The sequence below is a fragment of the Zootoca vivipara genome, chromosome 5 (assembly GCF_965207765.1).
Source record: "Zootoca vivipara chromosome 5, rZooViv2.hap1.1, whole genome shotgun sequence".
Classification (NCBI taxonomy): domain Eukaryota; kingdom Metazoa; phylum Chordata; class Lepidosauria; order Squamata; family Lacertidae; genus Zootoca; species Zootoca vivipara.
The window spans coordinates 96,672,931-96,955,679 of record NC_142588.1 but is presented as its reverse complement, the minus strand read 5'-3'; the positions used below and the strand labels follow the sequence as shown (position 1 = coordinate 96,955,679).

The window sequence follows — 282,749 nt, the reverse complement described above, 5'->3', positions numbered from 1 at the left end:
TTCAGTAGCACCTTAAAGACCAACTAAGTTTTTATTTTGGTATGAGCTTTCGTGTGCATGCACACTTCTTCAGATACAGTGAAATGGAAGTTTCCAGGCACTTATGTAGAGAAGGGGTGGGGATGGGGAGGGGGGATCACTCAGAAGGGTGGTGGAAATGGGTGATTGACTGACTGATAGCTGTTGATGACCGCAAACGACTGCAAATGGTTTTGCATGAAAAAGCAAGGGTTAAGATGGCTGAAGATCGCTTATCATGTATAATGAGATAAGAATCCGATATCTCTGTTCAAACCAGGTCCCTCCATGGTTTTGAGCTTGGTGATAAGTTGCAATTCAGCAACTTCTCTTTCCAATCTATTTCTGAAATTCTTTTGTAGTAAGACAGCTACTTTGAGATCTTGTATAGAATGTCCTGGGAGATTGAAGTGTTCTCCTACTGGTTTTTCTGTCTTCTGGTTCCTGATGTCAGATTTATGTCCATTTATCCTTTGGCGTAGGGTTTGGCCTGTTTGTCCAATATAGAGAGCTGAAGGGCACTGTTGGCATTTGATGGCATACACAATGTTAGAGGATGAGCAATTAAATAGTCCTGAGATGGTATGTTGGATGTTGTTGGGGCCAGTAATGGTGTTGTCCGGGTGTATGTGGCAGCAAAGTTGGCATCTGGGTTTATTGCAGGCTCTGGTACCAGTGTCCATGTTAAGTCTGGTGGTTGTATTATTGTGGGTGAGGAGTTGTTTAAGATTGGGTGGCTGTCTGTAGGCAATGAAAGGTCTTCCTCCCAGAGCTTGAGAAAGGGAGCTGTCATTGTCCAGGAGAGGCTGTAGATCTCTGATGATGCGTTGTACTGTTTTAACTTGGGAGCTGTATGTGATGACTAGTGGTGTTCTGTTATTTTCTTTTTTGGGTCTGTCTTGCAGCAGGTTCTCTCTAGGTATCTGTCTGGCTCTGTTGATCTGTTGTTTAACTTCATCAGGTGGATATTTTAGTTCTAAAAAGGTTTGCTGTAGATCTCTTAGGTGAGATTCTCTGTCTGTAGAGTTGGAACAGATGCGGTTGTAACGTAAGGCCTGGCTGTATACGATGGATTGTTTGGTATGTTTGGGATGGTAGCTAGAAGCATGTAGATATGTTTGTCGGTCAGTTGGTTTTCTGTATAAGGTGGTGTCTATATGTCCATCCTGTATTTTTATAGTAGTGTCCAAAAAATGTATTTCTTGCATAGATTGGTTCATTGTTAGGTTGATGGTGGGGTGAAAGTCATTGAATGTCTGGTGGAAGGTTTCCAGGGTCTGTTGTCCATGTGTCCAGATAATAAAAATATCGTCAATGTATCGCAGGTACAGGAGAGGTTTGAGTGGGTAGGAGTTAAGGAAACGTTGTTCTAAATCTGCCATGAAGATGTTGGCATACTGTGGGGCCATGCGGGTGCCCATGGCTCTCTATATTGGACAAACAGGCCAAACCCTACGCCAAAGGATAAATGGACATAAATCTGACATCAGGAACCAGAAGACAGAAAAACCAGTAGGAGAACACTTCAATCTCCCAGGACATTCTATACAAGATCTCAAAGTAGCTGTCTTACTACAAAAGAATTTCAGAAATAGACTGGAAAGAGAAGTTGCTGAATTGCAACTTATCACCAAGCTCAAAACCATGGAGGGACCTGGTTTGAACAGAGATATCGGATTCTTATCTCATTATACATGATAAGCAATCTTCAGCCATCTCAACCCTTGCTTTTTCATGCAAAACCATTTGCAGTCGTTTGCGGTCATCAACAGCTATCAGTCAGTCAATCACCCATTTCCACCACCCTTCTGAGTGATCCCCCCTCCCCCTCCCCACCCCTTCTCTACATAAGTGCCTGGAAACTTCCATTTCACTGTATCTGAAGAAGTGTGCATGCACACGAAAGCTCATACCAAAATAAAAACTTAGTTGGTCTTTAAGGTGCTACTGAAGGATTTTTTTTATTATTATTTTACTTCGATCCAGACCAACACGGCTACCTACCTGTAACCACAAATGTGAATTATAACTCATCTTTTACAAATGCAATTAATTTAAGCATGTACTGTTTTCTGTTACATAGTTTGTGACATAATAAAGTCTTTACAACCCTTATCATTGTTGTAGTCGTACGTCTCATATTTTTCTTATTTCATATTGACTTTTTATACTTCGTGTAGCGTTGATTGTCTATAATGATTTCGAGTTAGTCTAGTCATACGCCGGACGGTGTCTGATTCACACAGGAGACGGTAGCCTTCACAGGAGAGGCCACTTCCTGGAGGCACCTTAAGGATGAAAAAAGGAGCACATTAAATTGTAAAACAGAAAATTTAAATATAATTTTTCTGTTTTAGAAACAATTTAAATTTATATGAACATTTATATGAATATATAATTTATAGATAAAGTTATATAAATGTATTTACAATTTAAATTTATATATACATGTTCTGTTTCACCATTCTACACACGTTGCGCCCCTCCCCCTTCTGTGCTTTCCTAGAGAGGGTCAGACTGAATGACCCCCGGGGATCCCTTCCGGCTCCGCCGCACGGGGCGGGGCCGGCGTCCGCGTTGCCCGGCAACAGCGCGAGACTGCCGCGCGCCGGGCTCTTCCCCGTCAGCCGTCCGGCGAGCGGAAGTAGGCGGAGCTCGGCGACGTCCCATCCGGCGCGGCGGGGCTGAGGCGCTTCCGGCGGCCGGGGGCGCAGGCGGAGAGGCGAGGTGAGGCGAGGCGAGCCCCTCCCCCGGCCGGTCCCTCCGTCCGTCCGTCGCCGAAGGGGAGCGAGGAGGCGGAAGCGGAGGCCCAGCAGGGACGCGGCGGCGGCGCCTGCGCAGAGGGGACCCTGGCCGGCGTCGGGCGTCGCGTGGGAAGCGGCTGACACGTGGAGGCGCCTCGGTCCCCTCCGGGCGGAGGCCGCAGGTGGGTGTCCCGGGGCGGCGCAGGGGGGGGGGGGCGAAGAGGGGAAGGGAGCCGGGCGGGGAGGAGAAGGCCGGGCGTCTCCTGGGGTCTCGGGTGCCGCCTCCGTCCTGGCCGGGGGGCTCCTGCTCTGGTCGTGGGGGGCCCAGGACTCCCCTCCCGGGGGCGGCCTTCTCCCTCCCCACCTGGGATCCATCCCACCCCAAGCCCGGCACGTGGCGCCAGTTTGGGACCTGAGTTCGGATGCCGCCGCTTCCTTCCCTCGCTCCTCGGAGCGCCGCCTTGATCGCTGCCTTCCGAAGCACCCGGAGAAGTTCGTTGGGCGAGCAGGAAGGGAGCGCGGCACGGAGCACGTGGGGAAGGGGCTTGGCTCTTGGCCCCACCGTGGGTCAGAGCAGGCGAGGAAATAGAGGTCGGAAGGTGGCTGCGTCTTCCAAATGCCTGGCAACTCCAAACGGATCCTCCCCTGTCCTCACATTCAAGGGCAGCAGGCCAGCAGCTGAGCGTGTGGTTTCCTTAGGCGATTGCAGCTTTGCGCAGGTGGCAGGAAAAAGGAACAGTAGAAAGATGGAGAACTGGGGAGGGGGACTGTCGGAGAGCCTCTCCTGCACAGAGGATTTTTGAGGGGATGTTTGCCGAGACCTTTTGCCCTGCCCCAGTGTGTTTGCCCCCTGGGGCTTTCCCAGAGAGGGCACGGAAGGATATACAACATCGCACAACTTAGCTGGCACAGATCTGCTTCTTTCCCTAGATCTTGCCATGTTGGGAACTCGTAGATCGTAATATGCAGAGTGTCCAGAATGAAATCCCAATTAAACTGCATGATGGTGAGATGTGGGAGCATCAGTGCCTAAAAGCATCTGGGGGGAGAGCCCAGAGTTGTTGCTGCTCAGCCCCTTGAAGGGCTGGCATGGAGAGGGGAACTGTGGTGGCCCTTCAGTCACGGCCAGAGGGCAGCTCCCACCATCCCTAGCCATTGACCACCTGGCTGGGAGTTGGGAATCCAGCCCCACCTCTGAGTGACATATTTCTCCCCCCCCTTGGCTTCAGGGGGAAGGGCGGTAGCTCAGTGGCAGAGTCCCTCCCTGCTCAAGGTGTGAAGGGCGCCAGGCTCCCTGGTATGAAAATCCACCTATCCCAGAGGTAGGCGAACCAAGGTAGAAGGCTGTTTTCTGCCCTAGAAGGTTTGAGACAAACACGTCTTCTCTTCTTGTGTTTAGATTGGCAGCTGGGGAACCTAGCAGGTCTCCCCAGAGAGGGTCGTCCACAACCCGGGTGCCACCAGAGGTTGGCACTGCTGATGAAGAGGGCAGTTCCAGAACCAAGGTGGGCACTGAACAGGTTCATCCAGGAACACTTGTGCCTGGGCTGCCTCAACAGGCTTGATCGCCTTGAACTAAAGCTGCCCGTTTGGCACCAGACGGCCGGAATTCACTGAGGTCCATCCAGAGCAATTCTGACTAGGATCCTTCCTGTGGTTTCAGGAAGTGCCCCTTCCCTTAGGGAGGTATTTTCTGCTCCCACCATCCACAAGAGCCAAGGGCACCCATGGCCAGCCCCAAAGGATTCTGTAGCCAGGCTGTGTAAGAACCTTGAGCAGAATCTGTGGTCTTGGTCAACGTGTGTTTGAGCTGCTTTATTTGCAGAGTGTTTGCAGTGGGTCGCAAAGGGGAAAGGTCCAGTGCTCAGGCCCCAGTGGCAGCATCCCCAGGCAGAGCTGGGAAAAGGCTCTCTGGCTGAAATCCTAGAGAGCTGCTGCCAGTCAGTGTAGGCAGTACTGAGCTAGATTGTCAATGTAGCTGCCTGTGTTGATTTGCAAGAGATTTCAGAACTTTGTTGTTGTTTAGTCGTTTAGTCGTGTCCGACTCTTCGTGACCCCATGGACCATAGCACGCCAGGCACTCCTGTCTTGCACTGCCTCCCGCAGTTTGGTCAAACTCATGTTCGTAGCTTCGAGAACACTGTCCAACCATCTCGTCCTCTGTTGTCCCCTTCTCCTAGTGCCCTCAATCTTTCCCAACATCAGGGTCTTTTCCAAGGATTCTTCTCTTCTCATGAGGTGGCCAAAGTATTGGAGCCTCAGCTTCACGATCTGTCCTTCCAGTGAGCACTCAGGGCTGATTTCCTTCAGAATGGAGAGGTTTGATCTTCTTGCAGTCCATGGGACTCTCAAGAGTCTCCTCCAGCACCATAATTCAAAAGCATCAATTCTTCGGCGATCAGCCTTCTTTATGGTCCAGCCAAACTCCCTGGAGATTTTCCTCATTATGGGATTTAAATTTACAAGGAATGGCAAAAACCAGAGGGAGGGATGACATACTGGGAGCAGGGGTATTCCATTAGGCTCTGTGAGAACTTCCCCCCTGTTGCTAAAAGACCTGCTAGTTCTCAGGGTGGGGGTCAAGTTATTAAATAACTTCTGAAGCCGATCAAAGTTTACTGGATTTCTGTGACTCACAAGCGCTAAGTGCTGCTTGGCCTTGAGTTGAACCTGCCCAGGAATAACCAGGGCTAAAGTGCGGGCTGAGTGCAAAAATTTGCATTGCCTTCCTGCGGAGCATTCACAGCACTGGACCGCAAGCGGCTTTCTTTTTAAAAAGGACCAGGCAGATTCGTGGAAGAGGAGGCACGCCTGGCCTAGTGTACGCTGTGATGTGATGCAATGCCTGCCTGACATCGTTGTGGGGGAAGAGGACATGGCAACAGATCTGCATAAGAACTTCTGAGGGCACCTGCTTGCTGGAGTTGGATCTGGGGCAGGATGGACTCCTGGGTCTGTCCAGCAAGGCGGCTGTTGCACAGGTCGGCAAGGCAAGCACTGGTGCGCCTGTGGGTCACGTGGCTAGCAGATGGTGCAGAGGACATTTCCGTGCTTCCCTGGTGTGTAAGTAGAAAGGGGCATTATGCTGTAGTTATAATTTGCATGGGAAAACATGGCGAGGACACACTGTTAGGTTTTGCAGGCCTGCGGGGGCTGTCGAGTCAACCCTTCCAGCGGCAAGCAAAGAGGGTCTCCTTCACACATGAGCAATTCCATCCTTGGATGTGTCATTGTGCGGGAAAAGGTCCAGTCGAAATCCGTGTATTTTCTCTCTCTGTGTGCCAGTTAGAAGTGAGCACTGCCAAGTCCAATGAGGACTTACTCCCAAGTGTCTGTTGGACTGCAGCCGTAACGCTTGACCAATGGATCACGGATCTGGGCACCAGCAGTTCCTGGGATTGTCACAATCTTTGCTTTTCAATCCAGCTCGGTCAACCAAATGCGGCATGCTTTTCTCTACAGAAAATAATATTTATGCAAAGAATCTACTTTTTACGAATGTAAATACCATTTTGGTTTTGTGCTTGCGAGATACAATGGTCTTCCTTAAGCCTCAACTCTGAAACAAAAGCCTGCATTATACCAGAAAGCCCAAGATGGGAAGTGATAACATGGGCATTGAGAGGAGGGCTTTGTTGAACCGATCTGGTATGCTTGCAAGATTTCCAGGTATTGACTGGACAGTGATGTCATGCGTATTGTACCAGGTTTCTTAGTGGAGTAAAGTGTGAAGCTTTGTTTGCTGTTCAGCAACTGAGCCATTCTAGCAGCAGCAGAAGCACCGTCGTTTCTTGGGCAGAGGGTGGGGGGCTTGTCTGTGCCAAGGCAAGGCAGAGAGTCAGGGATTGTAAAGTTGGACGGGGGTGGGGGTGGGATGGGGGCTGGGAGCCCAGGCTGGGAGCAGCAGTAGCAGCACCTGCAATTGGACTAACCAGGCTCCAGTTGGAGGAGTCCAAGGCGCTGGGAGGTCACCTGCCCCAGGCATGAATGGCTTTGCACCTTCTGTCCACAGGCGCCTCTTGCAAAGGGCCTTGGAATTAATATTTGTTGGCAGGTACAAATAGTAACTTTCCAAAGATGTGCTTGGGTGGAAATTCAGTAGTCTCTTTGTATATGCCGTGTTTCTCCAAAAATAAGACACTGTCTTATATTTATTTTTCCTCGAAAACAACAACAACACTATGGCTTATTTTCAGGGGGTGTCTTTTTTATTAAGTATGGTACAGTTTAACCCAGGCACCCCCAAACTTCGGCCCTCCAGATGTTTTGGACTACAATTCCCATCATCCCTGACCACTGGTCCTGTTAGCTAGGGATCATGGGAGTTGTAGGCCAAAAATCTGGAGGGCCGCAGTTTGGGGATACCTGGTTTAACCTACAAAGTTAAACTGCCTATCACTATGTCTTATTTTCGGGGTATGGCTTATATTCCTTGAATGCTTAAAAATCCTGCTATGGCTTATTTTATGGCTACGTATTATTTTAGGAGAAACAGGGTACTGTACAGGCTCAAATATGCTTGTTCTGGGAATAAGCTTTCATGCGCATGCACACTTCTTCAGATACACTGAATCAGAAGTCACCAGACCCTTATATATAATGGGAGGGTGGGGTGGGTGGGTTTTTTCTCCCACTATAAATAAGTGTCTGGTGACTTCTGATTCAGTGTATCTGAAGAAGTGTGCATACATACGAAAGAAAGCTTATACCAAGAACAAGGTGCTACTGGACATTTTTTTATTTTTATGTATATTTCGACCGCATCAGACCAACACAGCTACCTACCGGAATCTGTACAGGATCAATATTTGACATTTCAGGCAAAACAGAAATCCCAAATAGCAGCACCCGGAGGCATCAGTTGGGTGATCTGCTTAACCTGGAAAGGTCCATCATCCTTTCCCCTCATTCCCTGCGCTCTCAGTATCACGAGGCCTCCTGACGGCCTGGGCAGATGCCTGCTCAGGTGGCCATGCGTCTTCCCAGGGAGTTTGTCCCCGTGCCTTCCAGCACTCTGGGTGGAGCTGGAGCCGTTGGTTCCTCCTGAGGCGTTCTTGTCTGAGAAGAACTGCAGGAAGAATAACAGAACAGAAAATCCAGGCCATATTTCAACTCATCCCCAAACTGTTCTAGTTGTTTGGCTGGCTGACTGCCGTAGCAGAAAAGGTGCCTATGGAGTTAATCCAGGCCGGAACTCTTGGTGCTCTGCTTTTTGTGTTATAATAACCCACTTGGTGTGTCATCCAGCGAAGGTGAATGAGGGGAGATTCAAAAGGGCAGACTCATTCATGCATAGGACCTGCAAGATCACCTGGATCACCTGGGGAGAGTCTGCTTGCAGTACTGCACCCCACGAAAGGTCACAGGGTGGTGACCCCAAAATGGGCATTTTGTTCTATTGCCCCCTTTCCTCCCTCTGCCCCGTTGCTTCAAGTGCCTTGTAGAGACAGCTCTTTCCACCCCAGGCCCTGTTTTTATCTGTAGGAATTCCCTGAATTCCTGGTTGCACAATCTCTTGACTGGTTTTGTGTTGTCTTTTTGTATTATTGGTGGTGCCTCCTCCTGTATACCCCTTGTTTGAATGTTGAATGTGTGTCCTTGGCTTCTGGCTGGTTGTGGTGGGAGATGCAGCGCTGGATCAGTTGGACCACCCTGCGCCTGACCCACAAGCCAGACTCTTCTTTCTTCATGTGCTTGTATCACATCCCTCTTTATGTGACTCTCCATAACAGTGAGGTCTAGCAACATTGCGAATTCTAGAGATATTACAAAGGGCGAGCCTGGAATCCTCGCAGCTCTCTTCTTTCTCCTAAAGTCACGAATCCAGGCCTTCAGTTCAAGTTCCTCGCTGCCGTTGACTCTTGGTTCTCCAGCACTGACCGTGCGGGGCCTTCAGATTTATTCCACAGAGCAAATGATAACCGACAGTCGGGCTGACTTCATCTGCAAAGTGTTGGCGCCCCTTTCACCATTTTTGCGTCCTGCATTGTGTGTTTACTCCGGTTCCGAGCACAAAGCTGCCCATTGTGTGAGCGAGGAAGGGTTTGGTCGGCTGCATAATATCCTCAGTGCTTTTGGCGATGGAGATAACATCGGAGCGAATGTGCCTTGTGCCTGGGCCGGGGGCTTGGCCCCTCGCGGGCCATTAGGGCACTTTGAATAGAGGGGGCTGCGCCGTCCGTCCGTCTGGGGGCCGCCGACACGTCCTCCAACACAGCCCCAGACCGCCTTGCAATTGTTGTGGGGGGGATGTTTGTCTTTTTTCTTTTTCCAAACAACTCTCCAGGGCGAGGGGTGCCAAAAGCTCTCTTGATAAGGCAGCCGAAGCTGCCCTCTGGATACTTTCTAATTTAAGGGTTGAGACAAAATAGTTCATTGGCGGGGCTTCCCTTGTAGATAGGGGGCTGGCTGTTAAGAAGGGCTTCACGCAAGCCCCACTGATAAAAGCAGCAGCAGCAGCAGCAGCAGCAGCAGCAGCAGCAGCAGGAGGAGGACCTTGGGCAGCTGCTGCTCCAGGGAGGCCAGTCCTGCCTGCTCTTGCCACCTCTTGCCTCCCTCTGGCCGGATGCTTCCCAAGAGAGAAAGGGCCCTGCTGGTGGCAGGAGAGGCAGCCAGGTGTGTCTTGTGTCTTCTAGACCCAGAAGCAGCAGGAAGCGTACGAGCGAACTGGGGGGCTGCAGTGAAGGGGTGTGTGTGTGTTCTTGCTTCAGCCTGAAGGTCTCATGAGGTTTCTCCAGCCGTGTTGTGCCTACGTAGTGCCTGGCTGTTGCCCAACAGCGGCTCCTAGCTTGCTGAGGTCCAAGAGATGGTGGGGTTGTCTTCGTTTTGGGGGGCTGGACTTACAGGGAAGCTGTGCTTTCATTTCTCCCCCATAGCCTTCCAAGTTCACCATTTCAAAAGTTTAAGAATACTCAGCGGTGAAGCCATGCTGCCTATGATGCAAGTGGGACGTTCTTTCCAGAGGGGATTGAAGTATTATTAATTTCTCTCCTTTCTCTACCAGATGGTGATGATGATGATTTTAAACTTCCTCGTTGCTTTCTCACTTGTGCTGTGCTGGGAGCTTGTCGGTTCTCTTACCTTTGAGTGGATCTGGGGAAATGGCATTCTCTGTTACGGGACTGGCAAAGAGACGCTGCCTCATGGAGTTCCCCTTTTCCCTGCGCCCGCCTTCATTCCATTCCTCCTTTTCTGTTTCCCATCCAACAGTCAGCCAGAAATCTGTGACTTGGCTGTTGGCTGTTTGGGGGCGTTCTTAAAAATACCTTTTTTCCCTTTTGCAAACCTTGGGGTTCTCCTACACCCACTGGGGCATCTTGCCATTCTAGATTCATAAGGATCAATTGGCACTTACGCCGGAGGAGGATGTTGTGCTGTTGGCCTCGTGTGGCCTGAGGTGGGAGCCTCTGTGTGTTATTAAGCGCTTTGTCTTCCCTTTTTCCGGTTCTCCCCTTTTTAAGGGTCAGGTGAACTCATATTCTTCGTTCTCTGTTCCGTTAACGCTCTTGTTCCTGAATCTTCCTGACAGCCTTTGCAAAGAGCTGTGCTGGCTGGGGCTGGCGGAGCTGCAGCCAGAGCATCTCTGGCCGGGGGCACCAGGCGGGTAAAGGCTGCTTGGGGAATTCTCCGTCCTCCATGCAGTGGAGCTGCTGCTCTCTGGCTGGCTTTGGGGGTGACCTCTGCAGGGTGCCGAGTGAGACACAACAGGCTCTGACGTCTCCTCGGAGTGCTGCTGCTGCTGCTCCCTCCTCCTGTCATTTGTGTGGTTGCAGCACTGGTGGCTGTTGCCCTCCTGGAGCGACTGGCATCCGCGTGAGATGCCGGCTGCTCTTGGGCTCACGATGCCCCTTTGCTCCAGAAGCCTTTCCTCCTCTTTCGCCCAGCCAGTGTTAGAAATGAGCCAGGCGGCAGGCACGGCTTCTGACTGGCACAGGTCCATGTGCTGCGCCCAGGTGGAGGTCTCTGGATGCCCGGTTGGCGACTGGGGAAGGGCAGAGGTCACCTGGAGAGGGAGCTGAGACATTTCCCTTGAAGCTTGGAATGGTTGTATTCTGGATGGTTTGGCTTGATGTTTTAATGTGCTTTAAACCGCTTTGAGATTTCTTCTTTAAAATAAAAAGTGCTATAGAATTGAAATGATTTAATAATAATAACTCCATCACAGCAGCCTGGGTTTAAGATCATTTGGGGATTAGATGATATATCTGAGTTTCTAGCCCCGCTCCTAGGTCCCGTGGCCTCACCTCAGCGGTGCTGGCTGTTTGCAGAAGAGTTGGTGGCTGGACACTTGGCAGTCGGGCGGGAGGGAGGGAGTCCGGTTGGGAGTCCATGCCCCTCTGGACGCCTTGCTTTCATTCTCTTGAATAACGTCTGAGGGTGGGGATGTTCAAAGAGCTGCGGGCAACTTGTGAACGGAAATGGAGATGTTCGCCTGCCAGCCCCATCAGCAGTTTTGCCTCTGCAGATGTACTCAATGAGGTTTTCCCAGGAAGGCCTAGCTGGGCACGCCAAGATACCCAGGGTTGATTCTGGTGCTCTTCTCTGAGCCGGGTGCCCCAGCCATGCCTGGCTGCAAACTTTGATGTCGCTCTTGATTCATTGAGGCACATGGAGCCTTTGATTTGCAGAGCGAAGGGAGGGACATTTGCCTTGGCCTGGGTGTTTGAGCCCAAAGAGCGGCATCTCACGCATCCTGTGCAAAAAACCCTTTCATAAATTTAGGGCAGTCAGAAGGATTTATAGAGCTATCTCTCCTCCCCTCCCTACTTAAAGTTGAGCTATTTAATCTGGTGGGGAGAGAGGACCGTGTGACCCTTTGATTCCCGTGCAAATGCCTGCTTACAAGATGACTTCCCTTTCAAAAGGCAAAAATCCATGTTGACTATAGAACATGACACACCCACTCTTTTATAACATCACCTGGAAAGAAACTCTTCATTGTTTTGAAGCTAACAGTTAAAGTCTTTCTTCAAGGGGCCGGCACCTTGGGTCACTTCAGAACACTCAGCCATAGGTAAGTGAGCACAGGAAGCCAGTTATTTCCCATGGAGGCATTTTTTGCTGTTTAGATAAGCTTGTGGACGCTCTGGCAGGTTTCATTCTGAAAACTGTTGTCTTTCGCAGGAGAGGAAGTTGTAGTCTAAAACGGAGGTATGGGTGGCCTCAGGCCTGTTCAGCATTTTGGACATATTCTGAGCTTTTTGTGGTGCAGCAGAAAGCGGTTATCCCAGGGATTTCTGAGCACCGATGGTGGCTGGTCTGATATATTCGTAAGATAGAAATTCAGCATGAAAGCATCTCTCTCTCTCTCTCTCTCTTTCTCCCCCCTGCCCCCTGCTTGCATATGTGGAGCCCAGCTGAGCTCTTGAGATGTTTCCAGAGGAGGGAGGGAGAACAGGGATTGGGCTGAGTGTCTCTCAGGGCAGTCTCAAGATCTTTATTATTTATAAAGCACCTGAGATTAGGAGGCCCTTTACAAAAAATTAAAATACAGCAGGCCCTGCCTGCAGGTTCCTCATTCCCCTCTGACCGGGAGCAGCTTTCTGCTCTTCTGGAAGTGTTGTGCTACTTAGAGTTAGCTGGTTAGTTATGGGAATGCATAGTTAAACTCTGGAATTCACTCCCCCAGGACCAGCAACTCAGGCGGCCCGAAAAAAGCTTTGGCAAATGAATGGAGGATACGGCTGAGTGAGGCTTCCAGCCCTGGTGGCTCCCTAGTCAGGGGGCAGAGGGCTCTTGGGCTCAGTTCCGCCTGCAGGCTTCGCCCACGGTTAGAACAGGATGCTGGCCTAGGTGGGCCACGGGCTTGATCCAGCCCGAGGGCTCTTCAGATGTTCTTGCGAAGATTGCTCATGCAGTGGGGGTGCAGAGCTAGGCAACGTTTATGGACAGACGTGAAAATAATTCAAGAGGTTATAGGAAACGTTTGCCACAGGTGGAAATATTAAATGAGGTGTTGATGGGGAATTTGCTATGTGAGCTGGAATGACAAGAAACAGGAGAAGTCCTGTGAAACCCTCAGCTGAAGAACTAATGCAGGCATCCCCAAACTGCGGCCCTCCAGATGTTTTGGCCTACAACTCCCATGATCCCTAGCTAACAAGACCAGTGGTTGGGGAAGATGGGAATTGTAGTCCAAAACATCTGGAGGGCCGAAGTTTGGGGATGCCTGAACTAATGTATTAAGATGTGGAGAGTCAGGGTTCTGCTGCATTGGCAGGGTGGTCAAGGCATGTGCGGGTCAAGAAGGAATATCCTGGCTACTCTTGTGTAACTGCAGCTCTGGGTGAGTTGGAGCAGGAGGAGGCATAGGTCTCTTGGAGAGAAGGAGAGTTTGCTTTGCCTTGTTGGAAACATCGCTGGCTAATATTTCACCTCGATAGATAGATAAAGATATATAGATATATTTGAAGAAATGCTTGTAAGTATCATGAGCAAAGCATTACAGGAACACACACAATTCAAGGTATGCTTAAGAGTTTCATGCTAAAATTCTGCTGCATCTGTTCTATTGGGATTTAGCTATAAACCTACCGTTCTCCTGCCATGGTTTTTCTTCTGGGTTGGGGCTGCTCTTGGCAGCTGACATTGAAACAGACTTGTGCACAGAGCTTTCCAGAGTGTGTCTTGCGACACATTAGTGTGTTGGCTGCAGTGTGTCGCACGAGCGCTCTCCGCGCTCCTCCCGGGTCTGGAAAGGGGTTAGTTTAACCTCTGGTTTGCTTGTAAAACTGAATTACTGTGTCGTGGAATGATTCATGTCTGAAAAGTGTGCCCCCAACGTGAAAAGTTTGGGAAGCTGTGCTTGTGCTCAGTGTGCGTCCTTTGGTCTGGGGGAGTCCTTGGAGAAAGTGCCGGCAGTGGCAACATGATTCTTAAAGACTTCTTTCCCCCTTTCTTTCTCAGCGCAGGTCCGCTGGTGTCTGATCCCGTCACGCTGAACATGGAGAATGAGGAAAAGCTGGTCAACAAAGGCGAGGAAGATGAGATGGTAATTGGCATTATGGTTTTGTTGCTTCCTTTTAAAACAGGGAGCGGAGGCTTTCCTAGCTTTCTGGAGTCCTCCTTGTGAGGCTTCTCCGTCTGCAAGCCCAGGACCACGGAGGATAGAAGGGCTTTTCTCCCTTGACTGAGAAGATGCCAGGAGACCCTGCACAGAAGACTGGCTGCCAAGCTGTGGGGTAGTGGTTAAGAGCGGTAGACTCGTAATCTGGTGAACCAGGTTTGATTCCCGGCTCCTCCACATGCAGCTGCTGGGTGACCTTGGGCTAGTCACACTTCTCTGAAGTCTCTCAGCCTCACTCACCTCACAGAGTGTTTGTTGTGGGGGAGGAAGGGAAAGGAGAATGTTAGCCGCTTTGAGACTCCTTAAGGCGAGTGAAAGGCGGGATATCAAGTCCAAACCCCTCCTCTTCTTCTTCTTCTTCTTCTTCTTCCCATCCCCACGGGCTGCCCTCGAGGGTCTGGGGCATGGCGCCGCAGGGTTGTATCCCCTGCCCCTCCCTCCATGGACACAAGCCTCTTTTCACCATAGACAACTTTAGCCTGCTTTTGGCGTGTGTGATTACGGGGCAGGTGGGCTTATTGGCTGATGGGGGGGGGCTGTTGTGAGCAGCTGAGAAATGATGCCTTGAGCGTGGCTGACCAGGAAAGGGATGGCAATGCCAATTCCGGCTGCGGCAGCTGCGGGAAAGGCAGATTCCACCTTCCGGATCTTTAGGGAAAGGGGCCGGAAATCAGTCTTTCAATGTCATGATGCTGTTGTGCACATCCGTGGTGCCCCCTCCCCCCAAGGAAACTGTAGAGCAGGAAGAGTTTTTGAGCAGGGCAATTGAGAGGGGCTGGAGCAGCTGCTCTAGGAGGAAGCTTACAGCATGTTGGGCTTTGGGGCATAGAAAAAAGGAAGGGGGGCATGGCACAAGTTTATAAAATGACTCCTGGTGTGGAGAAAGTGGGCAGGGGGGTTCCCAGGCCACCCTCTTGAGGCCCATGGGGGCTTCTGGTCGGTCTTGAGGGTTTGCTTTGTCAGGACTGGCCCACCTTTCCCACCCCCTCTGTGGAGCTCACAGAGCCTCCCTGCAGCTGCTCCGGACAGGTTTCTGGCCCCGATTTCTTTCCATCTTCCTGTGGGCTCCCGCTGCTTCCGTTTCCTCTGCCGTGTGACAGTGGAAAGAAGCCTTTGGCCACCATCCAGATACCTGCCTGCTTGCCTCCTTTCCCTGCCCCCCCCCATAGCTCTTCCAGACAGTAAAATTCTGCCCGAGTTGAATACAGGAGGGTCAGATTCATTTGCGTCATCATCTAGTCCTGTTCCCTGGCTGTGTGTTTCATTTCAGCTGGGCCTGATCCAGAAGTTTCAAGTGGGCCTGTGCTGCCCAAAGGGCTCCTCTTCTGAGGCTCAAGGTGGCCAGGCCAAGACAGCCCTCTCTGTTCTGCCCTCCATCGTGGAGAGCAAACCAGAAATGTGGGATTTAATCGCAGAATTGCAGAGTTGGAAGGGAACCCCATCTAATCCAGCCCCCTGACAGAATTCCCTGGCCGTTCTGCCCTGTGCCTTGACTGCATGTATCTCATGAGCGGAAGTGTTTCACTGGCCTGGTGTCACAGCCCTTGGCAGAAAGCTGACCGCCTTCTGACAGTCTGTCCATCTGGGTTTCTGGGGTTGAGCGCACAAGCTGGAGCTTGGGAGTGAGTAGGTGGGTGCTTGGAAGCACAGCTGGTGGAGAAATCTTGAGGGCCTTTTGCCCTGGGGAATCAGCAGCACTAGAGCACAAAAGCAAACTCCCTTGTCTTGCCAGAAGCGATTCTTCCAAAATGTTTTCAGTTGCCCCCCAGTAACTCTGCTTTGGAACTCACGCAGAGGCTGGAGAGAACTCACTAGGGACAAGTTCCTGGTCACATTTTGCTGTTGATTTTATCCCCTGCTGTTTTTCTGCCCTCCTCTCATCCTGGGTGTGTTCCCCCCCCCGTCACTTGGTCAGTAGCAGGACAGGGTGACGTGTGTGTGGCTTCTTTGTCCTGCTCTCCAGTAGCCCCCGCAAGAGTCTGATAGGACCTGCAGCTCTTGCAGCAGACGGTTTCCGTGTGTCTCGCAGTCGCCCTTTCTCCTCGGCTGCCCCAGGGTCTGCCTGAAGCAGCAGCTCCTGCTGTGAAGCGAGTCACCTCCAGGAACCCCCCTGGTCCTGCCACAGGGAGGGAATGAGGGAGAGCAGAGCAGAGGCGCCCTGAGGCTGTTCTGCCCACGCTGCCCGTTGTGCCATTGCCTTGGTCTGATTTGCTCCCCTTCCTCCTTGCAGAAGATCTACGGCTACACGTTTTGCCGGTGGAAGATGGTCCTGGTGGCTGTGGGGGTGCTCTGCACGGGCGGCTTCCTCCTCCTCCTCCTCTACTGGATGCCTGAGTGGCGGGTGAAGGCAACGTGCAAGAGGACTTCGCTCCGAGGCAGCAAAGTGGTTCTGCTGCGGACAACAGTGAGTGGTAGGAGAGATCCCCAGGGAGACCTGGAGGACCCGGCTGGCCGTGGCGTCTGGGCAGGGCAGGCTTCTGCCATGAAGCTTTCTTTGCATGGCGGTAGGAGCGTCTGATCCAGAGGGTCATCTCCCTGGTTTCTGCCTCCCCACCCTGGCTTAAAAACTGGCAGGAGCTATTCAATTCTTGTGGAAGCTTCCGAGGGGTCAAGCGGCCTTGCTCTTAAAAAGAGTGTTTTGAGCAGCCGCTCTCAAAGTAGCCCCAGTGACCCTGGGCTTTGGACTTCACATGTGATCTGTGCAGGGATCTCCTCAGCTTAGGGACTGACCACCAGCCAGAAATGACCAGTTGCATGTCTGCCCGGCCTTGTGCAGTTCTGCAGTCTGGCCAAGCAGTGTCTTCGTGGGCCGTATTCACAGCCTGGAATTGTCACCTGTTTTTAGAGAAGCGCCGGGTGTTGTAGAAAAACAAAGTGGCCTGGCCCTTCCTTGCAGGCTCCGGAGGAGAGGGGAAAGGGGCAGACTTTGCTGGGGGAGATGGGAAGAAAGCAGAATGGAAATTCTGTGCAGAAGCCAGCTAGAGGTGCTACATGGTACCTCATTATTAAATCTCATAAAATCACAGAAATGTAGAGGGGACAGCAAAGGTTGCACATGCGTAGAATGTCCCTCTGCCTTTTGCACGTGTTGGGGTCCCTACAAGGTGGGGAGGAAGCTGGAAGCAAGAAGTCTTGCAGACACTTAGAAAGAAAGGCCAGTCTCTGTGTCTGTATCGTAGGGTGTTGGTCAACTCCTGAGGACAGCCATCTCCTGAAAGTGCCCCCCCTTTGCTTAGCCCAGTGGTGTCATCCTGCCCCCCCCCCCGAGGCGCAGTCTGCCCCCAATTTCTGGGCTGGGGCTTCCTTTACACACCTGCCCAGAGTCATGTATTGCTAAGCACCTGCTTCACAGATATCAAATTGCCAGCGATGTTTGTCAGATCATTGTCAGACTTTTGTTCTGAAAGTGCTCTCTCTCTCTCTCTCTCTCTCTCTCTCTCTCTCTCTCTCTCTCTCTCTCTCTCTCTCTCCCTCTCTCCCCCCCCCTCTCTTTTAAAGGATGAGTTCCAGACATGGTTTTGTGCAAAGGTTCGCATTGTGCTTTCTTTGGGGCCCAATCTGTTGCAGACTCCAAAATATGCATCGGAAAAGATGACAAATGGCTGCAGCGGTCATTTGGACATAAACCTGGCTGAAGAGGGCGAAAATGATTTGAGCAGATGTTCCCAGGCTCACCTACAGGAGGTAGGAAAGACTTGAGTTGTGGGATCGTCCTCTGTAGGGCAGCCTCCAATGGGCAGCATTTATCCATGTGCCTTTGCCTCCGCCTGGTGGTTCCTTGGGAATGGCTGCTCTGCAGAAAGGCAGCCTGGGGGGAGGTGGTGGGGCTCTGGTGCGTGAGCAGACCCTGAAAAGGCCTCACCCTTCACCTCCTCTCAGCTGCTCCCCGCCAGTTGGGGCTCTGATCCCCAAAAGCGCTTGGAATGCCAGCATGCTGCAAGGGGTAGCAATGAGCCGGTGCCCCAGGCCGGTTTGTGGCAACAGGAGTGTGAGGACCTCTGATTTGAGAGCCAATGCAGTGGGCAGACTTAGGTTATTCGGCAATAAAAGTGGCAGTGTGCAGATTTCTTTCATTTGACTTTCCAAACGGTCAGCAGCTCAGTTTGCTTTTATGAACAGTCGCTGTCAAGTCACACTCTGACGGCCTCCTTGTATTTATGCATCTTCCAGATCCGTTATTTCACCCACCACAGCGTGAAGTATTTCTGGAATGACGCCATGCAGAACTTCAGCTCCATAAAGTAAGAGCCACCTGCTGCTTTCCCTGCCCCTTTTCTTTGGCTGGTGACACGTGTGTGTGTGTGTGTGTGTGTGTGTGTGTGTGTGTCCATGCGCATGTGTTGGTGCGCATGTGCTCTGTTTGATATTCTCCCTTTCCTTCAGGGGTCTGGATGACTCCACTTCCTGTTCGGCAATCCACAATGAACACAGCACGGGGCTGACCAAGGGGATGCGAGATTACAGGTACAATTGAACAGAAAAGTTATTGGGGGGGGAGAGGTGTACAGGGGCCTCGCACAGCTATTTCTTGTAAATTGTGCAGTTACTCTCAGTAGTGGTTTTGTGCATGGCAGTGCACTTCTTTGAAGTGCAAAAGGGGTGTGTGTGTGTGTGTGTGGAATCTTTGCAATTAAATCTCTTCCCCCGCCCCCGATGCAAGGCCTGCCTTGCCTTGAGCCCCTGGACCTAGGGGCCTCGCTGCTTGCCCTTCATCTGGGGCTGGGTGAGCCATTCTGGCTTGCTGGGTTTTGCCAAACACCCAGCTGCCTTCATTCTCCCACCACCTGCTGTGGCTGCCCCCTTCTCAGTAATTTATAGATTGGTGTTCATGTTAGCAAGCAAAACACTTCCATTTTTTAGAAATGTTATTTGGCTTCTGTTTTTCATACAGAAAATTATTCTATGGAGTAAATGAAATTGCCGTGAAAGTGCCTTCCGTTTTTAAACTTTTGATTAAGGAGGTAAGAATTGCATGTGTCTTTGTTTGCGAGGGAGAAGGAGAGAGGGAGAACGGGGCTCCCACCTGCTGCTCTGGGGGGTCTGGACTGGGGATTAACTGTGCATGAAAGGGTTAAAGGCTACGGAGGGGAAACCTGCCTGGATTTCCCCTCTGGTTCTGGAGCTCTAGGCTTCACCAGATGGGTTGGAGCAATTGTGGCAGTTTGTCTGCTTTGGGGGGGGGTGTCTGTCTGTTTCCATGCTTTACGTGGGCCCTTCTCAACTGGCAAGTGTCACGTCCGCTCTCCATGAGCCGCAAGCCTCTTAAGGAAAGCCAAGCAGACTGCAAGGCTGTTCTCTTGCAGAGGCCTGACGTTATGCCAGGGCATTCAAGTGGCAGGTGGTTGTGCGCTGCAGTTGCCAGGCCTTGGTGCCACGGAAGACCCAGGGCAGCTGGCGGGGATGGGCAGCGCTGGAGTGGCACCATTTGACCAAGGTGGAAACTCTTGGGGGCCTCTGAGAGATAGGAACCAGCAGGTGGGGCCAGGTGGCTTGGCCCCTTGCTTAGAAAACTCCTGTGCCCTCTCTGTGGACTTGTGGGGCCCACATCCCCACCCTCCACTCCTCAGTCAGGGATCGGCTCCCCGTTGGGGAGACATTTGAAGGGTGGTCAGAGTTTCGCTTGCACAACAACGCTTCTCCTCCTCCTATCCCTGCGTGGCCCCCGAATCTGCTCCAGAGGAACCCTCAACCCCCTGGAGCAGGTTTTGACGAGGCTGCAGGGGGGATGAGGGTGAAGTTCCACTGCACAAGCGGAATAGCCGCGTGGAACGCAGCCTTTCGAACTTTGCATGCGCGCAGAGGTGTGTGTGGAAGTTAGATCCAGTCAAATTAGCCTGAACCTCAAAAGGCCCACGGAGCCGAAAGAGGAAATGGGCGAGGATGTCCCTCTTCCAACTTCCTTCTTCGCTTCTACGTGCTTTTCAAGGGAGAAGCACCACCTCATGCCCCAGGGGAGAGCGAGGGCGTGTAGAGGTTTCTCAGGTGAAGTCCTCAAGGGCACCATTTGCGCCCACTGAGCTGGCCAGCCAGCCCTGCCTGGAGAGGAGGGGAGCTCTGAATCCTTGCCATGTGCTCTTCTGGCACACTGTTCACCCCCCTGCCCCGCAGACAAGGATGGGTCTGAATTCTTAAAATGCATGTAATAGGAGGCCATGAAATTCTTGACCTTCAGCACCAGAGAGAGGAGGGCGGCTCCTTCGTGCAAAAGGCATAATCCCTTGCTTTGTTTTGTTTTTCTCTCTCTCTCTCCGCTCCTGATCCCTCAGGTCCTCAACCCTTTTTACATTTTCCAGCTGTTCAGTGTGATCTTGTGGAGCACAGATGAATATTACTACTATGCAGCAGCCATTGTGATAATGTCTCTGATATCTGTTGTTAGCTCACTGTATACCATCCGGAAGGTGAGTTCCAGGGCTGTTTTTGAGCGCCTGCCTGCCTGCCCGCTTACCTGTGGCAGGTGAGCTGCTGCCTCGGTACTCCCCTAGGGCTGGCATCCCAGCGGCGAACTTCCGCTTCTGTGGCCTGTTAAGGTTTGCTGCTCTTGAGTGTAACTTAACCCCCCAAGGGGTGGGGTTGTGGTCAGATGCTGACTTCCCAGCTGAGGGTGCGGCTCTGGAAACGCTCAGCACCCTGCAGAGCTGAATCGGCGTGTTGTGACAGCTGCACATGGCAACTAGTGGAGGGCGGAGGGGGGGCGGTCAGAAGGGCAGCCTGGTCTTCTGACTGCTGGTGCAAAGTGGTGGCAGCAGAGGAGTCCTTGACCAATTCTTCCCGGCCCTCCCAGAGGTCGCCATCCAGGAAAGCAGATCTCTCAGTGCAAGGATATAGGTGGGTGCTGTAGAACATCCACCCCACCCACCCATGCCTGCCCCAGTCCTGCTCTGGGAGGTTGGGGGTTTAGTCCATGTCCATGTGCAGGGGAGGAAGAGGAGAGGGAGGAGACGTTCCATGGGGCAGGCGGAAGCCCTTGCACTGAAGGAGCTGTTTTGTTGGGTGCCGCCCGGAGTCCTTTGGGAGGAGAGAAGATTCGGAACTAGATTCCAGCACACACACAAATTGTGAAGATACCCATGTTGGCCATAAGAAAAATGTCAAAATCCATAACTGGGCAGTACCTCTGTTAGGGCAACTGAAATAGGGTGCAAGCTTTTGAGGGTCCCAGAATGGAGCAGGGGGGAGGGGTGCTGTGGCCTTTGCCTCTGGCAGCAGCAGCCTCAGAATGGAGTTTGGGGGGGAGGAGGAGGCAGGTGCCACTCGATGGCAGCCCGGGCCCTGCAAGCCACTCTGTGAGGTTTGGGTTGGCCCAATGCTGGCAAGGCTCTGGCGAGTGTGGGGCAGAGGCGAGGGGGCTGGAGACTGAGCCAGCGGCTCCTGGGGTTCAGTGCCAGGGCAGGGGGCAGTGCTGATGGAGGGGGGGGCTTCAGGAGGCAGGACCAGTCAGATGGAGGCTGATTGGGTATGGGGGGGGAACCCTTGCTTCAGGGGAAGGGGCATTTGCCCCTTCCGGAACAGGCTGGCCTCCTGCGTCTTGCTTGGCACTTCTGCCAGCCACAAATCTCTCTCTTGCACGGATAGGCCTCCCGTTTCTTGCTGCTGCTGCTGCTACTGCTTGTAGGCTGGTTCCTTGCTCAGGGGCTCTACTTCCTCCACAGTGCTTGTGGGGTGGGGGGCAGTGATGCAGTTGGGAGCCTTAATGCCCCTTGTGCTGGGCCTGGCACTTCTGCTGCTAACTAACACCCCCCCCCCTCTCCCCAGCAATACATGATGCTTCATGACTTGGTAGCTGCTCACAGCGTCATCCGGGTGTCGGTCAGCAGAGCAAACCAAGGTAGGTCCGGGGGGGGGGGGGGCGTGCTTATTTGAAAAGGAATGTGGACCTGCCGCCTTCCTTGTGAGGAGGGGGGCTTCCTTGGAGGAAGGGGCAAGTTCTCTCAGGGCGTCTCCCAGGGGACTGTCCTGGCTGGGTCCAGGGGTGGGGGCCTGGCTATAGTGGGCCCTCCAGGCAGGATTCATGGAGTCCAACAGAGAGCAGACCCATTTCTCCCTGTACAGTGGTGCCTCGCTAGACGAAATTAATTCATTCCCGGACTCAATTCGTCCTATGAAAATTTCATCTTGCGAGGCACCGTTTCCCATTGGAACGCATTAAAAGTCAATTAATGCGTTCCTATGGGCTCTGGGGGCCTGGCGGCGGCAGCGGTACTTGCTCTTTTGGCTCGGGGAAGGCAGGCAGGCGCTTGTTCTCTTGCCTGCCTGCCTTCCCCGAGCCAAGAGAGGTGTGTGCCACCGCTTCGCCCGACAGAGCCGGCATTTGACAGGGCTTCCGAACCCCCGTCAGATGCGTGCTGTTGGGCGGCGGGGGGGGGGGGAGGAACGAAGGAAGAGAAAGCAGATCTTTCTCTTCCTTCCTTCCTTCCTCTCCCCCTGCCGCCGACAGCTTTCCCCCCACCCCGCCCAACACAGCGCGGATCGGAGGAGAAGCCTCACCGGCAGAGACCAGCAGAACACAAAGGGGAACGAGCTGCAGCGCAGGAAGAAGGCAAAGGAAGATCAGCTGAGAGGCGGTGACAGCGCCTCTCAGCTGATCTTCCTTTGCCTTCTTCCTGCGCTGCAGCTCGTTCCCCTTTCGCTAGAGGAATGCCCTGTAGGTTTTGTGATCGGAGGTTTTTATGGCCACGCTTTGCAAGACGAAGCGGCGGCCATAGAAAACCTTGTCTTGCGAGGCAACCTCCGATCGCAAAACCTATTCGTATAGCGGAAAATTTGTCTAACAGGGCATTCGTCTGGCGAGGCACCACTGTATAGGGAAGTTTTTAATGTGTGATGTTTTACTCTGGTATTACAAGTAAGACTGCCATCAGCTAAGTTTTACTTGCTAGTAATCCATTGAAATTAATAAGAAGGACTAAGTTAGGTCCGTTAATAGCAGGAGGTCTATTCTGAGTGATACTTTCTTGCTCACCGGCCGAGTGCCCCCCTGCTGCAAAGGTGTTTTCAGTCTGCAGCCAACCTCCAACATCTGCCTCTAGCCGTCCTTTCAGGCTAGTCAGTCTCTCTCTCTCTCTCTCTCTCTCTCTCTCTCTCTCTCTCTCTCTCTCTCTCTCTCTCTCTCTCTCCCTCTCGCTCCCTCTCGCTCTTTTGCATGGACACCCCCTGCCCCTTCTCCTAGCTGGGGTGTGTCTTGTTCTCCAACCTTTGATAGCTCTCCCTGTCCCAGTCCCTGAGGGATCTCCCGTGGCCCAGGGGTCACTCTCCTAGCAAGTAGCTCCCTTGGAGAGACGCCAGGCAGCCAGCCACTCTGGGCCCTTGGCCGAGCAGAAGAGCAGCCAGAGCAGCTGCCGGGCCAGGATCTCATCCTTTGCTTTTCTCCGGCCTCCAGGCGTGGAGGAGATCCTTTCCACGGAGCTGGTGCCTGGGGACGTCATTGTGGTCCCTCTCAACGGGATGATCATGCCTTGCGACGCGGTGCTCCTCAGCGGGACCTGCATCGTGAACGAGAGCATGCTGACAGGTAACGGGGAGGGGGTGGGCCCGGCGGGGCCCCAATCTGCAGCTGGGAACTGGGTAGTGCTGCTGGGGCTTGGGATCTGGGCCCCGTCAGCCGTGCCCTCCTCTCGTTGAAGGCGAAAGCGTTCCCGTCACAAAGACCAACCTGCCAAACCCGACAGAGGAGCCCAAGGGGGGCCTGGCGGACGAGGTGTACAGTCCTGAGGGGCACCGGAGGCACACCTTGTTCTGCGGCACGACCGTCATCCAGACCCGCTTCTACACCGGGGAGCTGGTCAAAGCCATCGTGGTCAGGACAGGTGAGACAAAGTTCCCCTGGGTATCTCCCCAAATATCCTGCACAGCATCCGTAGGAGGCCATCCTGGGCACTGGGCCCAGCTCTTTCTTTGATGGATTTTGGGATGTCTCTCTTGCTAAGCTATGATGGCTGTTGCTGGCCGCTTTCTGCAGTCCCTCTGACCCCCTCCTCCCTGCCCCTCCCATGCTGCCATCAGGGAGTCTGCAGAAACACCAAAAGCAGCCTGCTGTGGAGTCAGGCCATTTATAGGCCCATGAGCTCAGGGTTGCCTGCCCTCAACGTAAGAAGGTGCTGCTGGGTCAGGGCCACAGCCCATCTAGTCCTGCATCCTGTTACCAGGGTGGCCAACTGGGTGCCTGTGGCAAACCAGCAAGCAGGATCCGAGCCCCAGAGGCCTCTACCCTCCTGCAAGCGGTGTGCAGAAGCATCGCTGCCTCCAACTCTTGCGGCTGGTAGCCACCCCTAGCCCTCTCCTGCGTGAAAGCTGGCAGCAGTGTCTCCCCAGGGCTTCAGACTTGGGGGTCCCTTCCAACCCTACCTGCAGGTGCTATTCAGGACCAAATCTGGGACCTTCTGCACTCAGAGCAGGGGTGCTGAGCTGTGGCCTTTGGCCTGATCTCTCCAGAGGGCGCTTGCTTTCCCCCTCGCTCGCCTTCTCACCCGAGGGGCTCACCTTTGGAAGAGCCGCCCGTCTCCGTTAATGAATCCTTTTCTCCTCCCTTGTAGTTCTGAGTGACTTGTTTGTCCTCGAAGGTGGGCTTTTGCCTGCTGGCTGGGCTGCTGCTGTAGCTACCTGGCCAGCTTGCCTAGAGACGGTCTGTCTTGGTGCCTCATAAACAAAATGCTGCTTTGGCTTTCTAGCTGCTGGGACTTGCAGGTTTGCGCTTGCGATGCTGTCTCCCAAAGTCCCCTTGCTTCCTTCTAGGCTTCAGTACTTCCAAAGGGCAGCTGGTCCGCTCCATCTTGTACCCAAAGCCGACGGATTTCAAGCTCTACCGAGATGCCTACATGTTCCTGCTCTGCCTGGTGGGGGTGGCCGGGGTCGGCTTCCTGTACACCGTGGTCATCAGCATTCTCCACAAGGTAGGAGGATTCCCACCCCTCCAGCCCCTCCTCCTTCACGGTCTCTCTGCCTATGCAGAGCTGCATCTGGGCAAACGCCAAGTGAAGCTGTCTGGGGACGGGGCTTGTTCTTCCCCCCTGCCCAGCCCCATATGCAACACCCCTGCCTGCCGTGTGGTTTTCTTGACCGAATCCGGAAAGCTCTCCGAGGAAATTGCCGACTCACATAGTTCCCAGTTGGTTGTGTTCAGCATAGATTGTCAGCTGTTAGTTTTGCTAAGGCTTCCTTTTGAAATACAGTGGTACCTTGGTTCCTGAACAGAAACATATCAGCTCCCAAAGGCCGCAAACCCAGAAGGGTTCTGGTTTGCAAACATTTTTCGGAAGCTGAACGTCCGACGCAGCTTCCACTTGAGTGCAGGAAGCTCCTGCAGCCAATCGGAAGCCACGCCTTGGTTTTTGGATGATTTCAGGAGTCGAACAGACTCCCAGAATGGATGAAGTTCTAGAACCAAGGTACCACTGTACCGGAAAGCAGTGCTACAGCCCCGGCCCTCAGATGCCTCCGGTGTGCGCATCTCAGGAGCATGGAAAACGGCCTTCTCCCAGGTTTGCATAGCTGCCCGTCTGCTCTGGCAGAGAGAGGGGAGGGGGCTCTACATGCCAGCAGCTGCCTGGTTCTGGGACATTCTGCTCCCCATCCCAGCTCCCAGTTTCCCTTGTTCCCTTGGTACAAGGTCTTGCCTGGGTGAAAGGGTGCTGCTAGATCAACAGGCTGCAGGTGTCCAAAGGCAACGCAAAAGCATTTCTCGGAAATGCCTTTGGCAAAAGACGTGGCTGCTTCCCAGAGCACCTGCTGCAGGAATCTCTCAGCGCAAGCGTCTGAAGAGCTGGACCCAGCCTGGCCTCTGGGCAGCCAGCGGTGAGTGACCCTCTTGCTCACCTTCCTCCTCTCCTCCTGCAGGTCTCGGCCGACATAATCATCATCGAGTCTCTGGACATCATCACCATCACGGTGCCGCCCGCTCTTCCTGCCGCCATGACGGCGGGGATCGTTTATGCACAAAGGCGGCTGAGGAAAATTGGCATCTTCTGCATCAGCCCTCAGAGGATCAACATTTGCGGCCAGCTGAACCTCGTCTGCTTTGACAAGGTTCAGATCATTTGCCAAACCGTTTTTTCCTTGATAAATTCTGAGCTGAGTTCAGGGCGAGGCTTCTGAGATCCTCCAGACTTCAAGGGGGGCCTCGTGATGTGCGGAATGACGCAGACAGGTTCATTGCCCTGAGCTGAGGCCAGACCCAGGAAGGGCCAAATGTTGGACCTCGACATTTTTCTCCTTGCTTCGCGCCCCTCGGGAAGGTTTTGGGCAGGAGATTAATTCAGTAAGATACCTGCAAAGAAGCAAATCACACAGATAAAAGCACTCATGTTGGTCGGGGATTAGAATGGTTTCTTCAGCTTCGTTGCCCGACAGATGTGGAAATCTTTTAGTAAGCATCATGAGAGTGTTGATAACCTTTTGGGAAGCCTGTGCAGAAAGTAGCCAGGGAATTCTGACGTCACCCAGTGAAGAATTCCTTAGTGCATGTCTTTGGCCAGGGCCCAGATTCCCCCAGCAGCCGTCACTCACAGCCCGTATATGCCCAGTTTCGCTGAGGTGGGTGTTCTGTGAAGCTGCTGGTGGGCGGAAAAGGGCTCTTGCCGTGCCCAGCTGGAATGGGAGGAAGGAAGGAAGGAGAAGGTGCTGGTCTCTCGGCAGCCAGCGCCGATGGAGAGGCCTGCGACTTCCTCTGGGGTGGGTGCTGTAGGCGACAGGGGAGGGGAGGAGCCTAAGCAATAGAAACAGCCAATAGGAGCCTGAATAGCTACTGCATGTAGAATGGCAGCATGGGAAGGGACCCCGAGGGCCATCTAGACCGACCCTCTGCAGCGCAAGCGCACCTTCCCTGCTGCATCTGCGTGAGCTTGCCGCTGTGGGGCTTGCCAGCCACGTATGCAGTCACTTAGCAACAGCCCTCCCCTTTCCCTCCGGCCTGCAGGTGTTTGGCTTTCTCCTCTCCTCTTTTCAGCCCAATCTTTCCTTCTGCTTGAGCGCGCAGGGAGAGGGGGAGGAGGACGGAAAGACCATAGAGCCATCTTCCTTTTTGCTGGGGGGAAAGAAGTGGCACAGCTTAGAGGGAAAGGTTTTTGGTGCTTTTGTAAAACTCTTTGAAGACTCCTCCTTTGAGGCTATTATAGCCACAAAAGCATGGCTTTATTTTTACTTTTGGGTTTTCTTCCAGGGCCCGGTGACCCTACCCTGCCCCACTTCCCCGCAGGGTCAAAACAAACCCTGAGCAGCCAGGCCCTCGAATCCCTGAATGCTTTGCTTTTTGTTTCTGAATTTGTTTTTCCTCCAGAACTGATCACAGGCCTCCTTTGATTTAGGAAAAAACAACAAAGCGAGCAGAGGGGCAGGAGATGGGGGGGAAGGGGCCTTGGAAAGCAAATCCTGCAGGGAGCTTGAATTCCTCCAGCTCTTGTTACGCAAGGCCAATTAATTTTAATGAATTGCACTTGCGTGTCCTGAGGGGCTTAGAGCTGGGCAGGTTGCCTGGGGCGAGTGCGGTGATGTCAAGGAGAGTCTGCTGCTTTTAGGGGTGGGAGGGAGGGGCAACGGGGCGGATCCTTCCTGCCTTGCCATGCTGACACATTCACTGCCCCCTGGTGCCAAGCGCCAAGACCTTTGCCACCCTCTTGCTCTTGGCCTTCTGTAGTTGCACAAGGACAGCATTTGGAAATGCAGCTGCTGCTCTTGGCTCAGGCTGATTCCTGGGTGTAGATTTGGGATCCCCCTAAGCCAGGCATCTCCAAAGTCCGTTTGGGGGGCCTAATCCGCCTGCTGGTTGGTTTAATCTGGCCCCTGTGGCAGTTATTTCCTGTGGTAAAACCCTAAAAATACCAACAACAGCAATCCTAAAAAATGCTCAACAATTTTGGTGTAAAAATCATTTTTAAAAAGCTCAAAAACTTCAATCCAAAAAAAAAAGGTTAACAACTTTGGTTGGCCCTCACGGCCCTTCACTTCATCAAATCTGGCCCTCTTTGAAAAAAGTTTGGACACCACTGCTAAGCACAACTTGACTGGGGCAAAGGGGTGTTTGTCTGGCTCCCCCCCCCCCCCGCTAATAGTTTCACAGCCTTGCAACGGGGTGTGAAAATAATTGAAACCGGAGTGAGGAAGTTGAAGTATTTGCAGAAGCTCCCCTTTTCCTTCTCTTTTGGCCTCCAGCTAGGTTTAGCACCCAGGGCCAGGGGCTCCCTTCTGGTTTCCAGGTCGGCCTGCTCCCTTTTGGGGTTAGTCATGTGCCTCTAGACACATTTTTGAGACGGCGCTCCCTGTACTTAGGCCAGTGGCCAAAGACTTTGCTCAGCATGTCTGGCTCTGCTTTTGACGTGTTCTTTCCTCCTCTACAGACAGGCACCCTGACGGAAGATGGCCTGGATCTCTGGGGAATCCAGAGGGTTGAAAACGCTCGGTAAGCTGCTTCTGTGGAATGTCGCCCCCCCCATTGGGGGCTTTCTTACTGTTAAAATAGGGCCCTCAGGCCACACCCGAAGGGGCCGCATGCGCTCTCCTCTTGGCAAGCCCCCAGTTCCTCTCCCAGGCTCCTCAGCTGGTCCCGCCCTGCTCTGCCAGGTGCCAAGGCTGCCCCTCAGAGGATGCCAGGGGAGCCCCTGTTAGGAGTAAGAGCTGTTCTGACAGTAAGAGCTGTTCGACAGTGGAATTTGCTGCCAAGGAGTGTGGTGGAATCTCCTCCTTTGGAGGTCTTTAAGCAGAGGCTTGACAGCCATATGTCAGGAATGCTTTGATGGTGTTTCCTGCTTGGCAGGGGGTTGGACTGGATGGCCCTTGTGGTCTCTTCCGATTCTATGATTCTATGATTCTAGGAGGGGCTTGCAGCCATCCCTTGAAATTGCAGGATACAGGGCAGTTTGCAGCATAAAAATACAAAATGAATACACAGAATATGTAATGTGGGAACAAAAAAGCAACCTCCCCCACCATTAAAAAGCCATTGATTGCTTAACCGGCCCAAGGCCTGGGAGAAGGTTAACATTTTCACCTTGCTCCTAGGTATGCAATGAAGGCTCCAGGCAGGCCTCCCTGGGGAGGGCATCTCCCAAGCGGGGAGACCTTGCAGAAAAGGCTTGCTCTTGCCACCCCCATGGCCCCTTGTATCTAAACCTCCTGGGGTGGGATTCCCTAGGTGGGGCTCAGAGGCAAGGGGGCAGCAGGGGGCGGCTGGAGGTGTAAATGACTCCCAGACCTTGAAAAACTGGTAACCCTAGATCAAGTTGATCAGTTTTGTTGACGATTGAACTGAATAGTTTTAGATGGATTTTGAATAAATGTGCAATTAATTGTTACTGTTATGAATTTCACAGTGTTCATATCTTCCTTAGTGGGTCCTGCAAAACACTATCCTGAATAATTATCTGAAACCAAGGCTCTTCTGGTGGTCTCAAGTTCAGCTGGTGCCCTTGCAAAGCTTTGTGTTGGTTTCAGATAGATTTCATCCAGCTTTTTTTTGCTGAGTGGAATCTGGCTTTTCTATCGGTCTAGTCTGGAGGCCTAGGGAGAGAATCGGACCTTCCCAGAACCAGCTCACCTGGCTTGTGAATGACCCCACCTTCCCAATCTTCTTCTTCTTTTTTGGCATCTAGTTTCCTCTTGCCAGAGCAAAGCGCTTGCAGCGAGAGCCTGGTCAAGTCGCCTTTCATCGCCTGCATGGCAACCTGTCACTCCTTGACCAAAATCGAAGGAGTCCTCTCAGGAGATCCACTGGACTTGAAGATGTTTGAAGCCACTGGATGGGTGAGAAGCTGCCTGCAGTTCTCCTATTGCCTGCAGTTTGGGTTGGGGTTTCAGACTCCGCAGGTGCAAATGAGGCAGGGCTTTTAAGGGTGTGTGACCGACCCATCAAGAGGTCTGTGGCTAAGGGGCAAGGTGTAAGTAAAATGAATACATGGGCAGCTGGTTCTCCTTGCGGCTCGCTTCTTGGGATGCCGGAAGCTTTGCAAGGCAGCAGGGCCACACGAGCCGTTGAGTCCACCCCTGAAAGGTCATAGGGTGGGATTCCCACACCTACCGTGGCTGGGGGGGGGGCCCTCAGGAGAACCCACAGTGGGAGGAAGTGGCGGGTTGTTCCACCTGGCAAGAGGAAACGGGACGTTATTCACGCAGCGCAGAGTTAAACTGTGGAACTCCCTCCCACAGGAGGGAGTGATGCCACCAACTTGGATGGCTTTAAAAGAGGATTGGACGATGCCACAGAGGAAGGGGATTGGTGGCTCCTGGCCAGCCAGGATGCCTCTGCTCTTCCTCCACGGTGCTTCTGAATCCTGGTTGCTGGAAACCCCTGCAGGGGGAGAGAGATGCTCTTGGGCTCGGCTCACTGCTTGCCGGTTTCCCACAAGAGGCACCTGTGGGCCACTCTGAGAACAGGATGCTGGCCGGGAGGTGGTTGGGGGGTGGGTGTGTCCTCCTTTGGCCTGATCCGGCTGGGCTCCTCGCAGTTGGAAGAGGGTGTCTCTTCTCAAACATGCGCTTCCTTCCTTCAGATTCTTGAAGAAGCGACGGAGGAGGAAACGGCCCTCCACAACCGCATCATGCCCACCGTGGTCCAGCCACCCAAGCAGCTTCTTCCCGACCCCAAACCGGCAGCCGACAAGGAAATGGTAGTTCTGCGCAGAGTTTCCCCCCGCCTTGCTCCCTCCTCGCGCAAAGCGGGGCTGGACCCTGGAGTGGGAGGCCTTCCTTGGCCAAGGAGCTGCAGTCGCCCAGCAGGGCTGTGGCCTGTTGCCACACGGCTGACCAGTCCAGCTGTGGGGGACGTTGTGGGCGGGGGGCTGGGAAAATGCTGGTTGGGCAGTTGGGCAGCGGACCGGAAGCTGCTTTGAGCGTCCGATGCTGTAGAAGCTAAGCTGCCTTCTCGTTCTTCTGGAAAGCAGTTGGCGCCTTGCAGATAGTAATCATTTTCTTTTTTTCTGTCCCCTCTTCTCCCACCCCCACCCCCACCCCCTTTGCAGGAGCTCTTTGAACTTTCGGTGAGTGCTCTCTCCCCTTCCCTTTGTGCCCCCTTCCCTTCCTCTCCACCCTTGTGCTGCTGAGCAGGCCCTGACTCCCCCCCTTCCTGACAGTAAGAGCTGTTCGGCAGTGGAATTTGCTACCAAGGAGTGTGGTGGAGTCTCCTTCTTTGGAGGTCTTTAAGCAAAGGCTTGACAGGCATATGTCAAGAATGCTTTGATGGTGTTTCCTGCTTGGCAGGGGGTTGGACTGGATGGCCCTTGTGGTCTCTTCCAACTCTATGATTCTATGATTCCTCTCACTCGGTTAGGCCAGTTACGAGATTGGCATCGTGCGGCAGTTTCCCTTTTCCTCTGCTCTGCAACGGATGTGCGTGGTGGCCAGAGCCCTCGGGCAGAAGAGGATGGATGCCTACGCCAAAGGGGCTCCAGAGGTGGTTGCCGGACTGTGCAAGCAAGAGACAGGTAAAGGGAGAGAGGGCTCCTTCCTTCCCCCCTTCCTCCCCCCCAAAAAAACCTGCACTTGAAAGGGGCTGCTTCTGATCCCCTTCCTTCTGATCCCCTTTCAGTGCCTGCGGATTTTGAGAGGGTGTTGGAAGAATACACCAGGCAGGGCTTCCGTGTCATTGCCCTTGCTCACAGGAAGTTGGAATCCAAACTGACCTGGCACAAAGTCCAGAATGTTGCCCGGTAAGTTGGCATCCCAGAGCAACGCAGTCCCGCCTGGCAGGACCGCTGGGGTGGTGGGACCCCGGAGTGAGTGGGGGACAGGGGCCCACTTGGAAGCCGCGCGACTCCCTAGCCCTGTGGTGTGTTCACAGGTGGCCTCTTCAAGCGCTGTTCCTTTGGGCTCTTGGCCCTGGTCCCTCCAAGCTTGGCCCTTCTTCCCCTTGACACCTTCCCCCAAGCACCTCGTGGGCAATCTCTGGTCCCCGAGATTTTGCTTTTAACCAAAAAGCCACCGACAGAGCTGTTCCCCACTAATTTGTCCAGTTAGTTCAGTTTCTGAAAGACGCCTAAGCTAGTGTTGCGTGATTTGTGCCTTTTGCAAGGAAGTCTTTCTTGAACCTCCTCCTGGCAGCTTCCTTGGCCTTCCCTTGCGGCTCCCACGGCCCATGGGGTTGCCTTTCTCTGGAGCCATCACAAGGCTTGGCCTCAGGCATTGGTGGGGGGCACTGCTTTGCATAACGCCTTGCTTGTGGGTTCGCAGCCACGGCCCATCCGCTTCTAGGCCAAGGTTTTGGGGTTCAGCATATAAGTCCCTGTGCAGGTTCCTTAAGGGACCTCCTTTCCCCTCGGCCTCTGGGTCCTTGAAGGGTCCTTGAAACATCTAACGTGGCAGAGTCCCCCTCTGCAGTAGCTGGGAGGGGGGCTTTCCAATGCGCCTGCCCCTGGTCTGCGGAGCCCTATCCAAAAACAAGGGGAGACATGTTCAACTTGTCTAGCTCCATGAAAAGGTCTCTGCCATGGGCCTTCCTTTTGTATTGTTTCCCAGTCTTTAGGGTGGTAGTACTACTTTTTAAACTGCCTTTTTATTTTTAACTCTTATGATATACTTGTAGATCAGACAGATCGGACAGAGCCTTTGGAGCTGTTTGTGTGTGGGCTGCGCAGGATTTTGCTGCCATGAATAATGTGTTGACCCTTTGCAAATTGTCCCTGGAGTGACTTTTTCCTTGCAGTGCATCAGGCCCTGGAGGGAACTGTAGTTTTCCTAATGGTGTTTGTCTGCATTCTCTTATCTCTTCCCCCCCCCTCCTGTTTTGCTGCAGAGATGCCATTGAGGGCAACATGAATTTCCTAGGCTTGATTGTAATGCAGAATAAGCTCAAGCAAGAAACCCCAGCGGTGCTTGAAGTTCTGCACAAAGCCAACATCCGCACAGTCATGGTTACAGGTGGGGGAGCTGCTGTTGTGAAGCCATTGCAGACCAGGGGCTCTGCATTCTTGTTGCTGCTGCTGCTGCTGGAGTTTGTATTCCAGCACTGCCCCCTGCAGCTGAGCTCTCTGGGTGGCTTTGGGGGTGGCCCCCTTCCCTAGCCCCTCCACACCCCCTCCCCAAGCCTCTCCATCTTCTTCTGTCTACAAAGGCAGAAGCAGGTGGGGTGAATGGAGCAACCTTCTGAAGAGCAGAGGTTGGACGGCCACCTGTCAGCGGTTCCTTTCCTGTGATTCCTGCATTGCAGCGGGTTGGGCTAGATGACCCACGGGGGTCCCTTTCAGCCTTGCAATTTTGTGATCCTTCGAGATTGCAAACGGAAACGAGGAAACAGCTGATCCAGAAAGGGGGGGGAATATGGCAGAACGTGAAGAATTAGAAGGGTGAGGAAGGGCTTGCCAGGAGGGGAAACCGAGGCCCAGCGAAACATGCCGTGCTTTTTCTCCACAGGTGACAACATGCTGACGGCCATCTCTGTGGCCAGGGACTGTGGGATGATTCTACCTCAAGAAAAGGTGATCATTGCTGAAGCCCTGCCTCCCAAGGACGGCCAGACCGCCAGGATCAACTGGCATTATGCAGATGCTCTCGCCAAAGGCACCGATTCCCCACCAGCCATTAACTCGGAGGTAACGGCAGAACTCTGTCGGTCACGGGGAGGGGGGGAGACTTGCTGTTCTCTCCCCCTCCCAACCCATATTGTGGTTGCTTGGAGCCCAGCATTGCTTATTCATTTGTTCATTTCATAAAATTCATACACAGCTTGATTGTAAACCCCCCTCCCAAAAAAACCCTTAAAGCAGTTTACAAAAAACAGACAGACAAGAAAATCAAGAAAAAAATGCAGCAGTACTTTAAAATGGGCAAAAAGTTAAAATATTAAAACAAGATCAAAATGTGATCAGCTTTCTAAGTATCTGGGTCGGCTTGCCTAAGCAAGGATGTTTTTAATCCAGTCCAAAGTGTAGAAGCTGCCACACTAAATGATCAGTTTCTTGCAAGTGCAAACTAATTATTAGGTGACCCAGTAGCGCTGCCAGTTCTGTGGGTCAGGCCGGTCAAGGGGGCGCATGTGGGGTGAGGCCATCTCATAGGTGAACGGGTCCCAAGTTGTGAAGGGCCTTCTATGCTCATCGCAATGCTGTGAACTTGGCCCAGGAGCAAATGGGCAGCCAGTCCAGATCTCTGAGCCCAGGGGTTCTCTGCAGACAAGGAGGCCTCCCTCCTGACAGCAATGGTTCTGCAGCATTCAGCACTGACGGCAGCTTCCGGATCCAGCACAAAGGATGTCTCACATGGAGCGCATTCTGAGCGGGGAAGGCACTGGTTTGACTCCTTGGAAGGGAGGCAGGTAGCGCTTTCCACACCGTTGCCACATCCCTCTGAAGAGGCATTCTCTCCTGTCTGGAGGACAGAGGTGGAAGGCCTCTTGTAAGGCGGCCCTCGGCCCTTGCAGCTTTTTCTATTCCAAAGGTGTTCCTCGTAACATTGCTTAACTGTTTGCCAGGGGAATGGCAGCCGTTTCTCAGGTGAGCCTGGGAGCTGATGACCGTCCCTGTTTTGTCGCAGGATATCCCCGTCAAATTGCCCCCCGAGAGACTCGAGGACCCCCACGTGACCAAGTACCACTTTGCGATGAACGGGAAATCCTTTGCTGTCATCCAGGAGCACTTCCAGGACCTCATCCCAAAGGTCTGTATCTGGAGCGGCTCTCTGGGTGGCGAGAGGCGGTGGCAAAATGTCAGGAGCTGCTCAGACGACAGGAGATGAGCGGGAGGGGAAGAATGAAACGTCTATTCTAACTTCCTATTTCAGTCTCTCACGGTGCACAGACAACCAGAGGGGGCATTTCCCCTGCTCCCCCCACTTTTCTGATGTCTCAAATAGAACAAACAGATGAGATGATGACTTTTGTAGAAGAGTATTTAATGTTCTGTTTCCTCCCAGGATGAGCAGGAGCTTTTGAGACAAGAACTTCCTGACAGTAAGAGCTGTTCGACAGTGGAATTTGCTGCCAAGAAGTGTGGTGGGGTCTCCTTCTTTGGAGGTCTTTAAGCAGAGGCTTGACAGCCATTTGTCAAGAATGCTTTGATGGTGTTTCCTGCTTGGCAGGGGGTTGGACTGGATGGCCCTTGGGGTGTCTTCCAACTCTATGATTCTGTCAAGCCTCTGCTTAAAGACCTCCAAAGAAGGAGACTCCACCACACTCCTTGGTAGCAAATTCCACTGCCAAACAGCTCTTACTGTCAGGAAGTTCTTCCTAATGTTTAGGTGGAATCTTCTTTCTTGTAGTTTGAATCCATTGCTCCGTGTCCGCTTCTCTGGAGCAGCAGAAAACAACCTTTCTCCCTCCTCTATATGACATCCTTTTATATATAATATGAACATGGCTATCATATCACCCCTTAACTTTCTCTTCTCCAGGCTAAACATACCCAGCTCCCTAAGCCGCTCCTCATAAGGCATTGTTTCCAGGCCTTTGACCCTTTTGGTTGCCCTCTTCTGGACACGTTCCAGCTCGTCAGTATCCTTCTAACTATGTTTCCTAACTAAAAGGCAAAGTTTAAGTTTGGGAGCAGCTCAGAATAAGCTAACCCTGCTGCATAAAAAACTGAAGTGTTTCCTGCTTGGCAGGGGGTTGGACTGGATGGCCCTTGTGGTCTCTTCCAACTCTATGATTCTATGATTCCATGTCTCCACCATGCACCCCTTTTTCTAGAAACCTTCAGGAACCTTCCAGGCGAAGTGGTTGCATCATGACAACACACTTGCCAGGCCTCCTGTGTGGTTTGACGTTGAATAGCTGTGTTGACCAGTAGCCACTGATAGCCACCTCCCACCCCCAGTTTGTCTCACTCTTTAAAAAGCCACGCAACTAAGCCACCAGCTGGCCTGTGGCAACAACACCTGCAAGTCTGTGATGCATTTTGTACGTAGGAAAGTCCTCTTCTCCCTCCTGAGTCCCCTGACAGCCCCATTTCATTGGGCAGCCCAGAGTTCATCGTTCATTCCTTTATTTCTATCCCACATTTCCCCTCAAGGAGTTCATGGTGGAACAACAACCCACCTTGAGCTCCTTGGAAAACGGGTGGGGTAGAAATAAATAAAAATAATAATTTTACTATTTATATGCTGCCCTAAGGGACCCAGGTGGCGCTGTGGTTAAACCACTGAGCCTAGGGCTTGCTGATCAGAAGGTTGGCAGTTCGAATCCCTGTGACGGGGTGAGCTCCCGTTGCTTGGTCCCAGCTCCTGCCAACCTAGCAGTTTGAAAGCACGTCAAAATGCAAGTAGATAAACAGGAACCGCTACAGCGGGAAGGTAAACGGTGTTTCCGTGCGCTGCTCTGGTTTGCCAGAAGCGGCTTTGTCATGCTGGCCACATGACCTGGAAACTATACGCCAGCTCTCTCGGCCAATAATGCGAGATGAGCGCGCAACCCCAGAGTCGGTCACGACTGGACCTAATGGTCAGGGGTCCCTTTACCTTTACATGCTGCCCTAGCCACTGTGGGAGGCTCCCAACAAAATATTAAAAACACAACAAAACATCAAACATTAAAAACTTCCCTATCCAGGGCTGCCTGGTCTCCCAGCCTCTACACCACACGGACTCCCTTTCCTAAAATGCCTTAGTCTTTCCTCCCTGGGGTAGTTTTGGTTCTCCTCCTCTGCACTTTCCCCAGCGATCTCCATTGGAGGCACCAGGGGTGGGCCCCATATTTTGAGAAGCATTGCAGGAGTTTCCCAGAGTGTGAAATGCGTCCCTGCCGCCGGAATGCTTGATCTCTGCCCCCCCCCCCATTTTAATATTACGTTGCTGAGAGCCCGCCTCCCCTGTTTTTCAGCTTGTGTTGCATGGCACAGTGTTTGCCCGCATGGCACCGGACCAGAAAACCCAGCTGGTGGAGGCTTTGCAAAACGTAGAGTAAGTATCCCTCTAATTTTGACTCTGCTGCTGCTCTTGCTGTTGCTTTGACCCGACTCTTCAGGCAGCCCCAAAGCTTCTGAAAACTCTGAAGCAGCAGTTCTCCGGTTTAAAGGTGAGGCTTGCTCTTCAGGGAGAAACCACGCCACCTCGCGAGGGGTGTTGCCCCTGCCCTTGGGCCAGGGAGGCAGGAGCCAATCTCCAGGGGTCAGCCCAGGCCACACCCCTGACCTCTTCCCAATCGGGGATCAAGCTTCAGCCCGCTTGGGGGCCGGCTGGCCAGTCCTCTTGGCACCAAAGGGCCACCTTTTAGAATCTGCCCCTGCCCTTCCCCTGAGTTGTTGGGTCCTGCCTCTGGGGGGCGGCGGGGGGGGGGGGAGACAAGCACGCGGAGCCAAGCTGGAGCTGCTCTCCCCTTGACAAGTGCAATGAACTTCACTCTGCTTTCCATGAGAAGAAGAGGGCCCTGGTGTCTTTCTCGGGCCAGAAGGCTCAGGCTGAACATCTTGCCCACCATGCAAAGCAAAGCACTCTGGCGCCCTCTGACGGGCGCAGCCTTCCCTCTGGGAAAACACATCCAAGTTTTGGTTTATTACTGAATGAGTCATTGGCCAAAGCGTAAGATGACATTTTTGTGAACTGGAACTTGGCTGTGGAACTGATGTCAGAAGCCCATTTCAGCTCAGAGCGTAGTGAGAGCCTGCTGGATGAGGCCGGTGGCCCATCTAGACCAGCATCCTCTTCTCTCGGTGGCCGCCCAGATGCCCCCAGACGCCATCGAGGTTGCTTAGTTTAAGGCTGCGCTGTGTTCTGAATCCTCCAGCATTTGGCTTCATTGGAGAGAGGGAGAATACTTGTCTCTATCCACTTTCTCGATGCCATGCATAATGTTATAATTTTTGGCCCCCTCAAACACTCTAAACGCTCCTTGCTGCGAAGGGGGGGGGGTCTAAGGGCTTAGCATCCTGGCCTGTGTTGCAGAGAAAGCTTGTCGCTCTGGCAGTGGCTTTCCCAAGCAACTGTGCCCCCCTTGCCTGGCTTTGTGGGAGCCTGGGCAGGACTGCCAGCGTGGAGGCCTCTCGCTCGCTCCAGAGGGCACCAGCGCTCTTCCTCCTGACCATCTCTGGCTGCCTGGCTTGCTTGCCCGCTCACCCAACGATGCCAGGCAGCTCTGCTTCTGCTTCATCGCAGTCAACCAGTGGCGATTTGGGCAGAAGCTTCTCCTCTGCTTTCTTGCATGTAAACGTGATTTTAAAAGGCGCTTCTCTGGATGTGCCCTGTTCTGAAGCCTAGGTTTCTCTTCCCGCTGGGAGTAACGCCCTGAAGCCATCTTTGATGCAGCTCAGGATTCCCAGGCCGTGGTCCTGGTCCTCAGCCCAGATGCCCAGGCGCCAGGCGGGGGGTGGGCGGGCGGGCCTGCTTTGGGGCCAAAATGCTGTGGGGTCCTGGCTCTCCCTTGCTTCTTCACACAACACATCGTGAAACTACGGAACTCCCTCCCACCGGAGGCAGGGATGGCCACCAACTTGGGTGGCTTCATAAGAGGATGAGGCAAATTCATGGAGAGGGCTAAGAGTGGCCCCTGGCCAGGAAGCCACTGAGGGGAGAGTTGCTCTTGTGAACCAGTAGATTCCTCTTCCCTTCTCATGTTCTCCCTCTCTGCGCTTTTGCAGTTACTACGTGGGCATGTGTGGCGATGGGGCAAACGACTGCGGGGTGAGTAGCCTCTTCTGCTTCCACGTGATTCTCATCCGCCGGTTCATCCCTTGCAACGGGAGAATTAACCCTTTCCTTTCTGCACTGTTTGCAACTGGCCAGGCACTGAAGAGGGCGCACGGTGGCATTTCCCTGTCGGAGCTGGAGGCCTCTGTGGCGTCTCCCTTCACCTCCCGGACGCCCAGCATCTCCTGCGTGCCAAGCCTGATCAGGTAAGGGCTGCTTGGAGGGCCTTTCGGGTCCCAAACGGGCTCCGCAGGGGCCCCTTGCACAGCACAGCTGCCCCCCCTCCCTGGGAAGTGGGGGTGCCAGCCAAGAGGAGGGCCTGGTAGAGGAAGTTGTTTCCCGTTGTGGAGGGGTGGCAGGTCTCGCCAGCCTGAAGGGCGGCAGCAGCAACCAAAGCCCAGCACAGAATACCCACAGGTGGTCAAGCCCCACTGGGGTCCTGTGTCCAGTTCTGGGCACCTCAGTTTAAGAAGAATATCAGTGCAGCTGAAGAATCTTTGGCAGGTGGCCATCCAGCTTCTGTTTAGAAACCTCCAGCGAAGGGGAGTCCCGCCTTTTGAGGGACTCCATTCCCCTCCCCACCGGCTCTTCTTCTCATGAGGAAGTTCTTCCTAAGCTCTTACCTGGCCTCAGGTATGCAGTGCTTGACTCACCTGGATTTCTCCATGTGGATTTCTTTGTCTTCACAGGGAAGGCCGGGCTGCTTTAATAACCTCCTTCTGTGTGTTCAAATTCATGGCTTTGTACAGTATTATCCAGTACGTCAGTGTCACCCTGCTGTATTCTGTGAGTATTGGAGTCCCTGTCCCCGATGGTGGGGCTTCGCAACATTATGAGTGTGTCTGTGAAGCTCTCCTCCTCTCCCTCTGATTGGCTCCGAGGCACGAGCTCCCACCCCCTTCCCTCCTCCGCTCTCACCTGATAGGCCCGGAACAGGTGAGGAGCAGCAGGGAGAGTTCCACAGCCATCATTCCCCCAATGGCTCATTCCCTGTGCAAAGTCTGTGACGTTCTTTGCTTCTCTCTCACCTCCGTTTCAACCAGAAATTCTTCATGGCAGGTGGTGAAATGGGTTGGGGGGAAATCACCTTGCAGAAGGCCTCTGAGCAGGTTCCCGGCGGGGGTGGGACTTGAGCCCCTGAGCTTCCAAGCAGCCCTTTAGCTGGCCTTCAGGACATAAAAGAACCCCTGCTTCCATCCCCTCTGAAATCCCCCTGGCGGTTCCTTTGCAGATCCAGAGCAACCTGGGAGATTTCCAGTTCCTCTTCATCGATCTCGCAATAATTCTGGTGGTGGTCTTCACCAGTGAGTATCCTTCTCCTCCAAGACAGTCCTCCCTTTCTGGGCCAGCTTTGGCCGGCAGGCCTCTCTCCTTCCCTAGCCCTGGCAGCTTGCAGAGTTGTGAGTCCTGCAGATTTCATGGTGAAGCTGATGCACAGGAAACAAGGGACCCAGTCTCCTTGCAGCTGTCCATCCCAAACCCAGAATCCCAACTCCTTGCCCAATTCTGGTGTGTGGTTTCAGGGGGGAAAGGGGGCTGCAAAATTCAAGCTTCTACACGTCACCATAGCTCCTTTCCAGCCTCCCCTGGCAGGTTGCCTTGTGCAGAACGAGCAGCTCTCTGCTCCCGAGTTTGCCTGGTTTACAAACAGGTTCCAAGGGTGCAGAGCTTTGCTCGGTGGATGTGTGTTGCTTCTCCCTTTGGGTCTCAGCTCCGGCGGCTGCTCCTTCTCTCTCTGCAGTGAGCCTGAATCCTGCGTGGAAGGAGCTTGTGGCGCAGAGGCCTCCTTCCGGCCTCATCTCGGCTCCCCTCCTCTGCTCCGTCCTTTCCCAGATCCTCATCTGCCTTGGCTTCCAGACCCTGGGCTTCCTGTGGGCCAGGCAGCAGCCCTGGTATGAGACCTGGACCCCTCACTCAGAGTAAGTTACCTCAGGGGGCCACGTCTGGGTCCACGGCGGGGGGGGGGGGGAGAGTTTCACCTTGGAATCTGTGGGAACCGCAGACCAGGGCCCCCCCACCTGCCCTGTGTGTGTGTGTGTTCCACCTAAACATTAGGAAGAACTTCCTGACAGTAAGAGCTGTTCGGCAGTGGAATTTGCTGCCAAGGAGTGTGGTGGAGTCTCCTTCTTTGGAGGTCTTTAAGCAGAGGTTTGACAGGCATATGTCAAGAATGCTTTGATGGTGTTTCCTGCTTGGCAGGGGGTTGGACTGGATGGCCCTTGTGGTCTCTTCCAACTCTATGATTCTATGTTCGTGTTCGTTCCCAGGAGAAACCACCTCAAAAGTGTCTGCCTCTTAATTTTGTTTATTTCTTATTTCATAAAATTTATGCACCACTTGATTGTAAAAAAAAAAAGCCTCAAAGTGGTTTACAGAAAGATATTCTTTTTAATAACAACTCCATGGTGGTCTGCCTCAGAAGACAACAGAGGAGTGAGCCTCTGAAGGTGAAGTCAGAGTCAGACCATTTAAAATCCTCAAACAGATTTACATGACCACAACTTTCCAAGCTTCTGGACAGGCTTGTCTAAACAAGATGGTTCAGAGTCCAGCCAGAGGCGCCTGTTGATCTCCATTGGCAAGGAGTTCCAAAGGGCAGCTACTGCCACACTAAATGACCTGAGTTCTTACCAATGCAGAGCAGGGATCACGGGGCCCCTGTAGCAGCGCCACCTTCCACCCAGCGAAGCGATGGAGGGGGTGCAGGTGGGGTCAGGGGATTTCGGAGGTAGACTGGTCCCAGGTTGCTACGGGCTTTATGTACTAATATCAATATGCTGGGTCCAGTAAATACCCTGTTTCTCCAAAAAAATAAGACATACCCATAAAATAAGCCATAGCAGGATTTCTAAGCATTTGCGCAATATAAGCCATAACCTGAAAATAAGACATAGTGATAGGCGCAGTTCTGGAGGCCGCCAAGGAAGAGGCTAGGCTGGACATGTAATAAAAAAATAAGACATCCCCCGACAATAAGCCACCGTGTTTTTGCTTTTTTTGAGGAAAAATAAATATAAGACGGTGTCTTATTTTCAGAGAAACACGGTAGTAAAAGTAGCAATCATAGTTACAAGTAGGTAGCCGTGTTAGTCTGATGTAGTCAAAACAAAATAAAAAAATTCCTTCCAGTAGCACCTTAGAGACCAACTAAGTTTGTCATTGAGCTTTCGTGTGCATCTGAAGAAGTGTGCACAAAAGCTCATACCAATGACAAACTTAGTTGGTCTCTAAGGTGCTACTGGAAGGAATTTTTTTATTTTGTTTTAGCAATCGTAGTAATAGTAATTTTTATTGTCTTAACTGATTGGGGCATCTTTTTACTTGCTCCAAGGTGTTTTGTTTAATTGACTGATCTAATGTAGTTAATTGCAGCCCTTGAAACAGCAGACTTCCCTTCTCTAAGGACATTTAGGAGTGCATTTGGGATGGGCTTGTTGGCAGCTCTCTGGGCTGTCTCCTCTTGCTAGAGAAGCGCAGGCAGGCAGGCAGAGTGTGTGTTGGCCTTCTGTGGGCAAGGAATCCCTTATCCTCCATGAAGGTGGCCAGTAAGCAGAGAGATGGGGTCCCTTGCTGGGGAGGAAGAGATGCTCTAATTCCACCCACCCACCCCAGACCAGCCCATCCCTATAGAAGGAAGAAGCCACCGCCTAAGAAGATAAAGAAGATTGGGAAAGCACATTAGTGAACTATGCAGGACATATTACATAATTGGAAACCCAAGAAAGAAAAAGGACATTGATTTTTAAAAAGGGGAAATGCTTAAGGCATACCTTGCAAGCTTTGTGTATAGGCTTCTCCATTGGTTGAGCTTTTAGAAGTCACTTGTAACAAGATGAATAAGGTTTTAAAATTGGACTGTTAAGAATATAAGATTTTATGGATGTGCATAAATAAGCATATGGTTATAAGACCAAAATATGGTCTGAAGCTCAACATCAAAAAAACCCAAGATCATGGCCACTGGTCCCATCACCTCCTGGCAAATAGAAGGGGAAGAAATGGAGGCAGTGAGAGATTTTACTTTCTTGGGCTCCTTGATCACTGCAGATGGTGACAGCAGTCACGAAATTAAAAGATGCCTGCTTCTTGGGAGAAAAGCAATGACAAACCTAGACAACATCTTAAAAAGCAGATACATCACTTTGCAAACAAAGGTCTGTATAGTTAAAGCTATGGTTTTCCCAGTAGTGATGTATGGAAGTGAGAGCTGGACCATAAAGAAGGCTGATCGCTGAAGAATTGATGCTTTTGAATTCTGGTGCTGGAGGAGACTCTTGAGAGTCCCATGGACTGCAAGAAGATCAAACCTATCCATTCTGAAGGAAATCAGCCCTGAGTGCTCCCTGGAAGGACAGATCGTGAAGCTGAGGCTCCAATACTTTGGCCACCTCATGAGAAGAGAAGACTCCCTGGAAAGGATCCTGATGTTGGGCAAGATTGAGGGCACTAGGAGAAGGGGACCACAGAGGACGAGATGGTTGGACAGTGTTCTTGAAGCTACGAACATGAGTTTGACCAAACTGCAGGAGGCAGTGCAAGACAGGAGTGCCTGGTGTGCTCTGGTCCATGGGGTCACGAAGAGTCGGACACGACTAAACAACTAAACAACAACAACATAAATAAGCATAAAATAATGGAACCAGGAGGGGGAGTGGAGGGAAGTCAATTAAGATGTATGATTTAAATTTTTGATTGTGATGTTCTTTTTTTGGTTTTTTGTTATTTTAAAATTAATAAATTGTGTTTGTCCCCCCCCCACTTGGGTTTTGCAGCGCCTGCAATGTTTCAAGGGGTCCCTTTGCCAACGCCTCTCAGCACAAGAACAAGACCCTCCACGACGAGCACAACATCAGGAACTACGAGAACACGACGGTCTTCTTCATCTCCAGCTTCCAGTACCTCATTGTCGCTGTGGCCTTTTCCAAAGGGAGGCCCTTCAGGCAGCCTTGCTACAAAAACTGTACGTGGGCCAGAGTTTCGGAGGGAGAAGGGGGGCCCGAGCCAGAGCAGCGCTGATGGGCAAGCAGGATTGGGGGGACGGACGGACTCTGCAGGGCCCTCGCCCTTCGTAGGATTCAGCTTCCTTGTAGAGGAGGTGCTGCGATGCTTTGGTGCCACCTGCCCTGGAGAGAGAGGGGCAGAATTGCTTGCAGGAGGGCAGAAAATGGCCTGGGATTAGAGGGGTAGAAAGGAGCTATTAAAGGGCCTGTCGAAAGACCCTTCTCACTCATTTATTGTGTATATTAAAATGGATAGTCGCTTTATCTTGTCAAAGGCAACCTCCAGCCAGCCAGCCAAGACCCCAAAGAGATACATTAGAAGCAAGGGGGGCAGGAAATCCTAGACATTAAGAACACCCCACCCACTTCTTAAAGGCCACGGATACAGACTAAAGGCCTGGTTATAGAGTAATTTTTTCTCCTGGCGTCTAAAGATAAATAGTGATGGTGCCAGGCAGGCCTCCCTGGGAGGAGGAGCCCACAAGTGGGAGCCATTGCAGAAAAGTCTGTTCTCGTGTTGCCACCCTCCAGACCTCTCATGGCGGATGCTCTTCTCCAGGAGAGGCCTGGAGGGTGGCAACACGAGACTCTCCATTTCAATATACACAATAAATAAGTTGGGCAGGGAGGGAAAGGGGGGGATCCTTGGCTCAGGAGGGGGTCAGGATTGGGAATGGGCTCCGGGAGATACAACCTCACAGCCTCCAAATTATGGCACAAGGAGATAGTTTTGTTGGATTTTTTGAATAGTCAAGTTACTTTAGAGCTGGTCTAATGTAAATACTGTCTGTTTAAGAGAAACAGGTGCCGGTGTTTCTGTAAATTGCTCACAGGCGTGGGCTCTGCTTCTTGTATATAAGGCTCTGCCAGAAAGCCTTCTGTATCTCTTAGTTAGATCTTTCAGTTTGATTCATCTCTAAGTAGATCACTCTCTCAGTTGTTCTCAGTTTAAGAGATTCCTTAGTTGAATCTTAGTATGAGAGTTGCTTAGTTATAAAGCTAGTTTGCTGTTAATTCTTGGGTAGTTTAATGGGAGTTATGTGGGATTTTGTGGGAAGTTTGGAAAGTGGGTAGATAACATTGCTAAGAGAGAAAGCATTTATCTTTAGTTTAAAGTCTCTTTAGAGTCAGTTTGTTTTTCAGTTAAAGAAACCCAACCGTTTGTATTTTCATCTGCATACTTTTACAAATGTGCAGCTAGTAAGGGGTTTCATATAAGGGAGATAATACCCTACGCTCTTGGTGGTGTTTTCTTAGCCAGGTCATCTGACTGCGTATACTCTGCGTGAAGCGTACTTTAAAGGGCCGCTGTAAAACTGGTATATATGATTTAGGTTAAGCAGGTTTCAATATCCAGTTTTCTCCAATATTATTCTGATCATATATGTATATATATTCCAAGAAGTTTTGCCAAGCGAGAGTGCAGGGCTTGGCCTGCTTAAAGGTGTCTCTCTTCTCCCTGTTCTCCCTCCTCCCCTGCAGATCTCTTTGTTATCTCGGTGATCGTTCTGTATGCCTTCATCCTTTTCGTCCTGCTGCACCCCCTGCAGCCCATCGACTGGTTCCTTGAGGTAAGCCCAGAAGAGGCCGCCCTGCCATTGCCCGGTGCCAGTTCCAGGGGCCTCCCCAGAGGGGGGCAGTAAAAACCCCCATTGGTGTAGAATCTTTGATGGGTTTTAATAGCAGCACCGTCTGAGACTTTGCATGTATCAGGAAGACCTTCTCCCTGCAAAATCAGATCAACCCCTTTGTGTGAGGGAGGGACCAGGTGCTCCTTAGAGGCCTTACCCCCCCCCCCCAAGACATCTGCCCCTGCTGGCTTTCCAGTTTCTTCATGCGCCAGTGACTGTATCACGAACTGCCATGTAAAGGCTCACTTCCGTGAGAGATCTATAAAGACCCAAAGCAATTATGGAGTGATCTGAGGCAGCATTTGAGTGTATATTGGTCTCTCCCACTTGAGTCCACACTTCATTAGAAATTAAAAATAATAATCCACATGGGAGTGCTTTCTAAGCTAATGCGAGAAAACGGTGTAATCCCCCTCCTGAGGATGTTTTCTCCTGCCAAACATCTATTAAGACTTAAGTCCTAGTTTGAAATAATATCTGAGGGATCCTGCTGTCGTCATGTGGCCTTGGAATCACCCCAGTTCTCTCCATTTGCACATTCAGAACATGCTCAGGATCCCACCAGGAGCCTTTCCATGAAGTCTTAACCATTTTTAAAGAGTAGATGGTAGAAATTTGGCCTGGCCCAATTTAGGGAGGTAGGGAAGGACAGGGGCCGGATTGTGGGGTCTTCCATTGTGTGCAGCCTCTCTGCCTGCCCTTTTGACGCTTTCACACGTGTGTGTCTCCTGCTTTGCAGCTGGTCTGCGTGCCGTATCCGTGGCGAGTGCGGATTCTCCTCATCGTTGTCGTCAACGCCTTTGTCTCCCTTCTGGTGGAGGTGAGTCCTGGCAGGGCTTGGAGGCAGTGGCTGCGGGTTTTCTGCTTAAAATCTCAGTCCAGCAGTCAGGGTTCCGATTTGCACAAAGCCCCACAAAGGGAGGGGGGGCGCTTCTTTCAGGCCCTCCTTTGTCAGTGCCAGTGTCTTGGGATGTCGGATGGTGGACCCTGTGAGGTGTCTTAAGGATCTAACTTACGTCTATTTGCTCCATTATTCTGCCCTGAACTAGGGTGCTGGGAGTGTGTGTGTGTGAGTGTGTGAGCAGGGCACTTGGAATCCTTTAGCCACCACCTCTCTCTGGCTTCCAGATCCCCAAACATCAAGTGTATTGTGACAGGGAATTGCCGCAGGGCCCTGCCCCACACGCCACATTTCCTCGGCACTCCCAGAACATGCTGCTCTTCCCTGTGCCCTCTCCCGGCTTTGCCCGAGCCCCGATTCCGCCCACGCTCTGGGATTGGGAACAGCCAGCCACCCCGGCAGATGGAAGCCTTGTACGGATCTCTGCCTGATCTCTGTCAGCACAGTTGCCAGAAAACTTCCCAGGAGAAGTGCAAACAAGGACACCATTCTCAGGCCAGAGCTGACCAACAGGGCTGAAAGGATAAGTTTGGGGTTTGCCCCATAGCGAATCCCAGTTGCTGGAGACCACAGGAGGGGGAGAGTGCAGGATACTAGGCCAGGTGGGCCATGGGTCCAATCCAGCAGGCTCTTCTGATGTCCTTCCCTCTTTCCACAAGGCCTGTGCAAGAGACCCACCTAGGCAAGGCACACAAACACCCTTTCCAAAGAGCCGAGCGTTTGTTAATCCTGCTCCGAGAGAGTAGGGGGGCCCCCCATGCTGCTTTCTTCTGCCCCGACTGTGCTGTTGTTGTGACCTCCTTCTCGCTAACCTGCAATGATGGCTGCTCTTCTTGATTCTTCCCCTTCCCCGGAACACACCACAGAATTTCCTCCTTGACACCATCCTTTGGAAAGTTGTCTTCCACCGAGACAAGCAAGGGGAGAACCGCCTAGGCTCCTCCTCCTCCTCCTCTTCTTCCTTCTCCTCTTCCTCCCACCCATCACAGGTTGGAACGCTGGGCTTTACTCTCCCTTGTTCACGCATGACACCCTCACGGCCGGGGGCGGGGCAGGGTTGTATGCTGGGGGGGCGGGGGGGCCCACGGAGTTTGCCAGTCCCCAGCCCCGGGGCCCTCCGGGTCGGGTGCCTTGGCCCACAGTTGGGAGACCAGCCTTCCTCTCCCTTGGGTCCCCAGAGGTGGTCGGACTACAACTCCCATCATTCCTGGCCAGCGTGGGCAGGGACGATGGGGGCTGTAGTTCAAAACCATCTGGGGACCCAAGGCCCAGAAAGGCTGGCGTAGGCAAGACACGGAGCCAAGGGTCTGAACTCTGTGTCCGCCCCCTTCCTCTTCAGAGGGTATCGGGGTGAGCAAGTCTGGAGGTCTCCCTTTCCCAAAGCCAGTGGATGTATTGCCAGTGTCCTTTAAAAGGGGTGGGGGTGGGGGGCCTTAAACACCCTCCTTGTGATGCTCATTGAAGTCCAGGGGGTGCAGGGGAAGGGGGGCTGTTAATTTGCATCAAGGTCAAGGTTTGGGGTGTTGGGGTTCTCTTCGGGGTCTCTGCTGCCGCCTGCCCCTTCCCACGGAAAGGTCAGGATTGCATCTGCGTTCATCACAACAACCCTGTGAGGTAGGTTAGGCTGAGGAGGGCAGACCCTGACGGAGGGAACGTTGTAATGATGAAGTGAGGGGAAAGCTCAGGGCCGGGGCTGCCCATCTCCCACCCCAAGGAGAACGAGGAGGGGTGGGATGGTCGCCAAGGAGGTCCCTCGAGGGGAAGAACTCCTGGGCTCGGAAGCAAGGAAGCTCCACTCGGGTCAGGCAGGACCACAGCTGCTGCTGCTGCTGCTGTTCTGGATTCTGACCAGTGCAGGTCATGTGACACACAACCCCCCCCCCCCGTGTCAGCCACAGGCCTGCTCCCAATTGCCTGAGAGCTAAAGATCTAGAGAGACAGAGAGATGGCATGGCAGCTGGGGCAACGCGTGTGTGGTGGCACCAGGCGGGCAGAGAGAGTGATGCGCTTCCTCTTGGCACTGCCTGTCCTCTCCAGCCGTGTCGTGTGGCTCCCTCAGGCACATGTTTCTGGGGCATCGGGCACTGCACTGATGCCATGGGGCACTGCCTGTCCTGGGCAGGTGTTGGTCAGGTGGGGGGGTGAATCTGGCCTCTGCCCTTGTCCATGGTGTCTCACCCCCCTCTCCCTCTGCCCTTCCTTCCAGGAGGCCTTGGGGTGCTTCCGCGGCTGCACCCTCCCCTCTGTGCTGGGCTTCCAGAAGAGGAAGAAGCCCCCGAAAGCCAAATACGTACACTTGGCCCAGGAGCTGCTGGTGGACCCCGAGTGGCCCCCCAGGCCCAGCACCACGACGGAGGCCAAGGAGGCTCCCCCGGCCCACCAGAACGGCGCCTGCCAGGTCATCACCGTCACGTAGCAGCGGCCTGGCCGGGCGCGTCCTCTTGCCGTCTCTGGAGACACTTCTGTCTGCGGAGCACGTGTTCGGGGCCCTCGGTCTGCCCCCCCTTTTCGCCCCCCTCCATCCCTGGAGTTCAGCGTCCCGTCGAGAGAGAACTTTTCACAAGCAATGCAAAACGTTGGGTGTTTTTCCAGCCGGCTTCTCCGAGCCTCATTCCGCCGGCCAGTTCTGGGGCTCAGGCTGGGCTCCTCTGGGTTTGGGGCAGCCCTGGCCTAGCGCAGCTTCCACCTCGGAGGCTGGCCTGTGGGACTTTGGGAGCCCAGCAAGGAGGGGGTGAGTTGCCCTTACCAGAAAGGAAGGGTGGGTGTTGTGGGTGTTTGCCAAACTTGGTGTTGGGTTCCACAGGTCTGCAGTGTGCTGCAGAGTCTGACCTCGGCCGCCTTGCACGGAGCAGAGACGTCATGGTTAGTTTCCAAATGCCCTGCAGGCGTGCGCGCACACACCCCGCTCCGTGCCAAAGCCCGGCAGTCCCTGCGCCCGACTCGGCTTCGCTACAGGCTCCATGCAGGAAGGAGGCAACGAATCTGCCACACTGGCTCAGCCAGATTCTTTATTGAGAACAATAGGAAAGAGAATTGCTCCCAGCCTCCACCACCAGCACCAAGTGCTTTAAATCTGCTGAGGCCGCGCTCGGTCTCTGGCCTGTTTACACATGCGTGTGTGCACACACTGAGTTGCTCCGGGGGCCGAGGATCATTCGGCTACTCCAGGCTCCTGGGTGCCAAGGGCTGACCCCCTCTCCCCTCCTCTCCCCAGGCCCCTTGGCTTTTGTGGCTGGGTCTCCCTCTGGCTGTAGGGCACACACCCCATCTGTGTGTGTGGGGGGGCTTTGCTTTTGAAGTTGAAGCCCAGGTGCTCTGATCCTGCCCTGGGGCTGCTGGTGGCTGTGGCAGAGAGGAGCCTTGCAGAGGAGGCAGCCCATGAATTGGGAGGGGGCACCGGCAAAGCCTTCAAGTAGGAAATGACCCTCTGCGGACAGCATCTCTTGAGCGGCAGCAAAACAGCTGGGTCCATTTCCTGCCGTTTTATACCTCAACAGAAAAGGGTGTTGTTGGAAGCAGAGTCCGGGAAGCTCCTGGCCCCAGAGTCGCGCCCCCCCCTCCTGCTGCTGCCCTGTCTTGCAGGGGCCTGGCCCCCAAGGGTGCAAACGTCTTTGGCCTCTGCCGCCTGCTTCCCTCCCTGGCTACCAGGGCGTTCTTTCCACCGTGGAGGGTGGCTGGGATACGGCGCTCCGACACCTCGGGGTGCGAGTGCGAACCTCCTCCTCTCCCTGGAGCAGCAGCGACTTTCTCTCTCTCCCCTGCTCAAAATGCACGGTTATTTTGCTTAGAAAGAAGGAAGAGATCCATGAATGAAGCTATGCATCTTTTGACCTTGGGACTGTGACTTGCCAGCTCTTCATCTGACTGTACAGTAGCTCCGTTGGTGTGTGAGAGAGAGACCGAGAGAGAGCGTGTTGTGCTTAAGGAACAATGACGGAGAGGTCCTGGCCAGGGGAAGGGAATGTGTGTCTGTTTCCAGGAGTCTCGCTTGCTGGCTTGCTTCCCCCGTGCTTCCCAGGGGAAAACTGCTGGGAAGCAAAAATCTGGGACTGTCCCTGGGCAGCCAGGTCTCACTAAGGATCTTTGGGGCTGGGGGAAGCAATTTCTCAATGTGGTGGCGAGAGTTTGGCCTGGGAGTTTGGGGCGCATTTGCTTTTGGCCTCCCTGAGATCTGGGCTGGCGTTTGGCCACTGTTCCTCTTGGGGCGAGCTTGAAAAAGAAGTTTGTCTTCTGGCCTCCGGAATCTAGCTTGCACACCAAAATTCTGAGTTGGTATTTTTTTAGAAAAATAAATAAATTGAGGACTCCCTTTTCTTGCTGAATCTTCCTCAAAAGCTTGTGAATTCAGGTGAACAGGATGGTTTAATGGGGGCCCCTCCAACACTCCGGGAAGTTGTTTTGCCTTTCTGCAGTAAAATCCAGGGTCACGTCGAGAACTTGGAATCTGAGTTCCTTATTAAATTATTTGCGTTTTGTGGACCTAAAAGTCTAAATTTGTCCTTCTTTGTGTCAGGATTGTAAATATGGCCAATTAAATATTTTTAATTTAATTTTAATTATTATTATTTATGCACATATCTAAAGGACTAGCTCAAGAGAAGAGTAACCAGATTTTAAAAGGATATATATAGAGATATATATTGGTATCCCTCAGGGTTATTTTTAAAGCTTTTATCTTCTTCCTTTACCAGATAGCTAATGATACAGTCATAGGATCTCTGGGTGCCCCTTCTGTGTGTCTGTATGTCGTTGGGGGGAGCAATGGGACACATCTCTCCCCAGTCCAGGCTTGCACATGCGACTGGGGACAGCTCCCTGGTGCTCCAGCCTACACGGTGGAGCCTGAAAAGTGTGTGTGTGTGTGTGTGTGTGTGTCTATTTGTGCGTGTGACCTTCTGGTTATTAGTACTAAAATTCTACTTGGAATACGATGCAAAAAAAAAAAAAAGCCACTTGATTCGAAAGTGGAGAATCAATTTCTTACTGCAATCTTCACATTGGAAACTTTTGAACAAAATTGCACTCATTTTCAAATTTATTTATTTTTAGTAGAGAGCATTTATGAGGACTTCCCTCCTAACTGGATGAGTTAATCTACTGTAGTTATCAGGACTGTGTCTGCACAGGGTCCGAGTGAAAGAGATGAAGAATCCTTTTCCTTAAATGCTGCAAGTTCCTTCTGAAACTATTTCCTCCGCTGTCTCAGGCCTCGAGACTTTAAAAGAGCTCCATGACTTTATCCCTCAAAAATCCCCGTTCCGAAATGATGAAATGTTTGTATATTAGATGACAAGTTTTATTTAATGGCTCCTTCTGACATGCTAGCTTTATGCCGCATAATGTCAGGTTTTAGAAAAACCCATTTCCAATGAACTTCTAAACTCTCTGGCCGATGACGCAGCCCCACCGCCGATGGACGAGACCCAGTGGTCTCCGAAGGATCCAGAAACCGGCCCTTTTGTTCCAGGGGCGTCTGCCATCTTCCTCCAGGAAATGTCTGTTTGTGCTGCTTTTATAATGGTACCGGTTGTAATAAAGGCATTTTGTGTCCTTGTACATAGTCGTAGCCCTGTAACATCTTTTGTGTGCGTGTGATTTAAGCTATTTGAAATAAAGTTGTGATTCGCTTGCTCTTTCCATCCCCTGCCCCTTCATTTCCTGCCCACCACGGAAAAGGAGAGTTTCCTCCACGCTCAGGTTCTCCCATAACCTGGGACTTTTTTCAAGCCGTTCTCCTCGAGCAGAAACCTGTTGGCCGAAGCGCCAGGCGGCTTAAGAATAAAAAAAATGAGACCACGGTCTCGCATGGCTGCATTCTGGGCAAATGAGATGAAGTCCTGTGAAATGGTCAACACGGAGCTTGCAGAAGGCGAGCGAAGGCTTGGGGAGCGAAGGCGAAATGAGCCGCGGCCGATGAAGTCACTGCAAAAAGGGCCAAGTGATGTGATTGCGGACACATAAAAAACCCAACTTTGCCTGCCTTGAGCTGGATGGTGGTGGTGGAGGAGACTGGTTTGGCTGTTGCTCAGCCTGGGAAGGAATCTTGCGCTTGTGAAAATTACACCCAACGAGCACGAAGTTTGAGGTTTGCTAAAAAGCCTCAGTGAGCAGTTATTGGGGCTTGTGCAGGAGAGAGTGATGGCCACCAACAAATTCACGGAAGGGGAGGGCTGTTGGTGGCTCTGCTGTGCCTCCACAGAATCATAGAATTGTTGGAAGGGGCACCCAGGGTCATCTAGTCTAACCCCCTACAAGGCAGGATCTCATACCAGACCCTGCTTTGCAAATGTGCTAGCCGTTCTGTTGCTCCCCAACTAAATGGGCTGGAGGCAGCAAGGCTTTTGGATCCCAGTTGCTGGAAGCTGCGGGAGAGAAGAGGCTCCTGCCCTCGGATCCGAGCTTTCTGAATGCTTGGCCGATGCTGCAGTTTTCAGAAGACCTTTGTGGCTTTCTCTGTTGGCGGCTGAGTGGAGCCAGCATTCAGATTTGGCCTGGCGGGTTGCTGACCGGGGGGTGGGAGGGGGAGATTTGTGGACTTCGGGCTGGCAGAATATTCTCCCTCGCCCCACCCAGCAGAATTTGGGTGTCATGACTTGTTGGTTCCTTTCCACCTTGTGCCAAAGACCAGCTTCTTGACAATGCTTGGGCTCAAGGGGACGTGCAGAAAGAGCCTTGCTGAAAAAAGCGCATTTTGCCAACTCACTTCCCACAAATGGCCAACCTGGTGCCCTTGGGAAGCCCCCCCCCCCAAGCAGGAGGCAAGCCATGGGACCCTCCCCCCCCCAGGTTCTGGAGTCAAAATTGGGAGGCAGCCTAAGGGTCATCAAGGCCAGGATGACCCCAGAGAGCTGGAAGCCATGACCAGCTTGCTCTCCCTCTCCCTTGCCCCTTCTAAACCCCACAAAGTGAGTGGCTGCTGCCCCAGGATCCCATTTCCCGGGTGAGACTTTCAGGCTTTCGTTTTGGGGTTTATTCCCAGAGCTGCTTCATAGCTAACCTTCGCGGAAAGGGGAAACGTGCCTGGAGCTGGCTGGTTTTGGCCCAGAGCGAGAGGCCCTGTGGGATCCTGTGGTTGGCGGCTGATTCTTCCCCCATGATGCTATTCCTCCTTTGTATTCATTACTGGGTCTTCAGCCAGAACCATTTATAAGAAGGTTCACTTAAATGAAACCTGAACCCTCTGAGCTGAAAATCTGAGGATGTTTCCCTGCTGGGATAACTTGGTCCTGGCATCACCCGGAAGGATGAAGTTTTGCTCAGCAACCTTCTGAGCATCAGATTAGCTCAGTGCCTCCCAAAGTGGGTGGTAACACCCCCTGAGGGATGGGTGCTTAAAGGCAAGGGGGTGGCAGGGGGACGCTGGAGGTGCAGGTGTCTAGCCGACCATGAACAGCTGGTATCAGTGAATCAAGCTCATCAGTTTTGTTGAATTAAATAGTTTTATTCTTGCATTGCAGGGGGTTGGACTGGATGACCCTTGGGTCCCTTTCAGCTCTATAGTTCTGTGATTCTATGTATTGGATTTTGAATAAATGGGCACTTAATTGTTTCTGCTATGAATCAAAGTGTCATCCAAAGTGAGATTCTGAATAATGCTTTTTATAGGTTAGGGCTGCGGGTGCCAGGGAAGAGTTTATGGAGGAGCCAAGGGGGCGGGGGCCAAAAGAAGTTTGGGAACCACTGGCTTATCCTGAAGGAAAGTCAGCGCAGGTTAAAGGGCAGTCCTGGAAGCCTGGGGTTCCCCGCTCCTTTTCCCCATGCAGACGCAAACAGAGTTACAGACATCCTCAGTTCTTTCCAACAGGGATGAATCCTCTTCCGACCGCATTGCATCAGGCAAGTAGGAAATTCCAGCGTCCTGCTACGGTATTTATACCCATTGACCTCTCAGGGTAGGATTTGGCCCCCAGGGCTGCTCCTCTGCTCCCCCTTTCAGCCAAGAGGAGTATTGCAAGGCTACTGTGTCAAGAGACGCTGCTCCAGAATTAGCACCCATGACCCTCACTGGGCACCCTCACCAACAGGAACCAGAATCACAGACCTGGTGGCTGGGCGCTTTTTTTGCTGATAACTTGCATCTCGCCGCTTGTCCTCCTCCCTTCCAAGAGACTCTTGCTGCTCCTTCACCCAGAGCCTTCAAAGGTTTTGTAAATCTAAAGACCCCGGAGAACGAGATGTTAAGGCATCTGCCCAGAGGTGGGCTTGATGAGGAAGAGCTGCAGTGCAGAGCAGAAGAATAAGGCCCACGTTCTTGGGATCTGCCTCCTGGCAATGCTCTCTGTGTGGCTTCCTGGGAGTAAGGGCCATGGAATTCAGGGAGGCTTTGGAGTGCAGGAGCTCATCTTGAAAACCCCACAGAGGTAGAGTGATAGATCTGCAGGCACCTGAAATGCACCAGAAAGCCAAAACGCCCTGCAGAGAAGCTGCTGGCATGAAAAGGAGTGATCCAGCCTGGGCTTGGTGAGGTTTCTGATTCTCTTGCTTCCTCTGTGCCAGGCACCCCCAAACTGCGGCTCTCCAGATGTTTTGGCCTACAACTCCCATGATCCCTAGCTAACAGGACCAGTGGTTGGGGAAGATGGGAATTGTAGTCCAAAACATCTGGAGGGCCGAAGGTTGGGGGTGCCTGCTCTGTGCTAACTTGTCGCAAACACATGCCAAATCTTCCTTATCCAAGTGTGGTGCTGCAGCAAACATCCTCATTCGTTCCTCTTGATCTGGCAAGGAAGCAAAAAGCCAGCCCTCTGGAGTTTGTGCTCTGCTGCTTTCCTCTCCCAGTGCACTGCTATAATATAATAATAAAAATATATTATTTACAATATACCCTGCCCATCTGGGCGGCTTCCAACAAAATATTTAAAATACATTAAAACATTAAGCATTAAAAATAGGGCTGCCTTCAGGTGTCTTCTAAAAGTCACATAGTTGTTTATTTCCTTGACATCTGGTGGGAGGGAGTTCCACAGGGCGGAACCTCCAGGGAGAAATCTTTGGCCAACTGGTCAGTTAACTGCTATTTTTATTTATATTTTTATATACTTATTCATGCCCCACCTTTTTCCCTGACAAGGACTAAAGGTGGCTTACAGATAAAAATAAGAGCAGCTAAAATATACAGGAGCTCAGAAATGAGGAACTGGACACAGTACTCCAGGTGAGGTCTGACCAGAGCAGAATACAGTGGTACTATTACTTCCCTTGATCTAGATTCTATACTCCTATTGATGCAGCCCAGAATTGCATTGGCTTTTTTAGCTGCTGCATCACACATCTTTGTGTGATGAGGTTACGGAGGGATGTTTCCATCGGGCACCTAAAGGTCTGCCATGACAGGGCCAGGAGAGCCTCTCTGGGGAGAGCATCCCACTCCTGTGAAATGTGAAATTGCTGACCTTCTAAAAAGATCTAGGTCACTAGTCCCTTGGATCAGCCTCTGTATCTGAAGGCTGGAGAGCAGCCAATGTCATCCTGGGGGAGGGGATGCTTCGTCCCACACCAAAGAAAGCCCCAACCATTTGGAAGAACATTGGAAGGATTGTAAGGAACACACTGGCAAATTCAGGGTGCGCACCTGGAGAGACACTGGTGCTCTTGTACAGCAGGTGCCCCCTGTTTCCCCCTCCAGCAAACCTTTTGTGGTAAGGGAACGGATGGCAAACAACTTTGGAAAGGGATGGCACGAGCCTTTGTTTGACATGACTTCTTTAACCTCCCTGGACACAAATCAGAAGAATTCTCAGTGATGGGTGTCATCTGACCTCCTGCACTGCAGCGGGTTGGACTGGATGACCCTTGGGGGTACCTTTCAGTGCTTCAATCTACAATTCCAAGAGAGCTGTGGGTGGCATCAAGTGGCCTGTCCGGCACTCTCCTAACAAGCCCCTGATGCCTGCAATGAAGTAGGATTCACCTGGCTGCCCAGCTGGCATGTGGTGGGATGGTGCAGGAGAGGAGAGACCCCCACCCTCAGGCATTGATGTTGCCTCCTGGCCTGGCCTGATCCTGCTCTATGGGCTCCTGTTGTGCATCGAGAGGAGCTCTGCTGGCCATGCTTGTGTGGTCAAGGCAGTGCAGCCAACTCCCCCCCCCCCCGGCAGCTGATTTTAGCAGCTGTTCTCATGCAGAAGGCAGCTGGCTCTCCAAAGGGTGCCGTAAAGCCATGCAGGGGTGGGGGTGCTGGGAGGGAGCCAGGCGCTCCGTGGCGTGGGAGGATCCTGATGGGAAGCAGGCAGGTCAGCAGGCCAATGGCCAGGCTGCCCCAGATCTCTCTTTTTAAGACAGAGAGGAAGCACGAGAGGATTGCTCATCACTGGGCTGGCTGGGCACGTGGGATTTTCCTGAGCAAAAAGAGAGAACAGATAAAGGAAAGAAAATAAAAAAAATTCCTTCCAGCAGCACCTTAGAGACCAACTAAGTTTATCATTGGTATGAGCTTTCGTTTGCATGCACACTTCTTCAGATACACTGAAACAGAAGTCACCAGACGCTACCAGACTACAGGTAGGTAGTTACCTACCTACCTGTAACTTGATAAAGGAAAGCACTCCCTCAAACTGTGGAACTCCCTGCCACAGGAGGCAGCGATGGCCACCAACCTGGATGGCTTTAGAAGAGGATTAGGCAAATTCGTGGAGGAGAAAGAGGGAGATCAGTGGCTCCTAGCCTGGGTGGCTCTGCTCTGGCTCCCCAGCAAGGAAGGGAGTGATGCTTCTGGGTACCAGTTGCCTGAAACCACAGGAGGGGAGAGATGCTTGTGCGCTGGAATCCTGCTTGTGGGCTTCCCTTTCAGGCATCTGATTGGAAGGAGGGTGAAGACATCTGGCTGGCGTGGCCCCTCCACGGCAAATGGACCCCAAAGAGGTGGATGCCATACCTTTGCTTGACAGCCCTGACCAACACCTGGCAGGGGTCTTATGGCTGAGTGGGCACCTGGTGGGGTAATTTTAGCCCTTAGAGAAATGCTGCTGAAGAATCCCTGGCAGATGGCTTCTGCTTCAAAACCTCCAAGGGAAGTGAGTCCACCACCAGCACCTAAGGGAGTCCATTCCCCGGTTGGTCGGCTTCTGCCCTCAGAAAGTTCTTCCTGGTGTTCCTGCGGAATCTCCTTCCTTCCCATTTGAACGGGTTGGTTTGGATCCCATCCTCTAGTGGAGCAGCAGAAAGCAACCTTGCTCCACCTTCCAGGTAGTAGCCCTTCAGGTCTCCTGTCACCTCTTGGTTTCCCCCCAGGATAAATATCCCCCACTCCCTCTACGCTGGGGTTCCCACTCTACCATTCTGTGATTCTTCGATTCTATGAAGGGTCCCAGCTACTCATCTCACGAGTAATCTGGCAGCTGAAGACATCTCCAGGGCAGCACTCTGATCTCAATCACTGCTTGAGGGGACTATTCCTTCTCTCTCTCTCTCTCTCTCTCTCTCTCTCTCTCTCTCTCTCTCTCTCTCTCTCTCTCCTCCTCCTCCTCCTCCTCCTCCTCCTCCTCCTCCTCCTCCTCCTCCTCCTCCTCCTCCTCCTCCTTCTCCTGGCAGTCTGTGCTTTGCAGAACTCCAGGACCCTCCTGGGTAGGAAGTTCTTCCAAAGCTGGGCCCTGTTGCTGGAAGAGCACGTAGTTTCATCCTTGGTCAAACAACGGCTTGGCAACATGCTCTGGATAATGTTTATTCCCCCCCCATAAGTATCTCCAGATGTTCCTGTTCCTGACGTGCCCAGACCACCTCCGTCTCTGCTGAAGGGGAACAGGGTCTTTCTGTGTGTAGGGAAGGGTGGAAGGGGGCTGCCCTCCCGCCTCCCCCAGTCACTGCCACCGCCTGCAGCTCCCAACAGGAGGCAGGTGAACAGGTGCTCTTACGGAGATCGGGGCCAGGGGGGGGGGGATGTCGTCTCACCCTGAGCTGGCCTGGCCCTTCTCAAAGCTGTGTTTCAGAGCCCAAAGGGCAGCAGTTGGGTGCAGCCTGCGAAGGAGTCTAGCTCAGTCTCAGAGCATACGCTTTGGATGCAGAAGGGCCACAGGTCCAGTCCTCGGGAGACACGGGTTTGAATTCCCACTTGGCCATGAAGCTCACTGGGTGTGACCCTAGGCCAGTCCCTGCCTCTCAGCCTAACCTACCTCGCAGGACTGTTGTAGGGATTAAATAAGGAGAGGGAGAAGTGAGAACATCTCCTTAGAGGAAAGGTGGGAGATAAATATAGCCATGAATGGAGAATCTCCACCCCCGTCGTTCTGCCCGGACACTGAGGTCCAGCTCCGAGGGAATTTTGGCTGTTCCCTCCCTGCGAGAAGTGAGGTTACGGGGAACCAGGCTCAGGGCCTTCTCGGTGGTGGCGCCCGCCCTGTGGAACACCCTTCCATCAGATGTCAAGGAAATAAACAACTCTCTGACTTTTAGAAGACATCTAGGGAAGTTTTTAATGTTTGATGTTTTATTCTGTTTTTAATCTGTTGGGAGCCGCCCAGAGTGGCTGGGGAAACCCAGCCAGATGGGCGAGGTATATATAATAAATTATAATTATTATTATATCTGTTGCTGCACTAGCAAACGGCGGACCGTTGGGCATCATTGTGTCTGAGCACTTTCCCTCTGTGGCTGGATTGTGCCATCATTGTGGTGACGGCATCTCCTTGCATGGTTTGTCACATGCCGGCACCCCCGTTTCACATGTGTCAATCACCAGCGCCCACTGAGAAATGTGCAGTCAAATAAGGAAGTGCTGCCTTCTGCTCCTGCTTCAGCAGATATTATTAACTGCCAGGGTGGGGCGGTCTGTGGGTGACACAGCAAACCCTCCAGGAGGACCTTTGCCCCAGGGTCACAGTTTCCGAAAAGGGCTGAGATGGGCCAATCTCAGGGGGTGGGGATTAGCTGCCACCAAAACTCATGCGAAGGAGGTCTGGCATTGAGATCATAGAATCATAGAATTGTAGAATCATAGAATCATAGAGTTGGAAGAGACCACAAGGGCCATCCAGTCCAACCCCCTGCTAAGCAGGAAACACCATCAAAGCATTCTTGACATATGCCTGTCAAGCCTCTGCTTAAAGACCTCCAAAGAAGGAGACTCCAACACACTCCTTGGCAGCAAATTCCACTGCCGAACAGCTCTTACTGTCAGGAAGTTCTTCCTAATGTTTAGGTGGAATCTTCTTTCTTGAAGTTTGAATCCATTGCTCCGTGTCTGCTTCTCTGGAGCAGCAGAAAACAACCTTTCACCCTCCTCTACATGACATCCTTTTATATATTTGAACATGGCTATCATATCACCCCTTAACCTTCTCTTCTCCAGGCTAAGCATACCCAGCTCCCTAAGCCGTTCCTCATAAGGCATCGTTTCCAGGCCTTTGACCATTTTGGTTGCCCTCTTCTGGACACGTTCCAGCTTGTCAGTATCCTTCTTGAGTTGGGAGGGACCCGGGGGTCATCTGGTCCAACCCCCTGCAATGCAGGTTGAGGGTCCAAATTTCTTCTTTGCCACTGGAACCCCCACAGCCACAAAATTAGGTCTTTAAAAGCATCCCACCGGCCAGTAGGGTGAGCCCAGTGCATCTTAAATAGAAAGCACTCCACCAAGAATTCGGGGAACTATAGTTTGTTAAGGGTGAGAGTGAGGTCAGATGTCCACCTGCCGAGGATTCTCTTGCTCTCCCAGTTCAGGCTATCAGTCCAGGATTGGTGGCAGCCTGAAAGAGGCAGATCATCACCCAGGGAGCATTGGCCTTCCTTGGGCATCACAATAGTTGTAAGAACATGGAAGATGGATAAAGGGGGGAGGTTCATAAACAGAGGTTGACTGGTCACCTGTTGATAATTCTTTAGCTGTGATTCATGGGGAAGAAGAAGAAGAAGAAGAAGAAGAAGAAGAAGAAGAAGAAGAAGAAGAAGAAGAAGAAGAAGAAGAAGAAGAAGAAGAAGAAGAATAGTAGTAGTAGTAGTAGTTTGGATTTGATATCCCGCTTTATCACTACCCGAAGGAGTCTCAAAGCGGCTAACATTCTCCTTTCCCTTCCTCCCCCACAACAAACACTCTGTGAGGTGAGTGGGGCTGACTGAGAGACTTCAAAGAAGTGTGACTAGCCCAAGGTCACCCAGCAGCTGCATGTGGAGGAGCGGAGACACGAACCCGGTTCCCCAGATTACGAGGCCACCACTCTTAACCACTACACCACACTGGCTCTAGATGACCCTTGGGGGGTCCCTCCAACTCTACAATTCCCTGAGTCAACTATTCTATGTTACAGCGGTGCCTCCAGCTTGGCACATGGAGAAGCCACTCAGGGGACTCTGCAGGGCCCTGGCTTATTTCCCCTGACCCACTGTGGCTGCCAGCCAGTTGGGCAGCGATGCTGTCACTGAGGCTCCGGCACAAGTTCTGGAGCATAATTACATTTGGAAAGATGATGATGATGAAGAAGAAGAGTTTGGATTTGATATCCCGCTTTATCACTACCAGAAGGAGTCTCAAAGTGGCTAACATTCTCCTTTCCCTTCCTCCCCCACAACAAACACTCTGTGAGGTGGGTGGGGCTGAGAGACTTCAGAGAAGTGTGACTAGCCCAAGGTCACCCAGCAGCTGCATGTGGAGGAGCGGAGACACGAACCCGGTTCCCCAGATTACAAGTCTACCACTCTTAACCACTACACCACACTGGCTCTCCAGTGTGAGCTCCCCAAAGCCATTTGCCTCTTGCAGAAAACGAGAAAGTCTGCAGAGCCCTCTTTGCAGCCTTTGCCTTTGCTCTGCTAGTCGTAGGCTAAGCAACACGAGCGCCATCCTTAGTTGGGTCTCGGTTCAGCCATGGCCTGGAATGGAATTCAGCCCTGCTGGGCATCGACTCCCCAAGCAGAGAAGTCCCAGGAGATCCAGAATCGGAGGGTGATGGTTTCCCAAAGATGAAGAGGTGAAATGTGCAATGGATAGGTGGGTGCAAGATTTAGGACATAACATACAAATGGAAGACTGGGAACAATTATGGAAAGTGAACCTAAAATTCACTGATTGCATAATGCTGAAAGAGAATTATATGAAAATGATTAATCCAGAATGCGGCAGCTAGACTGGTGACTGGGAGTGGCCGCCGAGACCACATAACACCGGTCCTGAAAGACCTTCATTGGCTCCCAGTACGTTTCCGAGCACAATTCAAAGTGTTGGTGCTGACCTTTAAAGCCCTAAACGGCCTCGGTCCAGTATACCTGAAGGAGTGTCTCCTCCCCCATCGTTCTGCCCGGACACTGAGATCCAGCGCCGAGGGCCTTCCGGCGGTTCCCTCGCTACGAAAAGCCAAGTTACAGGGAACCAGGCAGAGGACCTTCTCAGTAGTGGCACCCACCCTGTGGAATGCCCTCCCACCAGAGGTCAAAGAGAATAACAATTACCAGACCTTTAGAAGGCATCTTAAGGCAGCCCTGTTTAGGGAAGCTTTTAATGTTTGATGGATTTCTGTATTTTAATGTTTTGTTGGAAGCCGCCCAGAGTGGCTGGGGGAACCCGGCCAGATGGGTGGGGTATAAATAATAAATTATTATTATTATTATTACTAAATGATGTATCGATGGTATATTATGCCTATAAAAATGGCAAAAATGTATAGAATAATAAATTATTATTATTATTATTATTAGAACAGGCTGTAACAAATGTTGGAAGTGTAAAGAAAAAGAAGGTACATTCTTTCATGTGTGGTGGAATTGCAAAATAATTAAAAACTATTGGGAAATGATTTATAATGAAATGAAAAGAATGTTTAAATGACCTTTGTTAAAAGACTAGAAGCTTTTTTGTTAGGCATTAGAGGACAAGACTTGCCAAGGGAACAGAAGAAACTATTCATGTATGCTACAACAGCGGCTAGGATATTACAGTACTAGCCCCAAAATGGAATATCCTAAATATCTTTGCAGAAGCTTTCAAAAAGCTTGGCCTATCACTCAACATCCAAAAAACCAAAGTGCTGCACCAACAGGTACAAAATAACCCCTCGGCAGCGCCACAAATCTAACTCAATGGTGTAACATTGGAAAATGTCAATCACTTCTCCTACCTAGGCAGTTACCTTTCCACAAGGGCCAACATTGATGCCGAAATCCAGCATTGCCTGAGCTCTGCGAGTGTGGCTTTCTCCCAATTGAAGTGCAGAGTGTTTGAGGACCAGGACATTCACAGGGAAACCAAAGTGTTTGTTTACAAAGCTATTGTACTACCAACCTTACGATATGCTTCTGAAATATGGACCATGTCTAAACGCCATCTCCAACTCCTCGAAAGATTCCATCAACGGTGTCTCCGAAAAATCTTACACATCACTTGGCAAGACAGGCAAACTAATATCAGTGTACTGGAAGAAGCAAAGATCACCAGTGTTGAAGCAATGATTCTTCAACAACAACTTTGTTGGACTTCTCATGTTGTGCGGATGCCTTATGATTGTCTTCCAAAGCAACTACTCTACAGTATTCTGAACTTAAAAATGGAAAGCGTAATGCTGGTGGTCAACAAAAGAGGTTTAAAGACTGTCTTGAGGCAAATGTAGTATAAACACTGACAACTGGGAAACACTGGCCTGCGAGCTCTCCAGTTGGAGAACAGCCTTTACCAAAGTTGTCATGGGCTTTGAAGAAACTCGATTTCAGGACGCAAGGGAGAAATGTTCTAAGAGGAAGGCACGCTTGGCAAACCCTCACCGTGATCAACTCCTGCCCAGCAACCAATGTCCCCACTGTGGAAGGACGTGTGGATCCAGAATTGGCCTCCACAGTCACTTACGGACTCATTGTTAAAATCGTGTTTATGGAAGACAATCTTACTCGGCTACGAGTGATCGCCAAAGAAGAAAATTACTAGCCCCAACATGGAAAGACAACAAGATACCAACTAAAGAAGAATGGCAAGAAAAACTGATGGACCATGCGGAAATGGCGAAACTAACAGGAACAATTAGAGACAAAGACAACAGAGTCTTTGAGAAAGACTGTGAACCATTATGTTGTATTTACAGAAATATTGTAAAGAAATGGACTCACTAGCAGGGTTTGATGAAACACTTACAACAAACAAAACAGGTAATTTGAAAACAATTATAATATGAAAATGACAGAATCGGAGGGTGATGGGAAGGGAAGGTGTTCGGCCCCTTCTTGTTGCCTCAAGGCTTTGTGCAAAACCAGCTGCCTCCGTTGATCTTCTGATGGACCTCTTACAGGATGGCATGGGGGCCAGCTCCCTGGGACCCTGGGTGCCCAAGCACCCACAACATTCCCCATGAAGGGGTCGAGCACCCACAAATTTGGGTGCCAGGGCCATGCATGCTGCATGACACCCACGCCCTCGGGTACCCACGGTTGTGGGGCCAAGCTGGCCCTCCTGCATGATAGTGGGGCTGATTCTCCCGTTCATCCTGCAGGAGGTTGGCCTGGTCTTGAGCTGTCTTGGGAGAACAACTCTGCTTTGCCTGCCTGGTTCTCCTCTGCAGTAACACTTGGCTCACGTGATTCTGTTATTCAGAATCTCTGTTCTTGAAGACAATGACTTTGGGGTGGTCAGACTCGGGAGGAGGGTTTTAAGGTTCCTGGGTGTGCTTGGTTGTTGGCTAAGGAAGAGGTGCTTTGCAGCTTCTGAATTCCCTGGAGGCCCCGTGTCTGGTGGGTGTGAGAGGAGACCTGGGCCAAGAGATAAGGGCCACCCACTCGCCTCTCGTCTGACCCTCACTCCTCTCCATCTTGTCAAAGACAGATAACAGCCACAGGAACAACCTTGGCCACTTCCTCCCCTCATTGAAGGGGAATTTGAGGAGGAAGCTCTTCAATGGAATGAGTGGGCTGCAGGAAAGCCTGTTGCAACACAGCCCGTATCCTGAGATTTGGGTTGCATGGAAAGGTTGCCGGTGTAAACATGCTTAGCCGGGAAGAAGCCTGGGGAAATCCAAGGTGGGGTGGATTCCCCTTGGACCGGAAGCAGGAGGAACTGGTGGAGCCTGTCACCGAGTAGCTCAGTTCACCTGCAACTCTGCACATGCCCCAGAAAGAGGATGAGTAATCTGGCTCATTTGCTGGGTCAGACTCAGTGAGAAGAATCCCCTCTTTCACATTCAGGATGAGACAATCAGATTTTCCTATCACTGGGTGAGCAAGGCACCCCTCCTTCAAAAAGGAACCTAAGAAGAGGTGGCTGGATTTGGCCAAAGCTCAGCATCCTGTTCTTCCAGTGGCTATTCAGGTGCCTGGGGGGGGGGGGAGCAAGCAGGGCTTAAGCACAAGAGCAGCTCTCTCCCCCGTCTACAACCCCCTGCAAATTACTACTTCCGACCATAGGTCTCCCTCATGACTGGTAGCCAATGGTAGCCTTGCCTGCCATTCTTATGACAATTATAAGGTCTAAGATATAAAATAAATGTTCATAAATGTACCAGGCAAACACATAAACTACATGTCTGAAACGGTACAGGAAAACAGTCCTAAACCCATTTTGACTCTTTCAGTGACCTCATTACAGGTAGGTAGCCTTGTTGGTCTGGCATATTCGAAAGAAAATAAAATAAAAAATTCCTTCCAGTAGCACCTTAGAGACCAACTAAGTTTGTCATTGGTATGAGCTTTCGTGTGCATGCACACTTCTTCAGTGACCTCAAATATTCCTAGTTACAGGTAGGTAGCCGTGTTGGTCTGAGTTGAAACAAAATAAAAAAATTCCTTCGGTAGCACCTTAAAGACCAACTAAGTTTTTATTTTGGTATGAGCTTTCGTGTGCATGCAGGGACCCAGGTGGCACTGTGGTTAAACCACTGAGCCTAGGGCTTGCTGATCAAGAAGGTTGGCGGTTCGAATCCCTGTGACGGGGTGAGCTCCCGTTGCTTGGTCCCAGCTCCTGCCAACCTAGCAGTTCAAAAGCACATCAAAGTGCAAGTAGATAAATAGGAACCGCTACAGCAGGAAGGTAAACAGCATTTCCATGTGCTGCTCTGGTTTGCCAGAAGCGGCTTTGTCATGCTGGCCACATGACCTGGAAGCTATACGCCGGCTCCCTTGGCCAATAATGCGAGATGAGCGCGCAACCCCAGAGTCGGTCACGACTGGACCTAATGGTCAGGGTCCCTTTACCTTTACCTTCGTGTGCATGCACACTTCTTTAGATACACTGAAACAGAAGTAACCAGACCCTTATGTATATTCAGGGGGGGGGGTGATGGGAATGGGTGATAGGAGTGGTAAACCTGTTGATGACTAAATAAAAAAATTCCTTCAGTAGCACCTTAAAGACCAACTAAGTTTTTATTTTGGTATGAGCTTTCGCGTGCATGCACACTTCATCAGATACACTGAGACACTGTTGATGACTGTTAATGACTGCAATTGGTCTTGCGAGGGGGGGGCAAGGGCTGAGGTGCTAAGGAAAGCTTGAATATTCCTCTGCAGTTTGGCTGGAAATGGGGAAAGCCTCTGCCTTGTCTCTGTGCTCACAAATCCTGCCTTAAGGGTACATTTGAGTATGAATAGGGTGAGCCTATGACTAAGGGATTAAGTATTGATCATCAGAAAAGAATGGCCAGGCTGTCTAGGTAAACTCATCAACAGGTTTCCTGCCAGACAGGACTCTGCTGTAGACTGCCCCTTCTGTGATGTATGTATGATGTTTTGGGGGTGGTGGTCTTGAGCTACAGGGTGGGAATTTCAAAAGTCAATATTAGTCTATAAGGGCTTGCACATAGAATCATAGAATAGCCATGTGACTTGTACTGCAATCACCTTACCTTCCTTGTCCTTGAAGATTTCATAGAATCATAGAGTTGGAAGAGACCACAAGGGTCATCCAGTCAAACCCCCTGCCAAGCAGGAAACACCATCAAAGCATTCTTGACATATGGCTGTCAAGCCTCTGCTTAAAGACCTCCAAAGAAGGAGACTCTACCACACTTCTTGGTAGCAAATTCCACTGCCGAACAGCTCTTACTGTCAGGAAGTTCTTCCTAATGTTTAGGTGGAATCTTGAAGTTTGAATCCATTGCTCCGTGTCCGCTTCTCTGGAGCAGCAGAAAACAACCTTTCTCCCTCCTCAATATGACATCCTTTTATATATTTGAACATGGCTATCATATCACCCCTTAACCTTCTCTTCTCCAGGCTAAATATACCCAGCTCCCTAAGACGTTCCTCATAAGGCATCGTTTCCAGGCCTTTGACCATTTTGGTTGCACTCCTCTGGACACGTTCCAGCTTGTCAGTATCCCCAGTATCATTGTTCTGGGTTCCTCCTCCCTCCTGTGTGTGGTGAGTGGGGACCCTGTTGCAACAGTTTAATAAAGATCATGCTTACTAGCTGTTTTGCTTCTCAATATTCTCTGCTTGGCCTCTGTTATTTTCTCCTTTCAATAGAGAACCTACATAAGTACTCTATACAGCTCTTGGGTACCCCATAAGGGAAAAGGAGCAGTTTTTTTCTTATTTTCTTATAACTCCATGAATTTATCTCTTTTAATGCCATGGGCCCCGTTGCACCAAGTGGGATGAAGTGGGAATGGCAGGAACTGTCAGAGGAGGAGGAGGAAAAGTTTGGAGGCAGCTCAGGCAGGGACTTGGAAGGGAATCCACCTCAAGGCACTCCTGTCTTCCACCGCCTCCCGCAGTTTGGTCAGACTCATGTTCGTAGCTTCGAGAACACTGTCCAACCATCTCGTCCTCTGTCGTCCCCTTCTCCTTGTGCCCTCCATCTTTCCCAACATCAGGGTCTTTTCCAGGGAGTCTTCTCTTCTCATGAGGTGGCCAAAGTCTTGGAGCCTCAGCTTCACGATCTGTCCTTCCAGTGAACACTCAGGGCTGATTTCCTTCAGAATGGATAGGTTTGATCTTCTTGCAGTCCATGGGACTCTCAAGAGTCTCCTCCAGCACCATAATTCAAAAGCATCAATTCTTCGGTAGAATGCTCCAGAAGGAGGAGGGTCAGTGGGGAAGCCACAACTTATTTGGGTGTGGCGCTGCTAATTCCTTCTCCACCATCCCCTCCCTCCCTCCCTCCTAAATGCTTGTTTATAAAGCTATTGTACTACCAACCTTACTATATGCTTGTGAAACATGGACCACTTATAAACACCATCTCAAACTCCTCAAAAGATTCCATCAATGGTGTCTCCGAAAATTTTTACACATCACTTGGGAAGACAGGCGAACTAATGCCAGTGTACTGGAAGAAGCAAAGATCACCAGTGTCGAAGCAATGATTCTTCAACATCCACTTTGTTGGACTGGTCATGTTGTGCGAATGCTGATGATTGTCTTCCAAAGCAACTACTCTATTCCAAACTTTAAAATGGAAAGCATAATGTTGGTGGTCAGCAAAAGAGGTTCAAAGACAGTCTTAAGGCAAATCTTTAAAAATGTTATATAAACACCAACAACTGCGAAACACTGGCCTGTGAGCGCTCCAGTTGGAGAACAGCCTTTACCAAAGGTGTCATGGGCTTTGAAGAAACTCGATCTCAGGACACAAGGGAGAAACGTGCTAAGAGGAAGGCACGCTTGGCAAATCCACACCGTGATCAACTCCCGCCTGGGAACCTATGTCCCCGCTGTGGAAGGACGTGTGGATCCAGAATTGGCCTCCACAGTCACTTACGGACTCATTGTTAAAACCGTGTTTATGGAAGACAATCTTACTTGGCTATGAGGGATTGCGGAAGAAGAAGAAGAAGAAGAAGAAGAAGAAGAAGAAGAAGAAGAAGAAGAAGAAGAAGAAGAAGAAGAAGAAGAAGAAGAACCCAACTCTTCCACCGTCCTCTCCTTTTCCCCACAGCAGAGCTGGGACTTCCAAGTCTCCACCTCACAGTTCCTTACTGGGGGATTCTGCCCCCCCCTGCCTCCCCCTCTATCATTTCTCTGCACAGGAGCTAAGCCAGTGGTGCAGGGGACCTGTGGGTGGACTCACCTGTGCAGCTGGCATGAAGCCCTTCCCTCTGGTATGCTCCTACAGTGGCATTTCTAGCTGCAAAACTGTTCTTGTTTTTCTGAAAGTTTCCTATGGGCATGTGGCCACCTTTAAACCTCCATTCATTCATAAATGCACATTTTAGTTGCAGCTACTGTACTGTCTGCTTATTTCTGGCTCTCTGAAACAAGCCCACTAATTCTGGTCCATGCTAAGTTTCCCAAACTAAGTGAGGCTATCAGAACTCATACAATTTGCCTCCAGTGAAAAATAATAATCAAGCTTAGCAGGGCTGATTTTTTGGCAAGACGTGCGAATGTGTGGACCAGGCCACTAGCAGATCAACAGCAAAGCTGCCAGATTCAAAGCAAGTCCTGGTATAAAACAATATGCCTCCTCCCCCCCCTCTCCCTCCCCGTCCTGCCGTGACTTCTAAAAGTAGGACTTGCTGATCTCATCCAAGTATGTCTGTTCAACTCGTTATTGTGGAGCCTGTGCCAAAATGAAATTCATTGTGCATGTTGTCGATTTGCAGCATCTCCAATGAAACATCTGGAGATCAGGGCAGGAATGCATGTTCAGCTTGTAAGGAGGCTGCTGTCCCTGACAGCCGTGTGAGCAGAGAGGAAGGCCAGTGGGATGTTCATTTGCTTGTGTCTTCTTCTCCTCTTCCTCTCTTTTTAAGTCTTTCTCATGGACCCATCAGCCCCCTGGGCTCTGTGCACCTGGCCATGCAGGTAGGCAAGCACCTTTGCACCTATATACCTGAAGGAGCTTCTCCACCCCTATCGTCCAGCCAAGACACTGAGGTCCAGCTCCAAGGGCCTTCTGGCAGTTCCCTCCTTGTGAGAAGCAAGGTTACAGGGAACCAGGCAGAGGGCCTTCTCGGTATTGGCACCCACCCTGTGGAACGCCCTCCCAGCAGATGTCAAGGAAATAAACAGCCACCTGACTTTTAGAAGTCATCTGAGGGCAGCCCTATTTAGGGAAGTTTTTAATGCTTGATGTTTTATTTTGTTTTTAATTGGTTGGGTGCAGCCCAGAGTGGCTGGGGAAACCCAGCCGGCCTGGAAACCAATGTCCCCACTGTGGAAGGACGTGTGGATCCAGAATTGGCCTCCACAGTCACTTACGGACCCATTGTTAAAACTGTGTTTATGGAAGACAATCTTACTCGGCTACGAGTGATCACCAAAGAGAATAATAATAATAATAATAATAATAATAATAATAATAATAATAATAATAATAATTCTCATTCAGACCGGAGAGCCTGTTGGCTTTGGGGGGGAAGCAGCCCTTGCTGAGTCAGCAAGCAGAGCCCGATTCCATGAGCAGAAAAGGTGCTTTGGGGCAGAGGGGTCCGGCTGGATGTGGGGTGCTGCTTCTCAGTGACACAGAGGAACATCTTCCTTTGCCCCCCTGCTTGCTCCTGAATGCCAAGGCGCCCCCATTGAGCTTCTCTGGCTGACCTTTCCTCCTCCTCCTCCTCTTCTTCATTTCCCAATTCCCTCTCCTTCAGCCTGCAACCGGTGGCTCCTCTCCATTTCTTTGGATTCTGGAATGGGGCGATGTTGCTTCTGTTGGCCTGCGGTTGCCAGGCCTTGCGCTGGAGCCGGAAGACACAAAGTGGTGCAAAGAGTCTTTCTTGTCCTCCTGCTCCCCCCTCCTTCCTGCCTCTGGCTCATCCTCCTCTCCAGCCTCTTGGCTGCCCCATCTCCTCCCGTTGCCACGTCAGCGCATGTTGCGCCAGCCTCTTCTAGGGTTTAATGAGGCCAAAACAGCTCCAGTGAAGCTCAGGCCTGCTTTCTATTTTTGTTTCCACTCTCGGTGATGAATAAGCCACTGGGGGCTGTTTTCGAAAGGGAAGGGAAGTCTGGTGTGTGTGTGTTGAGAAGCTTGAAGAATGTGACCCCAAGAAAGAGATTGGCTCTGAATGGGAGCAGGGAGTCTCTGGGAGTCTCGTCTCCTTTCTTCCCGGCTGCCAAGAAAGGAGAGGAGCACATCCACCCAGAGGGTCAGCCAGGACTCGCTGCTGTCGAGGACCAGAAGTTGGCAGCCACAGGGAGTTTGCTTGTTCACAGGGACTCTTGGCACGCGGAGCCCTTGTTGGGAGATGAGGGACACCCCCCTCGTTGGTGAGAGCAAGCCAGTCTTTTGGGTGGGTGGGGGGTTTGCTCTGGAAGCGGGGTGGGGCTGGCTGTCAGAATTCAGGGGGAGAAGGGGAGAGGGATGGGGTCTCTCTCTCACACACATCCAGATTTGGATAGCCTTGCGATCATCCTCCCACTTTCAGCTTGTTGGAACTGGGCTGATTCCTCCAGTTTGTCCCCCCCCAATCCCCGCTGTTCTCTCCTCCAGCCCATGGAGGGGGACACACACCAGATGACCCTTTGGGTCCTTTCCAACTCCACAGGGTTGTCTTTTAACTCTCTCGCATCTCTCCGCTGGAAGATGGAAGGGGGAGAACGAGGCCACCTGTATCCGCACTCTGGTTTATACTACATTTGCTCTTGTAAGCAAAACCCAAGCGCAAAAATGTCCCAACTGTTTATTCAGCTGTGGCAATGGAGGCAGAAAAAGAGAGAGAGCGATGCAGATGGCAAGACTGGGTCCTTCAGCTGAAGGAACATGGGCTGAGCAATGGGACCAGCTGGGCCTTAGGGAAGAGGAGGGGGGGAGGAGATGCTCTGCTTCCTCTCACAGGGCGGTAGAAAGAAATGCCACCATGAGTTTGAGGAGCAAAAGTTCAACTGGCTGCTGTGAGAAGCCCAACTCCGGGTGGAGCTCCAGCCTCTAGTGCTCAAGGGTACAGCAAGCCCTTAGCAAAATGGGGTGCTCAGAACATAGATAAACTGTGGAACTCCCTGCCACAGGGGGAAAGATGCTTGCAGGTTCCTCACAGGATGAGCCCAGGAGGCTGGACTAGGTGGGCCATTGGCCTGATCCAGCAAGCTCTGCTTAGCTTCTTCTAGGTGCTATGCAGCTTGCTTTCAGGCAGCCCCCTCCTCCGCAGGATGCCACTGTCCCACACCCAGAGAAACTCAATGTAGGGTTGCTGTCCTTGCAGAGCAATGGTCCCATAATGAGATGTGTGTGTGTGTGTGCGTGTGTGTGTGCGTGTGTGTGTGGTCAGCACAATCTGCAAGAGGGATCAGCCCACACATTGGGGTCCTTCTCTCTTCCCTCTCTGTGGGAGCTGGTGCTTTGCTGCCCCCAGGCACGGTGCTAGGGCTTTTTGCGCCCTAGGCTAAATCACCTTCTGGCGCCTCCCCCTGGCACATGCGTCATAGGCGGGAGGGCGCTGAGCTCTCATTTCGGTTCGTGTGCCTCCCACCTATGGGGGGGACGCTGTGAGTTCTTCAGCGGCCACGGCAGCGAGCGAGCGAGCGAGCGTCGCCGTCGTCGGCAGCAACAGCGCCCATAGCTGAAGGCTTCAGCTACGGGCGCTGCCACCGCCACCGCTCGCTCATTGTTCCCGGCGCTGGTGGCAGCGTGGGCGGCCGGCGGGCAGGCTCGACAGCGCCCCCTCCATTTCGGCGCCCTAGGCCAAGGCCTAGTTTGCCTAAATGGAGGCGCCGGCCCTGGCTGCCCCTCTCTCTTTCCCCTCCTCCTGCTGCTCTCCTCTTCTCAATCTCCTCTCCAGCTGCCCCCTCCCATTCCCCTACTCCCTCAGCCGTCACCAGCCGTGGTGTTGTGCAAGGCCACACCTTGAGTTTGCTGTGCACCCACACTTCCCCGTGGGGGACCCAAATCCAGGCGGGGAGCCTGGAACCAAACCAGCAATGGGTAGTGGGGTAGAGTGTTGGACTAGGACCCGAGGGGAGGAGACCAGGGTACGAATCCCCCACTCACTGGGTGACTTTGGGTTCCAGTGGCTACCTCTCCTCCCAACCTACCACACAGGGCTCTTGTTTTTCACTGGGGGGGGGGGAGTTAAAACTCTGATCCATTCACCCAGCTCTGAGGCAGACCATACACAATCAGTTTAAAGCATTAGCTCCAGAGCTGCCATTTTTTCCAAGCTAAAAATTTCTTTTTATTGCTACTTGACTTAACTAAAGAGGCCCCTTTAATTTGCACACCAAGGAGATTTGCCTTTGCCCTCAGAATGTCTGGAACTTCCTTCCCACATTGTAGGAGCATCAGAGCATGAGAGCAGCTCTGTAGCCCAACATCCTGTTCTCACAGCGGCTGCCTGGCTGCCTGTGGGAATCCCACAAGCAGGATTCGAGCACAAGCAGGGGCGGTGCGTCCATTTAGGCGGACTAGGCCATTGCCTAGGGCGCGAAAATGGAGGGGGCGCTGCTGAGCCTGCCCCGCAATACCCCCGCACCGGCGCCGCCCGCCCGCTCACTCGCTCGCTGAGGAGCCCCCAGCATCCCCTCCACAGGCGGGAGGAGCGCGAGCCAAAAGGAGAGCTCAGAGCCCACGGAGGGGATGCTGTGAGCTCCCCAGCGGCTGCAGCGAGCAAGCAGCAGCAGCGCCCGCAGCTGAAGCCTTCAGCTATGGGTGCTGCTGCTGCCGCCACCGCTCGCTCGCTGCAGCTGCCACCACTGAGGAGCTCAAAGCGTCCCCTCCACAGGCGGGAGGGCGCCAAGCTCCCCCCTTGGCCCGCGCTCCTCCCGCCAATGGAGGGGATGCAGGGGCATTAGTGGTGTGCGTGCGTGCATCATGACGCATGTGCCCGGGGGGGCGCCAGAAGGTGTTTTTGTCTAGGGCACAAAAAGCCCTAGCACTGCTCCTGAGCACAAGATCAATACTCTTCCCTCCTGTGGCTCCCAGCAACTGGGATTCAGAAGCATTGCAGTCTCAGGCTGTGGAAGCAGAGCATCACAAGGGTGGCCAGCAGTCCTGGGCAGCCCTCTCCTCCTCCAGGATTTTGTCAAATCCCCCATTTAAAGCTGCCCAGGTTGGTGGCCGTTGCTGCCTCCTGCAGGAGGGAGTTCCACTGTTGAACTCTGTTCTGCAGTAAGAAGGGCTTCCTTTTCTAGGTCCTGAATCTTCCAACAACATTCCGCTTCCTTGGATGTGGGAATAATGCAGCCACATCCTAAAGCCATGAAATGGTGCTTCTGCGCTCCACTCTCCAAGTGGTATGCAGGCACCATGGCAAGATCGGCTAGGCATAACGAGCCGGATGTAGAGTCTGTACTTCTCCCCATACCACAAGATAGATGGTCCTAGGAAGCCAAGCCAGCCATGAGGAACATCTCACATACATCACAAGTTATCCATTCCTCAGGTCATGCCAGTCCTGGGAACGTTTTCATCCATCTTTAATTATTCATTCCCCAGGAGCTCAAACTTCCCATGGGAAACATGCATACTATGGAGAACAATAGGGTCTGAGCATATATGGGCATAAGAGTGTTCTGCTGATATTATTGGCTATTGCTATATAGGTGTATTGTAATGATTGGTTTATGGCTATTGCATATGCATTTACTATACCTAATAAATATGTGGTCACGAGAGAGCTCGGGGCTCTCGTCCCACGGTTGGTTGATTCTATCAGTTGTCTGTCTTCCTTCACGAGAGCCCACCACTTGTAATAAGCCTCGGTGCTATACCCTTTGCTGCTACATCTGGCTGTTAGCAGCTGGCTGTTACTTTGTAACAAGCCTTGCTGCTACCGTCCAAGCCACTCCAAGCTGCTAGGACCCCTGGCTGTTACACTTGGATGTCCGAGGTTTCTGGTGTTAGGAGAGTGGAAGAATGAGTTTTTTCCATCTGCTTTCTCCATGCCGGGCATGATGTACACTCCTCTCCAGTTCCAGGGTTCCTTGGATGAAATGGACAACAGCAGCAGCAGCAGCAGCAACAACAACTTATTATTTATATCCCACCATCTGGCTGGGATATAAATAATAAGTACCCCAGCCACTCTGGGTGGCTCCCAACAGAATATTAAAAACTCGATAAAACATCAAACATTAAAAACTGGGCTGCCTTCAGATGTCTTCTAAAAGTCAGAGAGTTGTTTCTTTCCTTGACATCTGATGGGAGGGCTTGCTGTTCTTCTGCCGACACCATTGTTCCAACAGGCCTTTGGGAAGTGGATCGGTTTTGTTTTTTAATGCAAATGGCTTTAAAATAGTGCTGTGTTGTTGCCATTATCTATCTATCTATCTATCTATCTATCTATCTATCTATCTATCTATATCTATCTATCTATCTATCTATCTATCTATCTATCTATCTATCTATCTATCTATCTATATCTATCTATCTTCTTTCATTCTAACCCTTTCTACACCTTTTCCAGCTTCACAATATCCTTCTCACAGAATCATAGAATTGCCACCAAGTCCAATGAACCCCTTGCAATGCAGGAAGTCCAGCCTCCTGCAATGGGACAGCAGCAAGACCAGAACAGGAAAAATCTTGACAAAAAAATATCCTTCCAGTAGCACCTTAGAGACCAACTAAGTTTGTCATAGGTACGAGTTTTCGTGTGCATGCACACTTCTTCAGATACACTGAAACAGAAGTCACCAGACCCGTATGTATAGTCAGAAGGTGGGGAGGGGTATTGCTCAGAAGGGTGGTGGGAATGGGTGATTGGCTGATAGGAGTGGTAAACCTGTGGACGACTGTTAACGACTGCAATTGGTCTTGCAGGAAAATCAAGGGCTGAGGTGCTAAAGAAAGCTTTATCATGTATAATGAGATAAGAATCCAGTGTCCTTATTCAGACCAGGTCCCCCCCCCCCAATTTTTTAAAGCTTGGTAATGAGTTGCAATTCAGCAACTTCTCTTTCCAGTCTGTTTCTGAAATTTTTCTGTAATAAAACAACTACTTTGAGATCCTGTATAGAATGTCATCAACAGGAAGGAATTTTTTTATTTTTTATTTGACTACGTCAGACCAACACGACTACCTACCTGTAACTAGGATAAATCTTGGTTAGGGCTGCTTTGGGTCTTGCATGATCTATCCTACACCTTTTTCACCTGTTGACCTACTTCCCAACTTCTGCCCACAGACACACTTCCAGCCCCTTCCCCAAGGACCACCCTTCCTTGGACACTAATGGAGGCAACTATGAGAGCTGTGTTTGTTGTTGTTGTTGTTGCTGCTGCTGCTGCTAATAATAATAATAATAATAATAATAGCCACACAAGTCCTGGGTGTGGCTATGGCTATGGCCACCACTCACAATGGCTCTGCTCTGCTTCCACAGCTGGAGGCAGAAATGCTTCTGAATCCCAGTTGCTGGAAACCACAGGAGAGGAGAGCTGCTACAGTATTTTGCTTGAATCCTGCTTGCGGATTTCCCATTGAGGCCTGTGGTTGGCCTTTGTGAGAACAGGATGCTGGACTGGGGGTGGGGGTGGGGTGGATTGGCCTGGTCCAGTAGCTTCTTCGTCTGTCCTTATGCCTTTGAGCATGTGGTCACAGCTGCCCATTTCAGGTTTTTTGTGGGGGGGGGAGTCTGCTGGATCAGGCCGGTGGCCCCTCGCTGGGTTTGACTTGGTCCCCTGGACTTCATCCCTCTTTGCTCTTGAGTGCAGCCTGGGAGCCCTCGGGGAGGGGAAGTTCAAGGACGGCGTCCCAGAGCCCAGCAGGCGGGGTGGGTGGGGGACTCAGGGAGGCGGCAGCCCCCTCCTCCCTCCCTCCCAGCCCCCAAACGCCCACTCTCCTCCCTCCCTCCCTCCGTCCTTCTCTTTCTGTTCAGGAACCTGTGACGCTTCCACCCCCCCTTGCTGATTCATTGGTTTGGGGAGTTTAAATACAGGGAGGAGAGAAAGAGCCACAGAGTCAGCCAGAGAAGCAGCCCCAGCCCGGGACGGGGAGCGCATCCTGCTCAGCCTCTGCCGCCAGAGGAACCACCGCCGCACTCCTCCCTCCTCCTTCCCTCGTTCAGCAGGTAAGTAAGTGTCGCCTGCCTCCCTTCCCTAAGGTCGGAGCTGCTGCCATGGAACGTGTTGGATTCTGTAGCTGCGACTCCTGCATGGCAGGGGGTTGGACTGGATGACCCCTGGGGACCCCGGCCAGCTCTGCGATTCCACTCTGCTGCCCCTGGCAAATGGAAGGGGCTCAAAGAGAAAGGAGAGGACCGCGAATATATATCCGCCCCTTTGGAAGAGAGCGGAGCGCTAGGCGGGTGCAGCGGTGCAGCCGCGTGTTGGAATCGCCTGGAGTCGGAGGCGCCCTCGGGCTCGACAAGCTGCGAAATTCCTGCCTGGAGCGCTTCTTCTCCTCCGATGTCTGGGATGCTCCGAGTCGCCCTTCCCAAGGGAGAAAGCGCTGCCTTTTGAAGTTTCCCTCCCCGGGGAGGGCTCGGCTCAGTCCCTTTGCAAGCCCTTTCTCTGTAAACAAGGCTGTTCTGCAGGGAAAACCGTTTCCAGATGTGGCAGGGAAAGGGAGCCGGCGGGGGCTGACTCTGCAGAGAGATTCCTTCCTCCCGAAGCCACTGTTTGCTCTGGCAGAAGAGCAGCGGAGGAGAAGCCGGCAGCAGCAGCCAGCAAGTGCCCCCTTTCCGCCCCCTTCTTCTCGCTCGGGGGAGCTCACCCACCCCTAGGCCAGCGGCAATGGGGATGGAGCAACTCTCTGAGGAAGAAAGGGGGCGGTGGTTGGAGGTGTTTAGTTTGCAGCAAAGGGGAGCGAAAGGGGAGGCAACAGAATTATGGAATTGTAGAGCTCGAAGGGACCACCAGGGTCATCTAGTCCAACCCCCTGCGATGCAGGTATCTCGAACCCACGACCCTGAGATTAAGAGCCCCAAGCTCCACCAACTGAGCTATCGCCATGGAAGTTTGTAAAACGTTGCCTGGCAAGGAGGAAGCGGATAGAGAGAGGTTTATCTCCCTCCCTCATAACAGGAGAAACGCCTGTGCATCCCTGGAAGCTGGAAGATTCAGGATAGATAGAAGGAAGCACAGTTAAACTGTGGAACTCCCTCACACAGGAGGCAGGAATGACCACCAACCGAGATGGTTTTAAAAGAGGATGAGACAAGTTCCAGGGGTTGCATTGCAGGGGGTTGGACTAGATGACCCTGGAGGACCCTTCAACTCCACCATTCTGTGTTTCATTGAGGAGGAGGAGGCTAACCTTGGCTGCTAGCCACAAGGGCCAGGCTCCTGCTTCTGAATACTACAGCAGCTCCTGGAAGCTGGTAGCAAAATGAGGAGTCACACAGCACTCTCTCTCTTTTTGACTTCCTTCTTCGTTGGACCAGCTTTTTAGCTAGGAACTGCTATGCTTTCAGCTAGCTTAAGCACTGGGATTATTCCCCCATATGGGGTAGATCCAAATGTACATATTTGTAACTAAGTCTGCCTTCAGGAATCCAACTGTGAACTGATGTGAATACACTTCTTTCATTGACTTTAAATAAGATTGTCGTGTCTTTATTCTTTTTAAGAGGGATTAAAGGGAATTTACCAGGAACTATACAATTCAATCTGAGACAGACTGAATTGTATAATAGTGAGAGGCTTACACAAGCCTGCAACCAGCTACGGTATCTGCTGTGCACGTAAAAGGGGAATTGAACTCTGCTAAGTAAAGGGACTTGCTAGCGCAAGTTAGGAGGGATATTAATAAACAATATATCCTCTCCTGCCACCCTGAACATTCCCACAAATGATCCACCAGGAAGTCCGGCAGAGCTCAGCGCTTCCAAGATGAGAAAAATATGAGGCTGCCTCCCTTGGTGGGACCCGAATGTGCTCCTCATTAGCGCCTGAGGCCGAAATGTTCCCCAGAGTATCTGGCGCGCTTGAGGGCTCGGAGCTGAATAATATTTGGTGGTGAGGATCCTGGTTGGAAACTCTGAGTGAGGCTGGTGGTCAGAGAAGGCTTTGTGGTTGCAGTAATTGCACACAGCCAAGGCATGCTCTGGGGGCGGCACTGAGCGCTGTGTCTTGGCAAACACGAGGGCTGCTGCTCTGTGTTCCTGGCCCAGGAGCTCATCTTCACTGGCCAGGACCAGCGCATGATGCGGCCAGGAAGGCCCCATCACAGGAGCACCAGCAGTAGCCAGCCAGCCCCAGGCCTGCAGGAGAGAGCTGGGAAGGGGGGTGGGGTAAATATGGTGTACGGTTCTGGTTGCCTCGCCTCGAAAAGGATATCTCAGGCAAGGGGAAGGTTCCGAAAAGAGTAGCCAAAATGATCAGGGGATGAAGCCCCTGTGGAAAAAATATTGCAGCACCTGCAACCTTTATAGAAGAAAAAGCAGAGAGAAAAGTTAGAATTCATGGGCAGTCAAGGAAGCTGAGTTGCTCTTGTGCTGGAATCCCGCTTGCAGGCTTTCCATTGAGGCATCCTACTCTGCAAAGGGCTCTGGGGGGGGGCATCCCTTTTCGCCTTGCAACAGACCATTTCAAGGCAGCTGCTCGTCAAAAGGAGGCGGCTACAAATTCGGCCTGGCCAGAGCCAACAGTTTTATATGGCCATCTGCCAGCTTGGAAAGAGAAACATGCCGGTCCCTCTTGGACTTGCAGACAGCCTGGTGGGTGCAGCTGGTGCCAAGGGATGGGTGCTATTGCAGTGGCCTGGGTGGGGCTGCTGCCTCTTGGTGTGGCCCCCACCCCACTTGCAGGCGTCTGTGGCCCCAGCCCTTTCTCTCTGCCATGGGGCAGCTCAGCTTAACCAGGCTGGGCAGCTGGAGGGCCAGGGACTCCACCGCCTTCCTCTTCTGGACTACGGTGTGTGGCAGTGTTCTCAAACTTGGGTCCCCAGCTGTTGTTAGACTACAACCCCCATCATTCTTGACCACTAGCTGGGGATGATGGGGGTTGTAGTCCAACATTTGGAGACCAAAGTTGGAAGTGCCTTTTCTGGGCTGTTGTGTTGTGGTTGTCCGCCCCCCCCCCCCACTCTGCACCTTGAAGTGCTCTCCAAGTGGTTAGAGAGGCATATGGATGGGAGAACCATTAAGCCAGTGGTCCATCTGGCCCAACATCCTGTTCTCAGTGGTCACCCATTCCTGCATGGCAGGGGTTGGACTAGATGGCCCTTGGGGGTCCCTCCCATTCCTGGATTCTCTGCCCCAAAGTGGAGCCCACAAGCAGGATCCGAGCCCAATAGCTTCCAGCAGCTGCTATCCTGGGGAACTACCGGCCACAGGATGTGATGAGGGCTGCTGGGCTAGAAGGTTTGCAAGCAGTGGCGCAGCCTGTTGACCTTGAGGTTCATATTTCTCATCCTAAACCCGTTGGGTTCTCTGGCCGTGACAACAGAGCCGTCCTAGATGGACCCGCATGGGCCTCTCCTGATGTCCTTTTGCTCTTAACGCCTGACCTGTCTTTTGCCCGCAGGCCACATGGATCCGAGAGGCCGTGCCCCTCTTCTGCTGCTGGCGGGCTGCCTGGCGCTCGCCCTGGCATGGGCTCAGTGCCCCGAGGAGTGCACCTGTTCCCGGTCGGCGCAGGTGGAGTGCTCCAGACCCCACATCTCGGCCATGCCCGGCCCCCTGCCCGCCAACGCCATGAGCCTGCAGGTGATCGGCACCCAGCTGACGGAACTGGGGGCGGGGGCGTTCGGCAATGCCTCTCTGCTCATCGCCCTGCGGATGGAGAAGAACAGCCTGGCGCGCCTGAACCCTGACACCTTCCGGGGCCTGGTCTCCCTCCGCTACCTGAGCCTCTCCAGCAACCGCCTCCAGGAGCTGCCCGCGGGCGTCTTCCGCAGCCTCGACAAACTGGAGTCGCTCCTGCTCTCGGGGAACCAGCTCCTGCGTCTGCACCCGGCTCACTTCAGCCGCCTGGGCGCCCTCAAGGAACTGCAGCTGCACGGCAACAGCCTGGCGTCCGTCCCTCCGGGGGCCTTTGACCACCTGCCCTCCCTCCTCAAGCTCAACCTGGCCAAGAACCGGCTCTCCCGCCTGCCGCCCGGCCTCTTCGCCCACCTGGGCCACCTGCAGGTGCTGCGGCTCTACGAGAACCAGCTGGCCGAGGTGGCCCCCCGTGCCTTCACCGCCCTCCCGGATCTGCAGGAGCTAGGCTTGCACCAGAACCGGATCCGGCACCTGCCCGACGGGCTCCTCTCAGCCAACCGCCGGCTGCAGAAGCTCCACCTGTCCAACAACCGCTTGGAGAGCGTCCCGCAGGGGCTGCTCCTGGAGCTTCCCGAGCTCTCCCGCCTCTCGCTCTTCGGCAACGCGCTCCGGGAGCTCCTGCCGGCCACTTTTGGCCCCATGCCACGGCTGAAGGAGCTGTGGCTCTACGACAACCAGCTGGCCGATGTGCCCGCCGGGGTCTTCGCCAACCTGACAGAGCTGCAGCTGCTGGTGCTGAGCAGGAACCGTCTGCGCTCGGTCTCCCCGCTGGCCTTCGAGGGGCTGGGGGAGCTTCTGGAGATCTCCCTGCACACCAACCAGCTCCACACCCTCGACGGGGAGACGTTCCGGGGCCTGGGCAAGCTGCAGAATGTCTCCCTGCAGAACAACCGGCTCGTCTCCCTGCCGGAGCGCCTCTTCCGCAGCACGCCACACCTGGTGAACCTCCAGCTGCACAACAACTCCCTGGAGAGCCTCCCGGCGGGCATCTTTGAGCAGCTGCCCCGCCTGAGGGAGATCAAGATGCACGACAACCCCTGGCGCTGTGACGATGCCCTGCTGGCTCTCGGGCGCTGGTTGAGGGAGAACGGTGCCCGCCTCGGGGCCAGCCTCCCCGTCTGCGCCTGGCCTCCCTCCCTGCAGGGGCAGCCTATCGCCGAGCTGGAGGAGGAGCACTTTGGTCCGGCACAGAGCCCAGAGGCCACCGAGGGGCCAACAATGGCCCCCACCTCCGGCCAGGCGGAGGTCCCTGATCAGGACACGAGCCCAGAGACGGTGATGCCCACACATGCCCAGCCGCCCCTGGACCACGAAGGCGGCAGCGCAGAGGCAGAGCAGGAGTTTTCCACAGCAGCCACCGGGGTGCTCAGCCCAGGCGTTGCGCCAGCCGAGGGTGGCATCTGGGGCTTGACGCGCACCCAGACGGGGGTGGTGGTCACCTGCCTGGTGGTGGGCTCTGCCTTGCTCCTGGGGGCGCTGCTGGCGGGGGCCGTCTATGGGTACAGGAGGAAGGCCCGCCGGGACCTCGCCAAGGCATAGAAGGGCGCTCAGGAGAGCTGGCCAACCAGACTGATGGAGGGGGTCAGGGGGGAGGGCAGCGGGGTGGGGGAGATGCCGGGCTCTGTATCCCTTTCCCCAGACATGCCACCCTCCCTTGGGCTCAACGGGCACCCACCCACCTGCTCACACACATGTCCTCCTGAAGCAAGGGGCCTGTGGATGAGTCAGAGAATTGGAAGGGGACCCCCAAGGGTCATCTAGCCCAACCCCCCTGCAATGAAGGAAGCTCTTCCATAGATCCACTCATGTGCACTCCCATGTGGCCTCTGCAGCCCAGGCTAGCTGGGCAGAATGAGGCTCTTGTCTGATCTGCTCCGCCAGGCGCTCTGCATCCCGTGGACATTCAGCCATGCAGACAACCCTTCGTGGCTGGAGAGTGGGGCTGGGGATGTGGGCAGATTTGCTGTTGCTGCCCTTCGAGAGAGGCAGCGGTGGCGCAGTGGTTAGAGCGCTGGACTAGGAAACTGGGAGAGGCCAGGGTCCGAATCCCCTCTTGGCCATGTGGTGCTAATCTTAGGGGCCAGTCTCTGCCTCTCAGCCTAGACTGCCTTGCAGGGCTGTTGTGAGGAGAACCACACTCACCCGCTAGAGCCCCTTGGAGGAAAAGGTGCTATATAAATGCAATGAAATATATGAAATGTAATGTGTGACACCTGTGGGAATGTTAGGGGTATGGATTAGGATATATTATTAGATAGATCCTATCCAAGCTTGTGTTAGCAAGCTTCCAATATCAGCAGAGTGACATTCCCCTTTTGTGCGCAGCAAAGCACAACCTGTACAATATTATACTTCCTGGCAAAGTCCCCTTTGTCCCTCTTAAAAGAAATACACAACACAGTGTTTATAAAATAAGATAGAGTTTACTTACAGTTTCATCCTGAGTTAACAGCATAATCTCAGAAAGGCAGGCATGCTTAGAAAACGTTACAGAAGTATTTATTTGAAGTCCTCTGGTCTCTCTCTTGGTAGCAGGGCAAGAGGGAGAACCATCCTAAACGTAGGTTCTGTGCAGATGTGTTCCCATTGAAGGAGAAATGGCTAAGAGAGAGAATGGCTGCTGGCTAGGGGCTTTTCTCCCAGCTAATCCATCTCATCTGCATATCTGGAGGAACAGGAAGCTGAACTTAGTCAGGTGTCCCTCCAGGTGAGTTCCTGTTAGTGGACACTCTGGGAACTGTTGTGACTTGTCTGCCCCAGTGTTCCATCCCACAACACCCACTCAGGGCCCAGTCCTGCCAGAGGAGAGAAGAAGACTTGGCTTCTGGGACTGCCTTCTGTGGGCCACTAGCCTGGGGCCGGGCTGAGCTGCCTGGACCTAGGGAGAGAGGGGCAGGGGAAGCTCAGGGGCTTGTGAGCGTTGCAGCGGGAGGAGGGGAGGCCCCTGCTGGCAAGCCAGACTGGGATCCTTGCAGAGTCAGGGGGCAAAAGAAACCAGGCTGCTGCTCTCCATCCAGCTCAATGCTGCCAACACTGGCCTGCAGCATCTCCCTAGGCTCGAGTTTGAATCCTGCCCGCCGGTTTCCCATGGAACATCTGGTTGTCCGCTGTGAAGACAGGATGCTGGACCTGCTTTGGCCTGCTCCAGCTGGCTCTTCTGATGTCCTTGTGGAACCTCCCCGTCCAGAGGCAGTCTATCTCGCTTCCCAGGTTCTTTGGGGCATTCAGCCACTGTGAGGATGGCCGCCACTCCTTTCTCCGTAGACAAAACACTTCGGACGGATTCACTTTGGGGGCGTCGAAGTCCTTGGAGACAGAACTCTCTTTTGAAGCCACTCTGTTTGTGGAATGCTCAATAAAAAACATATGTGGTTATTACGGTTTAGCCCTAGCGATGTTTTGTGAACTTTGGGTGGGGATGAGGGATCTCTGCACTTCTCTCCCCCTGAAATCAAACACCCTGATCACTGGGGGGGGGGAGTTGCACCCTGTGACTCTCAGGCTAGGAGGGGCTACCAAAGCTTCTATGAGGACCCCCACATCTGGGCTGAGTTTGAGGCTCTTAATTTGGGGTGGGGTGGGGGGGCAGAGATGGACAGTGAGGCAACTGTCTCAGCTTCCAGGCCAAAACGGAAAGTTCCTCCTGAGCAAAACCTGGATAATTTTAGGTCTGCTTCATGATATCAGTGTACACATGGTGGTGAATTGGGTACAACAGCCCTGCAATGTAGGCCACTGTTAATTTCCCAGGTTGGAGGCAGGGCTGAGGCTGGTATGCATTTCCAGGCTAAAACTAACGATATAAACTGCTCCTCGGGTAGCAGTGAAGTTCAGGGTCCTTAAATCGCCGCCTCCCGACCCATATCTCAGAGTGGATCTGCCCCATACATTTAAAGCACATCCAGCACGCACGGGATTGAATAATAGAATTGTAGAGTTGGAAGGGACCCCCAAAGGACATCCAGTCCAACCCCCTGCATTGAAGTGCCATGAGGAAAAAACTGCTCCTTTCCCCTTTTGGGGTACCCAAGAGCCCATATAGAGTCCTTTTGAAGGTTCTCTATTGGTAGTAGAAAATATCAGAGACCAAAAAGAGAATATTGAGAAGCAAAGCAACTAGTAAGCCTGATCTTTATTAAACTGTTGCAACAGGGTCCTCCCTCACCACCCTGGCCTCTGCCCCCCTTTCCTTCCCTCCTTCCTCTGATGCCCCCGACTGGGTTCAATTTCCCACTCAGACATGAAGCTCACTGGGTGCCCTTGGAGTCAGCCTCACCTCCCTCGCAAGGTCGTTGTGAGGAGGAACGGGGAGGAGGAAAACCATGGAAGCCACCTTGAGATCATTGGAAGACCAAGGTGGAAGGTTAGGTAATGCGGGTGGCACTGTGGTCTAAACCACGGGGTCTCTTGGGCTTGCTGATCAGAAGGTGGGTAGTTCAAATCCCTGCGATGGAGTGAGCTCCTGTTGCTCTGTCCCAGCTCCTGCCCACCTAGAAGTTCGAAAGCACGCCAGTGCAAGTAGATAAATAGGTACCGCTGTGGCGGGAAGGTAAATGGCATTTCCGTGCACTCTGGCACTTGTCATGGTCCTCCGTGCGCCAGTAGCGGTTTAGTTCTGCTGGCCACATAACCTGGAAAGCTGTCTGGACAAACGCCGGCTCCCTTGGCCTGAAAATGAGATGAGTGCCACAACCCCTTAGTTGCCTTTGACTGGACTTAACCGCCCAGGGGTCCTTTACTTTTTACCTTTGCCTTTGTTATAAGAGTTTTTGGATTTGATACCCCACTTTATCACTACCCGAAGGAGTCTCAAAGCTGCTAACATTCTCCTTTCCCTTCCTCCCCCACAACAAACACTCTGTGAGGTGAGTGAGGCTGAGAGACTTCAGAGAAGTGTGACTAGCCCAAGGTCACCCAGCAGCTGCATGTGGAGGAGCGGAGACGCGAACCCGGTTCCCCAGATTACGAGTCTACCGCTCTTAACCACTACACCACACTGGTTATAAGAAAAAAACCTGCTCCTTTCTCCTTATGGGGTATCCAAGAGTCCGTCTAGAATCCTTAAGTAGGTTCCCTATTGGTAGGAGAAAATAACAGAGGCCAACCAGAGAATATTGAGAAGCAAAGCGGCTAGGAAGCCTGATCTTTATTAAACTGTTGCAACAGGGTGCTCCCTCCCCCCCCCCCCACAGGAGGGAAGAGGAACCCTGAACAATGGTGTCAAGCCCTTATATCAGTGATAGGCAACCTTTTGAGCTTGGAGTGAGGCTGAGAGACTTCAGAGAAGTGTGACTAGCCCAAGGTCACCCAGCAGCTGCATGTGGAGGAGCAGGGAAGCGAACCCGGTTCACCAGATTACGAGTCCACCGCTCTTAACCACAACGCCACACTGGCTGTAGAAAACAAGCTTGCTCCACCTTCCATGTGGCAGCTCTGGAGATATTGGAAGAGGACTCTCGTGCTGCTTCTAAGTCACCTACTTTTCCAGGTTAAACTGTTCCTCACCTGGTTTGACTTCCAGACCTGTGGCTGCTGTGAACTCTCTGGAGCCAAACAATGGATTCAAACTACAAGAAAGAAGATTCCACCTAAACGTTAGGAAGAACTTCCTGACAGTAAGAGCTGTTCGGCAGTGGATTTTGCTACCAAGGAGTGTGGTGGAGTCTCTTTCTTTGGAGGTCTTTAAGCAGAGGCTTGACAGGCATATGTCAATAATGCTTTGATGGTGTTTCCTGCTTGGCAGGGGGTTGGACTGGATGGCCCTTGTGGTCTCTTCCAACTCTATGATTCTATCAAACAGTGGAGAATCTCCCAAGCCCCCCACGCCTGCCACCTCCTGCGCTCAGGGGGATGCCGTGGGGTCCAAGTCGAGGGCTCAGCATGCAGGCGGCAGGAGCAGGGCTGGCTCTCCTGCCCACGGGCCCAGCCGAGAGTCCTCCGGACGTGGCAGCAGGAGTGGCGTGGGGTTGGGTGGGTGAGTGAATGAGTGACTGTCCTCGGTGCCCAGGCAGGCATGGCAACTCCGTCTCCCTGAGATACCAGGTGCTGTCGAGTGGTTCCCCCTCATCCCACATCTGGTCCTTTGAAGGCAAAACACCCCTGAGTAGTTTTAATTGAAGAGCAGCCCAGAAGTGTTTGGAGGGAAGGAATTAAGGAATGACTCCGGTGGTTTCTGCCCCATGCCAGGCCGGCCTCCACATATTGCAAAATCAAACCTTCCTCTGTTATTTGCTGTTCTCCGAAAAGTGGAAAACATACTGATTAAGCACGGGGTGGGGACCCTCTTGTCCCTTTTATTTTCTGCACCAGATAAGGCAAGAGAGGCCCTTTGTAGGGGCTGCTCTTTAGAGGAAGGCAAAGCCGCTATTAACTTTCCTGCTCAGAAGCAGAAGCTGCTCAGCCTCTCCCACTCACCCCCCCCCCTCCAGTATTGAAGGCACCAAAAGTGGGTCCTAAACTTTTGAAAACTATTCAGCGCAATTAATTCAGCCAAAAGCCTCATTTTTACACCTCCAGCACCCCCTCCTTCCCCCGTTTGGTTCTCATAGCAGCCGACCAGATTCCCCAAAGGGAAACCACAGCAGGATTCGAACACAAGAGCAACACTCTCCTCTCCTGGTGTTTTCAGGAACTGGCATTCAGAAGCATGGCTGCCTCTGACTGTTGAGGCAGAGCCGAGCCATCCTGACTGGGGGCCATCGATAGCCCTCTCCTCCTCCATGAACTTGTCCTTAGATCCTTGTAGAGATATATTTTTGAGAGAGGCAGCTGGCCAAACTCTGGGGTGCAAGGGCAGAGTCGTGGCGTTCTTCCCCTTGGTCCTTCCTGCTTGCTTGTTTGCCCAGAGGCCAGTGCCCTCCCCGCCCCCTCTGAGGCCACTGGCCATTGCCCGGAATCTGCGGGGGTCCAGGACGTGGCCTCCAATAAGCGGGGATCGCCAGGTCCATCCCTCTTGACGGGGTCGGTGACTTCCCATCTTGGCTGGCAAACACCGTCCGCACAGCGAGAGGCTTTTCTGGCAGGCAGAGGAGGGAGGACGGCACCATGGCTCTGCCTGAGGGCCTGGACCCGCCAAGGGTAAGTGCCCAGGCAGGGCCCCCCTGAAAAGGACAGGAGGAAACCAAGCCCCACTTTTAGCAGAGGAAGGGGGGGGACAGGGCAAGAGGATCTGGGCTCTCAGTTGAGAGGCTTCTCTCATTGTTGGGCATGGGGAGAACAATGGGTCTCCTCTAAGGTCACCCTGGTGGTGGAGGGTTTTAAGCAGAGGTAGGGTGGCCAACTGTTTTTAAGCAGAGGGACGCGGTGGCGCTGTGGGTTAAACCACAGAGCCTAGGGCTTAGAATCATAGAATCATAGAGTTGGAAGAGACCACAAGGGCCATCCAGTCCAACCCCCTGCCAAGCAGGAAACACCATCAAAGCATTCTTGACATATGCCTGTCAAGCCTCTGCTTAAGGACCTCCAAAGAAGGAGACTCCACCACACTTCTTGGCAGCAAATTCCACTGCCGAACAGCTCTTACTGTCAGGAAGTTCTTCCTAATGTTTAGGTGGAATCTTCTTTCTTGTAGTTTGAATCCATTGCTCCGTGTCCGCTTCTCTGGAGCAGCTTGCTGATCAGAAGGTTGGCGGTATGAATCCCCGCGACAGGCTGAGCTCCCGTTGCTCACCGGCGGGAAGGTAAACGGCGTTTCCGTGCGCTGCTCTGGTTTTGCCAGAAGCGGCTTAGTCATGCTGGCCACATGACCCGGAAGCTGTAGGCCGGCTCCATCGGCCAGAAAAGCGAGATGAGCGCCGCAACCCCAGAGTTGTCCACGACTGGACCCTAATGGTCAGGGGTCCCTTGACCTTTTTAGGGTGGCCAACTGCTGGGGATTCTGAAGCTGTGATTCCTCCAGGGCAGGGCAACTGGGCTAGGTGACCCTTGGGGTCACTTCCTACCCTACAATTCTGTGATTTGGGTGCGACGGCTCAGATTTGAGCCCTGCCAGCAGGGAGTGAGAATCCGGTCTAATGCAGCAGATATGTGAAGCATGTCAGAGAATCCCGGGAACTGTAGTTTGCGAAGGTTGCTGGGGATTGCAGCTCTGTGAGGACTAAACTACTGTTCCCATGGGTGGGGGGTGTTTTAGGGGTGGAAGGAATGCACTTTGAATGTGCTTTAAAGGTAAGGCAGAGGCTGGAGCCCCACAGCCATTGCACAAGGACGGTCCAACATCATGTGTCCCAATTTGTTATGGCAGGGGGAGTGGGCAGAGGGAAGCCCCCCAGCCACTGGCTTACAGGAAAGGCGGGGGGGGGGGGGAGGGACCTGGTGCCATTGTCCATTGCTGCCATTTTTTTAAATAAAAGAAATGCCTTCCTCATTCTCTGCTTGGCATCAGAGGCCTTTCCTGACAATGAAATGTGGATTTTCCCCTTACAGCAAAAAACCCCCCACCAATAGTGTCTCTCACATATGTAGGAAGACACAGGCCTCTTCCCAGCAGCTAAGTTCCCCTCCTAGGGGCAGAAAAGGGGCACCTAGGTGAGGATATGGATATGTGATAGAACTCAGAGTCAGAGCTAAAGAAAGGAAACAAGTGCTGTTTGGATCCGTGCCTTCTAGACAGGGGGCAAGCCCTGACAAGCCCCCAGTCAGTGACACTGATTAGCAGTCAAGGCAAATTATTCATCATCATCATTTCATAAAATGTCTACACTTATTAACTGTAAAAAAGGGGGGGGGAACCATCCACACCCTCAAAGTGGTTTACAAAAAGATAAAAGTATAAAATCAAGAAAAGTTTGTAAGAATAGTTTTAAAACATATAAAAAGTTCTAAAATACTGTCAGAGCTTTAAATTCACACCAGCTTTTCAAGCATCTGGACAGGCTTGAAGAATGTTTTTAGACAAGAATGTTTTTAGAAAGGTGTTAAGAAGAGACCAGAGAAGGTGCCTGTGCGTTATCAAGAGGCAGGGAGTTCCAGAGGGTAGGGGCTGCTTTCTTTGGCAATCCCTCGTACCTGAGTAAGATGGTCTTCCATGAACATGGTTTTAACAGGGAGTCCGTAAGTGACTGGGGAGGCCCATTCTGGATCTACAGGTCCTTCTACGGGGGGGGGGGGCAGCATTTTCTGTTTTGCCTCCTGGGCCAGCCTGGCCTCAGTGCTCTCCTGCCTTCCGAAACATTCCCACACTTACTGGCCTTCCTCTCCCGCAGGGCAAATGGGTGGCCGTCGGCCATTGCCTGCTGCTTTGCCTCTCGGCCTTGGCACAGCCCGGTGGCCCCGCGGTTCCCTGCCCAGCTCTGTGCCAGTGCTTTGGGAACCTGACCATCTTCTGCTCGGATGAAGGTCTGGAGGACATCCCCGAGGGGCTCCCCGCCAGCGCCACCCAGCTCTTCTTTGTGGGAGCCCCCCTGGTCTCGGTTCAGAGCGGGGCTTTCGCCAACAGAACCGGCAGCCGCAGCCTCACCAAACTCGCCTTCCTGGGCAGCCCCCTCCAGTCTCTGGGACGCGCGGCCTTTGAGGGGCTGCCGGACCTCCGGGAGCTGGAGATCTCGTCCAGCCAGCTGACAGCTCTGAGCGGGGAGGCCTTCCTGGGCTTGATGAACCTCAGCACCTTCTCCGTCAAGTTCAGCCCCATCCAAAGCCTGGAGACAGAGCTGTTCAGCAACACGCCACGCCTAGAAGCCCTCCACCTCCAGGGGAACGAGGTCGAGTCTCTGCCCCAGGACATCTTCCGCCCGCTATCATCCCTGAAGACCCTCACCTTGTCCCAAAACCACCTCGCGGAGCTGCTGGGGGACATCTTCAGTCCACTTTCGGCCCTGCGGGTGCTGAAGCTAAGCGACAACCGCCTGGCTGGCCTCTCTGCTGGCCTCTTCGGCCCCCTGAGAGAGCTCCGGGAACTCTTCTTGGATGGGAACGCCCTGGCAGAGCTGCCCCCGGGCACCTTTGCCCCACTGACCGCCCTGACACGCCTCCACCTCCAGCACAATGCCCTGGAGCACCTGCCAGCTACCGTCTTCTCTGCCCAGAGCAACCTCACCTTCCTCTACCTGGACGGCAACCGCTTGGCCGAGCTGCCCGATGGGCTCTTCCAGGGCACCCCTCACCTCACCGAGCTCTCCCTGGCGGGCAACCATCTCCAGAGCATCCCGGAGGGGCTGTTTGGCAACCTGGGCAGCCTGGCGTTCCTGGTGCTGTCGTGCAACCGCCTCGCCCACCTGCCCGCCGGGGTCTTCCAGGGTTTGAGCGCCCTCGCCAGGCTGCAGCTGAGCCACAACAACCTCACCGCCCTGCCGAGGGACGTCTTTGCCAACCTCACCAACCTGGAGGCTTTGGACCTCTCCCACAACCAGCTGGCCACCCTGTCGGAGGGAGTCTTTGAGGGTAACGTCATCCTGGGCAACGTGGCCCTGAAGGGCAACCCCTGGACATGCGACTGCCACCTGGCCCCCCTAAAAGACTGGCTCCAGGACACGGACCCCCTGATCAATGCGCAGGCCTTGTGCAAGAGCCCGGCTCCCCTGAAGGGGCTGAGCCTGCCAGCCGTGCAGAAAGAGCAGCTGGTCTGTCGGCGGGGCCTCGCACCTTCCCGGTGCCGGGCGGAGCCGGGGATGGAGGACACCTCCGGGGAGCCCAGCGCCCTCCCTCCGTGTACCTACCAGGATCCGGCAGGTGCCATCCACCTGGCGTGCGACCGCGATGCTTGCCACCAGCTCAGCCTGAGTCTCCCGCAAGGAGAGAGCCTGCAGGAGGCAGGGCAGCGTTTCAGCAAGGACTGGATCCTGGACTCGGGCTGCGGCACCGTGAGAGTCCGGGTAGCCGTGAGCATTGAGCCCTTGCCAGGAGGGGAGGCGGTGGCAGCGCCCTCGGAAGCCCCCTGAGGCTGGCATGCCTTGCCCTGCCAGTGTGGCCTGGAGAGCAGGGGGAGGGGCCCTGTGGAGAGAGGGGGCTCCAGCCCCATCTGAGCCGTGCTGCATCCTCATGGGAGCGAGGGAGGCCTACACTGCAGGGCTGTTGTCAGAACATGCTTGGCATCATCACAGAAGCGGCTTTGTCATGCTGCCCACATGACCCGGAAGCTGTACGCCAGCTCCCTCGGCCAATAATGCGAGATGAGCGCCGCAACCCCAGAGTCGGTCACGACTGGACCTAATGGTCAGGGGTCCCTTTACCTTTACCTTTATATGAATATGTAATGTAATGACGCCACCTGGAAAGGTATATAGACCCAGAGCACGGGTGCTCGGGGCTCGGCTTTTGGAAGGATCCTCTCAGCCTGTTGTTGGCAACAATAAAACTTACTTCCTATTTCTCCACAACCGCATCTGTTATCCTTGAGAAACCACTGAACTAAGGTTCCCAGGTTCCACGCTACATTATCTGAGGGAGGCATCCAGTGCCAGGGAGGTGGAGATCCGCCTGCGCAGATGTTGGGCAGGTCTGCCTGGTGAGATAAAGGGTCCCAAAACTGTCCCAAAACTGAGCATCAGCCAAATTCTGGGCTCGACTCTTACCTGGGAAGGGTCTCCCTGGGATTGTAGAATGGTGGAGTTGGAGGGAACCGACCCCCCCCCCCCAACACAGGGGTCCTGAAAGGGTGGGGCAGGACACACCGGAGAGGCAGGAAAAGGTGGCAAGTGGGCAGGAAGATTTAAGGGCAACCCAAGAAACATTTAAGCATCTCAGTATAGGAGAGCCTTTTCTAAAGGCTCACAGACCAACTGTTGAATTACCTAGATTCAGGTAGGTAGCCGTGTTGGTCTGACGCAGTTGAAATATAGAAAAATATTTTTAAAATAGTCCAGTAGCACCTTAGAGACCAACTAAGTTTGTTCTGGGTATAAGCTTTCGTGTGCATGCACACTTCTTCAGATACACTGAAACAGAAGTCACCTGACCCTTATATATAGTGGGAGGGTGGGGTTTGGGTAGCGTGGAGGGTAGGAGGAGATGGGTGATTGATTCAATGGGTATGGTAAACCTGTTGACACTGTTAACGACTGCAATTAGTCCTCTGCATACTATCCCTTGCTTTTTCCTGTACGACTAATTGCAGTCGTTAACAGTCCACAGGTTTACCATAACCTTTGAGTCAATCCACCCCACCCTCCCACTATCTATATATATAAAAATGAAAAAATCGTGAAATCCCGTTTGCCACTTTTCTCCGTAACCGCTTGACCGATCGTCCTGAAATTTTGACACAACGATCCAAGCCACTCCCCGTGCGTTGTTGGGGACAAAAATCCCTCAAATCACACACCTGCGCAGGTATAGACCTGGTTTTCCACCAACTCAAACAGCGCCCTCAAGTGGAATTCCTCCCACAGTACACCCCCTCCCTTCCTGTGAAATCTAAGCCACACCCACAAACCAAATGACATCATCATCAACCAAGCAACTGAAACCACACAGGCGGCCATTATAAGACCATTATTGTTTTATGTAGGCCCCTGACAGGCCCGGGGAGGGGGAAAACCCACAGCAACGCACTTGGGGGCACGGCAAGGGGTTTTTACTTTACCATTTAGCACCACTACCCCCCCCAAAAAAACCCCACCAAAAAAACAACATTGCCAAGTGGAGGTCGGGGACTGCCCTGGGGTGGTGGTGGCACAGAACGCAGCACGGCCTTTGATTTATGTAGGTCCCTGCATGGCAAGGGGTTTTTACTTTACCATTTAGCAACACTACTGTCACAGTGGCCGGAGCGGGCTACTTCAGAGTAACGACTCTACACAGCTCTGCATTTTATTCTTTTATTGGTGCTGCGTATTTACAGTGCTGAAGTCATTGCTATATACACGGAGCTATGTGTTCAGTCGGGTTCAGAACCTCCGAATGGCTTTTGGCGCGTCTTTCTCCAACACAAAAGCCTCGGTAGACCCATCCTCTTTCCCCTCCTCTTTCTGCGTAATTCCGGAGTTGGGGGGATGGGTCTCCCCCCCTTATTTGCCCCTTCCTGTCCCACCTGGGACCCTGGCTCCTCTACCTTGCCTGAGCCTCGGACACGACTTCCTGCTTCCCCACTGGAATCGGAACTCTCTCTGCTTTCCCCTGTGCTCGGGGATGGGCTTGAACTCAGGAGGGGAGGGACTTCGCGATATCCCCTGTCCCTCACATCCACCCCCCTTCCAAGCTCCCCTTCTCCCCTCCCCAGGTCCCCCCCGGGTGTCGGTGACGACTGGAAGCCTAAGAACTCAGTACTTTCCGAGCCCGTTGGTGTGAACACCTCCCCCCAGTCTTGCGAGCCCCCCCCTTCCGCCTGGGAGGACTGGAATCCCAAAAAGTCCGTGGCGTCAGAGCTGGTGGGGGTAAAAATGTGCTGCCAGTCTGCTTCTTCCTCTGACTGAGTGGATCTCGGCGACGCCCATACTTCTTCCTCTGGTTCCTCAAACTCCGCTTCCCATCCCCATGGTGAACTGCTCTCCAGTACTTCCTCCCTCTCCCCCTCCCCCTCCCTCTCCATGTGCCAGGGCTTGGGTCTGTGGGGATGGGGGCACAACCGTTCCCGCCTTTCCTTGCCACTCTCTGCGATGTGGGCAGTCTCTGACGAGATGCTGGGGGGAGTTGCAGAGAAAGCAATTCCCGCCCCTTCCCTCCTTGCGTCTTGTCGCCGCTGGGGTTTGAAAAGCCCGCGTGCGCGCACTATCAATTTGCATGGGTTCCTGGTCCTGGCTGGTCCCAGGCGTGGCTTGGAAGGGTTGTTGGGGGAGTGGCTTCTCCTGCGACCGTGGGAACCAAGCCCGCTTTGCGCGCGTTGCTTGCTTGTCGTTCCACCGGGATTCCTGTCTCACCCCCACCGCCAGAGCCGCTTTGCTCAGCTGATCCATATTACTGGGCTTTGGACCTCTCGAGAGCTCATCTTTCACATCCTCATTCAACCCCAGGTAGAACGCCGCTTCCATCGGAGGCGAGTGCAGTTCCCACCCCAGTCGGTGCACTAGCATGGTGAATCTCGCCCAATATTCGCGAACTGTCATTGTTCTTTGCCTTAAATTATGCAGTTCCTCCTTGGTCTGGTCCATATGACTATCGGACGCATACATAGTTTTTAAAGCCTCTAGAAATAGTTTGACATTCTTCATGCAAGGATTTTTTGTCGCGATTAACGGTCTTAGCCACTCCCTGGCTGCCCCTGTAAGGTGTTCCACAATAAACGCTACCCTGTGCTCATCATCAGGGAACTCATCATGGTGCAGCTCAAGAGCATACACGATCTCAGTCTCAAAGCCATGATATTCCCTCGGGTCTCCATTGAACTTGCTTACTAGGGTCCCCGCTCTCCTTCCTGGCAGCACTTGGAGTTGGGGGGCCCCTCCCGCCTTGTTTTTCTCGGCATCCAGCTTGTTTTGGAGCTCTACCGCCACCGCCCTTAATTGCAGCTCTTTGTCCTGAAGCGCTCTCACCTGTTCCGCAAGTTGTAGCCGGTCCTCCTGGACCTTCTTGGTTTCTTCTTTAGCTGCCTTTAATTCCCCCTGTGCCTGCAGCGCCAGTTGCTGCAGGTCCTGTTGGGCTTTCTCCGCGATCTGCCGCCATTTCTCCGCCTCTGACGCACTCATCCCGGCAACTCCAAAGTAGCCCAAAAAAAGATTCGGAGGTTGCTGTCACAGTGGCCGGAGCGGGCTACTTCAGAGTAACGACTCTACACAGCTCTGCATTTTATTCTTTTATTGGTGCTGCGTATTTACAGTGCTGAAGTCATTGCTATATACACGGAGCTATGTGTTCAGTCGGGTTCAGAACCTCCGAATGGCTTTTGGCGCGTCTTTCTCCAACACAAAAGCCTCGGTAGACCCATCCTCTTTCCTCTCCTCTTTCTGCGCAATTCCGGAGTTGGGGGGATGGGTCTCCCCCCCTTATTTGCCCCTTCCTGTCCCACCTGGGACCCTGGCTCCTCTACCTTGCCTGAGCCTCGGACACGACTTCCTGCTCCCCCACTGGAATCGGAACTCTCTCTGCTTTCCCCTGTGCTCGGGGATGGGCTTGAACTCAGGAGGGGAGGGACTTCGCGATATCCCCTGTCCCTCACAACTACCCCCCCCCCAAAAAGCCACAAGACAAAAATAAATACCATACTTCAAAACATCATGAGATACACCGGTCCATAGCTGCCAAGTTACCCCCTTTTTAAAGGGATTTTCCCTTATGCTGAATAGGCTTCCTCGCGAGAAAAGGGAAAACTTGGCAGCTATGCACCGGTCATGGAGGGGGGGGGCACAAACTGAATAGATATGGATCGGGACACGTGGGGGCAGTCACAGGGATTAGCCACAACAATGCACCACACCCACAAACCCCGCCTCTGCCACGAGATCCTGTAAAACAGGAGGCCTTGGCTCCATTTTACATACTAGGTCTCAGCTCTACAGCCCTTTAAATACTATCCCAAATGGAGCCCTGGGTGGGAGGTGGGGGGAGGAGGAGCCCAAATAGGTCATGGGCTGACATAGGGTGGGGGGGTAGATAACCCACAGCAACGCACATGGGGGCACGGCAAGGGGTTTTTACTTTACAATTTAGCACCACTACTATTATTCCTTAAAAACCCCCACATTGGCTTATTTTCAGGGGATGTCTTATTTTTTATTACGCGTCCAGCCTTCCCTCTTCCTTGGGGCCCTCCAGAACTGCGCCTATAACTATGTCTTATTTTTGGGGTATGGCTTATATTGCACAAATGCTTAGAAATCCTGCTATGGCTTATTTTATGGGTATGTCTTATTTTAGGAGAAACAACGGATTGTAAGCCTCTGTGTCTTCTTTAAAAAAACACAACCAACAACCATTCACTTTCTCTCCCCAGTTTAAGTCCTCAGATATTTGCAGTGCACCCCCCACCCCATTTACAATTCCCTACCTTCCCCTTGCCACTTCCTGGGTTTTTTTATGGAACTGAACAACTCGGGTGCTTCAGAATGTGCCTTCTGTTGCCAGGCCCTTACAGGGCCCGGTCCAGGTAGATAATGTGGCCCTGTTTTTAAACCTTTTGTTACTTTTTTCATTTTACTGATTGTGAATATGCTGACCAAGGCCCCCTTTAGATTCGGAGGCCCACACCAAGTGGCCCATATGACCCCCCCTCCTTCTGTCTGGGCCTGTCTGTTGCTACGGTGCTATGGGGCTTCACTATTTTACCCCCCCCCCCCTTTGGGATTTTAAAAGTAGTTCTCTGCGTCCCAGGGCACATCATCACCCCTGATCCTTAATCTAAATATATAGAAATGTTCACGATGCGTGCGCAGGGGCCAATGTATGGAGATACAGGGGGGAGGGGACAACAGAGGGCTCAGACAAAAGTAAATACTGGGAAATAGAACCCAGAACAAAACAGTTATTTCTCCAAGTGTGGGGGCCAAGGTATGGAGATACATGGGGGAGGGGCCAACATTCCCCAGGGACAAAAAAGGGAAGGGTATCCTACCGAAACACAGGGATGAGCCGGGGTGGAGGGAGGAGGGGCAGGATACGTCATGGATTGGGACAGGGTGTGGGGGGGATCCCAGGAAAGAACCACAGCAACGTGTGGCCGGGTCAGATAGTACAGTATATAAGGGTCTGGTCTTACGTGGTTGTCTTGATAGATGTTATAGTTATTTGTTGTTAACCAAATCCCCAGATATTTTATTTGATTTTTTTCTGTTTTCCACCCACACTCCAATTCAATGTCTTTTTTCACCTGCATCCTGGTTTTCCCTTTATGTAGTTTAAAGCCTGGCAATTTTGCAAATCTACCTGTCTCTTCTATCACCTCCGGTATGCTCACGCTTCGTTGTTCTAAGGTTGATATAATGTCATCCATGAACGCTTTTAATTTGTAAATTTGCTGGTCCACTGTTATTCCATGAATTTTATTATTCCTAGGTATTCCACCAGTGATGATGATGATGATAATAATAATTTATTATTTGTACCCCGCCCATCTGGCTGAGTCTCCCCAGCCACTCTGGGCAGCTCCCAATCAAATATTAAAACAATACAGCATTAAATGTTCTTCAGTGTATCTGAAGAAGTGTGCATGCACATGAAAGCTCAGACCTATGACAAACTTAGTTGGTCTCTAAGGTGCTACTGGAAGGATTTTTTTATTTTGTTTTTGACTGCGTCAGACCAACACCTGTAACTAGCATTAAATATTTAAAACTTCCCTAAACAGGGCTGCCTTCAGATGTCTTTTAAAAATAGGATAGCTGCTCATTTCCTTGACATTTGTTGGAAGGGCATTCCACAGGGCGGGTGCTGCTACCAAGAATGCCCTCTGTCTGGTTCCCTGTACCCTCACTTCTCGCAATGAGGGAATCGCCAGAAGGCCCTCAGCGCTGGATCTCAGTGTCTGGGCTGAACAATGGGGGTGGAGACGCTCCTTCAGGTATACAGGACCGAGGCCATTTAGGGCTTTATAGGTCAGCACCAACACTTTGACTTGTGCTCGGAAACGTACTGGGAGCCAATGTAGATCTCTCAGGACTGGTGTTATGTGGTCCCGGTGGCCACTCCCAGTCACCAGTCTAGTTGCCGCATTCTGGATTATTTGCAGTTTCCAGGTCACCTTCAAAGGTAGCCCCACGTTGAGCGCATGGCAGTAATCCAAGAGGGAGATAACTAGAGCATGCACCACTCTGGCTAGGCAGTCTGCAGGCAGGTAGGGTCAGCCTGCGTACCAGATGGAGCTGATAGACAGCTGCCCTGGACACAGAATTAACCTGCGCCTCCATGCACAGCTGTGAGTCCAAAATGACTCCCAGGTGAGTCCCCGCCACCCACCCGTCCCCTGTCCCCCAAAAACAGTACTTCTGCCTCATCAGGATTCAACCTCAATCCATTAGCTGCCATCCATCCTCCAGCCGCCTCCAGGCATTCACACAGGACCTTCACCGCCTCACTGGTTCTGATTTAAAAGACAGGTAGAGCTGGGTGTCATCCGCATACTGATGAACACCCAGCCCAAACCCCCTGATCTCTCCCAGCGGCTGCATATAGATATTAAAAAGCATGGGGGAGAGGACAGAACCCTGAGGCACCCCACAACTGAGAGCCCAGGGGTCTGAACATTCATTCCCCCCCCCACTTTCTGCGGACAAACGCCGGCTCCCTCGGCCTATAGAGCGAGATGAGCACCGCAACCCCAGAGTCGGACACGACTGGACCTGATGGTCAGGGGCCCCTTTACCTTTACCTTTATATATTACATTATTAATAAAGCAAAGCAAAAATCCCCTTTTGGCCAGCTAGGCGTAAATTCCCTATTATTAGACATCCTTGGTGGAAAACACCCAACTTGCAAAACATCTTGTGACCATGGCCATCCCTTATCTATGCAGTATATTCTCCTTTGCAAACTGCAAACACAGCTAGATGGACATACAGCCTGAATTCAACTTTTTGAGGCACAGTGAAAGATACAGCTTGCAGCACTATGACTTCTTAAACAGGGCATAGTTAATAGGCATAGAATCACCTCCTGACATAAGGCACTAGAATGTAAGATACAGGTAGAATAATATGCTTTCTCCAGCGTGAGACAGCACCCCAGCAACTCCAGCACCCCTTTGTCCTCATAGAAGAGAATTGTTTTTTCTTCCAGGTTTTTTCTTATAACCAGTGTGGTGTAGTGGTTAAGAGCGGTAGACTCGTAATCTGGGGAACCGGGTTCGTGTCTCCGCTCCTCCACATGCAGCTGCTGGGTGACCTTGGGCTAGTCACACTTCTCTGAAGTCTCTCAGCCTCACTCACCTCACAGAGTGTTTGTTGTGGGGAAGGAAGGGAAAGGAGAATGTTAGCCGCTTTGAGACTCCTTCGGGTAGTGATAAAGCGGGATATCAAATCCAAAAACTCTCCTAACAAAGGTAAAGGTAAAAAGTAAAGGACCCCTGGGCGGTTGTTGTTGTTGTTTAGTCGTTTAGTCATGTCCGACTCTTCGTGACCCCATGGACCAGAGCACGCCAGGCACTCCTGTCTTGCACTGCCTCCCGCAGTTTGGTCAAACTCATGTTCGTAGCTTCGAGAACACTGTCCAACCATCTTGTCCTCTGTTGTCCCCTTCTCCTTGTGCCCTCAATCTTTCCCAACATCAAGGTCTTTTCCAAGGATTCTTCTCTTCTCATGAGGTGGCCAAAGTATTGGAGCCTCAGCTTCACGATCTGTCCTTCCAGTGAGCACTCAGGGCTGATTTCCTTAAAAATGGATAGGTTTGATCTTCTTGCAGTCCATGGGACTCTCAAGAGTCTCCTCTAGCACCACTTATGGTACTTGAACATTAGGAATAACCTTTTGATGGTGAGAACTGTTCAACAGCAGAATCGAGTCCCTTGGGAGGTGGTGGACTCTCATCCCTTGGAAGTTTTTAAGCAGAGGTTGGATGGTCATCTGCCAAAGATTCTTCAGCTGGGACTCTTCGTGACCCCATGGACCAGAGCACGCCAGGCACTCCTGTCTTGCACTGCCTCCCGCAGTTTGGTCAAACTCATGTTCGTAGCTTCGAGAACACCGTCCAACCATCTCATCCTCTGTCGTCCCCTTCTCCTTGTGCCCTCCATCTTTCCCAACATCAGGATCTTTTCCAAGGATTCTTCTCTTCTCATGAGGTGGTCAAAGTATTGGAGCCTCAGCTTCACGAGAATACTTCTGCTTTTTTGTAACGGTTCAGTGACCTTTTCCCCATTTCCCTATTAGGCATGTGATATAGCATTGGCAAGTAAAACCCTAAAAAATTCTCCTTTTGGCCAGCTAAGCGAAACCACCCTCGGTCCCAAACATCCTGTGTGCCAGGCACCTAACTTAGATATCCTGTTCTTTGCAAAACATACTGTGAGTCTGAGACATTCTGACATCTTCCCTGCAATCTGTGATCGGTGGAATCGGCACTATTCCAGGTGCCCCATAATCCCTGTCCGGCATTTGCAAGATCTTGATCTATTGGTGTGGCAGCACCTGCCCTGTGGAACTCCCTGCCTCTTGAGATCAAGCAGGTGCCTTTGCTGCACCCTTTGGAGCACCTGCTAAAAGCATCCTTGTTGAGGCAAGCCTGTCTGAATGTTAAGAAATGCTGTGTGAATGTTAATCCATTTTAACTTCTTGTATGTCTGCCTGATTTTCCTGTTTTATCTTTTCGTAATTGCTTTGAAGTTGTTGCTTTTTTAAGAAAACAAAAACAGTCAATGCAGAGAAAGCTTTTGATAGAGTCTCTTGGAACTTTATGAAAGGCATCCTACAACAAATGGAGTTTGGGGTGCAATATCGTAATTGCATTTAAGCAATTTACACCAGAAAAAAGCCAAAATCATAATAAACGGATCTATAATGCAGGAATGCGAAATTAATAAAGGAGCGAGACAAGCATGTCCCCTCTCACCGCTAATATTTATATTGGCATTGGAAATCCTGTGTAAAAAAAATCAGAGAGGAAGAGAACATTAAGGGCATACAGCTGGGGAGAAATAAATATAAAATGAGGTCATTTGCGGATGACCTTATTATAACAACGGAACAACCAAAAGAGAGTTTGATTAAAGTAATGGAAATTATGCAAGAATATGGGAAGGTCTCTGGATTTAAGTTGAACATAAACAAAACTAAATTATTAGCTAAAAAAGTTAACAGCAGCAGAACAGGAGGAAATTGAGAAAACAGCAAAGTTAAAAATATATTCTAAAACCAGGTATTTAGGAATCTGGCTTACTCCAAAGAACACCAATCTTTTTGAAGACAATTATATGAAAACATGGGGAGAAATTAAAAGAGACATGGAAACATGGAACAGATTACACCTATCATTTTTAGGCCAAATATCAGCGGTTAAATTAAATGTCTTACCTAAGATACTTTTTCAGTTCCAGATTATACCAATTATAAGGAAGTTAGAATGTATAGATAATTGGCAGAAAGAAATCTCTAAATTTATATGGTCAGGGAGAAGACCAAGTATTAAGTATAAGGTGTTAATTGACACCAAGGATAGAGGAGGTTTTGGTCTCCCCAACCTTAAACTATATTACAAGGCTGCATGCCCTTCATGGTTGAGGGAATGGCTCCTTTTAAATACTACTACTACTACTACTACTACTACTACTACTAATAACAACAGGAGTATGGATTTGAGTATGGATGGCTTTATCACTACCTGAAGGAGTCTCAAAGCGGCTAACAATCTCCTGTCCCTTCCTCTCCCACAACAAACACTCTGTGAGGTGAGTGGGGCTGAGAGACTTCAGAGAAGTGGGACTAGCCCAAGGTCACCCAGCAGCTGCATGTGGAGGAGCAGGGAAGCGAACCCGGTTCCCCAGATTACGAGTCTACCGCTCTTAACCATTACACACCACACTGGCTCTCAACACCGACCTGCTTGATTTAGAGGGGCATGACACCCGATTTGGGTGGCATGCGTACCTAAATTATGGGAAAAACAAGGCCCATAAAGGGTTTTCTAATCATATAATACAAAACACCTTGTTTAAAGTATGGGGGAGAGAACAAAAGAGGCCGAGATGGATTTTGCCCCAAGAAGCAATTGCAGTGAAAAAAGAATAAGAATACGAAAGGGAGCTGGATAGCTTATAATAACTTATTGACAGAAGTTGATGGTCAAATAAGAATTACTGTAAAAAATATGAAGAAGTGAGGACCCTTTTTACAAGCTGGTTGGAATACTACCAAACACATGATTTCTTTAAAGAAGATAAGAAAATAGGATTTGAGAAAGAACCATCAAAATTAGAAATTGAATTAATAAATAACAAAACAAAAATAATATCAAGAATATTATTCTTTTTGCTACGGACATACACCTACAGAGTGTCTCCCAAGCTCAGCTCACCTTCTGCTCCCTCTTCAGTTGCTGCACTCCAAGCACTGACTAGCTCCGCCCACAGCTAATCACCTGGCTCCCCTGACTCACCAGAAGGTCACTGCAAGGTCACCAGCCAGAAACAAACACACACACAAGCCTGGACAGTCACCCAAATCCAAGAGGCAGAAGCCCTAGAAAAGCAGCACAAGCACACAAACTAGTACCGTAAGAAAACAAATAAGCACACAAACTTTCTCACACACAGCCCCCAAAAGACAAAGCCACAAAACCTACAGAGTGTCTCCCAAGCTCAGCTCACCTTCTTCTCCCTCTTCAGTTGCTGCACTCCAAGCACTGACTAGCTCTGCCCACAGCTAATCACCTGGCTCACCAGAAGGTCACTGTAAGGTCACTGCAAGGTCACCAGCCAGAAACAACACACACACAAGCCTGGACAGTCACCCAAATCCAAGAGGCAGAAGCCCTTCTGCTCCCTCTTCAGTTGCTGCATTCCACTGTCATGGGAATTCGAACCGCCGACCTTCTGATCTGCAAGCCCTAGGCTCTGTGGTTTAACCCACAGCACCACCTGCGCTGTACATGGGTAGAGAGGTCTAAAAATCCCGGGATACACCTTTTCACCAATTTGTGAACTATATTGGCCTTCTTTTCAGCTCACCCACCCCACTACCAAGGTCACATCCAGTGAGCTTTATGGCCAGGTGGGGCATTTGAAGCCTGGTCTACTCAGCTCGACCCACTAGACCTTCTCCCTCAGGGCATCTGGTGGCCCCTCTGAGAAGAGGACTCTGAACGTGATGGGCCATTGACCTCACCCAGCAGGACTCTTCTTACCTTTCTGATGGCCCTTTTGCCTGGAATGAGCTCTGTGAGGGAAAACAGCAGATTGGGAAGGAGCTGGGGGTGGGCAGGATGGACCAGACCCTGGGAATCTGGATGCTCCAGCTGCAGAGAGGCTTGCCAGATGTGCGCTCTCTTGGTGAAAAGGCTAATGGACACCTCTTGCTTTCTTCCAGGATGGTGCCCACAGTGGCCTTTGGCCTCCTCTGCCTGGCCTTTGGAATTGGCCAGAGGCCACCCGCCTGCAAAGGGGACTACGACTGCCCCACGGCCAACCAGGAAGTCTACACCAAAGTAAGGGACGTAACGGAGATCCCAAAGACCGCCAGCGCCATCATCACGGAAATGATCTTTGTGGAAACCAGCCTAACACAGATCAAGGACGGAGCCTTCCGGAACATGCCCGGCCTGCAGAAAGTCCTCTTCATCGGCAACAAGATCAAAACCCTAGAGGTGGGGGCCTTTGATAACTTGGAGAAACTGGATGAGCTGGAAATCACGGGGGCCGAGCTGGACGACCTCCCTGTGGGCATCTTCCGGTCTCTTCCTCGCTTGCAGAAGCTGAATCTGCGGGACTCTCAGATCAAGGGCCTCCAGAAAGGACTCTTTGAGGATCTTGGGGACCTGGAGGAGATCTACCTGCATTTGAACAAGATCCCTTCTCTCCCTGAAGGCGTCTTCGATGGGCTCTCTAACCTGACCTTTTTGCACCTGGCCAAGAACAAGATCGCTGCCATCCCAGAGGACGTCTTCAAGGAACTTTCTCGGCTGAGGGTCCTTCGGCTGTACGAGAATGAGATTGGAGACCTCCCAGAGGGGAGCTTGGACAGCCAGCAGGACCTGACGGAGCTCAACCTCTACAAGAACAAGATCCGCACACTGCCTCCCAGGTTGCTGTGGAACAAGTCCAACCTGGAGAAGCTTTTCCTGGAGCACAACCTCTTGGAGACCCTCCCAGATGAGGCCTTCTTTGGACTGAGGAAGCTGAAGCAGCTGACCCTGGCTTCCAACCGGCTGAAAGGTCTCCCTGGTCGGCTGTTTGGGGAGATGCCTTTGCTCACCCAGCTGGACCTGAGCAAGAACGCTTTGCAGGCTCTTCCAGTGGGGATCTTTGCCAACCTCACGGGGCTCACAAAGCTCACCTTGTCCCAGAACCAGCTGGCAGGCCTCCCTCTCAGTGTTTTAACAGGCCTCCACAAGCTCTCTGAGCTCAACGTGGAGGCAAACAAGCTCTCGTCTCTGGAGGGTCTCCTGCCACCTTCCCTCCCGGGGCTGAAGACCCCGAGGCTCCGCCAGAACCAGCTGGAGACCCTCCCTCTGGGCCTGTTGGACAGCTTCACAAAGCTCACCTCCGTGTATCTCGGGGAGAATCCGTGGAGGTGCGACTGCCTCCTTCTCTACCTCCACCGATGGATGAGCAGCAATCCCAAAAAAGTGAAGGACGTCGCAAAGGTCACGTGCGGAAGCCCCAAGGATCTGCTGGGCCAAGCGGTCAGCTCCCTGGCAGAAAGTCAGCTGGTTTGCCCAACAACCGTGCCCATTTCAAGCACTGCTCTGCCCACAACCACTTTCCCTCCTCCTGTCACAACAAGGATGAGCACAACACTCCCCCCACCTCCTACCACTGTTGCTGCAAGCACCACCGTTTCCGAGCCTGCCACCACCACAAATGCAGCCACCACCCTCAGAACCACAGAGGCTCTGACCTCAACCCCCCAAATCACCACCCTTGAGAGTCTCACGGAAACCTCACGGATCATGACCACCATTGGGACATCCTCTGAAACCACCAGCACAGAGCTGGGGATGGAGGACACCTCCGGGGAGCCCAGTACCCTCCCTCCGTGTACCTACCAGGATCCGGCAGGTGCCATCCACCTGGCGTGCGACCATGACACTTGCCACCAGCATAGCCAGAGTCACCCACAAGGAGAGAGCCTGCAGGAGGCAGGGCAGCGTTTCAGCAAGGACTGGATCCTGGACTTGGGCTGTGGCACTGTGAGGGTCCGGGTAGCCATGAGCATTGAGCCCTTGCCAGGAGGGGAGGCGGTGGCAGCACCCTCAGATGCCCCCTGAGACCAGCATCCCCTGACCTGCCAGTGTGGCCTGGAGAGCAGGGGAGGGGCCCTGCGGAGAGAGGGGGCTCCAGACCCACCTGAGTCGTGCTGCATCCTCATGGGAGCGAGGGAGGCCTACACTGCAGGGCTGTTGTCATCATCACAGGTATCATCACAGACGCTTTCAGAAACAGAAAGACAAGCCGTTGTGAAGCAAACCAGGCTTTGTCTATATAGATTTATCTGCGGGTCACGCCAGGATCCCAAAGGAGACCCAGTTGGGGATTCCGAAAGCAGGCATCCATTCCTTCCCAGGGTGGGGTGGGGGGTGTCTTGTAGGATTTGCTGCCTGTTTAAATTGTAATTTTGCTGCCTGAAGCAGCATTTATATATCCTGTCGCTTTCATTTCATATAATAAACCAAGCTTTCTTTATTCCTTTGGCGTGGGAACTTCTTGTGGGCATAGGGTAAGGGTAAACAGACATTCATAACTGGGCACAGATTAGAACGCTAGCCAAATATGTTTTTTTTAAAAAAATAAGAAAATCAACAAGGTCCAAAGTAAGAGGAGGAACAAGGAAGTGGAAGATGGAGAAATTCTATTGGGTGACAGAGAAAAGGCGGAAATACCACTCAACTCCTCCTTTGTCTCTGTCTTCTGTGGGAATGTTAAGGACGGTAGGAGAGGATCTGTTGTTTTGATATTATCCCTCCTCACTCACGCTAGAGAGTAAACAGCAGAGTAAACGTTCCCTTTGCCACTTATTCTGAACAATGCAGTCTGGATTGTTCCTGGTAAGTTTCCCCTTTGTTTCCTTCTTAATAATAATAACACAACACAGTCTTCTTGAAAAGTAAGAATAACATTCTAGTCTCATTCAGGGCAGGACCCAGGTGGCACTGTGGGTTAAACCACTGAGCCTAGGGCTTGCTGATCAGAAGGTCGGCGGTTCGAATCCCTGTGACGGGGTGAGCTCCCGTTGCTTGGTCCCAGCTCCTGCCAACCTAGCAGTTCGAAAGCATGTCAAAATGCAAGTAGATAAATAGGAACCGCTACAGCGGGAAGGTAAACGGTGTTTCCGTGTGCTGCTCTGGTTCGCCAGAAGTGGCTTTGTCATACTGGCCACATGACCTGGAAGCTATACGCCGGCTCCCTCGGCCAATAATGCGAGATGAGCGCGCAACCCCAGTCGGTCACGACTGGACCTAATCGTCAGGGGTCCCTTTACCTTTACCTCATTCAGGGCACAGCAATAATCTTGTGGTTACAGTGCAAAGAAGTGTGAGCTACATCAGCCTTTCTGCTTGTGGGCTCCATCCTATGTGAAGGTTGAGCCATGTGCTGGCTAAGAGCCAGGAGAGCCCAAGAGGAAAAGAGGAGGAGCGTAAGGGTCCAAGAGAGAGATGGTTGGGTGGCCAGCCCTTTTATCGGGTTAGCTAGGGACAGGCCCACCTACCTGGTCACATACAGGGGGAGGTCATGCACAAGAAGTCCTCCCTGTCTGGAGCCCCATTCCCCTGGGGGTCCATTCCAGGCAACAAGAAAAGGTTGTACTTGACTGCTATAGTATTAGTAATAATAGATTCCACATCTTCACCCAAAAGGGAAGTGATGCCCAACCTGGTGATAACAGAATAAATGGTGTAAGGAGGGATAGGAAAAGAGAATAAATTACTGTTTTAACAATGGCTCTCAAAGTGAACCATTCACAGTGGGATCAGGTGTTAAACAGGGTTGTGTTATTGCCCCGACTCTATTCATTATTTTCATTGCCATGATCCTACACTTTGTCAATGGGAAACTCCCCACCAGAGTAGAAATCATATATCGAACAGAGATGGAAAGCTCTTCAATCTGAGCAGGCTGAAAGCGAAGAGTAAGGTTACCGTAACTTCCGTCATAGAGCTTCAGTATGCTGACAACGTAGTGTGTGCACGCTCAGAGGATGACCTCCAAACCATCCTAAATATCTTTGCAGAAGATTACGAAAAGCTTGGCCTATCACTCAACATCCAAAAAACCAAAGTGCTGCACCAACAAGTACAAATTAACTCCTCTGCAGCACCACAAATCTAACTCAATGGTGTAACGTTGGAAAATGTCAATCACTTCTCCTACCTAGGCAGTTACCTTGCCACAAGGGCCAACATTGATGCCGAAATCCAGCATCGCCTGAGCTCTGCGAGTGCGGCTTTCTCCCGATTGAAGTGCAGAGTGTTTGAGGACCGGGACATTCGCAGGGAAACCAAAATGCTTGTTTACAAAGCTATTGTACTACCAACCTTACTATATGCTTGTGAAACATGGACCACTTATAAACACCATCTCAAACTCCTCAAAAGATTCCATCAATGGTGTCTCCGAAAATTTTTACACATCACTTGGGAAGACAGGTGAACTAATATCAGTGTGCTGGAAGAAGCAAAGATCACCAGTGTTGAAGCAATGATTCTTCAACCTCAACTTCGTTGGACTGGTCATGTTGTGCGGATGCCTGATGATCGTCTTCCAAAGCAACTACTCTATTCTGAACTTTAAAATGGAAAGCGTAATGCTGGTGGTCAACAAAAGAGGTTCAAAGACTCTTTCAAGGCAAATCTAAAGAAAGGTAGTATAAACACCGACAACTGGGAAACACTGGCCTGCAAGCGCTCCAGTTGGAGAACAGCCTTTACCAAAGGTGTCAGCAAATATAGTCCAGCAAATAAAGAGAAAAAAATAACCCAGGAATGCACTTTAAATAAAAGGACATAATCATAATAAGAAAAACAATAATAACATATTTATTATTTATACCCCACCCATCTGGCTGGGCTTCCCCTGCCATTCTGGGTGGCTTGTTTATCTCTCTGGCCTCTGATGGGAGGGCGTTCCACAGGGCGGGTAGACACATTCTACTCATGTAGACCAGGCATCCCCAAACTTCGGCCCTCCAGATGTTATGGGACTACAATTCCCATCATCCCCGGCCACTGGTCCTGTTAGCTAGGGATCATGGGAGTTGTAGGCCAAAACATCTGGAGGGCCGCAGTTTGGGGATGCCTGATGTAGACACATTCTACTCATGTCAAAACACCAGGCAGGACCCACAAACAACCCAGAGACCATAGCTGCCAAGTTATCCTTTTTTTTTTTTTTTTTTTAGCTAATATGATACCAGGATTGAACCCTAACTGCTGGCACTGTGAACAAGCCAAGGGATGGTTCTCCCATATGTATTGGGAATGCCCAGAGGTAGGGGGATTTTGGAATAAAATCCTTAAGGTTATTAATGAAGTTTTTAAAGTGAAGCTACCTATAGACTTCAATCTTATGACAATGGGTATACTAGGAAACACGGCCATAGAGAAAGGTGACCTGCATACCTTCAAAGCAATGATACTAGCAGGAAAGGCAACAATAGCTCTAGGTTGGAAAGATAGAGAAAAATGGACAGTAGAGGTCTGGACTAATTATCTGTTTGAATTTATTCAGTCAGACATCGTGGCAGTAACGTCACAGGATATGACATGGAAGGCCAAGTCTACTGCGATAAGGACCAGATGGAACCCCTATCTTCAATGGATAACAACTACTGGACCAGAAGACATTCAGTGGAAATTAAAGACATTGTGCCCGTGGCTGAGGACAACTGTTTGAACCCTTCCAATGGATTATGGGTGAGGGAGGGGGTGGGAAGGGAAAGAAAAAATGGTACGGGAAATTAAACATTGGAAGGAGAGAATATAATGTATGCAAAAATTCTCGTACTTCAATAAAAATCTTTAAAAAAAAAAAAAGTTATCCCTTTTTTAAAGGGATTTTCCCTTATGCTGAATAGGCTTCCTCGCGAGAAAAGGGAAAACTTGGCAGCTATGCCAGAGACGCCTTTTAAATCAAAGGACCCGTTCTACTCGTGTCAAAACACGCTGCCCAGGTTAACAACCAGAGGAAGCCCATTGGATATTACCTCTCTCAACTAACTCCTCGACTCCTCAGAACTCTCACAGAAGAGGGCCCCTCCTCCCCAGCTTTCCTAGGCATGAGGTCACAGCAGCATTGTGACATCATCAGGGGGGAAATTGCAGTAAAAACAGCACAGCACAGGCCATTTCATTAAAAGCACATTTTTATTTGATATTCCATGTACTGTATACTTTGGTTACCATTGAATTCTAGCGTCAAAAGGGACCCTGAGGGTCATCCAGTCCAACCCCCTGCAATGCAGGAATCTTTTGCGCAACATGGGGCTCAAACCCATGACCCTGACATTACAAGTCTCGTGCTCTATCAACTGAGCTCGAGTCTTGTTCAAAATTTTAGGCCTTTATAGATCCCCGCAGCCTTACAGCAAAGGCTCCTCAGATTATTGGAATTCTTTTTTTCAATACAGTTATAAAATATTTTGTACTTCTTTGTTTTTATCACCTGAGGGACTGATTTAGGGAAAAAAGACCTTGTGATCTTCAGATGGGCAACAATTCCATTGACCCTGTTTGAGTGGGGGAATCTAGACACATAAAAAACACTGTGAAAATGCTTTCTAAAAGAAGCTTCTTAAAGAATATATTTGCCATAAGCTCACCATTGCCATCTACTGTCACATTTGTATAACACACTTAAAACGTTATACGGTATTTGCGACTTCCGCCTTGGACTGCCTTGGTGTGCAGCCGACCCATGATAGTGGACTCCGACCGTGCAGTTAATTAAGGATAATATGAGAGTAATTGAGAAAGAAGGAGGAGTGGTGTTAATACGTCAAGGATGTGTATACCTGTGAAGAGATCCAGGATTTAAAACTTCAAAGCCATATTGAGAGCATCTGGGTCAAAATTAAGGGAGAGGAAAATAACAGTGATCTCATTGTGGGAGTTTACTATAGATCCCCAAGCCAAACTGAGGACACAGATGATGCCTTCCTGGAACAGATGACCAGGCATTCAAAAGGAAGTGAGATAGTAATAGTGGGGGATTTCAACTATCCTGGTATTTGTTGGATGTCAAACTCAGCCAAGAGCATAAGGTCGAACAGATTCCTCACCGGCCTTGCAGACAATTTCATTGTCCAGAAAGTGGGAGAAGCAAAAAGAGGATCAGCCATTTTAGATCTGGTCCTAACCAAATGTGATGACCTGGTTAGTGGGGTAGAAGTGGCAGGATCATTAGGTGGGAGTGACCATGCTCTTCTGGAGTTTATTGTTCAGCGGAAAGGAGCAAACAAGCATACTATTACTCAAATCCTTGACGAAAGTCGACTTCAGAAAACTTAGGGAAATGCTGGGTGAGATCCCATGGACGGAAATACTAAAAGGGAAGGGAGTTCATGATGGTTGGGAGTTTGTTAAAAGGGAGATATTAAAAGCACAACTTCAGGCAATACCAATGAGACGGAAACATGGAAGGTGCCTAAAGAAGCCAGGGTGGCTATCTAAAGAACTTTTAACTGAGTTAAGATTTAAAAGGGATATGTACAAAAAATGGAAAAGGGGGGAAATCACCAGAGAGGAATTCAAACATATAGCCAGCACGTGTAGAGACAAAGTCAGAAAAGCTAAAGCACAGAATGAACTCAGGCTCGCCAGAGAGGTTAAAAGCAACAAAAAGGGCTTTTATGGGTATGTCCGTAGCAAAAGGAAGAACAAGGAAGCAGTGGGGTCACTTAGAGGAGAAGATGGTGAAATGCAAACAGGGGACAGAGAAAGGGCAGAAATAATTCATCCATTTTCTCTAACTGGCAAGGGCTGCTGAAAGTTGGAAAGAGACTCAACTGGGGCTTGTAAGAACAAAAGAGAGCCTGCTGGATCAGGCCCATGGCCCATCTAGTGCAGCATCCTGTTCTTACAGTGGCCGGTGGAAAACCAGCAAGCAGGATCTGAGCCCAAGAGTCCTCTCCCCTCCTGCGGTTTCCAGCAACTGGGATTCTGAAGTATGGCTGCCTCCAATTGTGGAGGCCCAGCATAGGCATCCTGGCCAGCAGCCACCAATAGCCCTCTCTGCCTCCATGAGTTGGTCTCCTTTTCTTTTAAAGCCATCCCGGTTGGTGGCCATCACTGCCTCCTGTGGGAGGCAGTTCCCCAGGTTAACTCTCCACAGCATGAAGAAGGACTTTCTTTTATCGGTCCTGAATCTTCCAACCTTCGGCTTAACTGGAAGTCCACAAGTTCTAGTGCTAGGAGAGAGGGAGAAAATCTTGCTCTAGCCACTTTCTTTTTTGCCGTGCGTAATTTTATAAACTTCTATCATGTCTCCTAAAATTAGCAGTGTTAAAACAGACATACATTATAAAATCAAATGCCTGGATAGTAAAGGTAAAGGGACCCCTGACCATTAGGTCCAGTCGCAGACGACTCTGGGGTTGCGGCACTCATCTTGCTTTATTGGCCGAGGGAGCTGGCGTACAGCTTCTGGGTCATGTGGCGGGCATGACTAAGCCACTTCTGGCGAACCAGAGCAGCGCACGGAAATGCCGTTTACCTTCCCGCCAGAGCGGTACCTATTTATCTACTTGCAATTTGACGTGCTTTCGAACTGCTAGGTTGGCAGGAACAGGGACCGCTCACCCCGTCGCGGGGATTCGAACCGCCGACCTTCTGGTCGGCAAGCTCTAGGCTCAGTGGTTTAACCCATTTAAGTTTTGCCATTTAAGTCTTGCCTTAAATAAAGTTTTTAGCAGGCACCGAAAACATTCAGTACGGCTAAGCCGGACTGCAACCACACTAGGAATGCAGTGTATAGTTCTGGTCAACTCAACTCAAAAAGGGTACTGGAAAGGGTTCAGGAAAGGGCAATAATAATGAGCAAAGGGATGGAGTGACTCTCCTATGGGGAAAGCATATGGGGCTCTTTAGTTTGGAGCAGGGGTTCCCCAAGGGGCAGGACTGCTCCGGAGGACGGGATCATCTGGGTGTGTGTGTGTGTGTGTGTGTGTGTGTGTGTGTCAAGCAGACAGCAGAAGGGGGAGGCTTTGAAAAACTGATACCACTGGATCAAATTCACCAGTTTGGTTGAATTAATTTCACTGGATAGTTCAAATTGGATTTTGAATGAATATGCTATCAGTTGTCACTGTTTTATTGTTTTATTGTGGTGTTGTCTTCCTTAGTGGGTCCTATAAACCGCTATTCTGAATAATGCTTTTTGCAGAGTAGGGTAGGGGGCCCGCCCTGGGAATGTGTTTGTGGAGCCAAGGGGCTGGTGGCCCCAAATAGTATGGAAACCAGTGGTCTAGAGAACAGGTAAGCAAGAGCTGACATGATAGAAGTGTATGAAATTATTCATGGCATGAAGAAGAAAGCCGGATGTAGGAGGAAAGAGTTGCAAGGGGCTTTCAGGGACATTTATTCCTGGTCGCTCTCACTGATCTTCTCATTGCGGAGCCTCTGACAAGCTTCCAAGGGACGCCCCAGGGGTTCCCAGAACAGAGTTTGAAATTCACTGAACTCATAACACAGCCTGGTGTGCTCTGGTCCATGGGCTCACGAAGAGTCGGACACGACTAAACGACTAAACAACAACAACATAACACAGCAGAATCAAACAAGCTTTGGAAAGGAAATGTGTTCAGACTATTTGCCCAAACCAAGGATAATTTATAATCCCAATGAATTTAGAACCTATGATGTTGGACTTTCAATCAATCAATAACCTTTATTAGGCATGACAAGTTCAGAAGCTTCAGAACAAAATTATGAATAAAACATTCGCATTATAAACTTCATGAAATAAAATACATATTAATTGAATTAATATTTTAGAACAATATATCAATTTTCAATGTTGGACTTTCAATATCAAATCAGGAGAATGTTTGTGAGCAAAGTCCACCAGGAGATGGAATTGGAGGGGGATCCTGCCCATATTGTTTTCAACTCAAACCTCAGCCACATCCTGCTCACTGGCTCCGTAAAGACCCAGAGAAAACTCTGCTCTCATTTTCCATGATGGCCCCACATATAAAGATCAGGCCAAAGTGCCAACCACTTGCAGATGGGAAGCCCCGAGTGCAAAAATCGAAAGCTGTCAGTGTCCACAGTCAACAGTTTGGTATGAAATGCTTTGAAAGTGGGTGCTCTCATCTTCCAGCTGAGCTTGAGTCCGATACAGTGGTACCTCGGTTTACAACCACAATTGGTTCCGGGTGTCTGTACCATTCAGGTGGCAGCCATTTTGGAATGAAGCATTCTGGGAATAATTTGTTTTGTTGCCAAAACACTTTGATATGTGTACACAAACATAACATGTAAAAAAATTATTTAAAAAACTTTTTTAAAATCCCCCCCCCCACATTTTCATGGACTGACCCTTGAAGTGAACTTTCCCATTGAAAGTAATGGAAAGTGGATTAATCCGTTCCAGACGATGAAAAGCACCCCCTAAAACAGCAATTTAACAGGAATTTTACTGTCTAATGAGGCCATTGATCCATAAAATGAAGGCAATAATCAATGTACTGTACTATAAAATAAATCAGACAGTATTTTAGGTGAATTTTTTTTTATTTTAGGTGGGAAAAATTATTTTAGGTGAAAAAAGTAACATTTATTTCTTTCCTGGGCTGATGATAGTCCTTGTTTGGATGGGGGCTTAGGGTCCTCTTCCACAATCACAATGCCTCCCGGAGGACGGGCCTTCACTCCGGGCCTCCATTAAGGCACCACAATGGAGCGTCCGATGCCTTCGCGGAGCCATGGGAGCGCCTCCGCAGCTGCGGCCCAGTCTTCAGGCCTTCGCCTATTTTCAGGGGAGGTCTTATTTTTCTCCTCCTCCTCCTGCCGCGGCTGGCATTGCTGCTGCACCTATCACTATGTCTTATTTTCGGGCTATGGTTTATATTCCTTGAATGCTTAAAAATCCTGCTATGGCTTATTTTATGACTATGTCTTAAAATAGGGGAAACAGGGTAGGAGGAGGCTAGAGGCAACTGCTTCCAGAGTATCTGTTTATTGAAAATTCGCCCTGATTTATCTGTGGGGAGGTTAGATGATGTTGTGCCAAGCAAGTGCTATCTCAGATTTTGCAGTATAATTTTCCCATCGCTTTCCATTTTGCAAAAAGTTTGATTGGGGTGGCGAGTGAGTGGGTTTCCTGTACAAACTGCAAAAGTAGAGCATGAGATTCTTAATCTCAGGGTTGTGGGTTCGTGTTGGGCAAAAGATTCCTGCATCGCGAGGGGGGTTGGACTAGATGACTCTTAGGGGTCCCTTCCAGCTCTACACTTCTGTGATTCTGTGACATTAATTGTGTACCCCAAATCTGCTGGAATGTGATTGAATCCCAGCTGAAAGTAGACACCGGCTGGAAACACCTTTGGTTTTATTAAATGTACTGCAAACAGAGTCCCAAAGAAGGCTTTAAAATAATAATAATAATAATAATAATAATAATAATAATAATAATATATTTATACCCCGCCCATCTGGCTGGGTTTCCCCAGCCACTCTGGGCAGCTTTCAACAGAATTAATATTCTTTTCCCTAAAGAGGGCTGTCTTCAGATGTCTTCTAAAAGCCTGGTAGTTGTTTTTCTCTTAGACATCTGGTGGGAGGCCGTTCCACAGGGCGGGTGCCACTACCGAGAAGGCCCTCTGCCTGGTTCCCTGTAACTTTTTTCCACAAGGCATTCACACATAGCACCAGTGCCAATGGGCATGGTAGGTAGGGCCAATATCTCAGCAGAAACAGAAATATGGGCAACAAATATATGAAGAATCTTAGGAGTCTGACAGATGTAGAGTTATGAGGGAATGATTGCTTCCACCTAATTGTTCTGCGTTTAGGATTAATTTTAAGTGATTGAATGGTTTGTAAAAAAAATGACTATACACTGCTTAGAGCAGGCATCCCCAAACTTGGCCCTCCAGATGTTTTGGGACTACAACTCCCATCATCCCTAACTTACAGGACCAGTGGTCAGGGATGATGGGAATTGTAGTCCCAAAACATCTGGAGGGCCGAGTTTGAGGATGCCTGGCTTAGAGACTTCAGTATTTAACAAGTATGTAAATGAGTATCTAGCCCCACCCACTTTGCCTATGCCCCCACCCACCTCTGTCTTGTGACCCTCCCCAGAACATTGCCTCTGTGGGAATGTAGCAGTTGGTTTATTAAAGGCTCCTGTACCTTGGGAGGCAGGTGGCGCTGTGGGTTAAACCACAGAGCCTAGGGCTTGCCAATCAGAAGGTTGGCGGTTCGAATCTCATTGCTCGGTCCCAACTCCTGCCAACCTAGCAGTTCAAAAACATGTCAAAGAGCAAGTAGATAAATAGGTACTACTACAGCGGGAAGGTAAACGGCGTTGCTCTGGTTCGCCAGAAGCGGCTTTGTCATACTGGCCACATGACCTGGCAGCTGTACGCTGGCTCCCTCGGCCAGTAAAGCGAGAGGAGTGCTGCAACCCCAGAGTCGGTCATGACTGGACCTAATGGTCAGGGGTCCCTTTACCTTAGGCTGCATCTATGCCATGCCTTTAAAGCATATTCCTGCTCCCAGGGAACTGTAGTTTACTCCACAGAGCAACACCTTTAACAAACTACAGTTCCAGAGTTCTTAGGATGTGCACACTTTCAATGTGGTTTTAAAGTATGGTGTGTACACAATCTTGCCCATATATAGCAGTCACTTCTTGCTGTACACAGCAGCCCCGCTCAGTCTCCTTCATTTCCCCAATGTTTATGCTGGTCAGAGCTAGAGTTGCCAACTGACCAAGTAAAACCCTTCATGGTTTGCTCCTGTGCTCTTTGGCAACCGCTGTCTGCAAAAATGACCAAGTGTTCTCATCTGATAAGGCCTGCGGATACCGCAGCTTCTAACAGCACAGGAGCAGGGGTCAATATATTGCTTCGGCAACCAGAGCCAGAGCCTTGTGGCCTGAGGAGCCTTCTGGAATGCAATTTTCATTAATTAAAGCAGCCAAAGGAGCGGGAGCTGCTGGCGGAATCCAGATCTTGGTGAAGCGCATTGAGGTTTTTCCTTTCGTTGCTTCAGCTGCTGGCGCACCATGGCCAGTTGAACCGAGAGGTCTGTTGAGATCGCAGAGCAAAATGAAAGTCATTGCTTGATGATAGGGAAGAGTTCAGCTGCTAAACTTTCTCAGGGGGAACCTCTCCTCCATTCTGAATTTGATCAGACAAGCGGGTCCAGAGAAATGGCAGCAACTCGCATCTCTGGGAGGAGCCTCCTTCTGCGTTTGCACTTGCCTCTCTCGAGCCTCTTCATGCAACTCATCGCTTCTGCCAGAACCGCCAAGCGAGGAGCAGCAACAGACTGCAGGCTCTGCTCTGGCTCGTGGACCATTAGAATGGCTGGAAACTGGGAGAAGATCTCTAGATCAGTGTTTCTCAACCTTTTTTGGGCCACGGCACACTTGTTCTGTGAAAAAAATCACGAGGCACACCACCATTTAAAAAGTTAAAAAAATTAACTCTGTGCCGCCCTATATTATAATTATGACTGTAAGAAACACTTGCCAAATATTGCTTTCCGGCGGGTAAGTGATGTTTATTGGCGGCCGCCAGGCACGTGACAATGCAAATTGCCCTTCTCGTCGCGGCACACCAGCCAGCGTCTCTCGGCACACTAGTGGGTTGAGAAACGCTGCTCTAGATCTCTCCTCCTCCGGGAGGGGAGACTTGGCGGGGGGCGGGACCCGCTCCTCGCGGCAAGCCTATCCCTGCTGCCGCGCCAGGACTCGGGCTGGCCAATAGGGCCGCCCTGAGGGCGGGGCTTACAGCCATTTAAAGCGGCGCGGCAGCATTGGCAGCTTCCTCTCTCTGCTGCATCCCTCCCGCCGGGGCTTCGCTGCTCGCCGGGTCGCCGCAGCTGGCCGCTCCTGCTCGATCCTTCCGAGCGCCGCCGATCGCGCTGCCCTTCCTTTTGTTTCCCATCCAGGTCCTTGGCTGCAGTTTGCGGTGCTTTTCGGGCTCCGAGGGACAGCTGTCCGGGCGCTCCTGCCGCTCCCCCCCCATCAGCTGAGAGGCGGAGGTGCGCGCGCAGCCTTTTTCCGGGCAGGCAGCCTTGAGCGAGTCCGCGCTTCGGAGCCCAACCGGGAGGCGGGTGTGTGCGCAGCTGGAAGGCAGTCAAAAAAAAAAAATCTCTTCCTGTCCATCTCTTTTTAATAATATCCCTGCAGTTTGCCATTGGTTACTGGTATTGTTATGGATCTATGTGTGTTCAGAGGCTATGTGTGTGTAAAGGTAAAGGTAAAGGGACCCCTGACCACTAGGTCCAGTCGTGACCGACTCTGGGGTTGCGCGCTCATCTCACATTATTGGCCGAGGGAGCCGGCGTACAGCTTCCAGGTCATGTGGCCAGCATGACAAAGCCACTTCTGGCAAACCAGAGCAGCACACGGAAATTCCATTTACCTTCCCGCTGTAGCGGTTCCTATTTATCTACTTGCATTTCGATGTGCTTTCGCACTGCTAGGTTGGCAGGAGCTGGGACCGAGCAACGGGAGCTCACCCCGTTGCAGGGATTCGGACCGCCCACCTTCTGATCAGCAAGCCCTAGGCTCAGTGGTTTAACCCACAGCGCCACCTGGGTCCCTAATGTGTGTGTACACAGCCCCAAAAGGGGATGTGTGTGTACACAGCCCCAAAAGAGATGACAAACCACCTGTTGTTGTTAACATTTATATACTGCCCTTGGTTTAAAACACAAAATACATAGCAACAAGTATTGTATTGTATTGTATTGTGTTTTTACTCTTTTTTGTTGAGAGCTAGTTCCCAGAGTGGCTGGGGCAATTGTGTCAGATGGACAGTATATAAACAATTAATTCCTATTACTATATATAAATACAATGTGTTGCCCCCCCCCAACACATTTAATCCTGGGGGAAAGTGGCAAGAGGGGTGCCGCAGGGTTCTGTCCTGGGCCCATTGTTGTTCAATGACTTTATAAACAACTTGGATGAAGGAATTGAGGGGAGACTCATCAAATCTGCAGATGACACCAAACTGGGAGGGATAGGTAATGCTGCAGAAGACAGAATCGGGATTCAAGGTATCCTTAACAGATTGGAGAACTGGGCTGAAATGAACAGATTGCATTTCAATAGGGACAAATGAAAGGATCTGTACTTAGGCAGGAAGAATCAGCTGAACAAATATAAGATGGGAGACACCTGGCTTACTAGAAGTACACGTGAAAAGGATCTCGGGGTCTTGGTGGACCACAAGCTGAACATGAGTCAACAGTGTGATGAAGCAGAAAAAAAGGCTAACGTGATTCTACCTTGGTCAGACCACACCTGGAAAACTGTGTCCAATTCTGGGCACCGCAATTTAAGAAGGATGTTGACAAGCTGGAAGGTGTGCAGAGGAGGCCGACCATGATGATTAAAGGTATGGAAACCAAGCCTTGTGAAGAACGGGTGAAGGAGTTCAGCCAGGGGGAAAGGAGACTGAGAGGAGGCCGGGGATTGAATTTGCACCTTCTGCATGCAGAGCAGATGCTGAAAGCGCTGAGCTATGGCCCTTGCCTGTCACCCACAGCACATTCACCTGCTTGTCTTCCAGTGTGATTTGTGCTCTCCACTGCCAGCAACGCCCTTCTGTGTTCTACATGGGACAGAATAAACGGACCCGAATCTGACATCAGAAAGTGGGAGAATATTTCGACCTCCCAGGAGACTCTGTAACTGGTTTTCAGGTGGCTGTTCTGGCACAAGGAACTTCAAAGGAAGACTAAGAGGGAAAACAGTTGAATTACCATTCACGGACAAGTTAAATGCCAGCAGCTGAGGGTTAAATTGGGAGAAAGCATTTTTTATCACTCTGCAATGGGTTGGTTTGCTTACCAGTGCCTTGATGTCCTGTGCTATCTGTGACTGATTCTTGTGAATGGTTCCCAGACACCCAGAGGCATCCAGGTGTGCCTATTTCATTTACATTTAAACTCTAAATTACCACTGGCTGGAATTTTTACAACTCTCTGCCATTCAGCTACCAACTTCTGCTTTTTTCCTTTGGCAACTTAAATTTCATTTCATGCATCTGTCCAAGTGGGTTTGAGTCTAGGAAAGCATATACCTCAAGGTTTTTTCAGTTTTAATTTTATTGGTCATAAAAAAAACTTTCAAAAGTAGCACATAAAACCATATAACAAAAACCATATTAAAAGGTTTAAATCAGGCATCAATTAACTATTGTGGAAATATGTGTGCTTGATTTCCTGTACAGGCCTGGCGGAAGAGAAAAGTTTTCTGCAGGCGGTTGAAAGTTGAAAAAGTTACTTATTGATCTTTCTTTGTTATTAAAAGAGGATTTGACAAATGAATGGCGAATAAGGCCATCCATGGCTGCTAACCCCGATGGCTATGCTCTGCCTCCACGCAGCAATGCTTTTGGAAGCCTATTGGAAACTATTGGAGGGGAGAGTGTGGTCTTGTGTTCAAATCCTGATTGCGGGTTTCCCACAGGCATCTGGTTGGCCATTGTGAGAACAGGATGCTGGATTAGATGGGCCCCCTTTTGGTCTGACCCAGCAGGCTCTACATGCGTTCATTTGTATGTGTGGCATTTTCAAACTCCCACTGAAGACAACTTCTCCAAGTTTCCTCCCATGGCATCTGCCTTCCTCCTTTGCAATGCCTTGCACGCCAGGAAAATTACTTTTTCCAGCCCATCTAAATTTCATGGCTCAGCAACAGACTTCAAAGGACAAAAGAAAGCACAATAAATGATGGTAGAGACCAGTGTGTACAAAAAGATAAAGGCAATAGCAAGAGAGAGTCAATTTCAGGCAGCCCTGGAGAATGTTTTCCTCTTCTGGCTCCTCCATCGCCAGGTGCTGCAAGGCAGGGAAAGGAGAAAGTCAGCCGCTCAAGTCCATTTGTGGCAATCGTTATGAAAACTAGGCTATTGCTAGAATCCCAAGGTTCCATTTTTTTCTGTTGCCACAGAGCCAGCTCAAGCCTGAGAAGAATCAACCAGGTGCATCTAAGCATATTTTTAATGTGTTTGGGGGGCAGGCAGGTGGGCTATGTGCCTGGGCCCCCCTCTAATTCCTGGAACAGCCAGGGTAGCTTCCTGGTGAGGCAATGGGCCATTGAGGAAACAAAGGCAGCAGCTCTGTGCCCAGAAACCAAATGGGTGGGTCGCCCGCCCTCAACTCGCTGGTAGAGAGGCTAAGGCAGGGGGAGGCAACCTAAGGCCCGTGGGCCGGATGCGGCCCAATCGCCTTCTTAATCCGGCGCGCGGACGGTCCAGGAATCAGCGTGTTTTTACACGAGTAGAATGTGTCCTTTTATTTAAAATGCATCTATGGGTTGTTTGTGGGGCATAGGAATTTGTTCGGGGTTGTGCTGACTGCACATGCGCTAGATTTGGCACTTGCGCAGCCCGCTCGGGGTGCCGCTGGCGTGCAGCGGCTCCACGGAGCGCTGCTTGCAAATGGCGGCCCATTAAGGGGTGCCGTGGGAGAGCAGCACCCCGTAAGGGCCGCCGAGTGCATGCGGAACACCGTGGAGCCCCCGCATGCCAGCGGCCCCCCAGGGGCGGGGCAGGGAGGCAGGCGCCATTACACCCCCAGGGCCAGCGCATCCATTAAGGCGAACTAGGCAGTTGCCTAGGGCGCCAAAATGGAGGGGGCGCTGGTCAGCCTCATCCGGGGCTGCCACGCTTACAATTGTCGGAGATGTTGGAGATGAAGACAGCCGGCATCTTGGTGACAAAGCATAGGCTCCCACGGGCGCTGCTGCTGCCACTGCTGCTGCTACTCGCTCTAAGGACCTTTAGCCTCTGAAGCCACCTCTCCGCCTACGCTGCCGCTGCTCCTGCACGCAAGCGCGGCATTTCGGATCCGTCACCTCCCAGCCCCTGATGGCTGCCAGACGGGGCCTCAAAGCGCCACCTTGTGTGCGGGGCCGGCTCAGCGCAGCCTCAGGCAGAAAGGGCCGGTGGGAGAGGCGCCCCGTGGAAATGGGGGGGGGGCTTTCCCCAAAATTAGCTTGCGTAGGAGGGAGAGATGCCGCACGTAGGTGTTTGCTATCGGGTTGCTGATGCGGACACAATCTCCTGCATGTCTACTCAAAAGTCAGACCCAGCAAACGCTTGTTCAAGTATTTCTATTCAGAAGTAAGTCTCACTGAGTCCAATGGGACTTACTCCCAGGAAAGTGAGAGAAGGGCCGGCTTACAGTGCAATCCTATATATGCCTACTTATATATACCCATGTTTGAAATATGATTGGTCGGGGCAGAAGGTGATCTCGCCTAGGGCGCAAAAAAACCTAGCACCGGCCCTGGACATCCCCCCCCCCCAGGCTTAACGCCCCCCGCTGCTCCGCCCCTGGTGGAGGCAGAACAGAGCCATTGTGGCCAGCAACTGAGCTTTCCCTTGATGCTAGGTATGTTCTTTGCAAAATGCGTGGAATAGGCACACCCTCCCTGCCGAGCAAGCTGGCTTTACGCAGGGGCACAATCTGCCCACGGGGCGGCGTGACGAGCTGCCCATGGAGTCCACCTGGTGGACGCAAGCCCCACGCTGCCACTTTGGGCAGCACGGGCCCCTGAGCCACCGCATCACTCCCAGGAAAGATGCGTGGCTTGGGTGCGCTACAGACCAGGCCCCGCGGTAAGTGCCGCCTCCCACAGTGTGCCATTTGGTCACCCCCTCAGGGATGACACCTGGGGTGGAGCGCACCGCGCGCACCCCCTTCCTATGCCCCTGGCTTTACCTGTCACCGGATTCAGGTCCTGTACTTGCCTACTCACCTACCCACCTGTCTGTCCTGCAGCCTTTCAATCTTTCCCACCCCCTGAAAGGTCTCCTTTCGCAGCCTCCTGAGTGTGCAGCCGAATGATTCTGGAGGCAGGCGCAGCTGAGGCAGCCGAAAAATGCTGACTTGGAAAAAAAGGCCTCCGGCTGCTTCTCGGAACTGTGAACCACCCCATGCGGGAGCTGCAACAGCAGACAAACCACCCGGCTCTCTCGGCACTAGCATGGCTAGGTGTCGCTGTGACGGCCAATAAGCATCCGAGGTATTGGTGGTCGGAAGTGGGGTTGTTCTGTTACGCCACAGGAAATTGGCTGCATTTCCTGCGAAGGGGGGAAGTGTGGCTGCTGGCGTGTCATTAAGCGTGGAGAGCCTGACCATGCAAATGTGGCGTGTGTGGGTGTGTTTTGAGTGGGTGTGGAAATCAGACTTCTTTGTGGGTCAGACGATGGGTTTTGCTTTTAGAAAGCAAGAAGGCATGGAAAGGTGAATCGTACTTCATTTCTGGCTCCAATTCAAGTGGAATCGTAGAGTTGGAAGAGGCCACGAGAGTCATCTAGTCCAGCCCCCTGCAATGCCGGAATCTCAATTAAAGCAACCAGGACAGATGGCCATCTAACCTCTGCTTAAAAAGCTCCAAGGAAGGAGAGTTCACCACCTGAATAGAATTCTCTGGACTGGGCACATTCTCCAGACTGAAAGGGTTTGGGGAGCAGGGATTCAAGCACATGCCCAGGACATGTGGTTTTGCACAATTAAAGAGGAGTAAAGTTCTCTGTCTCCCTAGTGCAACAAAAGCAAAGGAGTATGTAAAAACATAAAAAAGGCCTGCTGGATTTAGAAAATGGGTGCCCCTCTAGCCCAGCATCCTGTTCTCACAGTGGTCCACCAGGTGACCCAATGGGAAACCAGGAGGCAGGACCTGAGCACCCCAGGGGACTCTTTCCTCCTTCAGTTTCCAGGTACTTGTATCCCAAAGCATTCCTTTCTTCAGCTTTTCAAACACACTAACAAGAAAGAATTGAAACCACCAGTGACATACTGCTTGATAAATTTTGGTGGAAGGATCAAGGCAGTTAACAAACAAATTAGAGTTATTGGCTAAAACACAAAATAGTATACAGAGAAGCTTAGAAATGTTACCTTGGCCACTACGGAAGTTCCTTATGTGCCATTGTATTGCAAGTGGAATACAGGGAATAAAAGTTATTGTTGGCTATCCATGCCACCTGGAAACGACAGAAGATGCGTGCCAAAGCACCCGAGCCACAAAGTCGCCAGGAGAACAATAAAAGACAATGGCACAAAGTATTTTGGTTTATGGGTTGAAACAGGCCACAGTTTTATTGGTTACAGATGTGAGTGGTTTGGCTTAGGAATTGGCGTGAAGCCAGGCTATATCTTGACTCCTGCCCATCTGCAGGGAGTCCATGGAAGGGCAAATGGCCTCAAACCACAGATGGGGGGGGGGGTGCCCTGTGGCTGACATGAGATAGCGGCACCACCCAGAGGGGTCCCAATAGGGGCTGTGACATGGCACTAGCCCACGCCCAGGCTTCGGACCGCATTCACACACTAGATCCCTTTAACACAGCGATGGCGAACCTATGACATGCGTGTCAGACATGACACGCAGAGCCCTCACTGCTGGCATGCGTCCCATCGGCCCATTCATGCTGTTGTTGTCCCCCCCCCATTTGTTTTCCCGCTCCTCCTCACGCTAGTCTCCGCTTTTAAAACCCGGATCCTTTTTTGTTGCTGTTGTTGCTGGTAGCCAGAGATTGATATTTAACCCATTCTGTGCTGGTTTTTTTTTGGCACTTTGGCAGACTATGTCGGTGCTGCATGTTAGTTCCAGTGAAGGTATTATTCGTCATTTATTTCACCCCAAAAAAGCGCAGCAGCTTTGGGGCATTCCCCCCCAAAAGCAAAGCAACTTTTGCAACCCTCCCCCCAAAAAACCTCCAAAACTTGGGTCAGCAGCTCCCCCCAAAAAGCGCAACAACTCTGGGCACTTTGTGATAAATAAGGGTTTTTTGGTTTGGTTAGGTTAAATAATTAGTTTTTGGTTTATTAAATACAGTTATGTATTGCAATTACTGTATATATTTTTGTTATTTAAACTATAAATATAGCAAAATTATGGTTTTTTCCCCTCGAAGTGACACACCACCGGAGTTATGCTCGGTTTTTTGGTGAATTTTGACACACCGAGCTCAGAAGGTTGCCCATCAGGAGGGCAATGCCCTCCTCTCCAACCAAACAAAGGCTTACCCAATGCAATGCTGCCCACTGATAAAGAGGTGAGTGGACTTGTCCCAAAGTCCTCACAGTTGACTTTGAACTTCTGATGTTGTTAACTCTTGGCTGAGTTTTGTTTCACAAACATACGGACCGGTCAGCTTGTGAGAGTGAGGAAAGGCAAAGCAGGTAATCAGAAACGGCACCCACTGCATCCCATTTTGGCATCTGCAAAAAAGACCACCATCACCTTTGTCATTAAGCAACACCAAGAAGCATGAATAGGCTCACGATGGATTTTTGGAGACGGGTTTTTAAGAAGCAGATGAATGAGGCGAAGCCAAATGATGTCTGGAGGCTGACTATGGATCGCAAGATTGACTTCCACAGCGTGGAACCCGGGTGGATGGAAACATTTCAGGAGCATGCACATGGAAGGTAAAACAAAACCAAAAAAAGCTTTCCTCTTCATATGGAAAATCCATTAAGTAGAAATAACCCATTATAATCTGGAGTGGAAGCTCATTAGCTCATGGGGGGTGCAGTTTGTCTGATGTGATATGATGTTTTGGTGGATCTATCACAACTCCTTTGCTCTCCTTCTCACCTGATATCAGGTGTGGGGCAAGTGGGTATGGCTGGGGAAGAACCACTGGGAGGGGGAATCGCTGAGTACTTTAAAACCATTGTTCTCTATGGGCAATGAGCTGCATGTTACGATGTACAAAAAGCAAGGACCACGCTTCAGGAGAGCATCAATAGAAGTACTGTACCTAATTCTGCTTGCTCCCCCCCCCCCATTTCTCTCCCTGCTAGGTTTACCTGTTCCGGATGCTCCCACAGCTGGTCCTCGCACCAAGTACTTATCTTGTTCCACATGCAATGGGCGAGTTCTGAGAAGCGAGGGCACGTCAAGATGAAGCCCTTCGGTCAGCGGTGCCACGAATGCTCTCTGGACACGTACGAAGAGCCACAGTTCTCCGAGGATGATGTTGACGACATCTTGAAAGACTTGATCCTCGACATCAGGGAGAATTGCTATGGGGAGCAGGTTGACCGCAGTCAGCTCTCTAAGGTGGTCTCTTACGAGGGTGGTCCACATAAGCGCGAGTTTTGTGAAGGGTGCCAGCTGGGAATCCACAAATGGCAACAAGGGCGGTCGAAGCAAGCAAAGCACCATGGGAAACCCCCAAGCAAAGGGTATCCGGCGGCCATTATACAGATAGAAACACCAAGCCCATCATTCCCCAGGCCCCCAGGCCCATCATTCACATGGTCCTCAGCCCCATCATTCACAGGGTCCTCAGTCCCTATACATAGTTGTAATTGCTGCCTTTGTTTTATAATTCTAATTCTAATTCTATTTTTCATTGTCTGGTTCTGGGGATAGCAGAGCAGGCCGGTATATTTAAACTGCAATGGAAATTCAGGGACCCCCCCTGCTGGCTTGGCCTGCCATGACTTTAGAAGCCCTGCTGCTCCGGTACGAAAGCTGTTGAATTTCTGCAAATGCTTTTCTGTATTCTGAAACTATTACGTCAGTGGCAAATTGTGACGGTTCAGAACATCTCTGGTGGAAGATTCACCTTTTCTTTCCTTTTTTTCTTTGTTATTCAAATAGAATGCCGATCAATCAATCTACCGTTGTGTCATCAGCTGCTCGTTAGAGGCAAATCAGAACACAGCTTTTATAGTAGTTAAAACACAGCAAAACAAGAGTCATAAAACATCTGAACATTTTGAAAACATAGACACCTTTCTACAAACATAAGGAAAGGTTACAGGTCATGAGAAGTAGCCGAGCAGCTGGATGGCAAAACTATTGCAATAGTTTTAATAAATGCTAGGTCCCTCCTGGATACAGGACTTGAATTAATTTCCATGGTTTATTTAGCAAGTGGTCCCTCACCTGGGGAATGAACAAGTTGATGTAGCAGTGAATTCTTTTGCAGGTGGAGTGGATGGTCACCCCCCATATTTTTTTTAATGGCCACCCACGTAATACAGTGTCTGACAGATAGAATGTGAACAGGTGAACTCTCCCCGTATCTGAAGAAGTGTGCATGCACACGAAAGCTCATACCAATGACAAACTTAGTTGGTCTCTAAGGTGCTGCTGGAAGGAATTATTTTATTTTGTTTTGACTACGGCAGACCAACATAGCTACCTACCTGTAACATCAACATCTTTGTACATCTTAACAACTTTCTCCCCCTGCCCCCAGTCCCGATGAGGCCCTGGTCTGGTCGTTGTTGTTGTTTAGTCGTTTAGTCGTGTCCGCCTCTTCGTGACCCCATGGACCAGAGCACGCCAGGCACTCCTGTCTTCCACTGCCTCCCGCAGTTTGGTCAGACTCATGTTCGTAGCTTCAAGAACACTGTCTTCAAGCTTAAACTGCATACAGTATTTAAAAACACTGCAACGCTGTCTCTCCCCCAGGTGAAGACTTCGAGCATTTAGTAATTCCTAACATTTACTAACTTTAACTGTGGGTGTCCCAAAACTGTATAGCATTGTACAGATTGGACAATGGACAGATGGCCATCCAACCTCTGTTTAAAAAAATCCAAGGAAGGAGAGTCCACCCCCGGAATATAATTCTCTGGACACATTCTCTAGACTGAAAGGGTTTGGGGGGAGAGGGATTCAAACACATGCCCAGGACATGTGGTTTTGCACAATTAAAGAGGAGCAAGGTCCTCTGTCTCCCCAGTGCAACAAAAGTGCTTTTTAAAAGAAAGGAGTATATAAAAACATAAAAAAGGCCTGCTGGATTGGGAAAATGGGTGCCCCTCTAGCCCAGCATCCTGTTCTCACAGTGGTCCACCAGGTGACCCAATGGGAAAGCAGGAAGCAGGACCTGAGCACCCCAGGGGACTCTTTCCTCCTTCAGTTTCCAGGTACTTGTATCCCAAAGCATTCCTTTCTTCAGCTTTTAAAACACAATAACAAGAAAGAATTGAAACCACCAGTGACATACTGCTTGATAAATTTTGGAGGAAGGATCAAGGCAGTTATTGGCTAAAACACAAAATAGTATACAGAGAAGCTTAGAAATGTTACTGTGAGGGACAAGGGATACAGGGAAGTCCCTCCCATCTTAAGTTCCAGCCCATCCCCAAGCGCTGGAGAGAGTAAGGAGAGCTCTGCCTCCAGCGGAGAGTCAGGAAGTGGTGTCCGAGGCTCAGGCAAGGTTGTGGAGCCCATGCCTCAGGTGGGACAGGAAGTTGGACGCACGGGGGGGGGGGAGGCCAATCCCCCCCAACTCCCGAATTGCGACGCAAACGTAGGGGGAAGAGGTTGGGTCTGCCAAAGCTTTGGTGCTGGAAGAAAACGCGCCAATCGCCATTCGGAGGTTCTGACACCTCACCTTAAGGATGCATTTTTACTGCTCTGAACACTGTAAATAATCAGCACTTAATAAAAGCCTTAAAAGACCATGCTGGAGTCTTTACTCTAGAGTAGCCATATCAGGCCCTCTGACAGCAACCTCCGAATCTTTTTTTGGCTACTTTGGAGTGCAGCGATGAGCGCTCAAGAGGCTGAGCATTGGAGGCTGGAGGCCGAAGCAGCGAAGCAGGAGCTACGGAACCTCACAGCGCAGGGACAGCAGCAATTGCATGCCGCTCAGGAGGAAGCGCGAGGGGCGCAGGAGGAGCTGAACAAGCTGGTGGACCAGGTGAGGACAAAAGAGGAGACTGAGAAACAGCTAAGGGTGATGGTATTGGACCTGCAGAAAAAGTTGGAAGAGGAGAAAGCCGCTAGAGGTGGGGGGGCGCCCCAGCCGCAGCTAGTCCAAGTGAGAAGGGGACAGAGCCTAGTCACCAAGTTTAGCGGCGACCCTAGGGAGTACCTAGGATTCGAGACAGAAATAAATTATGCGCTGGAATTGCATGCAGCAGAATTCCTAGATGACGCGCACAGAGTCTCCTTTATCATAGAGCATTTGACGGGGGCCGCCCGGGAATGGGTAAGACCGCTCATCGCGCAAAAAAATCCTTGCATGAAGAACGCAAAATTATTTCTAGAAGCTTTAAAAATAATGTACGCTAGCGACAGTGAAATGGAGGCCACTAAACAGGAGCTTCATAACTTAACACAAGGAAAATCGACAGTTAGGGACTACTGGGCGAGATTCACCATGCTGGTGCACAAACTGGGGTGGGATCTGCAAAGTGAGCCAGTGAAATCAGCCTTCTACCTGGGTTTGCACGCAGACGTTAAGGATGAGCTGGCAAGAGGTCCTAGACCGCGGACTATGGATGAGTTAAGCAAAGCGGCGCTAGCGGTGGGGGTGAGACAGGAATCCAGATGGAATGACAAACAAGCAACGCGCGCAGCAAAACCTTGGTTCCCACGCTCCCAGGACAGACCACATCACCAAACCCCACCCCAGGGCCCGCCCCCAGACCCGCCCAGACCAAGCCCAGAGCCGTAACCGATGGAGATCGGTGGAGCGCGCGCGCGGGCTTTTCAAACCCCGGTGGCGCCAAGACGCAAGGAGGGAAGAGGCGGGAATTGCTTTCTCTGCAACTCCCCCCGGCATCGCGTCAGAGACTGCCCTCATCGCAGAGAGTGGCAAGGAAAGGCGGGAACGGTTGTACCTTCCCCCACTGAAGCAGCACCACAGCAGGGAAACGAGACAGCCTGGCTGCAGGAGACAAGGGGCAGCAGCCAGGCACAGTCAGCAGACAACAGCCCCAGCCCGCCCACCCGCACAGAGAGGAGCAGAGCCAGCCCACCCCTCCCAGAGCAGGAGTGGTTCTAGAAGTCACGCTAACGCTCCCAAATGGCTATCCCCTGACAGTCCTCGCCTTAATTGACAGTGGTGCCTCAGCCAACTTCTTCTCGAGAAACTTTGCAGAAGAGCACCAGATCCAGCTTCTGCAGCTGGATTTTCCCCTGCACGTAGCCACCATTGACGGCAGAGAGTTGCTGGGAGGGGCCATCACTCATCAACCCCCCCCCATGAGAATGACGGTGGGAAGGCACTCAGAGACACTGGCTTTCAACGTCACAACCATCTCAGACCCCCCCATCATTTTGGGAATGAGCTGGCTGGCGCGCCACGACCCCTCCATCAGTTGGCACCAGAGATGCATCACGTTTGGATCGGACTTTTGTCTGGAACATTGCATGCAGCACCAACCAGGGGAGGGGCCTCCAATAGCCACGGTGGCCACCATGCATGTCAAAGGGGGTGAGGCGATACCCAAGCAGTACTGGGACCTGCAGGAGGTCTTCAGCGAAGCGGAGTCCGACCACCTACCCCCACACAGGTCTTTCGACTGCCAGATCAACCTGGTGCCAGGGGCAACGATACCCCCAGCCAAGCTGTACGCCATGTCAGATCAGGAACTGGAGGATCTGCGGGCGTTTATAGACAAGAACCTCAAGAGGGGGTTCATCAGAGAAAGCAAGGCAGCAGGGGGCAGCCCGGTCTTCTGGGTGGACAAGAAAGACACGCAACAGCGCCGTCTTGTGGTGGATTTCAGACGGCTCAATTCAGTGACAGAGCCAGTGGCTTTCCCCATGCCCAGAGTGGACGATCTCCTGACAGCGGCACTCAGGGGCAAGATTTTCACCAAGCTAGACCTGAGGGGGGCGTACAACTTGATCAGGATCCGGGAAGGCGATGAGTGGAAAACCACGATGTTCACGCCTCTGGGCTCTTTTGAATATCTGGTGATGCCCTTCGGGTTGCAAGGGGGCTCAGCATGCTTCCAGGCCTTCATGCACCACGTCCTGGGGTCCCTTCTCTTCAAGAACTGCTTGGTCTTCCTGGATGACATCCTTATCTATTCCGCTGACCCAGTGCAACATGTGAAGGATGTCAGGGAGGTGTTGCAACGCCTGAAGGAGAACCACCTGTATGTGAAGCTGGAGAAGTGCAAGTTTCACACCAGGGAAGTGGACTTCCTGGGCTACAAACTGTCAGACAAGGGACTGGCGATGGACAAGGACAAGGTGCAGGCCATCCTGGACTGGCACAGCCCCAGGACGCGCAAAGATGCCCAACGCCTCCTAGGATTCGCCAACTTCTACAGGAAATTCATCAAGAACTTCTCGCGGGTTACGGCTCCCATCACGGACTGCCTGAGAGGCAAGCAGAAGTTCAGGTGGACGCCAGAGGCGCAAGCAGCGTTCGAAAGCCTCAAGAGGGTGTTCGCGTCCGACCAGAACCTGTTCCATGTGGTGCAGGATGCGCCCCTACGCGTGGAGACAGACGCTTCAGACCGGGCGTTGGGAGCGATCCTGTTGCAACTGGACGCCAACAGAGAGTGGAGACCTTGTGCCTTCTTCTCCAGGAAGCTGACACAGCCTGAACGCAACTACACAGTGTTTGATAGGGAACTTCTTGCGATCCACGCTGCTTTCCAGCACTGGCGACACTTCCTGGTGGGCGCCAAGCACCCCATCCAGGTGTGCACAGACCACAAGAACCTGGAGTTCTGGAGAACGGCCAGGGTGCTCAACCAGCGACAGATACGGTGGGCAGAGTTCTTCTCGAACTTCAACTTCTCCATCCACTACATCCCGGGGGAGCAGAATGTCAGGGCGGATGCCCTCTCCCGCAAACCAGAGTACATGGAGCAGGAGTTGCCACCAGCGCCCAGGCACATTTTCCCCCCATCAGCATGGTCCTGCGGAGCAGCAGTGGTGAGCGAGGCAGAACTCACAGCACTGACGGCAGCAGATGAGTTTGCCTCCCGCATCTTCAGAGAGCTGCGAGGGGGGAGGGAGCAGGCTAAAGACTTTGAGGAAAGGAGGGGTTTGCTTTTTTACAGGGGAGCCCTGTACCTGCCCACCAAACAGCTGAGAGGTAAGGTCCTCAAGCAGATGCACGACAACCCAACGGCGGGTCATTTCGGAAGGGACAAAACCACTCACCTAGTCATGAGACACTTCTGGTGGCCAGGGGTGCGGGAGGATGTTCGGCATTATGTAAGGGGATGTGACACCTGCCAGCGAGCAAAGGTGGTCAGAGCGCCACCAGCAGGTTTGCTGGAGCCATTAGCCACACCGCACAGGCCGTGGGAAGTAGTGTCCATGGACTTCATCACAGACCTGCCGTCGTCCAGGGGCAAGACCGCAGTGTTGGTGGTGGTGGACCTCATGTCCAAAATGTGCCACTTTATACCGTGTGCCAGGGCGGTCTCGGCAGAAGAGACGGCCAAACTGTTTGTTGACCACGTATTCAGACTGCATGGATTGCCTTTAAGAGTTATTTCGGATCGTGGCCGCCAATTTGTTTCCAGGTTCTGGCGGCGGCTAATGAACCTCCTGCAGGTGGAGGTCAGTTTGTCTACGGCTCGGCACCCGCAGACCAATGGACAGGCGGAGCGGGTCAACGCCATTCTGCAGCAGTACCTGAGATGCTACGTCAGCCAGAGGCAAACGGACTGGGTGGATCGCCTGCCACTGGCAGAATTTGCCTACAACAATGCGGTGAACGTCTCCACAGGGGTGTCGCCCTTTAAGGCCAACTACGGGCGCGACCTCAGATCTTTCCTGGAGAGGGAGGGGGAGGAGGAGGAAGAGGGCCCACAGGCAGAGGATTGGGCAGAGGACCTGGAGACGGTGCACCAGCAGCTCAGAGAACACTTGGAGAGGGCCAAGGAAGCGTACAAGAAGGGGGCAGATCGCCACAGGCGACCGGGAGAGGTCATCAGGGTGGGGGACAAGGTTTGGTTATCCTCGGAAGGTCTTCCCACCAGGGGGCGATGCAAGAAGTTAGCACCCAGGAGGCTGGGCCCCTTCACGGTCACGCAACAGGTCAACCCGGTAGCCTTCAGGCTAGCACTGCCTGAGGACATGAGAGTGCACCCAGTGTTTCATAGATCGCTGCTGTCGCCGTACAGGGAAAGTACCAGATTCAGGGACAGCGATCAGCCTCCAGAGGGAGGGGGGGAGACGGGAGACGCCCGACAGCTCAATGAGGCAACTGAGATTTTAGACTCAAGGAGAGGGGTGAGAGGGCTGGAGTACCTGATAGCATGGGAGGACACTCCGCCGTCCCACAATGAGTGGATACCGGCCACGGAAGTACCCGAGGAATTTTTAGTGGAAGAGTTCCACGCCCTGTTCCCCCACAGGCCCAAGCCCTGGCACATGGAAAGGGAGGGAGAGGGGGAGGGGCGGGAGGAAGGGATCGCAGGCAGCAGCTCTCCATGGAGATGGGAAGCGGAATTTGAGGATACGGAAGAAGAGGTGTGGGTTTCACCGAGGTCGACTACGTCAGAGGCAGGAGAGGACTGGCAGAACATTTTTACTCCCACCAGCTCTGACGCCACTGACTTCTTGGGATTCCCGTCTTCTCAGGGGGAAGGAGAAAGATCGCAGGATTGGGGGGAAATTTTTACACCCACAGGCTCGGATGCCACAGACTTCTTGGGGTTTCACTCGTCCCCAGCAAGCAGAGAGCCCCTAGGGAGGGGGGGGAGAGGAGCCTGGGAGGGGGGTGGATGTGAGGGACAAGGGATACAGGGAAGTCCCTCCCATCTTAAGTTCCAGCCCATCCCCAAGCGCTGGAGAGAGTAAGGAGAGCTCTGCCTCCAGCGGAGAGTCAGGAAGTGGTGTCCGAGGCTCAGGCAAGGTTGTGGAGCCCATGCCTCAGGTGGGACAGGAAGTTGGACGCACGGGGGGGAGGCCAATCCCCCCAACTCCCGAATTGCGACGCAAACGTAGGGGGAAGAGGTTGGGTCTGCCAAAGCTTTGGTGCTGGAAGAAAACGCGCCAATCGCCATTCGGAGGTTCTGACACCTCACCTTAAGGATGCATTTTTACTGCTCTGAACACTGTAAATAATCAGCACTTAATAAAAGCCTTAAAAGACCATGCTGGAGTCTTTACTCTAGAGTAGCCATATCAGGCCCTCTGACAGTTACCTTGGCCACTACGGATGTACGCTATATACCACTGTACTGCAAGTAAACTAAACGGGGAATAAAAGCTATCGTTGGCTATTCATGCCACCTGGAAACGACAGAAAGAGTTGTCCCAAAGTCCTCACTGTTGACTTTGAACCTCTGATGTTGTTAACTCTTGGCTGAATTTTGTTTCGCTTGTGAGAGTGAGGAAAGGCAAAGCAGGTAATCAGAAACGGCACCCACCTTCTCACTGCATCCCATTCTGGCATCTGCAAAAAAGACCACCATCACCTTTGTCATTAAGCAACACCGATCAGAAAAGAAGCATGAATAGGCTCACGATGGATTTTTGGAGACGGGTTTTTAAGAAGCAGATGAATGAGGCGAAGCCAAATGATATCTGGAGGCTGACAATGGATCACAGGCTTGACTTCCACAGCGTGGAACCCGGGTGGATGGAAACATTTCAGGAGCATGCACATGGAAGGTAAAACAAAAACAAAAAAAGCTTCTACCAGATATGTAATATTTTTGTAATGTGCAGGAACATAGAGAGCTGCCTTTTCCTGAATCAGAGCTTTGGTCCATCCAGCAGAGTGCTGTCTCCGCTGACTGGCTGCGGTTCTCCAGGGTTCCATGTAGGGTTCTCTCTTGGTCCAAAATGGAATCATGGAATTGTAGAGTTGGAAGGGACCCCAAGAGTCATCTAGCCCAACCCCCTGCAATGCCATTGGGGACTGAAATTGGGACTCTCTTCTCCTGATCTAAATCTCACCCCATATTGTGCTCCAGCACACCCACAGAGTGAGGCCAGCCAGGAGTTGATGGTGCTTATGCACACAGGGTTTCTGCAGCATCCGTGCGATGTCAACATCTTCAAAATGCCAGGATCTCTCTCTCTCTCTCTCTCTCTCTCTCTCTCTCTCTCTCTCTCTCTCTCTCTCTCTCTCTCTCTCTCTTATAATCTGGTGTGGAAGCTCATTAGGTCATTGGGGGTGGGGCTGTTTGTCTGATGTGATATGATGTTTTGGTGGATCTATCACAACTCCTTTGCTCTCCTTTCCTTCTCACCTGATATCAGGTGTGGGGCAAGTGGGTATGGCTGGGGAAGAACCACTGGGAGGGGGAATCACTGAGTACTTAAAAACCATTGTTCTCTATGGGCAATGAGCTGCATGTTACGATGTACAAAAAACAAGGACCACGCTTCAGGAGAGCATCAATATTCTGCTTGCTTCCCCCCATCTCTCTTCCTGCTAGATTTACCTGTTCTGGATGCCTCCACAGCTGGTCCTCGCACCAAGTACTTATCTTGTTCCACATGCAATGGGCGAGTTCTGAGAAGCGAGGGCACGTCAAGATGAAGCCCTTCGGTCAACAGTGCCACGAATGCTCTCTGGACACGTACGAAAAGCCACAGTTCTCTGAGGTCGATGTTGGTGACATCTTGAAAGAATTGATCCTCGACATCAGGGAGAATTGCTATGGGGAGCAGGTTGACCGCAGTCAGCTCTCTAAGGTGGTCTCTTACGAGGGTGGTCCACATAAGCGCGAGTTTTGTGAAGGGTGCCAGCTGGGAATCCACAAATGGCAACAAGGGCGGTTGAAGCAAGCAGAGCACCATGGGAAACCCCAAAGCACAGGGTATCCGGCGGCCATTATACAGATAGAAACACCAAGCCCATCATTCCCCAGGCCCCCAGCCCCATCATTCACATGGTCCTCAGCCCCATCATTCACAGGGTCCTCAGCCCCATCATTCACATGGTCCTCAGCCCCATCATTCACAGGGTCCTCAGCCCCATCATTCACAGGGTCCTCAGCCCCATCATTCACAGGGTCCTCAGTCCCAACACAGAGTTGCAATTACTGTCTTTGGTTTATAATTCTAATTATAGCAGTATTTATAATTTCAATTATAATTTTCATCATTGTCTATATGCAGAGAAGGTGGTGGATTTAAACTGCAATGGAAATTCAGGCACCCACCTCTGCTGGCTTGGCCTGCCATGACTTTAGAAGCCCTGCAGATTCCTGTACGAAAGCTGCCGAACGTCTGCAAATGCTTTTCTGTATTCTGAAACTATTATGCCAGTAGCAAATTGTGACGGTGGAAGATTCACCTAAGGTTCTTTTCTTCCCTTTTATTTCTTTGTTACTCGAATAGAATGTCAATCAATCAATCAATCAATCAATCAATCAATCAATCAATGAAGTATATGATCAGCTCCTAGTTAAAGTCATAGAATCATAGAATCATAGAGTTGGAAGAGACCACAAGGGCCATCCAGTCCAACCCCCTGCCGAGCAGGAAAACCATCAAAGCATTCTTGACATATGGCTGTCAAGCCTCTGCTTAAAGACCTCCAAAGAAGGAGACTCCACCACACTCCTTGGTAGCAAATTCCACTGCCGAACAGCTCTTACTGTCAGGAAGTTCTTCCTAATGTTTAGGTGGAATCTTCTTTCTTGTAGCTTAAATCCATTGCTCCGTGTCCGCTTCTCTGGAGTAGCAGAAAACAATCTTTCTCCCTCCTCCATATGACATCCTTTCATATATTTGAACATGGCTATCATATCACCCCTTAACCTTCTCTTCTCCAGGCTAAACATACCCAGCTCCCTAAGCCGTTCCTCATAAGGCATCATTTCCAGGCCTTTGACCATTTTGGTTGCCCTCTTCTGGACACGTTCCAGCTTGTCAGTATCCTTCTTGAACTGTGGTGCCCAGAACTGGTCACAGTACTCCAGGTGAGGTCTGACCAGAGCAGAATACAGTGGTACTATTACTTCCCTAGATTTAGATGCTATACTCCTATTGATGCAGCCCAGAATTGCATTGGCTTTTTTAGCTGCTGCATCACACTGCTGACTCATGTCAAGTTTGTGGTCTACCAAGACTCCTAGATCCTTTTCACATGTACTGCTCTCAAGCCAGGTGTCTCCCATCCTGTATTTGTGCCTTTCATTTTTTTTGCCCAAGTGTAGTACTTTACATTTCTCCTTGTTAAAATTCATCTTGTTTGCTTTGGCCCAGTTGTCTAATCTGTTAAGGTCATTCTGAAGTGTGTTCCTGTCCTCTGGGGTGTTAGCCACCCCTCCCAATTTGGTGTCATCTGCAAACTTGCTCAGGATGCCCTCAAGCCCATCATCCAAGTCATTGATAAAGATGTTGAACAAGACTGGGCCCAAGACAGAACCCTGTGGCACCCCACTAGTCACTACTCTCCAGGATGAGGAGGAGCCATTGATGAGCACCCTTTGGGTTCGGTCAGTAAGCCAGCTACAAATCCACTGAATGGTAGCATTGTCTAGCCCGCATTTTACCAGCTTCTTTACAAGAATATCATGGGGCACCTTGTCAAAGGCCTTGCTGAAATCAAGATAGGCTACATCCACAGCGTTCCCTTCATCTACCAAGCTTGTAATTCTGTCAAAAAATGAGATCAGATTAGTCTGACATGACTTATTTTTCAGAAACCCATGCTGACTTTTAGTGATCACAGAGTTTCTTTCTAGGTGCTCACAGACTGTTTGCTTAATGATCTGCTCTAGAATCTTTCCTGGTATTGAAGTCAGGCTGACTGGGCGGTCAAAGTCAAATCAGAACACAGCTTTTATAGTAGTACAAACAAAGATTCATGAAACATCTGAAGATTCTTAAAACATAAACACCCTTCTACATACATCAGGAAAGGTTACAGGTCATGAGAAGTAGCCAAGCAGCTGGTTGGCAAAGCTGTGCTATTGCAACGATTTTAATAAATGCTGGGTCCCTCCTGAATACGGGACTTGAATTAATTTCCATGGTTTATTTAGCAGGTGGTCCCTCACCTGGGGAATGAACAAGGTGGCATAGAAGTGATTTTTTTTTGTAGATGGAGTGGGTGGTCACCCCCCCCTCAAAAATGAATGGCCACCCACTTAATACAGATAGAATGTCAATAGGTGAACCTTCCCCATAATTGCATTTCAATACTAGAAAAGGCTTAACCTTTGAATTTCAGCAAATTCAAAAGTCTTCCTTCATGTGTTGATCAGTGACCATCAACCACGATGCCCTGGTCTGGCAGACAAGCTAAAGCTGCATTTTTTAAATTTTACACTGCAACACTGTCTCTCCCCTAGGTGAAGACTTCCAGCATGTAGTAATTCCTAACATTTAATAACTCTAACTATGGGTGCCCCAAACCTGTATACCATTATACTGCAAGTTAACTATACAGCGAATTATTAAGGAGTTCCTGGTTTCTACCTCCTAAGTCTCTTTGCAAACTTTTCACGTGTTGCTTTTGCCATTGGGGTGGGGGGAAGCAATGGCAAACTTGTTTTTGTTTTAAGATTTTAAAATAAGAACATATGCAGTAGCATATCTCTGCTACCAGCTGATATTATTATTCATTACCTGTTCTGTTTGATCTTAAAAAGAGAGGTCTGTTGTTATTTCTTTCTGAGATATTACTTGTTCCTGGAAATTTTAAGACGTTGAAAGATTGGGTAGGGGAAAATGTTACAAATGCATAAAATAAATTGCAAAAGAAAAAAACCCTCTCGGATCCTGTGTATTTGTTATGGATACATCCAAAATACCTAATTATAGTAGTGATATCAATGCAAGTTAAATAGGTAACTCCCATCTCCCTGGCAAAAAAAGGTTTGTGCAACAGGATTTATTTATTTCATAAAATTTATAATCTGCTTGATTGAGAAAAAAAAAGCCTCATAGGGGTTTACAAAAAGAATAAAGCAATGAAATTATCAATAAAAGAAATTAACAGCAATAATTTAAGACTTTTGAAAAATTAAAATAGCAATAGACTAAAAACAGATTAAAACTAGCGTAAGCTTTCTAAACATATGGGTATCTAAACAAAATCAACTTTTTATATGCAGATTTGGAACTCAGGACATTTAACTACTTATGGAAATAATCAATATATATAGAAATTCTTGGCTGGTCAAAAATAGAATTTACCTGAGGAATAATAATAATAGCATAATGAGATTGCGATTGAATTAAATTGGTTGTTGGGGTCCCCCCAACCCCATAACTGTGACTGGGAAGAAAAGAGAGGGGAAAAAATAAAGGAAGGCATGTTATCACATCAGAAAAAATCCAAAGTCCATATTAGGGCAATACCTTTATCAGGCTAATGCCCCACCCCAAAGTAGTTGTGCGTGTTTTTTCTAAATGTGCAAGCTTTAGAGTTCTTCAGAATTCTCCATCTAGAGTTCTGTAGAACTCAAAAGCTTGCTTCCTATTTTCTAGCCCAGGCATGCCCTGTGTTAGCCGATGGTCATGAACCCAGCTGCCACCTTTGTGAATGGGAAGAAAACATGAGGGGGAAGGGAGGACAACACATTTTGGTTGCCCTTCTTAAGTTTCCTCATGCTATATAGAGGGAGGATTAGCAAGAGCATGGAAACTGGTTTAGGAAGAGCTTGCCCAAGCATGTCTTGTGTTAGCCGATGGTTTTGAACTCAGCTGCTGCCTTTGTGAACAGGAAACCTAGAGCAGGCATCCCCAAACTGCGGCCCTCCAGATGTTTTAGCTTACAACTCCCATGATCCCTAGCTAACAGGACCAGTGGTCGGGGAAGATGGGAATTGTAGTCCAAAACATCTGGAGGGCCGAAGTCTGGGGGTGCCTGACCTAGAGCCATCGTAGGCATTCACAAACACACAGGCCTGACTTGCTCTCTCTGGCAATTCAAAGCTATGGCATGAGGTCTCTAGGGGAATATCAAAGGAAGAGCAAGATATTCTGGACGGTTAATGAGATTGTGAGATATAAACGCTGGTCCCAAGGACTTGGGTCCCGGACCCCTTTGAAATAATAAAGTCTGGGCAAAGTTGATGAAGCAGCAATATTGTATTGAAAATAAACGCTTGCTAGTGGGTGACCTGAAAAAACATGAATATATCAAAAACATGAATATATAAACTTGTTTCCCAAGCGCAAGTCCCTCCTTCGTTGCCCACTAGGAAGGGGTGTTCAAATTTCACACCTATCGTGTGCGCTTATTGCAATGTAAATTTTAATTTTTCCTGTTCCCCAAAGTCCCTTATTTGGTCACGCCTTTGCTCCCTTAGGGACGCGGGTGGTGCTATGGGTTAAACCACAGAGCCTAGGGCTTGCCGATCAGAAGGTTGGTGGTTTGAATCCCCGCGACAGGGTGAGCTCCCGTTGCTCGGTCCCAGCTCCTGCCAACCTAGCAGTTTGAAAGCAAGAAGGTGAACGGTGTTTCCGTGCGCTGCTCTGGTTCACCAGAAGCGGCTTAGTCATGCTAGCGACATGACCCGGAAGCTGTCTGTGGACAAATGCTGGCTCCCTTGGCCAGAAAAGCGAGATGAGTGCAGCAACCCCAGAGTTGTCCGCGACTGGACCTAATGGTCGGGGGCCCTTTACCTTTACCTTGCTCCCTTTCATACAACAACAACAACAACAACAACAATTTATTATTTATACCCCGCCCATCTGGCTGGGTTTCCCCAGCCACTCTGGGCGGCCTCCAACAAAATATTAAAATACAATGGTCTGTTAAACATTAAAAGCTTCCCTAAACAGGGCTGCCTTCAGATGTCTTCTAAAAGTCTGCTAGATGTTTTTCTCTTTGACACCTGGTGGGAGGGCGTTCCAAGCTATGTTCCTTTATTTCACCGAAGCGTGTAACATCCGTTTCGACCACAGTACTTGTTTTGCAAAAAGGCCCTGGGCATGGTTGCTAAAGATACTCTAGCTCTTCAGTATTTTGCAACAACTTGGTTCTCTCAAAAAGTCCCCAGCCTCATGATTTCTAAAGAAACATGATCGCATCATCCAGACCAACCCCCGCTCTTATAACAATATATAGTAGACTATCAGCCGCGTATCCTGGCATTGCTAGGAAATTCCGAGAAATCAGTGCAGTTTTAAAATCAGCGGTTAAATTCAGCACCATTTTGAAATGCTCCACCTGCCATCTTGATTCAAAATGGAGTCCAGTTGTAATTGAGCATAGACAAAGCCTGCTCCTGGATCTCAGGAACCAACGTTTGCTTGCAATATCTCTGCTCCACAAGCTACAGGAAGCCCCAGCATCAAGGTAAGGTGAGCAGACTGCACAGAAAAGGGAAGCAACACCTAGTTGTTTGATTATTTCATTAAAACAGATGAAAAAAGGCACAGTGAGGTCATCATGTGCTAGGAGCCAAATCCTGAAATAACTCAGGAGCCAAATTCTAGGAGTAGGAAATCAGTAGAAACCCAGTGTTCAGCACCGCCCTAAGGGGCTACAGTGAAGTATTGCTACAAAAGGCGTTGGCCAAAAGCCATCAGAGCAGGATTTCAACTTCTGATGTTGTTTGTTGAGGAACTCTTCCTGGCAAGTCTCATTTCAGTTTCGTTTCTCAAAGGTTCCTCAAAGGTTTGGGCTGAGCAGCTTGTGTGAGTGAGGAAATAGAAAGCTGGCAAGGTGGTGAACCACCCACTATTTCACTAGACTCCAGTACTGGCCTCTGAAAAAACAAAAGAGTCTTTAGATTAAGCAGAACCGATCCCAAAATATACACAAAGAAGATGAACATGGACTATTGGAGAGCGGTTTTCGAGGAGCAAATCGAAGCAGTGAAACCGAGAGATTCCTGGAGACTGACAATGGATCGGAGCCTTGACTTCCATAATGTGGAACCTCGGTGGATGAAATCACTGCAGGAACATGCTCATGGAAGGTAAAACATCAGCTGCTACTGCATAGCTAATAATTTTGCAATGCACAGAGTCATAGAAAGCTGCCTTTTGCTGTGTCAGGCCGTTGCCTGCCCTGACTGACAGCGATTCTCCAGGGCCCTCTCCTAGCCCTACCCAGAGATGTCATTGGGGACTGACCCTGATCTCTTCCTTTGAGCTACAGCTCTTCCCACAATGTGCTCCGGCACGCCAGCGGCTTCAACGATCTGTTGGGTTCCCCTCAGATACGGGGTTATCGTGAGATGGATAGCAGCTATGCACACAAACTTTTTGCAGCATCTGCCACCGTCATCAAAATGCCAGAACATATTTCCTTCCCCACCAATGTGTTTGCATTGTTCCTCAGCATGGAAAACTAATTAAGTAAAAATAATTCACAGTCACTGATGGACTGTTTGTCTCATGAGATGATGTTTCAGTGGAGAATCTCTCTTGCCGCACCTTTACTGCACCTGAGTCAAACCTTGCTATTTTGTTTTCGGTTATATAGTATCAAAATATTTTGGTTATATAGTATCAAAATAATTTTAGGGGGATATACAACCAGAAACAGTACCTACGCTTCTCTTCAAGAGCATTGGATATTCTCTTTTACAGTTCTCCATGACATATTGTTTTAAGCAGGGATTTTCAACTCTGACAAATATGCAAGATCAGAAAAGAGAAAGAATTATTTGTGTTGATGAAGAGATGGGAGTGTGTTTGTCTCAAATTTGTTGTTGTCTAGTTGTTTAGTTGTGTCCGACTCTTTGTGACCCAATAGACCAGAGCATGCCAGGCACTCCTGTCTTCAACTGCCTCCCACAGTTTGGTCAGACTCAAGTTGGTAGCTTCGAGAACACTGTCCAACCATCTTGTCCTCTGTCGTCCCCTTCTCCTTGTGCCCTCCATCTTTCCCAACATCAGGGTCTTTTCCAGGGAGTCCTCTCTTCTCATGAGGTGGCCAAAGTATTGGAGCCTCAGCTTCAGGATCTGTCCTTCCAGTGAGCACTCAGGGCTGATTTCCTTCAGAATGGATAGGTTTGATCTTCTTGCAGTCCATGGGACTCTCAAGAGTCTCCTCCAGCAACATAATTCAAAAGCATCAATTCTTCAGTGATCAGCCTTCTTTATGGTCCAGCTCTCACTCTCAAATTAGACCTGATATAAGTGAGATTATATGCCTGTTGTCTTTGTCCATGGAGTTTTCTTGGCAGGGATACTGGAGTGGCTTGCCAGTTCCTTCTCCAGGTGGATCACATTTAGTCAAAACTCTCCACTATGACCTGTCCATCTTGGGTGGCCCTGCACAGCATAGCTCATAGCTTCTCTGAGTTATTCAAGCCCCTTCGCCACGACAAGGCATTGATCCATGAAGGGGAAGAAGGGGATGACAGAGGACAAGATGGTTGGACGGTGTTCTCGAAGCTACGAACATGAGTTTGACCAAACTGCGGGAGGCAGTGGAAGACAGGAGTGCCTGGCGTGCTCTGGTCCATGGGGTCACGAAGAGTCGGACACGACTAAATGACTAAACAACAACAAGTGAGATTACCTGGCAAAAGCAGGTAACCTCTCATTGAGTTTGTAGACATACTTAAGGTACACATGGTAAGAGGCTTGTTTATTTATAATTATATCTGGGAAATGATTCGTGTTCTTCTGCAGCTGCATTGTTTTAAACTTTCTGGGTGTCCCATAGTCATATTATGAAGTAGTTGTGCTTTGTGCTGTAAATCAAGCACTTCTAGAAGTTGCTTCTTTTTGTTTTCTAAAATAAGAATAAAAAATGGGTTTCTTAAGGAAGACTGGACCTTCGGAAAGAGCGCACTTTAAGGCTCAAACAAGTCAGGAAATAAACAGAGACCAGACCAGGATATACTGTACAAAAGCTACGCGTCTATTAAGTCTGATCTTTATTAAAGCTGTTGCAACAGGGTACTCCCCCCACACGAAGGAGGGAGGAGGAGACTCAAGCTGGCAAGGTGTGCAAGCCCTTATATAGACTTTGAAATTGCCCACCCTGTAGCTCAAGACCAACCCCCAATACATTGTACATACATCACAGAAGGGGTGTAGCCCAAAACCACCCCCTAATACATCATACGTACACCAGAGAAGGGGCAGACTACAACAGAAATCTGAGTGTGTTGTTTTTATCCTGTTTGCCAGGTTACCTCATTGGATTACCTGGGCATCTTGGCCACTTTTTTGTTATGATAAGCAGGGCCGTCTTTAGCAGATGCGACGCCGGGGTGCAAATATCCGCCCAGCGTCCCCAAATTACCACGGATGGGGGGGAAGCTGTGCGCCCGCCAGCCATATGGTTGGTGGGGTGCAGTCCTGGCGCGACAAACCACTAAGCCCTATGGTAAAGATGGCTCTGATGATAACTACTCATTTCCTGAATCCAGGTCACAGGTCACAGGCTCACCCTATTCATATCTTAAATGTGAAGGAGGAATGGCATTGCAAAGTGTGTGAATATTTAGAATTGGCCAAACTCACGGATATAAGAAGGCAAAAGCCCAAGAATAGAGTAAAAGAAGAATGGGAATGTTTGAATGAGTATTTTAAGAAACAAAGTATTAAAATGAATATCTGGCTGAGCTTAGACTGAGCCTGTGAAGTTCTGAGAGAGGGGAGGAGAAGATAGATTTAAATAATTTAAGAAGGTTAGTAGTAGATAAGGAATACAGATCGGCAAATTAGTGATTAGAGAAGTGTTGCGTGGATGGTGGAAGTCTTTCTTTTCTTTTTTTCTTTTCTTTTCCTTTTAAAAAATATTTTAAGAACAAGTTTAGATATGAAATTTTTTATAACTGTGTATCATTTAAATTTTATTTTTAGAAATGACGGTGTACTGTAATAATAGATATATTTCTTTTTGTTTATTGCTTTTCCCTTTTTCTTTCTGTACTTTTTTGCAATTCCATCTTTTTTGGAATGTATTTGAGTTCAAGATTTGGCGACTCTTTTGTCTCCCTAAACCTGTTTGGTGTTCTTCTCCGTTCCTCCTGCCTCTCTCTCTCTTTTAGCTTTACATGTTCACGGTGCTACCACAGCTGGTCCTCACATCAAGTTGTCGTCTTGTTCCACATGCACCTGGAGCGATATGATAAACGAGGGTCGGTCAAGATGAGGACCTTCAGGCAGCAATGCCACCGGTGCTCTTCAGACAAGTACGAGGAGCCACAGTTCAGCGAGGAGGATGTTGCCCGTATCGTTGAGTGCTTGATCTTCAGCATCAGAAAGAAATGCTATGGGGAACCCTTAGATGACAGCCGTCTCTTTGAGGTGGTATATGAGAACAGGGGCCCTCATAAGCATGAGCATTGTGAAGCTTGTCACCTGGGAATACACAATGCACATCATAGGTGGCCTAGACGTGGCGGTCACCATAGGGAGCTTCAAAGACCAGCGTCTCTCCCGGTCATTCTGCAGGAGAGTAAGGCAGGCTCAACCACTCCCAGCTCCTTGGTAACACCAAAAGATCAAGCATTTGCAAACCACGTTGACCCCAATTATTGCCAGGCATGTTGCGCTTCTTTTATCCTCATTGCTTTTGTGATTGCCTTCCTTGTCTACTGGCCTGGGAATAAATAGCTGTGATTTATGCACCGCAGGGGGTTGGACTAGATGACTCTAGGGATCCCTTGCAGCTCTACAATTCTATGAAAAACCCAATGGCACATTACCAGAAGGTGTTCTCAAGAAGACCCAGGGCGCCTTTGGCAGGGGAAACAAAGACTTCTACCTGGTGGCAGTGGGAAGATCACAGGAAGGGGAGGGCAAATGCTCTGTGTGGCCTGGTCTCCCTTCCTTAAATGGGCCAGGGGTACCTGGGCCAAATGACAATCTAATCCTAGGATTGTAGAGCTGGAAGGGACTCTGAGAACCATCTTGCATTTTAAACCTGGCTGGATGTGTGCTGGTTCAGCAGGAGCACAGAAAAGTTCCAGAATGTGATGACGGCATGGAGTTTAGCTTGCTTAACAGAAAAAAAAATACTCATAGCCTCTTCCTCCACTTTATGGTTGCAAAGATTTGTCTACAAGTGTGTGGTGGCAGCAGCTGCAATGACCATGTGAAATCTCAAAAGCTACATGCGTGGTTGAATAAAATGGCAACTCTATACACAGGTGGCGCTGTGGTTAAACCACAGAGCCTAGGGCTTGCTGATCAGAAGGTCGGCGGTTCGAATCCCTGTGACGGGGTGAGCTCCCGTTGCTTGGTCCCAGCTCCTGCCAACCTAGCAGTTCGAAAGCACGTCAAAATGCAAGTAGATAAATAGGAACCGCTACAGCGGGAAGGTAAACGGCGTTTCCATGTGCTGCTCTGGTTTGCCAGAAGGGGCTTTGTCATGCTGGCCACATGACCTGGAAGCTGTACGCCGGCTCCCTTGGCCAATAATGCGAGATGAGCGCGCAACCCCAGAGTCGGTCACGACTGGACCTAATGGTCAGGGGTCCCTTTACCTTTACCTTTATACACAATTACTCTACCTGTGCAATTGAATTTAATGGGGTGTGTGTGTGTCTACGATATTGGGAATTCCATTCCACCTTAAGTTACAGACATGTAGCTGTTGTCTGTAACATGTCTGTGAACTTCCTTTGCATGTAGTGACCACGAAGGAGAGCAGACATGTTTCTCTCTCTCCTGAGATATACTGAATAAATGCTTGTAAATATGCCACTACCACTGTCTCTTGCCTATCGTTTCTGCTGCACAGTGGATTCTGCTATTACAGTGTGCCCTGGCTTCTGAAGCCTGGGTCGTTATTGCATGCTGCACCGGAGGGTGGAGATAGCCCAGCAGACGGCCAGGGGGGCAAGCAGCCCTTGCGTCTCCCATGGTGTATGCGAACATACGCCTGAGCAGACGGGCATAGGATTGCAGTGCACCATTTGCAGACGTTGGAGGGTGGGGTGTCGATGCCATGCGGCACTAACAGAAGAAGAACATTATGTGACTCAAGAGGGTGGCAAATCACACATTTTCTCCATCTGCATCATTGGCGGAAGCTGCAGAATTTGGTTTATCTTGTTGCAGAAGTCTTAATTATTTTTTAGGGAGGATTACACAAGTCCTGAGAATGTATGTATTCAATGCAAAAAAAAGAAGAGTGAATCAAAAGTAGGTCTTAACAGGTTTTTTAAAAAAACAAAAACAAAACAGTGGCATTTCCAGCAAGTCCCTGCAGGGGCGTAGCCAGGATGAAAATCAGGGGGGGCAAGGGGGGGCAAGGGGCGGGGGAGGGGCCACAGCGGGGCAAGGAAAGCTCCTTTCTCCCTTGCCAGCTTTCCCTCCTCCCACCCCGGCGATCGCGGAGGGGGAGGAGGGGATCGGAGCAGCCCGATTTCGGGCTGCTCCGACTCCCTCCTCCCCCTCCTCGAACGGCAGGGGCGAAGAGGCACCAGGATCAGCCCAAAATCGGGCTGCTCCGACTCCCTCCTCCCCCTCCGCGATCGGCAGGGGCGAGGGGGAGCCAGGATCAGCCCGAAATCGGGCTGCTCCGACTCCCTCCTTCCCCCTCCGCGATCGGCAGGGGCAAGAGGGAGCCAGGATCAGCCCGAAATCGGGCTGCTCCGACTCCCTCCTTCCCCCTCCGCGATCGGCAGGGGCGAGGGGGAGCCAGGATCAGCCCGAAATCGGGCTGCTCCGACTCCCTCCTTCCCCCTCCGCGATCGGCAGGGGCGAGGGGGCACCAGGATCAGCCCAAAATCGGGCTGCTCCGACTCCCTCCTCCCCCTCCTCGAACGGCAGGGGCGAGGGGGCACCAGGATCAGCCCAAAATCGGGCTGCTCCGACTCCCTCCTCCCCCTCCGCGATCGGCAGGGGCGAGGGGGAGCCAGGATCAGCCCGAAATCGGGCTGCTCCGACTCCCTCCTTCCCCCTCCGCGATCGGCAGGGGCGAGGGGGAGCCAGGATCAGCCCGAAATCGGGCTGCTCCGACTCCCTCCTTCCCCCTCCGCGATCGGCAGGGGCGAGGGGGAGCCAGGATCAGCCCGAAATCGGGCTGCTCCGACTCCCTCCTTCCCCCTCCGCGATCGGCAGGGGCGAGGGGGAGCCAGGATCAGCCCCAAATCGGGCTGCTCCGACTCCCTCCTCCCCCTCCGCGATCGGCAGGGGCGAGGGGGAGCCAGGATCAGCCCCAAATCGGGCTGCTCCGACTCCCTCCTTCCCCCTCCGCGATCGGCAGGGGCGAGGGGGAGCCAGGATCAGCCCCAAATCGGGCTGCTCCGACTCCCTCCTTCCCCCTCCGCGATCGGCAGGGGCGAGGGGGAGCCAGGATCAGCCCGAAATCGGGCTGCTCAGACTCCCTCCTTCCCCCTCCGCGATCGGAAGGGGCGAGGGGGAGCCAGGATCAGCCCGAAATCGGGCTGCTCAGACTCCCTCCTTCCCCCTCCGCGATCGGCAGGGGCGAGGGGGAGCCAGGATCAGCCCGAAATCGGGCTGCTCAGACTCCCTCCTTCCCCCTCCGCGATCGGCAGGGGCGAGGGGGAGCCAGGATCAGCCCGAAATCGGGCTGCTCCGACTCCCTCCTCCCCCTCCGCGATCGGCAGGGGCGAGGGGGAGCCAGGATCAGCCCGAAATCGGGCTGCTCCGACTCCCTCCTCCCCCTCCGCGATCGGCAGGGGCGAGGGGGAGCCAGGATCAGCCCGAAATCGGGCTGCTCCGACTCCCTCCTCCCCCCTCCGCGATCGGCAGGGGCGAGGGGGAGCCAGGATCAGCCCGAAATCGGGCTGCTCCGACTCCCTCCTCCCCCTCTGCAATTGCCGGGGCAGGTGGAGGGAAAGCCCCAGAGCCGCGCAAAGCGGTTGCCTGGCTTTCCCTCCGCCTCCCTTCTCCCTTGCTGGCTGTGGGGAGACGGCACCAGGCGGGCAGCGGGGCAGGCTGGCCAGCAGCCCTGCTTCTAGGGGGGGCAATTGCCCCCTCCTGCCTCCCCTGCCTACGCCCATGAGTCCCTGAGATTTTTGGATGGTGCCTCCTTCTTCTATCTGTTCCAGGCATGGAGAACCTTGCTGGATTCCAGCTTCCAACATCCTTGACTTTTGGCCTTGGTGGCTTGGGCTGATGAGATTTGGAGTTCAACAACATTACAGGTTCTCCACCCCAGATCTGTGACATCATGGATGCCTTCTCTCCGGTTAGGCACTGGGCCAATCTATCCCAGTCTGCTCCAACTCACTGGAGCTCTTTGGGGGTTCAGGTAGAGGAGTCTTCTGCAAACCTGGTACCCAAGGTGCTTTTAGCTAGAAATGATGGGGACTAAATTCAATACCACCTGTGCACAACATGCTCTTTCATTTAGCTGCAATCCCTCCCCAAAACAAATGCGTCTCCAGTTGATACGCCATGCATTTTCCCCCTGAGATTTATTTTGAGTACTAGTTAACAGACTTACTTTCCAAGCACGACTGTGTGTTGCAGAAGACATGCATGATTTTTAAAGGCTTTCACAAACCAAACTGCCTTTAACTGCTTTGATCCAGGATTTTTGGGTCCCTGTAAAGTCAAATCATCATCAAATATCCTAGGGAAGCAGGTCAGCTTCAGCTATTGGAGCAGAGTTCAGTTCAGAGGGATCCAGGCTAGGCCTTTCTCATCCACATGTCCAAGGCAAAAATCAATGGGCAAGCTTCTCCCTGGCCTAAGACGGGGGGCACCCTTGGACAGAGAACTTTTTGGAGACAGCAAGATTCTGAAATGTGGCAGCTGCTCTATTTATTTATTTTGCTTTCGGTTCTTCGTACGGTTGGGAAAACTTCAGTATTGCTCTCCTGTGACCTGCTTAATCCAAGGCAGAGCCAGCAGGACGTTGGAATACACTCCATAGCGGTCATTCAAGCCACATCCATCGCCCCAAGACACTGTCCCTATGAGCTGCCACCGGCCAGTCTGGTTGTTCAGAGTGACCATGGGGCCTCCGGAGTCTCCGCTGCAAGCGTCTTTTCCTCCTGCGTGAGAAAGAGAGAAACAATCATGGCTGGGGGATCTTTCAGACCAGAAAAGTCACCTGTTCTATGTGGAGTTTGCAAAGGTAAGAACAGGACCTAGAATCAGAATAATACAATGGCAGATTTGGTAGGGCCCCTGGGGGTCATGTCAGGAACGATCCACAGGCATAATGCAGGAACGAATCCAGCCCGTCTCTCCCATCAGCGTTCAGCGTTCAGCTCTAGGGAGTTCCGACAGCCCTTGATTTATTATGACCCACGTCTTGGAGACACTGAGCACATATTCAGAGTCCAGCAGAGATAAAACGCAGACGGAGCCAGGCTGAGGTTGTGTACTAAAAGCTACTTTATTAAGCGTAAGGCAGAACAAAAGGAAAAGATGTCTCCTCTCGCTGAGAGTAGTCCGAAGAAGAAAAAACAAACGGAAACAGAATACAGTGGAACCTCGGTTTATGAACACCTCGGTTTATGAATTTTCGGTTTATGAACACTGCGGACCCATCTGGAACGGATTAATTCATTTTCCATTACTTTCAATGGGAAAGTTTGCTTCAGTTTATGAACGCTTCAGTTTATGAACAGACTTCCGGAACCAATTACACCCATGCTTCAGTTTATGAACGCTTCAGTTTAAGTACTCCGTGGACCCGTCTGGAACGGATTAATCCACTTTCCATTACTTTCAATGGGAAAGTTTGCTTCAGTTTATGAACGCTTACTCCGCGGGCCGTCTGGAACGGATTAATTCACTTTCCATTACTTTCAATGGGAAAGTTCGCTTCAGTTTATGAACGCTTCAGTTTATGAACAGACTTCCGGAACCAATTGTGTTCATAAACTGAGGTACCACTGTACAGCAAACATCCGCTCCCGTGATTCCAGCAATCTTTTCTCGAATGCATAACACAGGTATGTGACCTGCACAGTGAGAGGAATAGAAACCTAACAGGTCATCTAGTTCAGCCCCCGGCACTGCAGGAATCTCAACTAAATCATGCATGACAGGTTAGCATCCAACCTGCATCTCGACACTTATCTCCCTGCTCCAAAGAGAACGATTGGCACAGAGATCCTCAACTTCCCTTGGTTCCATGAACTCATCCCCAGGGACCAACAACCCTATGAAGACCCTAGGGCAGGCATCCCCAAACTGTGGCCCTCCAGATGTTTTGGCCTACAACTCCCATGATCCCTAGCTAACAGGACCAGTGGTCGGGGAAGATGGGAATTGTAGTCCAAAACATCTGGAGGGCTGAAGTTTGGGGATGCCTGGCCTAGGGTATAAAGACCCTTGGTGGACTTGTAAAAGGGTAAAGGAGTATTGGGAAATGATCTACAATGAATTGAAAAGAAAATGTTTAAAAGTACTTTTTTGGGGAAAACATAGTCCTTTTTGTTGGGGATAATTCAGATGGAAATTCCCAGGTGTCAAAAAAAAGGCTATTTATGTATGACACTACTTGAAAACATTGGCAGCATTAAGATAAATTCAACAGTGTAAATAAGTTTTGATGGATTTAACAATGGAATACTGAATGGTTTAGTTTATGTAAAATATGCAGGGATTTACAGTATGCAAAATGAACCACGGAAAGAGATGAAGGGAAGTTTAAATGAATATTCTAAAATGTAAAACAGAAAATTTAATGAAAAAAAATATTTTAAAAAAGTATAAAGACCCACTAAGGAATGTAATATCACAATAAAATTCAAAATGGCAACAATTGATTGCACATTTATTCAGAATCACCTTGTCTTTCTCCAGCGCAGATCATGTCTCCTGTCACGACCTTTTGCAGCTTGCGATAGGCTTCCTTGCACACTGCGTGATCTGTCAATGGGATCTCAATCTGCAAAACAGAACAAAAAAAATGACTCCTGGGATAAAGAGGAGTCTGGTCTCATGTGCCTGAATGGTCCTCCTTTGTCAAACACACAAAACTGCCTTCTACCAGGTCAGCCTTGGTCCATTTAGTTCAGTATTGTCTGCACAGACTGGCAGTGGCTGGGCAACGTTTCATGCAGGAATCTCTTCCTGCCCCACCTGGTGATTCTTCTGGGGGTTGAACCTGAGACCTTCTGTGTGCAAAGCAGATATTCTTCCCCTGAGCTACGGACCTTTTTCCAAAGGCTCCATAGATTCACTAATCCCATAATTCATAGGCTTCTGGTCCATAGGATGACTAAGGAACAAGCGGCTCTCTATTCCGCCTTGGCCAAGCCACACCTGGAATCCTGTGCCCAGTTCTGGGCATCACAGTTTGAGAAGGATATTGACAACCTGGAATGGGTGCAGAGGAGGGCGACCAAGATGACCAGGGGTCTGGAAACTGAGCCATATGAGGAATAGTTGAGGAGTTGTGTATATTTAGCCTGGAGGTGACATGATAACCAGCTTCAAATATCTGAAGGGCTGCCATAGGAAAGATGGAGGAAATTTGTGGGATTTTTTTTTTTTTTTGCTGCTCCAGAGGGTAGGGCGCAAACTAATGGACTCAAATGGCTAGAAAGGAGATTCCCACTTAATGTTAAAACTTTCTGATGGTAAATTCACTGTTCAACAGTGAAATGGACTACCTTGGATGGAGGTTTTTCCAGAGGGGTTGGGTTGTCTGGCCATCTGACAGGGAATTTTCAGCTGTGATTCCTGCATTGCAGGCCATTGGACTTGTTGACCATTGGGGCCCCTTCCAACTCTACAATCCTTTGATTCTAAGTGTCAAGCTTGTGCTCCCCTCATCGTACGAAGAAATGGAAAGAGGGGGCAAGGACTGAGACTTCTGCGCCTGCTCCCTAACCAGACTGCAATTCCATTCCAATCTCAGATTCAGGCACGTCCAACAGGTAGATTGTGATCTACCGGTAGATCACTGACACCTGTAGTAGATCACTGGTAGATCACTGGCTCCCCCCAAAGAAGCTCAACAACTATGGCTCTCCTAAAAAAAAAAGCTCAACATTTTCACCCTGCAGCCCATCAAAACGGCGCTTTCCTCCTCCCTAAAAAAACCCACTCAAAACCTTTGACCTAAACCCTAAAAAGGCCCCTCCTCCTCCCTGAAAAAACCCAACAACTTTGACCTGAACCCCAAAAAAGGAGGTAGATCACTGCCAGTTTTTAACTCTGTGAGTAGATCGCAGTCTCTTGGGAGTTGGCCACCCCTTGAATGAACGACAAGGAGAATCACCTCCATCAGCGCATCTGGGAGACGTTGCAGGAACTGCTTCCCCCAACCGCTGACAATGACCATGGTGTCTAGTGGAAGGGAAAAAGAAGAAGACAGACATTGTATTACCTTTTGGGAGGGGACCTGGAGAGGAAGGAGGATGTGTCATTCCTTGCAGTCTGATGAAGCAAACTAGATCTTCCTGAGAGTGATCTTTCCTTCCCACTGCTCAAAAACACCTGTAGTAGGTGTGGGGCACTTTTGGCCCTCCATGTGCACGCCGATGTCCCTTGCGCATGCCGTGTGACATGCTGACATGTCACGCGCATGCTGTAGTGTGCGGCTTGCGTGTGTGACATGGCGAGCATGGCCCATGTTGTGTGCAAGTGAGGTGAGCACATCACACCGTGTGCATGCATGGCTGCCATGGAATTTGGAGGGGGCCCTCACCCCCTGGGCTACCAATAGTTGGCGCCCCCTGGGTGCATTAAAATGATCAATGAAGATCTCTATGTGTTGCCTTTCAGTTAGATCTAGCATTTACTGTGCACCTCTGATGTCTCCTTTGGGAAGGGCTTAAGTTGCGTTTTCCATGAAGTTTGATTGTCCAAAACAGAACTTGCATGCCATTCCCTTGGAGCTGAAGTACCTCATGTTTTCAGGGTTCCTAAGCTTTGCAACATACAGGGGCTAAAAAGTTCATCTTTCATGCTGATTGCGCACCTCCTATGTAATCCACTGGGAGAAGTCAAGTACAACATTCCTTGTTTTCCTAGAGTGGCCATGCAAGGGAATGTTTGGTCCAGCCAGTCAAAACTTCCTGTTCTCCTGGCCTGGAGCATCCTTCCTTGCATGTGACTAGTGGGTGGGCGTGACCTTTCCGGACCTGGTAAAGGGCCAAGCCATGTTGCCACTCTCCCTCTTTTCCATCTTCCTTTCGTCCTGCGAACTTCCTGGAATGAACTGCTGGCTGCCAGCCAAGCAGTCCCCCAGGTCATCTTCCTTATGGGGTAAACCTGTTTTTATACGTCTGTAACTTTAACCTTAAAGCCTGCCTTCAGGGATCACACTGTGCTCTGCCTGATCGTGAGTAAACTTTCTTTTTATTGCTTATGAATAAGACTGTGGTGTCTTTATTCTTTTAGGAGGGATTCAAGGGGTCTTACCAGGAAAATATCAGAACACATTTCAATCTGGACAAGCCAGATGGAATTGCGTATTGTCTTAAGAAACTCGCACGAGTTTGCAAGTAGTTTTCTGCTGTGCGTGAGAAGGGGAATGTAAACTCTGCTAAGTAAAGAAACTTGCTAGTGCAAGTTAGGAAGGATATTAATAATAAATATATCCTCTCCTGCCACCCTGGACATTCCCACAGAGACTGGGACCCTACTGCAGAAGTAGTAATGAATCTTTGACCCCCTGCGACCCCGGACCCCTCCACCCCTGCATATCCATTAGTGTCCTGAGCTACGCAGGACTTTCTTGCATCGCAGGGGTTCGGATTAGGTGACCCTTTGGGTCCTTTCCAACTCGACAGCGCTGTGATTCTATGTCTCCTTGAACTGGGCTCAGGAGCAAACAGGCAGTCAAGCCGATGCGATTCTTTCATGATCCATGGGAATGTAATTCTGTCTTGGTTAAAGTTCTGCCTTAATCGATGCTTCCCAGCCAGCTGAAAGGGTTGGCTGCCTGCTTCTCCAATTGACATTGTCTAGTGAATGGATGGGGCCCCATCATCACCTCTCGGGTAGGCTCTATCTGGAAAGCAAACGGGCATCACGTAATCATTCATCCTGGCCTCTTCAGACAGTTCCACCAGGGCGATGTCATACTCAAAGGTGGGCGCCTTGTAGGATGGGTGGATGGAGATGGTTTGGGGCTGCAGCTGCTGCTCTGTGTCATCTTCCCTTTGGGTTCTGTGTTTCCCTGCAAAAAGATAGAAAGAGAGGCTGGAAGTGAGAGCGAGTGTATCCGGAATGGGAAGCTGCCTTCTACGGAATCAGAACCCTAAGTCTGCTGTGACCACATAACACCGGTCTTGAAATATCTACATTGGCTCCCAGTACGTTTCCGAGCACAATTCAAAGTGTTGGTGCTGACCTTTAAAGCCCTAAACTAGGGGGTCCCAAACTAAGGCCCGGGGGCCGGATGTGGCCCAATCACCTTCTAAATCCGGCCCGCGGACGGTTCGGGAATCAGCATGTTTTTACATGAGTAGAACGTGTCCTTTTATTTAAAATGCATCTCTGGGTTATTTGTGGGGGCATAGGAATTAGTTCATTCCCCCCAAAAAATAAAGTCTGGCCCCCCACAAGGTCTGAGGGACAGTGGACCAGCCCCTTGCTGAAAAAGTTTACTGGCCCCTGCCCTAAACGGCCTTGGCCCAGTAGACCTGAAGGAGCATCTCCACCCCATCGTCCATCCCGGACACTGAGGTCCAGCTCTGAGGGCCTTCTGCCGGTTCCCTCCCTGAGAGAAGTGAGGTTGCAGGGAACCAGACAGAGGGCCTTCTTGGTAGTGGCGCCCTCCTGTGGAACGCCCTCCCATCAGATGTCAAGGAAACAAACAACTATCTGACTTTTAGAAGACATCTGAAGGCAGCCCTATTTAGGCAAGTTTTTAATGTTTGATGTTCTATTGTGTTTTTAATATCCTGTTGGAAGCTGCCCAGAGTGGCTGAGAAGGCCCGGCCAGATGGGCAGGGTATAAGTAATAAATTATTATTATATTAATATTATTCAGTTGAGTTTTGCCAACACAGGCTGGCAGTGGCTCTCCAGAGTTTCAGATGGGGCCAGGGCCGGCGCCTCCATTTATGCAAACTAGGCCATGGCCTAGGGCGCCGAAATGGAGGGGGCGCTGTTGAGCCTGCCTGCCGCCCGCCGCCGACTGCCAGCGCCTCCATGTGCGTTGCCGGAGCCTGGCGGGTGGCTGCTTGGCTCCGCCCCTGAAATGGAGGGGGCGCTGGCGAGCCTGCCCGCCGCCCGCCCGCGCTGCCGCCCGCGCTGCCGCCCGCGCCGGGAACAACGAGCAAGCAGTGGTGGCGGCGGCAGCACCTGTAGCTGAAGCCTTCAGCTATGGGCGCTGTTGCTGCCGACGCCGACGCTCGCTCGCTGCTGCGGCCGCTGAAAAGCTCACAGCGTCCCCTCCATAGGCAGGAGGCGCATGAGCCGAAATGAGAGCTCAGCGCCCTCCTGCCTATGGAGGGGACGCAGCGGCCCTAGCCCCGGCGCTGGATGGGGCAGGTGCTCAGATCCACCTGGAGATGCCAGGGATTGAATCTGGCACCTTCTGCGTGGAAAGCAGAAGCTCCGCCACTGAGCTATTGCAATGCTTCTGAACCTTTCCAGAAACTGCAGGAAGGCAGAACAGCTCTTGTGCTTGGGTCCCGGTTTGAGGTTTCGCACAGCCATCTGATTGGCCACTGTGGATGCCGGATGACTTGGGCCATTGGCCTGATCCAGCAGACTTTTTCATTGTTCCTATAATATAGGATTTCCGAGACACAGGCTGCTCTCCCGAGTAACCGCCTCTCGCTTACCTAGGATCACCTTGAATGACGAAGGGCTGATCACGTCAGAGCTTCGGAGGACAGGATTCTCCAGGTCGAGTTCATGGTGGAGACAGTGAGCGGCCGTCACAACCCACCTGTTCCCTGGGGAACAAGAAAGGGCTAAGATGGCAACATGAGGGTTGTCTTCAAAGAGCTGTTCGGCAGTGGAACAGACTCCCTTGTGAAGTGGTGGACTCTCCTTCGCTGGAGGCTTTTAAGCAGAGGTTGGGTGGGCAACTCTCAGGGATTAAATTTCAAATCAAATCAAAAACCTTTCTTGGCATCACAGTATAAAACATTTCAGGTCACTGGGATAATTAAAAGAACAAGGGTGAAGTTGTCTGGGTCATAAGGTTCATTGGGAACCCTTTCAGGTAAAGGTAAAGGTAAAGGGACCCCTGACCATTAGGTCCAGTCATGACCGACTCTGGGGTTGTGCGCTCATCTCGCATTATTGGCCGAGGGAGCTGGCGTATAGCTTCCAGGTCATGTGGCCAGCATGACAAAGCCGCTTCTGGCGAACCAGAGCAGCACATGGAAACGCCGTTTACCTTCCCGCTGTAGCGGTTCCTATTTATCTACTTGCATTTTGACGTGCTTTCGAACTGCTAGGTTGGCAGGAGCTGGGACTGAGGAATGGGAGCTCACCCCGTCACAGGGATTCGAACCGCTGACCTTCTGATCAGCAAGCCCTAGGCTCAGTGGTTTAACCCACAGCGCCACCTGGGTCCCTCCTTTCGGGTAAAAGTGTGGCTAAAAAGGAAGCTACTAAAGCAGTGATATCTTTGTCCCGATCTGCCAGGAGAAACCTCATTTGACTTCTTCTTGGAGTTATAAGGCCGGAGGTCCAACGTTTTGCTCTCAGGGATTATTTAGCTGCGATTCCTACATTGCACAGGGCTGGTCTAGATGATACCTGCGGCCACTTTCACCTGTACTGTTTCTCCGATTCTATGAATGCCAGTATAGCATTTACATCATAAAATGGATGGACCATTGTTGTGTGATTCTATGATATTATCCCCTCAAGTCCTGGCCCGCCTCCTCCCAAGGAAGAGAACAGTCAGAGTCAGCCATCACCGGAAGACTCAGACCTGGAAGGTGGTTTCTCAATGCCCTTCCAGAGGTCCTTACCTAGGAGAGACCCCCCGCAGAAGGGGCGCCCGTTCCTCTGCAGCATGGCGACCCATGGCGAGATCCCTCTCTGGGCGTAGCGCCCGTTGGCAATGCGAGCAAGCAGGCTCCTGGAGAACCTGGGTTTCCCACACACTGAAAGAGAAGGGAAAGGATGGACTTAGCGAGGAGGAGATCATAGAGTTGGAAGGTCATGGAGTCCAAGCCCTCGCAGCTCAGGTCTTTCTGATCTGTTGGCAGCCCCCCTGCCCCTCTGGGACCTGAGAAAGCGGGCAAGGGTGGGGGAGGACGGCTGAGGTTTAACCCTTGCACAGATGCAAGGAAGTGGAGACCCTCGTTCTAGCTGGTACCCTGAGTTCCAGTTGGGCCACTGTAATGAGAAATGGCTGCACTTACCTTTTTAAATAAATAAATAAATAAATAAACCAACCAACCCCTGGTGTTATCACACCTAATTCTCATCTCCTGATCTTTCAGTGGCCAGTACCTCCCTTAAAAATCACAACCGGAATAGCAAGAGACAGTATGGTGTAATGGTTTGAGTGTTAGACCTTGGGAGATTGGGGTTCTAGTCTCCCCGCAGCCATGAAATTCATTTGGGTGACCTTGGGTCGCCAGTCACTGCCTCTCAGCCTGGCCTACCTCACAGGGTTGTAGGGAGGAGAGAAAACTGTGTACACAATCTTGAGCTCCTTGGGAGGAAAGATGGGATATAATGGCAATAAAAACTATAAGTCCCAGGGCACTGACTTCTCTCTTCCTCCAAGGTGGGTTCCCATGACCTCCCAATTATTGCTCCCCTCACCATTGGGTGGGGGGTTGTTGCTTCTAAGCTTCACCCTCCCTGCCCACCTGCAGAGCACCTGTGATCAACCCCCTTCCGTTTCCCACCCTCTTCCCCCCCAAACCACATTTCTTCCTTAAACTGGGTAATTTCCGGCATTTTGGTAGCAAACCAAGCTCTTTTAAGAAGGAAGTGGCAACAGTTGGGCTGTCAAGTGTTCAAAACGCAGAAGCAAGTGCAACTCAGAGTGGCACCTGTAGCTGCTGGGTGACCCCCCTGGATGTTTCTGAAGGGCCGGTGAGGTAGGAATTCTGCAAAACCCCTTGTCAGTAAGGCCAGTTTCTTTTCACAAGGCTACGGCCTGATCACAAAGCTAGTAAGAACCAGTTTCGGAGGAGCCTAAGGGCTGAAAAAGAATCGGGTGGTGCTGTGGTCTAGGGCTTGCCGATCAGAAGGTCAATGGTTCGAATCCCCGCGATGGGGTGAGCTCCCATTGTTCTGTCCCAGCTCCTGCCCACCTAGCAGTTCGAAAGCACGTCAAAGTGCAAGTAGATAAATAGGTACCGCTCCAGCGGGAAGGTAAATAGCATTTCCGTGTGCTGCTCTGGTTCACCAGAAGCGGCTTAGTCATGCTGGCCACATGACTCGGAAAAAACTGTCTGCGGACAAACGCCGGCTCCCTTGGCCTATAGAGTGAGTTGAGTGCCTCAACCCCAGAGTCGTTCGCAACGGGACCTAATGGTCAGGGGTACCTTTACCTTTACCTTCAAGGGCTGAAAAACAATGCCAGATAAGGTGCAAGGAGGGCTCTGCACACACACACACACACACACACACACACACACACACACACACACACATATATATGGGTTGAGTAAGTGTTTTCAAAGACTCTGGTTGGATGAGAGATAGTGGAGGAGAAGAGGACCCAATCTCCCTAATAATAATAATAATAATAATAATAATAATAATAATAATAATAATATATTATTTATACCCCGCACATCTGGCTTGGTTTCCCCGGCCACTCTGGGCGGCTTCCAACCGAATATTAAAGACAATAAAACATCAAACATTAAAAACTTCCCTAAAATGGGCTGCCTTCAGTTGTCTTTTAAAAGTAAAATAGTTGCTTATTGCCTTGACATCTGCTGGGAGGGTGGGTGCCACCCCCGAAAAGGCCCTCTGTCTGGTTCCCTGTACCCTCACTTCTCGCAATGAGGGAACCGCCAGAAGGCCCTCGGTGCTGGATCTCAGCGTCCGGGCTGAACGATGGGGGTGGAGATGTTCCTTCAGGTATACAGGACCGAGGCCATTTAGGCATTGCTGAATAAAATGTTTGACTAATTGGGGGGTCTGGTTTCAGCCTCCGTATCGAACCCCCCAAAGGGAGTTTCTCCCACATCCTGGCATGTGCGGGGATGGTGAGGGGGTGAGACAATTTGGTGTGCCGTTGGGAGTGCCAGATTGGTTCTGCTGGTGAGACGAACAGCCCCAAGCTCAACATGGGAGACAGTGTGGTGTAATGGTTAGAGTAAACATCAGGAAGAACAGTGGAATGGACTCCCTCGGGAAATGATGGGCTTTTCTTCCTTGGAGGTTTTTGAGCAGAGGATGGATGGCCAACTGTCCTGGATGCTTTAGCTGAGATTCTTGCATTGCACAGGGCTGGACTAGATGTCCCTTGGCCCTCATGCTCCCTTACAGCTCTACAATTTTATGATTCTTTGAAAACTCCATGCATTACTCAGTGGTGCAACACACGGATTTCTGACACAAAGTGCCCCGAATGGAATTCTCGATTTGCAGAGATTGGTATGTAGTACAATAATTTTATTCTCTTTCCTGCTAAGGATTGCAATACAAAATAGTAAAAATGCTACAAAACAGAATACAAAACCCATAGCAAACAGCATAACATCTCTTAAATATGTAACAGAGCCAATAATATTTTTCTAAGCATGTATTATAGTAACATAAAACATGTTTCTTTGGATTATTTTTTTCAGTGTTTCCTCATTGCTTCCACACAGGAGGACTTAGTGAAACTCACATATCCAAGATTTTTGCAGCATCCACATGACATCGTCCTATTCGAAATGCCACCCCATATTATTGCCCCTTTAATCTGGATTTACAATGTACACAGTAATAATAATAATAATAATAATAATAATAATAATAATAATAATAATAATAGTACCCCGCCCATCTGACTGGGTTGCCCCAGGCACTCTGGGCAGCTTCCAACAAATATAAAAGCATAATAAAACATCAAACATTAAAAACTTCCCTATCCGGGAGTAAAACACACCATGGAAATGAGATATCTGGATTAAACGGTGTGTTTTTGATGAGGGTAACGTCATGTAAACCCTTCACAAAACTTGCGTTCAAAGCACTCCCCCCAATGACCCCATGAACTGTAGTTTGCTAAGGGTGCTGGGAATTGTAGCTTTGTGAGGGGCAAACTATGATTCCCAACGTTCCTTCTTTGCTCTACAAATGTGCTTGACACGTAAGCTACATACGCAGCCTTCAATGCAGTGCCACCACTCAGGTAAGTTCCCGAGGGAAGATTGAGTAGTTTGGCCTGGTTCTTTGTACTGAAACAAAGTTTATCAGTCCGAGGAGTGTTTTCAAATTAGGAAAAGACCTTTGACCTTGCAATGCTGAGAAACCCCTAGTGATCCAGAACAGGGCTGGGCACCATCTTTCATTGGAGTGATTGGGAAGCTTTTGAACATATTCAAATTTGCAGTTCCGAATTAAAGCATTGCAGCCGCCTCCTGCTAGCATGCACACAAGCAAGATCCCCTCCTTTCGTTAAAGATGCTCACCTGGATTGAAGGCTAAGGAAAGCCTTTGCCAACCCGGCGCCCTCGGGATGTTTTGGACTATGACTCCCATCAGCTTCTTCTAGCACGGCTGTTGCGGCCCAGAATATCTGGAGAGGCAACAGGTTGCTTGAGGCTGGCTTTGAGCATTAAGCAAGAGCTGACCCCCCCCAAAAGGGACAAACGCAAATGTCTCCTTCTGATCCCAAGATGTCGAAATATATTTCTCTTGGGGACAAGGGGTGGGGCAGGGTGGGGGAGGCAGCAACAACATGACATTGAATCCAGAATTCAAGGAAGTGATGCAGAAACGAGCGATACGGAATACGGAATTCGCCAAATCCCCACAAATCGCTTTCAAACATTCCAGACCGAATTTTGCGAGCCTTGGATTTCGGAAGAAATCTGCAACGTTTCAGAGGATGCCTGACTGTGAAGCCTGACTTTGTGGATACAGAAAACCCATCCCTATCCCAGAGCTGGAGTTTGGGGACAGATTTGAAAGACATGAACTCTGCAATTCAATGTTTTAAACATTCAAGGGGAGGGATTCTCGATAAAGAAAGAAAGAAATACAGAAAGTGACCACCAGAGGGGGCTTCTCTTTCTCTGAGCCACACAATTAAGCAACATACTGGCCAAAGTCGACTACTTAGACGTTGCATTTAAAAGGTGACTTCCTGGGCTTTTAATTTCACGCTTTCATGTTAAACTGGAAGTGGGGGAAACTGTGCATTTTGCAGGGTGGGAAAGGAGACATACCTGGGTGGGTGAGGAGCTCATTTATGTCCAATGCTCAGGGATAGGCCAGATTATTATCCCCTGTGCCCCCTGCGGGGCAAAGTTTGTCTCATTGATGAGTTTGCCTACCTGTCAATCGCCAGACATTGACATCGGGCGACTGTTTTTTTTGGGAATCAAACAGTGATTTGGAATTGGTTCCCTTTTGGACATGTTGAGTTCCTTTTCTTGGAAAATGTGGTATTTGTTGGACAGGAGCGCTGCTTCGAGGAATGGTCCCCACTTCCTTCCAATTAATAACAATTGTACATACTTATTCTCTGTGTGTGTGTGTGTTTGTGTGTGTGTGAAACAACAACTGACGGCCCATAAAGGCTCTCAAAAGGTTCATCTGTTCCTCTCGACCCCCCCGAATGTCCACCTGGTCTTCTCCTGCAGCCAGCCCACGTAGTTGGAGACCTTGGTGTAGACCCCGTACACTTGCTTGCTCCCGCACTCTTCGGGGCCTCCCCACGAGACCAGTCCTTGGGCCACCCATCTCCGGCTCTCGGGGTCTTGGATGACGAAGGCTCCCCCGCTGTCTCCAAGGCAAGTGTCTTTCCCGCCTTCATAGTAGCCGGCACAGAACATGTTCTCGGTGACGCTGTAGTTCCCCGACCGAGATTCGTAGCTCATCTTGCACTCGGCATGAAGGACCACCGGGAGCTTGACATACTGGAGGACGTCAGAGAGGGTCCTCATGCCGGAGCTGATGACCTCATCCACGGTGATGTTGGGGTTGGAGATGCCCCAGCCGGCCACCAGGCCCAACGTGTTGGGCTGAGGTCCTTCCAACTCGTGTTCGTACTGCGGGAGGCAGATGGGCATGACGTGGGGTCCTAGCGTCACCTTCTCCTTCAGCTTCACCAAGGCAATGTCGTGGTTGTAGTTCTGGATGTCAAAGTCCTCATGGAGGACGATCTTCTCCACCGTCCGGTTGACGGCATCCACCTTGTTCCTCACGTCGTGAAGGCCCAGGTAGATGGTGACGTGCTCTTTGGAGACGGGGATGATGGTGTTGTCCCGGCGCTGGGAGCGGAGGACATGGGCGGCGGTCAGCACCCACGATTCGGAGAGCAGGGCCCCACTGCCAAACCACCTGTCATTAGGCACTCGGGACGTGTCCTCCACCACAATCAGGGCTTGCCAAGGGAAGAAACCGGGCTCTGCGTTGCGCCCGCCGATGATGCGCTTGATCAGGGTGGGCAGTGACCGTGTCGGCTGCCCACAGACTGGGGGGAAAACAACAACAGAACAGGTGGTTAGACGACCAGGGCTGAATCTGTCACCCAAAAGTAGCCAAACTGTGACTCCAAGTAGATTATGCCAGGATTCCACCCCCCACATTGGGGGCGGGGTGGCAGAAAAGTTCTTGCCTTGCTTCCAACTTTTGTTTCCTATATTAAGTCCTACAGGGCTACTCTGTAAAGGTGCGCTGGATCGTTGATCATTTTAGAGCTGGGCAGCATTCAGCTGTATCAATTCAAACGATTGAAATTTCAAATTGACCAGCAGAATTTTTATGAAATTATATCTATCTATCTATCTATCTATCTATCTATCTATCTATCTATCTATCTATCTATCTATTGAGTTGCTGTTTGGTAATTACTGGAATTCGACCCTCAATTGCTGCTGCTGGACACCTGCATCTATGTTCTATGTTCTATTGCATGCCCCCCCCCCCATGGAATCCTGGGATCTGTAGTCTGTTGTGGATGCTGAGAGTTGTTAGGAGACTCCATCCCCATCACAGAGCTATCGCCCCCACAGGGATTTAGCAATTAATCCCTGTTCCCAGGGAAGTCCCACAACGGCCATGATCTCTCTGCCTCCGCAGCTTGGAGGCAGCAGTGCTTCTGAATACTTCTGGAAACCGCTGGAGGGGAGAATCATAGAATTGTGGAAGTGTGGAAGGGACCCTGAGGGTCACCCCTGCAATGCAGGCATCTCAACCAGAGTTGTGTTCGAATCCTGCTTGCGGGGGTCCCCTTCATCCAGCAGGCTCTGCATACATACTGGTAGCTCTGTGGCGGGGATTGGGAGTGTCCTAAGAACTCTCAGCATCCTTAACAGATTGCAGTTCCCAGGATTCTCGACCGACTCATAGAATCACAGGATTGTCAGGGACCCAAAGGGTCATCCTGCCCAACCGCCTGCAATGTTTAAAGTGGTACGATGCAGCTTTAAATGCCCGAGGCAGATATGTACAGAAGCTTCCCTCCAGGAGACCCATGGCATAATCTACAGGCAATGATGCAATGGCACCCCCTGGTGCTATCCATCATTGCGCCCTCAGAGACCCGGAATACCTTTGCGGGGCAGGAAAGGAAGCGGCTGAACTCCCCACCAGCATGCACGGTGAAGGGAGGCAGCTGTGCCAGTCGCTAGCTGGGCAGGACAAGCTGCACGCTCTCCGGAGGTGCCTAGGGCTGGCAACGAAACAGGAGGCAGGCCGGTTGGGCAGATGTCGCCAGCGTCTCTTGGGAAAGGAGGAGGGAGGATTCTTTGGGAGCACCAACGCCTTCCGCGATTTCAATGGAGGCCGGTGTGGTCGGCGGGTCAGAGTGCCAGGCGTCATCTCAACATCACACCATGCATAGCCGGGCAGAGCAAGGCAGAACTCTGATTCGCTGCCCATATCTGCCAGGACTGGGAGCCCCACTGCATCAGCCCACATGCTGGGTGGGTGGGAGGAAGGCATCAGAAAGTCCTGAACTGGGGCATTTGGGCAGTGGGACGTGGAGTTGGGCTGGTCCAGTGCAAGAGTGGGCATAAAGGTAAAGGTAAAGGGGCCCCTGGCCATTAGGTCCAGTCGTGGCCGACTCTGGGGTTGCACGCTCATCTCGCGTTATTGGCCGAGGGAGCCGGCGTACAGCTTCCAGGTCATGTGGCCAGCATGACAAAGCCGCTTCTGGCGAACCAGAGCAGCACATGGAAACGCCGTTCCCGCTGTAGCAGTACTTATTTATCTACTTGCACTTTGACGTGCTTTCGAACTGCTAGGCTGGGGCCAAGCAACGGGAGCTCACCCCGTCGCGGGGATTCGAACCGCCAACCTTCTGATCGGCAAGCCCTAGGCTCCGTGGTTTAACCCACAGCACCACCCGCGTCCCAAGAGTGGGCATAGGCAAGTGTAATTTTCTCTGCTCCTCTCTTCTGCCCTGGCTGGCACAATTGGTAGGGCTGTGGGTGTGGAGGTGGCTATAGCCCTCCCGCTGGCTGCCTACCAGGGTTTGGGATTGCCCATTTAGTACCCAAGCATAGTGGAATCCCGTTATTTTTGGGCATAACCATAGTGTCAAGAAAGCATGGGTTCTGTGAGCCCCGAGTTACTTAAATGAGTGCAAACAACAAGCGCTGAATTTCTCAGATGAAAGCTCAAATTGGACGGCAATCGACAAGCTGACTCAGTTAACCGGGGAAAAAACCCCACCCATAGATCCCGGTCTAACAGCAGCATACACTGCAACACTTTAGCAAAACCCGAGAAGTGTAAAGGGCTCGATCTGGAGCTTTGTCTGTTGCAAACACTTGCACATTAAGGGGTGAAACTGTCAAGTGAGATCAACACAATGAGCTCTTTGTTCATCCAGGGCAGCTGCAGAATGGAAAAACACTTCACCTGTGAAATAACTGCTTGTCTTGCAACTGTGAAAAGGCACAGGTGCCCAGCCAGAATAAACCACTGGGTATGCTAGATGAAAATCAAAACAAACGTTTGCATGGAGACAAAAACCTTTGAAGAGTGTGGTGCATTGCCAGCAGAGATCCCTGCAGGTCCCAAGGGAGGACACCCTCACAGCAGAATAGTCACCTCTCCCCCCCCTTCATCCACCCTTCCACGCCCTTTGGAACCAGCAGCACAAGGACACCATCTGGCAGCCTTCCTGCTTTAATTTACATCGCGCTGGAGTTAATTGAACGGCAGCCAAGAGTACTGAAATGCATTAAGTGTGTGTTTATTTGTTTTGCTTAACTGTCAGTAGGCAAAATTAGTGCTCTGCTAAAATGGATACTGATTAAAGGGTTGGCAAGGGCAGAGAAAGCTTGACGGAAGGAGCTCCGCTAAAATGGCAGAGTAAGGGAAATTAATTAGAACATTGCCCCTATATGCTCTTCATCAAGGACCGCCGACTGTTTTTAGGCCTGTGAGCACATGTGGCTTCTTGAGCGAGAGCCATGGGTGTTGCTGCCGCTCCTTCTGCTCACTTCCCCCCTCCCCAGGCCAACCATTCCCCCACCCAAGACACAGAAAGTGCACCCACAAAGAGTTCACTTTTCCAAGATATTTGGCAAAAGCTGGATGCAGTAGAATCCATCTGAGCCTGGAAAGGCGTCTAGAGCAGAAAGGGGAAGTGTAGAAACCTGCCACTCATCCAACTTCCAGCTCAATGGGCCTTTCAAGAGAGAAAAAGGTAACTGCTTTTACCACCTCATGGCCAAGGTGTAGTGTTTTACACATCCCTTGGGAAGACAGGCGAACTAATACCTGTGTACTGGAAGAAGCAAAGATCACCAGTGTTGAAGCAATGATTCTTCAACATCAACCTCGTTGGGCTAGTCATGTTGTGTAAATACCTGATGATCATCTTCCAAAGCAACTACTCTATTCCCAACTTAAAAATGGAAAGCGTAATGCTGGTGGTCAGCAACAGAGGTTTAAAGACTATCTCACGGCAAATCTAAAAAAAGTAGTATAAACACTGACAACTGGGAAACACTGGCCTGCGAGCGCTCCAGTTGGAGAACAGCCTTTGCTGTCATGGGTTTTGAAGACACTCAAACTCAGGAGGCAAGGGAGAAATGTGCTAAGAGGAAGGCATGCTTGGCAAACCCTCACCGGGATCAACTCCCGCCTGGAAACCAATGTCCCCACCGTGGAAGGACGTGTGGATCCAGAATTGGCCTCCACAGTCACTTACAGACTCATTGTTCAAACCGTGTTTATGGAAGACAATCTTACTCGGCTACGAGTGGTTGCCAAAGGAGGAGGAGGAGGAGGAGGAGGAGGAGGAGGAGTTCAAAGGCTTCGTGGGCATCAGGGAAAGCCCTCAAAGGCACCATTGTGTCCACACAGGGGTCACTTGGATGTCTCCTGGTGGCTGTGGGTTTACTCTGATACAATTCCCTACCAGGTTTGCCACTGCAGTGAGCAACCCAGAGATCTGAGCTCCAGGACACCTGGCGGCCAGGGTCTCACATCCTACCTAACTCCAGAGTGCATTGTTGTTGCGGCTGGCATCTGTCTGTTTCGAGAGACAATGGAGTGTGCCTCTGGGGGTGAAGTCAAACCGTTGCATTAGCAGCACCAAAGTGACCTCTCCAGGCCGCAAGCCTGGGCCGTGTGTCTGTAGATCCTGGGCTGCCCAGACGACAAGACCCCTCTCTTGGCCTCACTGATGGGGTCCAAAGGAAAGCAGAGCAAGACGTTTGGCACCAACTTGGCTGCAGGAGTTGCCGGAAGGAGGCGTACAAGGCGCTATCCAACTGCCTTAGGGACTCCACCCCAGATCTGTGTAGGGTCTGCTCCTTAGCCTTTTCTTCTCCTGAAGATGTCCCCCAAAGCAGCAGAGATTTAGGATCAGAGTTTTCTTTCTCCTAGATGGGCTACTTTCCCTGTTCGACGAGCCTCATTTGCCCCTCACTTCCCTTGGCAGCGTGTGCAAATAGTAATTTATATTATTTATACCCTGCCCATCTGGCTGGCTTTCCCCAGCCACTCGAGAAGCTTCCAGCAAAATATAAAAAATAATAAAATGTCAGACATTAAAAACTGAACAGGGCTGCCCTGCCTTCTTGGCTGTTGTATCCAGATAGTTATACTGTAATGGCCTGAAATCTATGCCCACCCCCTGTGAAATGCACCACTCAGCATTGAACTATGTGTGAGATGTGATCCATGAGAAGACATGCGAGGGAATGTTTGGTCCAGCCAGTCGAAACATCCGGTTCCTCCTGGCTAAAGCATCCTTCCTTTTGCATGTGATAGAAAGTGGGCATGACCTAACCTGTCCAGGTAACAAAAGGACAAGTCACGCAGCACACCTTCCTCTTTTTGACTTCCTTCTTTGTTTGACCAGCTTTTAGCTAGGACTGCTAGCTCTCAGCTAGCAGAAGCACTGGGTTTATTCCCCAATTTGGGGTAGATCCACATGTACATATTTGTAACTAAGTCTGCCTTCAGGAATCCAACTGTGAACTGATGTGAGTAAACTTCTTTTATTAACTTTGAATAAGATTGTTGCGTCTTTATTCTTTTAAAGAGGGAATTTACCAGGAATGTACAATTCAAGTGAGGCAGATTGAATTGTATAATAGTAAGAGGCTCACAAGGGAAGCGAGTGGTGCTGTGGTCCAAACCACAGAGCCTAGAGCTTGCCAATCAGATGGTTCGAATCCCCGCAATGGGGTGAGCTCCTGTTGTTCTGTCCCAGCTCCTGCCCACCTAGCAGTTCGAAAGCACGTCAAAGTGCAAGTAGATAAAAAGGTAAATGGCGTTTCCGTGCGCTGCTCTGGTTCGCCAGAAGCAGCTTAGTCATGCCGGCCACATGACCCGGAATAAACTGTCTACGGACAAACGCCGGCTCCCTCGGCCAGTAAAGCAAGATGATCGCCGCAATCCCAGAGTCATCCAGGACTGGATTTAATGGTCAGGGGTTCCTTTACCTTTACCTTTAAGAGGCTCACACAAGCCTGCAACCAGCTATCGACTGTGCATGTAAAAAGGAGAATGTAACTCTGCTAAGTAAAGGAACTTGCTAGCGCAAGTTAGGAAGGATATTAATAAACCATATATCCTCTCCTGCCACCCTGAACATTCCCACACTATGATCTCTTCCCCTTCAAGGGCAAGATTTGTAGTTCATGCTCTGTCTTATGTTGATTTCATCTTAAATCAGTAGTTCCCAAAATGGGTTGTACCCCCTCCGTAGTCAATGGGATTACCTGGTTGGGGGCGGGGGGGTGTGCGCTAAGAGGCAAGGGGGCTGCCAAGGGGCACTGGAGGTGTCAATGGCTACCGAATTTTGAAAAGCCAGTATCACTGGACAAAGCTCATCAGTTTTGTTGAATTACATTAGCTAAGTAGTTTTAACTGGATTATGAATAAATGTGAAATTAATTGTTCCCTTTTTGAATTTTATTGCATTATTATCTTGCCAAATCACTGTTCTGAATAATAATAATAATAATAATAATAATAATAATAATAATAATAATAGGTGGCACTGGGGATGAGTTTATGCAACCAAGTGAGTAGCGGCCCAGAAATGTTTTGGAACCATTTTCTTAAATAGATGGAATGATTTGGGTATTTGGTTTTTTTTTTTAAATGGGAGAAAGCATGGTAAACAAACAGGCTAAAAATAGTGCAGCCCAAGCCAAGGCCTGTTTACCCAGAAGGAAAACCCCGCTTGGTCCAAGTGTGTGCAGGATTGCAGCGGAAGCCATGACAAAGGAACAGGGCACTGCCAGAATGTTTATTCTGGCTGTGTGCAGAAGTCAGTGATCTGCTAGAGAAGAAAGAGGGGTTTCCTAGTGACAAGCAACTGGCTTTCCAAGGAGAGAGGAGCGAAGCGCAGCGATTTCTCAGCTCTCGGCCAACTTGCTCTGACCTCTGGAAAACTTTCCCTGGGACTTGCCAGCCCGCCTGGATTCCATCAGGACCAGGACCAGAAGCAGACGCAGACAGAAAATAGCATGTTTAAAAAACAGCCAGTCTTTTAAAAAAGAGGAAAATGGAAGCTTGTACAATCCAGTTACTATAACACCCTGAAAGCTCAAAAAACACTTTAAAAAGATGTATGTCCCCCAGTTCTTATCTTGGTTGGTATGAAGCTGAGATAGAGGAAACTGACAAATTCAGTTTTTCTCTGTTCCTTGTTTCCCCAGTCTTAAATTCAGCTACAGGTAGGTAGCCGTGTTGGTCTGAGTCGAAGCAAAATAAAAAAATTCCTTCAGTAGCACCTTAAAGACCAACTAAGTTTATATTTTGGTATGAGCTTTCGTGTGCATGCACACTTCTTCAGGTATCTGAAGGTGCTACTTTAAGGTGCTACTGAAGGAATTTTTTTATTTAAATTCAGCTCTCCATGCTTCCACATCAATTTGCAAATTTCTTTGTGAAAAGTCCCCATGAGCCTTTCAGTGCGAATCTCTCCTAATGCTTGTGTGCAATTTTGCCCAATATGCGCATCTTTTTGCAAAACAATTCCCCCCAAAATATGCATTTCTTTGCATGTCATTTTCACTCATATTTGCATTGATGTGGACACTTCACCCCCAGGTTATGCTTTTTTGGACCTGCTAACTTGTCTGGAGAACTCTGTTGCAAAATCCGGAGAAGTGTGTGTTTTGAAAGATGGCAGAGGTTTGCTTCTTTGTTGTTTTGGAAAAAGCAAATTGGGTAATTTGCCTTTGAATGCAAATAGAACAATCCAATTTCTCCCTCCCTCAACAAGCCCTCCCCAACCAACCCTGCCTGGCTGAGCTCTTGCGATCCTGGCTTCTACTAGCCAGAATTTACACCAGCAACTGAGAATCATAGAATCATAGAGTTGGAAGAGACCACAAGGGCCATCCAGTCCAACCCCCTGCCAAGCAGGAAACACCATCAAAGCATTCTTGACATATGGCTGTCAAGCCTCTGCTTAAAGGTAAAGGTAAAGGGACCCCTGACCATTAGGTCCAGTCGTGACCGACTCTGGGGTTGCGCGCTCATCTCGCATTATTGGCTGAGGGAGCCGGCGTATACCGGTAGCTTCCAGGTCATGTGGCCAGCATGACAAAGCCGCTTCTGGCAAACCAGAGCAGCACACGGAAACGCCGTTTACCTTCCCGCTGTAGCGGTTCCTATTTATCTACTTGCACTTTGACGTGCTTTCGAACTGCTAGGTTGGCAGGAGTTGGGACCAAGCAACGGGAGCTCACCCCGTCACAGGGATTCGAACCGCCGACCTTCTGATCAGCAAGCCCTAGGCTCAGTGGTTTAACCACAGCGCCACCTGGGTCCCTGCTTAAAGACCTCCAAAGAAGGAGACTCCACCACACTCCTTGGCAGCAAATTCCACTGCCGAACAGCTCTTACTGTCAGGAAGTTCTTCCTAATGTTTAGGTGGAATCTTCTTTCTTGTAGCTTGAATCCATTGCTCCGTGTACGCTTCTCTGGAGCAGCAGAAAACAATATTTCTCCCTCCTCCCTCCTCCTTATGACATCCTTTCATATATTTGAACATGGCTATCATATCACCCCCCCCCCTTAACCTTCTCTTCTCCAGGCTAAACATACCCAGCTCCCTAAGCCGTTCCTCATAAGGCATCGTTTCCAAGCCTTTGACCATTTTGGTTGCCCTCCTCTGGACACGTTCCAGCTTGTCAGTATCCTTCCTGAACTGTGATGCCCAGAACTGGACACAGTACTCCAGGTGAGGTCTGACCAGAGCAGAATACAGTGGTACTATTACTTCCCTTGATCTAGATGCTATACTCCTCTTGATGCAGCCCAGAATTGCATTGGCTTTTTGAGCTGCTGAATCAAATCTGAGCAGATGCTGCTGGCATAATCAGTGATAGGGGAGCTCATGGATGGGTCTAAGCAGAGATCACGTAGCAGTGGCAGAACACATACTTTCCACATGCAACCTGGTCCCAGGTTCAATTCTTCAGTTGAAAGGAACTTGGCTGGCAGGGCATTGGCCCCAAAACCTGGAGAAGTGATGCTACTAGACAGGGCAGAATGTACCAGTGCCCTGCCCTGGTGCGAATTAGCATCATATGCCATATTTGCAACAAAGGCAGACACCTCTTGTACCGCACCGATTCAGATTTCGCCACACGAGGAGCTCTGCATAGTGTGAAAGGTTTGCATCTAAAACAGGAGGGTGAGAAGCTTAAAGATTTCAGCGCAGTCTAGGTACCTGGTTGGCAAGACGGCAGGCGTGTTCCCAGCTCTGCGCTTCTCCATAGCCCTCTGGCATCACAGGTGTAGGTACCTGGGGAAAATCAAAACACAAGCTCTGGACAGGAATCATACCACTAGGTGGTGCTGTCGCAATGTCTTACCGGTTTCCTTCAGTCTATAAGGACATAAGGAGAGTCTGCTGGATCAGGCCAATAGCCCATCCAGTCCAGCATCCTGTTCTCACAGTTGCCTGTGGAAAACCAGCAAACAGGATCTGAGCACGAGAGCATCTCTCCCCCTCCTGTGGCTCCCAGGAAGCAGCTGGGATTCAGAAGCATCGCTGCCTCCAACCGTGGAGGCAGGGCAGAGCCATCCTGGCTAGCAGACACCTGTGACCCACAGCAGAGCCGGACCAGAGTCTCCCCCTGAAATTCCACCCCAAGGCTGGAACCTCTCTCTGATTGGCTACAAAGTCAGCTGGCCACAAAAGGGGGAGGAGCAGCACTTTGGGAGAGAGAATAAAAGGGGCTGTTTCTGAGGGAGAGAGTTTGATAGGGCTAAGGGATCATAGAATCGTAGAGTTGGAAGAGACCACGAGGGCCATCCAGTCCAACCCCCTGCCAAGCAGGAAACACCATCAAAGCATTCTTGACATATGGCTGTCAAGCCTCTGCTTAAAGACCTCCAAAGAAGGAGACTCCACCACACTCCTTGGTAGCAAATTCCACTGCCGAACAGCTCTTACTGTCAGGAAGTTCTTCCTAATGTTTAGGTGGAATCTTCTTTCTTGAAGTTTGAATCCATTGCTCCGTGTCCGCTTCTCTGGAGCAGCAGAAAACAATCTCTCTCCCTCCTCTATATGACATCCTTTCATATATTTGAACATGGCTATCATATCACGCCTTAACCTTCTCTTCTCCAGGCTAAACATACCCAGCTCCCTAAGCCGTTCCTCATAAGGCATCGTTTCCAGGCCCTTGACCATTTTGGTTGCCCTCTTCTGGACACGTTCCAGCTTATCAGTATCCTTCTTGAACTGTGGTGCCCAGAACTGGACACAGGACTCCAGGTGAAGTCTGACCAGAGCAGAATACAGTGGTACTATTACTTCCCTTGATCTAGATGCTATACTCCTATTGAAGAGATAGGGCTGGATTTGAGAAGATGGATAAGGCTGGATTTGAGAAGAGATAGGGCTGGATTTGAGACGTTAGACAGGGTTTGGGTTGAGAGATAGGGATGGATTTAAGAGGAGAGATAGGGAACAAGATAGGATCTGACTGAGGGAGAAATGGTTCTGAGTTAAGTTAAACACCCACACCAAGGAGACTAACCAGAGCAAGAGGAAAAAGCCTCTCAGATTGGATAGGAAGACTGGGTTGAGGGTCTGGGAAAGGTATACAGAGAGGAGGGTTGTAGGAGGGCTGAGTCTGATCCGGGAGAGGTAGATCCTGTGGGAATTCAGGCTCCCTGGGTCTCATCCTAGCCAGGAGGGGAGAATTCTTCTAGGTACAGAAGAATCCCAAGCCAGTCGCAAGGGGCGAGGGGATCCCCTGGCTCTGTTATACCATTGGGAACCCCTCAGGAGTGGGATTGCTAAGGGAGATGTTTAACTGTCATAACTCAGTAGCAGAAACTGAAGTATAACAACGGATTTTGAGTAAAAAGAGGTGAAGAGAAGCTGTGACTGCAACACCGTGTTCAAGCCTGAGACATACTAGAGTCAGTCAAAGTCAATAAGTTCTACCTGAAAGACTGCATTTCCTAACCCTCTTTGTTTCATTACCTTCTTTTTTGTTTAATAAGCTTTTCCTGTTTGTCTGATCTTTTTCTTTTTCTTTTTTGCCTGAGACTCTAATCATTACGTTTTCCCTCACTAGAATTTCCCATGGTAAATTTGTAAAACTTCGTATTAATTGGCATACAGTGAGGTGTGGGCACTGTATTCAACAGGGAGCAGTTAGCAGGGTGAGTCCGCCAGATATTCCTTGGTGGTAAGAGTTGGATCTCCTCCATGAATTTCTTGAAAGCTCTTTTAAAACCATTCAAGGTGGGGGCCATCACTACCTCCTGTGGGAGGGAGTTCCACACTTTAAATAAGTGTCGTGTGAAGGAGTCCTTTTTAAAAATCTGCCCTAAATCAGACTGGGCAAAATATCCCTGCATTGCAGGGGGGTTGGACTAGATAATACTCATGTTACCTTCCAACTCGACCACTCTAAGGTTCTAAAATTGCATTCCCTCGATTGTTTTGGTTGCTCCCTTCCAAACCTTTCCCCAACCCTATAATCTCCTTTGTGAGGTGAGGCAGGGGCGTACGAAGGGGGGTGCAGGGGGGCGGGCCATCCTGGGTGTCACCCTGATGGGGGGGCGACAAAATGGCGGGCGGCACTCATCACTGCGGGGCCTGCAGTGCGCAGGATCCACTCGTCTCGGCGCCCGCAGGCTCCGCGCTGTCCGCCCACTGCCTCCCCCCCCCAGCTGTAGGACGGCTAAGGCCCCACTGTGCACCCCGTTCCTATGGGTGCCGCACGTCCTATGCTGTCCCTATGGGCGCCACATTCCCTGTGGCACAGCACCTATAGGGACAGCACGGGGTACGCAGTGTCCATAGGGACTAGGACGGGGTACGCCGCGGCGCCCATAAGGACTAAGACGGGGTATGCCAAGCACCCAAAGGGACAGCACGGTGTGACCTTGTTCCTATGGGCGCCGCGCCCCTGCCTGTATGGGTCCTGTGCCCTGTCCTTATGGGCAGTTCACCCCGCCCCTGGGCACGCCGCCCCAGGTACCCGAGAGCCTTCCTCCGCCGCTGAGGTGAGGCAACCAGAACTGTACAAAATATTCCAAATGCGGTCGAAGTCTATAGCCAGCGATGAAGAAGACTGCTGAGGGAGGAGAGGAATAGAGATGGGTTGGAAACTGGGGTGAACCTCTGCTTGAAAAAGAGGGCTTTGCATGCAGCCATCCCCACTAGTAGCCACTGGTCGCCTTATCGTCCATGACACAAGAGATGTCTTAGGAGCGCAAGGAAGCAGCCCCAGGCAACAGGCATGCCACAGGATATTGCTAGACGGAGACAAAATCAAGACTTTTGCAGCGCTGCTGTCAGAAGGGGAGGCTGGAATGCAACTAAGTCTTTCAGGCCCTGAAGGGGAAGGAAGGTGATTTCCTAAGAATGCAATGCATGTCCTGCCTCTCTTCACAGGAAGACCGAAGACAGGAGGAGAATTCTCAATGGTGGTTACAGTGGCTTCTGAGCCAGGGCCTGGATCCTGCCTGGCAGCCACATACTTATAAGCAAATCGAATGTGAGATTAGCCTTCTGCTCAGTGGAACAGGAGCCATTTTTGAAAACAATTGGAAAACTGCACTGAGGGTTTGGGTGTTGGTGACTACACTGGCGCTGACCAGTACATGCCCACAGAAGCCAGCTCAAAGTGAACTACTACACCATAATGCTGCCGGATTCCCCCTCCTAGAGCTCCTCTCAGAATATAATGCATCTGCTTAACATGCTCTTACATCCCCACCCTATGTTTGCCAATGACTATGAGCCACAACAGCTAGTGGAGCCTCCATGTACAGGGGCACCATACCTGCAAATATTGGATAACTTAATGTGGACAAATAGCCATCGTGCTCTGCTTGCGGGATTCCTACCCTGGTAGCAGCCTTTAGAAGGCAACTCTTGAGCACAGGCTCCTGAACCAGCTACATTTCTTGACCCGGCCCATCTTACTAGCTCTTTGTGGTCTTCTGTGAATGCAGCCTATCCCTTGTCCAGTCGCTGCTGCCACCCAGCATGCAAACCGGACCCCCCCCCCCCGCACGGCAGCCGCTCTCACCTGTGACGTTGGGGATTATCTCGTAGTACGGTTGCTGGCAGGAATACTGGATCGCCGACTGGTACGTAGTCAGGTTGTCTCGTGTAGAGAAGGTGACAAAGCCGTGGTCCAGCTCTCGTGGCGCCTTGCAGTCTGCAACTGGAAAGCCGAGCAGAAGGGAGGGTTTGGGGGGGAAAAGCCTCTTGAGAATTAATTTGGAGTCTTGTGGCTCTCCAGCGATCCCCTGTTTTGCTAAGCCTCACTGCCCCCTTCCAAAAAGTCCAGGGTCCACCTCTGTAATGCCAGTCGGTCAAGGAGGGAAATTGCAGCTACTAGTCAGATTGCAGATGGAGGCTGGTTATAGAGAGCAGACAATTTGCTTGCTACAATAGCACAACTCTACTGGCTGTGCCCATCTGTTTCCACTGGCGGAGGAAGGGGGTGCGGCCCGCCCTGGGTGTCATCCCTGAGGGGGGTGGCATCGCTGTGTCACCCCCGCCATGCTCACCATGCGGGTGGCACCCCCCCCGGACGCTTGCCATTGCAGGCGGCTATGCCCGCTCACGCGCGCCGGCTAGCCCCCCCCCTGCACCGCTGCGGGTGCCAGAGCAGGTAGCTCTATCTCTGCCTGTTTCTGGGCACAATTCAAAATGCTAGTTACAGCTTACAAAACCCTCCACGACTTAGGTCCAGGCTATCTGAAGGACTGCATCCCCTTACATGAACTTGCCCAGGTTTTGAGATCTTCAGTGCAAGCCCTTCTCTTGGTCCCAGGAGAGGGCCTTCTTGGTGGTGGCTGCTCCCAGGCAACTTTGGAACTCCCTGCCTAGAGAAGTTAGCATGGTTCCCTCCTTGCTATGCTTTCAGCTGGCAGACGAAGGCTTTCTTGTTCCAACAGGCTTTGGGAAACGTACTGCTTTTAATGAAAGAGCTGGTGCTGTGCTGTTTTATCCTAATTTCCTGTGTCTTAGGTATTGGCCCAGTGGGTGCCGGATTTACATATATAAGCTAAATAAGCTATAGCTTAGGGCCCCACTCTCTCGGGCCCTCCAAAAAAATTTTAAGGGAAAAACCCACTGGATGTACATTTCCAAAATATAAGATAAAAACAAATAAAATAAAACCTACATTCAGCAACAGTGTGTATTTCACTATTTATATACTTCTTCTTAATTGTATTTCAGTTCAACAATTACTTTGATAAAATACATATTTTGTGATTTGCAAATGGCTTGAGATACCTATTGGGTCCATAAATCACCATCTAGCATCTATTCAACACAAGAAACAGTGACAAGTTTGTTGTTGACAAAGGACAGCTGGACATAGAAAGGGCCCCATTACCTTCAGGAGCTGAGGGCCTCCTCAAAGCTAAATCTGGCCCTGAGTGGATGACATGCAACAAAGCCGAGTGGTGGGAGAATCAGGGCAACACAAAAGGAAGGGCTGCTTCACACAGCACAGAGTTGAACTGCGGAACTCATTGCTGCAGCATGCGGTGATGGTCATCAACTCGCACGACTTTAAAAGGGACAATAAGACTAGCCCAGAGGTACAGCTCTGAATGCTGCTTGCTGGGAAGCATGAATGGGAACTGGCAACTTCACCGAAGGCCTGCTTGTGGGCTCCCCAGAGGCACCTTATTGACATGGGCCTGATCCAGCCCCAGGGCTCTTCTTCCTATGGTCTGATGCTTAAGGGTGGGAGCTGTGATGGAAGAAAATCCACGCCAGGATGCAATGCAGTCCTCAGGCTTGCACTGGGACGGGGAGGGAGCCAGTTATAAAGTCGCATGTTCCTTGCAGCTTACTGGATAGGAAAAAACGATGGGCTGACTTTTTGCAGTCTGGAATGATTGCACTTTGTACGGATGGCAATTTGCATACTACTGCATTCTTGAGTGACAGATGACTGCTTCTGAGCCTCCGTGCAGAGGAAAGTCTGTTTGCGTAGAAGAAAGTCTGAAGCTCCCCAGGCCCCACTCCCCAGAGAGGCCGGGGCTGTGCTTTGAAAGGGTTGCACAATTTGTTCTTATTTAACACCGACAGGTTTAATTTAATTGGTTTAACTTGCATCCCTGATTCCAGTTACACAAGAGTGTACACACTCTCTGTTTGAGTGTCGATGTGCTTCCTCCCCCCCCCCCCGGAAGCAAGTAATTTGTTCTATATTGGCTGCACAACATTTCCCCACCTTTTTTTTGCAGGATCTAGAATCATTGTCTGGGAACACAGGGGGGCCTGAAAGAGGGCCAACTCCCCTACCAACTGTGTCCAGTTCTGGGCACCACAGTTCAAGAAGGATACTGACAAGCTGGAACGTGTCCAGAAGAGGGCAACCAAAATGGTCAAAGGCCTGGAAACGATGCCTTATGAGGAACGACTTGGGGAGCTGGGTATGTTTAGCCTGGAGAAGAGAAGGTTGAGGGGTGATATGATAGCCATGTTCAAATATATGAAAGGATGTCATATGGAGGAGGGAGAAAGATTATTTTCTGCTGCTCCAGAGAAGCAGACACGGAGCTATGGATTCAAGCTACAAGAAAGAAGATTCCACCTAAACATTAGGAAGAACTTCCTGACAGTAAGAGCTGTTCGACAGTGGAATTTGCTGCCAAGGAGTGTGGTGGAGTCTCCTTCTTTGGAGGTCTTTAAGCAGAGGCTTGACAGGCATATGTCAAGAATGCTTTGATGGTGTTTCCTGCTTGGCAGGGGGTTGGACTGGATGGCCCTTGTGGTCTCTTCCAACTCTATGATTCTATGAGGAAACCCAACCGGAAGACGAACTGTATATAGAGGAGGCAGTGATTCTAACATGGTGACCCTTCCTGCCTTTGTTCCTTCTCCTTCCCTGGCAACCTTCTCTGGTATCCTAATCAGTTGGGGGGAGGTGAAGGCACCCCCCCCCCACCCCCCACAGCTGCCTTAATCAGTCTGAGAGATTAGTGCTGGGAACCTTCTTTAATGTTAGAAATGGTTATTGGAGGGTGGGGCATTGAAAGGAGGTGGCTGTCTATAAAATCAACTGCAGTGGTACCTCGACGTACGAATGACTCGACAACCGAATTTTTCGACTTACGAATGGGGCAAATGGCCGCACGCTTACAAATTTCTTGACATCCGAACGGAAACCGCGGCGGTTTTAGATAGGGTTTTTTCGACTTACGGATTTTTCCGTTTCCAATGCATTCCTATGGGAAACCGCGTTTCCAATGGCGCTTTTCGACTTACGAATTTTGCGACCTATGAAGGTGCCTTCGGAACGGATTAAATTCGTAAGTCGAGGCACCACTGTGGTTTGGAGAGCTGATTTAGAAGCTTGTGCAGAGCAGTGCAATCTAGGCTACCAGGGGGAGTCACTTCGCCACTTCTTCAGGACTTCCAAGTGGCAGGTAGAAGTGCACGTCCTGGTATGTATATATATCGCTTGCTGGGGGCGTGGGTGACGCTGTGGTCTAAACCACGGAGCCTCTTGGGCTTGCCAATTGGAAGGTTGGTGGTTTGAATCCCCGCAATGGAGTGAGCTCCCGTTGCTCTGTCCCAGCTCCTGCCAACCTAGCAGTTCGAAAGCACGCCAGTGCAAGTAGATAAATAGGTACTGCTGTGGCAGGAAGGTAAACAGTGCTTCCGTGCGCTCTGGTTTCCGTCACAGGGTCCCGTTGCGCCAGAAGTGGTTTAGTCATGCTGGACACATGACCTGGAAAGCTGTCTGCAGACAAACACCGGCTCCCTCGGCCTGAAAGTGAGATGAGCACCGCAACCCCATAGTCGCCTTTGACTGGACTTAACCCTCCAGGGGTCCTTTACCTTTTTCCTTACCTTATATATTGCTTGCTATTTAGGAATAAAATCTTCTCCTCACTCACTTGTGTTCTGTATTGCTTCTGAATTTCAAACAAAAGAACCGTCTTGCATTTGGGAAGACACCAACTTTCTTCAGGGTCATCAGAGGTGATAAAATATACCCTCCTCGGACGGGTTGCATGCACACAACCTGAGACTTCTTTTGCATATCTTCCTTTTTCAGGAGATAGCAGCCTGGCAGGGATTTGCCCCTCCTCCCTTGCCTGACCAGTCTCTGCTTCCACCTCTGACAGGTCCTGTGCCCCCCCTCCTATCTGTCCTTGGCAGCTCTGCACCTTTCTTCCCTCCCTCCCCCCCCCCCCCGCCCTGGCTCCTGGATGGCACTGAACTCCATAAATCGCTGCCCCTCCCCTCTCCTGACTCAGTCTCCAGCCCACTTGCCTCTGCACCAGAGCCCTGCCAGTCCCTGACATTGGGTCCCTCTGGGGTCGTGGTGCCAAAGGCTGGGCCATACCACCTGGCACTAGCCCCAGGTGGCAGAGCAGCTGGAAGGAAAAAAGGCATGGCCCACGTGCCATTTGAATTCAGCATTTGCCGTCCTGAAAGCATCCAATTTTCTCTCAGTGGCGTCCTACCCTTCAGAATTGAGGTCAACGAGGAACAGAGAACTCTATGCAGCAAAAAAGCTTCCCTGAAACTGAAAACTTTGAATAGTAGGATTTTAATCACCGGGAAATGGGGGGGGCGGCGAAGGAAGGAAGGAAGGTGCAAGGAACTCAGTAAACTTGTGAGAGAAGAAATTTGCAAGGGAAGAGGTGAGATGCAAAGAACTATGTTAATTAATGGGAAATGAACGCCCACGGTAAGAAGCTCGACCTATTTTTAGTTGGTTGGAGTTGCATATTTAAATCCGGCATTGGAGGAGAAATTGCAAGGGGGAATTTCTGCATAAGGAATGGAGAGCACAGGTGAGTTGATCCACAGATGGACCCATTTCTGGCTGAGCAGCTAATGCACATAGGAAGATGTGTCATACTACGTTTCCGAGCACAAGTGTTGGTGCTGACCTCGGTCCAGTATACCTGAAGGAGCGTCTCCACCCCTATCGTTCTGCCCGGACACTGAGGTCCAGCTCCGAGGGCCTTCTGGCAGTTCCCTCACTGCGAGAAGCAAAGATACAAAGAACCAAGCAGAGGGCCTTCTCGGTAGTGGCACCCGCCCTGTGGAACACCCTCCCATCGGATGTCAAAGAGATAAACAACTACCTGACATTTAGAAAACACCTAAAGGCAGCCCGGTTTAGGGAAGTTTTTAATCTGTGATATTTGATGTATTTTAATGTTTGTTGGAAGCTGCCCAGAGTGGCAGGGGAAGAATAAATTATTATTATTACTATTATTATTATTATTACTACTACTACCGTGTTTCTCATATTTTAAGTCATCCCTACAAAATAAGCCATGGCAGGATTTTCCTGAGTTGAAGAAATATAAGACATACCCCAAAAATAAGCCGTAGTGGTGGGAGCAGGTCTGGATGGCGCCATGGAAGAGGAAGATGCCTGTAAGCGCCCGGAATCGGCTGCTGCTGCCCCTCCAAAATGTCCAGCAGCATGCACCGTGCCAAGCGCTGACCCGGCGGCGGGACGCAGCAAGAGCCGCAGCGCGCGCTGCTCCGAGCCCCGACCCGGCGGCGAGACCCGGCAAGAGCCTCAGCGCGCGCCGCGTGGAGCCCCGACCCGGCGGGACCCAGCAGCGTGCCCTGCTGAAGCGCCGACAACGCGCGCAGCAGCCGCCAGTTCCGGGCGCCGAGCCGCGACAGGAAGAGGAGGGACGCAGCGGGACACAGCTACAACGACAAAAAACACCCGGCCGAGCCTTCATTGGCCGCCGCGGCTGCCACTCACTGGTCCCTCCTCTTCCTGTCGCGCGCGCTGCAGGTCCCCGCCGGTCTCGCTGCTGGGTTGGCGCTTGGCGCTGGCGCTGCGGGACGCAGCAAGAGCCGCAGCGCGCGCTGCTCCGAGCCGGGATCCGGCAAGAGCCTCAGCGCGCGCCGCGTGAAGCCCCGACCCGGCGGGACCCAGCAGCGTGCCCTGCTGAAGCGCCGGCAACGCGCCCAGCAGCGCAGCAGCAGCCAGTTCCGGGCGCCGGACAGGGGAGGTACCATACTGTATTTTTTTAAAAAATAATAATAAGACACCCCCCGAAAATAAGCCATAGGCTTATTTTCTTGAGAAAAAAAGATTATAAGACATGACTTATAATATGAGAAACACGGTACTACTACTACTATTGGCCCAACTAGGGCAGTATCATCTACTCTGACTTGCAGCAGCTCTCCAGGGTTTCAGACTGGGCTCCTTCCCAACCCCGACCAGAGATGCAACGTTCGGGGACCTCCTGCATGCAAAGTGGATGCTCTGCCACTGAACTATGCCCTTGGTCCACTGGGGGGTGGACTAGATGGTCCTTGGGGGTCCCTTCCAACTCCACAGTTCAGTTTTTCATTGGCTCACACAGAATTCTGGTTTCAGGGCGTGTTTATTCATCTGCAGGCAACTATTGGCGACTGTTCTGGCCAAACCCCCTATAGGGTCCAGCACATGGCACCACCGGGATCTCCCACATAGCATAGTTGGGAAAAAATGGAAGGGGAACGGACTCATAAAAATAAAATACTGTACGGAATTTATTCCAGCACCTATTTCCTCAGCTTATATGGATCTTTCTCACGCTTCTGAGAGGCTTCGAGTAAGCGCATTTGAGCCAGGGAGGAAGGAATTTGGTCTCTTTGACGTTAGCCAACTGTTTAGTCTTGTCTTTCCCACCAACAAGCGCATTTTGGGAAGAAACGATAGCAAAGGCTGAGGAAGGCCAGGCCAGGGTATATCACATGGATTTCTCAAAGCAGAGAATGTCCGTTGCATAAGAGAGATTGCCAGAGACAGGAATCACTGTTTGCCTTTCTAAGATTTGGGTACTGGTGATTGGGAAGCAATGAGTAGGGAGAACGAGCTAAAATGGTTCCCCCCCCCTTCTCGGATTGCGCCATAGAGTTGATGACCTGTAGGCTGGAGAGACCCAGCGTACTTCTTGGAATGGGCTCATAAACAACTCCCCCAAACTTCAGCAAAGAAAGATAAATTTGAACCATCCCATCATGGAAAAAATTAATTCACCTAAGTGCAGATCTAGCCACATCTCCCGACACATGGAGAGAGTAGCTCTGTGCTGTTTGGCAGGATTTTATCTTATATACAACACATACAGACACCCAGGACTCGCTCTCCATGGTACAATGTGAAATTTGGCTTTCCTAATTATAGAATCATAGAATTGTAGAGTTGGAAGGGACCCGAGGGCCATCTAGTCCGACCCCTTTGCAATGCAGGAATCCCTGACAGGTGGTCACCCAACCTCTGCTTAAAAGTCTCTAAGGAAGGAGAAGTGTCCACCTCTCAAGGGAGTCCGTTCCACTTTCCAACAGCTCTTACACCAGAAAGTCCTTCCTGATGTTGAGTCAGAATCTCCTTTCTTGCAACTTGAAGCCATGGGTTCGAGTCCTACCCTCCAGAGCAGGAGAAAACAAGCTTGCTCTCATGTGACAGCCCTTCAGATATTTGAAGATGGCTCTCATATCACCTTGTACTCTACCAGCATAATGTGACACCTCTTCTCAATATGCCGCACTGCTGTTTTTGTACGTTTATTATTTTCATTGTATCCATCTGTTTGATTTACTTCATTTTTTTTTTTAAAAGGAAAGAAATTGAGCATAAAATGGCAGTGGTGGGTGGCCACGCAAACAAGCAAAGGGACCAGAAATTCCCCCACGTATGTCCTGCATACTTATGAGACAGCCGATTCCACCCCTTTTCTTGAGCAGAGATCCTGTCATTGAGTAATCTCAGTTTCTCTGCATTCCTCTACGCAAAGGGCTGCTCTCATCACACTCAGCCAGGAGAAACAGATGGGCTGCTATGTGCCATGCTGAAGGCTGGGGGTGGGGGGTGGGGAGGCAATGTTTCCCTCTCTGAGTTGTCCCCAAAGTATTCTCCCAGGGACGGATTTGCTTTGCCAACGTGGAGGCGACAGATTTTCACAGTGGGCCAAGCAGATGGCCTGTGCTTCCTCCTCCTCTGCCGCCACCTCCAGATGTCTGGTGGAAAATATGAAGGCTGAAATCACATGTGCGCTTACAACTGCCCTGAGCATCATTTGGGAACCTTCCCCTGCGTTTCTTGAGGCACATTGCTGACGTTGCCAAAGGCGATGCTTTACCCATTTCAGGTGACAGCTCACCTGGTGAAGGAGAAAAGCCTTGTGGCATGAGGCTAGTCTAGTCCACTTGGGAAGACGGGCAAACTAAAACCAGTGTACTGGAAGAAGCAAAGATCGCCAGTGTCGAAGCAATGATTCTTCAACATCAACTTCATTGGACTGGACATGTTGTGCAGATGCCTGATGATCGTCTTCCAAAGCAACTACTCTATTCCCAACTTAAAAATGGAAAGCGTAATGCGGGTGGTCAGCAACAGAGGTTTAAAGACCATCTCACGGCAAATCTAAAAAAAAAAAGTATCATAAACATTGACAACTGGGAAACACTGGCCTGCTAGCGCTCCAATTGGAGAGCAGCCTCTACCAAAGGTGTCATGGGCTTTGAAGACACTTGAACTCAGGACGCAAGGGAGAAACGTGCTAAGAGGAGGAAGGAATGCTTGGCAAATCCACACCGTGATCAACTCCCACCTGGAAACCAATGTCTCCACTATGGAAGGACGTGTGGATCCAGAATTGGCCTCCACAGTTACTTACAGACCAACTGTTAAAACCGTGTTTATGGAAGACAATCTTACTCGGCTACAAATGATCGCCAAAGAAGAAGAAGAAGAGTGATGCATTTAAAGAATTTTATTCCTGTGGGGTTTTTAGGTTTTAGCAGTGTGTTCCCCAGTTTCTTTTCTTTTAACTCTCTTTACTGTCTGCTTGTATTTCTTTTTGTCCATGTTTGTATTCCATTTTGCTCTCCTAATTTGGTCAAATGTTTCCATTTCTCTGAAGAAAGCCTTCTTGTCTCTAATGGCTTCTTTGATTCTACTCATTAATCAAACTGGCACCCTCTTTGCCCTCGTGGCACCTTTCTCAATCTCCAGTAGACATCTAGCTGAATTTGTCCTATTTTGGCTTTAAATACCGCCCCCACCCCACAGCATTTTGAAGAGATTTGACCCTCTCCAAGCGGTGTTGGACAAAGGACACATATTGCCCCCGAGACTGTCAGTATTTTGCAGGATAAATTCATGGGCATACCACGCTTTTAAGTCCATGCAATGAAAGTGGATTAAAACCCTCTGCCACCTTGTGCAAAAGTCCACTAAAAAGGCCTACAACCCCTGGCTGGAAAGTGCTTTGGAAAGCGTGGGGTGCATTTTCTTAAGCTGATTATGTATCATTTCCCAGAAAATGTTTAAAAATACATTTGTTAAAAAACCAGAAGCCTTTTTACTAGGTGAAGAGTTACCAAGAGAAGACCAAAGACTTTTAATGTATGTAACAACAGCAGCGAGAACGCTGCTAGCCCAGAGATGGAAGGAAGGAGAAATACCAGTAAAAGAATGGCAGATGAAACGGAAGGAGTATGCGGAGATGGTGAAACTGACGGGGAAGATTCGAAACCAGGAAGATCGAGTATTTTCTAAAGACTGGAGCAAATTTGTAATTTCTCTAAAAGACCACTGTAAACAGTTAAAATCACTGGCAGGGGTGTAATGAGACTTGTAAGGTGGAATTTTGTATGCTATTTAATAGATGGATAATGGTAAAAGGTGCAGCAAACTTAATCTTAAACAGGGAACCCATGGAGGGAGGGAAGGAGGTCCGAAGGTTCAAAGGAACGTTGTACTTTAATGTTCGAAATGGTTGTGTTAAAATGTATCAAATTGTGAAAAAACCAATAAAAAAATTATTCTTTTTTAAAAAAAGGGTGGGATGAACGAATGAGTAACAGGAAAATGCGTGAGTGCTATGCATGCAAAACAAGGTGAATTGCAAAAGCTCCCCACCAACAAAACAGCACAAATACAACATCTTCCAAGTGGTTCTTTCCATTTCTTAATCATACTCCTTGTGAAAATCCATCAACATTTTTAGTGCAAATTTCACCTGATATACACATTTTCCCCCGTGTGATTGTGCATCATATACACATATTTTTTTGTAAAGCCAGTTTCTTCTAATACAATGCATTCTTGTGTGTTATTTTAACAAACGTATGCATTGCCGTGTCCTCTTTACCCTGGTATATGCATTTATGTCTGCATTATTTGGCTGGAGACCTGCACTGCAAAATTAGGAGAAGCGTGAATTTTGAAGGATGGCTGCGTCAACGGCTCTCGCATCGCTTCTGAAAGTGTGAATTAGTTAGGTTCACCTTTAAATGTGAACTGAACTGAGTTTATCCCCCACCCATAATTCATAGTGCACCCCTCCAAATACACCATAGAAGTGGCAGACCTGGAGTGTTGCACACAACTGGCTTAACAAATTAAACACATCACTGAACGTTCGCATTGCTTTTGCTCTTATGACTCAATACATACCCAGGAGCAGGGAGAGTCAAAGTGATGCCCTCCAGATTCTATTGAACTTCAACTACCATCAGCCCCAGCCACCCCAACCAGCTGCCAAGGATGATGGGAGTTGTAGTTCAGCAACATCGAAAGGGCACCGAAAGGCCGAACGGCATAGAATCACAGAATTGTAGAGTTTGAAGGGACCCCCAAGGGTCCTCTAGTCCAACCCCCTGCAATGCAGGAACCACAGCTAATGTGTGAATCAGCCCAATGCCGGCAAAGACATTTGCTTGTGAACTGGCTCTTTCATTACTATGGTTGCTAACAAACCTAAAATGCCTAACTTCCAGATGAGCAGAGTTACCTTGCCTTAATCAATGCATCTCAACTAGGAATTGTAGCTAGGCCACCTTGCAATGTATGCTGATGTGTTCAACCTTCCGGAATTGGAGTGTGATTCGTGGCGAGAGGGTGTGTCCCCTCTGAAATTTAATCTCCTTTTTTAAAATTTGGATGCAGGCCTCATGACAATGGAGAGCGATCTTGGGACTTTACTCCTTTCCCCTCATGCTTCTATTTGAGTGAGAGGAGCTGGATCTTTTGAGTGGGAGCCCTCTGCTTGAGTCTCTAAGCTAGGGGAGTAATAATTGGACCTGCTCTTTATCTGCCGTTTTGTGTACACTGTTTTGCTATGGCTGCATGGGTGGATTTTTGCTGAATTGGAAAAATGTCTGTGAAAACTCAGACGTAGGGCAAGTAGGGCTTTTTTTTAGGCTTTAAAAATCCCCCCAAAGCACCTAAACTCAACAACTTGCCCCCCTCCCCCCCAAAACCACATATGCAGATAAAATTGTTGCCCGAGAGACAGAAATCGGGGAGGTTCCGCTTTCCCCAACGCTGCGTTTTCATGCTAGGAAAAGCTTCGCCTGCTGGATTTCTGCTTGTCAGGCACAGGAGCACCATGGGAAAGAAAAGCTGCCAGCCTTTCAGTCAGCATAATTTTGCATATTAGCAAAAAGCAAAATGAAACTAGTTTTAAAAGGGGGCAGCGCACTTCGGCGATACACAGATCTTTGCAAGGAAGAGTCTTGGGAGCTGTAGTTTCTTAAGGGCGCCAGAGTTCCCTGGAAGGCAGATTGATTGTTAAACTGCTCTAGAAATTGCAGCTCTGCACCCTTAACACATTACACTTCCCAGGATTCTCTGGGGGAAATCGTGACTGTTTAACGTGGCATCACAGTGCTTTAAGCGCATAGGGCAGGTGGGGCCATAGTCTAACTTCTGCATAAGCTTTCTGCAACCAAATCAAGATGACTGCTCAACAAACAGGACCTCTGGAGGACCCACTTTGGCTTCCATGAGTTGATCTGTAGCTGCACAAGTTTGCACCAGCGCATGGAAGTCAGAGGCGGGGCCTGCCACTACGATCCTGATCGCCCCATGCGTTTACTGATGCTTGCTGGATTTGAAGCATCTGACCAGGGCTGCCGCTCAACCCAGACTTGCTTTTCAGCCGGTTGAATTCGGGAACGATGGAAGTACAGTAACACCATGTTAAAAGAGAGGCACTTGGACCCTCCACCTCAGTGCTGGGATAAAAGCCCGGAAATGAGTTAACATTGAGCAAAGGGGGGGGGGAACAGCCCATCACCAAGAGAAGCAGAGTTAGCTCAGCCAGTCCTTGGAAAAAGCAACGTTTTCATTCATGTGGAGGTATGGCGTGTCCCAAAGCAGAGAGGCAAGCAGCGTCTGAGGAGCAGCACACCTGTGGAAGCCATCACTGGAGTTACTCGCTGCCCCCTTATGGAGAGCATTTTTGTTTCACACCGTGCATTGATGTCTCTGTTCTGCCTTCTCTCGCCAATCGCAGAGTCAAGAGCATGTCCGAGCAGGAAGAGGATCCCAGGCCCGCAATGAATGCAGAAACAGGGGAGCTGGGCGCCTCCCCTAAAATCGTGAAAGGTGACTGGGGTGGTGGCAGAAGTGGCCCCCAGGTAAGGTCTTTGGACCACCCGCTCTGTGAACGGTGCCATGCGCAAGGCACCTCGGTCAGTCTGCCACGGGCTCCACCTCCTCTTTGATCTCCGTCCTGTTGTCTGTTGTTTCAGCGCCAGCGACTGTTCCGAAGGCAGAAGAAGAAGAAGAAGGGAGGGAGGAAAGGCCAGAGGGGGGGGCCAGGAAGGGCAGGAAGCGGAGAAAGAGAAAGCAGGAATTAGTAGTCAGGCAGCGAGAGGGAGAGCATGCAGGAGGCAGCCAGTAACACCAGGAGCCATTCATAAAAGAATGCGCAGCCTCAATTCCCCAAGCAAGGAGGGCAGGTGCTAAGTTATGGATCACATTCAGTCATGCCAAACAGTACCCTGGGGGAGGGGGGGTGAGTCTTGTGTGTTCATTAGTCCGGAATCATTAATCTGGAGTGAGCACCTCACTGAGGCTTCCGAATGCGCAGTTCATGCGCAGTTCATACTGCAAGATCGCCTTGTCCCCATGAGGCCTCTTGCCCAGTTCAATCTGTTGCATACGTAAAACCCGCTCTGCATTTGTAAGAAATTGATTGCTTAGCGTGGCAGCACCTAAACTCTGGAACTCCCCGCCTATTGACACCAGGCAGGCGCCTTCTCTGAGTTCTTTCCGGCACTGGCTAAAGCCATCTGTTGTTTAGAAAACCCCGCCCAGACATGAAGGATGTTGGTGGATGTTTTGATCTCATCCGAGGAACACCCCTTTACGCCAGCGCTTAGGAAAGGATGGAATGAGGGGCTTACTTTGGCAGACGGGGACCCGGTTGCTCCACAAGCCATCCTTCATGCACTCGATCTGGAACGTCTCGCTCTCCACGCCATCCTGCAAAGAAGCAACGGGGGAGCGTTGTGGAAGAGGGGTGGGTAAAAGGCAACAGCGGCCCTGCTGTGAAGGCTTCCAGGCCACACCTCTGGAGGGAGCACCCTCAAGAAACTAAGCCTGATGAGGAACGGTTGAAGGATCTGGGGATGTTTAGCCTGGAAAAGAGGGGACTGAAAGGAGATAGGAAAGCCATCTTCAGATCTCTAAATGGCTGTCCCATGGAAGACGGAACAAGCTTGTTTTCTCCTGCTCCAGACCAGAAGATAGGACTCGAACCAAGGGCTTCAGGTTACAAGAAAGGAGATTCCAACTAAATATCAGGAAGAACTTTCCGACAATAAGAGCTGTTTGACAGTGGAACAGGCTCTCTTGGGAGGTTGTGGACTCTCCTTCCTTGGAGGTTTTTAAGCAGAGGGTGCATGGCCAACTGTCATGGATGCTTTAGCTGAGATTTTTGCATTGCACAGGGTTGGACTAGATGTCCCTTGGGTGTCCCTTCCAACGCTAAGATTCTATGATTCTGTGAAATCTAAACATCCTGTTAAAAATCAGGATGAATTAAGAGCGAATGCTCCTTGTCTGTTATTTCCCAGCTGTGATTCAAAATAGATAGTAATAAAAATGAACTAGTCAAAAGCAATAATTAAAATATATGAGAAAAAATCAGAAGCTGTAATTAAAAATTGTTGTATAACTGCCCTGTAAACAAATGCTCAAGAAAGGCTGGATATAATCTGATCTCCATGCAGGCTTTGTGCAAACTAATCAGGGTGAATGGTCAATAAACAGGTCCTCTAGACCAGTGCTCCCCAACCTTTTTATCGCCGCGGACCACTCACCGTTTGATAATTTTACTGCGGCCCGCTGAGGGGGGGGGCATTGATTGTTTATATTTTATTTAGATTGTTTTGATTTAATAATTTTAATTTAATTGTATTTAATGTTCCTTGGGCGGCCCAGTACCAATTGATCCACGGACCAGTACCGGTCCGTGGCCCGGGGGTTGAGGACCACTGTTCTAGACGACCCCTCTAGGTGTTTGTGTTTTTTAAAAAAACTGCCTTTCCTCCAGTTAATAGTCCAAAGAGGCTAATGGCAAAAAAATGCAAAACAAGATGTTTTAAGCAAGAAGGTATAGCATTGAAAGTGAAACAATGGAAGTTTCCATATGCTGAGTGAGGCCATTGGTCCAGCTAACTGATACTGTCTGCACCGACTGGCAGCAGTTCTTCAGGGCGGGTCTTTCCAGCTACAGGGAGGTAGCTGTGTTGGTCTGACGTAGTCAAAATAAAAAGTGTGCATGCACACGAAAGCTCATACCAATGACAAACTCTCTAAGGTGCTACTGGAAGGTCTTTCCAGCCTTACTGAAGACACTAGGAATTGAACCCGAGACATTTAAAGCCCTAAATGGCCTAGTATACCTGCATACCTGAAGGAGCGTCTCCACCCCTATCATTCAGCCTGGACACTGAGTTCCAGCTCCGAGGGCCTTCTGGCGGTTCCCTCCCTGGAAGAAGTGAGGTTACAGGGAACCAGGCAGAGGGCCTTCTCGGTGGTGGCACCCACCCTGTGGAACGCCCTCCCATCAGATGTCAAGGAAATAAGCAACTATCCGACTTTTAGAAGACACCTGAAGGCAGCCCTGTTTAGGGAAGCTTTTAATGTTTGATGTTTGATCGTGTTTTTCATATTCTATTTGGAGCAGTCCATAGTGGCTGGGGAAACCCAGCCAGATGGGCGGGGTATAAATAAATAATAGTAATAAGAAGAGTTAGCATCATAGTAATAATTATAATAATAATAATAATAATTAGTAATAAGAAGAATTAGCATCATAGTACCACTGCAAGCTCATCCTCCTCCCTGAGCTCAGCGGTGCTGGAAGGGGGAAACGGAACATTCCAAGATCGAATCAGAAGCCAGAATGCCTTCTTTATTTCTAGGATGTGCAAGGGAACTCAGGACACCTACCTTTAGGATGTTGTATCCGGTGTTGCAGCTGACGACCACCTGATCCTTGAAGGTGTACGTGGCCTGGGAGGGCTCGATCTTGCCGTGGGGAGGAGGCTCCACAAGTGGGCAGGGGTCCCCTTTGGGGCGCATGCAGGCAGAGAGAAAGAAAAGGGAGGAACCCCCAGGTGATGATCGACACAACAGCATCCGTAGCATTTTGAAAACAAAATAAAATATGCAACTTAAGACCATTTAGCTGCCCGTATGTGCCCACCCGAACCACTTCAATTGGAGGAACTGTCCCTACTGCAAGTGTCAAGTATTGCCTGTTTGGCATTGGTAAGAACTCAAGTCGTTTAGTCACTGAAGCAGTGCCTACACTTTGGAACTCCCTGCCGATGGATACCAAGCAGGTGCCTTCATATTCGGCGCCTTGTCAAAAATATTTTTATTTTTGGCCTATTCAGATGTTCAGAAAGGTCCTGTGAGTCTTAACCTCCTTTTAGCCTGTTGCTATTTTAACTTTGGAAAATTATTGTCGTTACTTTTTCTATGTGAGAACTTTATCTTTTTTTTGTAAATCGCCTTGAGTTGTTTTTTTAAGGTTAAGTGGTGTATAATTCTTATGCAATGAATAAATAAAATAAATAAATACTTGGCAGGGAGGGGAGAGAATGCAGGGTTTTTTGCACGGACATTTTCTCACCAGGCATTTATATGCCAATGGCTGCCACATTTCGATGGACCAAAGGCCCTTTGGGAATAATCTCCAGAGCAGCCTTCTCCAACCTTGTGCCCTCCAGATGCTGCTGCCCTGCAATTCTGATCGTTTCTGACTCATGGCCTGATGGGAGTTGAAGTCCAGAAACATCTGGGGTATTTATATACAGTACATAAATTCCCCAGATTGCAATTCCACCTACTTTTATATGCAGTTTTATTGGTTTCAGGTTGTTTTAATGGATATTATTTTCATATTGTATACTGCTTAAGATTTATTTTAGCTGTTATTTCCCTATTTCTTTCAAACACACCCTCTTTTTCTGTTTTTCTTGTATCTAGATAAAAGTCTTGGTTTGGTTAAAAAGAAGGGGGACGATATTAAGTTTTGTATTTTTCTCTTTAAACCTTAATAAAATTTATTTTTAAAAAGCAAAAAAAAAAGGTATTAAGCGATTTAGAAATAAATAATGAAATAAATCTAGAGGGCATCATTCTCCCACAGGAGGCCACCAACTCAGATGGCTTAAAAAGAGCATTAGACAGCCCAGAGATGGAAAGAAGATAAAGTCCCGACCAGAGAAGAATGGCAGATTAAATTGATGGATTATGCCGAAATGGCTAAAATGACTGGAAGAATCAGAAGTCAGAAAGACCAAATTTTGAATAAGGAGTGGGGAATTTTTTAAAAAAGAATTTCTCTTAAAAACCATTGTAAGCAGTTAAAATCGTTAGTAGTATTGGAACAACACTTGTAGTTTAATGGTGGGTTTTGGATAAAATGGAGATGTAAAAGATTTGGATTGTTATAAAAGATGCAGGAGGAAATGACTAACATTAGGACCAGGGCCGTCTTAAGCGCCCCTGGCACCGTGGAGCGACGGATCCCTCTGGCGCTCCCCCGCCCCGTTTCCCCTCCGGCGCCCCCCGCCCCGTTTCCCCGCGTGGTGGGCGAGCGGGCAGGCGCAGCGCGGCTGCCACAGGCGCTGCTGCGTGCCGAGCGGGCAGGCACAGCACAGTTGCCATGGGCGCAGCTGCGCGGTGGGCCAGCGCCGTGGTGCCCTGCGCCACCCAGCCTGGTTAGGACCCACAATGAGTGTGCTCTGCCTCCACAGACAGAGGCAGCCATGCTTCTGAGTCCCAGTTGCTGGGAACCCCGGGAGGAGGAGAGGGCTCCTGTGCTTGGATCCTGCTTGTGGGTTTTCCAAGAGGTATCTGGTTGGCCCCTGTGAGAGCAGGATGCTTCTTATAGGCTTAAAGGGCAGCAGGCTGCTCTAGAAGATTCAGCTGCAATGTTAAGCTGCTTTAGAACAGGCATCAGCAACGTTTTCCGGCTGTGGGCCAGATCATTCCCACGGACAATTGTCCATGGGCCGGACATGCGCAGAAGCGATTTTCGGCGCCACGCTGCCCATGTCTGGGGCACCGGAAATAGCTTCTGCACATGCCCGGAAGCTAAAAATCGCGGCTGCGCAGAAGTGATTTTCGGCATCTGGGCATGCGCAGATGCGGTTTCTGGCATCTACGTGTGCACCACTTGGCAAGTCCCTGCGTCGCGCTGTGCCGGTTTAGTGCAGCACACAGGGGATTTGCCGAGCGGGCGACTCGGTGTCCGGGCGGCTCATGGGCTGGATAAACGGCCTCCAAGGGCCAGATCCGGCCCATGGGCCAGAGGTTGCCGACCTCTGCTCTAGAAGATTCAGCTGCAATGTTAAGCACTGTAGAGGGAGCAACTGTGGTTCCTGCACTGCAAGGGGTTGGACAACGAACCCTGCAATTCTATGAAAGTGCGCAAATGTTTCTGGAGAGGAAAAGAACGACTCCTGCCCCCTTGGACTGAAAACGTAGAGTTCTGTGCCCTTTTCACTGGCGCATCCAAACCACTCTCTGTGACTCAGCTCAAGGAGGAAATGGAATAATTGCTTCTTGATTTCTCGGCATGGAAAAGCTGAGAGGTGCAGCAGCGACCATCTGCCAAAGGATCAATGGGCAGGAACCAGAACAGAAGTGTGGTGATTCTAAGCTGCCGGGAGCAAGCCCAGCTGAACAGAGAGGGGCTTGCTTTGGAGGAAAGGTACCCAAGACAGGCACTGTTGCAGCGGAACTCAAGTTGTCGTGCTTTGAAAAGACAGATGCAGAGCTAATTCCATTTCCCTGACATTTCCTCGTTACTCTCCACATTTTATTTGACCTCTCACACGACACGGAAGCCACTTCTGGAAATATAACGGAATATAACACCAGTTTAGCACTTACCGTGTTTCTCATATTATAAGACATGTCTTATATTAATTTTTTTCTCAAAAAAACACACCATGTCTTATTTTCAAGGGATGTCTTATTTTTTAATTAAGTATGGTAAAGCAAACTACCGGTAGGCATTGTATGCATGCAGCATCATAGAGTCGTCACTCTGGGGCACAGTGCCATTCTGAAGATTTCAATACCCTGCCACTGTTGTGTACTCTTACTCACTCTCTCTTTGCAAATAACCTCAATTTGTTAAGGAAGTTACTCAAAAGAGCAAAACTCATCTGAAAGCATTTGCATAGCCAGCCTTATAGAAAATGAAGCTTTGCTTTTGAGAATGTGTGTGGTGTTTTTTTAAGAGGTTGCTTTTAAAAAAAGAAAGAAGCAGAATAGCATCAAGATGGATTATGAGATAATCCCTTGTACTGCTGATGTTGCAGAACAATTTATGATTTGCAGCTAAGTTAAAACAAGAAGGGGAGAATCTGTTCCAAAGGCAGCGTAGCTGCAATATTACTGGGTTATGTTCTCTGTTTCTTGCATCTTTAAAAACACCACAGCAATTAAATTTGGCAAACGTCTTCATGAAAGTTCATTCTTAAACCAGAATCACAAACCAACAGTTTTGATCTTAAGGAGAAATGTTGCTTACATTGTCCCCCCCCCAAAAAAAACCCACCTGGTATGCTAGGCTGAGAGTGTGGTGTGATTGTGTTCTGATTTATAGCTATTCTAGAAGCAAGAAGTGTGCATGCACACGAAAGCTCATACCAAAATAAAAACTTAGTTGGTCTTTAAGGTGCTACTGAAGGAATTTTTTTATTTTACTTCGATCCAGACCAACACGGCTACCTACCTGTAACTAGAAGCAACAGTTGGACACCCAGATTTTGACAGCAGTCATTAGCTGCTAATGATCTAGAATGTGTAATATGTGTGTGTGAGAGAGAGTTCATTGTATGTCTAGCATGTCTTAAGCAGAAATATCCATAAGGCAGTTTAGAAAGGAAAAAAACCCACACACACAACCGTGTTAGAGTTAGTAATTAAAGAGAATTGTAGAGCAGATCAAATTGCAAAAACTGCCGGGGCTTATCAGATCGCGCGCTTTGAGCTGCGGCTCCAGCCAGCTCCCGGGCTTCGCGCGCTGCCCGCTAAGGCTCCTGCTGGCTGCCGGGGCTTATCAGATCGCGCGCTTTGAGCTGCGGCTGCAGCCAGCTCCCGGGCTTCGCGCGCTGCCCGCTAAGGCTCCTGCTGGCTGCTGGGGCTTACCGATCGCGCGCTTTGAGCTGCGCCTCCAGCCAGCTCCCGGGCTTCGCGCGCTGCGCACTAAGGCTCCTGCCGGCTGCTTAGCAGGGTCCCGATCCTTTCTTCTTTGCCCGCCGCGGCTCCTGCTGAGCCTTCGCTGAGGCTCTACCTTAGCCGGGCTTCGCACTGAGGCTCCTGCTGCAGCTCTTGCTGTGCGTGCTGCAGCTCTTGCTGGCTCCCACTCGGACGGAGCTCCACGTGGCAGCGGCATCCGGTTCCGAGGAGGCATCTTCCTTTTCTTACGGTACCATATTTTGCACAGACCTGCTCCCACCACAACCTGGTACTGGTACGTCTTATTTTCGGGGTATGCCTTATATTTCTCCAGGTCATGAAAATACTGCCATGCCTTATTTTTTAGGGATGCCTTAAAATATGAGAAACACGGTATTTCTGTGTTATTTGCAAACAGCCCACACACACCCCGCGCCCCCGGAAGCAAACAACACAGAAATGAACACTAGACCTGCGCTGGGGAAATGGAATAAACTTCTGTGTGAATGCGGCTGAAGGGAAACTGGAAGCAAAGGTTCAGAGAAGCCTGGATTGTGTGTCTCCAGAATGTATAAATTCCAGAATGTATACTTTCCAGAATGTATAAATTGTTGCTGGAGTGGCATACGAAAGATGAACAAACAAAAAAAGTTATGATTTTGTGGGCAAAGGATGTTGGTCATAATATCATGATTGAAGAATGGGAAAAACTGTGGAAAGATAATATTAAATTTACTGCGTGTAGTTTATTAAAAGAAAACATAATGAAAATGATGTATAGGTGGTATCTTACACCAGTAAAACTAGCAAAGATTTACCACAAACATGATAATAAATGTTGGAGATGTAAGAAAGAAGAAGGTTCCTTTTACCACATGTGGTGGACATGTCCACTAGTAAGTGACTTCTGGAATAAGATTTATAATGAACTCAAGAAAGTGTTGAAAAACACATTTGTTAAGAAACCAGAAGCATTTCTAGTGGGCATTGTCGGGAAGGAGATCCTAAAGAAAAATGTATCTTTTTTTCTGTATGCAACGGCGGCTAGACTTTTGATTGCTAAGAACTGGAAACTACAAACACTACCAACGATTGACGACTGGCAGATGAAGATGATGGAATTCATGGAATTGGCTGAGATGACTGGAAGAATCCGCAACCGAGGGGAAGAAGCGACAGAAGAAGAATGGAAAGATTTCAAACTGTATTTTAAAAAATATGCTAAAGTAATTTATTAGATCAGACATTAAGTAGTAAATAAACTGTGGAATTTGTGAATATGTTATGTTAGAGGAAGAAAATAAGATTTTATAAGGAGATTAAACTGGTATAGAACAGCGTTTCTCAACCGCTGTTCCGCGGCACACTAGTGTGCCGCGAGATGCTGGCTGGTGTGCCGCGACGTGCGGCGACGAGAAGGGCGATTTGCATTGTCACGTGCCTGGCGGGCGCCAATATACAGCGCTTACCCGCTGGAAAGCAAGATTTGGCAAGTGTTTCTTACAGTCATAATTATAATATAGGGCGGCACAGAGTTAAATTTTAAAACTTTTTTAATGGTGGTGTGCCTCGTGATTTTTTTCACGGAACAAGTGTGCCGTGGCCCAAAAAAGGTTGAGAAACACTGGTATAGAATTTGCTAAACATAAATGTATTTAAGAACCACAGGGAGGGGAACCCGAGGAGGTCCCAATATACAATGTGAAATGATATAAGATTTTATGCTTTATATGTATTTGTTTTTCTTCTGTTCTTGTTTTTTCTGTTTTTTGTCTCTATTGTTTTATATTGTTGTATTTTTTGAAAATTTTAATAAATCATTATATATAAAAAATAAAAATAAAAAAATGTGTGTCTCCAATCTCTCCTGGTTGCCATTTCAACATGGCGGGAAATGGACTGGGAGCTGTAAGCTGCAGAAAGGTGGGATGTGGGAGACCTTGTGGTGGTGCCATTCGAGAAGGAATATGGGGCCTCAGGTGGCAAAATTGTGCTCCTCTTGGAGTGAAATGCCTGGCTTGGCTTCTCACCAAGAAATCGATGTCTCAGTCAGATATAGGTTATAAAAGATCAGGATCCACACAACATGCAATTATTCACATAAAGCAATTAATTTAATGATTTTGAGACACAATTATAACATGCGGCATATATATATATATATAGCAGTGTTGCTTATTCATAACAGGGAATTTATCCATTTATCTCCTTTTTTCAACACACATTATGCATCTTATTATTCTATTTAGAAGCCATTTTTCCTAATTGTTAAGCAATTGAATTGCATGTTTGAGTTAAGCTGTCAAGCTGCATGTTTTTTATAGAGCTGTGCCCAGTAGCTATTATATGATTGGGTTCTTTTTGCAAATAATTGCATGTTGTGTAAAATTTACACTTTCCTTGGTGGTCCTGACATTTTACAATCTGTGCTGGTGGTGAGTGGTCGGGAATTATTCCTCTGTGTTTGATTCAGGCAACTGATGCTCAGCCAGACCATAATTTGATGCAGATTTGAGTGGGCAAACGCAGCAGAAGGATGAGGCTGATGAGCAACCAACATCTTGATTTTAGTGGGCATGCAGTTTAATGAACTTCAAATAAAATAAAATAAAATATAAAATAAATGCATTTTCATTTGGAAAGATGGGCCCCCATCTGCAAGTGTGGCCCAGAGAAAAAAGCTTGAGAGCTACAGCTCTTGGCGGCACCCAAGGAATCCTGGGAACTATAGTTTGTGGAGGGTGCTGAGAGTTGCTCGGAGACCCCTGTTCCCTTCCCAGAGCAACGGAGTTCCCTGGAAAGAGGGATTGACGTTAAACCACTTTAGGAATAAAGAACAAAAGAAAAGCCTACTGGATCAGGCCAGTGGTCCATCCAGTCCAGCATCACAGTGGCCAACCAGATTCCTGTGGGAAACCCAGAGGCAGGATCTGAGCACATGAGCCCTCTCTTCTCTGGTAGAGTCTGGTCTGTGTGGGGGCTAGGAGCCTCTCAGCACCCTGAACAGACTACAGTACCCATGATTCCTTGGAAGTGGGATACTGCTGGTCTAAATGTATAGAACAGGTGGGGGCTAAGAAGAAGCATCACCTCGGGGAAGATTACCTATTGCTGTGTAGGACAGCTTCCAGCCTCCATTCTCTCCAGAGTTGTCACTGTGGAACAATATTTGAATGCTGTTGCTCCTCGTTTCGATGCGTCCTGGCGATTTCTCTCCACAAAAAGGCCCAAACTCCTGATGCCCGGCTTTGATCTGTCAGAAGAAAAACAATCAAAGGAGGAGCAGAGAAAAGGTGAGAGTTGGTCACGTTTATTCATGTCTGGTTGAAATCAGACAAGTCGAATGCAACCGTACTGTACTTAAAATGCAATGGGAAGTGTGTGTGTGTGTGTGTGTGTGTGTGTGTGTGTGTGTGTGTGTGGAATTTCTCCCTGGCCTCCTGGTATTTTCCAGTCGTGTGGAACTCGAGCCAGATCAGCTTGCTGTGCTCACCTTGACGTAGTCATACGGGCAGGTGACCTCCGGATGGTCTTCAATGTCAAAGTTGTCGTTGAATTCCAGTGTAATGAAGAAGCCCTCTTCCAGCTCAATGCGGTACAAGCAATCGGAGCTCTTGGGGTAGGAATTGGGGAAGTCTGGGCTGTTGATCACCCCATTCCTCTGAGTGAAGAGGTTGTCGCTGCACTCCACTGCAAGAGAGACACGGGTGAACACAGAACGCCTTGGCTACGTTGTGTCTGCCAGGGTCATTATCGCCATGGCCAACGGTCTGACTCCACAGAAGGCCACTTCCCATGTTTCTTGGGGACGAGCAGTAATAGCTCAGGGGCTGAGAGCATGCAGGAGAGATCCTGGTTCAACCTTGGGACACAAGGTCCTGGCAGCAAGGCTGGTGGGGAACCAATACGAGTTGGGGTAGAAATCTGTGGTGAGGGAGCAGCTTCGGTGGCAGAGGTGGGACGGGCAGAGGATTCAGATGTGGGTGAACCCGCATCGGTAGCCGCAAGCCCATGGGTCTAATTGCACCTGCCAAGCCTCTGCAATTGGCTTGTAAGGCCACTTTGGCCAAACCACACCAACTGTCAGGGAGCGTGCTGAGGAGGAATGGTGGGAGCCTCCCCCCTCCCTATGCTCATGATCAGGATCCTGAATCTTCCCAGGAGCAGTGGGACAGTATAGATTTGGAACAGTGGTTTGCAGAGGGACATACCGTGTTTCTCCCAAAATAAGACACCGGCTTATATTTATTTTTCCTCAAAAAACACACGTGGCTTATTTTCAGGGGATGTCCTTTTTTATTTATTAAGTATGGTACCGTTTAACCCACAAGGTTAAACTGCCTATCACTATGGCTTATTTTGGGGTATGGCTTATTTTTGGGGTATGGCTTATTTTTGGGGTATGGCTTATTTTAGGAGAAACACGGTAGTTCAGAAGGCAGAAGTTGGGAAGAACTGAGTGTTGAACAGCTAGAAAAAGAAGAACAGGGAGAGAGAGAGAGAGAGAGAGAGAGAGAGAGAGAGAGAGAGAGAGAGAGAGAGAGAGCGTTAACAGACTCACTTTCGCTGGAAAGCGTCCATCCGCTCAGCCCAAGGTCAAGGAGAGCAGATAAGGTGGCAGAACAGAAAGCAAAGTGGTTGCAGGATCAGGTTGCAAGACCCGGAAGTGACGGGGGTGACAGGGGGTGGGGGGTGGGTGGAATCCTTAATTGGGAGCATCTTCATCCTAGGAATGGATGCTTTGTTCTCCCCCTGTGATCATTAAAATTTCTAACTGGTAAGAGAGACTCCTTTCACTTTGTTCTGCTTATCTACTGCCAAGGGGGGGCGGGGGGCGGGAAGGAAGCCGAGTCCTTGAAGCCTGAAACCAACCTGACAGTCACCCGAATTAATATGATCTATTATTTTGAATCCATGCACTAAGTGCTGAGCTTTGAACCAAAGCACCCATTCCCCACTCCTGCTCTCGAGTTTCAGAGCATCCAGCTCAGTTCACTCCCAGCCCTGTGATACGGGCCATACCTTTGCAAGTCCTGTTGTCAGAGTGGAGGATGTAGCCAAACCGGCAGGAGCAGTAGTAACCGCCAATATAGTTGTGGCAGTGGTGGTCACAGGCCAGCTCTTCGTCGCTCTTCTCCAGACACTCATCGATATCTGTTATTAGAACAGGAGGGGACGGCAGACTCATAAAGCAAACACTTTAGGATTCGGTGGCTTTCAAACTCGTCGCCATCGCCAGGCAAAAGATCTATATTGACCCCAGGTTGTGCTTCCTTTCCAAGTTTGCGGGAGGTAACTTCAGTTGACCAAGGTACGAATACCTCATTTGCTAACAGCTTCCCGCTCAGTCGCGTCTCAAGGCTAGAAGGATGCCTCTGTGTGCTCTACAACAAACTGGTTTTAAAAAGCTCTGGAGCCGTCGGCTGCTTCCCAGGTATGTCTCTCCTGCTGTGTGCACTGTATGGTTACCTCCTCCTACCTGGCCAACCCCCCCCCCCTGCCCCAGCAACACCTCCCACAGCTGGATTGGACGCATAGCTGCCAAGTTTTCCCTTTTCTCGCGAGGAAGCCTATTCAGCATAAGGGAAAATCCCTTTAAAAAAGGGATAACTTGGCAGCTATGATTGGACGGCTGGCTGTGTGGGCGGAGACCACAGGTATCCAGCCCAGGAAGGTAGTGCCAGCCTCTGAACTGCTGAGTGCTGTCCTGGGGATCCCAGGAGGCTGCGCACGACAGCGCAAAATGCGCACCCCTTTGATATGGGGAATGGTCATTGTAGCCAAACCAGAGAAACTGGCCCACCAACTCTGGGTTCTCAGAGGGGAAGTGGACCTGTTGGAATTTGCATCTACATGGTGGTTTATTGTAGCTAATTTAACGACACGGTTGCACAGATGGCAAATTCCATCCAAATATTATTTAATATGGCGCCGTTTTTTATTATATGATTTTTTTTGGATCAGCTGCTTATTCCTTATCTTGGAATGATGCCATAATCCTTGGAATGATTCCTTCGAACGATCCTCTTTGGTACAAGTTTATCTTCCCATTTTATTTATTAAATTTGTATACCATCCATAGATCTCTCACACACAAATCTATGGATTGTGTACAAATTTGTATACCATCCATAGATCTCTCACACACAAAAATTACAACATAAAAACACAAAATACATGATGAACACAAGAACAAAAAAAAAAAAAACCCAAACCAATAACCTCCCCCAACACACACACGTTGTCTTAAACCTCTTTACTTTATACCTGACCATGCTAATTCTTTTCTCTCTCTCGTTGAATTATTGGAATGCTATGGGAGTCTTGTTTGCTGCACATTTACTCAAGCAGACACTCAGCTTCCCTCCCATTTTCACCTGGCTGCTATCCTTTATGATGTGGCTTCTGCAACATCAAGGCTTGACTACTGCAACATACTTTATTGGTGACTGCCCCCGGAGACTGTCCAGAGGCTTCAGCAATTGCGTAAGTCACTGAAACAAATACATTTATACGGCAATTTCATTTTTTTTTAAAAAAAACCAACCCACCCAAGTGCAACAAATACTGTTTACTGGGGACAAACAAACCTTTCCATTAGAATAAAAAAATTCCTTCAGTAGGTATTCCTTCAGTAGCACCTTGGTATCTGAAGAAGTGTGCATGCACACGAAAGCTCATACCGAAATAAAAACTTAGTTGGTCTTTAAGGTGCTACTGAAGGAATTTTTTTATTTTACTTCGACCCAGACCAACACGGCTACCTACCTGTAACCAGAACTTTCCATTAGAGTTTGTTTAGCACCACCCTTTTTTGCCAGCATATAGTCCACTGGGCTTTAGACTGCTTTGTTTTAGTTGCGTAGTATTTCTTAAAAACACACTTTTGATGTATTTTAGCTGTGGGCAACCCACATTGTGGCCAAGCGGCTACTCACCCACGGCTGTGTAATGGGCGTCAAACCCTGTGAAACGTTCCTCGTTGGAGAAGTCCGATCGGAAACTGAGGCTCATGAAAGAACTCGGGGAGACAATGGCCTGCTGTCCTGGGGTCTGTTCTGTGTCTGTGGCCTCCCTCCCGCAGAAATTTGCCAGGACTTGGTCCTCAGACTCCACCTGTTCCAAGCCCAACAGGAAAGGAAAAGAATGATCAGCTCGAAGGTGGAAATATATTGTTGCAGCAACACCAGCAGATACAGATCTGGGCTTTGCAGAGAAAGAAGAGGAAATAAGGGTAATATATTGTTCTTTCACTGCCTGTTGCAGCAACACGCCTTTCCAGCATAGCTGCCAAGTTTTCCCTTTTCTCGCGAGGAAGCCTATTCAGCATAAGGGAAAATCCCTGTAAAAAAGGGATAACTTGGCAGCTATGCTTTCCAGACCTGGGTTTTCCACAAGAAGGGGGGAAAGGGTTATGTTGCTGCAATTGATGCCTCTGGTAAGGTTCACAGCCAAAACCAAGTAGTTTGTGGAGGAAGAAGAAGGGTAAAATATAATAATAATAATAATAATAATAATAATAATAATAATAATAATAATTTGTTGTTTTCCAGGAAAAAGATGTCTCAAAGTGTCTTACAAATCCACAAAACACAAAATAAACATGATTATCAATTAAAAACAAATTGATAGAAAAAAATATATTATTATTTATTGAGTTTATATACCACCAGTCTCAGGGCGGTTCACAGAAAAGATCACAACATATACAATCAGAATAAAAACAGCAACTCAATAACACCCCCCCCCTCAAAGAGCCACATTTTAAAAGGGTATAGGATGTCCATCAGGTCAACCCAAGGCCTGGTTAAAAAGGAATGTTTTTGCCTGGTGCCTAAAGGTATATAATGAAGGTGCCAGGCAAATTTCCCTGGGGAGATCATCCCACAGATGGGGAGCCACTGCAGAGAAGGCCCTGTTCTTGTGTTGCCACCTTCCAGAGCTCTCGAGGAGGAGGCATACGAAGGAGGGCCTCGGAAGATGACCTCAGGTCTGGGGAGGTTCATATGGAAAGAGGCGGTCCTCGAGGTATTGTAGTCCCAAGCCATACAGTACACAATACAGTACAAATACAATACAGTAAAACAAATACAAGCACAGGCTGCATGTGATAAAAGAAAGTGCATCTTCGCACAGCTCATAAATTGTGGAACTCGCCCCGACAGGAAGCAACAGTGGCCAGCTTGGATGGGTTTAAAACAGGATTGGGCAAATTCCCAGAGGAGGAAAGGGCTATCGATGGCTAATAGCCACAATGGCTCTGCTCTGACTCCACAGCTGAAAGCAGCAATGCTTCTAAACACCAGTTTCTGGAAATGGCAGCAGGAGGAGAGCGGACTCTCGTGCTCGGATCCTGCTTGCTGTTTTCCCATCAGGGCATCTGGTTGGCTCATTGGACTGATCCAACAGGCTCAGGGCCGTCTCGAGCAGGTCTGGCGCCCTGGCACTGAGGCGTGGAGATCGCTCCGGCGCCCCCGCCCTCGCAGCGTGCAGCACGGTTTCTGCGCGGCTTTGCCATGCAGTGCCCCCCCTGCTGGCCCCGCGCCCTGGCGCCCTGCGCCACCGGGACTGCACCTAGAGCCAGGCCTGAACAGGCTCTTCTGACATTCTTAAGTCTGTGTGTCCAGGTGTCATGCACGACATAGCAAGGTTAAAACACGATTATAAACCCACCTTCCTGAACAGATTTCCCCCCCCCCAAAAAATTAAATTGCATTTCTGCATTTTACACCCACATCCACCAGCAGTGGAACAGAGGCTCACGATTGCCCCAGATGGTGTGTGATGTGTGCAATGGAGCCTGAAACTTTCCCCAAAAGCAGGCAGGCCTTTTCCAAATGGAACATATCCATTATCAAACCAATGTAGGGCTGCTGTCGCCGTTTTTTCTCCTCTGATCTTCTACCCAACCCTCTTCCTGGAGTCTGAACATCGTTTGGAAACCAGGCTGGTCTGTAAGTCATGACAGAAGAGGGGCGGAACCTCCTTTGCATTTTCGGGATGGCTTACAAATCCTGCTTTCATACACAGCGATCGTTTTCAAAGCATTGCCAGCCACCCCGAACCCACAAGGCAAAGCGTGCCCCAAGTCCAGCTAATCAATCACAGTCGGACCCTGCAGTTTCCTGGAAGGAAACGATCCTCTCCGGGTAAGTTAAACAGCACCAAGGCCAATAACATGTGGGTGATCTGAAGCGTAGCTTTTCCAAAAAGCAGGCCCGTATTCTGAGACGCGCCAAGCCCACAGCTTTCCAAGGCTCTCTGCCACACCCTGCCCCTCCAGAAAGTATGTAAACCTTTTTGCCACAAGACTGGGAGAGTCAAATCCAAGTGTTTTGTGGCACCAAAAGACCATGAAGTCAGGCAGCCGCTGGGAACTTTCCATCAGGTTGTCTTAATTATCACAGCTTAGGAACAGATGAAGACCAACGCGCTCAGGACGTAGGCAAAAATTGTTTCCACTCTATTGGAATATTATCTTTAAAAATAGCTGCACGGCAAGGAGCCGAGGGCTTGAGAAATAGTCGACGAAGACAATTTGGGTGGGGTGGGGGAGGTGTACATTGGAGGGCTCTTTATTACTGGGGAGAAGACACAGCTCATATTTCCCAGCTCAGCCCCCTACCCTGGCATCTCCTCTTGAAAGGGCCACAGGTAGATGAGCTGAGATCGGAAAGGTATATGCTTAAGGGCCAGGAGAACAGTTGTCAGTTAACTCCAGATGGGGCTGCCCCTGGGGGTCAGTCTGGAGGCTGCGGCTGGTGCAGAAGGGGTCAGCGAGTTCGTGTGCGTGGTCAAACTACTGCCAACACACAACACCTTGCTTGCAAAATTTGATCTTGCTGCTAATTTGCTAGCGGGTCAACAGAAAAAGGGTCTGGAACACCAAGCCTGACGGGGATCGGATGAGGGAGTTGGGCATCTTTAGCCCGGAGAAGAGAAATCTCAAAGGTGATATGAGAGCTGTATTCAAATATCTAAAGGGCTGTCATATGGAAGACGGAGCAAGCTTGTTTTGTGCTGTTCCGGAGGGCAGGACCTGAACCAAGGGATTCAAATGACAAGGAAAGGGATTCCGGCAAAACATTAGGGAGGACTTTCTGACAGTAAAAGCTGTTCAACAATGGAATGGACTACCTAGGAAAGTGGTGGACTCTCTTTCCTTGGAGGATTTTAATAGGAGGTTGGATAGCCATCTGCTAGAGATTATTTGTCCATGGAGTTTTCTTGGCAGGGATACTGGAGTGGCTTGCCAGTTCCTGCTCCAGGTGGATCACGTTTAGTCAAAACTCTCCACGTTGACCTGTCCATCTTGGGTGGCCCTGCATGGCATAGCTCATAGCTTCTCTGAGTTATTCAAGCCCCTTTGCCACGACAAGGCAGTGATCCATGAAAGGATCCAACAAAGGTCCGTATAGTTCAAGCTATGGTTTTCCCAGTAGTGATGTATGGAAGTGAGAGATGGACCATAAAGAAGGCTGATCGCCGAAGAATTGATGCTTTTGAATTATGGTGCTGGAGGAGACTCTTGAGAGTCCCATGGACTGCAAGAAGATCAAACCTATCCATTCTGAAGGAAATCAGTCCTGAGTGCTCACTGGAAGGACAGATCCTGAAGCTGAGGCTCCAATACTTTGGCCACCTCATGAGAAGAGAAGCCTCCCTGGAAAAGATCCTGATGTTGGAAAAGATGGAAGGCACAAGGAGAAGGGGACGACAGACGATGAGATGGTTGGACAGTGTTCTCGAAGCTACCAACATGAGTCTGACCAAACTGCGGGAGGCAGTGGAAGACAGGAGTGCTTGGCGTGCTCTGCTCCATGGGGTCATGAAGAGTCGGACACGACTAAACGACAACAACAGGGATTATTTAGCTGAGATTCCCGCATTGCAGGGGGTTGGACTGGATGACCCTTGGTATTCCTTCCAGCTCCACAAATATATGGTTCCATCTGTTCTGAGGTACAGACAGAAAGCCAGAGACACACTCTTTCTTGGCCCCAGTCTGAGGCTCTCCAGCCCTGCTCTAACCATTGCACCACACACTGGGTTCCCAATACTGTATGCATTTCCCTTTCTCACTTCATACTACCATGTCTGCAATTACAGCTTTACAATCCCAGCCATGTAAAGTGTGACCCAGACTTGACAATTTCTCCTCCACATGCACATCATCCTTCTGCATCTCTCCTTCTAACACCACGATGTGTGAGAAGATGCACTCTCATAGCTTTTTCCCACTTGCTCCAAACTTTCACATCTCAACCCACAAATGCTTTCATTTTCACAAAGTCCCCTTCTGGTGCTGTCTCCGTCTCGTTCTGTCATCCGTCACATGAAATGTCATGCCAAAAAGACATTAAAAAAAGAAAAAGAAACAAACCATACGCCAGAGAATTCCCACACTCTTTGCAAAAACAAAACACGACTATGCTCAGCAATACTCCTTGTTATTTGATTTTACCTCTGACTCACAAAACCAATGTGTGATATCAGATGATTAGAGAACCTCATGGAGGAAAAGGCTTTTGATGGGTACTGGCTATAATGGATGAGTCTTAAATCTGGTATCGGAGAAAGTACTTATTTACAGAGCTCATAGGGTTCTGTCCTGGGCCTGTTGTTCAACATCTTTATAAACAACTGAAGAAGAGGAGGAGTAGGAGTAGGAGTAGTAGTAGTAGTAGTTTGGATTTGATATCCCACTTTATCACTACCTTAAGGAGTCTCAAAGCGGCTAAGGTTCTCCTTTCCCTTCCTCCCCCACAACAAACACTCTGTGAGGTGAGTGGGGCTGAGAGACTTCAAAGAAGTGTGACTAGCCCAAGGTCACCCAGCAGCTGCATGTGGAGGAGTGGGGAAGCGAACCTGGTTCACCAGATTACGAGTCCATTGATCCTGGGGAAGCTTGTCAAATTTGCAGGTGACACCAAATTGGGAGGCATAGCTAATGCTGCAGAAGACCAAATCAGGATTTAAGATGACCATAACCAGTTGGAGAACTGGGCCCCTGCTAACAAAATGAATTTCAGTAGGGGCAAATGTAAGGTTCTGCACTTTGGCAGGAAGAACCAGCTGCACAAATACCGGTATAAGATGGGAGACATCTGGCGTACATGTGAAAAGGATCTAGGGGTCTTAGTGGACCACAAGCTTAACATGAGTCAACAGGGTGATGCAGCAGCAAAACAAGCTAATGCAATTCTAGGCTGCATCAACAGAAGCATAGTGTCCAGATCAAGGGAATTTATAGTACCACTCTATTCTGCTTTGGTCAGACCACGTCTGGGATACTGTGCCCAGTTCTGGACATCACAATTTAAGAAGGATATGGACAGGCTGGAAGGTGTAGAGGAGGGTGACCAAGATGATCAAGGGTCTGGAAACCAAGCCGAATGAGGAATGGTTGAGGAAACTGGGGGTGTTGAGCCTGGATAAGAGGAGACTGAAAAGAGATGTGATAGCCATCTTTAGAAAGCTAAAGGGCTGTCACACAGAAGATGGAGCAAGCCTGTTTTCTCCTGCTCCAGAGAGCAGGTCCCTAACTAATGGATTCAAGTTAAAAGAAAGGAGATTCCAACCAAACATTTATATCCCACCTATTTCTCCAAGTAGCTCAAGGTGCCGTATATTGTTCCTGTCAGGTAGTTTAGACTGATAGGCAGTGATTGGCCCAAGGTCACCCAGTGAGCTACATTGCCAAGCGGGGATTTGAACCCTGGTCTCCCAGGTCTGGCACTCTAACCCAGGGGTCAGCAAAGTTTTTCAGCCATGGGCCCTTGTAGGGGGCCGGACTATATTTTGAAAAAATAATAGTGAATGAATTCCTATGCCCACAAATTCCTATGCCCACAGTAAGAGCTGTTCGGCAGTGGAATTTGCTGCCAAGGAGTGTGGTGGAGTCTCCTTCTTTGGAGGTCTTTAAGCAGAGGCTTGACAGGCATATGTCAAGAATGCTTTGATGGTGTTTCCTGCTTGGCAGGGGGTTGGACTAGATGGCCCTTGTGGTCTCTTCCAACTCTATGATTCTATGATTCTATGAAATAACCCAGAGATGCATTTTAAATAAATGCACACATTCTACTCATGTAAAAATATGCCGATTCCCGGACTGTCCGCAGGCCAGATTTAGAAGGCGATTGGCCAGGATCCGGCCCCCGGGCCTGAGTTTGCTTACCCATGTTGTAACCACTAGTCCTGCTAGTGGGGAAAGAGCACTGTTGCACTCTGGTCCTGCTTATGGGCTTCTCAGAGGCATCTAGTAGCAGGACTGGATGGGCTATTGCCCCAATCCAGCAAACGTTTCTTACGTTCTCCCTACCAATCTCACTTTAAAGTCTCATTCCTTTTTTCTGGGGATTGTCAGCACAGGCAGAACTAAAGAGCAGGTGAGGTGAAGCTTCTCTCCCAGGCAGACCAGATGCCAAAGATCTTGCAGAAACCCAAAGTCCAATGTTGCAACAATTCTGAACCTTTAGCCAGTTAGAGGCATAGGGCAACGGTCTCCTCCTTGCTTCTACAAACTGTTCCCTGGCATGTTTGCACAAATTGCTTTCCTGGATTAGACCAAGGTTCATCCTGTCCTGACCTAAATGGGCAATGATTGGCTAGATTGGGATGTGAGAAATACACATGGCGGCTGCAAGGCAAGAAAGGATAAAGGAGAAGGTGTTGGAAGGAGCAGGCAGAAATATGATTCCCGGAGCAAGAAACATCCCCTCCTGTAGGGCTGCCAGCTCTTGCATTTGAAACGTCTTCTAGTTCCTGATGATAGGGCTGGGAGAGAACGAGCTGAACCTGCCTAATTCACACTTTCCGAAACAACCATCAAACCAAAATTCAGACCTTTCAGAATTCTGCAGTGCCGTTCCCCATCCCAAATAATGTGTAGAAAATAAATATGGAATCACAACAGGGTACAAGACACCTAACTAATGTAATCAGCTCTAAACTATCTCCAAATTTACTTAATTTTGACTGTGTCAAAATTTGCGCTCTAAAAGCAATGACGAACCTAGACAGCATCTTAAAAAGCAGAGACATCACCTTGCCTACAAAGGTCCGTATAGTTCAAGCTATGGTTTTCCCAGTAGTGATGTATGGAAGCGAGAGCTGGACCATAAAGAAGGCTGATCGCCGAAGAATTGATGCTTTTGAATTATGGTGCTGGAGGAGACTCTTGAGAGTCCCATGGACTGCAAGAAGATCAAACCTATCCATTCTGAAGGAAATCAGCCCTGAGTGCTCACTGGAAGGACAGATCCTGAAGCTGAGGCTCCAAGACTTTGGCCACCTCATGAGAAGGGAAGAATCCTTGGAAAAGACCTTGATGTTGGGAAAGATGGAGGGCACTAGGAGAAGGGGACGACAGAGGACGAGATGGTTGGACAGTGTTCTCGAAGCTACGAACATGAGTTTGACCAAATTACGGGAGGCAGTGCAAGGCAGGAGTGCCTGGTGTGCTATGGTCCATGGGGTCACGAAGAGTCGGACACGACTAAACGACTAAACAACAACAAATGTGCACGGACTGTTTCTTGGGGATATATGGGGATTTGTGTGTGTGTTGGGTGCCTTTTTAGAAACTGAAATATAAAGTTAAGATTTTAAATAAATAATAATAATAATTACAGGTAGGTAGCCGTGTTGGTCTGAGTCGAAACAAAATAAAAAAATTCCTTCAGTAGCACCTTAAAGACCAAGTAAGTTTTTATTTTGGTATGAGCTTTCGTGTGCATGCACGCTTCATCAGAACTTTTGACTTTATTATTATTATTATTATTATTATTATTATTATTATTATTATTATTATTATTACCCTGCCCATCTGGCTAGGTTTCCCCAGCCACTCTGGGCGGCTTAAAGCACATGGCAGCATTTTAAAACGTCCCCAACCTCAAAGTGATGCAGCAATCTCTTTGGGTTCTGTACAGTCACAAAGCGTATTGTAAATAAAAAGTTAAGTAGCTGGTTGCAGCCACAGCAGAGTGAGGACAAAGCACCCCTTGTTGGCTGGGTCCTCCCCCCTCTCCCCTGAAGCCCTTTAAAAAGAAAGCAATGGGGATTTCCTGAGACAAATGCAGAGGGGGCCAGTCTTCCGCCTGCTCTCCTGGCATCCCGGGTGCAAATTCTTTCTCTTTCTGGCTTGGTGCCATCGTCTGCCCCCCCACCCCCCCACCAGTGTCCCTATATTAGTCCAATGCCTTCCCAGTGCTTAGAGACTCCACTCCCTCTAAGGTCTGGTCTGGACGGGGTAACCTCTCCCAGACAGGGACCCTTATCTGCATTTCTAATGGAATGATTTGAATATGAATATGTCCTTTCCCTTTGGGGTGGGGGTGGGGGGTCGTGAGAGAGGCGAGGGAGGCCCCTTTCATTCCAGAAATGCGAGCACCTCACACTCTCTCATGGCAAACAAGGGAGATTAGATGGGTGGGTCTCCGAGCGGTCCTCCTTCAGAGAAAAGGGATATCAAGTTTGTTTCGTAGTATTTCATTGCATTTATTGTTTATTATTTCACTGCATTTCTGTCTAAGTTTTTTCTCCAGGGAGCTGAAGGTGGTTCTCTCCCTCTTCGTTTAATTAATCCCTACAAGAACCCTCTCAGGGTGAGAGGCAGCGACTAGTCTCCAAGGTCACCCAGTGGGCTTCATGGCCAGCGGGGGATTTGAACCCTGGTCTCTCCAGGTCCAATACCCTAACCACTACACCACACTGGATCTCCAAGCTGAGAATCTAAAGACTCCAAGGTAACCTTCCACAACTGGGTGTGACCACCGGGTGTTCGGTGATCTACAACCTCCACCAGTCGCAGACCACAAGCTGGTTGGGGCTGACAAGACTTGTGAGCATAAGAACATAGAATCATAGAGTTGGAAGAGACCACAAGGGCCATCCAGTCCAACCCCCTGCCGAGCAGGAAACACCATCAAAGCATTCTTGACATATGCCTGTCAAGCCTCTGCTTAAAGACCTCCAAAGAAGGAGACTCCACCACACTCCTTGGCAGCAAATTCCACTGCCGAACAGCTCTTACTGTCAGGAAGTTCTTCCTAATGTTTAGGTGGAATCTTCTTTCTTGAAGTTTGAATCCATTGCTCCGTGTCCGCTTCTCTGGAGCAGCAGAAAACAATCTTTCTCCCTCCTCCATATGACATTCTTTCATATATTTGAACATGGCTATCATATCACCCCTCAACCTTCTCTTCTCCAACATAGGGTGGGGCTTGCTGGATCAGGCCAATGACCCATTGACTCCAACATCCTGTTCTCACGGTGACCAGCCAGATGCCTGTGGGAAACCAACAAGCAGAATTCGAACACAAGAGCAGCTCTCCCCTCCAGCAACTGAGATTCAGAAGCATGGCTGTCTCTGACCAGGAAGGCAGAGCATAGCCATAATATCTAGTTGCCACCAATAACTCTCTCCTCCACGAATTTGTTTGGTCCTCTTTTAAAGCCATTCAAGTTGTGGACATCACTGCCTCCTGTGGGAGGGAGTTCCATAGTTTAACTAGCCACTGCTTGAAGTACTTACTGTTCCCTGTCCTAAAATGTCTAATAATAATAATAATAATAATAATAATAATAATAATAATAATAATATTTATACCCCGTCCATCTGGCTGGATTTCCTCAGCCACTCTGGGAGGCTCTCAACAGAAAACTAAAAGCACAATAAAACTTCAAACATTAAAAACTTCCCTGAAGGATTGCCTTCAAATGCCTTCTAAAAGTCAGATAGTTGTTTATTTCCTTGACATCTGACGGGAGGGCCTTCCACAGGGCGGGCGCCACCACCAAGAAGGCCCAACATTCAGCTTGGATTGGATATGCATCAATTCTAGTATCAGGAGAGGAGAGAAATCTTTCCTCCGGATACTTTCCCCATGCCATGCATAACTTTTATAAACTTCCATGCTGTTGCCTCTTACTCGCTTTTTCTTGAAACTAAAAAGTTTGGCCCCCAATTGCACAAGGCTTTCCCTAAATCCTTATTGGCAGGCTGTGGCACCATCATGTGGGATAGTTTTAATTTCTCTCCTTCTCCTGCCCTCACTGCCCTTTTAAGAATTGTTTCACAGGACACAGAACACTGCAAAGTCCAGGATAGAGACCTCAGGATAGAGACCTCAGGGGTAGCAAGTGTGTGAGAAGCTACAATAGGATGCTCCCAGCTTGGGAGCTTACCGTGGGATTTTTGCTGCTCGTGCCTCAGAATGGCCCACTTGCAGAGTTAAGCCCCCTGGGGTTCATTGCCCCCCCAATCCCTTCAATGCTCTTGCCCCTCTATAGCAATGTGTCTTCTGGGTGGTGAGAAAATGGGGAGCAAGGGCAGGAAGGCAACAGGGAGATTAAACAGAAGCTTCTCTTCATTCCTAATAATTAGAAACATTCTTTTTTTCCCAAAAGAAAAAGGGAAAATTATGTGCAAGTAGCAACCCACATTCATTTGCTGGTGGGTTTGTTCGTTTGGGTAATATATTATCCTCTGTCAAGTTTCACTTCATTTGGTCATGTTGAATAATCTCTTGTATTTCTCTCTCTCTCAAACAGGGTGCTGTATTCAAACACGACTCTCGTATGTCATTCATGTACCACGCTTATTGTACACAGGAAATATTCACGGACACAGCTAAGCATCTGGCAAGCACTTTGCGAATGTGGATTGCTACCTTCTTTTTACCCTTAGCATAAATACCCCAAGTCCTTCATGCAGACCACTTTTTAAAAAAAACAAACCAAAAACTTCTGAGTTAGAATTTTCATAGACGTTCCACAATCTCTCGGCAGCTGAGCTGATGGTTGGACAGAGCTCATGTCCATCAACTGAAGCAGAGCTCCTACAGCCAATAGAGTGCCAAGGGTTTTTAAAGACCGCAGCAGGTATTTCAATCCAGAGGCGTAGGAAGCTCAAGTGGTACCCAGTGCGGGAAATTTATTGTCAAGCCCCCCCCCCAATTGTTTTTTTCTTTTGCCTGCAAAAATGGTTTTATGTTATTTCATATTTTCTTACACAGTAATAATAATAATAATAATAATAATAATAATAATAATCAACTTTTATTTATATCTCGCCCTCCCCGGCCGAAGCCGGGCTCAGGGAGGCTAACATCAGATACATAACATTGGTATAAAATCAAACAATAATTAAATTGCCTCCTAAAAACATGTCAAAATCAAATTAAAGTCTAATTAGACGGCTTTCCTCAGGGTTAGGGTTGGGAATAGGAAGTGCTCCACTGAATTGAAATTTCAGCTTTCACGACAGAGGAAAACGGCCAAGTAAACAGCTATTTTCGTGGAGGAGGGTCAAGATATTAACTGATATGCATGAAATTTCATATATAGCTATATAATCCCTAGTGTAGTAAGATAAGACCTTTGGAGCAGGCATTTTATATAAAAAAAGTTTTTTTATGAACTGCCCTAGTAGGGCAGTAATTGTTCCATGATAATTTGTCACCCCCCTCCATGATGGAACCTGGTGCGGACCGCCCCCCTTCCCCCCGCCCCCCTTCCTATGCCCCTGTTTCTATTAGGATTTTTCAGTCATATTTACTTGCTCACAAGGGACAAATGGACAAAAGCACACCACCACCCCCGGCCGCAAACTGATAAGGTCTAAGGTTTAATTTGAAACAACACTCATTTCTCCATGGCCTAGTAAGTACTTGAATAATGTCTCTGGCTTTGATTTCACAATATAGATAGAAGGGTCAGGTAGGAAGACAGATGGCAAGATCCCTTGTGGATGCAGAGTGCAGTCAAGCAAGTTGTTTGACATAGGAGAAAGAAAGTAAGAAAGGAAGGAAGGAAGGAAGGAAGGAAGGAAGGAAGGAAGGAAGGAAGGAAGGAAGGAAGGAAGGAAGGGTCTTCTTGAAGCACATAGTTTAACAATGGAACTCACTCCCATGGTGATGCCCTATTAAGAAAAGTTACAGTGCGATAGCTCAGTCGGTAGAGCATGAGACTCTTAATCTCCAGGTCATGGGTTCAAGCCCCACATTAGGTGAAAAGATTCTTGGTTTCCAAAGGGTTGGACTAGATGACCCACGTGGTCCCTTCCAAGTCTACAATTCTATTACTCTTTGAGTTACTTTTTAGTTTAGGGGGGAAATGAGTGAGAGGAAACAGGATAGAGGTTTATAACGCATGGTGTGGTGAAATGGATAGTCCTCCCCACCAAAAACATATTAGGACTCAGGGTCATCCAGTGATGCTGAATATTCTGAGATTCAGGACAGATTAAATAAAGGGCTTCATCACACAGCTCATGATTAAATTGTGGGATTCCCTGCCATCAGACGTGGCAATGGCTACCAAAGTGATGGCTTTAAGAATGTAACAGGAGCCTCCTGGATGAGGCCAAGGGCCCCTCTAGTCCAGCATCCTGTTCTCAAGGCGGCCAACTAGGAGGATAAAGGCTACCCATGGCTATTAGTCATGATGGCCAAATGCCACCTCCAAGCGCAGAGGCCTTTGAATACCAGCCCTTGGGAAAGAACTGTGAGAGATAGGCCTTCGGTCCAATTCAGTAGATTCCTGCATCACAGGGGGGTTGGGCTAGCTGACCCTTTGGGTCCCTTCCAACTCTACAGTTCTGTGATTCTATGTTCTTAACTAAAGGATGCGCTCAACTCTTCCCCTGAAGACAATGTGAATGAAAATGCCGACAACCGCTAGGATTCTGGTAGCGCAGAGTTGGAAAGACGACAAGGTCCCCTGCCAGGGGGGAATGGCAGAACAAATAGCTGGACCATGCAGAAATGGCAACAATGAGCAGGAAAACCAGAAATCGGGAAGATCAAAACTTTCATAAAGATTGGGAGAAATTTATATTATATTTGAAGGACCACTGTAAACACTTGAACACTTTAGCAGGTTTAAAAGAACTCTAGTAAGTCGTGCTATGGTCCATGGGGTCACGAAGAGTCGGACACGACTAAACGACTAAACAACAACAACAAGGTAACAAAGACTTTGGACAAAATTGATATCTGGAAAAACTGGAGTGACATATGATATGCAGTAGAAAAGGGTAAATAAAGAATATGATATGCAGTAGAAAAGGGTAAATAAAGAATCCATGGAGGGGTGGAGGGAAGTCAAAAAATTCAGAGGAATCTTGTTTAATTTTTATTATTATTTTTTGAGTGGGAATGTAAATATTAATTTGTAAAATCCAATATTTTTTTATATAAAAAAAGAAAAAGAAAATGCCGAACTTTTGCTGGATCAGGACCTTTGCATTTCGGTTTCCTGCTGTTTCACATTGATTTCAGCCACCCATCCTCACAGCGGCGATCCCCCCTCAGTCCTCCAGCATTGCCACAAATATCTTGGCCGCCTGCCTGCTCTCTTGACACTACATTTCCGAGAATGCTTTCACTCCTGCAAATGGAATTTTGCTGCTTTAATGAGGAGTTTATATATACGTTGCAAGGGATGGATTATATCCTCCCCTCATCAACCCAATTAGCGCATTCCAGGCCAGGCCAGGGAGAGGTTGACGGCCTCGGCAGTTGACTGCCTGCCGCAGGGGTAGCAATGAAGGACACTGGCATCGAGAGGCTTCCCATGACATTGTAGGAACCACTTTTGAAAACAGATCCTTACACTGTTTCCTTGCATTCCAGCTGGGAATGGAGGAGAAATCGAATTATCTCTGAAGTGAAAGGCGGACCTACCCGATTCACACTACCCGAAGCAATACAGGGGCCAAAATGCAGTCACTGAATTTTGCGATGCCATTCTCCTGCCAACTAACATGCATTTACTAGGACAAAGTGGGTATGAAATGCACATACATGTGAAAATAACAGCAAAAAATGCACCATATCAGGGGAAATTGCTTGCAAAAGTGTAGGCAAAATTTCATAGCAATGCGAAATTAGGGAAAAGTTGCTGGCGAATTTTCATGAGTCCCTTTGTAAAAAATCTCAAACTGGTGTGGAAATATTTGGAGCTAAATTCAAGACTGGAAAAATGAGAAACTAAAGATTGACAGATTCACCCACCCCAAAACCTCTGCTACCTTGCGGGATATCCGGGAGAAGAAAAGGCTACACAAATCTGGAGAGCACCTTGTACGCCTCCTTCCGGCAACTCTTGCAGCCCAGGACCTCCACACACACTGCCCAGGATTGCACCCTGTCCAGGTGCTGCTAATGCAATGGTTTGACTTCACCCCCAGAGGTGTACTCCATTGCTTCTTGAGACAGACAGATGCCAACCACAACAGCAATGCAGTCTGGAGTTAGGATGTGAGACGCTGGCCGCCAGGTGTCCTGGAGCTCAGATCTTGGGAGACACAGGCAGAGGATACTTTGAGCGTGGATCCTGGCAGGATCAGGTACCCACAGTGGCTGCCCATCGGGACTAGCAGGGTGGAAAGCAGGGAGCCCAGACTGTGGGTGGAGACAGAAGTGGTGGCAGGCAGAGGCAAACTCTGGTTTTGACTTCATCCTCCTCCTCCTCCTCCCTGCTCTACAAAGCAAAACTGTTATGTGCTGAGCTGAATCCTAGAACAATAGGATTCAGAATGCAGTAGTCTGATTGGTCCGCAGGAGCCACCCAATCCAGCTGCAGGTGGAAGTGAACCAGTGACCTGATTGGCCTGCAGGAGCAGCCAATCAGGCTCCTGGATGAAGTGAATCTGCCCCCTGGTTGGCCTACAGGAGCAGCCTGGAATTAGCCAATCACGCGGGGCCCATTGTGTAAATAATGTATATATAGCAGATGTTTTGTGGAAAGCTTCATTCATTGCTACTACGAGCTGAATAAAGAGCATGAAATTCACACTTGACTCCGAGTATATTTCAAATACATTGAGACTAAGGAGGAGGAAGACGCTTAACAGGAAAGGTTGTTCCCTGGACTGTTTACAAGGAGGAAGTGTTGGACGTAATCCACTAGAGCAGTCAAGGACAACATTACCTGTTTTGCTAGAGTGGTCATGGAAGGGATGTTGGTCCAGCCAGTTGAACTTCCTGTTACACCTGGTCCAGAGCATCCTTCTTTTGCGTGTGGCTAGTAAGTAGGCCTGACCTTTCCAGGGGTCTTACTAGGGGTCTTACTAGGAATAATAGAACACATCTCAAGCCAGATTGAATTGCTTCTTTTCTTAAGAGACTCACACGAGTCTGCAACCAGCTTCCTGCTGTGTAATAAGGGAATGCACTCTGCTAAGTGAAGAAACTTGCTAACGCAAGTTATGAAGGATAATATTAATCAATAGATCCTCTCCTGTTAACCACAACATTCCCACAGGAGGGCAGGCAGGTCAGGGCTGGTTGACGGCAGGCATTCATGATCCATTCATCCCAATGGATCAGCCTCCGCTGGCAGCTCGAGTGAAGCTACAACTCTTTGATTCTGTGACTTCTCATTCCCAGAGTACTCAGGCTGGCCCAGCTATGAGGAGAAACATTGGCACGGCTGCTTTCAATCCGGTTTCCAAGAGAAACAGCCATTGTTTGAGAGGGCTGCTTGTTTCTGCAACGCATTTCTCTCTCTCTCTCTCTCTCTCCAGCTAGTGCTTGATGCTCCTCCTCAGGGACGGATCTTCTCTAGTGAACATGTCGACATAATGACCCCAGAGGGGAATCCCGCCAAACAAGCAGCCAAGATTTAATTACCAGCCGGCTCTCGGGATGTAAATGATCTATGAAAAAGTATACAGTCCTCAGCGGAGGCAGCACACATTACCCAGGCCGCGTGACCCCTCTGTTTAGTTTACTGTCAGAGGTCTGTCCTGGGTTCTTTGGGGAAGGGGGATGGCTGGCGAGGTGGCTGGGAGGAGGAGAAGGCACAGGGCTCGGAGGAGAAATGGTTCTCTGATGCATAAGGGCAGGCAGGGACTCACAAACTCATTGAGCCATAGAATTGTAGAGCTGCGTGGGACTCTGAGGGTCATCTAGTCCAACCCCCTGCAATGCAGGAATCTCAGCTAAAGAATCCATGACAGATGGCCATCCGACCTCTGCTTTAAAAACCTTCAAGGAAGGGTAGTCCGCCATCTCTCGAGGGAGACCATTCCACTGTCAAACAGCTCTTACTGTCAGAAACTTATTTCTGGTGTTTAGTCGGAATCTCCTCCCCCCTGCCCACCCCAAAAAAATTCAGTCCATTGAGAGTATCTGCTACTTGCCAGGGTCAAAGCTAAGCATCTCTTGCCTTTAAGCCACGGATATTCAGAGATATATTGCTCCTGGGCATGGAGGTTCCATTTAGCCATGATTCTGTGAGGAGTTAAATACGTAGGTCTCACCAGTGTTTGGGAACAAAACTGTCAGTAAGACACCTGCTGTGTGGTTTAAAACCAGGCTCCCAAAGGACAGGCCTTCAAACAGAGGACCGTCCTCTACAAAATAGGGCACATGGCCACTCTATTACGCCCCCCTTTACTTCTGTGTGTAGCTCAAGCTGCAGTTTCTTGGCTCCTGTGCATGCACAGAGAGCAGATTGCTTCTGGACAACCTATTTATTAGGGAATTCATCCTGATTGGTTGAAGCTGAATGTTGGAAGATTTGGAACACAGCACACAGTTAAACTATGGGACTCCCTCCTGCAGGAGGCAGTGATTGTCACCAACCTCGATGGCTCTGAAAGAGGAATAGGCACATTCATGCACAGTCGAGGCAGTAATGCTTTTAAACACCACTGGCTGGAAACCATGAGATGTGAGAGGGCTCTTGGGCTTGGATCCTGCTCATTGGCTGGTCACAGGACAAGAACTAGACTAGATGAGCCACTGGCCTGATCCAGCAGGCTCTCCTTATGTTCTTATCCCACACTTTCCCGTCACTTTCGTTACCACAAAAACTCGGATATTTCGGGATGTGCAAGAGTGACAAAGCTACTCTAATTGTGCAATCTTAATTCGCTGGTATGTGCCTGAATCCCAACCACAAAATAGCAACTGTCTGGAAGCAGCCTAGGAGCATAGCTGCCAAGTCTCCCGTATTCCCCGGGAAACCCCCGTTTTTCCAGCTGCCCCCAGCCGAAAAAACGGATTTTTTTTGTTTTTCCCCGGTTTATTCTGGCGCGACGGCCATTTTGGAACTGGGCGGAGCATGCTCAGAAGCGACCTTTGATGCTGCTTTGCCCAGTTCCAAAATGGCTGCAGCGCGACTTCTGGTGCGGCGGCCATTTTGGAACAGGGCAGAGCAGCACCAAAAGTCGCTTCTGAGCATGCTCCGCCCAGTTCCAAAATGGCGGCAGCGCTATTTCCGGTCTGCTACTTTGGGTCCAGTCCCTTATTTCTCAGGCCGGAACTTGGCAGGTATGCCTAGGAGTGCACTGCCTTTAGGTGCAGGAGGGAAAGGTACACTCGCTCTCAGTGTTTCCTCCCATCTGAAGAAGTGTGCATGCACACGAAAGCTCATACCAATGACAAACTCTCTAAGGTGCTGCTGGAAGGAATTTTTTTATTTTGTTCCTCCCATCAAAACATTCAAGGATGCTACGTTTTCTACCCAGGGAGACAGAAATCTGCATTGCTGCCTCTAACTGTGGAAGCAGAACATAGCCATCCTAGCTAGTAGCCGCTTATATTTTTCTCCTTCTCCATGAATGTGTTCAATCCTGTCCTAAATCTTCCACCTTCCACTTTCTCTATGCTGTGTATAATTTTACAAACGTCTATCGTGTCTCTTCTAACTCACCTTTTCTCTAAACTAAAAAGTGCCCAACAGAAACAGAATTGCTGCAGAGGACATCAGCCTTCATTTAACAAATAAGTTTCTAGCTCTCATGAATGGAAACCGCATTGTATTTCCAGTGGTGATGCAGGGGGGGAAAGAGGGTCCGCGCCTTATAAAGATGGTTGACTTTCTCTGTGAGCAAAGCATGCAGATATATTTCCATTTGCAAGGCATAAAACGAAGCTGTTCTTTGGGGAGAGTTAGAGATCCCAGACATATTTTTTCATTTTTACATTTAAGTGCAGGGCTACAGATGGCCCGGGCCACACCCCACAGAACAGCCTGCTGGGCTGGCAGAATAGCTGCAAAATTAGAAAAACATGGAGGATTAACTATGGTGCTGTTGGGAATGAGTAAAAACAAACCCCCTATCTGTGACGGCAGTTTCCAAACTGCACGGGTTCCGCAAAGAAATGTGCAGGAAGCAAGCAGTGGCGAATGCTCAGGCCCCCTGTGGCAGCTGCAACAAAGCCTTGGCCAAAGACATGCTGATCTTGTGGCATTTGAGGAGCTGCCAGGAGCCACAGAAACAGGGGACGGCTCAGCTCTTCCACAGTCAAGCGTGTCCTCAGGCTGCTTCCCTGGAACACAGAGGGCCAGCTCAAGATGTTCTTTTCTCCTTGCACCAAAACGAACCTCGCTTCTCTGATTCATAGAATCATAGAATCATAGAGTTGGAAGAGACCACAAGGGCCATCCAGTCCAACCCCCTGCCAAGCAGGAAACACCATCAAAGCATTCCTGACAGATGGCTGTCAAGCCTCTGCTTAAAGACCTCCAAAGAAAAAGACTCCACCACACTCCTTGGCAGCAAATTCCACTGCCGAACAGTTCTTACTGTCAGGAAGTTCTTCCTAATGTTGAGGTGGAATCTTCTTTCTTGAAGTTTGAATCCATTGCTTCGTGTCCGCTTCTCTGGAGCAGCAGAAAACAATCTTTCTCCCTCCTCCATATGACATCCTTTCATATATTTGAACATGGCTATCATATCACCCCTTAACCTTCTCTTCTCCAGGCTAAACATACCCAGCTCCCAAAGCCGTTCCTCATAAGGCATTGTTTCCAGGTCTTTGACCATTTTGGTTGCCCTCCTCTGGACACGTTCCAGCTTGTCAGTATCCTGTCAGCTTGTCATGAACCAAATATGACGCTCCTTGTTGCCGCTCCTTAAATCAGAGGCGGTGAGCCTTCTTCAGCCTGAGGAATGCTTTCCCTTTCCAGGGACTTGTGCTAGTGGTGGGCGGGGCCAGAAGCAAAAGTAGGCGGAGCAACACTTTCCCCCTTCTCTTAAGACGTCCTCTCCAACGGAAGGCTAAAATCCTCACGTGAGCACCTTCTCTCCATCCCCTCAACATCAGAGGCATAGATGGTGGTCACACGACACAGGGCTTTTTCTGTGGCTGCTCCCAGATGGTGGGATTCCCTCTCAAGAGAGACTAGCCTGGCTCCCTCCCTGTTATCCTTCTGTCAGCAGGCTGAGACTTCCCTGTCCAGACGGGCCTTTGGAAGCTGAGGTGTAGACAATGCTATTCACCACCAGGCCGCTGTCAGGGCAAATCATATTTTAATTGCCGGTTCTAAATGTGTTCTGGTGTATTTTCATTATTGTTTCCAATGGGTTTGTTTTTTCAACTTTGTATTTTATGAAGTTTTAAAATGTTGAATCCCAACTTGGGAAGGAAGGCAGGATATAAAGAGATTTAATTCTTTTAAAAGGGAAAGGGAAAGGACCCCAGACAGTTAAGTCCAGTCGCAGATGGCTCTGGGGTTGCGGCGCTCATCTCGCTTTACTGGATGAGGGAGCCGGCGTTTGTCCGCAGACAGTTTTTCCGGGTCATGTGACCAGCATGACTAAGCTGCTTCTGGTGCAACAGAACACTGAAACCAGAGCAGCGCATGGAAACGCCATTTACCTTCCTGCCGGAGCAGTACCTATTAATCTACCTGCACTTTTTGGCTTGCTTTTGAACTGCTAGGTGGGCAGGAGCTGGGACAGAGCAACAGGAGCCCACCCCGTCACGGGGATTCGAACCGCCATCCTTCTGAACCCCCTTTTGCAGCTTTAGCTGCAAAACCACCCCTCTGCACTTGCCACAATTCTCTGAAAAACACGGCATTCTGCTAATGCAAACCACCGCGTAACATTATTCCTACATTGCATGGGGCTGGACTAGATGACCCTTGGGCCCTTTCCAACTCTACAATTCTATGATTCTTTGATTAAATGTAGATATTATACAGTTTGATCCCCAATGTGGTCCTATTGCCTGGGTTCCATCATGACAGCTGCCTATGCCTGTGTTTGCATGCATGTGCAAGGAACAGATCACGTCATGTACAGCCCACAAAATACTTTGGTGTTTGAAAAGGCGCTGCGCGTACTTTTCAGTTATTTGCAAGTCACCATCGAAACAGCTGCATGGATTCCCCCTTCCTCAGCCCACAAGCACTTGGCAAAAAAGAATTTTACATTTCCTCAACTGATGGATGGCAGCAAGACTCTGCATATCAACCTGATGGCAGTTATTTAGCAACCTACATGGGACCTGAGTTTCTCCATGGAACCTCCCACCCAGAAATGTTGGTCATACCTGTGATAGGTCTGAATCATGCACAGTGATATCGATGGAGATAACTCATCTCCCCATCCTGGGCAGGTTCCAACATTTTCTTCCTTACACCTCCTCCCCATTAAAAACAAACAACCGGCAGCAGCAATACCAAACGATCTACAGTATTTATATTCATGCATTATTATTATTTTTTGCCATAAGGCTCTGAACCTTGTATTCGGAGAAGACGCAGAAGAAGAAAAGGACAAGAAGCAGGAAGCGCAAGCAGCTGTTACAAGGAGAAACAAGGCCAGAGAAAATCAAAGCAGGACTCTCCCCCCCCCCTGTTTTTAATTATTTTGGGAAGCAGAGCTTCAAGCAGGTGGAATCACACAGACATCTGCAAGGCAGTAGTCGCTAGCATCTCACCCTCTGGTGCTCCTGACAATGTTTTCCAAACTTTTTAACACTTTGTAAACTCCTCCTCCCTTTTGATTTTCATCCAAGGAGCCCTGGAAACCTCTCGTGGGATCCTTGAAATCCAGGCCACAGAATACATCAGCGATCCCAAACCGACGTCCTCCAGATTGTTTGGACTGCAGGAGGCGCTCTCTTGAACATAAGGACATAGAAAAGGGCCAAGAGCCCATCTATTTTTCTCACAGAGGCCAACCAGATGCCTGTTATGGGGAACCAGTGAGCAGAGCAGGAGCACAAGAGCCCTCTCCGCTCCTCTGGTTTCCAGCAACTGGTATTCAGAAGCATTGGTGCAGAAGTATTGGCGCCTCCAACTGTGGGAGCAGAGCATGGCCACAATAGCCCTTTCCTCCATGAATTTGTCTCATCCTCTTTTAAAGCCATCCAAACTGGTGGCTATCCCTGCCTCCTGTGGCAGGGAGTTCCACAGCTTAACCATGAACTCCATGAATAAGCCCTTTCTCTTATCTGCACTACTCATGGGCTTCTGGGGAGGGGGGGACATCTCCCCAGCTGGAAACAGGATACTGGGGCCAGAGGGATCCTTGGCCCCATCCAGTTGGGCTGCTCCTTATGTTCTCAACGTCACTTAGCAGCCGCCATGGAACGGCGCGCTTAAATCCCAAACCGCTGCAAGCAATTATTACGCCCGACAGCGTTGTGCAAGGGAGTGAGCTGGCGTGAACGGAGATTCCAGAGATGTTCTATTATCCTGGATGAGCCAGAACGATGACAGAATGTGTTTTAAATGGAATGAAGGAAAACAAATGTCATATAAATAGGAACGGAGAGAGGATGTAGAGGGCAAAGGTCCTTATCCCTAGCTTCAGACACACACTCGCTTTTTCTCTCTCTGTCGGGGCATGTGAGCGGGGATGGCTCCAGGTTTGGGCAAGTCACCCTCCCTGCCCCCTGCCCCCCACTGAGTCTCCTTAGGGGATGGGGAACTGGTTCCATATCAGGGGCCAACGGTCTCTTGGTGGTCCCTGACACTTTTTATGTGTTGTTGTTAAATGGGTATGCCACCCTATATCTGCAGGCCTCAGGATACAACTTACAAATTACACAAAATACATAATCAAAATAAAATCAGGAACCATCCAATAACCCCCTCAAACACAAACCTGCAGGAAAATGACTTGGATGATGGGCTTGAGGGCATCCTGAGCAAGTTTGCAGATGACACCAAATTGGGAGGGGTGGCTAATACCCCAGAGGACAGGATCACACTTCAAAAGGACCTTAACAGATTAGACAACTGGGCCCAAAGCAAACAAGATGAATTTTAACAAGGAGAAATGTAAGGTACTACACTTGGGCAAAAAAAAAAGGAAAGGCACAAATACAGGATGGGTGACACCTGGCTTGAGAGCAGTACATGTGAAAAGGATCTAGGAGTCTTGGTAGACCACAAACTTGACATGAGTCAACAGTGTGATGCAGCAGCTAAAAAAGCCAATGCAATTCTGGGCTGCATCAATAGAAGTATAGCGTCTAGATCGAGGGAAGTAATAGTACCACTGTATTCTGCTTGGAGTACTGTGTCCAGTTCTGGGCACCACAGTTCAAGAAGGATACTGACAAGCTGGAACGTGTCCAGAAGAGGCCAACGAAAATGGTCAAAGGCCTGGAAACGATGCCTTATGAGGAACGGCTTAGGGAGCTGGGTATGTTTAGCCTGGAGAAGAGAAGGTTAAGGGGTGATAGATAGCCATGTTCAAATATATGAAAGGATGTCATATAGAGGAGGGAGAAAGGTTGTTTTCTGCTGCTCCAGAGAAGCGGACACGGAGCAATGGATTCAAACTTCAAGAAAGAAGATTCCACCTAAACATTAGGAAGAACTTCCTGCAGTAAGAGCTGTTCGGCAGTGGAATTTGCTACCAAGGAGTGTGGTGGAGTCTCCTTCTCTGGAGGTCTTTAAGCAGAGTCTTGACAGGGATATGTCAAGAATGCTTTGATGGTGTTTCCTGCTTGGCAGGAGGTTGGACTGGATGGCCCTTGTGGTCTCTTCCAACTCTATGATTCTATGATTCTATAATCTCTGTCAGACCATAGACCACCCTCCCCAACCCAGATGTTTTGGAGCACAACTGTTGTATGGGCTTATGCCAATGGGAGCTGTAGTCCAACCATATCCAGAGGGCGCCACATTGGGGAAGGCTGAGAAGAGCCTGTCTCCTGGATTGGGCCAGTATCATGTTCTCACAACCAGATGCCCCAATGGGAAGCCCGCCTGCAGGAGCCAAGGGCAACAGCAGCGCTCACGCTACTTGTGAATCTCAGCAGCTGGAATACAAACAGGGCTAAAGCAGATTTACACGCATGTAAGGTGCCTATTTTTTCAGTGTTTTGGAAAATGCAAATGTCAAGAGTTCATGTGCAACATGGAAACATAGCAGAGGAAGAGGTGCAAAGAAATGAACGGGTGTGGCAAACAATATATCCTTTAACTCCGGAATAATCTGTGCAATATTTCCTAGTTATCGTAAATGGGAATTAAAGAGAATGGGTCAGCAGTGCAGGGCGAAATTCTGAATGAAAAAAAGGAATGGAATGTGGGGTTGGGAGAAGCTACTCATCATCAGCCAAGACCAACTGCAACTCAATCATTTAGTGTGACAGCAGCTACACTTTGGAACTCCCTGCCTATTGATATCAGAAAGGTGCCTTCGCTGAACTCTCTTTGGCACATGCCTTGCCCAGATTATTAGAATGTTGATGTGAGTTTTAATCTGGTTTTGGTCCGTTATTATTTTAACTTTCCAAATACCTTAAATTATTGTTGTCAATGATTCTTACTTATTGTTTTAGCTTTCCTGCAAACCACTTGGAAGCTTCTTCTTCTTCCTCCTCTTCTTCTTTTTTTGCAATTCAGTGGTGCAAAATTTTTATGAAGCAAATGAATGAACAAGGTGCTCACCTTCACAAAGTCATATTCACAAAGGTAGGACGATTCGAGATCAAAATGCATGAAGTAGAGCTTGACCCGAAAGCCGTCCGGCACCGATATGTTCCAAGTCACTTCTGAATCGCTGGGATAGGAGTCTGGATAATTTGGGGACTGGATCTCCCCAAACATGTCGGTCAGTTCAATGGTGTCTGCTTTGATGAGCTGGAAGGCACAAAGGGACCAGACCAGCAAGTACCTGCGGGAGAGACGTGGAAAGAACAGGATGACTCCCAATGCCTTCAAATAACAGGAAAGGAGATTAAACATCAGGAACAACTCTCTGAAGCTAACGGTTGTTCAATGGGGGAACGGACTCTCTCAGAAGGTGGTGGACTCACCTTCATTTGAGTTTTTAAGCAGGGTTTGGAGGGCCATTTGTCAGGGGTGCTTTCGCTGCGATTCCTACATTTCAGGGGGTTGGACTAGAAGACCCCTGGAGTCCCAGCCAACTCTAGAAGTCTATGGTGATATGATTCCATAGGCAGCCCCTTTCCAACCCCACCCCACTGCCAGATTTACATATAAGCTATAGCTTAGGGCCCCACTTGCTTGCCCCCCCCCCAATTTTTTTTAAAGGGAAATAAACTGGATGTACATTTCCAAAATATAAGATACAAAACAAATAAAATAAAACCTACATCCAGCAACAGTGTTTTGTGTTGTGTGAGCTCCTATGATGTAAGTCATGGGGCCCGCCTGCTAGCCTGCCCCCTAAAATATCCCTGGTTTTCTCCTTTCTATATATAGAAGGGACCCAGGTGGCGCTGTGGGTTAAACCACTGAGCCTAGGGCTTGCTGATCAGAAGGTCGGCTGTTCGAATCCCTGTGACGGGGTGAGCTCCCGTTGCTCGGTCCCAGCTCCTGCCAACCTAGCAGTTCAAAAGCACGTCAAAATGCAAGTAGATAAATAGGAACAGCTACAGCGGGAAGGTAAACGGCGTTTCCGTGTGCTGCTCTGGTTCACCAGAAGTGGCTTTGTCATGCTGGCCACGTGACCTGGAAGCTGTACGCCGGCTCCCTCGGCCAATAATGCGAGATGAGCGCGCAACCCCAGAGTCTGTCACGACTGGACCTAATGGTCAGGGGTCCCTTTACCTTTTATATATAGGGTGCCTACATTCTGCATGGACTGGTTGCATGGCCACATCTGCAAATGGCTTTACATATCTATGCGGTCCATCAATGACCATATAGCATATATTCAACACAAAAGAACAGTGACAATTTGTTGTTGACAAAGGACGGCTGGACATATAAAGGACCCCATTACCTTCGGTAGCTCAGGGCCTCATCAAACCTAAATCTGACCCTGCCCCACCCCCACACATTCACACCTACCTACACCGAGAAAAAGCTTGACCTTAGATCCCAGGAACGCCCAACATGGGTGCTTCTGGAGAATAAGAATGTTTCCTTTAGTGGTCTACACGCATCTTCTGGAAATTTGGTAGCCAAGTTGACATTTGTAGCTGCCAGCAGCCTCTCCCCCCCCCCCAGATAGTAATCCTCTGTATGTTTACTTGGACGTAAGTCCCATTGTATTCTGTGGAGCTAACTCCCCGTTCATCTGGTAGGATGGGGTAAGATTTACTCTTTCTGTTTGTTATCACTGCGCGAACATGTTTTGCAGAAATGATTGTTTCGTGGTCTTTTCTTGATGCATTTGGTTTTAACTGTTATCTTGCATTTTACAGCTTGTCGATTGCTTTGAGACTTTTCCTTTCGAAAGCGACAAATAAATGAAAACCCCAATCGCCTTCAAATATTTAAAGGTACGTGCTACACAGAAGATGGCGCAAGCTTGTTTTCTCCTGCTCTGCAGGGGAGGACCCAAAACCAATGGATACAAATGGCAAGGAAGGAGATTCCAGCCAGATATGTGGAAGAACTTTATGGAAGTAAGAACTGTTTGACAGTAGAAGGAGGAGGACTGTCCTTCACTGGAGGTCTTTAAAACAGAGGTTGGATGACCAACAGACATGGATTCTTGAGCTGTGATTCCTGCATTGCAAGGGGTTGGACTAGATGCCCCCCAGGGTCTTTTCCTACTCTACAATTATATGATGTCGAAATGTAGCCATAACCCCTGACTTCCCACTGTGGCTCTTTGTGAGATGAGGGACAATCCTCTGCTCCCATCTAGACTGGCCCTCACTTTAGCCTACATCACAGGGCTGCTGTGAAGATATGACAGGATAGCCTCCTATTCAGCACCAGCTTGTGTTTGCCGAAGGAAGGATGGGTTTCAAACATTAAACAAGCAGCACAGAACTGTAATAATTAATAATAATAATAATAATAATAATCTCAGATCATCAGCTTCTTATAGCAAAATTCCAGCTTAAACTGAAGAAAGTAGGAAAAACCACTGGGCCAGTAAGATACAATCTGAATCAAATCCCTTATGAATACACAGTGGAAGTGAGGAACAGGTTTAAGGATTTAGATTTGGTGGACAGAGTGCCTGAAGAACTATGGATGGAGGCTCGTAACATTATACAGGAGGCAGCAACGAAAACCATCCCAAGGAAAAGGAAATGCAAGAAAGCAAAATGGCTGTCCAACGAGGCCTTACAAATAGCGGAGGAGAGGAGGCAAGCAAAATGCAAGGGAGATAGGGAAAGATACAGGAAACTGAATGCAGATTTCCACAAAACAGCAAGGAGAGACAAGAGGGTCTTCTTAAATGAGCAATGCAAAGAAATAGAGGAAAGCAATAGAATGGGGAAAACCAGAGATCTGTTCAAGAAAAATGGAGATATGAAAGGAACATTTCGTACAAAGATTACCATAATCAAGGACAAAAGTGGTAAGGACCTAACAGAAGCAGAAGACATCAAGAAGAGGTGGCAGGAATACACAGAGGAATTATACCAGAAAGATATGGAGGTCTCATACACCTCAGGTAGTGTGGTTGCTGACCTTGAGCCAGACATCTTGGAGAGTGAAGTCAAATGGGCCTTAGAAAGCACTGCTAATAACAAGGCCAGTGGAAGTGATGATATTCCAGCTGAACTATTTAAAATTTTAAAAGATGATGCTGTTAAGGTGCTACACCCAATATGCCAGCAAGTTTGGAAAACTCAGCAATGGCCAGAGGATTGGAGAAGATCAGTCTACATCCCAATCCCAAAGAAGGGCAGTGCCAAAGAATGCTCCAACTACCGCACAATTGCGCTCATTTCACACGCTAGCAAGGTTATGCTTAAAATTCTACAAGGCAGGCTTAGGCAGTATGTGGACCGAGAACTCCCAGAAGTGCAAGCTGGATTTCGAAAGGGCAGAGGAACCAGAGAACAAATAGCAAACATGCGCTGGATTATGGAGAAAGCTAGAGAGTTCCAGAAAAACGTCTATTTCTGCTTCATTGACTATGCAAAAGCCTTTGACTGTGTCGACCACAGCAAACTATGGCAAGTTCTTAAAGAAATGGGAGTGCCTGATCACCTCATCTGTCTCCTGAGAAATCTCTATGTGGGACAAGAAGCTACAGTTAGAACTGGATATGGAACAACTGAGTGGTTCAAAATTGGGAAAGGAGTACGACAAGGTTGTATATTGTCTCCCTGCTTATTTAACTTATATGCAGAATTCATCATGCGAAAGGCTGGACTAGATGAATCCCAAACCGGAATTAAGATTGCCGGAAGAAATATCAACAACCTCAGATATGCAGATGACACAACCTTGATGGCAGGAAGTGAGGAGGAATTAAAGAACCTTTTAATGAGGGTGAAAGAGGAGAGCGCAAAATATGGTCTGAAGCTCAACATCAAAAAAACCAAGATCATGGCCACTGGTCCCATCACCTCCTGGCAAATAGAAGGGGAAGAAATGGAGGCAGTGAGAGATTTTACCTTCTTGGGCTCCTTGATCACTGCAGATGGTGACAGCAGTCACGAAATTAAAAGACGCCTGCTTCTCGGGAGAAAAGCAATGACAAACCTAGACAGCATCTTAAAAAGCAGAGACATCACCTTGCCGACAAAGGTCCGTATAGTTAAAGCTATGGTTTTCCCAGTAGTGATGTATGGAAGTGAGAGCTGGACCATAAAGAAGGCTGATCGCCGAAGAATTGATGCTTTTGAATTATGGTGCTGGGGGAGACTCTTGAGAGTCCCATGGACTGCAAGAAGATCAAACCTATCAATTCTGAAGGAAATCAGCCCTGAGTGCTCACTGGAAGGACAGATCGTGAAGCTGAGGCTCCAATACTTTGGCCACCTCATGAGAAGAGAAGAATCCTTGGGAAAGACCCTGATGTTGGGAAAGATGGAGGGCACAAGGAGAAGGGGACGACAGAGGACAAGATGTGGTTGGACAGTGTTCTCGAAGCTACGAACATGAGTTTGACCAAACTGCGGGAGGCAGTGCAAGACAGGAGTGCCTGGCATGCTATGGTCCATGGGGTCACGAAGAGTCGGACACGACTAAATGACTAAATAATAATAATAATAATAATAATAATAATAATAATAATAATAATATATTATTTATACCCCGCCCATCTGGCTGGGTTTCCCCAGCCACTCTGGGCTGCCTCCAACAGAGAAATGAAATAAAATAATCTATTAAACATTAAAAAGCCTCCCTGAACAGGGCTGCCTTCAGATGTCTTCTAAAAGTCTGGTAGTTGTTTTCCTCTTTGACATCTGTTGGGAGGGCGTTCCACAGGGCAGGCGCCACCACTGAGAAGGCCCTCTGCCTAGTTCCCTGTAAACTTGGCTTTTCGCAGTGAAGGAACTGCCAGAAGGCCCTTGGAGCTGGACCCCAGTGTCCGGGCAGAACGATGGAGGTGGAGACGCTCCTTCAGGTATACTGGATCGAGGCTGCTTAGGGCAGGGTCACCAAACTACGGCCCCCGGGCCGGATGCGGCCCAATTGGCCTCCCAATCCGGCCCGCGACGACCCCCGCCGTCCGCTCTTACGGCATGCGGCGCGGCGACGATCTTCAAAATCGGCAAAAAATCGCCGAAAATCCTTTGTGCGCATGCGTATGGGCCTCTCCCGACCCAGAAGAGGTCATTTCCGATGCACTTCCGGGTCGGGGGAGGCCCATACGCATGTGCACAAGCGATTTTCAGCGATTTTTTCCCGACCGCGTGCGTGTGCGCATGCGCACGGGCGCGCACTCCCCTGCCCTCCGGCCCGCTGCGCGCGCACTCCCCTGCCCTCCGGCCCGCCGCGCGGTAAGTCTGGGGACCCCTGGCTTAGGGCTTTAAAAGGTCAACATCAACACTTTGAATTGTGCTCGGAAACGTACTGGGAGCCAATGTAGGTCTTTCAAGACCGGTGTTATGTGGTCTCGGCGGCCGCTCCCAGTCACCAGTCTAGCTGCCGCATTCTGGATTCTGCATTCTGTAGAACCCAGTCCATGGCAACTTGGTGCCCTTCAGTTGCATCGAAACAACACCCCCATCAAACCCAGTGATTCAAAGCATTTGCAGGAAGGACGATGGATGGCGTTAGACATCGGTGAATTCTCTCAGGTTCTTGTTTTTCAAGTCCTCATGAAAATAAGTCCCCTTTTAAAGTGCGTGGTTATCCAAATATACATATTTCCGCAAGTATTTCCCCCCGCTAGAATGAATTCCCCCACATTATTTTCACTGATATATGCAGTTTAATGCATAGCTTCCCCTGATACGCACATTTTTTGTTTGTTTTGAGAACTGCACTGCAAAATTCAGAGAAGCCTAGATTTCAAAGGACTGTTGCATTTAAGGTTGAGCAGTGCTATGAGAAGTGAGAAATTTCTTCTCAGTCCCCAGCTGGTATAACCTACATATGTTATAATATAGTTACCTTTTATTTCATAACCTCTGCTTAAATAATAGTTTTTTGAAGCCTGGGTGGTGTCTGCAAGAATTTTTCCACTGTGTGGGGATGGATGGAAAGCCAGCTAGGTTTCTTGGGGGGGGGGCCTTGGCTGAGAAACCAGCTAGTTTCTCACAAAAAGAGAGAGGGGACTAGTGCCTGCACATTTTGCCTCATATCTCAGTTCCTTCAAAAGCTAGAAATTTACTCTTTTTAAATCTGGGCATCTGGAGATTGCGATTCATCTCCCTCTGTGTGTAAGTGGCCATCTCCCACTCTCTGTGGATGCCTAGGCTTTGAAGCTTCTTCGGGCTGAAAACAGAAATTGATCAAGTGATAAGTAACACAAACAGGAGGGACTTGGGCAGGGCCGCCCCACCCATGAGGCAAGGTGAGGCAACCACCTCAGGTGGCAGGATCCACAGGGGCGGGCAGCCGCCCCCAATGTTGATTTCCCCCCTTCTTCCTGATGTAGATCTTCACTCGCCTCTTCTTCCCTGTTGGGGAGGGGGTACGGCCGGCCCTGGACTCGGATACTTGTAGGAGGGATTTGTGGGGCTAGGAAAACAACTGGGTCGCTGAGGGTTTGGGAGCCATGAGGCAGTAACATGCTGATGATCCAAGGAATTCATTGCAGGGTTCTGGGGTTTTATGCTCTGAACTGATGGGCTGATATAAATATATATATATATATATAGATTTTAATTGGCTGATCTGGCACCCAGTTCAAAACAAGGACAGTTAATGAGACTGAGCTGGAGGACGGGGCCTCTCTTCCTCCAGATGAGTTGAGGTTTATAGCAAGTAAAAGAAGCTGCAAGCCAAAGGAAAAATCTGCTCAGAATATATGGACAGGGATGTCCTCTACTGCTTCTCTCTCTCTCTCTCTCTCTCTCTCTCTCTCTCTCTCTCTCTCTCTCTCTCTCTCTCTCTCTCTCTCTCTCTCTCCCTCCCTATCTCAAAGGCTATGATGGAAAAGCCTTCTGCAGACAAAATTGGACCATCACAGCAGCCCTGTATGCAAGAAGCTGGCATGAAGGAAGCTGGCATAAGTTAACTTACACCAGATCCAAACCCCAAGCCTGTCAGAATAAGAGGCGCCATGACAGATATTTATAAGAATTATGCACAGCATGGAGAAAGTAGTGAGAGAAATGTTTCCCTCCCTTTCCCCTAATGATAGAACTCATGGCCAGCCAATGAAACGGAAAGCGGGAAGGTTCAAGACAGACAAAAGAACGTATTCACGCCGTGCGGTTAAACTACGGAACTCCCTGCCACAGGAGGCCGTGATGGCCACCAACGTGGGTGGCTTTAAAAGGGAATTAGAGAAATTCATGGAGGAGGAGAGGGCTATGGATGGCTATGAGCAATGGTGACTATGCTCTTCACTCACAACTGGAGGCAGCAATGCTTCTGAATGCCAGTTGCTGGAAGCCACAGGAGGGGAGAGTTGCTCTTGTGCTCGAATCCTGCTTGTAGGTTTCTCAGAAGAGGCATCTGGCTGGTCCCTGTTTAAACAGGATGCTGGACTAGATGCGCCACTGGCCTGATCCAGCAGGCTCTCCTTAAAACTCTTTAAAATAGAGTCTGACTTAAAAAGGTAAAGGACCCCTGACAGTTAAGTCCAGTCGCAGACAACTCTGGGGTTGCGGCGCTCATCTTGCTTTACTGGCCGAGGGAGCTGGTGTTTGTCCGCAGACAGTTTTTCCGGGTCATGTGGCCAGATCAGATGACAAGGCCAGCTTGATAAGGACCTGTGGATGGGAATAATAGGATCATAGAACTGTGGATTTGAGGTAAAAAAGGTAAAGGACCCCGGACAGCTAAGTCCAGTCAAAGGCAACTCTGGGGTTGTGGCGCTCATCTTGCTTTCAGGCCAAGGGAGCCGGCATTCATCCACAGACAGCTTTGCGGGTCATGTGGCCAGCATGACTAAGCTGCTTCTGGTGCAACTGAACACTGAAACCAGAGCAGTGCTCGGAAACGCTGTTTACCTTCCTGTCGGAGCAGAACATATTTATCTACTTGCACTTTTTAGACGTGCTTTCGAACTGCTAGGTTGGCAGGAGCTGGGACCGAGCAACAGGAGCTCACCCCGTCACGGGGATTCGAACCGCTGACCTTCTGATCATCAAGCCAAAGAGGCTCAGTGGTTTAGACCACAGCGCCACCTGCGTCCCTAGAGTCTGACTTAGACTACTGCTTTTACCAGGTCGCGTGACTGAGCTAAATAGAGTTAGGATCCAGATTAAGTCCCCCCTGCCTAGTCCCACCCCACTCCCAGAATACTGCCTTTTGGGGACTTATGCTGACCTCAGCTCAGACGGGATGGGCAAATAATGGCAGCATATCTTCAATTTAGCTGGGATTCCCAGTGGAATCCGCCATAGGATTGCTCCCTTCTCCTATTCTCCCTAATAATAATATTTCTAATACACATGTTTAACATGTATCCATATACGCCTTTTAAGTGGAATTTTTTTTATATCCCAGCCAGCATCTGTAGCAGATTTGAAACCATTTCTATATGTTTTTATTGTTGATGCTTTTATGGATGCTATCATGACGTTTTTATTCTTAATCACTTCGGGATGTTCCACAGGATACGATTCATAGATGAAGTGAAATAAATATTACATAGGACTTTCTGGCACGTTATAAAGTAAACTGTTGACCATGTGGATCATATTTCTAGTATACTTATACAGTGGTACCTCGGTTTATGAACACAATTGGTTCCGGAAGTCTGTTCATAAACTGAAGCGTTCATAAACTGAAGTGAACTTTCCCATTGAAAGTAATGGAAAGTGGATTAATCTGTTCCAGACGGCTTAAACTGAAGCGTTCATAAACTGAAGCGAACTTTCCCATTGAAAGTAATGGAAAGTGGATTAATCCGTTCCAGATGGGTCCGCGGAGTACTTAAACTGAAGCGTTCATAAACTGAAGCGAACTTTCCCATTGAAAGTAATGGAAAGTGGATTAATCCATTCCAGATGGGTCTGCGGAGTACTCAACCTGAAGCGTACTTAACCTGAAGCATGGGTGTAATTGGTTCCAGAAGTCTGTTCATAAACTGAAGCGTTCATAAACTGAAGCGAACTTTCCCATTGTAAGTAATGGAAAATGAATTAATCCGTTCCAGATGGGTCTGCGGCGTTCATAAACCGAAAATTCATAAACCGAGGTGTTCGTAAACTGAGGTTCCACTGTAAAAGTTTGTATGGTGGTGGGGTTGTATGATTTGCCTGCCACTGAAAAGGCAATAATGTAGAGAAGCATCTCTGGGGGCAGATTTTTTAGATTTATTATTATATTTCTACGTCACTTTTAATTCCAACGAATCCCGATGCAGTTTACGAACAAAAAGCAACACAATGGAACAGAATAGAGCACCACGAATATAGCATGAACCGTATGGAATAATGAACATAATCACCAGTGAAACAATTACAATCTATAAGGCACTGTTAACAAAGCAACAACAACAGAAAAATAAGCGGAATATCGCAATGAAAGCCAAAGTCATATTATATAATTGGCAAAACAACGCAGCATTTATAATCTGTAAAATAGTTAACAAAACAGCAAGCAGAAAACAACTTAGTGCTGCCACCTTCATACACAAACTCTCCAATGACCTTTCTGCCATTGGATCCTGATTGCCAACAGAACTGCAATGCAGGCACAAATGTCGCTCCCTCTCATCCCTACAAATGTGTATACTGGCAGGGCCTCTCTCTCTCTCTCTACCCGCCCCCAGCTCTTACCTACCTCATCTCAGATGACGAGGCCAGCTTGATAAGGACCTGTGGACGGGAATAATAGGATCATAGAACTGTGGATTTGAGGTAAAAAAGGTAAAGGACCCCGGACAGTTAAGTCCAGTCAACGGCAACTATGGGGTTGCGGCGCTCATCTTGCTTTCAGGCCAAGGGAGCCAGCATTCATCCACAGACAGCTTTGCGCAGGGCAGTCTCGAGCAGGTCATGCGCCCTGGTGCTGAGGAGCGGAGATCGCTCCGGCGCCCCCGCCCTCGCAGGGCGCAGCATGGTTTCCGCACGGCAACCGGCCCGGCGCCCTAGCTCACTGCGCCACCGGGGGTCTATCTAGAGCCAGCCCTGGCTTTGTGGGTCATGTGGCTAGCATGACTAAACCACTTCTGGTGCAACAGAACAGCGTGACGGAAACGAGAGCGCACGGAAATGCCATTTAATTTCCCATTGCAGCAGTACCTATTTATCTACTTGCACTGGTGTGCTTTCAAACTGCTAGGGTAGGTTGGCAGGAGCTGGGACAGAGCAATGGGAGCTCATCCCATCGCAGGGATTCCAACCGCCAACCTTCTGATCAGCAAGCCCAAGGGGCTCAGTGGTTTAGACCACAGCGCCACCCGCGTCCCTTATGCGGAGTTGAATGCGGGAATTTCAGCTAAAGGGTATCTGGCAGATGGCCAGCCAAACTCAATTTTAAAAACCTCCAAGGAAGGAGAGTCCACCCCTGGCCAGGCATGGCCAGGCCGTTTTCTGGCTCAACAGCTCCAGCTGTGAAAAGAATCTTTCCCAAAGAAGAATGATGTGAAACCTTAAATCTTGCAACCGTCCCTTGAAGAAGTCATCTGTGTAATTCAAAATTTTGCTGCTCTCTTGATATTGGGTGGCAGTCAGGTAAGTTTTACTCAGAGTAGACCCTCAGAATGAACATGACAAGCATGGACGTAGCCAGGATTTTTGTTACAGGGGGCAGGCCTTTTGTGGGGGGGGGGGGGAGAACCTCGGTTAGCTATGTATTTTTATTGATTTTGAATTATGACAATGCTGTACACACACACTATACTTTCAGAGCACATTCATTCCATCAAAGTAGTCTGGACCACTGTCAGAGTAATAATAATAATAATAATAATAATAATAATAATAATAATAATTTATTTATACCCCGCCCATCTGGCCAGGTTCCCCCAGCCACTCTGGGCAGCTTCCAACAAAATATTAAAATACAGAAATCCATCAAACATTAAAAGCTTCCCTAAACAGGGCTGCCTTGAGATGCCTTCTAAAGGTCTGGTAGTTGTTGTTCTCTTTGACCTCTGGTGGGAGGGCATTCCACAGGGTGGGTGCCACTACCGAGAAGGCCCTCTCCCTGGTTCCCTGTAACTTGGCTTCTCGTAGCGAGGGAACCGCCAGAAGACCCTTGGCGCTGGACCTCAGTGTCCGGGCAGTGCCCGAGTAATACTTCCAAGCAACCCCTTCACAAATTACAGTGCTGCATACAACACCGTGATTCTTTAGGGGAGAAATTGTCCTTTTAATTTACAGTGTGTACACAGTCTAAGTTAGATCCATTAATTTTAATATGTTTACTCTGAGTGGAACTTAGTTGAACCCTTAGGCTTGAGCATGCGCTCTCTGTTTTGTTAACCCCAAGAGAAGCAGAGGGTTTTGTGTTAAAATGTGGGGCACAGCTTGAGTGTGCCTTAAACAGGAGGTTAGGAACAGGGAGCCTTCCTTCTCCACCCCCTCCCTCCCTCCTCTTCTTCTTTAAAAAACAAAGGGGGGGGGTTCATTCCTGCCAAGGCTGGCCTTTTCTGTTTTACAAAAGTTTTGCTCCAGTTTAAATCCAGCTGCGCTTCCAGGGGGAATGGGTGCATTCTAGTGCCAGGGAACTGAAGCGAACCTCGAATCAGATCAGGGCAGATATCAACTTTTTTCTGGCTTGTTTTCTCCCTGGCTTCTGTCTGGGACAGCGAGAGATCCAAACCTCCGCTTAAGAGGACCTGCCAGACACAAGGCTGCTCCTGCAAGCAAAGGGCTGTTTTTGTTCAAGTTCCAGTTTCACATCTTAAACCAGGAATGCTTTTTAAAAAAATGTGACGATGAGCCCCACATGGTTCAGAAAGCACGAGGCACATTTCAGATTAAAACCCCACAAGCACAACAACAACACCCCCATGTGTGGCGTTTCAAGTGGAAGCACCTAGAATCCTAGAATGGGAGTTGGAAGGGACCTAAAGTTTCATCTAGTCCAACCCCTGCATGGTGTCACTTGTGAAAGCTGGCATACTTCTGTCTCCAGATAAAGCGCCTCAAGAAATATTAGGAGCCAACGAGTGCCAGAATTAAACCCTTCCTTTGCTAGAAACAGGAATCTTCTCTCTGCCCCTGCTTGCAAGAGTGCAATATAAGAAATGATGGTGGTGGATAACCATGGTTGGTCCGGATGTGTGGGGCAAGCACCCCCAAACAAGGAGCTCCCCCCCACTTGCCTCTCCCCAGATTGCTCGACTCTTGCTATTAATAGATACTGTTCTCTTTCTCTCAGGGTCCTAAACATGCGGGACACAGTTCATAGAATTATAGAGTTGGAAGAGACCACAAAGGCCATCCAGTCCAACTCCCTGCCAAGCAGGAAACACCATCAAAGCATTCTTGACATATGCCTGTCAAGCCTCTGCTTAAAGACCTCCAAAGAAGGAGACTCCACCACACTCCTTGGTAGCAAATTCCACTGCCGAACAGCTCTTACTGTCAGGAAGTTCTTCCTAATGTTTAGGTGGAATCTTCTTTCTTGTAGTTGGAATCCATTGCTCCGTGTCCGCTTCTCTGGAGCAGCAGAAAACAACCTTTCTCCCTCCTCTATATGAGTTCGCCCGACTAGAAATATGCTTCGCCCCTTCTGTGCCTCCCCCACTCCGATGATTTTTCTCTCTCTGGTGCCCCACTGCCCTTGCCAGCCCTCCATGACACCCCTTTCCCCTCGGGTTGGGCCGTAGCTCAGGGGCGGAGGAGCGCCTGCCTTGCGCGCAGAAGGTCCCGGACTTCAGTCCCCAATGGCATCTCCTGTTCTGATCAGGACAGACTCTCTGAAATCCTGGACAGCCGCTGCCAGTCAGTGCAGACGCTGCAGAGCTAGGCGGAGGCAAGGATCTGACTCAGGAAGAAAAAAACAGCTTCGGGTGTCCCCCTCCCTGACAGCAGCTCACCTCATTTTTCCTGCGATCTCCTGCTGGTCCTGATTACTTTTGATCCCTTTTTGGAGAGGCGGTTTGGTTTGTTGACACCGTGGGGTGGTGTTTTTTTTCCCCTTTGCGCTTCAGCTGCCAGGCTTATCTTTGCTCAGAGATTTGTGTGTGAAAGACAGAGCGAGGGAGAGAATGCCTCTCTCTCTCTCTCTGAGGTCCTTTGGCATTCTCCATGCTGGTCACGCCTTCCCCTCTCTGCAAAAGTCTCTCTCTCTCCCCCTTGCTCTCCAGACGCACACAGACCTGCCAGGGCCAGATCGATCTCCCTGCTCCCAGCCTCTAATGAGGATGTCTCAATCGCCCGCCGCCGCCGCCGCGCAAAAGCGCAACTTCGGCACCCGTCTTTCGAAAAGCAGCGCAGCCAGAAATCCGTTCCCTGCTGTTTTTCTTCTTTTCCCCCCAGATGGCTCTGGAGAGAGAGAGAGAGAAAACACACACACACACACACAACAGTTGCTTCTTAACAGGGCAGGAGAAGCTCTCGCAAAACGAGACAGAGATTTCTGTTCGTTCGTTTGTTTTTAAATCATTTTATTAAAGTTTTATTACTGTATTATGTACAATTCCCCACCCAACCCAAAAAACTATTCTCTCTCAAACGTCCCCGTTTCTCGAGAAGAAAAAGAAAGCAAATGAAATAGATTGTGTTGGAAAATTGGAGGAAGGATGGTATATCATTAAAAAAAAAATACTGCCCTGACATCATTCACATTGTAATTCCATAAACATAAAAGTAAGGCCCACCTCAAGAAATCCGTTTTCTTGATTATTATTGATTGCTTTTTTCTTATATGTAAGTGTTATTATTAAATAGTTTGGATTCAAATTACAAGAAAGGAGATTCCGACTAAACACCAGGAAGAACTTTCTGACTGCATTGGAAGCTGGTGGACTCTCATCCACTGGAGATTTTAAGGCAGAGGCTTGATGGCCATGTGTCATTCTTCAGCTGTGATTCCTGCATTGCAGGGGGTTGGACTAGATGACCCCTGTGGTCCCTTCCAACTCCACAGTTCAGAAGAGAATTTGAACTAGCAGTCCAATGGGCCAAATCTGCTTCCCCCCCCCAGGGCCCCACCACATTTTTAATTACAACATAATTCAAAAGGTTTTTCTTGAATTTAAATTATTTTAAAAGTTTCACGGAGGAGAGGGCTATCGATGGCCAGTGGCCAGGGTGGTTCTGCTCTGTCTCTACAGCTGGAAACCACAGGAGGGAAGATTTGCTCTTGTGCTTGGATCCTGCTTTCCAACAGAGCACCCGGTTGTCCACTGCCAGAACAGGATGCTGGACTAGATGGGCCAGTGGCCTGATCCAACAGGCTCTTTTTATGTTTTCTGAAGGCTGGAAGCAGGGGTGGATTTTGATAATCTTTCGTAATATGGCTCCTGTGCAAGCCCAAAATTTGGTGCCCCAAATTGGATCTTCTCAGCTATGGATCTTCTCCATTTTGTCCCACCTTGGCTCGGCACCCTGTGTGGGGGAATCACCTGCACTGCCCTAACTCCAGTGCTGCTGTAAACTGTACCCCTGTCAGAATATCATACGGACTCACTTCTGAATGTTGATGCCACCTGCAGGCTGCTGGATAGAGGGAGGAGGAGAAAGGCGTTGAATTGTGGAACGCTTTGCAGGTGCCCCCAGAAGGGTGCAGGATTATTATTATTTTTGCAACAACCAACCCCACAATGTTGTTGGCATCAGAATACCAGCCCATAATCTTCCCCTCCCACTTTAATCTGGATTTAGAATTTCTGAGTTATAATCATTTTTATATCTGAAATTGCATAATGCTGATTTTTTTAAAAAATTGTGAAAACACTTTGAGATGATGGAAATCAATAGGGACTCATCCCTCCCTGCCAAACATGGCTGGCAATAAACAGAACTGAAATAAGAAACTGCGTGGTTCAAGAAACGGGCAGGAATGCAAGCTGTGTGAGTTGCAGGGAAGGAGGCGATTGGAGACAGTTCTGGGTAGTGTCTCTCGTGGCAAAGCCATTCTTTAGAGTCTTTAGAAGAAGAAGAAAATTAATAGCTGTTTATGCACTCGGCATTGTCCTCCTGAGTCAGCCTGGAAGAAAGAGGCGGGGGGGGGGTGTTGGCAAAACTCCCTCCAAACAACATGTTTGCTGCGCTTCCCTTGGACACCAGATCTTTCCTGGAATGGGTTTGCTTCAGCTGAAAAGCACCTAGTTAAACATCCGTCCTCAAACTGAAAAGAGCTTCTGTAAAATGCCTCTGGGCCATTTTCAAATGAACAATGTTCTACCTCCGCAGTTGGAGACAGTGTGTCCCTGAATGCCATTTGCTTGCAACTGCAGGTGCAGAGAGAGTGCTGTTGTGTTCAGGTCCTGCTTGGGGACAGGTCTAAACCACGAAGCCTCTTGGACTTGCTGATTAGAAGGTCGGTGGTTCGAATCCCCATGACTGAGTGAGCTCCCATTGCTCTGTCCCAGATTCTGCCAACCTAGCAGTTTGAAAGCACGACAGTGCAAGTAGTAGATAGATAGGTACCACTGCGGCGGGAAGGTAAATGGCATTTCCGTATGCTCTGGTTTCTGTCACGGTGTTCCATTGCACCAGAAGTGGTTTAGTCATACTGGCCACATAACAACAACAACAATTTATTTTTTATATCCATCCCGCCCATCTGGCTGGGTCTCCCCAGCCACTCTGGGCCGCTTCCAACAAAATATTAAAAATACTATAAAACATCAAACATTAAAAACTTCCCTGTACAGCTGCCTTCAGGTATCTTCTAAAAGTCAGATAGTTGTTTATTTTCTTGGCATCTGACAGGAGGGGGTTCCACAGGGCAGGCGCCACCACCGAGAAGGCCCTCTGCCTGGTTCCCTGTAACCTCACTTCTCACAGGGAGGGAACTGCCAGAAGGCCCTCAGAGCTGGACCTCAGCATCTGGGCTAAAAGATGGGGGTGGAGATGCTCCTTCAGGTATACTGGGCCATTTAGGGCTTTAAAGGTCAGCACCAACACTTTGAATTGTGCTCGGAAACGTACATGACCCGGAAAGTTGTCTGTGGACAAAGTGAACAAGTTGTGGGCTACCGTAGTTGAACGGAAGAAGCATCTTGTGGGCAGGATATTTCTCTCCAGGGGTCACATGTGGGCCGGGAGGTCTGCTGAGGTCTGTTTGCCTCCACTTAGGCTCTGCTTAGGTATCTGTAAATAAAGTAAATATTACAAAAAACATCCTGAGATTCTCTAGTGCTCTGTCTGATCCAAAGGAAACTGGATCTGGGTCAGGCTGCCCTTGAAGTCTTGAGCCACTCAGGGAAGTGGGGGACGAGGCACAATAACATTTTGCTCAAAATGAATTGTGCAAGCTGCAGGAATTTGGCTATATTCCATCTTTCCTTCAAGGGCAATGCCATAAACATTCATTAAGCAGCAGTTTATCTTGCAGAAATTAAGCATATTTTCTCCTAAGGCTGCTTCCAAACTAGCCATTTTCTCCATGCTGCGACGCCATGAAATGTTCATCCCTAAATCGCTGCATTCCTATAATTTTCCTCATTTGGTTCCCCTCCTCCGCTCAAGCACTTCTTCACACAGCGCAGTTAAGTTATGGAAGTTGTTTTCAAAGGAGGCAGTGATTGCCACCGACTTAGATGGCCTTAGAAGAGGATTAGACATATTCTGTGCTATTTTTCTAGAAAAAAGAGGTGCTGGAACTCACCATGAACACCCTTCCCTCATTCTCTTAGAATGGCAATGGTGCCCACCTGAGAGGTACCAGAACTGAGTTCTGGTGAGTTCCCACTGAGAAAAACAAACCCTGGACATATTTATGGAGGAGTGTGGGCAGGAGTGAGAACAGGATGCTGGACTAGCTGATTCAGCAGGCTCTTCTGATGCTCTTACGACTGATTTATTGTGAATTCTAACCACCATGGCACTTTTACCACAACCCTTTCATCTTCCTCCTCCCAGCTGAGTTCTGCAAGGGACACAGTGACCCTCAGGGGGGGGGCAGCTGGGTGGCAGCTCCTTTGTAACTTAGAAGGCAGGTAGGTGGCGACAGATCGAAGTTGGGCAATTCCCCACTCAGCCTAAAAGACCAGCCTCCAGATTCTGCAATTTGCAAGCAGCATGAGGCCTGGTACTAGGAGAAAGTCTCCTGCCTTTTGCCGCTTCAGTCAACCTGTTTATTCAGCATGCATTCTGATTTGCTTGCATTGAATTTATACGATGCCCTGTTTGCCTCACACTTTCCTGGTCATTTTCCCCGTCACTTTTTATTTTTTAACTGTAAAAAATCAGGGTTAGGTTTTTATTTTTTGGAAGTGGGTTCATTGCACAAGAGCGCCAGGCAATTTCTTTTTTCATTGTGGGCCCTAAATTTGCTGGTATGTGATTGAATCACATCTGCAAAATAGCGACAGCCTGGAAGCAGCTTTGGCCAGGGTTATAGGTGAAGTGTAGGTGGGCTCCCACAAGGCAAGACACAGCAACAACAGCAAGAACCTTTATCATAGAATAATAGAATCCTAGAGTTGGAAGAGACCACAAGGGCCATCCAGTCCAACCCCCCGCCAAGCAGGAAACACCATCAAAGCATTCTTGACATATGCCTGTCAAGCCTCTGCTTAAAGACCTCCAAAGAAGGAGACTCCACCCCACTCCTTGGTAGCAAATTCCACTGCCGGACAGCTCTTACTGTCAGGAAGTTCTTCCTAATGTTTAGGTGGAATCTTCTTTCTTGTAGTTGGAATCCATTGCTCCGTGTCCGCTTCTCTGGAGCAGCAGAAAACAATCTTTCTCCCTCCTCCATATGACATCCTTTCATATATTTGAACATGGCTATCATATCAACATAACTGGGAAACAGGGGCAAAGCAACTGCTTATATACATTCCTGAAAGCCTGGGCCACTCCCACTCCCAACGTGATTGGCTGTCTAACCTTCCAAGCTGCGAATCACAACTCAAGAGTTCAAGGGCCAATGGCAGAGGCCCGAATCCTGAAATGTTCTGTGATTGGACATCAACTAATCTGCAGTAACTTCATGGTGAGTCCTGGCACCTATTTTTCTAAACAAGCCCTGCCTGCCCCTCAGTCTAGATTTAGCCACAGCTTCTCACAATGATGGCAAGCACAGGAAACACACCACAAGTTCTATGTTCCACCTCAATGTTTGCACCTAGTGAGGTTGCATGGTCCCAAGGAAGTTTGAATGCATTGGCATCAGTAATATGTTCCTTAATGGCTATTTATTATAGGAAAATAAGTGTTCTTCTTTCTAGAATGGTTGCAGGCAGGAGGTGCTGTTTGCAAAACAACATGAAAGAGATTGCCCTTCTTTCTTTTCAGGCTTACAACTGAAATGCCAAATTACACCTTGTTGGATCTTTGTATGTGGAGCTGCTAACAGCTTACATGGGGGGGGGGCGCGAGAGGATTAAGTCAAGAAGTTTCCTCTTGGTTTCCAATAACATCTGAGGGCAGGATCAGTGCCATGACACAGTCACGCACCCTTCCAAAAAACACCCCCTCCCAGCAGCTGCTTTTGCAAAAAGAAAAGTTGTGACATCTGAACACACAGGACTCCAATGTACGGTAATGTGTTTTTTTGCGACTAAGGGGTCTTTCAGCCTGTCTCTTTTTTGGGTGGGTTTCAATCTCTCTCTCTCTCTCCTCTCTCTCTCTCTCTCTCTCTCTCTCTCTCTCTCTCTCTCTCTCTCTCTCTCTCTCTCTCTCTCTCTCTCACACACACACACACACTTTAAACTCTCTTCATTTTATTGCCACCTCCTTCTCTCTCTCTAACACTCCCTTTCTCCCACTTCCTGTCCTCCCCTTCTTGATTATTCAACATCTTTATCAATGATTTGGATGATGGGCTTGAGGGCATCCTGAGCAAGTTTGCAGATGACACCAAATTGGATTCAAACTTCAAGAAAGAAGATTCCACCTAAACATTAGGAAGAACTTCCTAACAGTAAGAGCTGTTCGGCAGTGTGGTGGAGTCTCCTTCTTTGGAGGTCTTTAAGCAAAGGCTTGACAGGCATGTCAAGAATGCTTTGATGGTGTTTCCTGCTTGGCAGGGGGTTGGACTGGATGGCCCTTGTGGTCTCTTCCAACTCTATGATTCTTAGTTTCTAGTTCCTTTTTTTCTACCATCCACCTTCTGTCTTCTTCTTCCTGACACCCCATTTTCCTTTTCTCCCTGCCCAGGGGTCTGCTGGGGTGTCTGACCTCTTGGCCGTGGTCTTTCTTCATTTTTAAAAATGAAGGTGCTTTTAAAATCTGAATGTGACAGCTTATTTAAAGAAGCCTCTTCCTCTTTAGTTTTATTATTATTTGAATTCACTACTACTTTCCTGTCTCACCTTTCCTCCTAGGAGCTCAGGGGGTTGTCCTCACAACAAGGCTGAGAAAGAGTGTGGCTGTCGCAAGATTACCCAATGAGCATCCAAACTCAATCAATCCATTTATCAACTAAAATTTATTTCGTTGACAGCCATAGCATTTGCATATGAACACATTCAGTGGAAATAAACCTATTGATGAATAAACTTTTTTTTTTCTCAAGGGAAGAGATTCATTTAGTTCTCTGTTTTTGTTAGACAAGGGTGCTCTCTTCAGGCCAAGAGGAGATATGCAGAGCTTTATTTATCTTCCAGAGGAACATTGGGTATCTGTTTATCCTTGAATCTGCCATCTACTTTATGATGCTTCTGCTTCAACATCCTGACCAGACAGAAGACAAGAGGAAAGGGAAAGGACATGTGATGTTCAATTTCTGGCTGACAAGGCATAGCACAAAAAGGTCCCATGCCAATGTGGGACTGTTCAGGGAGGCAGGAGAGGTTATATTGTTTATTAATATCCTTCCTAACTAGCAAGTTCTATTACCTAGCAGAGTTTTAACATTCCCCTTTTAAATGCACAGCAGATAGCTGGTTGCAGGCTTGTTTAAGCCTCTCGATATTAGATTCCTGGTAAGTTCCCTTACATCCCTCTTAAAAGAATAAACATGCCACAATCTTGTGTAAAGTATATAAAAGAAGTTTACTCACATTATCAGTTCACAGATGGATCCCTGAAGGCAGACTTAGTTACAGAAATATATACACATGGATCGACCCCACATGGGGGGTTAATGCCAGTGACTGCAGACTGGCAGTCACTGCAGTTCACGCGATGAAAGGAAGATGGAGACTAAGGGAAGAGGGTTGCAGTCCTTGTGCTTTTGTTACCTGCACAGGTAAGGTCATGCCCACCTCTAGTCACATGCAAGAGGAAGTATGTTCCAGGCCAGGGGGAAACAGGAAGTTTTCGACCCGGCTGGTCCAAATATCCCCTTGCATGTCCACTCTAGGAAAACAAGGAATGTTGTACTTATGTATCACATCCCACAGCCAACACTAGCCCTGAAGATTCACAGCAGATAAAAGAAAACCCTTTGTCATGCGGCACGTACTTCAACTACAGAACTCCCTGCTGCAGGAGGCAGCGATGGCCACGAACTTGGATGGCTTTAATAGAGCATTAGACAATTTGATGGAGGAGGAGAGGGCTATTGATGGCTACTGGTCATGTTGGCTCCGCCCTGCCTTCACAGTCGGAGGCAGCAATGCTTCTGAAGACCAACTGCCGGAAACCAATGAGGAGAGAGCTGCTCTTGTGTTCGAATCCTGCTTACTGGTTTCCCACAGGCGTCTGGTCGGCCACTGCGAGAACAGGAGGCTGGGTTAGATGGGCCCTTGGCCTGATCCTGCAGCAGGCTCTTCTTATGTCCTTAGAGATTTCTCTCACAATTGCACAGACTCCACACATGCACACTTAAACACCCACCTTCTCTGTCCTTGTGCTGCAGGGATGTAGGAAAATAAACTTTATTATAGCCATAGTCAGTGCATTTGCATGCTAATTTTTCCACAAATACTTCTGCACTCAAAGCATTTCATGTAAAAAGAAGTCTCTTTTTTGCCAATTGTTTTTATTGATTTTCCATAAGTTTTACTGAATCGTCACCAAATCAATACCAATTCAATCCAAATTTAAAAGTTGACTCCCCCCCCGCAAGATGTCCCCTCTATTTTCCTCCCTCCCTTGTCGCTCCCAGTAAAATAACTTTTTCAACTATCATTTCAGAACACACTCATTCCTTCTGCCTACACACCACCTGTTCAATTACCAATTTCTGGATTTTGTACACATTTGGGCAAGTGCAGTCTGCTGACTGACCGAACCCAAAGGGTGCTCATCAATGGCTCCTCCTCATCCTGGAGAGTAGTGACTAGTGGGGTGCCACAGGGTTCTGTCTTGGGCCCAGTCTTGTTCAACATCTTTATCAATGACTTGGATGATGGGCTTGAGGGCATCCTGAGCAAGTTTGCAGATGACACCAAATTGGGAGGGGTGGCTAATACCCCAGAGGACAGGATCACACTTCAAAATGACCTTAACAGATTAGACAACTGGGTCAAAGCAAACAAGATGAATTTTAATAGGGGGAAATGTAAAGTACTACACTTGGGCAAAAAAAATGAAAGGCACAAATACAGGATGGGAGACACCTGGCTTGAGAGCAGTACATGTGAAAAGGATCTAGGAGTCTTGGTAGACCACAAACTTGACATGAGTCAACAGTGTGATGCAGCAGCTAAAAAAGCCAATGCAATTCTGGGCTGCATCAATAGGAGTACAGTATAGCATCTAGATCAAGGGAAGTAATAGTACCACTGTATTCTGCTCTGGTCAGACCTCACCTGGAGTACTGTGTCCAGTTCTGGGCACCACAGTTCAAGAAGGATACTGACAAACTGGAACGTGTCCAGAAGAGGGCAACCAAAATGGTCAAAGGCCTGGAAACTATGCCTTATGAAGAACAACTTAGGGAGCTGGGTATGTTTAGCCTGGAGAAGAGAAGGTTAAGGGGTGATATGATAGCCATGTTCAAATATATAAAAGGATGTCATATGGAAGAGGGTGAAAGGTTGTTTTCTGCTGCTCCAGAGAAGCAGACACGGAGCAATGGATTCAAGCTACAAGAAAGAAGATTCCACCTAAACATTAGGAAGAACTTCCTGACAGTAAGAGCTGTTCGACAGTGGAATTTGCTGCCAAGGAGTGTGGTGGAGTCTCCTTCTTTGGAGGTCTTTAAGCGGAGGCTTGACAGCCATCTGTCAGGAATGCTTTGATGGTGTTTCCTGCTTGGCAGGGGGTTGGACTGGATGGCCCTTGTGGTCTCTTCCACCTCTATGGTTCTATGATTCTATGATTCCATCAAATGATGCTCAATGTGGCTAAGAAAGTCAAAGACCACAGCCCTGTCCTGGTTTTGCAATTATCTTTCTTGGGTGGCTTGCCTCCTTCACTCATAATCACTCTCTCTTTTTAATGTAAAATAATTTGCAGATCCTGAGAACAGTTGAGGAATGGTTGCCATAAAAACTTGCAGAGGAGATATTGGGGAGATGCAGTGAATGAGTTTCAGCTCACCTTGGCTTTAGGCATCTTGGAACGGCCCCCTATTTGTTGTGCTGCACCCTACTGGAGTGCAATGGCTTCCTAAATCCGCCAGATGGAACTGTATCCATTTTTGTAAATATGCTGCAGTTCCATAATCACAGAGAGAGGATGAGTAGCCTGCAGCGATGTCCCTCCTCTTTAAACCAGAGGCAGCCAGCACAATCCAATCTCCAGGTTGGAAATTTGTGGAAGACAAACAGGCATTCGAGAGAGAAGCAGTGTGGTGTAGCGGTTAGAGCAGGCTTCCTCAACCTCGGCCCTCCAGATGTTTTGAGACTACAGTTCCCAGCATCCCTGACCACTGGTCCTGCTAGCTAGGGATCATGGGAGTTGTAGGCCAAAAACATCTGGAGGGCCGAGGTTGAGGAAGCCTGGGTTAGAGTATCAGACTAGGACATGAGAGACCAGGGTTCAAATCCCCACTTTGTGGCAAAGCTCTCTGTGTGACCTTGGGGCCAGGCACCATCTTTCTGTCCAACCTACCTCACAGGGTTGTTGTGAGACAAATAAGATATGTGATTAACATCGCCTGTGCTTTGGCTTTTCAACCTGAGTGCTATTGCACCAATCTTTCGTTGAATCTAAGCAACCTTGCCTGCCTCCACTCAGCAGAGGCAGGGTTGAAACTAATAGATTATTTAATAATAATAATAATAATAATAATAATAATAATAATAATAATTTATACCCCATCCATCTGTGTGGGTTGCCCACATTAATTGTACATTTATTCATAAGCAGCCTTTCTTCCTAACAGGAAATTGAGGTGGCTTGCAGGTAAAACAGGAACAGGTTAAAACATAAAAACCAATCTTTTTTTTTTAAAAAAACCCATTAAATATATTTTATTCTTATATTGTGAACTACCCTGAGATCCATAGACGAAGGGCAGTATGCAAATGTTGTTGTTGTATAGAATTCAAACTATATAAAATATGAACAATCTATTTAAAACGCACAGATAATTACAATAAAAGCAGCAGGGCCCCATCCCTTTCATTAAAAGCCTCTTGGAACAAGAAGGTCTTCACCTGCCGGCAGAAGGACCGCAAGGAGGGAGCCAGCCTGGCTTCTCCAGGGAGAGAGTTCCTTGTCAAACTCTCAATCTCCTCCCTTTCCTCTTCCCCATCCCTCTCCTGCATGAAGCAGCAAAGAAACTAGCTCCCACCGTGTAGGTTTAGAATTTGGGACCATCCTTGTAAATATGAAGAAACTGTAAGTAAAGAGAGAGAAAGGGCAAGGAAGATGAAGGAGTGGAGCTTGGGAGCCTGTTTTAAGCAATGCTAGTGACGTGTGAATGTGACAGGGTGGCTGGTGGGTGGACAGGGTCACTCCAGGTAGCCCCAGCTCACAGTCTTTCAACTCTGCTATAAACCGATATAAACCTCGAAGGCTGATATCCTCGCGGACAGACTTCAGGGATTTTCAGATGTCCTGATTACTTACAAGGACTTGGATCCCCACAAACATGCATTGGAAAGGGGTGCTTGTGTGCGCGCATTTGTGTAGCCTTAAAAATATTTTGGCTGAGTCTGTGAGAAGCTGGAGATCAAGGCATTCAGGGATAGTGAGTCCAAGTGCTAAGTGCTCTCCATTTTATGATATATGGTTTATTTACACATATATACAACCTGAACCTATGGTGGAGGAGCTCACAGCATCAACACTCCAAAAGGGTCCTGCTTCTCCCATGGCTACAGTTTTGGATGCTAGCAGAAATCAGCCCTGCCCCTCTGCCCATCTTGCTGTCTTTAACAGATTGCCACTTTTCTCTTCAGCTTGCTGATGCTGATAGCCTGCGACTATTTTTCCTCCAGCCCACATCACTCCCAACCTCAATCCTAAGATTCTGCTTTGCCCCTGCTCACTATCTCTCTGTAGAAGGAGGGGCTCACACTCGCCAGCCGTCTGGCACAGAGGATTTGCTTTGTTAGTTGCCCATTGCCTTTTTTGTTCTCCATAATGGTTCCTCTCCCAGGCGATTTCCTGAACTAGTTTGGCCTGTATCATGGGCGTAGGCAGGGGGGCAGGAGGCGGCAGCTGCCCCCCCTAGAAGCAAAAAAATAATGTATTTTACAGACCATAACCAGCACTTCTCCCCTCCAAAAACTGAAGTGGAAAGGGCTTTGCTTTAGCAAGAGCAGCTAAGTCTCCGCTTGCTGGGGGGGGGGGCACAGCTGTAACAAAAACACATCAAATAAATAAAGCAAAGTGGCTACCAGTAGTTAAGCAGTTAAGACAATGGAGCATATATCCCCAGGCAAGATTCGATAGCTGACCATTTCACCCTATTGTTCTTAAGTGGGAGTTGTTAATGAGCATTCAGGAGCATTAAGAGTTCTATTGGCGATTTAATGAGGGTGCAGACTCCGAGGATTCAATTTGACTAAGGTGGCTCTGCAAGGCTAAAAGGAAGTGAATAAGAAAGGGGGGGGCTGTAGCTTTGACAGACACAGTGATGTTTATAAAAAGCAGTGGTGTTCCAGTCTGCCCCTCCTCCTGCATCTGTATACTGTAAATCAGGGGTGGCCACCTCCCAAGAGACTCTGATCTACTCACAGAGTTTAAAACTGGGGGTGATCTACCCCCTTTTGGGGGGTTCAGGTCAAAGCTGTTGAGTTTTTTTTAAGGAAGGGAAGCCCTGTTTTTTGGGGTTCAGGTCAAACTTGTTGAGCTTCTTTTAGGAGGGAGGGAGGCCCATTTTTGTTTAGGGCTTCAGGTCATAGTTCAACTTTTTTAGGGAGGAGGAAAATTTTGGGTGAGCTTTTTTTAGGGGTGCCAGTGACCTACCAGTGATCTACCACAGACATCCAGTGATCTACTGGTAGATCACAATCTACCTGTTGGACATGCCTGCTGTAAATCAAACAGAGAGAAAGCTGCTTACAAGGTTCCTGTACATGCAGAGTTCCAGCATCACAGCGTCACCCAGAGGAACCCACAAATATGAGTTATCCCTCTCTCTATTTCTTCCTTCCTTCCTTCCCTCCCTCTTCCATCCTTAATAAAATAGGGGGGCAGATAAGCCCCACATAGAAAGCCCATCAACATGGGGGGATGACTCTTTCAAATACGGTATTTACCAGTAATTGGGGGGGGGGAGGCACCTAGGCCTCTAGGAGTTGGCTGCTATGCCTAGGAGTAGGACAATTCAAGAAAGCAGAATGATGCATATGCTATGGTAATATATCAATAGAATCATAGAATTGTAGTCGGAAGGGACCACAAGGGTCATCTAGTCCAACCCCCTGTAATGCAGGAATTTTTTCCTAAGGTGGGGCTTGAACCATGGTTGAAATATTATGCTGATATGCAGCAACGCCTCGGAGCCGTCTTGGCTGTGGCCGTGCCTTGCCTCGCCCTCGCCCGCCCTGCCACCCCCTCTCGCCTGCCCGACCCTCCCGTCCTCTCCAGCCAAGCAGGGTAGCCGCCAACGCTGCCAGCCCCAGAAGCACAAGGTGGCCGCTGCCGCCGCCACAATATCATCAGGCCCGCTGGCCCTGTAGCCCCGCCCACATTCCCACTTCGTGGCCCCTCCCCTCCCGTGCCTTGGCCCCGCCCCTGAACGACCATGGCTTGCCCCCCCCCTAGTTTTGATCCTGGCTACGCCCCTGGCCTGTATTTTATCACTTTGCTAAATCCAGCACCCGGCAGTCCATTTTAATACTCTGGGCACTGATTAAACACCAACACCCGGGAATTTAGGGGAGACAAGGCACCCAGAAACTCATAACAATAGAATAAAGATGACACTGGCCTTTTCTGGCATAGTCCTTTACTCCCGGCTCATGTCCACTTTGCCATTCAATTTGAGTGGTACCTCTCTGTGTTTTGACTCTCTCCTGCCTCTCCAAAATCCACGTAAAGGTCAAGCGGTGTGAATGTGCGTGTCACATCAGAGGCTGGCAGGAAGAGCAAGGGAAGATTACTCAGAAATGAAAGAACGGAGAGCTTTTTCCTTTGAATTTGTCTCTTGCTTTGCAAAGGAAACAGGCCCCGCTGAGCTCCCTGCATGGAGAGAGTTGATTGTCTGGATTATATTGGATATGTGTTGTGTGTGGAGCTGGTGTGTGATGATCCAATTAGTGCCTTGACAGAACACACAACTCCTGGAGTCGCCGGCTTCCTGGACCAGGGCTTCAGGGCTGACGAGGAGCATGCTGTGCCGCCTCCTCCTCCTCCTCCACTGCCACCAGTCTCCCACGAGAGTCCCCCAGCTCTTGACGCTGGCTCCTCTGCTTCCAAGTTATTTCCCCTGTCTTGAAGTAGTTCAATGCATGTCTCTTGCTCAGGCTCCCAGAGATTATATGCTCCTCAAAGACACAACAGGCGCCTCTTGAGAAGTCTGCAAGCAGGACCTGAGTGCGAGATCCCCTCCTGTGGCTCCCAGAAGCTGGGCTTGAGAAGCGTTGTTGCCTCCAGCCATGGCTAGTAGTAGCCATTTGATAGCAGTTCTTTCCCTCCCCATCTATAAGAACAGTCCAAGCAAGAAGCCACAATTCCTGTGTGATCAGACTGCTGCACAAAGGCCCGCATCTGATATTGTCAGGTTCAACAAGCCACCTGTGAGTTTTATGGCAGTTCTTTTTGCAGAATTACCATATGTGTAGGCAGGCTCTAATATTTCAATCATTCCCCGGGGGGGGGGGGGATGAATTCCCTGGGAGCTCATCCTCAAGGCCGTGTGCCTGCAAAGCAATATGAGGAGTAAAATGAAAACAGTGGGCTGGATCGGGAACAGCAGCTCCCCAGTCAGTCCCATCCCACGGAGAGGAATCAATGCGCACGCTGCCTCCCCAACTCAGCACATTGTCCCAACTTCCATTGTCTCTGCACATCCATGCAGAGAGGGAGCATGCAGCGTGCACAGGCAAAAATCTTGCAATTGATTCATAGATCACATTAAAGGAAAAGATGTGGGATAGAATCCACGGAGACCCCTAAGCACATACAGATTCCGCCCCCCACTCCTCCTCACTGAGTGAACATCACCAGTTCACAGCTGTCTGGGAGGATCAGCAGGAAAATTGCTGAATGATAGGGCTAAGCTTTGTCCATGGAGTTTTCTTGGCAGGGATACTGGAGTGGCTTGCCAGTTCCTTCTCCAGGTGGATCACGTTTAGTCAAAACTCTCCACTATGACCTGTCCATCTTGGGTGGCCCTGCATGGCATAGCTCATAGCTTCTCTGAGTTATTCAAGCCCCTTCGCCACGACAAGGCATTGATCCATGAAGGGGGAAGAAATGGAGGCAGTGAGAGATTTTACTTTCTTGGGCTCCTTGATCACTGCAGATGGTGACAGCAGTCACGAAATTAAAAGACGCCTGCTTCTTGGGAGAAAAGCAATGACAAACCTAGACAGCATCTTAAAAAGCAGAGACATCACCTTGCCGACAAAGGTCCGTATAGTTAAAGCTATGGTTTTCCCAGTAGTGATGTATGGAAGTGAGAGCTGGACCATAAAGAAGGCTGATCGCCGAAGAATTGATGCTTTTGAATTATGGTGCTGGAGGAGACTCTTGAGAGTCCCATGGACTGCAACAAGATCAAACCTATCCATTCTTAAGGAAATCAGCTCTGAGTGCTCCCTGGAAGGACAGATCGTGAAGCTGAGGCTCCAATACCTTGGCCACCTCATGAGAAGAGAAGACTCCCTGGAAAAGACCCTGATGTTGGGAAAGATGGAGGGCACTAGGAGAAGGGGACAACAGAGGACGAGATGGTTGGACAGTGTTCTCGAAGCTTCGAACATGAGTTTGACCAAACTGCGGGAGGCAGTGGAAGACAGGAGTGCCTGGCATGCTCTGGTCCATGGGGTCACGAAGAGTTGGACACGACTAAACGACTAAACAACAGGGCTAAGCTAAGGGGTTGGCTTCCGGCCCAAGGTTTAATGGCTATGAATCCTGATGGCTAATCTTTAATTTTTGGCTGATCTTAAGCTGGCATGAAGTACGCTAGATCCAGCCTCTGCCAAGGAGCAGGTCTAAGTCTGAAAGAGGGAAAAGAGACCTTTAAATCAGAGTTTTTAATCACACCACCCGTTTCCCTGGCTTCACTTAGGTTCCCAGGTTGTGTGACCAAGAGGAACAGATTTAGGATCTTGGCTAAGCCCCCCCCCCCCCAGTTCCTACTGCCTGGAACACTCCTTTTCCAGGGGGGTTACACTTGCTTAAGATCTGCTGGCTTATGTCTGCTGTGACGAAAGACTTAAGTTGCTGTATCTCTGGCTGAACTGGACTTTGGGACTTAACACCTACTGAGGTTGGCTGAGCCAGGAACCTCCTGGTTCAACCAGAGATCCACTGGCTCTTGCCTTATTTATTTATATATTACGTTCATATCTTGCCTTTTTCTCTCCAAGGAGCTCAAAGAGGAGTACATGGTTCTCCTCTTACTCACTTAATCCTCACAACAACCCTGCGAGGTAGGTAATGGTGAGCGAAGACAGTCACCAACACCCAAGGTCCGCCCTGTGAGCTGCATGGCTCAGAGGGGGACTTGAACCCTGGTCTCTCAGACACATTATCATATGCCACAATTTGCATTCAAGGTCAACATTTGACTCCAGTTTCAACAATCAACACATTAGTCGCTCAGGTGGGAGTTAGCAACAGTGAAAATGAGGCCAAAGTGTGATACATTCGTGTGTATTTAAACGGCCTTGAAATAATTCCATGCTTGACTTCTCTTTTCTACTGAATGCCTATATCTCCATAATTTTAGCTGTATCCAGTAAGTTATACATAATAAAAAGGCTTTAAGAAGCCCCACCTGCTATATTGACTGTCATCAATTGTAGCAGGCATCATAATGTCAGCCCTTTATGACATCTCTCTGTTAGCACTCTCTAACTCCCAGAATGCTTTGGTTCAGGATAACTGGTTTATGAATCAGGATGAATATGATATTGATCCAGCTATGTCTATTTCATTTCCTGTATTCGCAATTCATTATCCAGCCAGGCATTTATGAGTGCGTGGCTCGAACTGAGCGAGGCAAAAATACTCCTTGCTTAATAAAGATCCACTGTTTTAGGGCCAAATGCCCTGAGTTGATTTCACATGCAATTTGGCTAATGATAAGACCTGCCAGCTTCCAATTGCTTAATGAAAGATGCAAATCAGAATAGATCCTTAGGCAAATATTAGTGCATGGGCATATGGCAGTATTGGATGGGTATTGACATTTCCAGAAAAAAATAACTCTTGGATCAATGAATAATAATTTGCAACTGAAAGCAAGCGGCCTAAGAAAGGAGAAAATGATAAGTCTTGATAATGTATGTATTCAAGAGCAATGGCGTTAAGAAATGTTACCTGCAGCTTGATCCCCAGCACAGTTAAGCCACCATATTTAGATTTGAACCAGTTGAAGATATGGGATTTAGGATAGTGTGTCCTTTCAATTTGCTTTTCAGTATGCCCTCCTTTCAGATGTCCATGAAATAAACAGCTATCTGACTTTTAGAAGGCACCTGAAGGCAGCCTTGTATAGGGAAGTTTTTTAATGTTTGATGTCTTAGCTGCATTTTAATTTGTTGAAAGCCGCCTAGAGTGGTTGGGGCAACCCAGTCAGATGGGCAGCATATAAATATTATTGTTATTGATATTGTTATTATTATTACTGGGATAGACCTTTGGTTTGAATTAGCAGGGCTACTCTTACTCAAAATCGCTGGTTGCCTCCTCTACGAGTTGGTGAACGGCCCAATAAGGAAAGGTTACAGCGCTTGGGACTTTTTAGTGTAAGAGAAAAGCTGAGTAAGAGGCAACATGACAGAAGTCTATAAAATTATGCATGGCATCTAGATAGTGGATGGAGAAAGGTTTTTCCTTCCCCTCTCACAACACTAGAACTTGTAGACATCCAGGGAAGCGGAATGTTGGAAGATTCAGGCCAGATAGATGAAAGTTTTTCTCTGTCCATTTTCTCAAACCATGAATGGTTTTATTTACTTCTATCATGTCACTCATTTCGCTCACTTTTCCTCCTTAAACTAAGACACCCCCCCCCAATATGACAACCTTTCCTCAATGGGGTATTGCTCCATCCCCTTGAGCATTTCGGTTGCCGTTTTCTGAACCTCCTTTCCAAGCTCTGCAATGCCCATTATGAGAAGATGCAGCCTAGTTCTAAGGTCATACAGAATACTAGAATCACAGAATTGGATCAGAGACCCAAGGGTCATCTAGTCCAACGCCCTGCAGTGCAGCTGCCTGATAAGGGGATCGAACCTGCAACCTTGGTGTTATCTGCTGCTTTAAATGAGTGCTTCGGCCAAAGATAGCAGGATCAGGGCGTGGTCCTTGGAGGAGAGGTGAGATGTAAACAGCAGCAGCAGCAGCAGCAGCAGCAACAACAACAACAACAACAACAACAACAAATGTGTTTGACTAAAGCTGGGGCATGGCTCTGAGACCAATGGAAGATATATTTCAAGAGACATTTTGTTCTATTTAGCTTTCTGCACAGCAGGGGGTTGGACTAGAAGACCTTTGAGGTCCTTTCCAACTCTATAGTTCTACCGTATGATTCCCTTGCTCTCTTATCCTAAACACGTTTATTCACAAATTGTATCAAATGTCAAGTAGCACGCTTAGAAAATGACCATAGAATCATAGAGTTGGAAGAGACCACAAGGGCCATCCAGTCCAACCCCCTGCCAAGCAGGAAACACCATCAAAGCATTCTTGACAGATGGCTGTCAAGCGCCTGAGGTGCGCATCCATTAGAATCCGGAGGGAAATTACCCTGTGATTTTTTAAAAAAAATTTAATTTTTGTGTGTGCAATGGAATCTGTTTTTGTGCCGCTTTAGGTTGCGTTCCTCCTACTCGGGGAAGTTCACGTGGATTTCGAGGCGGGCGGGTTTGCTTTCGAATAAGTGGTTGAGCTGAGATCTAGGACAAATCGACTAAAAAGATGAGGGGAGAAGGAAAGCAAACATCACAAGCAAACAGCACAAGTAATTTAGAATTTCGTTTCCAACATAAAATAGAGGGTTTGGAATCTGGCAATAGTTAAAACAGAGACAAAGGTGGAACGTAAACAGGTGAGGGTCAATAATATTAACAATAGGAATAAAATCCCATAAATGTGAGCCCCAGCGCCTGTGATTTATGATCGTTTCTCCTCCTTAGGGGCGCGGGGGAGGATTTGCCAGTTTTAAGTTTCCTCCTTGCTGAGACGATCCACCTGTTTCCTCCAGAGTAATCCCCTTCGAATGGCCACCGGGCTGGCGGAGGCTGGAAATGCTCAGACTGCAGGCTTACTTAGAGAGTAGGACTGTTGAAGACTGAGCTGTGTGGAATTTACTTCCGAGTAAGCATGCATAAGAGAGACGCGCACTGCAGTGGATCGGGGCCTCACAAGCCAAAACTTTATAAGGGCAGGCAGGGGGTTGTGAACTGTGGGGTGGCGTAACAGTGGGGTATTCTGGAGAAGACAGGTGAATTGATCTCGGGACCCCCCCCTCTCCTTAGCCAGTTCCTTATCGATTCAAGAAAAGAATGGGATCGATGGAGAGGATCGATTAGTGGGGACGGGGGCCCTCCGACGAGCTTCCTTTTTATAACTGATGGGCGCGATCCAACTAAAGTCCCGATGTGAGAGAGGACATATTGCTGTGTCCATGGGTGCATTTTACTCGGGAGTAATTCTTCTCTCCCTTCCCAGCTTCCAAGTAAGCGTATACGGGATAGCAGGGTACGCGGTACTAAGCAACTTGGGTATGTAGCCCTACCACAGAGGCATGTTTTACTCAGAAGTAAGGCTCACTCCCACAGAAGTGGGCTTCTGGGACTGCAGCCTCAATATTTGGGAATAATACAGCAGAGCCAATATGGCTAGCAGCCATCGATCTCCCTCTCCTCAATGAATTCGCCTGATCCTCTTTTGAAGCCACCCAAGTTGGTGGCTATCACTGCCTCTTGTGGCCGCAAGTTCCATAGTTTGGTTTTGAGCCGCATGAATCTCCCAACATTCAGCTCCCGTGTGTGTCCTTGAGGTCTAGTGTCTTGAATAATCTAGGATACCTTTTGCACGCCAAGCAGGTGTCCTGCCCACCAAGCTATGGCTCAAAGCCCATTTAAAGCCATAGCTTAGTGGGCAGGACACCTGCTTGGCGTGCAGAAGGTCCCAGGTTCATTTTTTTTTCTTTTTCTTCTTCTTCTTTTTTTTTTTTTAAACATAATTTTTATTGATTTTACAAATTACAAAAGATGGTACATACATATACACCTTTTCCACCTTCTTCCCACCCCCCTCCATGGGTCCTCCCCTGCCACAGAAGTATCCCACGCAGGTGAACAGTCAGAAGTGGTCCATTTTATGATTGGGTTTCTGTCCTCCTCCCCCTCCCCTGCCCCCGAAGCCCCCCCCTGCCACCAGGGAGCTCCAGTGAACCAGGGCAGTACGCAGGAGTTCATCCATCCAACCATCTATTGTCATACCAAAAAAAAAAGAAAATACAAAAAGAGAAAAAGAGAAAAAAGAGAAGAAAAAAAAAGACAAAAAGGAAAAAAGACAAAAAAAATTCATCATAATTGTTAAATTCATAATTGTTAAACCATATTTTGTGGGCTTCCCCACCCTCCCCCCTTCCCCGGTTTTCCTCCCTTATTTATCATCTTCAACAGTTTCATAGTTCATATTTTATAACATACACCTTTATATCTTGTACCACTTTTAAACTAACTATTATCATTTTCGCCTATTGTCCAATCACTGAGAAATCAAACTCCCATTTTTTCTTCCCGTGCCTAATTTTTACCCCTCTATAGGCCTCCATATTTTCACCTTTTTCCAGAATCAATTCACTTTTTAAACCTATAATTATTCCCAAACTAACCTTACACCCCCCCGAGTACTGGCTCCACCCCACCAATCCAGCAAGTTCCATAGTCAGCAGTCCAGTTATAGTCCTATTAACCCATCCTTACAATCACAACTTCACTTTCCCTTCACCCCACCCCCTGTTTACAGTCTTTTGCCATCCAGGCCTCCATATCAGACCCCTGAGCTTCTTCTCTTCTCTGCTTAATTTTTCCTTCTTCCCTGTGGTCATTCTGGAGTTCCAGTAAGTCCAATCGTGCCCCCCTCGAAGGGGAGGCACTCCATCCAACTTTTTGTAGAGTAAAATCATCATTTTTTTCGTGATGGGCTTCATTTTGTGTTAAGTCATCACAGTCCTCATCATTGTCATTCTCACATTCGTCTTCTTCAGTTTCAAAAGCTTCATCTTCTAAGAAATCATATTCTGCCATCATCATCTGGAATTGTTGCTGTAACACTTGCCGTTGTGTCTCCTCTTGACATAGTTCTATTCTTGCTTCCCACATTAAGGTCAAAACAGTCCGCTGAAACTCAGGCGGGTACCTTTTTGTTGACATAGTTCAGTCCTGTCAAGGTCAAAACTTGTCACATGGGGTGGAATATAATCGCAGTCTATTTTCTCGACTCCATTTTAACAAGCTGGCTGCATTCTTAAAAATAAAGTTCGAACTCACATTTCAAAAGTATATAAACCAAAAAAGAATTTCCAAAAAGTCCAGAGATAAAGATAGAAATAGAATTTAACTATAAATCCTGATCAACTCACTGGATTGTCTGGGCTGCCGGCTCCCGAGGAACAGAAAGGTCTTTCTTAGTCTTAACTTCTTTCTGCAGGGCAATCACAACCACAGTCTCTCTCCCCTTTTACCCTGCATTTAGGGGAGATTCTCTTTGATGCCTTTGAGGAATCCTTTTAAGTTGAAATCTTCTGTTTACGGCTTCGGGTTTCTGTTTACTGTCTCTTATGTTACCGTAGGGGGGGGTGGCTTCCTCTTTTCCCCTCTCTCCCAGGTCCAAATTGTTGCCTTAATTTACATTCCAAAGAATCCAAATTACTCACAGTCTATTCATTTGCTGAATGTTCTTTGAAGAATTGGCCACCTCCACTTCCCAGACTCGCAGCTTCGCACTCTCAGAGCAGCAATGTCAGCCTGTCCGCCGCGGTTCACCTCCTCGCTCTCGGGGGCTTAAACAAAGCCGATCCGGGGAGGAGAGAGCCCGCTTTTGGCGCCGCCAGGCAAAATCTGTCCCCAAAAAGCTCGATTTGGGGTTTTTAAGGAGGTTTCGCTTCGCTGGAACGATTCCCTCCACCTCTGAAGCGCCGAGGTCCGCTCCGCTGTGCGGACCCCCGTCTGAGCAAGATGGCGTGGTCAACCGGAAGCCCAGAAGGTCCCAGGTTCAATCTCTGGCAGGTATGGTTGGGAATGGCACCTTCCTATGTTCCTGTTAAATCAGCCCTTCAGAACGACGAGAACTGAAATCTTGGCTTTTTTTTTAAAGGGGGAAGGCTGCAGTTCAGTCATAGAGAAGCTGCTTGGCATGCAGAAGGTCCCAGGTTCAATCCTTGGCAGCATCTTTGTGTAAAGCTGGGAATACCACCGCAGCCCCCTCAAGCCTTGGAGAGCTGCTGCCAGTCAGAGTAGGCAACACTTGGTCTGAGTCAATACAAAGCAGGTTCCTTTGTGACTATTCCATACTACTGACCTGCCATTAGAATCATAGAATCTTAGAACTGTAGAGTTGGAAGGGATCCCAAGGGTCATCTAGCCCAACCCCCTGCAATGCAGGAATCTCATCTGAAGCGTCCCTGACAAATGGCCATCCAACTTCTGCTTAAAAACCTCCAAGGAAGGAGAATCCACAATCTCCCGAGGGAGACTGTTCTGCTGTCAAACAACTCTTACTGTCAGAACGTTTTTTCCGCATGTTGAGTCAGAATCTCCTTTCTTGCAACTTGAAGCCATGGGTTCTAGTCCTACCCTCCAGAGCAGGAGAAAACAAGCTTGCTCCACCTTCCATGTGACAGCCCTTGAGATCTTTGAAGATGGCCATCCTATCTCTTCTCGGTCTCCTCTTTTCCAGGCTAAACATACCCAGCTCCTTCAACCGTTCCTCATCAGGCTTGATCATAGAATCATAGAGTTGGAAGAGACCACAAGGGCCATCCAGTCCAACCCCCTGCCAAGCAGGAAACACCATCAAAGCATTCTTGACATATGCCTGTCAAGCCTCTGCTTAAAGACCTCCAAAGAAGGAGACTCCACCACACTCCTTGGTAGCAAATTCCACTGCCAAACAGCTCTTACTGTCAGGAAGTTCTTCCTAATGTTTAGGTGGAATCTTCTTTCTTGAAGTTTGAATCCATTGCTCCGTGTCCGCTTCTCTGGAGCAGCAGAGGTCATCTTGGTCGCCCTACTCAGTCTGCACATGTTCCAGCTTGTCAGCATCCTTCCTAAATTGTGGTGCCCAGAACTGGGCACAGTATTTAGGCTGTAGTTCTGGACACGTTCATTTAGCACCGGGAAGTTGTCCTGAATTTCGCAGGACTTAACTACCGAATAAATATGATTCGCCTGGAAGAATGCCAGAGGCGAAAACAGTATCTCCTCAATCCGTATTTATTGATTCTTGGCACGATCCTGAGGATGCTTCTTTGGAAGTTAGTTTCACTGTTCAGGAGAGGCTCCTGGAATATATTCAGGATCGCAGCCTGAAGTTGTCATCATCCTGTCCGCAAGCTGACCCAGGGAGTCCATCCCACTGGACCCCATTAGAGAACCAGCGAGATCTAGTGGTCAGAGTGTGGACTAGGACCCGGGAGACCAGGGTTCAAATCCCCACACGGCCACGAAGCTCAATTTGGGTGCTGCCTGTCACAGCCTCTCAGTCTCGCCTGCCTCTCAGCGTTGTTGTGGGGATTAAATGAGGAGGGGGAGAACCCTGCGCGCCACCTTGAGCTCCTTGGAGAAAAGGGTGGGATATAAAGGCAATAAATAAAAGAAAATACCTCTAAGAGAAATAAACGCGACGGGAAGCATTTTAACCTGCAGCTACTATTGCAAGAGCGCCGTCACCGACACAATCGCGCCATACGGTAGGAGATGGTTCGGAGTTAAAACACATTTGTTGTGATCTTGCGAATCCGCGGAGGCGGAGTTAGAAAAGAAGCGGATGCTGCAGGGGACCCAATCCAGCGGTAAATTCTGCGGCCCCGCAGAGGGCTCTCCCCTTTCTTTCAGGGGATCGGGCGCAACAGAACCTCTCGCTGGATTGGGCCTCAAATCGCCAACTAGACTCCCCAAGTCTCAAGTCCTAAGCAAGTTCAGAGAAGTGGATCCGAATGAAGTCGACCAGACTTTCATTCGGATCCACTTCTCTGAACTTGCTTAGGACTTGAGACTTGGGGAGTCTAGTTGCTGGAAGCCACAGGAGGGGAGAGTTGCTCGAGTGCTCGGATCCTGTTTCCGACAAGACTCAAGAGGCATCTGATTGGCTACTGTGGGAACAGGATGCTGGACTAAGATGGGCCCCTGGCCTGATCCACCAACTTCTTCTTCCGCTCTTATGGCTATGATTGCAAGGAGGCAGCCAGGCACACAGGCCAAAGGCGTTAATCCGGAGATAAAACAGGGCTCGTGTATCCACGGGGTTAGGAGAGAAGCCGATTGTGCCCGAGGTTATAAGGGAAAATGGATCTATCAGGAAGAGATTGAAACGAAGGGCCCAATCCGGTGGTAAGTTTTGCGGCTCCACCTTCGTTTCAGTGGATCGTGCGCAGCAGAACTTCCCTTGGATCAGCCCCCAAATCTCCACCTAGACTCCTCAAGGCTTCAGTCCTGAGCAAATTCGGAGAAACGGATCCGAATGAATCCGACCAGACTTTCATTCGGCTGCCTGAAAAACGAAGCAGCGCGCCTGGAGGTTTGCATGAGCGGGTCCTCTAGTCAGTTTCCTCGCTCCGCGTCTGTCATATCCACCCTCCTGCCCTTTGCAGCTCCTCCGGGAGAGTACCAATTCCTCCATGGGGAGGGAAGGAGGGATTCGCGAACGCCCCCCCCCCCCGCTCACCCTTCCCTCCACCGGACGCCCACTCCTCCAGGCCAAAGCTCTCCTCTGTGCGTACGGACTTCCGAGCGCGCCTGTGGGAACTTTGCGCACCGATTTTCCCCCAACAGGGCATCTTTGCAGCCAGCGTTGCGTGTCCTATGGGGGCAAGCGTCACCATGCCTCCTCCTCCTCCTCCTTTCAGCCCTTCCTCTGTAGACACGTGTCAACCCCCTCACTTGGGAGGTAACAGATCCGCGCGCTTAATGGGACGTCAAAAAGCGCCGGGATCCTTTTTGCGGGTAGGGGTAGTTGTTACACCTCTTCCTTGACGTCAGCAAAAGGCATTATAAAAGGGGGGCGCCGGTAGAGATCCCAGAAGCCACGACCGCCCCTCATGAGCTGTAACAGCGACCCCAAGGAGCGGAGACGTCGCAGCAGCAGCAGCGCCATTCCACCGTCCCTTCCCGTCCCGTCCGGCTCTCGCGCGCTCTTCGCCTCCTTTCTCCGCTCGCTTTCCCCGGGAAAGAACCGCTCTCTCAGGCTTCGCCAGCATGTTGACCTGCCGCCTCCAGTGCGCCCTCGCCCTGCTCGTCTCGGTCGCCCTGGCCCTGAGTACCGTGGCCGCCGCCCCCTCGGACCCGAGGCTCCGGCAATTCCTGCAGAAGTCGCTGGCCGCAGCGGCGGGGAAACAGGTAAGGGACCCAGGAGTCTGAGGGAGGGGGGAGGGAGAGAAGGGCGTGGGAGGGGAGCAGAGCTAGAAGAAAACCGGAGAGTCTCCGAGCAGGTGCAGAATCCCTTCTCCTTATCACTACTTCGAAGCAGTAGCAGCCGCTGGATCAGACCCCCTAGACCAGGTACCCCCAAACTTCGGTCCTCCAGATGTTTTGGACTACAATTCCCATCTTCCCTGACTACTGGTCCTGTTAGCTGCGGATCATGGGAGCTGTAGGCCAAAACATCTGGAGGGCCACAGTTTGGGGATGCTTGCCCTAGACCTTCGTCCCCTTAATGCAGAGGTAGACTGCCGCTGTCCATAGAGGTTCAACTCCTCAGTTATATAAAGAGCTAATACAAACAGCAGAAGAAATCCCAAATGGGTGTTTGGCAACAGGTTATTTTATTTTATTTATTGAATAAGATTTCCAACAACAACAAAACAACAACAACGGAAAGTGTAAACCATAAAGCATCTCAACCTGGGAGGACAAGAGAACAAAGATATATAGTGCCTTCATTTATTTTATAAAATTTATACACTGCTTGATTGTAAAAGAAAACCTCAAAGCGGTTTCCAAAAAGAATAAAGATAATCAAAAGGTAAAACTGGCAATGAAATGAACTAAAAACAGACTTACACATGCATCAGCTGTCTAAATATCTGGGTAGGTTTGTCCATACAAAAATGTTTTTTTGCAGGTGCTGAAAAGAGTACAGTGCAGGTGCCTGTCAATAGGCAGGGAGTTCCAAAGTGTAGGTGCTGCAACATTAAACTACTGATTTCTCACAAATGCGGAATGAGTATCATGTGGCACCTGTAATGGTGCCAGCTGCAAAGGAGTAATCAAGTATTGACTCATGCGAAGATTCCCTTTACCAATAACAAACAAACAAAATCAAGGTATTCTCCACCTCTGAATCCCGTCATTATTGAGAATAGAGGTTCTGTGAAATCTGGTATGAGCCAGACATTAGAACATATTGGTGGCACTGAGCTGCAAGGAATCATGCCATATAGCAAGATAAATGGCTGTGCCAAGCTCAGTCTCTCTCCCTCTCTTTATCTCTTTCTCCCTCAAAGGAATTGGCCAAGTATTTCCTGGCGGAATTGCTCTCAGAATCAAGCCAGACGGACAATGAGGCCCTGGAATCAGACGACTTGTCCCGTGGAGCCGAGCAGGATGAGGTGAGGCTGGAGCTGGAGAGATCGGCCAACTTGAACCCAGCCCTTGGACCCAGAGAACGCAAAGCCGGTTGCAATTACTTCTTCTGGAAGACATTCACAGCCTGTTAGCTCGAGAAACCTCTTCATTTCTCCCTGTCTCCACCTCCAGCCTTTCCTTTCTTTCCCAGTCCCTTCATGCCAGGAGCTGAAGACTGTATTGTATAAAACACATTGTCAAGATAATATGAAAAGGGGAAAAAAACACCTAACTTTGATTTTGAAGTTGTTTTAATAAAACATTCAGTTTCAATTGTACACAATTTCCTTGGTGTTTGTGATGTCTGACTATTTCTTCATGACACACTGATCCCCCCCACCGCACCCCACATTGCAAGTCACTCTTGTGGGAATGTTCCGGGAGGCAGGAGTGGATATGTTGTTAAATAATATCCTTCCTAACTTGTGTTTGCAAGTCCCTTTACTTAGCAGAGTGCACCCCCCCCTTTAATACACAGCGGTTAGCTCAGGCATCCCCAAACTTCGGCCCTCCAGATGTTTTGGACTACAGTTCCCATCTTCCCCGACCACTGGTCCTGTTAGCTAGGGATCATGGGAGCTGTAGGCCAAAACATCTGGAGGGCCGCAGTTTGGGGATGCCTGGGTTAGCTTGTTGCAGGCTCGTTTGAGCTTCTCAGTACAAGATCCCTGGTAAGAGCCCTTCTTGTCCCTCTTAAAAAGAATAGACACGACAATCTTACGTTAAAAGTATAAAAGTAGTTTACTCACATTCATTCAGTTCACAGTTGGATCCCTGAAGGCAGACTTAGGTTACAAAAGTATATATACACATGGAACTAGCCCATAAGGGAGTTAGTCCCAAGTGACTGCAGACAGGCAGTCACTTCTGTTCACATGTTGAGAGCAGGATGGAGAAGAGGTGAAACAGAAAGGGCTGGGGGGCTGTGTGCATTTTGGTTTTGTTACCTGCATAGGTAAGGTCACGCCCACCTCTAGTCACATGCAGAGGAAGTTTTGTCCCAGCCCAGGAGGAAACAGGGAGTTTGTGACTGGCTGGACCAATCATTCTCCAGCATGACCACTCTAGCAAAACAAGGAATGTTGTACTTGACTTCTACTTATGTATCATATCCTACAGCAGGGGTCAGCAAATCTTTTCAGCAGGGGGCTGGTTCACTGTCCCTCAGCACTTGTGGGTGCCGGACTATATTTTGAAAAAATAAAATAAAAAATGAACGAATTCCTATGCCCCACACAAATAACCCAAAGATGCATTTTAAATAAAAGGACACATTCTACTCATGTAAAAACATGCTGATTACCGGACCGTCTGCGGGCCGGATTTAGAAGGCGATTGGGCTGCATCCGGCCCATGGGCCTTAGGTTGCCTACCCCTGTCCCACAGTATCCTTTTCTCACAGTGGCCAAGCAGATGCCCCAGTGGGAAACTCACAAGCAGAACCTGAGCATAAGAGACCTCTCTCCTCCTGCGATTTCCAGCAACTGGTCTTCAGAGGCAGAGCATAAGCATAGATGTCCTGACTACCAGGTAGTAGCCATCGATAGCCCTCTCCTCCTCCATGAATTTGTCTAATCCTCTTTTAAAGTCTTCTAAGTTGGTGGCCCTCACTGCCTCCTGCAAGTTCCAAAGTTTAACTGTTCATGACAAGGCACACACACACACACACACACACACACACACACACACACACACACACACAAAGGTCTCAAAGTGATTTAAAAGCATTTTAAGAGCCTGAGTATAAATGAAAGGCTTCATTAAATAGTTCATTAACAGTCACAGAGAAAACCTTTGGCAGCAACACCTCCTCAGTGGCAGCTGTTTCTTGTGGTTGTGCACAAAAACTCACAATTTCCACACAGTCACAGGCCATACACCAGACGTTGTTCTTTCAACCTGCTTCCACAACATTAGGGCTAGAGAGAGTCTCATTCCTCTTCCTGAAATGCTGTGGACACACACAGAGATGGTAGAAAAGGTAAAGGTAAAGGGACCCCTGACCATTAGGTCCAGTCGTGACCGACTCTGGGGTTGCGCGCTCATCTCGCATTATTGGCCGAGGGAGCCGGCGTATAGCTTCCAGGTCATGTGGCCAGCATGACAAAGCCGCTTCTGGCAAACCAGAGCAGCACATGGAAACGCCGTTTACCTTCCTGCTGTAGCGGTTCCTATTTATCTACTTGCATTTTGACGTGCTTTCGAACTGCTAGGAGCTGGGACCAAGCAACGGGAGCTCACCCCGTCACAGGGATTCGAACCACCGACCTTCTGATCAGCAAGCCCTAGGCTCAGTGGTTTAACCACAGTGCCACCTGGATATAAATTTCATTAAATTCTCATGTTATGGATTTCTACTGATTCTGAAGAACAGTAGTGGAGTTTTACTTCAGCAAGGAACATCTTCAGTTGAGCTATGTGGTCTCCCCTCCATGCAGTTTCAGGGGAAATCGCATTAGTGTTTGTGAAGCAACCATCACGGTAATATGTCAAAGCGTTCCAGGAAACAACAGCAGACTTTGGCTCCGGGGCCTAGGACAGTTCATTTCATGCCAGGTGCTCCCCATTCCCCAGGAGAAGGGTCATAGCTGAGTGGCAGAAGATTTTCGGTTCAATCCCTGGCATCTCCAGGTTGCCAATGGGTGAGAATTCATCTAATAATCCTGGGGAGCTGCTGCCAGTCAGTGTAGACAGCACTGAGCTAGATGGTACCAATGGTCTGATGAGGCGGCTCCCCAAGTTCCGATTAAATCAGCTCATGGTTCAGAACCATGAGGTCTGGGAACTTGTTTTATTTCCAAGTGAAGAGCTGTGGCTCAGTGGCAGAGAATGTGGTTTGAGGGAAGGGAATCTGCAAGATCTCTTCTGCAATCACCACAACTGGAACGCCACATACAGTACAGTTCTGGTCACCTGGCCTCAAAAAGGATCTTGGAGAAGTGGGAAAGGTTCAGAGAAGGGCAACCATAACGATAAATGGAGTAGAGAAAATCCGCTCTGAAGAAAGGCTGCAGTGTTTGGGGGCTTTAGGTTTAGAGAAAAGGCAAGTAAGAGGCTTCCGATGGAGAGAGTGGATAGAAAAAAAGCTGTTCTCCTTCCCTCATAACACCAGAACTTAATACCCTCCAAGTGCCCCGATTTTCCAGGGACAGACCCGGAATAGCGAAAGCCATCCCAGGTTCTGATTTGATCTCAGAATGTCCCCATTTCCCCCACCAGTGCTGGCACCACCAAGCTCAGGGAAGACGGTGAGCTGGCGCTTGTCCTGAGTGTGGCAGTGGCCACAGGAGGGGAGAGGGGGCTCCTGTGCTGAGATCCTGTTTCCCACAAGAGGCATCTGATTGGACACTGTGAGAACAGGACTAGATAGGCCCCTGGCCTGATCCACAAACTACTTCTTCCGCTCTTATGGCTATGATTGCAAGGAGGCAGCCAGGCAATCATAGCCATAAACGAAGGGCCCAATCCGGTGGTAAGTTCTGCGGCTCCACCTTCGTTTCAGTGGATCGGGCGGAGCAGAATTTCCCTCTGGATCGGCCCCCAAATCTCCACCTAGACTCCTCAAGACTTCAGTCCTGAGCAAATTTGAAGAAGCGGATCCGAATGAATCCGACCAGACTTCCATTCAGCTGCCTGAAAAACGAAGCAGAGCACCTGGAGGTTTTCGTGAGCGGGTCCTCTAGTCAGTTTGCTCGCTCCGCGTCTGTCATATCCACCCTCCCTGGACGGAGCAACCTCCTGCGGCGGCGGGGAGGGAAGGAGGGATTCGCGAACGCCCCCCCCCGCTCACCCTTCCCTCCACCGGACGCCCACTCCTCCAGGCCAAAGCTCTCCTCTGTGCGTTCGGACTTCCGAGCGCGCCTGTGGGAACTTTGCGCACCGATTCTCCCCCAACAGGGCATCTTTGCGGCCAGCGTTGCGTGTCCTGTGGGGGCAAGCGTCACCATGCCTCCTCCTCCTCCTCCTTTCAGCCCTTCCTCTGTAGACACGTGTCAACCCCCTCACTTGGGGGGGGGTAACAGATCCGCGCGCTTAATGGGGCGTCAAAAAGCGCCGGGCTCCTTTTTGCGGGGAGGGGGAGTTGTTACACCTCTTCCTTGACGTCAGCAAAAGGCATTATAAAAGGGGGGCGTCGGTAGAGATCCCAGAAGCCACGATCGCCCCTCGGTTGAGCTGTAGCAGCGACCCCAAGGAGCGGAGACGTCGCAGCAGCAGCAGCGCCATTCCACCGTCCCTTCCCGTCCCGTCCGGCTCTTGCGCGCTCTTCGCCTCCTTTCTCCGCTCGCTTTCCCCGGGAAAGAACCGCTCTCTCAGGCTTCGCCAGCATGCTGACCTGCCGCCTCCAGTGCGCCCTCGCCCTGCTCGTCTCGGTCGCCCTGGCCCTGAGTACCGTGGCCGCCGCCCCCTCGGACCCGAGGCTCCGGCAATTCCTGCAGAAGTCGCTGGCCGCAGCGGCGGGGAAACAGGTAAGGGACCCAGGAGTCCGAGGGAGGGTGGAGGGAGAGAAGGGCGTGGGGAGCAGAGCTAGAAGGAAACCGGAGAGTCTTTGAGCAGGTGCAGAATCCCTTCTCCTTATCACTACTTCGAAGCAGTAGCAGCTGCTGGATCAGACCCTAGACCTCCTTCCCCTTAATGCAGAGGCAGACTGCCGCTGTCCATAGAGGTTCCACTCCTCAGTTATATAAGAGCTAATACAAACAGCAGAAGATATCCCAAATGGGTTTTTTTGGCAACGGGTTATTTTATTTTATTCATTTAATAAGATTCCCCCCAGAAATGGTAAATCCGGATTAACTGGGTGGGAATACAGTTGGCATTTTGATGAAGACCACTGCCCCACGGAACTGCTGAGATAACTGTCACAGGTAGCACTGAACCCTCAACAAACATCGGGGTGGAAGCGCCCTTACATGCCCTTACTGGGGGTAAATTTATTTGCGGGGGGGGGGCTAGATGACCTGCATTGTACTAGATGACCCAGACCTTCCATTCTACAGTTCTATGATTATATGCGCAAGCTTGTCCTGTAGCAAGTGTTAAAGAGCACAAGAAAACTGCAAGTAGACAAAGGCAGTAAATGAGCAGCGTGAATTTTAAAAAAAAAATCAGTCATATAGCCAGCCTCGGATGCAACCACACACCACAACCGAAATTAATCCCGCTCCCTGATACCGACATCTAAGAGACATGGCTGGGAGACGCAAATTCCAAAGGTCCTAGGACTTCCTCGACAATTTGGGTGTGTCTCAGACTAAACGCTGATCAGGGGGAGCCCTGTAGCTCAGAGTCCAAGCATGCCATGCTCCAAGGTTTAATCCTTCGCCAACGCTCAGTGACAGAGCATCTGCTTTGTGTGCGGAACGTCCCAAACTCACTTCCCACTGGCAACCTCTCCAGGTAGGGTTGGGAGAGACTCCTGCTGCAAACCCCTGGAGAGCCACTGCTGGTCAGGGTAGACAACAGTGGGCTAGTTGGGTCAGCAAGTTCTGACTCAGTATAAGGAAGGCTCCCACGTTCCTTTCAATTCAGACCTTAATTCGGGACCATGAGAACTGGAATCTTGTTTTATTTTTCAGGGGAAGAGCTCAGTAGTAGAGCATCTGCTTTGCTTGCAGAAGGTTCCAGGTTCAGCCTCCAACATTCCCAGTAGGGGGGCTATGAATATCCTCTGCCTAGAACCCTGGAGAGCTGTTACCGGTCATTGTAGACAATACGGAGCAAGATGGACCAAGGGTCTGGCATAGTGTTCATAGTTTTCCTGGATTCATCCTGCCTGAAACCCTGGCGAGCTACTCCTGCCTGCCATTTGCTCCTCTGTCTCGGGCAGCCTTGCACTGGCCCTGAGCACTGCTATTTCCCCACCCCACATTGTTGTCATCAATTTCAAAAGCACAAATAAACACATGCAATACTAGAGAAAAGCTTTCCCGGAATTTCCTAACAGCAGAAAGCATCTTTATGTTTTCATCCGGTCCTCTTTTATGTACTGTAATAGGGAACTGGCCAGGGCTATAGGGAACTGGCCATGGTGCTGAAAAGAAAACCACTCCAACAGCTCAGCCTGACCAAGGCTACTCAGAAGGAAGCCTTGCATCCCAGCGAGTGTGTTCACATTGCAGGCTTAAGATAGTGACCAGAGGGATGTTGCGCTGGTCCTGGGATGGCAGAGGGGAAAGGAAGTTGGCTTCAAACCATGCAAGAGCACAGAGTTTCAGGGGCCAACTGTGTTGGCAAGCATAGGAACAAAGGAAGCTGCCTCACTCCGACTCTTGGTCCATTTTGCTCAGTGTTATCAACCGTGATGGGCAGAACCTTTCCAGGGTTTCAGACGGGGAGTTTTCCCCAGCTACCTGGAGATGTTTGGGTTTGAATCTGGGACCTGTTGCCGGCAAAGCATGCTCTCTACCACTGAGCCAAGCAAATGTCTGAGCTGCACAAAATGACTCAATGCAATTGTGAGGTGCAAATAACTCTTTTTAAAGGTGCTGGTCCAATAGCTGGAGAATCTTTCAAATTTTCTCTGTCTTTCCCACGGAAAATCTCCACCAGCTTAAAGAGCTGGTTCGCACATGCTGTGACCCACCATTCCAAGTGGGTCCAGATTACTGCTTCCTTCCGCTTTTGTTAGATGCTGCCTTCTGCAATAGCTGCATCCATAGGAAGCTGGTTTGTACTGAGTCAGACCATTTGGTCCTTCTAGCCCAGTGTTGCCTACACTAAGTGGCAATGGTTCTGAGGCATGTTTCAGGCGGGGAGTTTCTTCCAACCTTAAGTGGAGGCAACGGGGATTGAACCTGGGACCTTCTGTGTGCCAAGCAGATGCTGTGCCATTGAGCCAGGGTCCTTCCATTTGGCAGTGGGTGCCAAAGGGACTGAGGAATGGCAGGTGCTGGCACTGCCCTCCACCCCCAAGCCATGAAAATTTCCCTTTCAGATGTGATGGTGAACCTCTCTAGATGATGGGCCTCCTGTTTAGGGCTAGTCCTACTGTGGGTGGTGATCGTGTGGAAGATCCACACCAACCTCTTTTCCTTGGATCAATTATTGTACAGATCACAGCTCCATCTGCAAATAACCGGGGGGGGGGGGGTAGGAAAGGATATGAGGTGAGATCGTAAGATCTGCCTTGGTGGATCTGATGAAAGTTCACCTAGTCCAGCATTTGCCCGCAATTGCCAGCCAGAAGCTCCTGGAAAACTGAGAAGAAAACTACTTACTGTTTTCAGCTGTTGTTTGTCCCAGCCCCTCCCCTCCCCAAGAAAACCTCACCTCTGGTACTGAGAGGCAAAATACATGGAGACATCTTTAGCTGTTTCCTTCAGCAGCCACTTCTGGATCCGTCTGAGATGATCTAATCTAATATTGAAGTGGGACCCCTGGTCCATCTTGCTCAGCATGGTTGACATTGGCTGCAGTTTCTCCCCAGGGTGTAAGGTGGGTTCTCTCCCAGCCCTATCTGGAGAGGTTTGAACCCGCAGTCCTCTGCCAATTAGGAACATGAGAAACTGTGTTATAAGGTCAGATCAATGGTTCATCTAGCTAAGGAGATGGCAATGGCTCTCCAGGGTTTCAGGGGGAAAGGGGGCTTTCCAAGGATGGAGTGGGGAATCTCTGGACTGCAGACCAAACATGGCCCACCAGGCCCCCTCCACCCAGCCGAGGCCACACCCCTCCCCAGCTCTGCTTTGTGCCCTCCTTGAAGACTTTTGCCTGGCTAGAATGTCTCCTTGAACTTGCCTGCCTAAATGGAGGTGTGTGGATAGGGGCGTAACCTACCATGCTCCGGCCTCTGTTGTCTTTGGCTTCCAGCCATTACTGGCAGGTTACCACCAGAACATTTCCCATGAGGTCATGTGGAAAGAATTCCCCACTGCCATTCTAGGTCCTCTTTAAGCTGTTCCTTTGTCTGAGATGAAATGAATGTAAACAGAAGGCATTGCCCAGGGATATAAAACCCACTTTCTGCCCCAGTGGCTCATGTGGTCATCATAAAAAAAAAACTATTGACATGAGTCTCTCTCTTGTCTGATATGCAATATTGATTAATTGATTTTTGGGGGGGGGGGTCAAAAAGCACCAACATAACAAAAAGAGAAACAACAACAACAGAAAGTGTAAACCACAAAGCATCTCAACCTGTGAGGAAAAAAGGACAAAGATATAGTGCCTTCATTTACTTTATAAAAATTTATACACTGCTTGATTGTAAAAGAAAACCTCAAAGCAGTTTTCAAGAAGAATAAAGCAATAAAATTATCAGTCAAATTCAGTCGAAACAACTCATTAAGATATTCAAAAGGTAAAAACTGGCAATGAAATGAACTAAAAAACAGACTTACACATGCATCAGCTGTCTAAATATCTGGGTAGGTTTGGTCCATACAAAAATGTTTTTTGCAGGTGCTGAAAAGAGTACAATGCAGGTGCCTGTCAATAGGCAGGGAGTTCCAAAGTGTAGGTGCTGCAACACTAAACTACTGATTTCTCACAAATGCGGAATGAGTATCATTGTGGCACCTGTAACGGTGCCAGCTGCAAAGGAGTAATCAAAAATATTGACTCATGCGAAGATTCCCTTTACCAATAACAAACAAACAAAATCAAGGTATTCTCCACCTCTGAGTCCCGTCATTTTGAGAATAGAAGTTCTGTGAAATCTGGTATGAGCCAGACATTTGCACATACTGGTGGCACTGAGCTGCAAGGAATCATGCCATATAGCAAGATAAATGGCTGTGCCGAGCTCAGTCTCTCTCTTTCTCTCTCTTTTCCTCAAAGGAATTGGCCAAGTATTTCCTGGCGGAATTGCTCTCAGAACCAAGCCAGACAGACAATGAGGCCCTGGAATCAGACGATTTGTCCCGTGGAGCCGAGCAGGATGAGGTGAGGCTGGAGCTGGAGAGATCGGCCAACTTGAACCCAGCCCTGGACCCAGAGAACGCAAAGCCGGTTGCAAGAACTTCTTCTGGAAGACATTCACATCCTGTTAGCTGGAGAAACTTCTCCTTTCCCTCTATCTCCACCTCCAGCCTTTCCTTTCTTTCCCTGTCCCTTCATGCCAGGAGCTGAAGACTGTATTGTATAAAATTCATTGTCAAGGTAATATGAAAAGGAAAAAAAAAACCACCTCACTTTGATTTTGAAGTTGTTTTAATAAAACATTCAGTTTCAATTGTACACAATTTCCTTGGCGTTTGTGATTTCTGACTATTTCTTCATGACACAATGATCCCCCCACCCCACCCCACATTTCAAGTCACTCTGATGTGCCCTTTTTAATCCCTTCTTGCAATAAAGTTTATGCTTCAAAGTTTCATGGTTATAAATTTTATTTCTGTCCTTCTGTAGAGTTCAGGTGAAAAAGGCAATGTCACGATGGAGACCTCTAAAACCATCCTTGACTACGGTCATCTTGAGTTTCTCTGGATTTAGGAAGATTGTGTCCAGTGCAGGCTCTTCAGTTTAATATTTGCTTAAGTAGAGATGTCAGGAGGTCTTTTTACAGGCCAAGGACATCCTTGAACCCAGCACACCAACTGATGTTGGCCCTCACACTTAAGACATGTGTCTGCAAAAAAAGAAAAGAAAAAAGAAGGAATTTCCAGAATGGTTAGATATGTACCCTTTTCACAGATAAGACATTTTGGCAGTGAAATAAAGTGGCCACAGAAACGTCTTAAAGTATATTGGCTCTCGCCTTACGATATTAAAATTTGTCCTGTTGAGAAGCAGAAAAGTCAGCCATCAGTAGCTGTTAAAAAAGAGAGAGACACCAATGTGATGAAACCTTTCTAGCTCAGCCTTCCATAACTCAGTGCCTTCCAGATGTTTTGGACTGTGCATCCCATAATTGTTAGCCACATTTGGCCATGTTGACTAGGCTTGATGGGAGTCCTAATCCAAGAGATCTGGGATGGGGAAGGCTGTTTACATTATCTACTAAGGTGTCGTTTGGTAATTAAATATGTTGCTCTGAATATCTTACATAAGGAAAGTCTGCTGGATCAGGCCAATGGCCCATCTGTTCCAGCATTACCGGTAGCCAAACATATTCTGCAATATTCACTCCTATTTCACTGTATCTGAAGAAGTGTGCATGCACACGAAAGCTCATACCAAAATAAAAACTTAGTTGGTCTTTAAGGTGCTACTGAAGGAATTTTTTTATTTTACTTCGACCCAGACCAACATGGCTACCTACCTGTAACCATATTCTGCAAATGTTGGGAAAACAGTTCCACCCAGTCCCGGCCTGCACCACCATAACAGTTGGGAAGTTCCACGTTCTCTTGTTTTGTCAGTTTAAAACATGTTGCTAGTCCACAAGGACTGAATGCATTGGAGGAGATGTGGAGTAACATTGAAGCTTTCTTTTTATTTATTAACTGCTGTTAATAAATATTAACTGCTGCTCCCTTGCTTTGGGAGGGGTGGGGCTGAAGCTGAGCTGTATGGTGAAATCGGTGGACAAATGCGTATTTCTAAAAGGTTCCTGAGTGATGTCAGGGAGAAGTGGAACTAAACTCATGGCTAACATAAACTCTTGAATAAAATTTCCAGCTCCTCTGCGAATGATAGTTTGTCCTGAATCATATCAAATACTGAAGCAAAGTCTCCAGCACTTGAAAAACAACAACAATCAATCACCTCTCATACAAATTATCTTAGTAGTTAATGACAATCATATATATCAGCAGAGGATGTAACCCAATGCCCAGTAGTGTTGAAAATATCATTCCCGCATGTTGTGTTCTGGACTGGACCAGAGTTGTCTCGTAGCCAGAGCAGTTGCTTTCATTGCAGAAAGTCCCAAGTATCTACCTTCAACACATTCAGCAAAAACTTGGCTCTCAAGTGACAAGGAATGGAAAAGACCCTTGTCTTGGGTCATACAAAGCTACTGCCAACTCAAGTGGGAAAAATGCAGCAATGGGCTGCTTCATTAAGAGGCAGCCTCATGTCTTCACCATCAAATAATTTTTCCCTAATTAAAAGCAGGAAAAGATGCTCCTTTTATAAAGGACATGCTTATAATGGACAACAACTTAGATTCTTCTTCTTCTTCTTCTTCTTCTTCTTCTTCTTCTTCTTCTTCTTCTTCTTCTTCTTCTTCTTCTTCTTCTTCTCCTCCTCCTCCTCCTCCTCCTCCTCCTCCTCCTCCTCCTCCGCCTCGGCTTATAAGGTCTTAAGAACATAAAAAGAGCCTGCTGGATCAGGCCGATGGTCTCTCTAGTATCTGTGGGAATGTTCAGGGAGGCAGGAGAGGATATATTGTTTATTAATATCCTTCCTAACTTGCGCTAGCAAGTTCCTTAACGTAGCAGAGTTTCACATTCCCCTTTTAAACGCACAGCAGATAGTTGGTTGCAGGCTTGTGTAAGCCTCTCACTATTATATACAATTCAGTATTGAATTGTATATTCCTGGTAAGCTATCTTTTATCCCTCTTAAAAGAATAAACACACAACAATATTGTGTATAGTATATAAAAGACGTTTACTCACACATTCAGTTCACAGTTGGTTCTCTGTAGGCAGACTTAGTTACAAAGTATATACATCTGGATCTATACCATATGGGGATAATTCCAGTGTCCTCTGTTGGTTGGAAGGCAATTATGTAAATAAGCAACTCGGTTGTAACAAAGGTCCAAGATTGCATCCTACACTTACAAAGTAACTTTTATTGGAAAAAGTCAGTAGCAAAAGAGCATATACAATAAAAACTGCATGCCAAACATTAATGTTGTTCTAGCCAAAGGAAACAAAACCAAGACATGGTCATAGAAGTCTTCATTGCAAAAAACACAAAAACCTGAAATACTGAAATCTATATACAGTATATAGAAATGTAGGCATTGCATGCGCAAAGGTCACAGCCTTACTCTGTAACCGCTGAAGCAAATTGCATCAAATTAGGACAAAGCATACCTTGCCCATCAGCGAGGGATCTGGCATAATTTTTTTCCCCAAAAAAGCACAGCTTTCATACCTTAAATAGTGATTGAATGCAACAAAAGTGGCACACAAATTAGACACCACCAGCAAAAGCTCTGAAGACTCCAGCAGCATCCAATAGAAAGGCAGATTGCTCGCTGTCATCAGCAAAAGCTCTGAAGGGCAAATAATGACATCATCAACCAAGCAACTGAAACCACCAAGGCGGCCATTACCAGACCCCTAGGCCCTGCCAGGCTGCTAGACCCCCACTAGGCCCGGGGGGGGGAGAGGGCGAGCGCCCGGATCGCAGGACGCAGCACAGCCTTTGTTTTATGTAGGCCCCGGCCAGGCTGCTAGGCCCCCACTAGGCCCGGGGGGGGGGGAGAGGGCAAGCACCCGGATCGCAGGACGCAGCACAGCCTTTGTTTTATGTAGGCCCCGGCCAGGCTGCCAGGCCCCTACAAGGCCCCCCCCCGGGGGGGATAACCCACAGCAATCCACTTGGGGGCATGGCAAGGTGTTTTTACTTTAAAATTTAGCGGTCGTTGTGTCACATGCGAGGCTCTGGTGGCCATTTTAAGTAAGGGAAGTCGTGCCCCTTTTAACCTAGGCTTTATACTATGACTGATTGCAAGCCTCTACGTCTTTTTTTTTAAAAAAAAACATGCACTTTCTTTCCCCAGTTTAAGTCCTCGGATATTTGCAGTGGCCAATCCACCCCCCCTCCCTTGATTTACAATCTCCTACCTTCCCCTTGCCACTTCCTGGGTTTTTTATGGAACCAAACAGCTCGGGCACTTCGGAACTCGCCTTCTGTTGCTACAGGGCTGTGGGTCTTCGCTATTTGATCCCTCCCCCCGGGTCGGGATTATTAAAGTAGTTCTCTGGGTTCTCTGGGTCACCTACTCCAAAATTAGAAAATCCAAATAACAAAACACACACACACACAAAACCCCAAAACAACACAACAATGCCCAAATCATACAATACCCACAAAATAAATGACAACCCCAAAAATAAAATTAAACAATAACTTCTGCTTCTCATGTTCTTATTTCAATTTTTTAAAATCTAAATATATAAAAATGTTCACGATGGAGATACAGGGGGGAGGGGGCAGCACTCCCCGGGGAAAACAGAGGGAAGAGTATCCTACTGAAACACAGGGCATAGCTGCCAAGTTTTCCCTTTTCTCGTGAGGAAGCCTATTCAGCATAATGGAATTTCCCTTTAAAAAAGGGAGAACTTGGCAGCTATGACACAGGGATGAGCCAGGGGGTTGGAGGGAGGAGGGGCGGGATATGTAATGGATCGGGACAGGGTGGGGGGAATCACAGGGATGACCCACAGCAACGCATGGTCAGGCCAGCTAGTGCATAATAAATTTATCAGAACAAAGAAATTCTTATACAAAATATATTTCCTATTTAGTTTCCCTTTATAAAAAGGCACCTTGTTTATAGCTAAAATTGATTAATGGTCTTGTTAAGCCTCTCTTTATAACCAATTTATTTCAAGTTTTCCGTAAAAACCCTTTGATATAAACATTATTAGTGCATGTTTTTGTATTAATCAGTTAACTATTGCCTTTTCTATTTTAAAATGAGGTTCTTTAGTGCTGGAAAATAACACTGAGTTTTTACACAGGGTACTTAAGTATCAAACATATGACATCATGGTGCCATAGCACAATTAAAAAAAAATCAACTCATTTTCCTTGCCACATGCACGTCCACATTCCAGGAGTGGCATCTCCTCTTCCTCCTGCTCAGCCTCCGCCTCCGAGCCCCACTCCCCCAGAAAAGGGTGCCTCACCAGCTGGCTGCGGAAAGCAGAGCTGAAATGCTTCAATCTCGGAGGCACTGCCACTGCCTTTTGGGTTGACTTTCTGGGTGCCCAATTTCTGGGTGCCCAAGCACCCATGCCCCCCTGGAGTTGGCTCCCATGGTGTCAGGGCTGATGGGGCTTTCTCTCTTCACAACAATCACGAGGAGAGTCTCCTGACGGTTTTTATAGACTTTATTTACAGTATTACAGGTCATTAGCACTTAATAATCATTCATCAGAGTCACTCAGTTCAGATCTCTGCTGAGGCCTGCGCTTGCCCTTCCAGCAACCCATAAAATGATAAAGTTTCGCGCCTCGCCTTTCAACCCTTCTCTTTTCTGCACGTTTTGGGAGAGCTGGGGTAAACCTCCCCCATCCCCAATTCTGAGCTCGAGCTTAACCCTTGCTGCTCCTGTGAACTTCCTGGCTCTCTAGCCCAGGCATCCTCAAACTGCGGCCCTCCAGATGTTTTGGCCTACAGCTCCCATGATCCCTAGCTAACAGGACCAGTGGCCGGGGAAGATGGGAATTGTAGTCCAAAACATCTGGAGGGCCGAAGTTTGGGGATGTCTGCTCTAGCCTCTAGACTTACTCTGACAGCTCTCCCCTCATCATCTCCCTCCCCCTCGGGCATAACATCCTCTTCTCTCTCCCCCCCCCGCAGGTTGCCCTCCAGGGAGCTGGAAGCCACTGGCTCATCCCTGACACATGGGAAGGAGGCAGGATTCGTAAATCTACCTAAGAATAAAATGAAATTAAGGGTTTTTCTCTAGGATTGTGTGTTGTGTCCCGTTGGTGAAGTGGGGGTGGCTCTGGCCCCTTTTCTGATAGGAATTGTTCTGCATGGAATAGGGGGAGAAAATGTGGGGGATCGAGGAGAGTCAGTTGGGCACGGAGTGAGAAATGTCCCTATTTTCAGCCGAGGAATGTTGGAGGGTCTGGAACCTGTGGGCATGCAATGAATGTTGGAAGATTCAGGACAAACAAAAGAAAGACCCTTTTCATGCAATGCATAGTGTGTGTGTGTGTGTGTGTGTGTGTGTGTGTGTGTGTGTGTGTATTCTTTACTGAAGAATAAAAAGTACAAAAGAAATAGTACCCATGCAGATCAAAACGAAACAAAACAATCAATCAATATTGTATACATTACACAAAGGGGGATTGTTATTGTAGATAACCATTGCATAGTTAAACTATGGAACTCACTCCCACAAGAACTCACTATGGAACTCACTCCCCTGCTTGGCAGGGGGTTGGACTGGATGGCCCTTGTGGTCTCTTCCAACTCTATGATTCTATGAAGAAGCAGTGAAGTTCACCAACCTGGATGGCGTTAAGAGAGGATTAGACAAACTCATGGAGGAGAGGGCAAATCGATGGCTACAAGCCATTATGGCCATGTTCTCACTTTCCTTTCCTAGGAACCAGACCTTTGAACACCACTTTCTGGGAATTGCAGGTGGCCAGGGTGCTGCTGTGTTCATGTTGTGCTTGCAGGCTTCCCAGAAAAGGCATTGGATTTGGCCGCTGGGACAACAGGATCGTGGATTAGATGGGCCATTGGCCTGATCCAGCTGGGCTCTTTTCATGTTCTGATAGATTGTGAGGGAAAGGGCTGTGTGCGCACTTTTGTTTCCTCCCAAGAAAGCAGCAGCTTCTCGCTTGCCCCACCTCCCACTTTCTGATTCCCTGAGAGCTTTTCACTCTCCGCAAAATAAATGGCAACAAATTCTCTACATGTGCTGGAGGCTAAACAAATAAACAGGCAAGCAAACAAGAGCACACACTTATGATTCATTCTTTATTCTGCAATCAGAGCTCGAGCACATTTCCCAGAAGAAACAATTTGTAGAAAAGCACCGGTTTCCTTTGCACAAATGGTTAGGCTTCATATTAGGGTTCAGGGAGGAGGAGATGCTTGAGATGCAAACATTTATTTTTTAATGCAAGACTTTTGGCTGCAGAGGTCAAAATAAATGGTGCTGTGCCAGCTGCCTGTTATGTGCTACAAATGTTTGCCAAGCTACTTATCCGGCCTAACAGACCTGCCTGGATCTAGTTGCCTGTTGACACCAAACCCAGTTAGTAGATTTGTTTCTTGGAGGGGAAAAGAATGATCTGAAGAGAGCAGTATAGAAATGATGATTTTTGAGAGCTAGGGCCCCTTCCTGGAGCAAAAAACTAAGCGGATAGAGGAACCTGATAGAGATAAATAAGAAATTGAGCAGGAAATATATATATATGTATAGATATATATAATGATAAGAGGGTGGAAAATTAAGCTTAGCAGGTACTCATGCCAAGATTGAGAAGAAAGTGGAAACTCCTTGAAAATTAGAAGAAATTTTAATAGATTATATGGACAATAAATACCAATGATGGGAGACTCTAACGGGGTCCCTTCTATTGAAATGGTTAGTTTAGTTTTGTTGTTTGTTGTTTGTTTTTGTTTTAGGTTTGGAAATTGTAGCAAATTTTATTAGTGGATGAATGGTGATAGTAAAAATTGGATACAAGGAAAAAACAAAATCAACGGCAAAAACTTGACAGTAGGGCGAAGAAACACTATGAAAAGAAATATGTAAAAATATATCAGTAAGCTGTGTTGAACGTATTAATACTAGCAAATTGAATCCAATCTCATAACTAGATGTTATAAAATACTTTATTACAATAAGATAACAGGGTATGAATATTAAAACATAACATAGGACACAATTCATTAATTTGGTATAGTAAATACATGATTGATTAAAAGTCAGTTATATACTGTATGTATATTCAATGTTATGTTTATAATTTGTGAAAGAGAGAAGAAAATTAAAACGAACTGTGAAAATATCTGCGAAAAAGGGAAAGATGACAGAATGAAGACAGAAGAAAGAAGAATGGAAGTCCAACATATAAAGTTGAATAGAAATTGGACTTAATAATATTTTTGGTTTTTGTTTCTAGCTTTGTGTTTCTCCCTCCCTTTCTTTTCTTTTCTCCTTTTCTTTTCTTTCTATTTGATTGGAAATTTAAGAATTTAAAGCCATGATAGATATAATGAATATAATGTAATGAACATAGAAATGGAAAATTTAATAAAAATTATTGCAAAAAACACAAAAAACTAAGCAGATATCTCTCACAAAAATTGCAGAGTTAGCAAAGAAATTTGCATAATATGCAGATTAGATCGCCCAGGTTAGTGAAGTGGGACATGACAACCCCCTTGAGACAGAGTTCCTTTCCACCATCCATGCATTCATTCATTCTACATGCATTTGTTGTATGGATGGAATCAAAAGTGAGCAAAACAAACACAAGGATTAAATACCTAACTTTCCTTAGGAAGCTTTTAGAGGCAAGAAGGCTTCCTTCAAAAAAATGGAACAGTGAGGAATGCTAAAAAAGAATTTGAGGAACACAGTGCTAAAAACAGCAAGTTCTTTAAATATATCAGTAGCAGGAGACCATCTAGGGAGGTTGTTGGACTAATGGATGACACTCTAACTACTATAGGACACTATAGCTACTCACCACTGATTAACAAAGTGAAATAGAAGGGAGATGGTGAATAGAATCATAGAATTACACACCTGGAAGGGGTCCTACAGTTCAACTACAATTCTACGCTTCTGTGATTCTTTGTGTCCTGTTTAACTTGGTCCACAGCTGAAGAATCCCTAGCAGATCCACCTTCTGCTTAAAAACCTCCAAGGAAGGAGAGTCCACCACCTCCCAAGGGAAACAGTTCCACTGTCAAATGGCTCTTACCACCAGAAAGTTTTTCCTAATGGTTAGTCAGAATCTCCTTGCCTGTCATTTTAATCCATTGGGTCGGTTCTATCTCCAAGAGCTGCAGAAAACAAGCTCGCTACCTCTTCCTTGTGATAGCCCTGCAGATATTTGAAGACGGTTCTCATGTCTCCTCTGAGTCTCCGCTTCTGCGGGCTAAACACCCCAACTCTCCCCAACCGTTCCTCATAAGGCTTCATTTCCAGATTGTTGGCCATTTTGGTTGCCCTCCTCCTCTGCACACTTTCCAGCTTGTCAACACCCTTCTTAAATTGTGGCACCCAGAACTGGACACAGGACTCCAGGTGTGGTCTGGCCACGGTAGACTAGATCTGGACACAAGACCTCAACAAGCTTGGAGTAGAATTAGCTTTTGATGATGATGATGATGATTTAAAATTATCTCCCAACCTTTATCCTGAGGGCCCACGGTGGGCTTCAATAATTAACATACCATGTTAAACAACATAGTTGTTTTTAACTTACGAGCCCCACATCCCACTCTGGAGGTTTTCATGGCAGTTGCAAGACTCTTTCCCCTCCTGACTTTTCTTTCCTATGCTGCTGCTGTTGCTGCTGCTGCTGCAAGCTCCTGGCTAGGGTCCTGATGACGTCACAATGAGCCCAGCCTGCCTCCGGGCAGAAGCCACCGCTCACCAGTGGGAGCAGCAACCCCTCAGGAAGGGCCCCTTCCCCAAGGTGTGGGAACCATCACCTCCTTTCTGGAGGGGCCCAGGGAGGAGGCTGGGGGGCAGGCAGGAATACCTGAGGGTCCTTCCACCGCCTCTCTTACTCCCCGGAATGTCCTCTGCCCTCCCTGGTCTGAGGGCCACCCAAGGGAGGACGAAGCCACCATGCCCCGGATGGCTAGCCAAAGTTCTAGAACTCAAGGTGAGCCAAGATGCTAGATCCAAGGACTGCGCCAGAGGCGGAACTCTCAGAGGAATCATGTGAGCTGGAAGCTGCCGCTGTCCTCCCAGCATCCTGCCTCCGGGACATGGACAGCAGTAACTGGAAGGAGCGGATTTCCTGCCTGGAGGTGTTTGAGAAGGCCGTGGAGAAGATGGAAAAGAGCCAGATGCCTTGCCAGGCGCTTGTGAGGCTGCTGGACAGGGAGCCCGGGTGGAACGAGACCAAGTTGCAGGTGATGCAGAAAAAGCTGCGCATCGTCACCCTCATCGCCCAGAGGGGGAACTTCACCAAGACCACGGCCCGGTTTGTTCTGGGGAAGCTGGTGGACAAGGTCGGGGATGTTATCTGCAGCGGTGACTCCAAGGAAGCTCTAACGGCCGTAGCAGAAGCCTGTGGGTTGCCCTGGACAGCGAGGAAGGTGGTGGAAGCGGCCTTCTTGCAAGACAGCCCCAGGACCCACTCGGAAACACTCAGCTGGCTGACTGGTGCCATCGAAGACTTTGGCTTCGACAGCCTGGAGGCCCAAGACTTTGTTGGCTACATCAAAGCTGCTTTGACTGCTGCTCACCCAGACGAGAGAGCTTCTGCCTTCAGCCTCCTAAGAGTGATGTATCTGTATGTCGGAGCCCCGTTGAGGGTCTTCTTTGAGGATGAGAAGCCGGCTGTGCTCTCCCAGATTGACATGGAGTTTGAGAAGGTGAGTGGTCAGCACCCGCCCTCTCCAACGCGAGGCCGCTGCAAATTCTGCAGGGACAGCGGGAGCGAGCAGAGAGGGGGCGATGCTCAGCCCTGCAAGAGAAGTGATGCTGTTGACATTAGCCAGAAGATCTCCAAGGAGCTGATGTCAAAGATGCAGGACACGAGCTGGAAGGTCCGGAAGGAAGGGCTGGAGGAGGTTTCCAGGATCCTCAGCAATGTTGGTTCCATCCAGCCCAGCCTGGGGGACCTCCCCATCGCCTTGAAGGCTTGCCTGCATGACTCTAACAAAGCCCTTGTGAAGCAGACGCTCTCTGTCCTCCAGCAGCTGGCCAAGGTAATGGGCCCAGGCATTAGGCAGCACGTCAAGACTCTGGGGATGTCCATCATCGCCATCTTGAGGGACAGCAAAAGTGGTGTGCGGGCTGCAGCTCTCATGACTGTGGAAGCCTGGGCTGAGCAGACTGGCATGAAAGAATGGCTGGAAGTGGAGGATCTTTCTGCAGATCCAAAGAAGGAGAGTTTCTTCCAAAGGCAGGGACTCCTGGGTTGGCTGGTGGAGAAGCTGCCGTCCTCCAGCTCCGCCACCAACGACCTGCTCCGTTGCGTGCCCCACCTCTATGCTGCCCTGGAGGACAACGACGAGGACATGCACAAAGCAGCATACGAGGCTGTGCCGTTCTTCGCCCTCCAGCTTGGCTTTGAGAGGATGTCCGAAGCTGCCAACAAGCTGAAGCCGGCTTCCAAAGACCAGGTGCTCTCTCTGCTGGAGCAAACCCAAGCTGGTCATCCAGCAAAGCCCACCCGGGCTTTCCCCAAATCCCTTTCGAAGCTCCCACGGG

At 49.4% G+C, this 282,749-nt stretch overlaps 10 protein-coding genes and 1 pseudogene across 14 annotated transcripts; 10 read left to right on the top strand and 1 right to left on the bottom strand.

The window, feature by feature from the left end:
• The first annotated feature begins 2,701 nt into the window (after positions 1-2,701).
• ATP13A3 (ATPase 13A3) lies at positions 2,702-51,526 on the top strand. Of its 4 annotated transcripts, none has more exons than XM_088669366.1 (33): positions 2,702-2,944; positions 13,668-13,752; positions 16,058-16,231; positions 17,326-17,511; positions 17,998-18,068; positions 18,211-18,291; positions 18,719-18,788; positions 20,094-20,228; positions 21,583-21,655; positions 23,207-23,338; positions 23,451-23,633; positions 24,559-24,716; positions 25,660-25,848; positions 28,155-28,216; positions 29,406-29,556; positions 30,303-30,419; positions 30,771-30,788; positions 31,079-31,232; positions 31,337-31,457; positions 32,540-32,664; positions 33,157-33,335; positions 34,276-34,398; positions 36,554-36,633; positions 38,307-38,349; positions 38,452-38,561; positions 39,045-39,141; positions 39,587-39,659; positions 40,097-40,274; positions 43,128-43,315; positions 44,838-44,926; positions 45,726-45,806; positions 46,754-46,876; positions 48,094-51,526. In XM_088669366.1, exons 2-33 carry the CDS (start codon positions 13,705-13,707, stop codon positions 48,301-48,303), a joined length of 3,822 nt encoding a protein of 1,273 aa, XP_088525492.1. In that variant the 5' UTR covers positions 2,702-2,944; positions 13,668-13,704; the 3' UTR covers positions 48,304-51,526. The 4 variants fall into 4 exon arrangements, with proteins under 4 accessions (XP_088525492.1, XP_088525493.1, XP_034988875.3 ...); XM_088669367.1 differs by having other exon boundaries at positions 2,711-2,944; positions 13,673-13,752; XM_035132984.3 differs by lacking the exon at positions 2,702-2,944 and adding an exon at positions 5,692-5,825.
• Positions 51,527-75,541: 24,015 nt separating this feature from the next.
• Positions 75,542-82,682, top strand: LRRC15 (leucine rich repeat containing 15). The gene is made up of 2 exons (XM_035133860.3): positions 75,542-75,668; positions 79,066-82,682. The coding sequence occupies exon 2, from the start codon at positions 79,071-79,073 to the stop codon at positions 80,841-80,843; it is 1,773 nt and encodes a 590-aa protein (XP_034989751.3). The 5' UTR covers positions 75,542-75,668; positions 79,066-79,070; the 3' UTR covers positions 80,844-82,682.
• A 3,567-nt stretch (positions 82,683-86,249) lies between these two features.
• On the top strand, positions 86,250-91,078 carry CPN2 (carboxypeptidase N subunit 2). Its single transcript, XM_035133922.3, has 2 exons — positions 86,250-86,381; positions 88,508-91,078. The coding sequence occupies exons 1-2, from the start codon at positions 86,349-86,351 to the stop codon at positions 90,176-90,178; spliced, it is 1,704 nt and encodes a 567-aa protein (XP_034989813.3). The 5' UTR covers positions 86,250-86,348; the 3' UTR covers positions 90,179-91,078.
• On the top strand, positions 86,291-104,434 carry LOC132592129 (uncharacterized). Its single transcript, XM_088669364.1, has 2 exons — positions 86,291-86,381; positions 102,120-104,434. Exon 2 carries the CDS (start codon positions 102,121-102,123, stop codon positions 104,017-104,019), a length of 1,899 nt encoding a protein of 632 aa, XP_088525490.1. The 5' UTR covers positions 86,291-86,381; position 102,120; the 3' UTR covers positions 104,020-104,434.
• An 18,584-nt stretch (positions 104,435-123,018) lies between these two features.
• Positions 123,019-126,838, top strand: LOC148685825 (receptor-transporting protein 2-like). The gene is made up of 2 exons (XM_088669363.1): positions 123,019-123,378; positions 123,757-126,838. Exons 1-2 carry the CDS (start codon positions 123,218-123,220, stop codon positions 124,328-124,330), a joined length of 735 nt encoding a protein of 244 aa, XP_088525489.1. The 5' UTR covers positions 123,019-123,217; the 3' UTR covers positions 124,331-126,838.
• Positions 126,839-131,984: 5,146 nt separating this feature from the next.
• On the top strand, positions 131,985-138,659 carry LOC118093927 (receptor-transporting protein 2-like). The gene is made up of 2 exons (XM_035133781.3): positions 131,985-132,298; positions 133,072-138,659. The coding sequence occupies exons 1-2, from the start codon at positions 132,138-132,140 to the stop codon at positions 133,772-133,774; spliced, it is 864 nt and encodes a 287-aa protein (XP_034989672.1). The 5' UTR covers positions 131,985-132,137; the 3' UTR covers positions 133,775-138,659.
• Positions 138,660-139,060: 401 nt separating this feature from the next.
• On the top strand, positions 139,061-143,282 carry LOC118093782 (receptor-transporting protein 2-like). The gene is made up of 2 exons (XM_035133493.3): positions 139,061-139,521; positions 142,558-143,282. The coding sequence occupies exons 1-2, from the start codon at positions 139,370-139,372 to the stop codon at positions 143,123-143,125; spliced, it is 720 nt and encodes a 239-aa protein (XP_034989384.1). The 5' UTR covers positions 139,061-139,369; the 3' UTR covers positions 143,126-143,282.
• A 3,595-nt stretch (positions 143,283-146,877) lies between these two features.
• On the bottom strand, positions 146,878-236,918 carry MASP1 (MBL associated serine protease 1). Of its 2 annotated transcripts, XM_060274242.2 has the most exons (16): positions 236,408-236,767; positions 223,576-223,801; positions 199,854-200,031; positions 197,938-198,069; positions 196,409-196,605; positions 196,021-196,168; positions 188,662-188,780; positions 186,609-186,687; positions 173,488-173,625; positions 169,656-169,730; positions 155,338-155,472; positions 154,192-154,305; positions 152,391-152,576; positions 150,672-150,739; positions 149,234-149,333; positions 146,878-147,483 (listed from the first exon to the last, which is right to left on the bottom strand). In XM_060274242.2, exons 1-16 carry the CDS (start codon positions 236,410-236,412, stop codon positions 147,293-147,295), a joined length of 2,091 nt encoding a protein of 696 aa, XP_060130225.2. In that variant the 5' UTR covers positions 236,413-236,767; the 3' UTR covers positions 146,878-147,292. The 2 variants fall into 2 exon arrangements, with proteins under 2 accessions (XP_060130225.2, XP_060130224.2); XM_060274241.2 differs by lacking the exons at positions 146,878-147,483; positions 149,234-149,333; positions 150,672-150,739; ... (1 more) ...; positions 154,192-154,305; positions 155,338-155,472 and adding an exon at positions 157,940-160,970 and having other exon boundaries at positions 236,408-236,918.
• A 24,153-nt stretch (positions 236,919-261,071) lies between these two features.
• Positions 261,072-263,023, top strand: LOC118093844 (somatostatin-like). The gene is made up of 2 exons (XM_035133602.3): positions 261,072-261,523; positions 262,630-263,023. The coding sequence occupies exons 1-2, from the start codon at positions 261,383-261,385 to the stop codon at positions 262,840-262,842; spliced, it is 354 nt and encodes a 117-aa protein (XP_034989493.1). The 5' UTR covers positions 261,072-261,382; the 3' UTR covers positions 262,843-263,023.
• A 3,910-nt stretch (positions 263,024-266,933) lies between these two features.
• Positions 266,934-271,932, top strand: LOC118093738 (somatostatin). The gene is given in 3 exon segments (XM_035133404.3): positions 266,934-267,216; positions 271,529-271,676; positions 271,679-271,932. Coding segments are annotated over 3 exon segments (351 nt in total). The 5' UTR covers positions 266,934-267,075; the 3' UTR covers positions 271,741-271,932.
• Positions 271,933-281,200: 9,268 nt separating this feature from the next.
• The window catches only part of LOC118093977 (cytoskeleton-associated protein 5 pseudogene), a 3,858-nt pseudogene continuing 2,309 nt past the window's right edge, over positions 281,201-282,749 (top strand).

Excerpts from the sequence above, each read along its gene's own strand:
- ATP13A3 (XM_035132984.3), top strand. The coding sequence starts at position 5,791 with ATGGTGCAGAGGACATTTCCGTGCTTCCCTGGTGT. Across the intron at positions 23,339-23,450 it reads GAACGAGAGCATGCTGACAG|GCGAAAGCGTTCCCGTCACA; the intron begins GTAACGGGGAGG and ends CTCTCGTTGAAG. Across the intron at positions 39,660-40,096 it reads TCTGGTGGTGGTCTTCACCA|TGAGCCTGAATCCTGCGTGG; the intron begins GTGAGTATCCTT and ends CTCTCTCTGCAG.
- LRRC15 (XM_035133860.3), top strand. The coding sequence starts at position 79,071 with ATGGATCCGAGAGGCCGTGCCCCTCTTCTGCTGCTGGCGGGCTGCCTG.
- CPN2 (XM_035133922.3), top strand. The coding sequence starts at position 86,349 with ATGGCTCTGCCTGAGGGCCTGGACCCGCCAAGG. Across the intron at positions 86,382-88,507 it reads AGGGCCTGGACCCGCCAAGG|GGCAAATGGGTGGCCGTCGG; the intron begins GTAAGTGCCCAG and ends CCTCTCCCGCAG.
- LOC132592129 (XM_088669364.1), top strand. The coding sequence starts at position 102,121 with ATGGTGCCCACAGTGGCCTTTGGCCTCCTCTGCCTGGCCTTTGGAATT.
- LOC148685825 (XM_088669363.1), top strand. The coding sequence starts at position 123,218 with ATGAATAGGCTCACGATGGATTTTTGGAGACGGGTTTTTAAGAAGCAG. Across the intron at positions 123,379-123,756 it reads CAGGAGCATGCACATGGAAG|GTTTACCTGTTCCGGATGCT; the intron begins GTAAAACAAAAC and ends TCTCCCTGCTAG.
- LOC118093927 (XM_035133781.3), top strand. The coding sequence starts at position 132,138 with ATGAATAGGCTCACGATGGATTTTTGGAGACGGGTTTTTAAGAAGCAG. Across the intron at positions 132,299-133,071 it reads CAGGAGCATGCACATGGAAG|ATTTACCTGTTCTGGATGCC; the intron begins GTAAAACAAAAA and ends TCTTCCTGCTAG.
- LOC118093782 (XM_035133493.3), top strand. The coding sequence starts at position 139,370 with ATGAACATGGACTATTGGAGAGCGGTTTTCGAGGAGCAAATCGAAGCA. Across the intron at positions 139,522-142,557 it reads CAGGAACATGCTCATGGAAG|CTTTACATGTTCACGGTGCT; the intron begins GTAAAACATCAG and ends TCTCTCTTTTAG.
- MASP1 (XM_060274241.2), bottom strand. Across the intron at positions 200,032-223,575 it reads GTGAATATGACTTTGTGAAG|GTGGAGTCTGAGGACCAAGT; the intron begins GTGAGCACCTTG and ends GGCTTGGAACAG. Across the intron at positions 196,169-196,408 it reads GCCCGTATGACTACGTCAAG|ATCAAAGCCGGGCATCAGGA; the intron begins GTGAGCACAGCA and ends TTCTTCTGACAG.
- LOC118093844 (XM_035133602.3), top strand. The coding sequence starts at position 261,383 with ATGTTGACCTGCCGCCTCCAGTGCGCCCTCGCCCTGCTCGTCTCGGTC. Across the intron at positions 261,524-262,629 it reads CCGCAGCGGCGGGGAAACAG|GAATTGGCCAAGTATTTCCT; the intron begins GTAAGGGACCCA and ends TCTCCCTCAAAG.